A 288,358-nucleotide genomic window follows, 5' to 3' on the forward strand; every position below is an offset into this window, starting at 1 on the left:
CTTGAGCAGCTGGGTGCAGTCCCACTGTCCTTTTCTGCTGGCCAACCTTGCGGGGGAGGTCTCCAGTGGCTTGGTCCTCCAGCCATGTCATGGAGTCCAAATCAACCCCTTCTGGGCTATTAAAGAGTCAATAAATAAACAGTCTCTTTGCTCTCACAAGGATCATAAACCCTTGGTCTTGGCCCTTTACATTCAGCTTCCAAATAAGCCCTGTCCTCTTCTTGGGTTTACACCACTTTACCTGTAGCCAGTCAGGGAACCCAGGCCTGCCCACTATTCCAGTTTCCAATCCAGGGACATTCTACACAGCAGCCACATACTGGTCCCTTCAATCTGTTGCTGCTATTTCCCTGGGCCTCATCCTATCTGGCCCTTTTATCTCCACCCTATCTCGGGGCCAGTGCCCTCAGGCTCTTCTCTTTGCAATCCCAGTTATGTAAATTCAGGCAGCCATAAGCTCTGTGTGATGGTCGGGCTCCTTCGGCCAGGGAGGGGCAACCTTTTTCATGCCTCTGGTCCCAGCCAGGAACAGACCAGCTCCTTTTATCTGAGCCTGCTGCACTCAGATTGGCTGTCAATAGCCCCCCTAGGGGCTTGGGGGATAAGGTCTCTGCAGTTTCCAAGATGGCTGCTCTGGAGAAGCCTTTCTAGGCAGGCCTGGAGGACCCAGTTTTTACTCCTCCATTCCTCCCACATTGCTGTTTCATGGGGCAGGGTGTAGAAGGACCACGGGGCTTCCTATAGGGAGCCGCAAAGGCCAGGTATACCTTGTCACAACACAGACCACAAGCATTTCCATAAGGTTTGTATGTTTTACTGAAATCTCCTGAGACTGACACAGCTACAACTACTCTGAAATTCTCAGTGTCACTTGTTAAACAGATCACAACACTTTACTGGACATATATATGGATAACAAAAACATCCAGAAAAAACAAGAGTCATCTTTGTGACGACTAACTTTGAAACTTTGAGACTAACAAATTTATTTGGGCATAAGCTTTCATGGGCTAGAACCCACTTCATCAGATGCATGAGTGGAAAATATAGGAGCAGGTATAAATATATGAAAAGATGTGAGTTACACAAATAAGGATTAAAATTAATTTAAATTAAATTAATTAAATGTAAAATAAAACATAACTGTTATATTCTGATGCATCCCAGAACAGCAAGGAAATTGAAGCAAGACACAAAGGTTGATCAAAACATGTAATAACCATGAACCAGTTAAGTCAGCAACAATCGGAACAAAATATAACAACAGTTCAAACTGCAGGTACCAAGCAACAAACAGGAATCTATAAGCAGCCAGGCAACAGCACACATGCACGCACACACTCATCACACCAACACAAATGATGAGGTTTGGAAAGGATACAATCAGCTTTTATGATCCAATGCATAAGACATTCTCTGACTAATGGGGGTTATGAAAAAACTTCCCCAATGGCAAGTTGTTCTACAGCTGCCTGATACAGGGCTTCTTACAGCTTCCTCAACTACAAACAGCTTCTTCAAAGGCATTTTGTGCTTACCACTGTCAAAAACAGGTCATGGGACTAGACTGACCCCTGCTACAATACAATCTGCTGATTCTTATTTATTACAGCTTTTAGATCTTTGCATCTTCCTGTCCTCTGGGAATTTCATAAATTAATTACCAAAAGACCCATAATCAGCTGATCTCTGACTATTCAGAACTTCTAGTTAAGGGAAGTTTGGGCCACTGATCCCATAGTGATCCATTCCAAACATTGCACATCAATTATTCAAACCCTCCTCTCTAAAAAATTTCCAGCATCTCTGAAATAAGAATCAGTTACTAGAAATGTGCAAGGCCCAGGGACATGTCAGAATGGTCACTTTCTCTTTTCTTGGCCCACCCCATAATATTTTTTGCATTGAAGTAGTTGGATGAAGAGAGAAAAGTTGAGCTCAGTTAACACTCTTGCAAACAGAAACTAGAAATGTGAACTCCAGCCATAAAATGAAAGACAAGAGACTGCAAATGAAAACTGGCAGACTTAATGGTAATTGGTGTGCTACTATATCAAACAAAATTATACTGACAAGATTAGACTGGGTCTAACTATCTATCAGAAGAGATATGAGTCTCACTACAATCATGATAAAAATGCATGAGTAATTTATGCTCTTACTGTAAAAAATAATACTTCCATTAAATTCAATTCATGGCCAGACAGCAGAAGACATGACAACTGACTCTGTAAATCAGAAAAATGAACGCTGGCATATAGGTTGTCAAATCTCTCATGCACACAGATGCTGCTCTCTGGGTTTATAACTCTCTTGAGGGAAGTTTGGCAATCATCACTGAGAATTGCAATGTTAAAGCTAGGCCCATGATATTACAATTGAAAATTGAGCATTTAGACTCAGTGCTTTGATAAGTGGATATTTTTTTAAAATACCAGTTAGACAAATGGTAGAGATTTAAAAATGTAATATCCATTTTACCAGTGTTATGGCATCACTGGCAATCAGGAATAAATTCCTTACCAGCCAGGTCACTTCCTACAGATTCCAGATTTAAAGCGGGATACTGCCACAGTTTAAATAATCATTTTTCCCCTGCCTTTCCTTTGTTACTAACAATATTATTTGAACCATCACACCAAAAATGGTTTCCACTGGTTTCAAATGCTCAAACTGGTCTCTCACCCCGTGGTGATTTATTTTCCACGCAAGACTGTGAAAAGGAAGGGTGATTCTTGCTCACATCCACCACAGGCTAGCATCGCCCTGCTCGTGAGAGACATGAACCTATGCAGAAGCAATCTAGCCCAAGAGTTTGACTTAGTAAGTGCCAATAACATCAATATAAGTTAGACTGGGCCCTAAAACAAAGAAACAAAATTTTAGAAAGACATGAATAAAAAAAAGACCAATCAAGGTTCATGTCAATAATCAGGTAATAGAAATTTGTTTCTGCTTTTTGGTGGAATTTCTGAACCATTGGATATTAAAGTTGGTTGAAAAATGCAGAAAAATTTGAGTGAAAACCAGCAAAAAAATCTGAAACATTTCAAAATTTTGAAAATTCAAATTTTCAGCCAGCTCCTGTTAATATAACTAAAACTGACACAGTGTGCAATGATAGTGGGATTGACATGTATAACGGATACAAGGTGTGCAAGATCTGCTGGAAGTATAGGGATAGACCAATCAGCTGGCTATTTTAATCAAAGTGATAGGAATGCAGTTGATCAAAAAAACAGAAAGTACTGTTCTACTTGGTCTATAGGTTGCCACTTGAGAACCTAATTAGCATGTATGCCTTAAATGTCTAGCTTTACTCTGATGACATACAGCTGTTCTTTTCAACATCATTGTCTTGTGCCTTTTTCATGCTGATGGGGCACTTTAGTAAATGGATGAGGTTAAGATTGCTTTAAATTAACCCCCTCTACCATCATAGTAGCCCCTTGTCCTCGTTTTGCAAGCCTCAGGGGTAAAGCTGACTAAGGCTTGTTGGGCAGTAATAAATTGGTTCTTAGGATTGCTTCTTCACTATTAGTCCAGTTATCAGCAATGCAATAAGAGTTGGAGTAAACTTTAATCATGTATTAGCGGTCATTAATTCTTTCTGTTTAGAAATACTAGCCTTACAGATAGCACTGCCATCTCTTAGATATGTTTCTGTTTTTTATTCAAGCTGGCATAGCATCCTTGTTTTTCTTCAAAGAAAGCTTTGGGAGGACTGTAACTTGCCTAGTGATCTTGTCTACAAAACCGAATTACACCATTTCATTGTGAACTGCAGTCCACTTCCTAGTGTCATGAGTAGAAGAATCTTCTGCTTACTAAAGACCAGTTTTCCATGAGTCTTCCGTGACTAAGGACCCCACAGCACAGAATTAATAGACTCTTGGCTGCTTCTTCCAATTACTCATTCAGATGTCTGTGAACTATCAAGGTTACACTGTAGAAAGGAAATTATTTTGAGATGATGTAATCTAATCCCACCAGATATATTGTTTCTACACCTCCCATTTTGCATCTTTCTTAGATGCTTCAGAGAGACATTGTAGGTTAGATTCACAAAAGGCTTTAGGCATCTACATCCCATAATCAGCCCTCCCTCCCCAGCATTGACAAAACCTCTGCTCAGCTGCCATCAAACCCAGTCAGAGCCTAAATTTGCTCAGGACCTAAGTTTTTGCAGTAAAAGTTCTCTAGGTTCCTGTATTTTTTGCTTAGACCTTGCCTACACAAAATGGGTGGTAAAGAAGAAGCTTTGTAACTTTCAGCCTAGTGGTTAGGGTACTTATCTATGAGACCCCCCCCAGCTCAATTCCCCCCCAGGAAGGCCAGGAGGGATTTGAACTGGGCTCTGTTACTGCTCAGATGAGTGCTCTAACTACTGGTCTAGGGGATATTCTGTTGGAGTGGGGGAGGGCTCTAAATCTCCCCTGTTGAAGTTGTTCCACTTGGTCCTGGGTCTCCCACCTCCCAGGTGCGTGCTCAAATCACCAGGCTGCAGCATCATTTTCATATTTGTTCACTCACTTGCTCACTCTCTGACCCAATGATTCAATTAGTCTCAATGGAACAACTTCAACAGGAGAGATTGAGGGCATTCTACATCAGAATATCTCAGAGTCCAGTGGTTAGAGCACACACCTAACAGGTAGAAGAGCCCAGTTCAAACCCCTTCTCCCTGACATGTGGAGTGGGGACCTGACCTGTGAATCTCCTGCATACCAGGTGAGTCCCTCAACCTTGGGCTAAAAGTTCTGAAGGAGATCCTCATTCACTGTTGCCACCCACCATAACCATGTCCAAGTTTCTTTTTGAAGCTAGCCTTGAGTGAAGAGATGTGCCAAGTTAGATTGCTATAAAACCAGATTTGTGCAATTAAGACCAATACTGCCCATAATGTGGTTTGGTCAGTGTTGTGGACATGCGGCTGAAGCCCAGTATAACCACTTCTCCAGCCCAAACAACAGGTATGATGATTTTTTTCCCCTCAAAAGGGCAATTAATCAACACTCCCAGATTCCAATCCATTTCACAATGGGAGCTGCAGGAAGCGGCGCGGGCCGCAGTGACGTGAAGGCTGCCGCTTCCTGCACCTCCCATGGCTGGGATCGGCGAACTGCTGCCACTGGGAGCTGCAAGCAGCTGTGCAAATGTAAACAAACTGCCTGGCAGCCCACCAGCGGATTCCCTTGACGGGACACAGGTTGCCCACCACTAATCATGATCATTTAGTCTGACCTCCTGCACATTGCAGGCTACAGAACCCACTCCACCCACCCCTAATTTCTGGCTGAGTCACCGAAGGCCTCAAATCATAAACTAAAGACTTCCAAGTTACAGAGAATCCACCATTTGCATTAGTTTAAACCTGCAAGTGACCCGAGCGCCATGAAGCAGAGGAAGGCAAAAAAAACAAAAAACAAAAAAAACCCACCCCAACCAGGATGTAGCTCCTGGGAATGACAGTGTAGACAGGGCACTGGCATTCTTAACCACTGCTCAGGACGACCTGAGTCCCATGATCACTAGTTGTCACACTGAGGGAAACAGTGTTGGGAGATTCCCTCTCTCACCCCCACAAAAAAGGATATCATAGACAAAGCCTAATACACTGATTAAAATGCATTTCAGGTCAGTAGTGCCTAAAAGCAGTTATTCTGTGATGGCCGTTGGCCTGAAGGATGTAAGTGGGTCATTTTCCTCACAGGAGTTCTACCACACACAACGAAACCCCGTGAACATCGGTCCTATTGGCACCACCTTTGGGAGCCAAAAAAGGCCATAGGCCACAGAGAATGAACTAACCTCTCAATCTTCACATAAAGTCACTCTTAGGTTGGGATAGAACAGACTGCACTGCAGCTATCTGTGATTGTTCGGACAAAAAAAACAACGTTCTCCTGGACAATCAATCTAGTGCTTTTCACAATTCACTAGATTAGCGACTAATAGTAAAAATAATGAAGAAAAACTAGAATGAAAAATGTTGTGATGCAAACATAGAAGAGAACAGTGGAATCTTGTAGCAATCAAACAGTCCTGGCACTTCATCACAACGACTGCCAATTCCATCATCGTCTACAAGGGGATCTTGTTACCGGCTGGATAAAACCACCTCCTGTGCAAAACACCTTGCTGCATTCAGACCTTATCCCCAACTAGCAGTCATTGTTACTCTTCAAGAACAGTGTCTGTAGTGTCAACCTTGGGCTATATCCCTTCATCCACTGCATCTGCAGCCAGTCTCCAGAAGGGACTAAAATTCATAGCAAAACCAAAGTCTTGTACAGATCCCAAGCCCCACAGAGTTGGCTGTAAGCAATGGAAGTTCTTTTCTCCAAATAGACACTTTTGTTTCATTCATCCTTTCCTGCACTGGGAAGCTGAAAGTAACAGTCCAATGGAAGGGTAAGCCCTTTTTTTTACTTGGTCATTTTCCTTCGATGAATACAGTAACACTAAGTAGACATGGAAGCATTACATCCAGTTATGCCCTTTCCTCTTGGATGTGGACATCACCTTTGGAAACTGTGTTTTAACTCCTATACTTGTTTATTGCTCTACATCGGGGTAGGCAACCTATGGCACGCGTGCCAAAGGGGACACATGAGCTGATTTTCAGTGGCACTCACACTGCCCGGGTCCTGGCAACTGGTCCGGGGGGTTCTGCATTTTAATTTAATTTTAAATGAACCTTCTTAAACATTGTAAAAACCTTATTTACTTTACATACAACAATAGTTTAGTTATATATTATAGACTTATAGAAAGAAACCTTCTAAAAATGTTAAAATGTATTACTGGCAAACAAAACCTTAAATTAGAGTGAAAAAATGAAGACTTGGCACACCACTTCTGAAAGGTTGCCGACCCCTGCTCTACATTGTGCCTAACTGTAAAAGTCATACAGAAGCCCTAGCTAATGTATGATGCAGCTGCCTGTCTTGTGAGTGAGGTGGTCCAGAGAGAGTATTTAGATCATGATGTCCTCTGCCCTGGCTATTTGCCCACTCCTGGGTGAAATTCAGGTAACTCTTCCATAACTATGATCCCTTAAATGAAGTAGGCACAAATGCCTTAAAAGACAGCCTCTTTGGACTTTATTCTCCCCTGCATCATCTCAGTACAGAAAGAAAAGGAGTACTTGTGGCACCTTAGAGACTAACAAATTTATTAGAGCATAAGCTTTCGTGAGCTACAGCTCACTTCATCGGATGCATTTGGTGGAAAAAACAGAGGAGAGATTTATATACACACACACAGAGAACATGAAACAATGGGTTTATCATACACACTGTAAGGAGAGTGATCACTTAAGATAAGCCATCACCAACAGCAGGGGGGGGAAAGGAGGAAAACCTTTCATGGTGACAAGCAGGTAGGCTAATTCCAGCAGTTAACAAGAATATCAGAGGAACAGTGGGGGGTGGGGTGGGAGGGAGAAATACCATGGGGAAATAGTTTTACTTTGTGTAATGACTCATCCATTCCCAGTCTCTATTCAAGCCTAAGTTAATTGTATCCAGTTTGCAAATTAATTCCAATTCAGCAGTCTCTCGTTGGAGTCTGTTTTTGAAGCTTTTTTGTTGAAGTATAGCCACTCTTAGGTCTGTGATCGAGTGACCAGAGAGATTGAAGTGTTCTCCAACTGGTTTTTGAATGTTATAATTCTTGACGTCTGATTTGTGTCCATTCATTCTTTTACGTAGAGACTGTCCAGTTTGGCCAATGTACATGGCAGAGGGGCATTGCTGGCACATGATGGCATATATCACATTGGTAGATGCGCAGGTGAACGAGCCTCTGATAGTGTGGCTGATGTGATTAGGCCCTATGATGGTATCCCCTGAATAGATATGTGGACAGAGTTGGCAACGGGCTTTGTTGCAAGGATAGGTTCCTGGGTTAGTGGTTCTGTTGTGTGGTGTGTGGTTGCTGGTGAGTATTTGCTTCAGATTGGGGGGCTGTCTGTAAGCAAGGACTGGTCTGTCTCCCAAGATCTGAGAGAGCGATGGCTCGTCCTTCAGGATAGGTTGTAGATCCTTGATGATGCGTTGGAGAGGTTTTAGTTGGGGGCTGAAGGTGATGGCTAGTGGCGTTCTGTTGTTTTCTTTGTTGGGCCTGTCCTGTAGTAGGTGACTTCTGGGTACTCTTCTGGCTCTGTCAATCTGTTTCTTCATTTCAGCAGGTGGGTATTGTAGTTGTAGGAATGCATGATAGAGATCTTGTAGGTGTTTGTCTCTGTCTGAGGGGTTGGAGCAAATGCGGTTATATCGTAGCGCTTGGCTGACTTAGAACAACGCTTCCTCAGCTCTCGTCCCCTAATGCCCCTACTCTACTTGCGCTACATTGATGACATCTTCATCATCTGGACCCATGGAAAAGAAGCTCTTGAGGAATTCCACCATGATTTCAACAATTTCCATCCCACCATCAACCTCAGCCTGGACCAGTCCACACAAGAGATCCACTTCCTGGACACTACGGTGCTAATAAGCGATGGTCACATAAACACCACCCTATATCGGAAACCTACTGACCGCTATTCCGACCTACATGCCTCTAGCTTTCATCCAGATCATACCACTCGATCCATTGTCTACAGCCAAGCGCTACGATATAACCGCATTTGCTCCAACCCCTCAGACAGAGACAAACACCTACAAGATCTCTATCATGCATTCCTACAACTACAATACCCACCTGCTGAAGTGAAGAAACAGATTGACAGAGCCAGAAGAGTACCCAGAAGTCACCTACTACAGGACAGGCCCAACAAAGAAAACAACAGAACGCCACTAGCCATCACCTTCAGCCCCCAACTAAAACCTCTCCAACGCATCATCAAGGATCTACAACCTATCCTGAAGGACGAGCCATCGCTCTCTCAGATCTTGGGAGACAGACCAGTCCTTGCTTACAGACAGCCCCCCAATCTGAAGCAAATACTCACCAGCAACCACACACCACACAACAGAACCACTAACCCAGGAACCTATCCTTGCAACAAAGCCCGTTGCCAACTCTGTCCACATATCTATTCAGGGGATACCATCATAGGGCCTAATCACATCAGCCACACTATCAGAGGCTCGTTCACCTGCGCATCTACCAATGTGATATATGCCATCATGTGCCAGCAATGCCCCTCTGCCATGTACATTGGCCAAACTGGACAGTCTCTACGTAAAAGAATGAATGGACACAAATCAGATGTCAAGAATTATAACATTCAAAAACCAGTTGGAGAACACTTCAATCTCTCTGGTCATTCGATCACAGACCTAAGAGTGGCTATACTTCAACAAAAAAGCTTCAAAAACAGACTCCAACGAGAGACTGCTGAATTGGAATTAATTTGCAAACTGGATACAATTAACTTAGGCTTGAATAGAGACTGGGAATGGATGAGTCATTACACAAAGTAAAACTATTTCCCCATGAAGAAAAGGAGTACCGGTGGCACCTTAGAGACTAACAAATTTATTAGAGCATAAGCTTTCGTGAGCTACAGCTATTTCTCCCTCCCACCCCACCCCCCACTGTTCCTCTGATATTCTTGTTAACTGCTGGAATTAGCCTACCTGCTTATCACCATGAAAGGTTTTCCTCCTTTCCCCCCCCTGCTGTTGGTGATGGCTTATCTTAAGTGATCACTCTCCTTACAGTGTGTATGATAAACCCATTGTTTCATGTTCTCTGTGTGTGTGTATATAAATCTCTCCTCTGTTTTTTCCACCAAATGCATCCGATGAAGTGAGCTGTAGCTCACGAAAGCTTATGCTCTAATAAATTTGTTAGTCTCTAAGGTGCCACAAGTACTCCTTTTCTTTTTGCGAATACAGACTAACACGGCTGCTACTCTGAAATCAGTACAGAAAGGCAACCATCAGGAACCCAAACAGCTGTCCCTGATTCTGTGCCAGCTGGATCTGGCATGAGTTAGAGCAACCCCTAGGCTGCTCTCATTTAAGACAATTGTGGCTCAGCAGAGCAGCATCCTGCCACACACCTTCCCCATCCCTGACATATCACCTCCCCTCTCCTGCATACCCTTTCACTGGAAGTAAGTGAGGTGGGGGAGGGGAGAAAGGAAATCAATGCAGGAGCTGGCTCTGCTGATTGTATGCCAATAGGAAGCTTCTCTCCACAAGGGGACTTGTCTGTTGGTCACTAATGACTAGAAACTGGCTATTTACAGTGCCAAGTGGCTGAAGCACAACTGCAACCCACCATTCAGCCTATGTTCATCCAGAACCCTTCATTCCTAAGAATGACGTTCATCGGTGCTATTGCAAGGCTCTCTTAGTAGGGGCCACATCTCTGGATGTTACTTTCAAACAATAGGTGAGACGCCATATGAATTTTTCTGAAAGCCCTCTGCTTGTGTTGTTTCTTTTACAAAGACCTATTAAAAAGTGAGCTTTCTTCTGGAGCATCATTTCCAGAAGCTGAATGCTGCCAACATTCCCGATTCCATCAATACCCATAAGATGCATTGAGCACCTTATTTTTCCCAGCAGGTATGATTCTGCAAGGTAATACTCCCCCAATGTTTACCACAGCAATGTCCTCCAACCCCCTCCTCCTCCATTAGTCTTTGTGTGTCATAACTGATTTTTGTCTATACCTAGAAAATTTAATCCCTGATCCCTTCTTTGACAGTGACATTAACATCGGGTACAGCTTGTCATGCAGTCCTACAACATGGCAGACTTTGATACAATTACAGCTTGGCTACCTATCTTAATTTATGTTACAATATTGCTTCAGTGATATCAGAGACAAATGTTTAAGTCACAGAACCTCCGTTTCAAACTAGAGACCTTGCATGCAAATGGCAGACTTGAATGTTTTTCCATCAATTTCTTATTTCATAAAAATCAATTTTTGTCGAGTTTTTACACTGTACATAAAAGACTGTGGCATCAATTAGCCTTAATTCTCTCCCCCCCCCCCTTTTATTTTTTCTTTTTTGGAAACCTCTTTGTAGGAAAATCTCATATTTCAGCAATTTGCATTATCCACACAATCTGCTTTGAAGTTCTACGTTATGGTAAGAAAAGGATCCACTTATCTGCACATAAAAAATGTTCAAAGCTTATAAATTCCCTGAAACAGATGTACATTATCATTGGATTTGCCTCTCTCTCTTTGCTGTTGCATGGCTAATAGAGTTTCATGTGCCCTCTCACATCCTCTCCATTTAGCATCTTTTCTCTACAGAAGCATGCACCCTACTGTGCCAATCCACACTTCAAAGATTTCTGTCTATCTATTAGAAACAAAGCACAAAGTGAGAACATATGGCCCCTTTTAAATTTCCCACATTTAAGTCAATATCGTTTCTTTTCTCCTTTGGCAAAGAAACATAATAAGGTTTATCTTCTTCCTTCCTAAATCTGCTGGCTCTCTCAAACTGCTTGTGCCAATTCAGCAGTTACTTTGCAGTATCAAACTTGGCAGCACATATAAAAACAAAATCTCTAATTTTTTTAATTGCTTTTATTTCTCTAGATCAAGAAGATGCATTTAAATGATGAAAAAAGGACTAAACGTAACTGCACACTTTCAGATAAGTGGATTTTAAACCCATGAAAGGGCACAGCAGAGAGTCAATACCAAAACTGTCTTGTTCAAATGCCTTTCATAGTGACAATATCTTTCTAAATGTTTCCTTTCACCAACTAAAGGGATGGAAGCACAGTTTGGGCTCTAATCCTTTATTGAGTGAGAGGATTTTGTTTTGTTTCTATGTTGCAAACATTCACAAAAACACAGCACTATGGCATTCAAAGAAGTAGTTGAGCTGACTGCCTCATTTAAAGAAAAAAACCCGGTTACTTAGTTTACAGTATTTGTGGTTCCTCAAGCTAATTTGTCTGTGGGGAGCCCAACCGTAGTGTACACAGAGCAGATCTGCACTCTGAGCAGAATCTTTAGACCAGCAATGTCCATCAGCGTTGCTCTGCCCTATATGAGGGTAAGGGGGGCACAAGGATAGTCAAGGTGCAGGCATAGTCCCAATGATGGCAGCTGATCAAAAGATTCCGCTCTGGTATGCGTGAGGCGCACCCACACTATAAGTGAGATCTACATGGACAAAGACTAGAAGAAGGAAACAAAACAAAACAAAATACACATCCTGAAAACACACAGGCTTGTACGTAATTATGTGTGGCATAGTACGCATTGAGTGCTTCCATGTGACCTTTCTGAGTATTATGGAGTGCTCTGGCTTCAAGTTTTCACATCAGCAATATTGATGTATCTGAAAAGACAAATTATCATTTATGCTACTTTTAAAATTTTCTTCAGGTGCTAAGGTGACCAAAACTCTGAAAAGAAAGTCAAATGTCCCCAAGATAGTTCACTACATAGCCAGGATTATTGGTGGGAAATCAAGGGGTTCCATAAAGATGCTGGCAACAAAAATTGGCATTTTTTAAAATGAATGGCAGTTATGTTGCTTCATACAGAATTACAGATGAACAACTAGATACAATAAAATATTAATACAAACTTGGACTGTGCCGGCGAGGGTGAGCACTGATTCTGCACATCCCCTACCCACCACACTCCTAGCCTAGCCACAAACAAAAAGGAAAACAGAATGTTATTCAGTGCTCAGATAGCACAGACATGGTCTAAAAACCTACAGACAGACATGTAGTGAGGACAAATCAATCCATAGACTAGAACATTGGAGCCTGATCACTCCTACTCCATTTTTTTTAAAGACAGCTGAGTTGTCAAGCTTATAACTGGTTCTTAGCATCATTTTGTTGGATCCAGAAGAGTCCTTTGCTAGAGAAACCTTTCCTTGATTAGCAGTGCTCTGTAAGCACTCCAGGGCCCAGGTTCTCAGCTGGTATAAACTGGCACTAGCTCCATTTACACCTGCTGAGAATCTGGTCCAGATGCATAAGAATCCCATGAAGTCACATGTGCGGAGACCTAGCAGGATTGGGCCCTAATAGATGGCACACTAAGAGGGGAAAAAAGTTGTATCCCTTTGTTTAAGGTGATTAAATTTCAAAACCACTTCCTGACAAAGTAATAAAATAGCAGGAACATGGAGCGCTCACTACCACTTTTGCTTCCCTTCATTTCTGTGCTTAGTGCAAAGTTGGCCCAATTTTATGGAGCTTTTGCTCTGTTCCACGCCTAGTAGGGGGAGGGAATATTGCCTGGAGTCTGAAGTATTACAGTTTTCATAGCCTGGATTTCTAGTGGAACTTTCAGTATGTTGTAATGTTCTGTGTTGAAAACTAACTAGCTGAGCTAAAACAGCATTTTTGAGCCCCAATGGAGTAAATACCTCTAGGATACCATGGCAATGGGGGCATTATAAGTACCTAGAGGAGACAAATATAGAGCACAGTCCTATGACCGTAACAATCAATACTGGCCAACATCTTACTTTAGAGCAGAGGTTCTCAAACTGGGGGGTCGTGACCCCTCAGGAGGTCACAAGATTATTACTTGGGGGTCACGAGCTGTCAGCCTCTACCCCAAACCCTGCTTTGCCTCCAGCATTTATAAAAGGGTTAAATATAAAAAGAATAATTTTTTGTTTATAAGGTGGGGTTGCACGCAGGCTTTCTGTTTGAAAGGGATCACTGATACAAAAGTTTGAGAACCACTGCTTTAGAGCTAATCACTATAACATTTCACCATTTATCTTTCTTGAACTTGCATTACAAGTCCTGTCGGTTAACAAGCTCAAGTGGCACTTGATGTGTCTATCAACAGTCCAACCCTGTGGACAAGCAAACGAGGAACTATAAACACCCACTCCAAAGTCACTTTGCTGAGATCAGTGGAAGGACCATGGAGAATCCAGCCTTCCACAGAACACTGACATGGGCAGAGAAAATATAGGCTCCAACATGTGTTTGAATCTCTAAAGTTTTAATCGACTTTTTAAATTTGTTAACCAAAAAACAAGTTTGGCAAACATTTAGTAGAAATTAATACAAGAGAAAGTTACCAGTTGTATTGGCAAACTGCATTTTAAGAATAAAAATCTGCCTTCTGATTCATGGAAGGATTCCTCTTGGCTCTAAGGTGTTGCTGAGGATAAATTTGGGCTCAAATTGCCTGCTCTGATGCGTATTTGATTAGAAAATTGACCAAGGTTAGTATGTTGTATTTTTTATGAACCAAAAAAAAAAAAAAAAAAGGAGTGACATGCAACTGAAACCCCCTGTAGCCTCAGTTGTTAACCAGATTTGAACCGAGGACTGCCATCATCAAAGCACAAAGGAGCATATCGAATAGCTAGCACTAGTAGTAGCTGTTTGCCTCTATGTGAAGTAGGCACTAGAGCAGTGATACAAAACACCCTTTACAAGCATCTTACACAGTGCAGCAGACAAAAGGCACCAAATTAGCAGCATGTCTGACATTGTTGTACTGATGCTTGTCCAAGTTAGTCAAACCCCACTGCACTGTTCTTAAATGGCCCCCTCAAGGATTGAACTCACAACCCTGGGTTTAGCAAGCTAATGCTCAAACCACTGAGCTATCCCTCCTCCCCCAACTATCCCTCCCCCCTCCTAACCCTTATAACTGTTGTTGTTTGTTTGAAACACCTGTTACTTCCTACTAAAGGCATAGGGCACCAGAAAAGGCAGATTACGGGTCTGATCCAGACTGGTATTTCCTATGATAAGGAGGTTATAAATATGCTCTGAAATGGCCTGATTTCCAGAAGTGCTGAGCACACCGCAGCTGCTAGCTGCAATGGGAGGGGCTAGTGCTCATCACTTTAATATATCAGGATTTAGGTATCTATGTCCTTCTCCCCTTTGTGAAATGACCGTGCACATCTTTATAAGGAGTTTGCCAGGTACTGGGAATGCCATTCAGACAGAAGTTTGCAAAAGACTTGTTGAAACACATCCTCTGCTAAAAAATCCCATGTGGATTGCGCACTGGTTTGAGACTCAGAAGACATGAGTTTAATTTCCAGCTCTGCCACTTTGCACAAGTCACTGCCATGCTCTGTGTCTCAGTTTCCCCTTCTATAAACTAGGGATAATGATACTTAGCACCTTTGTAAAGTACTTTGAGATCAACTGATGAAAAATGCTATGTAAGACTTGAGGCACCTTAGAGACTAACAAATGTATTTGAGCATAAGCTTTCGTGAGCTACAGTATGCTCAAATAAATTTGTTAGTCTCTAAGGTGCCACAAGTACTCCTTTTCTTTTTGCGAATACAGACTAACACGGCTGCTACTCTGAAACCTGTCATTATGTAAGACTTAGGTATTATTATAACTATGAGCCATACACATTGTAACATACAACGTTCAGTAAGATACTGTGGATACAATAGTCTTCAGAAAATACTTTCCTTTCCTTCCATCTTTTTTCCCCCTCTGGTTAAATCTACTCTTGTTCCCTCTAAGATCTCCCTATGCATTGCTTCCCAATCTCTCTTCCTTCCCCCGCACAATAATCCATCCATGTATCTCATAAATCCTTTTATCTAAAACAAATAAATGAATATATCTAATACAAATAATCACCATTATTTAGTTCAGTAGAAATGAATTAGCTGGAAATATAAAAAGATTAGAGCATGATTGACATTATTTAATAACCATGATCCAAACCACACACGAGATACAATTTAATATCTACTGCACAAATATCAATTTAGTTATTTCACTTATCTGGTGTCCAGTCCAGTCTAGCTCCAATTCTCTGACCACCTAAACCAGGTATGGAAAGCAGAAAGACACAGATACCCTTCCCATGTCAAATTAATTCATCAGAGATAAAATTCTGCAGAGAAAAAATCATCACATGATAAATCAAGCCTGGGTGTTGTAGCTAGGAGCAATGGAGAAGCTGGGAAATCTAATCCCAGAAAGTAAATTCAATTTGTTTTCTCTCCAAATTGCTTTTATGCAAGGGATTTTCAAACTGGTTTGTGTTTGGGTGCACTCCAAAGACCCTCTCCTCCCCACAAGGAAAGCAGTCATTTTACTAGCAATATGTGTATAAACTCAAAGGGCCCTATTATACCCATCAGAAATCCCTGGCCATGTCTATACTGGAATATTGCATTATATTGGAATGTGCGTTAACTAATGTTAACTGATGTTAAATATGACTTCGCATCCAGTGTAGACATGAAAATGTAATTTTTGGTCTTGATTAACTCTAGAGACTCCCTTTGGGTTAACCATGACCAACTAGCACATTTCTGACTATGTGTGTCTACACTATGGACTAAATAATATTTAATATCATGTTAGCTAACATGTTTTCTAACAATGCATTTTCCCAGTGTAGACAAAGCCATGGTGATGTCACTTCCCCATTTCTTTGGAACAATGGATGAAATATGGCTCTCAGTAAACCAGGGAGGTGCACAGCTATCTGTGGATGATATTAGGCATTTACTGTGTGTGCATGGCAATAGACAAGTCCTTGAGTAAAAGGGTTACCCGTGTCTTAACTTCTAATGTGTCAAAATTATTATTTTTGTCTGAGTGTCCACTATGAGGCATACACTATTTAATTTACAGCAATGGATATTTCTTAAAGTGACCCGAAATGCTTTTGTTCTTGTTCAGGAGTTTTTTCTATTAACATCCTGCTGTGCCCTTCACTAGCGATCATTAAGGTAGCAAGTCTGTCACGGAGTCAAAGATTATATGGTTTCCTGTTTATTTTTTTCCTAAAGGGTCTGCTCTGCCAGCATGCCAGTGAGAGCTGTACATCAGCATCTGAGGGAAGAATTTGGCCTTACGTTTGTTTGTGCCTGGAAGATGTTCGGATGTTGTGAGGCTTGTTGGCAAAGCACTTTAAGAACCTCTGATGAAATGCTCTAATGAAGTACTAAGCACTATTATTGTTCTTAATAAAATTATGAGCCTGGTTTTCCTATAAATTTAATTTAAAATTATTAATCACTCCCAAAACCATCAAAAGAAGGAAGCAGAAAAGTAGATACTGAAAAGATTTGTCTGCATGGTGGAGATTCTAATCCCATACTTGGCATGAAATCTTGGTCACATCAAAATCAACAGGCGTTCAATGGACTAAGATGAGATTTGATATTTTCTTAGCTTCTTTTACTTTTTATTAAGCAAAGGAGTGACAAGAACATTGAGCTTCTTTTGTTTTCAGAATTTGCATGCCTGAAATTTGTAGGAGATAGGAAATTTGAATGTCGAGGCTAAATATTTTAAATATAAACCCAAGCATGCACACTCCATTCTCTATGGCCCAACGCTGTTCCCATTAACGGTAACGGGGGCCCTTCCATCAGTGCGATTCCCTGATCTGTAGGCACTGGCAGCAAGCCACTGAAATCCACAAAAAAGACCCCCAAAAAGTTATTTTCTGAACTAGTAAAACTTTAATTAACAGGAGTTTCTCTTGGCACAGTTTTTGCTATTAAATAAATAAAGCATTTAGTCAAAACCATCTATATTTACTATACAAAATACTGAAAAGCAAACATTTTTAAAAGATACGGAAACTTAGGGTTCTGTGAAAAGAACCTGAGCTGCATAAGCCGTTATTCACACTTGATGCGTGTAACACAAATGCAACATGGTATTGAGCTACTGTATGTTCGTATGTGGCTGGTGCAAATTTTTGGGTGGGGATGCCAGGTTATTAAAATTCATTTGTACTTCACAGAATATAAGCAAAGCAGAGTCTATCTTTTAGATATCAAACAATAAATCAGGTTAAAAGTTGTGGCTTATGATCAATTGTGATTCACTGTTCTAAGAGTCCACTTTCATTGGTATTAACTTGGGACATGTTTAGATTAGATGGGAGTTTGTTACTACTGATGTTATCTTTTCTGGCAGAATATCTTTGGGGTTTAGAGCAATTCTTGCCCATTCTACATTCCTCCCTCTCCCAAGCCCCTGCTTGAAGCTGAATATATTCTAGATTTCCAATATTTTGGCCAGCAATGATCTGTGTATTTTTAAAAAATCAACAATTTTCCTTTTGTTAACATTGCAGAATGCTGGCAAAGACTCTGCTGAAAAGAGAACAGCATCACTTACATCTCAGGAACAGATAGCGTGGCATCCCTTTTCAGATGGAATGTACACTTGTGTGTTTGCATGCGGTATAACATAAGTCACTTGAATACATCAGACTTTGTTAACACTATAATATAAATAAGCTTATTCCTTCTACTAGACATGTAAATGCCTTTTTTTGCAGTCCATAATTATATATACATTGAAAAAGAATGATACACAAGCAGCAAAATAGGCTTAGACTAGAACAACTCAGTGGTAACTAACCAAATTTGTGGCCTTTTCATATTTTCAATACAGAAAATTCTGCATATAAATATTTTTGGACTTAGGAATTTAAAAAATAAACAGAACAGTATAGTTGTCACACAGATCAAACACACTTTAAAACATTTTGCTAGGTTTAACAGAACACAATGTCGACGTCTAAAAAAGAAATTAAAATAAACCAGATTTTTAAAAGGGACAATAAGTCTAAACAACTGCTGGTTTGGGGAGAAATGAGATGGAACTAATTGCCCACAAGCAGTGATTTCTCTCCAATTCCACAAGCAGGCAAGGCTTTCAATATTGTTTTCTTTAAATGCTGATGTCTCTGTGTTCTTCCCTAGGACAGTATCCTTCTAACAGTTTTAATGCTCAGCAGCAGGAAAATCTCCCATCTTGAACTGATCAAGACTGTAGTTGCAACAAAACATGCCCTATTCATAAAGGGCCCTTAAAAATGGGAGATAGTAACATTTCACACTATACATTGTAGACAAAACACACAAATAATTAAAAGAAACTAAAACCAAAAGCAAATATGTTTGATAGAACAGTTACATTTTTATGTGATCAGAACTCTATTTTTTAGTTCCAAAAGAAATGGAGCAGTTGCTATTTAGTCACTTTTGCCTGCACTGTACAAATGTACTACAAATCTGAGCCTCAGAGAAAGCAAAACTCAGATTTACTGACTTTTTTGTCACACTGTTTTCCAATTGCATTTGACCTTTAAATTTCTCAGCAGCCAATAATGGTCTCATAGGTCTAGCCTCATTTTACTTTGTGGAATGGAAGCCCTTTGATATGAAAAGAGTGGTAGAGGCCTGAATGACTGAGCAGCGTTCTTTACATGTGGAATTGTCTTTAAAAAAGGAGCAGAGCAAAGCTGTAGCTGCTGGGGAAACACAAATTGCAGGCATCAAGAAAATGCCAGGGGTTATGTGTTTTATAACATACCTAAAAAGTCACTGCTGTAAGAAAAAAATAATGTTAATATTCAAACCACAGATTTCTAAAACACAAGAAAATGTACCTGAGAGTGTGTGTGTATATATATATATATATATTTATCTATTTATATTTTTATATATATTTGCCAACATTTAAAGTGAGAAAGTATATTTTCCTCCAATTCTTTCTCAAAACAAAGAATTGTGGATTAAAAACAAAACAAAACAATGAATGTTAGTTATGGCCCAAGCATTAAGATTTAGTGATGGTTTTGAAAAAACCCATTTCACATCCACCTCTTTTCTTTCCTCTAAGATGGTTTCCCAATGCAGAATGGAGAGTAAATAAAAGAAAAAATGAAGTATATTTAAATACTACTCAATATCTAACAGACTGGACTTGAGTCAGTAAAGAACCTTGAAGGGAAAAAAAAAGTATCAGTTGTAAAATGTAGCTCTGTTGACAAATATAGCTAATATTTCCTTGTAATTATTAAGATAGCTTGAAAAGATGTGAAAGTACAACACAAACAGGCTACATGAATGCAGTATATTAAAATCCCCTTGTAGCACATTACAATCAATAAAAAGAAAAGAAAATTTGAATAATACTAGAGGTAGCAGCTGTTTGTATTTTCTGTTATTCTGAGTATTTCCGGAGTCCAAACCTTCGAACATTGCTCCCCTGATAAAAGGCTTGTGTGCAATAAGCCGACATATGGCAGACTGGTAAGCTAGATGTCTGCAGTGTTGTTTGAAGTATCTTTTTCTAATACAATGAAGGAAGTACTTGTAAAGGAAGTGCGTTGATGACCTGCATTAAATCACAGCTCAGAAAGCTATGGCTGTTTGCTGTTTTACAAGCCACTTAAAAACCAATATCAATAAGTTGTTAAGTAAGCTATACAGTTTCACAACATATAAATAGTGTAAGTTTCAATGGTTTCATATAATTTCTAAAATATACGCTAGCTGAATATTAACGGAGTAACAATAATATTAATCATAATAATGCCTTAGTCTGAAGTCACAGGAAGGCATTTCCTTCATATGGGGGGATTCCTGGAGGATGTTGGTGGAATCGGTTTTATGTCTGGTAGAAGTGATGATAGTGGTGGTGGTGCTCATGGTGGTGATGGTGTTCATGTCTCTGGATCATTTGTCCAACTTGGCCTTCATACAAAATGACTGTGGGCAGGTCTCTCACCTGCTCTTTTTCCACAACTGTCCCCGGAGAATGTAAGGTTTTGCACATGTGATGATTCTCCTTTGCCCTCTGCTTATGTTTCTTGTGAGCCTGCTGGGACTGCATGGGGAGGTAAGGAAGATTCTGGCCCACCCGTGCAGTTGGGGAAGCCATTGGCATGGATGCCCCTTGAAGAGGTTTATTCCTTACTGCCCTTCCAGGGTGAACAGAGGCTACACTTTTGCTCTGGACCTTGGGAGACCTAACAAAGTGCTTGTTTGAGTCCTGATTGCGCAGCCTTTGTTGTATTTCTGCAATCTTGGCGTATGAGGCATCAGCCAAATTGATGTGGCTGGGGTCCACCACTTGAGATTTCCTATGGTGGGCATGGAAGATTTCAGGTTCATGAGAGCGGGATCTAGTCTGATTCACAACTCTATTTGGTGGGTCATATTTCTGAGCGGCTGGAGGAGATCCTAGAAAAGAACAAACTGAGTTAGTCATCTAATATTTCAAATTTTAATTAGCGGCATGCCTTTGGCAAGGTTAAGTTTATTGGCAGAGTGGAATTTTCCTCGGGAAGTGAACATAATTATACCCGTAGCTGTTTAGAAAAAGTTGTATAAGTCTTTGTGACAGAGTGCTAGGCAAGAAGAGTTGAGCCAGCACTCTGGTCATGGCAGCTCCACTCAAACAATACAGAATGGAGCTGGTGAAACAGAGCTGTGCCTAATTTGTGGGGGGAGCAGAACTGGCAGGCTAACTAAGCCATTAGGCAGAGGTTACAAATAGGCACAAATAGGAAAACAGAAATAGAAGTAAAAGGCAGAAAAGCAGGAAACAGGGAGAGGAGAGAGATTACCCTTTGCTGCTTGTTGCAGGAGCTGGGGACTCCCTAGGACAGTTAGAGCAGAGCTGTATATAGTATGAAGATGGTGGGACCCCATATTGTAAATAAACTACACAAGATGTTTGACCAGCACGAGGGTCTCTGAGCAGTTTGTGAACAGGAGCAGAGGCAGGAGCCAGAGGGCCCTGTCACAATCCTATTATTAAATACTATCAAATGAAAATATTTTTTTAAAGAAGGCCTTATTGTCAGGCCCTGTGGGTGATGGGACTCCAATCCTCCACCTGGCAAGCTCAGAGACAGCAGCTGGGACCACAGGTCCAGGAAACTGAAGTAGGACACAAGCCCCACCCCTATGCTCTGATTGGGTGAGTGCCACGGTTCCTGATTGGGCCACAGAAGAGAACAGGAAGATGGCTGTACAAATGGGCTTCACCTTGCCATGGACTGCTGCTCTCCTGTTTACCTGTTCTGGCCTTCTGATCCTGACCTCCTTGTGTCCTGACTCATGTAGGATGGTCACTCACATGTTCCCAGAATTCCAAACATTCCAGTACTTCTGGGAATGGCATGGGTCTGCCTCTGCTTGTGTGACCCCCACCTCTGCCGGGTGACCTTGCATAGGGTGTGGGTGTGTCTGTGGGGATCATCTCTAAGTGCATGCCACCCTGCTCCCACTGCTGTGACCTTGCACGCATGGTGAGTTCAAGGTCACATTGTAGGGGGAAGAGTGGCATGGTCTTAAAAATGGCATCCCCTGTCTAATACTGGACAAAACCAGACAGGGGACAAACCACCCCAAAAGAAGACTGTCCAGTTCAAAACTGGACAAGTGGCCTCCCTAGATTCTTGATAGCTCACGCTTGATCCCTATCCTCTGGTTTGTCTCTTGATTCTTATCTCCAAGTGTTCCAATTTGGCCTGATTCTTGGTAATTGGCTCCTTGGCCCTGGACACTTGGCTTGCAACCAATGCCATCCCTTAGGACAACCTACCCATGCCCCAGCCCTGACACTTTCTCTATTCTGACAAACTCTCCTTCTTGGACATCAGTCTAGCTTGTATCAAAATGATGACATCTAGTACAGTAAAACACAGAGGCAGGGCAAAACTGCAATCCAAATCCCTTTGAATCTGGGGGTGTTGGTTCTGGATTGGATCCCAAAATCTGAAAGCAACTATTTTCTGGTTCCAGCTCAGATGTGGCCTGCATCATCCGAAGCCTAGCCCTGATTTTGCCCCCCTCTAAACCTAATAAACTGGATCTGAACAGTGCTCTCCGAGCCCATCTCCAGTAAATAGCGATGGATCAATCACACAACATGCTCATTATTTCTAAATTCAGTGGGCCCAATTCAGCCCATGTAGCTGAAGACGGAACTGGGACAAAAGTCTGAAAAATCAATCCCTATATTACCTGGTCCAAATTTTGATGTATAGTTTTCTATTCCTGCAAGATCCAAATAGTGGTTTCTCCTTTCAATGTTCTCATCCACGCAATGGCGATAGCACCCACTCTGCTCAGGGTTGTTGTCACCGGGGTGATATCTGTGGGCATGAAGCAAAATGAAAATTCAGCAAAACTTCTTCAATTTGTTATTACCACCTCACATTCAAAAGTTAAGGGACACTTTGAAATGCTAGGAGTTACTTGCAAAGAGACACAACAAGTGTCTGATGTTCTGGAAGTCCCAGGGGCTACTTGTATAGGAGGAAAAGGAGTGTCTATGCAGTGCTGTACATTGATTCCATGATATTGCAAAACAAGGGATACTTTCAAATCTGCTTCATGCCAAAGCAGATAAAAACACTGTGAAGGTTTATTACATACGGTGTAGTCTCTGTGGTTGGGCCAAACCATTCAATATATTCGCTAATCTGGGCATGCCAAGGAAAGTCTGCTGTTTGACATGGCTTTTCCCAGCTCTGCAGGGAGGCACTGGAATGAACCTGGTGTTAGATAAATGGTCTAAATGTTCATGTGGTTCCACTTCAGGGAGTAGGCAGGTGTATTTACTAGCGAGAAACTGGGGGAGAAGGTGTCAGTGGAAAAAAATCTGAGATAATGTATTGCTTTTTGCCAAAATATGTTTAATAAAATCAGATCAACCTCTGGCTTCATAATCCTGACTCCTTTTCCTGCTCAGCTTTGCAACTTTATTTATAGCAGAACTATTTCCTGAGAATGAATATCTGAAATACCATTTGTTTATGAGGGGAAAAAAAAATCAAGCAGGGGTTTACAATACTGTAGCCAACAATGCTGAACAGTTTAATTCACCATGTCCAGATGTGAACAATTTCTCATTGCAACAAATGGGATGAAGAAAACACTTTTTTGATTAAATCACGGATTATCATTCAGGGAGGCACATCCATCTCTGAGACCCTGGAATGGCTTCTGCTCTCCTTTATACCCCCGTGAAACCCTACTTGTATCAGTGGAAGGCCAGGATTTCAGGCTGGTTCCAAAAAAAGGGCTCATTCCTACATGGTTTTGAGTGCTCAGGCCCCAATTCAGCACAGCTTTTAAGCTTTATCTTTTAGCACCTTGCAGTCTGCAGGATTGCGGCCTGTGTGAGGTTGGTGTCCCAGTAAGGATCTCCTAGAGAGCCGCCTTAATAAAAATCCCCCATCTATCACGGAGTGTTAGATTCATTTGGAGGATTAAGTTTACATTGCTTTAATATATGCAAATATTCTTGCATGTAACACTGCCTGTGTGGAAAGCCGTGAAACTTAAAAGGTTTTGAATATGGAACCTTTACACACTGGAAGTGACAGAAGCCACTGCACTAGCGTGTCAAAAAGAACTGGAACAGGAAACTACCAGGCTTTTTCTGTTTTTGATAACTAATCAGCCCATACACCATACGAACCTCATATGGATCTTTGTAGAAGTCTACAATTATGGCAGTTTAACTTGTAGGAACACAAATCAAAGAGCTTCAGCAGCTACAATTTGGCGTACAAGTGCCATATATTGTGGCTGACCTGCCACAGCTCGTGGAGATCAATGGAAGTTGCATCCATGCCGTGAAGGCACTGTATGATTCATACAGTGTAGGAACAACTGTTTCTGATCCAGCACAATTCAGCATCATTATATAAAACTGTCTAAAATGGAACTACCTGGGAACCAGTTTTTTTGGTACTGTAATGAATTCCATCCTCATTGAGACAATGGGGAAAAATTATGCTAGTACCATCGCAGCCCTGAATTCTAACGGCTTTCTTACATGTAAGATGACATTCAACAATGCAAATATACACAATGAAGCAATTACATGTTGATGAGAGATGTGCCCCACCGCCAAGGAGAACTTCAAAGTATTTCTGACCACTGGGGCTTCTGGCATCCATCCCCTGCCTGCTCCTTTGCACATACATGGAAGCATTCAGGCATCGAACACTTGATTCTAATCTTCTGCAGGATATAAGAATGTGTGGGTCTGAGAAAGAGACATTTGCTAACGCCTTTGAACAGTATGTGAAACCCTTTTCTGAAACTCTGAAGTGTCACTACGATGAAGAGTTCTGCCATTATATAACAGAACGGGGGATACAGCAGCAAGAATGTGTAGGTCAGGAAACTGCAAAGGACATTTCCTGAAAGCTGCAGTCTGAGAGAACATGACCTTTAAACAAGCCAGGGCTAAATTGCTTAAACAGGTCTGGGTGAAGAAGAGGGGGAAAAGCCAATATGTACCAAAGTAGACTGTGTATCTGTGGGAGATGGGAAAGATATTTCAGAGCCTTGTTTTATATAAGTATTTTCCCTGTTGCCCAAAAGCAAGTATAAACAGCAACAGAAATGGGATGGCATTAACACAGCCAATGGTATTCTTGCTGTCAGTGTTATTGTTATTATGAGAGAGATGCTGGGTAAACCAACCATAAATCTGGATACTAGATCTGAATACTTGCATTAGCACCACAGGTAGAAGCTCTAGCCCATAGCTTCCAACATATGAAATCCCAACCCCAAAATACTTTCCCCACTTTAAAGGCAGGGATATCCCTATCAGCTTCATCTTGAATATTAATAGAATCTTGCCTGTAATTCCCAGGAGACTGAAATCATGAAAATATATGTATCTAACACATGATTTCATTGCAACTCCAAAGGAGAGCCCCCACATTCACCCCCTTGCTACTGATGAACATGAGGAAGACTTTCACAAGCTTAGCCATTTGACCAAGTTGAACAGAAACTTGGGGCTCATTCCTGCAACTGACACAAGGGTCAGATTCTTTGCTGTGTCCACATTTGGCAGAGTGCAGCAAAGAAAGGGGATTATCGGGAATTTGGTGTTGGCTGCCTGATGCTCTGCTTAGCCCTGTTTACTGGTTAGAATTGCCTAGGAAGGCTCTAACATGAACCTGCTGGCAATGGTACCCAAGGGACCATCTGCATTCTGTGGCAGAGGAGCAAAAAGGGAGCAGAGCCAAGAATCTGCCCCATAAAAAACACATTTGGTGCAAGTATGACTGCTAGTTTGAAATGGGATTAGTTGACATTCAGAATACAGCCCTGTCTTATTCAAAAGCAGCAACTTGTTCAATTCAGATGAAGAAACAGCTTTTGAACAGGTTATGGGGCTTTACATCTTAAGTCAGCTAAGATGTCTCTTCATGCAAATACATTCAAACTACTAAGCAAATAACAGTGGTCTTGAATTTGCAAGGGGGGGAATTCCACCCTGAACTGCCTGCTCAAGTATTCAACCAAGAGCCCAGAGAGACCTTTGTGCTAAAAAAAATTTGTATGGAGCCACAGGTAAAAAGGCAAAATTTGTTTTCTTGCCTGTAATTTTGATCTCTGAATCTGGATCCACTGCTATGCAGTATTTCTGTTGAATCCAGAATCGGGAGGCCCAGTTGCTTTTTGTGCTCTTGTACCCCCTGCCCCCACACACACCCCCAATGAACCTGAACACTCCCCCTTGCTGGCATATTTGTTGAACTAAGTACATCCCCCTGAGAAAAATTCTCCTGAAGTCAAGGAAGCACAAAACTAGAACTTTTTTTTTAATTGCAGCCAAAGAAACGATCATTACTATTGTGTTGATGGCACTTCAGTCCAACTAACGTTCCCTTTTGCCCTAGCTTGAATGTTAAAACAACTTCATACTAACCCAAACATATACAGTGACCACAGAGAGGATTTGTCCAAAGCAGTGGATCTATATTAGGAGTTATGAAAATTACAGGATTATAGGTTTTTTGTTTAATTACCCATTTGAACAATGGAAATAACACTTCTACACTGAATTGTGAGGGGAGCATTTTTGTTCACTGTACAAATAAAATAACTAAGATACGCTTTGAAATCTGCCCTTGACTGATCTGTCTCAACTGACTATCACATATTCTGATGTTCAGTGCAGCATTTGTCTATAAGGCAGGTGGAAGATGTGAAAATGGGGCAAATACATGCTTTCTCTTTGCTAACCTTGCCAGTGACATGACTAGACATTTTCAGAGGAACAAGGCCTATTCTAGACTGGCAGCCAAATTAATATTGTGCATTCCTTCGGAGAGAGACTTCAAATAGGTCTGTTTTATCTCATCTCTAGAAGGCTACAACCGTACCTGCAGCTGTGCATAAAAGAAATTACTGTGTCTGTACTTCATTGGAAATGGATGCACCCTGAGTCACACAGGCAGGAATCCACAAAAAAACAATAGACAATCTTTTTTTTCAAGTGAAGGGCATCTTGAGACTTAAAAACAAATCCCCCCACCCCCATGCTAATTTTCCTTGAAAATTTACAGTGAAAGCATCAACCCTTGTGAATCTTGCTAATCTGTAGGTGGATGTTACCCAGTGACTGGCTAATTTCCTAAGGGGCTAGGTGTTCACAAGGGGACTCTGTGGCAAGGAGGAGGAATTATTTCTGGCTGCTGGGAGGCAGGATGGGTTGAGAGTGTCTTAGAGGAAATAACTCTGCCTGCCCCCTGCTAAGAGCCCCTCCCCTCCCTTCCTTCTGCTTGGAGGCTTTCCCCTTCTCTACTGCCAGTTCCCACCTGCTTACCTTAGGCTGGGAGGGTAGCAGAAGAGGGGCAGGCCAGGTTCGGAGCTCATGCCAAGATGTGGTACAAGGTGTTAGCAAGGACTAGAACTGGCAGTGTTTGTTAATGAAGAGGTAGGACTGGAAGCAGGGCAAAGATAGGTTGGAAGCTGTCTGCCCGCTGGGGGGGGGGGAAGCCATCTTCTGGTGCTATCAGGGGATGGAGTTGAGGGGAGGAAATTAAATTAAGACACAAGCCCACTCAGCAGAAGAAGCTGAAGGGAGGCATGGGTCCTTCTGGGTAGACTGGAAAGGGAAGGAAAAACTGTATTTATCTTCAGTAACTCTGTGTGAACTAATGATGTCTGCGACCCTCAGTGCTCAAACACCTGAACATGTGATATGCTGGTTAAGTGCACAGGATCATAGCTGGAGAGGGTGGGAGTTTTTCCTCACCTCAGACAGCTGGTTGATCTTTTGCTGTTATGGTGGTTCAGTTTTCTTGTTGTTCTTTGAAACCAAGTTACGTTCTTAGAAGCTGCTTATGAGGCCAGTGCCTGGAAAAGGCACTTTTATATATATAGAAATAGAAATGAATGCGTCGGTCCAGTGGCTGGCCCACATAATGGGTAAAAGCCTGCTACTTAGCTGCAGCTAATAAACTTAATTGTTAACTTAAGTAGTAGGGGCTTCAGCTTTTGAGCCCAGAGCCCCAAGGTATTTAGGCATCTATCTCCTACTTGAAGTAATGGGAGTTAGACACTTAAATACCTTTGAGGATCTGGGCCTGGGTGCTCAATCCCTGCTGACAACCCTAGTGACCATGGTCCATTAAAAGAGCACCTAGGATTGGTGGTGGGGTTTTAAAATATGATCACATCTTTCCTTCGTCTAATGGAATCATGTTTCTTAATGTGGCCTAAGTAAACCTGAAGGGAGATAAGGCTCCAAAGCAATCACTATTCAAAGTTAATTTCTCTATTTAAGATTCTCTCTCATTTTGTATAAAGCACCACTGGACTGCATGGTGATAACAGATGACATGTAAGAGAACAGGGTCCCTGCCCAAGCATTCTGTAGAATAGCCGGATAGCACAAAGGGAAAAGAAAAACAGATCGTGGTAGGGGAGGGGTGGAAACTGCAGCAAGGGGGGGATGGGAAGGTTAATGTATCGTTTTGCCCAAACATAAGCAAAGACATCTTTTATTGAGATGCTCAACTGGTGCTTTTTTAAGTGAAATGTTCACCCAAACCTTCCAATAGGTTCTCAGAGATAGGAGATGGTAAAGAAAAGCTTGTATGGCTAGAAACTAGAGACATAAATAACATCTTTCACTAAAGCTAGCTTCCTAGGCTTCCCTGGATATAGACTCTGGCACTAGCAGCCAGGGGTGCCACTGGAAAGCCTACTTCAGTAGTAATCCCATAGAATTTGCTGTTTGTTTCAAGATGAAAATTCCCATGATTCCTCTGACTAAAATATCAGCAGCTGAAGCCTTCTGAGGTTGGCCCATTGCCAGCTCAGAGATTCCTTCCTTTGAGCAGATGAAGAGTTCATTCAACTTACCTGAGAGAAGCCCGCTGCTTCTTTTCAGAGCTTCTCGGCTCTTCACTGGCTTTGCTTTCAGCTCTGTGCCTAGAGCTCTGCAAATCTGCACCCCCAAAAAGGAAAGTTATTTCATATTATTGATATTATTCTGTCTGGCAAATGTGCAGAAGTACAAAGATATTCATTATTGGCTTGCTGTTTGCACCAATCCATAATACCTCATTAGGGATAAAATCTTCAAATGTGACAAAATGAGTTAGGAGCCTACGTCCTATCCACTTTCAATGGGAGCTGGATGCCCAAATCGTTTAGGTTCCTAGGGGAACATTTTCAAAAGTACCTATGATCCCACTGAAAGTCAATGGGATTTAGGCTCCTCAGTCACTTAAGGTGCTTTTGAAAATGTTATCTTACTAGTTTAAATCAAGATCATACTCTGGGGCCTAGTGTACCCAAAGTTTTTGCACTGATACAACTGTTTTGGTGAAGAGTGTGGTTATATTGATACAACCACTAGCATGGAGACATTTATACTACTAGAAACGTGTCTTATACTGATATAGCTTATTCCCCTTCCTGTATGCGAATAGCTATACTGATAGAAGCATCTTTATCTTAGTATAACTGCCACTACACTAGGCTGGTGCTGGTATAGTTAAAGAAGTGCAACTTTTGTGTGGACAAGCCCTGGTAATTCTTTAATGTGAAAGAATGTGAGAATTACACATTATAGGCAGAATCTATTGCCCACAGTGCCCCCAGAGGGCTAAGAGAGTCACCCTTGTGCATCTGATGACAGTATTTGTCCAATATTTGTACTTAAGCTGATCAATATACATCAGTCATGACTGTATCATTAGCAAGTATTTATTGATTAACTAGAAGGGCTAAACAGACTCTACATATTGTATAGCATGCATTTAAGGTACAGTGATGTAGTTCTCTTTTCTCCTGTTGGCTTTCTAAGGCCTGGACTAAACTTGAAAGCTGTGCTGGTATAACTATTTTGGTTGGGGTGTAATTTTTTTTAAACCAACATATTTGTATCAGCCAAACCATAGTGTGGATGCAGTTATACTGATATAAAACTGCTTTATACTGGTATAGTTATTCCTTTTCCCATACAGGAATAGATATATTGGTATAAAGCACCTGTATACCAATATAACTGTGTCCACACTAGGAGGATTGTACCACTTTAACTATACTGACATAGTTAAAGTGGTACAACGTTCTAGCGTAGACAAAGCCTTCATGTAGCTTGTAGTCTGTAACTACTGTGAATCAGAAATAATCAAACCAAATGAAACGATGAATTTCAAACAGAGACTCCTAAGTTAGAGCATCCACAGCTGAGGCCTCCAATGGGCAGTTAGAAATTAGAACACGCCCAGAATCAGTTGCTCTGATTCAGGTGTCCGTATAACTGATTTTTCTACTAAGAAATGTGAACTGAAATCTTTGAGGGGAAATGTTTTGGCAATATTTCACAGGGCAATATAGCATGTGCTTACCAGCAGGGTTTAGTAAGATACTCTTTTTCTTTTGACTTCCATCAGGTGCCACAGTAAGCTTCACTCGCAGAGTTTTACTGGAACTAGGGGAGTGGTTTACTGATGCATCAACTACCTCATAGATGGTATGAAGCAAGCTTGTAATGTCCTACAATTGGGATTGAAACACAACCAGAAAATAATATTGTAAAAACGGGTAAAGAACCAATTCCTTTGGTACTAACAAATTTAACCATTCTGGACCAATTAGGTGCCAAGGCATCCTCAAATCTCACTGAATTCAAAAGGGAATTGAGGGTGCTCAGCACCTTGCAAAAGTACTGCAAAAGAGCTTCATTGAATCAAGTCTTCTGTTTCTCAAATGGGCATATCCTTAGCCACGTTTCCTTGCTGGATTTACAGATAAATACATCCGATCTTAGGACATCAGGTGAAAGCTATACAAGAAGTGTTTCAAGCATATGACCTTCTCTTTCATATTCCTTACGTTCAAATGGCATAAGTGTTATGAAATGGGACAGAATAGACCAAAACACCCTTAGAAAAAACGCATAGTTTATTCACATTTTCCAAACACACACCATAAGCTGTTTAACTAGCAGTTTTCCCTACCAGTTTCTCTCTATTATCTTAAATACAGCGAAGGTATAAAATATTATTTATATAGCAATGGAAAACAGAGTTTGCATGACCCAAACAAGTATTTTGTTTGTTTTTTTTAAAGCAGACCCATATCCACACTTTCCACAGCACATGATAGATAACCAATCCTGGCCTCAGGAAGATGTTTCCTTCCTGTGATTCCCTTTTGATATCTAAAGATTCCACAGAACACATTACTGGTGAGTTTTAGACATCTAGAATCAGATTGATCTAAATTTCTCAAAACAATAAGGGTGTTTTGGGTCAACCCACTACAGAGATAGGCCTGAGTCACAACATTTAGAATTGAATCTGAACTTACCCAAAGTTCAGGATAGTTGAAATCTGGTGTTCAGATACAGGCATATCTGAATATATCCCTCTCTTTAGGTTACCATCACCATTACACAGTCTCATAATAGGTGGGATAAAAAAACGATGTTTCATAATTCAATTACGGCAGCTTTAGAAATTGCAAGTGTAGGGGCAATTCAGAATTCCTCTCCATAGCTCCAGTTCAGCCGAGCATTTATTTACGTATGAGATTAAGTCCATCCATATTCAGCAAAACACGCAAGTTTGTGCTTTACAGTAAGTGCCATTGACATAAACAGGACTTAAGCACATGCTTAAGTGCTTTACTGAGCAGAGGCTGATCTGAAGCAGCATTACCAAATTCAAATAATCCATTTGTCTCATACAGGAGGACTACTGAATCTGCATTCTTCTTACTTGATGTATGGGTGGAACATAGCCTCTTTAGGGGTGGTGTTGCAAGTCAGCTCATATTTATCCAAACCAGTCAGCATTCATTAACATTACACAAATGTCCTTACTCCATACTACCTAGTTATTGCCAAGATGAGTAAGAGATCTAATACTTTGTTCATTACTTGAGATGGAGACAATTCTCTGAGTGAACTAACCCACATTTATTATTTATTTCTATCAGTACCAGACAGTCCTGTCATAGACACCATTCTAGGATCAAAGTGTATCAAGCCCAGCAGGCTTTAAAGGTCCCACTGAATACACTTCTAATAAATTATCTACCAGTCTCTCTGACCCTAGACCTATCCTAGAACAATGCCCTTTTCCAGGCGCCTTTGTTAAATATAACAAAACTGGTTCTGAGAAAGATGGAGACTTAGTTCTTGCATTCAATAAAATCAATCAAATTCTATAGGATTCACTCATGGTTCAAACCCTTAGAAATGCAGCCTCAAAGCTCAGCACACCCAGATGAGCGCTAGTAGACACACCAGTTTAACCTGATGTAGTATATTCCCCTCTTTATCTCGCTAGCGTTAAAAGAGACAGTCAAATAACTAATCTCCTGCACACGCTGAATATTTTACAGTTAACAGACATATTCCTTTCAGTGGACCATGCAGGAAAACTTTGAAACTATGGCTAAGGCAAATGATTTAGTAGGCGAGGCTCCACCTTTCCTAGCCTGAAAGGTCTAATGTAGAAGATCCAAATTCTGCCATGATTTACAACCTCTGCAATACTTTACAAAAGTCAGTGGAATTACTCCAGATTTAGGGTCTGATGCTGATCCCACTGACTTCAACGTTTAGGATCAAGCCCTTACATTGGTAGAAACAGAGCGGAATTTGGCAGCTTGTCCATTTCTTCCGCAGAAATCTCTCTTGTCTTTCCTCCATAAAGGTACAAGGTCTGTCATAAGCTGTGCTGGTGGCCTGTTTCCATCCTTTTGACAAGAACTGGTGCCTGAAAGCCTGCATCAGGGAATGACTGACTGACTGATAATATCTCACACACCCTCTCCTCTCACACTTTCATTATGTCTTGAAACTTACCCAAACCTTCTAGAAAGTCTCTTAACAGAAAGAGCAGCACCTAACAGAAGGCTTCACAGACTGAAGTTCTTATTGCAGCTGACAAAAAAACCAAACCAAACCAAGACAGAGCCACCACTGGAATACCCCCTTCCTGAACTAACTTCTGAAAGGCCTCAGACTATGCACCTAGATCCCGATTCACCAAGCCATGTCTATTTAACAAAGTTCTTAAGCACATCCTTAACTGTAATGGGACTCAGAGTAGCAGCCGTGTTAGTCTGTATTTGCAAAAAGAAAAGGAGTACTTGTGGCACCTTAGAGACTGCACGTATTTAACTGCTTTGCTGAACAGAGACCTTATTGTTTCATTCCCCAACAAGTATTCTGCCACTACATTCTCCCTGCCTTGGATACGGATAACCAACGCAGGTAACGTTTCGTGTACTGCCAATTTAATATGGTTATCGCTCACACATTTGTCCCCAACAAACTGATCTCCCTTTTTTGTTCCAATATCCTATATGCTTGTTCTATTTGCTTGTTAACCCCTCTCATTTTACTCTAGAACATGCAAAGACAGAAGTTCTGTACTTCCATTGGCTTTTTAAATGATTTTGTTTCTGTTGCTGGGGGCTGCCTAACCCCCACACATCCCAAATGCGGTCCCTATTTTTCCTCTTTCACAGTCTTGGTCTTTCCCAACAAACCCCTTACTCAACATTTTAGGAAGTACTCCCAGGCCTTGTCAAGGCAGGCCAGCTGTAATACAGGCACAACATCTCTGAGCCAGCAATATATCTATACCCATAGCAGGTCAGAAAAATTTGCAACTCTCAACCGAACGGGTTTGAATTATCCCAAATTACTTCAGTCTATTAAGCCACCAGGCATTTTAACATACTGCACAACAGTCCCATTAAAACTGCTTTTCTATTGTGTTGTTGCCTTTCGTATTTTGTCAGGCTCCCCAAGTTTTAATATCTAATTCCCTCCATGAGGATAAGAACTTCTTTGCAATCACGAACTCAATGAAATCACCCTTCAGATGGGCATGAACCAGCCAATCAAGATCAGAAGTACCCTTTTGTAACCTAATCCACTTCTTTGCACTCTTATCACCTGTCTCTTAGATATCCCCACCAAGATTTTTATTAAGGGATTTATTTACTCATGTTCCTTATTTGGGGTCTTGTACACTGACAGCTTTCCTATGGGCAAACCAGCTCACTCAACCACCAACTTTACTGCCCTGGCAACTTTCTGGTTGAGTTGCCTCCTGCAACCAGACCTCTTGACCTCCTGACTGCTTGATAGTACCTCCTTCACAGAAAGGAGATCCTGAGAATCATCCAAATTCCTGAAAAGAAAAGGAGTACTTGTGGCACCTTAAAGACTAACAAATTTATTAGAGCATAAGCTTTCGTGAGCTACAGCTCACTTCATCGGATGAAGTGAGCTGTAGCTCACGAAAGCTTATGCTCTAATAAATGTGTTAGTCGCTAAGGTGCCACAAGTACTCCTTTTCTTTTTGCGAATACAGACTAACACGGCTGCTACTCTGAAACCAAATTCCTGAGGTAAACTTGCGGGACTGAAGACTCAGAATGAATTGTCAGCAGGTCATCAGCCTTGAACTATGACTGAAGCTGTTTCCCCACAGCGCTGTCTGTAGGGTAACTATTGTGGGGCTCATGTCTCTCCCAAATTATTGGCACCAGGCCCATCACGATATATGCTACAAAGCCTATACAGGTCTTCCAAACATGCCTTACATTTTTCTCCAAGGAGAATTTTCATCTTCATGTAACATGCCATGGTAACTGGGCAATTTATGCTCATCCTTGCAGCCTGTTCTGCTGATTGTTATCTGACTTCAAATCCCTTGAACAGCTATCTACAGATTGTTATCTGACTTCAAATCCCTTGACACAGCTTTACATTCCATGCACCAGCTATCAAGCACATCAGTGAAATTGTCCCCTCCTGAAGAAACTTGTCAAAAACTAAGGATAATAGTCAGGTATAACCAGTTAACTTCTTCTGGTGCACAATCAAACATGCTCAAGAAACCTCACAGCCCCATAGAGCTCTACAGGTCCAATTACCAAAAAAACTAAATTCCTTGACATACAAACCACAATTTTAGAAACTGCCTGAGGCAGGGAAAATATTATCCTTTGAGCCGGTCAAAGTTTTTTGCATGAAAAGTTTTTCTATGCAAAAATGGCATTTCCCCATGTCCCCAGTAAAACAAACTTTTTGTGAAAAATTGTCATTATAAAAAATTTTCATTTTTGCAAAATTATACTTTTTTTTACCAAAATACTTACTGAAATGGTTTCCAAATATGAAAAAATAATAATTTTGATTAAAATATATGGCGTAATATTCAAACAAAAAACCCAGATAATTTTGACTGCTATGAAAAGGAAAAAACTTGAATGTTTTTCACAAAATTGTTTCCTCGTTTTTCATCCAGCTCTCATTACGCCAGCAAAGATAAAGAATTTGGAGGTGGGGCTGTGTCATCATAAATTACTTGCTGGTGGCTTTCAGTTGACGTGCTGAGATACCTACTGAAACTACGTACTGAGATTGCTACTATAATGTAAGAAAAATTAGGCTATAAAATTCCTTCTTAAAAGAGAAAAACTAATGCTTTTTGAAACTGTTTTAAGAGTTGGTATATGTCATACCCAGAATATGCTTGAGTCTCATTACAACTGGGTTTCCCAAGGTGAGAATGTATTAACTGCTAGTGTATTTTTCACCTCATTATATTTTATGAACAAGGCAGCTTGATTACAAAAATATGTTTACAAGAGTAATGGTTAACAGGATTTTCAGAAAATGTTTGCTTTGGAATTATTACATAGTGTATAGTTAATATAGTTCTATCATACATGGCGCTGTCAAACATTTCTCCCACACAATTAATGACTCGCTGATAAGATACTGGCTGGTAGTAGTTGAGAACATTAAGAAAGTCTAATGTGTTTAGTAAACAAAAGTAACAGAAACTGACTTCAAATATGATGCACTGATTCCATTCAGAGCAGATTTTGATTGAGGAAGTCCTCCTTCAGGGTACTAATCTTTTGCTTCTAAGGAATGCTAATTGGCACATACTGAGAGGGACAGTATTTCCTGGTATTTCCAGATCTCAGACCTGCTTGTCAGCGTTAGGTCTAGTTAGTAAACCAGAGATTTTGGATACCAGAGTAGGAGTTTTTTCCCCTCCAACAGAGGGGCACCCTGGGGAAGAAAAAGTAAAAGGTAAATAATCTGTTTGACCCTGAACCAGAATAGCCATCCAGTTTCATATGTGACTATTAAAACATAGCTGTGAAAGACATGGACGAGGGGACGTGTGTCTGGGTCTCCTAAAGGAGTTATCAAACCATTAGGACCCTGTCTACAGTGAGCTTTTTCTTAATGTTTCCCACTGATGCAAATACAGCAGTGGTAGAAGTGGTGGGAGCTCTAGTGTTGACAAAGTTGCAGCCACTGCTGAGGTTTTTATATAGAATTGCTCTAAAAGGGCTGGTAAAAGCAATAGTACCTTATCTACATTAGAACTCATCTCCTCCTCCTTCTGGTTGCTCCCACAGCTGGAGTTGCACCAATGGTAGCAAAATGGTGACAAATGTAGCAAAAAACAGCAAGTTACAAGATCAAGGTTAAGGACTAATTCAACAACATAACCCCCAGCCCCAGAGGCCAGCTGCCTTCTTCTGTCATTTTTCTGGGTCAGATTTGAGCGCTACTAATGAGCACAAGTGTGGGGCTGAGTCTTGAATGCAGAAATACTTAACAACCCTTCACCCTCCTGCCAAGAGGAATATGTGGAAAAATGGCATACCACCCTAAAAAAGAAGGGAATGTGAGAGAAAACTGGGTATTTAAAGTAATAGTCAAGGAACACTTAAAAATAGATGAAGAGAAACATTTGTATCAATTCTTTCCCCTTCCCGCTCACAGAGAAAAGTACAAATATCTTATTTAGAAGTTTGTTTGTAGTGTGGATTTGCCAGCATTACAGATAGTATGTTTCTTTATAACAACATCAATTTTTTATATTCATTTATCATTTCTGAAATGCTCGTATTTGGGATCTGAAAAAGCATCATTTGGTAACCACTCAGCATGCAGTCTAAAAAAACCCTGCTTTTAATCCTGATAACTGACTTTCTTGAATGTTTAGAATTGCGTAACCATCCTCTGACAAAACCAACCTTCATGAGACAGAGCAGATAGCAGAAAAAAGGGGCTGGCATTTCAGAAGTACAATTATATTCAGAGAGCTCAACATAAAACCTCATGGATCACAACACATTAGCTCAATTATCAAGTTTCAAGTCCAATTACAAATATCCATGTAAAGATAATTATAGTGCAGCTGTCAGTTCTCAAAAGGCCTATAGTTCATAATGAACTGGACTCTTAATGGCCTATGGAATGAAGGGAAACATTATTAGTTAAGTTTTATAATATCCACATTAGAGAGAAAGTTATATCCCCAGACACCAAAAGGACTATAAAATGCTCTTCTGCCAGAACATTAAGAACAATATTATAAGTACAGATATTGAATGCTAATTTTATAATTTGCCATCCAAATAATTATGCTCCAAAATACATGGTGATATCATATCAAAGAAGAACGACTAGATCTGAACTTCTAATTGTAAAGACCACGCAACAAACCATAACAGTCTCAAGAGGAAAATCAAAGCCACATTAAGTTCAGAAGATGTTAAGATCCAGAGGAAATCCTGCTAAAATGGAATTTGAACACTCTCATGAAGATCTGTCTTTGTGAGAAACCCTGGGGAAATTTTATCTATTTTTCAAATCCCCTTCCTGTTTAGAATTTTCAAAATTAATACAGTAATTTTAATGCAAAAGATGTTTAGTCCATTAACAAAAGTTGCACTCCATCTAAATGACTTTCGCTGAATTTGTGTTCACACTGTATGTATCATTTAGAAACTCTCTGGACATAACGGGCGATATTTCCAAAAGCAATTACTGATTCTGCATACCCAGTTTGAGACATCTGAAAGAGGTGTAAAGGTTGCTGAATCCCCACCCACTAAATATCAGGGGCCCTTTAAAAGTGTCTCAGTTGGGCACTGAAAAACTGTGGCTTCCAAAATCACTAAATCTCTTTTCACAACCTGTCTCTGGGCCTTGTTTTCAGATTAAGAATGCAACACTGTGATCGTACAATGTTCATTTTACAAAACAACCTGGATAGCTCACCAACTAAACTGAGATGTTTCAAAGATAGTCAGATACTCTAAGATGGTGGGCACAAACACCTGGACACAATAGATTACATTCTGAATCTCTTTTCCAGTATGAAATAAAATTTTATCCTACTATTAAATCCAACAACAAATCCAGAAGCCGCTCCAATGAAAACTTCACAGCAAATGGGGGTTGGGAGTGGTGATATTATTTTGATCACCGGTTCTGGACCATTGTTTGGAAAAGTTTACTGATCCAAAAAGCATTTGCACTAGTCCAGAAAGCATTAGAAGGCAACAATATTCCTCACTTTGAGCTCGATCCTGCAATGTTCTGACCATTCTGTCATCGATCTGGCAAAGCACTAAGCATATGCTTAAACTTTAAGCATGTGTCCTTTGTCTTTAATGGGTCTATTCACATGCTCAAAATTAAGCATGTGCTAAATGCATTGCTGGATCAGAGGCAGGATGTTCACCAGACTGTGGGATCAAGTCCATTATTGTGACAGCCATATCTGAAGACCCACTAGATTGAGAAGTTGCAGGCCATTTGAAAACTGGAATTCCTAACTTTCTGGGGTCTCTATCTCAAGTTATTAGTGTAAGAGTGACCATTAAAATCATACAACAAGTAAGATGGATAATCCAAATGACAATTTTAAGATTCAGAATCTTGCAACCTACTGGGACAAAAACAAGTGTTGTAAACAGTTGGAAAGCTTTCCACTGGTATATACTCTTGATTTCTAGCCATGGTCATATGTGAAGAACTGCAAATTATCAGTCTACTTGGTCTCTTGGGCTAAAAGACAAATATTTGGCACAGATTCAGGACTGAATATAGCAAACCCCAGACCTCAATCCCTGCACAGATTTGGTTTCAGTTAATATGCTGTCTGCTCTTGTAGGCAGAGTTAGCATGTAGCTGCAAAACATTCTCTAAGTACAGTCAAATTAAGCTCTCTGGTGTACCACAAAAGTCACAGATAATTATTGTATGCATAATGAAAAGCCTATGCTCTGTATGTTCAGCACATAGAACTCCTGATGACATTAATGGGGATTCCAGCCATGGGCTTAAAGGACACCCCTGAGTATTCTTCCATTTGTGGTTAAGGCACAGGCCTGGGACTCAGGTGATATGGGTTCAATTCCCAGCTCTACCTCAGATTTCTTGCATGATTTTGGGCAAGTCACTTAATTGCTTTGTACCTCTGCTCCCCATCTGTGAAATAGGGATAATATTTCCTCTCTCTCTCTCTCTCACCTATTTAGATATTAGGTTTTTTGGGGGCAGGGACTGTGTCTTTGCACAGTGTGTTTGTACAGTGTTTGTATGTGTTTGCACAGTGCCTAGCACACTGGGGTCCAGATTTCATTTGAGTACACTATGTGCTACCATAATATAAAATAATAAATCTTAATAATGGTTCTCCTTTTAGATACTCTTCTCAAAAACCTGCACAATAACCTCATTTGACAGACAGTTTTACTGTGAACACAAAAAGAAATTCCACTTCAGTCTTGTGGACAACTCCTAGCACCATTTCTTGTCTATTATCACTAAGTTTTCAGTATTTTTCCTAGTCCTGTTCACTCAAGACTTGCTAATTTTCAAAGGTATTGACTTAAAAGCAAAAGGAGAATGAAGCCTACAGTTGATTGTTTAAAGACACAGAAGCCAATGAACAAGACTTTGCAAATAATCAGTGATGGTACATTGCATTAAATCTAAGTAAAAATCTAAGTTAGCATCCTTCTGTAACTACTATTCTTCGAAATGTGTTGCTCATGTCCATTCCATGCTAGGTGTATAAGCGCCTCATGCATCGTTGCGGGACATTTTTCCCTTAGTGGTATCCGTTGGGATGGCTCAAGTGCGCTCTGGAGCCATGCACTTGTGTGTAAGCATAGCACCGCCAGCCCTGCACCCTCTCAGGTCCTTCTTATCTGTAACTCCGATAGAGCAGTAGTAGGGTGGGTCATGGAAAGGACATGAGCAACACATCTCAAAGAACAACAGTTACAGAAGGTTTGTAACTGTTTTTTCTTCTTCGAGTGCTTGCTCATGTCCATTCCATGCTAGATGACTCACAAGCAGTAACCCAGGAGGTGGGCTCGGAGTTTATGAACGTGCTGATGGAAACCGTGCTCTTCCAAAACTGGCGTTGCCATTCACTGGGGGCTGGAAGGCTGAGATGGCCCTGTTGTTTTAGGTGCAGCAAATAGTCCAAGATAGACTTAAGGGAAGATTGAGATGGAGAGAGATCATGTTCGGAAGCCCAACAAGCGAAACGTTTCTACTTGGCCAAGTACGTAGCCCTGGTGGAAGGCTTTCTACTACCTAGCAAGACCTGCTGAACCTGTTCTGAGCAGGCCTGACCATGCAGCATCCATTTAGTTAGGTGCAGGGAGGCGAGGTTCAGGTGAAGTAACCAGCCATGGTCTTGTGAATCAAGTCTGGACAGAGTGGGAGCGAGAGTGGAGCTGCCACCAAGAGATCCAAATGTGAGCAGAACCAATGCTGGCGTGGCCATGCTGGTGGTATCAGGATAACTCTTACCTTGCCCCGTTTGATTTTTTAGAAGAACCTTGTGAATCATGGGAGTTGGGGGAAAGGTGTACAGTAGGTAGAAAGGTCTGTCCATGAGATCAGGAAGGCATCAGAGAGGGAGCCTGGGCTGTACCCTCGCAGCTATCAAAACGGGTGACATTTTCTGCTCTGCCTGGGAGCGAACAAGACCACCTGGGGAGGCCTCCACTTTTGGAAGATGAATTTGGTGACCTCCAGGTGACGGGACTACTCGTGGTGAGAGGAGAAGGATCTGCTGAGGTGATATGCCAATACATTCTCTGAAGAGGATTCTTCTCTCAGCACCCAGGGTGGAGCGCTTCTTCCTCCATACGGTGGCAGGGTGCTGGGAACCAGCAGTGTGCCAGAGATCGGGACACTGGGATCAGGTAGGGCTTGTCCCAATGCATCCTGCTCCCTCCAGCTTTCGGACGCCAGAGCTGATAGGTGCCCCATTGGGATTGGTGGGATCGGAAGAGAGTGGGCGGTAAGAAGGAACTGAGACGATGTGTGGCAGGTAGTGCCCCTTATACTGGCACATAAGCATGTGGCTCCAGAAGACGCTAGAGCGGGCCCAACTGATACCACTAAGGGAAAAATCTCCAGCAATGGTGCACACCTGACATGAGCAAGCACTCAAAGAAGAAGACGCTTTCCATGAAGTGTGATTCATTCTGGTTAGTACACTTTGAAAAAAATGACGGCACTCTGTCCATATTCTTATACTGTGATGGGTTCCCTTATTTATTAGGGACACAAATGCATCCTGAAAATCTTAGTATGGATACATCTTCTACCGACAGCCACTGACTGCTATGCTGCAGTAAGTGTCACAAGGTTTATCAAGGATAGTCTATAATTTGAAAGAGATGGCAGCACAGATTCTGCCCAACGTTCATGAAAGGGACAGAATGGTACAGTCAGTATTATTGGGAACAAAATTCCAAAAGCAAACTTGCTATTTCGTTAGCTGAATTATGAAAAGTAGGGCAGGAGACTGAACAATGTACATTTGCAGGGATTTGTTTTGACAATGTGTTTGGAGATTCAGTTGGTTCAGATTTTCCCCCCTCAAATGCCAGTACTATTTCTTTTAAAGGCTAGTCCCAGACACTAAACAGCAACCAGCTTAAAAGGTGGTACAGTAATTCCAAAACCAGTAAACTATTGGTGGGGTTGTTTCTGAGAGGGAAGGGTCCATGGAAACTGCTGTTGAAGTTGGCAGGAAATGTTTATTTCATAGGAGAAAAAAAGTGTTCCTGTTATAAAACACTTCTCTTGTTAGCAAATGCTGTATACAAAGGGGCAGCTATACTTTGCTTACCTCACGTGTGACTCTTCCGTTGTTATCAAAGTCATAGAGTGTGAAGGTCCATTCTTGCCTGTTATCTTCCTCTACAGACACATCACACTGCAATTCCTAAGAAACATGCAAAGAGTAACTGATTACCTAAAGCATAAGGCATGTTTGCCAAAGAGGCTCAGTTTCTCTGTAAAAAAGAAGCAGTTCTCTTTATTCCTTCCTTTCTCGAGGGGAGAGGCATTCAGGATTTATTCCTTGTAAGCTTCTGTCCACTGCACTGGGAGTCTCATGACAAGAAGGTTCCTTTCCTAAAACCCTTGGGGTAAACTTCTTGGAAACAGACAGACACTTTCTACTTTTACTTGTACAAAATACAAAAGTATGAGAAAGCTGCCTGCTGAAGTTCTTAGAACAAATGTAAGATTTCCCACTAAAAAAAGTCAGAAAGAAAAACTCCACGTAACTCAGGGAGAAAATAAAGAGATGGCAGAAAGAGACCCATAGTATGAGGCATCATGCCACTGAATCAGAAGTGGTCATTAATACAAAATGGACGCATGGTATAAACCCCCATTGGTAAAACTTGCCCTTGACATAGATACTCAATGTACTTTATAAACTTTAGCAACCCTTGGTACCTCTTCATGCTATCGAAGTTACAGAAATTGAACTTGATTCGGAATTGAGAGGTAAGAATCCCTTACCACAGACTACGTACTGTTGCCTGATCCTTACTTTAATGGTGCTCCTGCTAGCGAGAGAGTGACTTGAAGAAAGCCTTCAACAATCAATGTATATAAAGAAAACCAGCAACCCCCCACCAAGAAAAAAAGACGCACTTTGACCTACTCCAGTCACCTGGTTGCAAGCCGCTTGCTTTCTCTTGAGACCTGTGCAATCCGAGTCAACCAGAGCCACAAAAGGCAAACAGAAAAGTTACAGCACAATTAAAATAAAAGCCACTGTATGTAAGTAAAATAAACAGCTCCAAATAGCTTCAGCATGATAGAGCTCAAAATACCTGGTTGATCTGCTGACTTGAAACCAATTCCCTACAGCAGTTAACAGTACCCCCATCCCCTGCTGAGTTCAAAGGCAGTCTTCTCTCTGTTGTAACAAGCCCGTCTGAAAGCTGCCAAGTGCCCCACACTCTACTGTGGAAACACAGTTTCATATTACACAAACATTCCCAGCCCCTTTAAAAGCCAAATCACATCCACCTCAGATTTAGACCTCTCGTCTCAACACTTGCATTTCTGATTCTTTTATACCTGGTCATAAAATGAAAGATTTACCATTCTCCTAGCCCCTAGTTTACAAGGTTAGAAAGCTTTGATTCTGAGAACAAACCAATACTTGGTTTCTTGTCACATATTAATAGTTCCCTGTCCCATACTGTCTACGATCTTTATGTAAGGATGTGCCCTGCTTAGTTAGTAACATGGCAATCTTCCCGGCATTAGTCATGGAGCCTGGTACCAAGTGCTAACCTTTGTGGCATGCCAAGAACTACTTGGGAACAAACAGAGTCTTTGCTGGTACAGTAGAATTCCAGCTAAACTGGCACCAGGTGTCCACCAAAATTCAAGCATCAGGGCACTGTTAACTGTAATTTGTCATGTCTTTCACATGTGTGAAATGTCCATTACTCAAGGTAGAGTATAAAATAGAAAGAAAGAAAGAAAGAAAGAAAGAAAGAAAGAAAGAAAGAAAGAAAGAAAGAAAGAAAGAAAGAAAGAAAGAAGCCTGTCAACATGACTAAGGTCATAGGAATACTTGCATTTCTCAAGGAAAAGCTGGCCTTAAAACAGTATAAAGTAATTTGCACGGGGCTACCAAACCTTTTCCAGAGAAGCAAATGAATGTTCCAGTAACATTACAAGATGGCTAGATGGTCTTTTACATAAAAATTGATGAATGCAAAGCTCATTAACATGACAGACTGACAGCACTGAAAGGCAGAAGTTTGCCACGTCTGCTGGAGTACAGAGGGATGAAATGCATGCTCTTCTGCCGGTACCAATGTGCCTCCCTGTTCGTCAAGAAAGACAAACAACTCTCTAGCCGAATGACAGCATGTTTCAGTGCTCATATTTATTAAATCTCTCCCTTTATAAGCAAAACCTGCCAACTATGCACAATGTCTGGCAGTTTTATGATGTTTATAAGTCTACAAGGAAATAGGCCATCAGACGAATTCCCCTCAGGATCTTTATTCCTCCTCCATCTAATCAGATGAATTGCCAATGTAGAAGGTCCAGGTTATTTCACTCTTGAGGCCCAGCCATGAAAGACTGATGGCTACGGCACCTTTCACAAATATCTTTTACACTAGGCAGATTTAACTGAATGATAGTCTACAAAAGCCAATATAAAGATTTGATAACATAGCGGGTGGCATATGAAGTTATACTTGAAAAGCTCACAAGTAGAGAACAATGTCAAATTCTCCTTACCATACACTCCAGCTCCTGCAGAGAACTCATCATCATTAGCCTTTATTTGACTTAAGAACAAAACTTGCTAACCACCCCTTAGGGAACAATAGCCAGGCAAATAGGAAAATAGAGACTCAAGGCCAAATCCTGCTTTCTGATGTACATCAACCTGATGTACAATACAATCAATGGGAACTGAATACAGACAACTGATGGCCATATTTGTCCCATAGGCTATTTATCTAACTTATTTGTATCAGTACATTTCAACATTCAAAAACGAGGGACTTACTTCAAATTTTAGTTGTTTCCTGGAACTTGTACGTGTGTCACTTTCTTTCCCAGCTTTCTTTTCATCTCCACTGCAAACTCCATCTGTCTTCTCTGGAGGCAAAGCCACTGCAAAAAAGTATATTTAAGGAAAAACGTTTATTATGGAATGTCAAAGTAGTCTTATATCACATCAAACAGGATTCCTTGGTTTCAAAAGTCTCATAATATTTAGGGTGAAGCTGGATTTCAGCAAACTTGAATGGAAGAGATGCTATTATACTTGATTTACTCTTGTATCCAATATACACCTATGAGCATTTCAATGGACACCCTACCAGCAGCTCTTGTTGCAGATTCTCTGTTGCTGACTTCCACAGATTCTGTATCAGGTTCAAGCAGAGCACTATGAGAATACAAATCTGCTAGAAATATTAATATGAACTAGTTGCATACTTTTGCCTTCCATTTTTCAAAACAGCAGAGGTTCAACTTGCAAAAACATAGAATTTACCACAGCAAACAATATAATTGAAGTTGAAATGAGCCTTCCATTCTATTCCAACCTCCCTCCTCAACTGCTCAAAAGTACTTTCTTAAATTCTTCTTGGGATAACATTTTCCAAGTTTGGTTGAAGCCACAAGATTATTTTTTTCCAAGAAGTTTCAGCAGTGTTTTGAGTTATGCATAAAAAAAAATTATACTTTTCCCGATTGTCCAGACTGAACTATTTGCACTTGTAAAAAGCTTTAATGCTGGCACATTTTTGAGTCCTCACTGAGGAAGAAAACATAATACAAAAGCTTCTCATTCAAGTCTGAGGCACCTACTGAGAGGCAACTGGCACTGCTCAGGGTGAAGCCCCAGCTCTGAAAACAATCAGTTCAATATTTTTAAAGTTATGAAATTTACAGTCCAATATTTAGCACTGGCCTCAGAATTTTCAGGTGCAATTTTGGTCATGCAAATAATCTTGCCGGAAATTTTGTGCCCACAAATCATTGCGACTGCAAATATTAGATCTCTACATTCTTGTTGGCACCTGTGCAACAAAAGGCAGTTTGAGGCCTAAGTGAGAACATGCCCCTTACAGTTAGCATTCTTGCACTTGGACACTGGAATCTGTTTTAACCAATACATTTACCCTTGGACTATTTAAGATCCCTTACTTAGGGATGCCTAAAGTTCTAACATCTCAGTTATGTATTCTCTCAACACAAGACAAGTTTGACAAAGTAGGAATGACCTCCCACAATTTAGAACCAGTCATTTAAAGGTGGACTGGCTGAAACAGCTCAGTAGCACTATGGTGGCTCTAAATGTATTTAGTACTACTGAGATTCATCGCATGAACTATTTCAGGAGAACCAAGCTATTGATTAAAGCATTATAACTGTGTTTTTCACTTTGTTCTTGGCATTTTCTTTTTAAAAATACAACAGGAAAATTAATTTAAAAAATAGAATGACCCTTAACATAAAGTTAAAAGTTCAGATACTCCAAAAGCAAAGATAACATTTCTACCACAACATTAACTCACCCGAATTCCACATATGTGGCAACGCCTCATCCTCATTTCGTTGTTAAATTTGAATGCTATGTTTGGTTTTTAATACTTCGTTTTGTTTTTTAAACCTATGGCATACCATAAGCTATACCTGATTTTCAGTGAAGACAAGATAACAATGAGGTAGAAACCTTAATCTTTAGAATTTCCTGACAAGTATTTCACTTTTTTTGCTTTAACGTTGTATTAATGCCAGCCTACACAGACATATACTCACTAAAATTATTATACACATACTCACACATGACACCTAGATTACGCTGATGATTGGCGCTCTATAAATATCTGAGAACAGAGACAGAGACAGAGACAGATATGGGGTCACGATAACTAAGCTCATTAGAGAAAATAAAGTCACTTCATGAAAAAGCACTTAAGAGGATATTGTATTATTTCTTGTTTTCTGGATAATGTGCTCACCACCACTGTATGCAGTGGATTCTTGTCCGGCTGGCTGGAAGAAAAGAGGTTGTTGCCTCTTTAAGAACTCCCCCTGCAAGTGGCAGCAGAGATGGATGAAGGGGGAATATTTACATGTACAGAGCAGGGAGGAGCAGAAAATAGCTGGACTGGAATGGGGAGGGTACTCCTTTCCTGCTGACTGGAAGAGGAGGCAACATTTATACCCTGTGCAGTCCCGGAGAAGCACTCTCTGTCATCTGGATCGGAAAAACAAAGCTAAGAGGAATTTCGGGAAGATCCAAGATTATTTGGTCTGACATGTTGCAGGGCAGAGTGTGGTGCAGTGCAGTGAAGCCTCCCTGGATGGATAAGATCAGGAGATATGTAAATATGGAGGTGACAAAATACAGACATATCCAAGGGTGATGGGTAATTCCATATCCGAACGTATCTTACTAGGCACCTGAGTTATTAAAGGAGAATGGGGTACATCAATCCGATTGAGGGTTAGGTATATTTTTGTCCAGTACTAAGGAAGAAATCAGTGAATATCAGGGAACTTGGTGGAGGTGGAATCGAGGGAAAGCATTGCAGTAAAGGAAAGCATCCCTTAAGGGAACTGGAGAATTGAGGTTCGGGGCTTCTACGTCTGGTACAATAGGGAGCCAACCCTCGCTCCCTCCCATAGGTCTCTTAATCTTCATGCAAGGGGCAGGTGATGAGGTCCCAGCAGTGGAATGGCTGGGAACAGGTTGGGGATTATGTGGGAATTATTACAGAAACAATGATGATCTGAATATATTGCCATGCACTCCCAGATATTTTTAAGTGAACAAAGTTGTGGGCTAATTAAACAACATCCATTGCCTCCCATCTTTCTTCTCGCATGGCTGGACAATGCAAAGGCAGTGTGGTCTAGTGGATAGATCACTTGATGATTATCTGTGCTATTCATTCCCTCTGAACCACCTGGCATTGGGCACTGTCAGAAGACAGAATATTGGCTAGATCTGACCCAGTATGGCCTTTCTTATGTTCTTATAGGGTACTGAAGTAGGAGCCCAGAGAAATGCATTCAATTCTCACTTCTGCTACTGACTTTGGGTGACCTTCCACAAGTTCTTTCACTTATGTTCCTTTTTAATCTCCCACCTCTTGCCTATCACATCTACTTATACTATAAGAGCAGCCAGGGACTGTGTGTTCATACAATACTTAGTATACAGGGATCCCAACTTTAGTTGGACTCTTTGGGCACTTCTGAAATGTAACAACTAATAATCATAAAGAATTGTTCAGTATTCTACTAAGTAATGTACAAGAACTGAAGACTCATTCTTCAGCGTAGCTTCCTCCAAAAACACAATACTAGAAAACATGGAAATGGAAACATGGAAAGCTAAGGTGCCACGTCAGAAAAAATGATAAACTATGGAAATACACAGTTCAGATCACCTGAACAACTCTACCTCTAGCCCTGTAGCACCACCCTAAGAACAACCAGAAATGGAGAGGTAACATGCACACTTATGTTATCAGTGACTCTTAATAATGACTAACCTTCTATGCTGACAGATTGCAAGCACCTCACTTACACTGATGAGTAGTTACTCACAAGAGTAATTCTCGTTAAGTCAATGGGACTAGCTGTGTGAGTAACTATCTACCAATATGAATAAGAGGCTCATAATCTGGCCCCTAATGACGGTACCCTGACATATTTAAACCAAACTGCTCCTATATTACATCCTGTGACTTGGCTTCTTTAGAACCACGGACAATCCACTGAAAAATACACTTTGCCATTTCAGATATTTTTAAATGGGATATATTTGGAAAAAGACCTTTCCACTGGCCTTTTCCTCCAAAGTGAAGACACAGCATCTCCCCAACATTCCTCTCAATGAACCAAGGTGAACTCTCAGAAACACTTCCTCTTATGGGTTTTTCTGCCAGAAGAACGAAGTGCCCTATTCTCTCATTCCAGCAATATGCTCTTCCAAAGATGTGAATGGAAGGTCTGCTGCACATGTGCCGAGTATCAGAACTCCAATTCACTGGGTGGAGCTGAGAGGAGAACAGAGCCAAATAGGACAGAATTACTTTCTGGTTTCAAGAACTATTCTTCCAGTGATATGTTTAATAACCTTTCCAGATGTACAGTATGTATGTTCAGATAGGAAGATTTCACTTTAATGTATGATTTATGTAACAGGGAAAAATGTACTCTGATAAATTAGACTCCTCAAAAACAAGAGTACTGTGGGAGGGGTGTGTGAAATTCACACATCAGGAAACCTTTCCTTTGAGTTTTGCTGACCATTGTCTCAGAATGATCACTGGTCTTGTTGCTCAAGGGAATTTTCCTTTGAAATCAGTTATTCATTTCTGAGCTCTGACACAATAGAGATATGAGATAACCTCATCCTGATGTCAGATTTCATTTGACAAAGAAAAATGGGGTGCAAAGAACACAGCACGTGTCAAAAGCACTTTAAGGGGAAATATATGCACGTATCCAAGTAGTGTGTGCGCGCATGCGCGTGCATATACATGTATACGCACGCACATATGAACTTTACGGTAACGTATTTGAATAATCATTCCTGTTGTGTTGCCTGAAATTAGAGCCCTATATTCTCTAATTGGCTTCTTATTTCTTTCTTACTCTGGACTATTGGCATGCTTTGGTGTCTGCTGCTCAGTTCTGTGAAGGAGATACACACATGCTGAACTTATTTATAAATAAAATGTGAATGTCTGCCTGAGACTGTTCAAACTGGCAGCACTGTAAAGCGAGAACCACTACTGAGCCGCATGCCAAGGGTCAGATATATTCACAATGTGAACTTCCACTCAGTCCTGCCAATGATATTAAAATTAGACCAGACCAGATTGCTATCTTGAAGGAGGGGGGAGAATTAACAACTTCATGTTTCCAATGTCTGTGCCATCAGAAATTTGTCCATTGACAGTATATCGTTTGTGCATAAATATTCACTTACCTCCCCACTCACATAACAAGCCATCACAGAGGACACACTATGTACACGCGTATATGGAAACATGGCCCTTTTTATTGTGGGAATCCACAACTGCAAAAAATATATTTTTATTACTTCTCACAGGGACCATATCCTCTAAAAAAAATTATGTTCTCTGTCAGAATACTGTGTGAGTTGAAATATTGCTATATTTCTTTAGAATGTTCTCTTTTCTTTTCATTAACAGGCATGTATTCACTTCTATGACATTAAGACACCATAAAATGTTTCTGGACAATATTTGAGATTGGAAACACAATAAAGGAAAAATATATTAACTTGGAAAAAATTGTGAAATTCCATTCTTTCATAAAAGACAAATTAGCTGACTTAAGTGTACTTGCAGATGTTTTCCTCCAAGGACTGTTAATTATTACCATCCAATTGCTCATAATTGCGAGACACAGAGAGAGAGATTATCGTTTTAAAGGTATGAGACTAATTTCTGCAGAACTAGGCTCTGTGTTCAAAGTGTTACTCATTTTTAACAACAGAAATAGGTAACAATACCAACTTTTCTTTAAAAACCACCTTATAAATTACAAAACTAGATAAAGATGACTGATTTGTTCTTCATGTCATAGGCACCAAATCTGTGGGTGCTCCAGGCCTGGAGCACCCACAGGGAAAAAATGGCAGGTGCTGAGCACCCACCGGCAGTCCCTCTATCAGAACCTCCCCCTCCCTCCCCGTGCCTCCTGCCCGCCACGATCTGCTGTTTCGCGTGGTGTGCAGGAGGCTGGGGGGGAGGGAGGAGGAGCGAGGATGTGGTGTGCTCAGGGGAGAGGGCGGAACGGGGCAGGAATAAACAGGCTGGGGGTGGAGTGAGAGCAGGAAGAGGCGGGTGGGATGGGGCTTTGGGGGAGGGGTGGAGTGGGGGCAGGGTCTGGGACAGAGTCAGGGGGCGAGCACCCCCAGGTACATTGTAAAGTTGGCGCCTGTGCTCCATGTAACAGAAAGCATAGGACATTTCACTTCAAACAGGCTGGTTTTATTGTAATGGCCAAGGCATCACTCACACACCTATGTCTTACAGCTTGGAACAGAAAGCTAATTAGAGATGCATTCAACGTGAGGAGTGGGCGCTTAAACTTTCACCTTAGCTCAGGTGGCCTGTCACTAAAGCACTGAACACTCTAGCAGACAATCTTTCCCAATACAAACATGGACACTGTTTCAATTTGGTCTGAGATTTACAACTGTACTAGGCATTTTAGCCATTTTGATTAACAGTGCTTCATCACAGGAAGCTGAGAAAGATACGCTCTACTGCTGATCAAGTCTAACGCACAGCTGCTGAGAGATTCTGATATACACTACACTAGTGTCTGTTTGGGAGGACAGCAATTTCAGAAAGTATTTGATGGATCAAGATAGCCAACCTCTGAAAGCAAAAAGACTGAGGGGCTGTGAACTCCACAATTGTCATTTATGAATGGACATTAACACCAACTAGTTTTTCTTGTGGTCCCTAGTAGTTAGGTTTTGGGAAAAGAATGTAGAAAAAGAAAGGATCTATAAATGCCACCTCCCATTGTCATCATGTGGCACCACATGAGCCAGACACCCTTCAAGTGAAATACTACTGGACTGCCTCTTACAATGTAAAGCTTGCTTTCAGTGCTGTTGTAGCCATGTTGGTCCCAGGATATTAGAGAGACAAGATGGGTGAGACAAGATTGACCAACTTCTGCTGGTGAGAGACCAGCTTGTAAGCTTACACAGAGCTATTCTTCAGTCCTAGGCAAGGTATTCAGAGTGTCACAGCTAAATACAAGGTGGAACAGATTGTTTAACATAAGTAGTTAATACACAATACAGACGACTTAAACTTCCCAATAAATTTTCATCACAACTTCAACAACCACCACTCATTAAACTCTCTGGAACACACCCACACCAGCATCAATTTCTGGGACACCACAATTAGCTTCAGTAATGGAACCCTACAGACAGCTATATACAAGAAACCCGCTGTTCACAACACCTACCTGCATAGATACAGTAACAACCTCAGACACACCAAGAAATCGGTTATCTACAGACAGGCACTCAAATATCACAGAGGAGATATGCTCCGAGGAGAAAGTCCCAGGATATACACCTTAACACACTCAAAACTGCTTTCACCAACAAGGACACTTCACCAGAGAAGTACCTCACATCATGGAATGGGCCACCCCAACTACTCTGAGAGAACCTGTTTCAATATAGAAATAAAACTCCCTCTGACTGCACACCCCTAGTATCACCTACCACCCCACACTGGAACTCAGATGGTGTATCATCAAACAACTACAACCCATACTCAACAGGGACCCCATCCTGAAAGAAATCTGTCCTGAACCCCCCTCTTCTGGCCTTCAAACAATCCCCCAACCTCATCATCAGAAGCAAGTCCCCCATAGATCAGAACACACCTACTCAAGAGTGGTACCAGACCCTGTCAGAACAACAGATGCAAAACCCGCAGACACAGCTCCACTGCTACAATGATCAACACCCTTGCAACACACCTTCAAGATCCATGGGTCCTACACATGCATATCACAACATGTGGTATACCTCATCCAGTGCACTAAATGACTCAACGACGACTATGTGGGTGAAACCAGACAATCACTTGAATGAACTCACACAGAAAAATGGTAAAAGAAAAAAACACCATATAACCTGTTGGTGAACACTTTTCACAAGGCAACCACTCTATAGCTGACCTATCTGTCCTCATCCTCAAAGGAAACCTTCACAACACTTTCAAAAGATTAGCCTGGGAGCTTAAATTCAGAACGTTGCTAGACTCTAAAAATCATGGACTGAACCAAGACACTAGATTTATGGCTTATTACAAAAATGTATAACTCACTAGCTCCCCCTTTTTGTTCTATGACTGAAAGGGTGTTAACTGGCCACTTCCCCTAAAATGGTCCCTTAGAATATGTGCTATTTATGCTAAACCGGTGGTTTTCATCCTCTGATCCGCATACTTCTGGAGGTTCACAGACTATGTTGAAGGGGTCAGGGAAAAGTTGTCATTACCATAGAACAGTGGTTTTCAGCGTGTGGTCGGTGGATCCCTGGGGGTTCATAGACTATATCTAAGATTTTCAAAGAGGTCCACACCTCCATTTGAAATTTTTTAGGGGTCCGCAAATTAAAAAAAGTTGAAACCATACTGTGCTAAACTGTCTGTTCAATCTTGTACAGTATTTAGCTGTCACATTCTACTTTGCACAGACCTGAAGAAGAGCTGTGTGTAGCTTGAAAGCTTGTCACTCTCATCAACAGAAGTCAGTCCAATAAAAGATATTACCTTACCCACCTTGTCTCTCTAATATCCTGGGACACACATGGCTACAACAACACTGCATACTTACTGTAAGAGGCCATTCAAGATGAAGTGGCCTGTTAACACCTCTTCAGATATAGGACACTTCACCTTGAATGGTCTTTTACAATGTGCGTTAACGACTTATGCTAAACAATGTGTTCCATCTTGTATTTAGTTTTGGCACTCTGGATATGTCAACTCTGCAATTAAAAACCCACCAGGAGCCAGAACACTGCAATTAAACAGCCCCTTAACCTGAGCCTGAGTCAGATGACATTCACAAAAAGAAAAGGAGTACTTGTGGCACCTTAGAGACTAACAAATTTATTTGAGCATAAGCTTTCGTGAGCCACAGCTCACTTCATCGGATGCATTGCTGTGGCTCACGAAAGCTTATGCTCAAATAAATTTGTTAGTCTCTAAGGTGCCACAAGTACTCCTTTTCTTTTTGCGAATACAGACTAACACGGCTGATACTCTGAAAGATGACATTCAGTAATCCTGATGTTTTGTCGTCAACCTCTGAACAAAGCTGGCAGACTCCATGCCATACTGTTCCTACTGCACAGGAAACAGCTGCTTGAAAATATCTGCTGCTACCACAGATTACCAACAGACATTGTATCAGACCGGGGACCCCAGTTCATCTCCCAATTCTGGTGGGAATTTCTTAGACTCCTTGGCATTGAGTCTTCCTTCCTGCAGACTAATGGGCAAACAGATAGAGTCAATCAAACCTTGGACCACTATCTTCACTGCTTTCTGAATGATCACTAGGACTACTGGCTCCCTCTGCTGTGCTATGTCTAATTTGCATGCAACAGTGCAATCCATACCTTGACCCAACATAGCCCAGTCTCTGCAAACTATGGCATTCGCCCCTGCTTCCACCCAGACTTACCCGTAAGTTCTCCAATATCAGCCACTGGTGAACCACTCACCAACACCGGGAGCTCAAGGAACACTTGCAATCTGCCAAAGAAGCCTATAAACACCATATGGACCAAGAAAATCAGGCTGCCCCCAATCCAGGCCACAGGAAAAAAATGTGGCTTTCTGACCAGAACCTTAAACCAAGCCATCCATCTGCCAAACTACCAACATCTGGGTCACTGCAAGATTACAGAATGGGCAAACCCAGGGACCTTCGGGATATAGTTGTTCAATTTTAAAGCCCTACACTGAGAAACCACACCCAAACTGCTGCAACCTGCCACTGCCACCCATAATAGTTCACAGACAGGAAGAGCACTTGGTCCACTGAATCCTCAACTGTCAGTGAGTTAGGGGAAGGCTCCAGTACCTGGTGGACTGGGAAGGCTATGGTCCAGATGAGTGGTCTTGGAAATTGGTAGAGAACATCCATGCCCTGGACCTATTGTGAGAATTCCCTTGGAAGTACCCTGAGAAACCTGGCCCTGAAGCCCTTAGGAGGCCTGGGTGAGTAGGGGGGTATGGTCAGGACTCAGGACCTGAGTCTCTGGACAATCTAACAAGCACAGCTGGCCTCTAGTTGGCTTGAAGAGCCAACAGACCAGCTCTTAAATCCAGCAGCAGCAGTTTAGCAGCTGCTCAAAGCCTTTGCCCATGGCTGCACTAGAAAAGATCCTACCCTGGAACCAGCCTTGTGCCTGCCTTGCTTCATTTCAAGGCTATTCTGACCCTTTGCTCAGTATCTGGCTTCTGACTTCAGCTCTGACCTTCGGCTCCGATTCCTGACTTTGGCTCTGAACCTGGGCTTCTATTCCTGACTCTTGCTCCAACCACTAGACACAACAGGCCACATCCTGGACTCTGACACCCCGCTTCCCTCTCACAGGGGTCAATACTCTTTCCAGCAGGTATGTAGGGTTCGGTGGGGGGGGGGGACCTCCTCCCATCTGGAGCTGCAGCGACTGACAGTGCCACAGGCCAATCACTGTTCTCCTTTGCGTGCTGGGCTCTGTGAAGTAACACTGGGGCCTGCTCAGAGCACAAGCAGCAGCCTATCCTCTGTGCTCAGGTGAGCTCCCCAGGATCATGTGGGAGCCTACCTAAATGGCACCCCCAGCTCCACCCACCTCTCCCCTTCTCAATCCTCCAGATCCTGCTCTTCTCTCTCCTCCCCAGTCTGACCCCGAGTCCCCTGCTCGATTCCCCCAGTCTCTTGCTCTCTCAGTTCTGCCCTCTCCTGTAGTTCTAGCTGGCCCCTCTCCCCACAGCCAGGGGAGTGCTTCCAGGGAATGGGGGGGGGGAATAGATGTGAGGGGGCAGTGATAGGCACTGCGGGGCAAGCTTGATGTGGTGATGAGCCACCAGACCCTTCCTTTAATCCACTGTTTGGGAAATACTGCAGTAGCAAGTTGTAAGGCAAAGAGGAGATGAAGGCATGAGGGCTTCAGCAAAAGATGGAGATGAAGCCGCAGTGCTAAGGAGTAATGTTAAAGTGGTAGTGCTAAGCACCAAAGTTGAAGTTCTGGACCATAATAAAGGACATACTGGGTCAGACTAAAGTCCATCTAGCCCAGTATCCTGTCTTCTGACAGTGTCTGGGGCCAAATGCTTCAGAAGGAATGAACAGAACAGGGCAATTTTTGAGTGATCCATTCCTGTCATCCAGTACCAGCTTCCAGAAGACTTAGGGATACCCAGAGACTTAGGAACACCCAGAGCATGGGGTTGTGTCCCTATTTTGGCTAATAGCTATTGAAGGACCTACCCTTTATGAACTTATCTAGTTCTTTTTTGATCCCAGTTATACTCTTGTCCTTCACAATTTCCCATGGCAACAAGTTCTATAGTTTGACTGTATGTTGTGAAAAGAAGTACTTCCTTTTGTTTGTTTTAAACCTGCTGCCTATTAATTTAATTGGGTGAAATCTGGTTCTTGTGTTATATGATGGGGTAAATAACACTTCCTCATTCATTTTCTCCACACTATGCATGATTTTATAGACTTCTATCATATTCCCCCTTAGTCATCTCTTTTCCAAAATGAACAGTTCCAGACCTTTTAATCTCTCTTCATACAGAAGCTATTTCACACCCCTAAGTATTTTTGTTGCCCTTCTCTTTACTTCTTCCATTTTCTTTTTGAGATGATGTAACCAGAACTGCATTGCAGCATTCAAGGTGTGGGTGTACTATGGATTCATATAATGGCATTATGATATGTTCTGTCTTCTTATCTATCCTTTTCCTAATGTTTCCTAGTATTCTGTTAGCTTTTTTTGACCACTGCTGCACATTGAACAGACGTTTTCAGAGAACTATTCACAATGACAAGATCTCTTTCTTGAGCAGCAACAATTAATTCAGATCCCATCATTTTGTATGGAAAACATAATCCCAACTATAAAATGTGCATTACTTTGCATTTTCCAACATAGAATTTCATCTGCCATTCTGTTACACAGTCACCCAGTTTTGTGAGATCTCTTTGTAGCTCTTCGCAGTCAGCTTTGGACTTAAAATATCTTGAGTAGTTTTGCATCATCTGTTACATTGCCACTGCACCGTTTACCCATTTTTCCAGACCATTATGAATATGTTGAACAGCACACGTCCCAGTATAGATACTTGGGGGACCCCACTATTTACCTCTCTCCATTGTTAAAACTGACCATTTATTCTTACCCCTTGTTTCCTGTCTTTTAACCAATTACTGATCCATGAGAGGACCTTCCCTCTTATCTGCTTACTTTGCTTAAGAGCCTCTGGTGAAGGACCTTGTCAAAGGCTTTCTGAAAGTCCAAGTATACTTTATTCACTGGACCACCATTGTCCATGTGTTTGTTGACCAGCTGAAATCAATAGCAAAACTCCCATTGACTTCAACAGACTTAGGATTTCACCCTAGATTTCCAGATACAGAAAAAGTGGGAGAAGAATTAGTCATACAGTCAGAGCTTAAACCAGAAGGGACCACCAGATCATGTAGTTTGACCTCCTGGGTATTACAGACTACCATCACCACCCAGCACCCACACACTAAACCCCTCAACCCACCAGTCCTTCAGAGTCAAGAACTGTCAGGACCAAAGGGATAAACAGACAAGAGAACCTAATATGCCTTTGCCTTTTCAAGTCTCTAATTTCTTTTGCATTTCATAGCAAGTTTGACAAATATGATTGACAATCCTAGATCACTGCATAAGGTCAATCAAAACAGCTGAAAGCTGCAACTACCTTCAAATTCAAATTTCGATTTTTACATTCTTCTTGAATACATAAATGAAGAAACATTACACCCCCTCCACTAAGCACAGATTTTATTTTTATACCACTGCACTGACTGAAATATATTTCTGAGATACTCAAACTTTACTTCCCTGAAGTTCTTCTCCCATACCAGAGGATAAACATCCACAGAACAGAGCCAACATCCAAGCAACATTCCTGTTCCCCAGCCACGAGATAAAGCACATGGGAAAACATGTTTGTGCTGGGGTGGTGCCAGAAGTGTGTGTTTAGCTCTCTTGGGTTGAAAGCTGAAGCTGATGAATTAGACACACCCTTCAAAACAACAAAGATTAAACTGCCACCTCTCATGCTTACTTTTGGGAAATTAATTGTCCCTCTCAAGTCTGGTAGGAAAAAGGCAGAACACAATTTAGCAAGAGCTGCAACAGTGGCACTTCACATTGGAGTGGGCTGAACAGTTCAGAAATTCAAGTTGTGAATATGGTGAGAAGCGATTTCATGCTATTTCATTGTCTCATGGCTCTTGGACAAACATCAATGACAATGTTCAATTACACACCGGCAGGTTTAAAAAAGCCGCATGATGTTGTGAGACTAAGAGTCCATTTCCTATTCAGAGGTGCTCATTAAGCGTGAAACATCTGTATATGACCAAAATGGGTGGCTGTGGATGATGTAGTTCTGATAGTTGAAAAAAAAGAAAAAGAAAAAAAAAAGCTGACATCCAAATTCCTTTTAATCCTTCAGCTACTCGGTACCTATTTCTACTGACACGTCATCACGAGGAATTTCTGAACTGGAGTTCCCTTGAATGTCATCGGGGTCAAAGTATTTCCATGGATAAATAATATCCAAATGTATGGTTTTGTGCAACAATTAGCTGACCATTTCTAGCCTGTTTTCAGACCCTCAACAATTGGATATAGACGCATGTGATCTGAGTATTTCCAATTCTGGATACAGAATATCAGCAAGTTTCTGATTTTTTATTTTAAATGCACAATATTTTCCAGTGTCTCTATTTAAATAAAAACTATTTGCATAAAATATGTCTAAGCATGTGGCAATTCAACTGCTTTTTACTGGCTGTCTCACTGCTCAAACACGCTGCGGCACCAAACTGAATTCCTCATACTCTCTCCACTAAACCGTTTGCAGCATTTTACCTGATTATGGTTTCTATTTCCAATTAGTTCCCCAACTCACTATATTTCATCAACAGCAACTGCCAGATTAACTGCTTTACCTGACCATCTTCACCCAACCAACTTTGATGTTCAGTTCTCAAGCTTCAGAATAAGCTTTGGATAAAGATCAGACAGCATTAAACAGAATTACTAATTAATTAAGCAAAGTTAAATTTTAAACACTGTTTGTTGTGTTAGTCAAAAGCCTGAACAGAACAGCCTTTTTTTTCCCTATTGGAGATCAAAAAGATCATTTTTTTCCTCCTCCCCATCTAATAAAGAAAAAAACTCTTCATAAGCTTTGTCTAAGATGATTCAGGATGATACCTGTAGCAGCAAGATTTGTGTTTGATCAGTGAGCATAACAAAAGTCACATTAGCAGGATGCAATTTGCTATCACAAGCTATATAATTTATTCTAGTAAAGAATTGCTTAAGTAAAAACTGACACTTTCATAGCAATCACTTACCACTTGCTAGTAGTATTATCAGCTGACAGATGGGGACATCAAGTAATAATTTGAAACTAAAAAAATACCCCTTCAAAGGCTGCTACATACTCGTTTTGGTTGGTAACAGTGAAAAAAATGGTAGGTTTCAGAGTAGCAGCTGTGTTAGTTTGTATTCACAAAAAGAAAAGGAGTACTTGTGGCACCTTAGAGACTAACAAATTTATTTGAGCATAAGCTTTCGTGAGCTACATTCATCGAATGCATCCGATGAAGTGAGCTGTAGCTCACGAAAGCTTATGCTCAAATAAATTTGTTAGTCTCTAAAGTGCCACAAGTACTCCTTTTCTTTTTACTGAAAAAAATAACTTCTTACCACCTCAAAATAAGTTGTAGGTATTTGTATGTGCACAATATTTGCAGTCTTTACATTTCTTTATTCCTTTAAATTTTTTTTTTGTCCAGGTGTCATAAAGAGAAAAATTCAGAGCCTAAAAAATCCTTTATTTAAATGAAGAATTAGAAGGGGGAATGTTATTAATAATGGAGTCTCTTATATCAGCCCACTCTCATCTAACTTAGATGTTCAAGGGGAAACTGGGTTTCTGTCACCTTGGCTATTATACCAAGGGCTCTGAAGACACCTGAAATGTGGACTATTATCAACCAATTCATCAAAAGCACTTCCCATGGGGAAAACATCTTGACCCTCACCTATCTATTCTTTTAAAATAAGCAAGGATATAGACAAATCTTGTAACATTATTTTGGTTGCTATGAATGAAGTGTATGTTTAGCAACCTTACCTTAGTTAAGTTTAATAGTCTCTAGCTGATTTAGAATGCTACCAGCATTTAGTTTTAGACAACACTGAGTAAACTAAGCAGAGAATCATACTGCTCTATAAAAAAGAAAAGGAGTACTTGTGGCACCTTAGAGACTAACAAATTTATTTGAGTGTCTAAGGTGCCACAAGTACTTCTTTTCTTTTTTGCGAATACAGACTAACACGGCTGCTACTCTGATACTGCTCTATAGTTCACACTTTAAAAATCAGTTTGTTCCTTTTATTATAGAGGCTTTTTAGATACCAAATCCTCAGGCTTTGAATGTCTATTCCTACCCTTTGCATATTTTATTATGCAGTAGCACCAAAGTAAAACAGAATCAAAGGGTGGCCTTATCGTTAAGTAGCTGGGACTGGGTTCAATTACAAGCTCGGCCACAGATTTCCTGTATGACCTTGGGCAAGTCACTTGACTTCTTTGTGTCTAAATTCCTCATTTGTAAAATAGAGATAAAGATATTTCCTTCAACTGTCTTGTCTAGTTAGTTTGTAAACTCTTCAGGGGAAGAGACATAATCTATGTTTGTACAGGGACTACCACAATGGGATCTTTATTTCACTGGTGACCAGAATGTGCTACTGGAATACAAGTAAATTTATAATAATAAACACAGACTAAATTTCACTCTCCAAAAATAAAAATCTCAGTAGTTCAGGAGCATCTATCTTCAGTGCAATAGCATGTAACCTACATGTTTGTGAGTATTTTTCATCTCCTAAGACTTCCAAATGCCAACACGTGGCATGCAGAGTTCCATGAACTTTAACTTACCGTGCTCACTGTATTTTGGGTCAAAGAAATACTTACCAATTATTCACTACAGTACAGTGGTGAAAGGTACAGTGGGTGAAAACATTTACACACATGCTCAGTTTTATGCACATGTATTCCCATGTAATTCAAAGGGAATACTCAAGAGTAAAAAGTTAAGCATACATGTGAGTGTCTGCAGAACTGGGGCCTCAAGTATCAGGAGTAAGGTGCTTGAGTATACGACAAAAACTTGCAAAACAGCACTGAGTTTAAACTGTTTCATTTGTTTCCAATCCAAATTAAAATACATACTTTACAATAAAATCAAAGATACATTTGGCATATGTATGACAGGGCACCATCCTGGAAATATCACTTGTGAGCAATCCCAACAGACATTCAATCTCACTGAAGTCATGAGTAATCACTGAAGGAGCAGACCCTTACATTTTAGCATATGTGAAATATTAAATTACCAGATTCCAAAGAATGTAATCCACAAAGAGGGAAAATGTTTTGCTATAGATTTTTTTCATCTTGTGTAACTGATTATGCACACGATACTGCCATTGATCTAGTGTAATACAGTATCAGTTGCCTTCCCGTATGGAAGGAGACACATTTGGAATCCACATGTAAGCAGCATGTCTTGCTAAAGCAAGAAATTTGCTTCAGTTCCAGCTAAGTGAACAAAGGTAAAGAGAGTTAGTAAATGCAATACAAGGACCACATTTTCCTCTAGGATGTGTGCACAGAGCACCCTTTGCCCTCAGTAGGCATTCTGTAAGCACAGCAAAAGGCAGAATTTGGCCCTAAGTATTTTGTTAATTTCAGAGGATGGCTCTAAAGTCAAATTCACAAAAAAACAGAGCTATTTTGATTGAAGCAAAGGCAGTAGAAGTGGTTTTTATTTTAGGAACTCTGTACACTTTTCACTCCATACCAGCTAAATATCTAAACTACAGATAGAGGAGGGTAGGGTTAGGGAAAAAATAAGAGAGCTAGGCACACAAACCTTGAAGGAAGGGTCTGCAATACTTCACTGCTATTTTATTTCTTCTTCCAAGTAGATCTTTATTAACTTTGCCTGTGTGTTCACTTTTGCTATCTATTTTTAATCTGAAAATGGCTGCTGTTTTCCTTTGAAATAGAAAAGGATGGCTCTTGTTTTTATCTCAGAAAATATTGGATTATGTATAACTGGTTTGCCATGAAGGATGGGAAAAATTCAAGTTTGTGTTATTTGACCTAATACACTAATTGTTGTATAATTCAGATACTAATGTAAATCATTGGAGAAGGTAAGATACCAAGAGCCAGGTTCTGATCTAAGTGTGGCTCCACTCCTTTGACATCTGGAATTATGCTGGATTTACACAAGAGTAATGGAGATCAGAATCTGACATTTATTTTTTGCAGTTTTACAAAATCTATTTGAATTAGAAGGTATATTTACAGCAACTAGCATCCTATTATTACCTGAAGAGTTTAAATAATTGCAGGAGATATAAAATGGCAGCTGCTGTGACTAGCTGAGGTCATTTTAGACTCTTTTGAAGTATTCATATGAATACCTGCATATTGCATGATTCATGCACATATCAAATATTCATCCCATCCCGTTTCTGTTTTCAATTCAAAGTGGCTGTAGAAAAGGCCTGTTGATGAAAATGAACAGGAGGGTGTTTGTGGCAAAGCTGTCTATCATGGGCCAGCTGGCCCTACAAGGCAAGACAGGGCACAGTTTGCCCATGACTTAGCAGCTATCCCTCAGCCTCACTGATGAACTGGCAACATAGGGCATTTAGTAATCCCTGATGGGTGTAATGGAGTTAGAGTGACTGACCCCAGCTGTGAGGACTCCTTAAACAGTGCTGAGCTTAGCTGTGGGAGATACTACAGAGAAGGCAGGATTCTTCTGCAGGAAGAAGAACCCACTGGGAGCAGGGTAGGCTCCTGAGTGTGGGGAGCCCTGAGATAGGGCTCATACATGTTGGAAGACAGGTAGAAGAATCAACATGGAGCAGAGTAGGTTCTTGTGGGAGAGGCCCAAGATGGGGACTAAAACATCCAGGAGATCCCTAATGGAAGTTTCCAGAGTCCCTGGAGAAGGGAGGCATTAGGGGAAGAAGCTAGATCAGAGAAGCTCTGGAGGTGCTAGAAGAAGGGGCCAAGCAGTACAGGACTTCAATGGTACCTAAGAGAGGTAGAAGAGCTATTAGTTTGGACATTTGATTTGGACTTTCAATTGGACCCCTAGAAGGGGCCTGAACTTTATGAGGAAGAGGAAGACCCAGCGAGAGGCAGATGGCCAGTAGCAGGTGCCAGGGACAAGTATCCTTTGTAGCATTGCACCCCAACCCAAGGGAGTACTACAGGTGGTGAGTACACAACTTCACACTCTCCTGACAAAAACACCAAATTACACCATATGTTTCTGTCAACTGGGCTTGTTGTAAAATGAAGATATGGATATATGAACCAATAAGCATTGACTTAAAATGACATTGGATCAGATCCTGATTGAGGAGATGTGGTTGTTGTGTGTCCCCAGTTATTAAAAATAAAAAAGATTTAGAAAACCCCAATAATTCACGATATATGTGAATAGGAATCCCTCCAGCTTCAGGAAAGTTCAGATCCAAACCTAAACTCTACAGAGTGTATGTCTATCTGTCTATAATGTGCCCGGATTGGTCCCTCCACCAATACAGTTGACTGGAAAATAAAGAAAAAAAATAATCAAAAATACTTTGCCTTTTTTTTAAATCAGAAAATGTCACAACCATCACTACTGCTAACACTGGCAAACTATCAAGAAGAGAGTTTGCTCAAACTTTCCCCCCAAATTCACCTTCAGGTACTGAAACCAAGCCTGGAAAGTTTCAAATTCCAAATAGTGAAGATTTTTGGATTGCTAAAATTCAGTTAAGAATAAGGTTTTAAAATGGAAACACTCAGGCAACCTTGAACCAGAGATCTTACTTTCAGTCCAGCTATAATACTTGTGATCTATAAGACAGCTACGGTCTAAAATTTGTGTCTCCCCACAGTCCATCATAAAGCTAACTATATTCAAACACATACACGCTATCTGACATTTCTATATTGTCTTTCATCCCAAAGCATGTTACTGCAGCCATAAAGCACTAATGAAATGCAGTCATCTCTTAATGCAGAATGGAATTTGGCTGATGTACAGCACACGGCATATCACAATTTAGAGCAGTGGTTCTCAACCTTTCCAGACTACTGAACCCCTTTCAGGAGTTTGATTTGTCTTGTGTACCCCCAAGTTTCACCTCACTTAAAAACCACTTGCTTACAAAATCAGACATAACAATACAAGAGTGTCACAGAATTCTATTCCTGAAAAAATTGCTGACTTTCTCATTTTTACTATACAATTATAAAATAAATCATTTGGAATATGAATATTGTACTTGAATTTCAGCATATAGTATACAGAGCAGTATAACTGTATGACATTTTAGTTTGTATTGACTTTGCTAGTGCTTTTTATGTAGATTGTTGTAAAATTAGGCAAATATCTAGATGAGTTGATGTACCCCCTGGAAGATCCTGGCATACCCCCAAGGGTACATGTAACTCTGGTTGAGAATCACTGATCTAGAGGAAGAGGAAATCTTATACAAAGATACTGTGGAAAAACCCTAGTCTTATAGATCATGGCATGGGATCTTTAAAGTCTATATAGCGCATACAAGATTTCATTTTTAATGTCACAATCTAAGGACTCCCACACAAACTGCATGGCATTCAATCTTGGTAATAATATTATTATTAATCATAGTAGCACTCACAGATCCCAATCTATATTATAGTCCCATTGTGCTGTGCAAACACAGATGAAGACAGTCCCTGACCTGAAGAGCGTCTAAAGGACAAGTCAACCCTTCCTATCGTCCCAGATAGTTAAGGTATTTCAAAACAGAGAGTCAGCCATTAAACTACTCCATTTGTGTGAAATCAGACATCTTCTTTTTAAGCTATACGATTGTAGATTTTAATAAAAAGTGTTTCTTGTAATCTAAGCCATATTCACTTCTTACCAGTGGAACCTGGGCCGCAGACCTCAGTAGTGGGGGGATTGCTATGGTGCAGAAGATCCTGATAGTCCAGGGACAGGGCACCAGGAGATGTGCTATGGGTAAGCCCTGTCAATGAGGCACTTACAAAGCCCTAGCTAGGACTTAAGATAGCCTTCCCCTGGCATAACCCCCCTCGCCTCCTCCACGAATATCCTTTTATCTCTCCCACACTTGTGCAGTTGCACTCTCTAGAAAGACACCTTAAAGAGCTGGGAGGGGGACTCCAAACCACCAGATTTTAGCTTCAGGCATACAAATCCTTAAGAGGGAAATGACTTTCCTCCCCTATAAATCTTTTATACAAATAGTTCATGGCTGCACTGAATCACCTCAGCCATTCTCACAACAGGCTGTAGTCCTGATTGCAGCACAGAATGCAGTGCACAGCAAAACTCTGAGGTTTCTCCAGAGCCCTGTGAAAATTCCTTCTGGATATATTGGTTTACAAGAGCTGTTCCCCCGAAAAAAGAAGTTTTAAATCCTTTACAGTACAATGTTGGGCACTTGATATTACATCCTTCATTGGTTAGAGGACTTGGATTGCTGGACTCTGATTTACAGAGCAAGAAAAATCTGATTACTGGAAGTTTTTCTTTTCCTCTCCCCCTTCCCCCCCACTCCGACCCATGTTGGGAATTTCCATCTAACCAGAGCAGCTGGACTCCAGGCTTTTTTGAGAGCAGAAATATTGCTTCAGGTTCATTTCCACAACCCCATCGTGCTGCATTTATTATTTGCTTTTACTCACAGACTAGTTGTGGTTTTACACACACACACACACACACACCCCTCCTCCTCCTCCTCCTCCTCCAAACAAATGACATTTTATCTTTTTCTCCACAGGAGACTAAGGTTGACTGCTACTTATGCTTTGAGGTTTGGATATGATTGAGATGAAACATCTGTTAAGAAAAAAGGTGGAGAGAGAGAGAAAAAATACTTTTTTCCCTCTAAAAATATCACGTCTTCCCCCACCCCCCCAAAAAAAACTTAAAGCGTGTGATGAAATTTAACTTTTAAAATATAACCCTGGAGCTACTTGAAACTATAAAAGTCTCCTCAGTATCTGAGGCAAGTCAGAATTTCCACTGTTCAAGCTGGGCTTTTATAAAGAGCAGACTTTAGAAAAAGCTGTAATCTGTCTAGGTAACAAAGGACACTTGTTCTGCCTGTTGAGGTAAAACTTTGGGTTTCTGTAGTGACTGCAGCAGAAGTGGAGTTGAAGCATACAAAAGCACCCTGACTGATACACACTTTGAATTTAGGACAGCAAGCTGGCAAAAGCAATATGCTTTTTACTGCAATTGCATGTGTGTGTCTGCAAATACATGCCTAGTGTATTTGTTAGGTTCAGCAAGCTGACAGGGTTGTTGTATCTAAAACATCCAGCCCAAGGTCTCCTGGAATGTGACTCCCTTTACAAACTTTAAGGAGAGAAGGTTTCGAAATTTGACACCAGCTAGATGGGTTTCTACTTTTGAACCCCCTAATGGAAAAGCAGCGACTGTTTAATCTTGCTACAAATCACTTCCTTGCATGCCACAGAGTCAGTCATAAGAGATGTGATCATGTGAAATCCCTGGACGTGACAAGAGGGGCTTCCAGCAGCATGCATATGGGGGGGCTAAACAAAAGCCCAGTGGAGGAGCACCCAGCACTCTAAAACCTGGCTGAAGTGACCACACTTCTAAAGACCAGCAAGAATGTGTGCCTTGGCAAGGCAGATATGTTTGTGAAAGTCAAACACAACTGAACTGATTTTGAAGTCACTGCTAGAAACAGGATGTGAGGCCTATTGGAGGTGATCCTGACTGCAGGTTTCTAAATGAAACCTGACAACTACTTTGAAGGTGGGAACTTTGGAACCAACATCTCTCTTCTGAGAAATCAACGGTCAAAGCATCTTTGCAGTTATGGTGGCATAAATCTGGTGTCACTTGAGAGGGCAGCGGAGAGAGTGGCATTTTGACTCACTTTTCAGAAATACGTTTAATAAAAAACTCTGGAAGCCGTGGTCAAGGCGACAAGAAAAATAACTGGCAATAATCGTTGCTAGGAAATTAAAAGTAGAAAAGGATCTTTGTTCTTCAAGCAGACTAAGTGAAGCCACTGATATTCATCAACTTTCCAAAAAGATTGGTTTCAAACTCTCAACTGATGTGTTCCCTTAATTTTATTTTTTGATCATAATGACAGTTATTCTGGGGCAAAGTTGAACAGCATTTTTATCCGGCTGCACACAAACAGTAATAGCTATCTTAGTACAGTACACATTGGATCAACTGCTTCTCCCAGCTGCAACCTCACTGACTCCATAAGGCTGTACAGGTGTAAAAGACGACATAATCTGCCTCAGTCTACTAATGGGATGAACTGATTCTGTGACCTTTAGGTAACTCAGAACCAGGGATGTTCAAAAGCTGTAGCCAGAGAAGATATTTTGCCAGCTGAGATCTTGCTCATTATGTAAGCAGGACTAAGGGGTCAGATAGTTTAATATTCCTGATGTTATTTGATCCTTTTTATGGCATCTTAGTATGTTGCTTGTCTGTAACTACAGGATAGTTGGAAACATTGCCAACATTGCGTGAAAGGAAAAGAGGTGGAAATATTCTAATGTATTTAAAATATTTTAAAAGTTTCCACATTTTTGAAGCATATTCAAGGAATTTGACCTGCACTCTGCAAGTCCCTCACTCATTTTTTCACTTCCTCAGCTTCATCATGAAATTAACAAACAGTTAAGTTACTAATATGTTTTTAATTTTGTGTAACTAGTTACCTTTATGTAAAAGTCACTGGCAAGAAAACAGGAGCTTTTACTGGTTTTGGAAAAAGTTTTGTATTATACCTTTAAAGCATCTCACCAGCATGGTCTGGTGGATAGAGAATTGGACTGGGAATCAGCAAGCCAGGTTTTTAGTCCTAGCTCTGCTACCGTGCCCTTTGGCAAGTTACTTAATGTCTTTGGTCTGTGTTTCTCAGTCTCTAAAATGGTGATACCGCTTTGTAAAATGACTTCAGACCTAGAGACAAAAGCACTAAATAATTTGTAGCATGTATAATCTCTCCAGACCAATGTAATAAGTTAATAATTTAAGAGAAAACATTCTGGCATTTAAACTAAGAGGGAAAAGTGCAATTCAAAAGAATTTTAGTGAATGCTGGTGCTTGTAGGTGGTGCTGGATTGTCAGCTCTGGAGACTGAAATCCTACAAACAAAGAGAACATGTATAGTACAGTCAGACTGTGGCTTGCTATGCTCCCTGCTGAGGTATGTGTCTCAATTCTCCTGTTGGGATGTGGGAAGTGGGCAGGCTAAAAGACCTCCCCCAGTCTAAGGGGAGGATCCACAAGGTCCAGGATCTCAATTAAGTACAGGGGACAACTAAAGATATAACAGGGATGGGAGTGAGGTCACAGGGCTAAATGAAGGGAACCTGATGGGGACTCTGAGCAGAGAACCCTGGACAGCACCCACTGCTCCTCAAAGGTGTCAAGGGAGCCAGCAGATGCCACCCAGAGGAACTCTGCCTAGATGTGTGAGCGGACGGAGGATTGGAAATAGGCCCCTCACAGGAAGGGTCACTTTTAGAGGTGACAGAGTAGCTAATTTTTCATGCCCATTCTATCAGTGGTTTCTCTGCTACAATTGCCAGAAAGTGGCAGTTAGTACCAACCGTCATGATCCTCTTGGAAATGAACGGAGAACACTGACTGATTTCACAAATTTCAGAGTAGCAGCCGTGTTAGTCTGTATTCGCAAAAAGAAAAGGAGTACTTGTGGCACCTTAGAGACTAACAAATTTATTAGACCATAAGCTTTCGCGAGCTACAGCTCACTTCATCGGATGCATTCATCATCGGATGATTTCACAAAGGCTACGGACAGCAACTGGAAGGCAACAGCTTTTTATCAGTACTTTTTTACATCACTACAGTTGAAACAGTGCCCTCGTACAGTGGTTTTCAAACTTTTTAGGCTGCAAACCCCTTTCCAAATAATGCAGTCTACCACATACCTCATCCTAGATAGGGTCATAATATTCCCATGATTAGATTGCCAAATCTCACTCAGTAAAGTATGTTGTCCACCATTACAGGATTTTTCTCGCATACCCCCTGACGAGAGCTCGTGTACACCAGTTTGAAAACCACAGCCTTAGAAGTAAAAGGTTTGTGATCCACATACCAAACTCCTTAAAAGGAATGGTTAATGTTAAGGAACACTTTTACTTTTTTTAAGTGCTTTATACCATAAGATTTTCCTCCCACTCATGGCAAACAGCCTACCTGTTTCTTATAATTTCCTGGATCTTTGTCTGACCACAGGAAAACTTTGGCTAATCTACCAGGCTCATGTTATTTGGTGACTTTTCTTCTATCTGCCAAACTAAGTAGTTTTTGCTTGGCCCCGTCCTCTGCTCCTTTTTTCTAGGTTCATTGGTGCCCTTTCCAATTTACAGTAACCAGCTTATCGGCTTCCAGTCTGGGTGGAGACCAGCTGTTTTGGCAGACAAATGTAGCTACTGCGAGTGGTCAGTGTGCAGCTGAAGATGCATTTCACAGGTGGCAGCTTTAATAGGGAGAGTTAATAAAGGAAAGATAGGCAATCTCAAAATTTTGAAGCCACTTAACAGATAATCACCAGAGGGGACCATAAACACAGGTTTTGCTGTATGTGAGTAACACGCTAAGCACAGAGGATTAATAATAAATCATAAAAATGCAGAGTTAACTCATTACACACCAGAGTGCTGACAATAAAAGAGCAGCCACTTTAATGTACAATTAAAGGGGTGTGGGTTGTGTTATTAGTGATGAAACTCCTGGGGAAAGGGAGCCTTTCCTTCCCTGTCTGTAAAGTACCATGTGCACTAATGGCACTAAGTAGGCAATAACAGCTTGAAGACTATTAGGCAACCGTGCATGACTGCATAACTCATCTGTTGTCAAGTGATCCTTTCCATAGCAAGGTGCAACCTATGTATTTTCCATATATGCTCAAATGGTTTATATAATGCATGTAAACAATGCCTAGAAAATTATTTATATTTTCAATGTGAAAGAAATTATAACGTTCATAAATGAAGACAATAAATTATGTAGAGTTAATTAGATTTTAAAATCGCCGGGACAGGGACTGTGCTTTTGTTATGTATCCATTGTCTAGCCCAGGGGTGACCAACCTGAGCCTGAGAAGGAGCCAGAATTTACCAATGTGCGTGGCCAAAGAGCCACAATAACATGTCAGCAGCCCCCTGTCTTTCCCCTCCCGCCCCCAGTGTCTCCCACTTGCCAGAAGCACTGCCCATCAGCACCTAACCCTCCATCCCTGCAGCTCCCGCCCGCCACGATCAGCTGTTTTGTGGTGTGCAGAAGGCGTGGGGGGTGGGGGGAGGAGGAGCAAGGGTGCAGCTCACTCAGGGGAAGGGGCAGGGGCCTTGGGGGAAGGAGTGGAGTGGGGCCGGGGCCTGGGGCAGAGCCAGGGGTTGAGCAGCGAGCACCCTGTAGCTCAAGCCCCAGAGAGTTGGCGCCTATGCAACGAGCTGCATATCTGAGGAGCTGCATGTGGCTCCAGAGCTACAGGTCGGTCACCCCTGGGCTAGCACAAAGCTCCTAGGCACTATAAATAATAACTGATTAAGTAACCAAGGTATGCTCAAAAATATTTTACCACAAATAATATTGCTTGTATCCATTCAAAAAATTTCCTCAAGACTACGATGTACTGTGAGTGCACTTTAAAAGTTTGTTCAAGGTTCAGAGATAATATTCCTTCCAGTGAAATTCTCTATACATAAAATAGGGAATTACTGCTAAAAACAGACTGAGTATTATAAAAGTGTGTCCACTGTATGGCACATATTCTGTATTCCTAACTTCTGAATTACCAGTGACAGAGGGAGAAAAAGGAAAAAGAATCACAAAGAGTAGGTTACATAAGTGGCAAAGTTCATCTCCACTGACCTTGAGTTCCTTTAAGGTGTCCATTGACCATATAAGAGAAAATCCAAAATTTTCATTTTACAGAGCGGTGAAATCAAAGGCAGGTGCTGAATGTAATAGACAATTCTGGTCAAGCTGTTTCTTTCTGCATGGCACTCGGTAAACAGAGTGGCCACTATTGAGTTCTAACCTCTTGTCATGCGGCAACGTTGAGTCAACAATCCGCACTCATGGCTTAATGCTTTTGATGTTTACTTTGTTCTTTCTATAGTTCAAAAGAAAGCACTAATGCACCAGTCCTTTTAGCAATCTTAATCCCAGAATCCCGAGCCTTTTGCTGTTGGCCAGTTAAGTCTGTTAAAACGAAAGGATTTGATCAAGCTTTACATAACAACACAGAAGTTAAATCCAGCTCTTTTTTGGACTGCTAAGACAGTTCTTTTTATCTTTGCTGCTCAGATGGCTTTAAAAAAAAAAGAAAGGTAATGAACTTGGCTATGTAAAACAAATGAAGGAATTCAATTATTTCTCCTATTACCACATTGTCTTTTTAGTGTGACTCTTCTGAAGAACTCTGACTTATTCTCTAATCAAGTTTCTGTGTGTGAATGCTACGAATCTCCCCCAATGGACTGTTGTGACCTGCTGGGCTTTTCTGCAAATCCATGAAATGCTGTTTTCTTCCTCAGTTTTCTTGATTAAAAAAAAAAAGCTAGATAACATATGAATTGTATGTCAAAGTACCATCAAGAGAGTTTGGCAGTCCAGAAATATAGGGCCAGTTAAAAAGGACCAGGTGAAGGAGAAACAGCTCCAGGTAGATAAGGGCATGTCTACATGGAGCAGCAATGTGCACTAAGGGGGTAGCGATTTCTAAAGTGAGCTAATGCACTACACATTAATTTGTTCACATAGACCCACAAGGTCCAGGATATGGTGTGCACTAAAAGATCCTCAGTGTGCTTTAATGTAGTGCTATTCAAAACAGAACTTTTAGTGCACACCAGCAGGGTCTTACACAGACCAATTAATGCATAATGCACAATGTGATTTATAAATCACACCCCCATCGTGCGCATTGGTGCTCTGTACAGACAAACCCTAACACTATAAAGCACCAGAATCCAACACAGGAAATCTTCACCTGTCCCAAACTGCAGAAGTGCCAGGTTCTGCCCCCACTGAAATAAACCATTGATTTACTCACTTCTTCTCAACCCCTACAAACGCAAAGAGGAAATACAGTCCCGTGGTTAAGCTGTTTGTCTGATAGTTGGGGGTTCAAATCCCTGCCCTACCATAGACTTCCTATTTGACCTTGGGCAAGTCATTGACTCTTTTTGTGCCTCAGTTTTCCATCTGTACAGTAGTACTTCTCTACCTCATGGGGGATAAATACACTAAAGATGGTGGGGGTGCTCATAGTACACTAATGGAGGGGGCCATAAAACTATTTTATGTAGTTAAATCTATTTATCTAAAATATCCACTTCTACTTTACACAAGCAGTTTCTGTATAGAAAATTGTTAGAACTAGTTGTCCTTTGCATCTATAACCATGTTACAGAGCCATGTTTGAACTTCACTAGAAAGGGATAGCTTCATTGCTGTTCTAATATTCCATTACCCCTGCAAGAGGAAATATCCAACAGGACTCCAAGAAGGGTAGTGTGGATGCGCTGAAAAGTCTGAAAGCATTTTGATTTGACACAATTAAGCCACATTAAAGAAACTGTTCTGGAAAAGTGGATAGACTTGTTACTAATGGGGAAAGCAGGGCACGTAGGTATCAGAAAGGGTTGGGGAAATTTGCTGTCTTTTTAGAACAAGACAACGCCTTCCCAGTGTGCATTTAAATCCTGAGAGAGAACAGTTACCTTCCTTCCAGCTGCAAGAGTGCCAGGGCAAAATTCTTCCCTGGCTCCAGGGAGTGAGAAAGGACCACCTACACTCATCTACCTCCTGCCCTCACTACTCAGCTTCTTCATATGAATGAGACATACTGGTAGTAATAATGTGAACTGCACTTCTTGGCACTGAGCTGCAATGACAAAATATAATAGCCTAAAAGTGCCAAGAGCAGTTTTACTCTCTAGTAAAGAATCCTGCTACTGGGTGTTATGTTTGCTATATAGTGCAATGCCACAACCAAAAGCAAACCACGATTTAGACGTAGAGTTGTGTATTATACACAGAGTTGTGTATTATACACCACAATATAATTAGATGAAAAAGACAAAATGAGACACATTGTGAATGGAATTATTAATTTTATTGGCTTTTCATATCCAGCATAAAATTGGCTTTTACTATAATTCTGTCTATTAAAAATTCAACAACATTGTGCCAAGCATTACCACAGACATCACTTTTCTAAACGAAGGTAAAAACTGTAGCAATCTCAGATGTGGTAACTGTTTCCAAATGTTGGTTTAATAATGACAACTATTAAATTATTATTTATATTACAGCAGCTCTCAGAGGCCCCTGCTGAGATTGAGCCATATTGAACAAACATATAGTAATAAATAATCTCTTCTCCAAGGACTTACAAGCTAAACAGATGATACAGACAAAAGAGTGAAATATTATTTAACCCATTTTACAGATGGGGAACTAAGATGCAGACACTGTTAAGAGTGGATTTCAGAGTAGCAGCCGTGTTAGTCTGTATTCGCAAAAAGAAAAGGAGTACTTGTGGCACCTTAGAGACTAACAAATTTATTTGAGCGTAAGCTTTCGTATGCTCAAATAATTTGTTAGTCTGTTAGAGTGGATGATCTTTTGAGTCCCAGTTCAGTATCCTAAATATAAGATGATCCACTTGACAGCTCCCATATATAGTTTTACCATAGAGTTTGTTTGTTCTTCTGGCATGAACTACATATTTTAAAAATAAAACCAGTAGCTGCCATGCTACGAACCCTAGCACAAATATATAATGTTATCACAACTCATTGAAGCTCAGTTTTTAATGCTATGCAAAGAGAGAAAACTAAAATTCTATGTGAAAAAGTAGCTTTTAAATCAGCTGATGGTTTTTAAACTAGTTTCTTTCAGCAATTCCACAACGCTTCCTGAGAGGAAGGGTCTTGCCAACACCAACCCAACAGAAATGGACAGGCGTTACCCTGGTAATGGTCATTTACAAACTCTCTGTTTGATTTCAGCACATTATATCTACCATTCTACTGTAAGGATAAGCCTTCGTCTGCAGCTAGGTTAAAAGAGCAGCAGCCATTAACTTAGAAGCAGGAAGTCACATCCTCACATTCCATCTAAATTCCATCTACATTACAAAGTAAATATCAGGCTGTTAAGAAGGAGACCCCCTCCTAATAGCACCCACTAACATCAAATAAAGAAACAGATCTTAAGATGGTTAAAGAAAACTTAGTTTGATAGCATTCTGTCTGGCAAGAAATCACTTAACAAGCATTGTAGTTGTGAATCTATACTTCTTTATTGTTTTGTCATTATGGTCCCCACGTCTCTATTGTTTGTCTGTATGATCTCTGTCTGGTTCTTTGATTGTTTCTGTTGATTACATAATTAATTTTGCTAGGTGTAAATTAATTAAGGTGGTGGGGTATGATTGGTTAGAGAATTTTGTTAGGAATGTTTAATAAAATTTTAGTATAATGATTGGTTAAGGTATAGGTTCACCCCAGGACTCCAGTTTCACTATATAAACTGGGGTCCAAAAGGAAGTTCTTTGGGAACCAGCTCCAGGACACAGCCCTAAGAACAAAGCTGCCAGACCTCAACACTCTGCCAATGACACCGTGCAGAAACTGGAGTCCCCCAGATGGATCTGATCCTGACTGGCATGAAGAAAGTTCATCTGCCTTACTGGGAGTGGTGAGCACTGTATGTGCAGCGTGTGCCATCTGGTTTTGGGGATCGTTAATAAATAGAAGTTAGGTAGGATATTGCTGGGTAAGGCTCTTTCACTGGTAAAAGACCCCACAAACCCACAGAAGGGTGAGGGTGGGTGCCTAAATTGACAGGGTTACATCTGAGCTCTAGGAACGGGGTAAGTGTGGGTGCCCCTAGAGTGTGTGAGTGACAGAGAATTTTGTGCAGGTAACAATTCCCTCTGGGGCACTTGGCATTGGCCACTGTCGGAAGACGGGATACTAGGCTAGATGGACCTTTGGTCTGACTCAGTATGGCTGTTCTTATGCTCTAATGCAGACCAATAGTTTACGTGCCCCTTCTTATATAAATTAGGCAGCAGCTTCTAAATGAAATTTAAAACTTTATGCTTCCATCCCAAAGGAAGAAAAATGGTCCAAGAATCATTGCTAGAGAAAAGCAGAGGAGGCTAAGAACCTAGGCTCACCACTCAGGAAGAAACAGCAGAGAAAGTTCTACTGGACTAGCAGAGCAGAATTGCAGAAGCCATATTAACAGATGGGGAAAGGTATTTGGTACCTTCAGTTCCACCAACACAAAGCTGAGATCTTGGATGGTAATCTTGACAAACAGTGAAAGGGTATGGGGTTATTGATGTGAAAAACTGCCATAGGTGCTACCTATTGCTGTGACCCCAGCAGAACTCACGAATTATTCAGAGTTGGATCTGTTAGAACTTACAAGGGAAAACCCAAAATATTGAAGGACTTGCGTTCTGTAAAATGAACTCTTCCACTGTGTAGGTACTCAACAATGTCCAAATCTACTGTTAGAAGACACCCAGCTTCCTAACTGCAAAAGTATGAACTCATTCATTCTAGATAGCGGTCTTAATGAATTCTTCCATTGGAGCTTCCTCTAAGCACCTCATGCAATATCCATCTCTGTCCTTTTCAAAACAGGAGATTTTTTCATCTACAGTCTCAGTGATATCAAACCTCATTTACCAAGAGCACATGACCTTAAAATCCAAGGACATTTTTATTCTCAGTCTTCTAACCACACACACAAGTAGCCATTGTATAGAATGGGGTATTGTCTAAATAATACTCAGTATGGTTCCTTACACTGACTAACTGGGGACATTGCTTCCATTAGCCCATAACCTAAGTATAGTGCACAGCCAAAGTAACTAGCCACTGTGTAAGGGACAATCTCATAAGCACTTCAGAAGCCCCATGGCTGTTGTGTCTTTGCTACACAGGGTAGGATAGCTAGTAGAACTAACGCAGTTGAAGATCCAATGTCCTCAACTCTGTGTTCCTCATCCCCATACCCAACCCATTAGGGTGCAAGAAGCCCATTAAGCTGTATTCTTTGGCCACACAGGATGGGTACAGTCCTGCTGTTCCCTTCACAGCAGAGCTACAACCATTTTCCACTACTGTTAGAGCCACAATTACAGAAGAGGCAAGTTAGACCAGACCATAGATCATAGACCAGAGATCTGCACAAATATGACATCTGCTCTTTTGTGCAAGATGTGCTGAGCAAGAATCTCTAATTCTTATTGGAGATTAACAAATCTGGTCTCTATGCCACAATCAGACTGTGGCTACACATCTGCACTTGAGCTGGGGGTGTGATTCCCAGTACAAATGGACATACTCACATTAGCTTCCATTGAGCTATCTTGCAAACAGAAGCCACAACAGCATGGGCAGCAGCGAGCGATGGCACTGGACTAGCCATCCCAAGTACTTTCCCAAGGGGTCCATGAGGGTTTGCACCTGGGGGAGCTAGCCCATGCCACTGCTCACTGCTGTCTGTGCTGCCATGGCTATGCTGCTATTTTTAGTGCGCTAGCTTGATGAGAGCTAGTGTGAATATGTCTACTTGAGCTGGGAATCACACTCCTAGCTCAAGTGTAGAACATCATCTAGATTTGTGGATTTAGGAGGGTTGCAGAAATATGGTGTATTCCTGTCTTATTAGCCACCAAAGATAATGACACTCCCCATACAGACTACATACTATTATTCACAGAATTCACACTTCATGACCTGGTTTGAATTTTCCAATATGCCTTAGTATTAACTAAGGAGAACTGTTCTTCATGTACCTTCTAGACGAAAGTGTTCATCACCAATTGTCTCTCTGTAACCTTCACCAGACGGATCCTGTAGAAATAAGAGGTACAAAGAAAAAAAAGATTTAATGGCTTTACAAAACATTGAAACATTAATCATATGCCTAATTTGATTCCAAAGTTAATGACAAATTTATAAATTATAACACAAATAGCCCTCACAATGCAGTCATCTTCCCCATGCACATACTCATCATTTTATGAGTGCTTATGATAACAAAGAGAAAGGAAAAGGTACAGTTCTAAAAGTTTAAAGTATCCCCATTCATGGCCACTATACCTTTACTGCAGAGACCGATAAGAAACACAAAGCCAATAAAGTTGGCATTCACCTGGGAATTAGGGGCAGTGGGCAGGGACGCTTCTGCAGGAAGACAAGGGTAAGTCAAAAAGAAAAGGTGTACTTGTGGCACCTTAGAGACTAACAAATTTATTAGAGCATAAGCTTTCGTGAGCTACAGCTCACTTCTCTCCAAAAGGAGGACTGGTTGTATTCATTTGCTTATTTATTGAGGTCATCTAATCAAGATGAGTATCACTTCATTTCATTTCTTAAAGAGACTGACAGAGGCTTAGCAATTTTTTAAACCTTCAGAGACTGTACATTGCCCTACCTTTCTAAGTGACTTGTTAGCAGTTACCAACTGTCTCCTTTCTGCAGACCAGGAGGTAACTAAAGCAAGAAATAAGACCCTGGGAACTCTGAGACCAATTTCTGTACCCGTGTTTTTTAATTAGATTCTACGGAATGCACTGTTGTCTGAACAACCCTGAAGAACCTGAAAACTTCCCTTTCTCCTTGTGCGTGTACATTTTAAATAAAGTTATGAACTGGTGGCCCAAATCTGCAGCCACCGCATGAGAATGAATCTCACTGAAAGGCATGATTGTGCTGGATAAAACTATAGGATTTTTGCAGCGCATCAGAGCAGCCATTTTGGATTTATTCTTCCCAAGCAGCAAATCCCCACAACCTCTTTCTGAAGCTTGTTTTTATTTTAAGATATCTATTAGAGCCCCTTCTTTCTTAGTAAGTGTTGATGAGCACCAGCCCTTATCTCCAAAATAAACAAAGGAAGGAATGGGCAAAAAAGGAAGGGAAATGCTATTAAATGCTGCAGTTGCTCATTACCACATTTCTGCAAGAGGATGAAATCTCCAAAACTAACTAACTAACTAGGGGCCTGACAATAAAATCCTCACATGTGTAGGCACAGACATTGGCATAAGGTGGAGAGACAAGCATCACAAAAGAATTAACTTGAAGAAGTAGATGTAGCTGCCTTTGCATGGCACTCAAGGGTAGATTCTGTGCGAAGTCCTCACACTAACATCTGATTATACGAGTAGGTATGAAATCACACTATTAACATATCTATCTCTCTCATTTAAGCCGTACACATAGGACTGTTTGGGGGATATGAAAAGAAAAAAAACCTTAGGAAATAACAGACCCTGGTTTTATGAAGGTAACACAAAAGATTTGTGAAGTTAGGAGTTTTTAAAATTAAGGGACACAAATGCACTTGTGTTTACTTTCACTACTGTGTAAAAAAAGTGTGAGAAGAGTTCTTCATATTAACAAGAACTTTTGACTTACTTGCACTATTAAAGCTGAGCTCAAGTTCAAGCCCTGAGAACACTAGGATAAGTTCAGTTGTAAATATATTACAACATTTAGTTTCTTCTTGCATTTTCAAATGCCCCTTTGAACAGATACGTGTCATCGTTTTCTTTGGGTCCCTGAAACAGTGCCTTCCATATGCAAGAGGACCTCCAATGACTTATGGTAATGAGCTAGGTAGTGTAGTGACTATGAGACAAACATGGTACCATAATTCGTTCATACACCCCTACATATTTAGCAGCTGCTTTTGAACTGAGGAGAAATGTTGCTTTATCACTTATTTTCTTAGAAAAGAGCCATGGGACAGCTGGACAGTTTCTAGGTATAAGCTGAAATCACCTTGCTTTTAACATTCCACCCACAGGGGAATAACTTCCACTCTGTAGCCCCCACCTCTAGAACTCCAACTTTTGTAGTATAGGCATTGGATAGGACTCCCAAGTGCTGATGCCTAATCTTGTTATCTTCTGGGCCAGAGGAATTTATGAAATCCATTGAGCCATATTGACAAACCTCGGAGTCTTGTAATTTATTTATAAGAAGTTTTCTTGGTCATAGCTTAATTACAAACAAACAAAACCTTTTCTTTTAAAGGCAAAAGGTATTTCACTGTAAAAAAACAACACCCAATAAATAAGCTAATAAAATGCATCTTTAGCAACTGATACCTCAACAGGCAGGAACTGAGAAAAAGAATGCATAAGAGGGGAAAGCAAATAGTTAATATTCTATGAGTTGGACTCCCTATTTTCTCATTTTAATCATTAAATGGGCCTTATGTAAATATTTTTACATGCTAATTCTAGCTTCACTCCCTGTAGCTCCTAGTTATTCATTTAAGTTATGGTAGTGAGTTCATATAAACTAAATTTTAAATAATTATTTTCCCCCTTAAGCCAAATTATTATGACTCACCAACTTCTGGGAATGTTTTTGTTGATGGTGTAAAGCAGTTATACTAGTGTTAAATGGCATATGAATTGACAACCCAGTCCTGAAGCTGACGACAGCAACACTTGCACAATTTACTGACATATCTAGACAGCTAGAACTCATCATCTGCCAATTAAATTTGCTCTTTCGTGCCAGTAAGATTATGACATGCATTATTTCTGATAGACAGACATTTATACAATAAAGGTGTGGGAAACTGGACCCTAAAAATATCTTCTGTTATACTAAGATCTTATGGGAGAAACTGAAAAACTAAGCCACAAAAAGTTGCACTGATCCAAATATTACTATTGTTTTGGTAAACAAATTGCACTGGAAACAAGTATCAAAGTATCTTTTAACACCCCAAAGACAGATGTCACAACCTATATAAGTGCCATAATGCCCTCTGCTTGTGAAAAGTGTTCTGGACATTTCACATATAATAATTCTCAGAAATGAAGAAAAAAGACAATGGCTGGGGGAAAGTTATCTACAACAATCCTGATTTCTTCTCTATTGTAAAAAATGTTCTTCCAGTTCTTCCAGTTACACACAAGTATTGTTTTAAAAAGATTAATTAAGACAATCTCTTTCTTCAGGCTGAGATGGGGGAAATGCATTGGCTACACCAATTCTGAAAATGTAATATGACAACAGAGCCAGGCGATGGTGTAGCATACATGTTGGCAATGGAAAAATAAATGATTTTAATAGGAAGATGCAGGGCATTAATCAGATGAGCATACCCAAAGAAGAACATGAAGGAACGTATGTAAAAAAACCAAAGGAAATATTTGCTTGATGAAATAGTAGTTGTGATGAAAGACCAAATTAAAATTCCGATCTTGCATCAGATTCTTCTCGCATAGACCCTTCTGCTCTGGAAGGATGCAAGGGTCCACATTAGCAGATTGTACTAGAGGACGGGTGCCTAAGAGAGCAAAAGCAACCATGTGTAAGTCTTAGATATCTGAGATATATCACAGTCCTGACACCGTGTTTTAAATCACAACACTGCATTTTCCAACTGGAACACCAAGTCATGAAACAACCAAAACCAGATGTACCCTGTGACATACTATATAAATGAGGTCAGCAAGTGTTTGAAAGAGTAAAGAAAAGAAAAGTTTATGTAGAAGGAGTATTCCAGTGTGCCATTTCTATAGGTTGCCAAACAGGATCCCATCTACAGCAAGTGTTTGCACCTCAGTGGGAGTTTCCCAGATAACTAAGTTAGCCCCTGTTAGCTATCAACACAAATCATACAAAATGACTAAAACTCAAGCTCAGACATCTGCTTCAAAGCTGTTAACAGCTGCCTGGCTGACTTCAGCAGTAAAGACTTTGTGTCCCACATATTCTTTTCTGATAGGTGCCACTGTAATCAACTGAGATTTAAGAGGGTAGGGGTAAAGAGAAGAGTTAATTAGTGCAATTCCCTCAGAAATGCAGCTCAGTATATACATACATAAAGAAGAAAAGCCATTTTTAAAAGCTCCCTAGTCCAGACTTCTACTTAGCTGGTTATAGTCAGACAATCCCACCTTCTGTTCCCCTTTGCAGTAGGCTCGAACTCCACACTGGGAAGTCTAAAACACTGGGAAGTCTATTTTTTTTAACCCCAATCTGAGCCCTAACCACTCTGTTCAATTCTAATACAGACATGATCTTCTGAATTGCTGAAGTCAAGACATTCATTCTGGCCATCTCCAGGCTATTGGATTCACATCCCCAGCTATCTAAAATGCTGCAGTCAGAATATTCTTCCTTTCCCATTGTTCTGTCCATGTCACTCTTTTCCCTCAACCCCCTTGCTAACTCTCCTTCTGCTAAGTTCCTTGTCTTTGCCTCCCAGGCTCTGCACGGTGGTACTCCTGTCTATATTTGAGCTCTCATCCCCTTCCATGGTTCCAAGTACCACCTACTGACTTCCCCTAGCATATGATGTGAAGGCATAACAGAGCTGAATGCCATCTGTATATCATTGGTAATTGAGCCCAAGAATTCTCCCACTTTGCCCAATAGCTGCATATAGGTATCAATAGGCCAAGAGAGGATTGAACATTTTGATATTGCACAGATGAGAGCGCCTTGGGGACAGAGGAGCTGATAGACAGAAGTATTTGGGTACCTCTGGGTAAAGCCTTGAACTATTTCAGGGTCTTTCTTGATTCCAAACATATTGAGTGCTGCCACAAAGTCCAAGAATATAAATAAACTATTGTCTTATCCATGAGCATCTTCATATCTGCTCCATATACTGGTCTAAAATCCAGACACCTCTAGGATTATAGCCTGTAGACAGATATATTTGGAGGGGGCTCTTTGCTAGCTTCTCATTAAATGTGTTAATTGTGTGAGTATCCAAATGACGAGTTATAGGTATAAATGGCCGATTGTGGAAACTATTACCATGATTAGATATGCAATCATAACTGCACCCCCAAGTTAAGCACACATTTTGGTCATGCATTGCCCACTTACACATTTGAAAATCATACCTCAAACACTAATCTGTTCTTCAGTGCTACCTGCTCTGCTTTTTACTCCTGATCTTTTTGATTGTACTGTATCTGCCTGCACTAGGATTGTAAGCCCTTGTGGCAAGGGCTTCCTATCTCCATGTTTATAAAGCATTTTGTATACCTGCAGCATTATACAAATACAAATTTCTATCAATCCATTCATATCCTCAGCTTCTCAATGACAAAGCTGAAACAGAAACATCACCAGAAAAACAACATAAAATTAATAGATACATGAACCATGCAGAAAACCACTCAGTGGAAAAGACAAAACTACAAAGGCTAACAGCCACACATTTATGCTTTAGTACAACTCTAATCATTTCTCACCATGGGCCAGAGTTGCACCCTCTCCTATTTATGTAAACTCTACGTATATTTTTAAAAATTGCTTTTTTAAATGACTTCATGATGAAAAAAATTCATTGGGATTCTACTTTCTGTAAGGAAAATGCAAAGCAGCTTACACTTGGGACAGAAGTCAAGGTGAGTTCAGCTAGACCAGTATTAAAATATACATAGTAGCTGTAGTAATTCACTTTATTAAGCAGAAGTGGCAAGCTCAAGACTTTGAGGTAAAAAGATAAATTTGACTTATCTACCCCTAATTTTATTCGTCTGTGATCCATTACAACTGCATCTGATGAAGTGAGCTGTAGCTCACGAAAGCTTATGCTCAAATAAATTTGTTAGTCTCTAAGGTGCCACAAATACTCCTTTTCTTTTTGCGAATACAGACTAACACTGCTGCTACTCTGAAACCTGTCATTACAACTGGGTTATTCCTCTTCATATTCTAAGCATGGAGGCTCCTTTTTAAAAATAAATAAAAAATTCTCTCTAGAGTCACAATATATTACCACAAGGTACAGCTGTTCAGAGAACTGATCGCTACACCAAATTCCCAGTGTCTTGCCTCCAACTGAAGAATGAAGAGGCAACTACACCTGCTGGCACTATGTTGTGAAGTTAGAGAAAGGTTTTTTTAAAACAAAATAATAACAATCATAAAGAAAACTTGTATCACTGTTGCACATCCTCTAATTGAGGAGCAACACTGATGTGTTCTGAAGAGTGTCCCATTGAGTTGTCTTTGGTAGTAATGTGAGGCCTCAAGAGGGAGTGAAAATATATACCATAGGGAGAATATCAGCCAACCCCCGTATAGAGGACCCTCAAAGAAGTGGCAGAGGAACAAAGGTGTTTTGCATAACCAGGCAAAGCTGCACGTTGACTGACAGAAAGTGCTTTTAAAGAGCATGTTGCATCTGTCTTGTCCCACTTCCAGATCCTCAACACACCTTCCAACATGGTAGAAAGACACCGGTTTCACATCTCTCTGTGATATTTCTCATACATTCCTCAGCTTCTGGAAAGCAGGTAGCCACAATACTGAAATGGAGGCCTTTCACCTTGGTTTTCAGTGGTTAGTAGAACCTTCCTTTTTATGTTCACTCACATAAATGTGCACACAAAAGCTGTCAGCCTGGTCAAGTTAGTTCAGTTAATTTGAAACATGAGATTTCTATTACAGTCTGGCAAGGACTCTACAAAACACATACAGCATGAATCTGGGAGAGAAAAAACCCAAGAGATTATTAAAATTTTGACCTTCTTTTGCATGCCTTCAACTTGCAAAAAGCACCAGGAGTAAGAACTCATGTGTCAGCAAATAAAATTAGTAGACAACTAATGCTGTCTCTTAGGGGACATCTTAGTCTAGATGTTCATTGCAGATTGAATGTCACTGGTATTGGCACCTATTGTTTGGGATAAAATTGAAGTCAGGAGTTTCTATGTTTTTAGAAGCTGTTCCAAAGTCTTTCAAAATCACCTCCACCATGAACATTTATCACATTATTATTTGTGTGGCCTTTGCCTAACTATGCTGATTGAGATATGTTTGGATACTCTATTCCAAGAACTTCTGATAGATAATACTGTCCTACCTTACACTGAATTTGAAGCTAATACATGAGTAGCTTTTCTGGAAATTCAAATATTACTTCTAAAGAACCTGTGCGAAAACTTCTAATCGGAAAAGAACTATCTCCAAATGAAAAAATATCTAGTCTTCAAGATGAAAGGGAACTAAGACAATAAATCCACCTGTGGCTATATTTAAATTCATTTTAAAGTCCCTTCAGAGGGCCATGTGTTCAGTTTTGAGATTTAGACATTTGCTGTACTTTGTTCTAACTATCCTCTAAGCTCTTTACCAATGACAGGGTCATCAGTTTTCTTTCCTTTCCCCCTGCCTCTTTTATCCTGCCTATGACACAAACTATTCTGAAGACCAGATTTAAAGGAGTAGGGGTGAGGAAGAATCTTCATCCAGTTTCCATGCTGGAGAAGCTCAACCAAATCCCCCAAATTTGTTGTTGTTGGTTTTTTTTTTAGGTTTCCACAACAAGGCAGATATTTTCTTTAAAACGGTTCTTTGAGATGGTTTCCAGGTGCCTTAGGATGGTGAAGCTATATTACACCCACTGTCTGCTACACTGAGAAAAAAGAACAAAAAATAAATGTGGAGTACTGTGCCTCATTACACAGTAGACAGCATTCATTTAGGATGTGATCCAAAAATCCCTGAGGTCAACAAGAGACTTTCCACTGACTCCAATGGCCTTTGGATTGGGACCTTATAGATTTAGTTTGTAATTTTCAAACTTTTTTGTGAGAACATGCAGATTGTCTCCCTGTTTGAACGCAGGTTCTCCCACAGCATAAGGCCTCAATCTAAAGGCTGCTCTAGATGGATAACTTCTGTTATTCTACGAGACTCCCCTTAGATTCCCCAAATCTCTTCTTGTTAATAAAGGAGGTATTATTTAGGCAACTCTGGTTGTCAGGAAACCTAAATTCAATTTCTGCTCTGCCACAGACTTACTCTGTGGTGCAGGATGAGATATTTAAACTGCTTTGGTCCTCAATTTCTAATCTGTAAAATGGAGTTAATGATACTTACTTTTGTGAAGAACTCTGGGATCCATGGAAGAAAATGCACTATTATTATACTCTGCTAAAAAGCACAGGTGTGCAACCCCAGAGATGTATGCTAACATTGATCCATAAATCTGTCAACAGGAGGTGCTGGCAAAACAGATGGCTCACATTCTTCCACTAACCATAACCCCTACCCCCCAGAAAACCCAGGTATGTCAACTAATCATTCTACAACAGGCAAGAATTTTACTGGGCCAGGAAGTCACAGCAAAGAACAACAATGCCACTAGCATGACTTCTAAAATTGAGTCAACAGAGCGCCCTGCGAGAGCACAGCCATCAATAGCATCAATAGCACGTCAAAAGGCACACGCTGCTTTCACCCCTCCTCTTTCCCCCTAAAAAATATGTAAGGCAGCGAGCAGGAGAGAAAGCTACGGGAAAAAAGGATGAAGAAGAAGAGAAAAGTGGTCCATATTCAACCCTACAAACAGCACAATATCAAAACCATGCTGAATGCTAAGCAGCACTAAGCACACAGAAACAGGCTAAAACATTGCCACGGCATTTGAAAAACCTGAATTAAATGAGCAGTGACATAGTGACCTGCAGGGTCAGAAGGATTACAAATGCCTATGCAGTTGCCTTCTAAAAAAATTATACTCTGAGATAAGGAATTTCAATTGCCCTCTCAATAGCTGAAAACTGAGGGTACTAAATTTCCCTTGTAATGTTACTGTAGCAACAGCTGTGGCAGGCTTTACACTAAAGAATCTGAGTGCTGTTCTGATTCAGTGTTTCAGCAGGCAGACCATATTGCAATACAAGGACCAGTCTGCCATGCACATTTCCTTAAAAGGAATCGCAGGGCCAATAGTACCACATCAAAGCTAGAGAGTTTAGCAGATTTCCCTCCCTCCCAGTCTTTGAGGCTGAGACTTCATACTCCAGAATTTAATATCTTTTTCCTCCCTCACCCCCCCCCAGCCCTTTTGTCTGCGTCTCTGTTCTCTAAGAGCTAACAGATGTTGATGCCATGAAGTTTCAAAGAAAACTTTTGATGCCCATATAACTTATTACAACTAATATATTCCAAGAATGCTTGTAGCTCAGGAAACACTGGGGTGAAAAAACCAGAGGAGAAGGGGCAAATGTCTGCACTGAATAACCCTTGAGAGAAAATAAATAGTTCACTTCAAAGTCATTGGGGAATTCTTTAACAAGCTCTTTCTTCTGCAAACCACAGAACAAATTCAACTGAGCCTAGAATTCCCAAGGGGAAAGAAAAATAACCCCAAATAAATGGTGAAGCAGAGGGAGGTTAAGATGCCCAGTTCACCCATCAGCAAAATACCACAATCTGAAGGTGGGCTATTTCCAAGCAGCCCTGATTATGCCTGGTCATTAACCACCCCTAGAAAACAGAGTTTGGCAGCAATAACTATAAAGAGACATACCCTAAAGTTCTAAAAGAGCGAAAACAGTATGAAGAGCTTCATCAGCTCTTGCAATCATTTAGTTCAAGGATCTATTTCTAGTACCGCCTCCAAAATACCCACCGGGGCAAGGTGTTAATTTATTAATAATTAATTACTTAATTAATTATTCTTTTATAGGAGAGGGAAACACTCGCTTTTCAGCCGTATGTTGAGACTCGGGCAATTTGATTTTGAGCCGGGGCTGGTAAATTGTCGTATCCATTTTGCATCCAAACCCTCTCTTAATTTCTCTAACAAATCTCCACTCCCAACAAGCAGCTCGAATACACAGCTGCATCCTCCTTTCCTTTCGGTCGGAATCCTTCTGGGAGTAAGGCGGGGTTGTTTTGGAGGGGTGGGGTGTTGGAGGACGGAGGGGGTGAGAATGAGATTACATCAATTTCCACAGCAGGAAGATCAGATTACGTGACAACGCAGGGCCCAATCTTGCATTCCTGACACAGGCAAATCTCCCATTGAAATCAGTGGGAGACCTGCCTGTATCAGGACTGCAGAACCAAGCACTCTGATCAGAGAGCTAGAAACAGTAGGGTTCCACACCTCACACCACCTCTATCAGCAGCATTCTTGAGACTTGGAATCTGTCCTACATTTGGAAGAATATACAATCCAAGTGCAAGAAAAAACAGTTACAGTATTAACGTTCCCCCCGCCAACCCACGAATTTTACCTAATTTAGGTAATTATGAAGCTCCCAACCTACCTGGTATCTAGACACAAAAGGAGCAACTAATAGATACAATTTAATATTTTAAAAAATTCTAGGCTTCTCTCATTTTATAACTCATATGTAGCGACTGTAGATGAACAGAAATATTTTGTTTGTAAGGTCTTTAGTGTATTCACGCTTGGACTGAAGACAGAAGCGAAGAATGAAAGTCAGGTGGCCAGTCCTTCTTTTACAGCCACTGGAGTGGAAGTTCACTTTTTGGAATGGCGCAAATACACCCATCTGAATGTGAGTGGGCTGTGAAGAAGCAGTATTTCTGTGCATTGTGGAATGGAATCATTCCACAATGCACAGAACTACTGCTTCTTCACAGCCCACTCACTTCCAAACACCAGCTAATGCATCTGCTTTCAACTGCAGAAAATCCTTCCTATGGCAGCTCACTCTTCACCATCTTCCCCCACTTCAGTTGCTATTGCCACCCACACATCTTTCCAGAAGAACAGTCCAAAAAATACATTGGCAAATAGCTTAGAAAAGACAGACACCAACTGTTAGATTAGATTTGTTCAGACTGAAAGATATAATGTTCCTTCTCTCTTTGGTGCCTAGTAAAGTGCTTCTTGCACATCTCTTCCACTGTACCATTTTGGAATTATTCAGAACTCCTATGGAACAAAGAAGGTCAAGTCCTCCAAATATGAGTGTAGCCTTGCCAAGTAAAATACCATCAGACTGTGACAGTGCCACACATTTTAGGTTTTACAGCTAAATGATGGACAAACATCAGAGATCTGATTAAGCATCGATAAATTCAGAGGCATAACAGAACCCCCCAAATATCATAGGTCAGTAAGATTGGGACTGCAGGTGAGGTAATGAGTCATCCCTGCTTGATTAAGCCACCTGCCGTGATGTGCTAGGCTCCACCCAATCCACAAGCCAGGAGCTGGTCTGGTGACTCTGAGGGCAGGTATATAAGCCTTATGTGAGACACAGCAGCCCAGTCTGCCTGACATCACTTCATAGGTTGCAATTCTCCTGTCTGATAGTGGTTACAGACTTTACAGTCTCCAGCCTGCTCCAGCCCTGTTCCTAGTCCTATACTTGTTTTGATCCTGCTCTTGACACCTGATTGTGGCTCAGACTCTGGCTCCAGTTCCCAGCCTGACTGCCACTGACCACTAGACCCAATTGCCATTGCTCCAACCACTAGGTTTGACCATCTATGTCTCAGTTTCTGACACTACAGGTCTCCCCAAAACAACTAGATACTTCCAAACATTAGGCAAAGAGGGGTTGCTCAGTGCATTAGCAGCTTTCAAATCTGACAATAACCATCTCTACTAGGTGCTCTGGCTGCTGTGTCATTTTGACACCCCAGCAGGCATTAAACTGCAAATTCATTGTTGCCATAACACCCGAGTGGGGCAAGCCCCAGGCATCAGAGAAAGGACTGTTTTCTTAATATATTGTGTATTTTACCCATTTCTTTTATCCTTTGAATAGTGCTATCCGTCAGCCAGTGCTAACTATAAACAAGACTCCCACCTCCACGGGGGGGGAGGGGGGGAGAGAGGGGGGAGGCAAAGAATCTTTAACAGGGTATAAAAGAATAACCTCAATGGGCTGATTCTGGGCTCCAGCTGGGTTCTACAATAGCTGGGCTATCACACTGAAATAGTTTTTGCTACAGTGTGAAAAATTAGTAAGTGGCATTTAACCAAAATTACAGTAACTTGTGTTTTCACCAAAAGCTAAAATTTTCTCCATGGTAAAAAACCCCCAAACAGAATCTTTACATTACTAATTAAAAAATAGATCTAAAATCCTTAAGCACTTACTCATTGAAGCCAACAGAAACTGTGCCTGAGTAAAAACTTTGGGATTTGGACCAATAACAACAATACTCTCAACTTGCAAAGTGCCATGTTACTGCTTTCCATGTTCAAAGTACCGCCCAAACATTAATTAAAAGGGAAGTGACATGTCCAGGTTTTTATTAAACTTGCTGGACTATCTCAGCTGTCAGCATAATTTTACAGCTTATGCTCAATTTGAGACTGTAAGTGACTGTTGCTGGAGTTTGCATGAGAAAAGCCTTGAGACAATCCAGGGCATAAGAACTTCCAGTCATGGATATTTCTCCTTCATGCATGCTCATCTCTATGGGCCTTCTCTCTGCAGCTCACAATTCTCTTCCATGTTATCATGTTAGCAGCAATTAACATTCCTTGGATTTCTCCCCATCATTTTTTATTTGCCAGAGAAACAATTAATACATTTCTAACTGTACGTCTCCAGCCTTCAAGTTTTGGAGGTTGTAGCTACTCAGTGTCACCAACTCTTGTGATTTTATAATGAGTGTTGCAATATTTGGTGTTTTTCTTAAAGCCTCAGCTCCTGGAATCCTGTGATTATACCCAAGTTTCTCATCTTCTATTAAAAAAATTAAGTTTCAAGCCCTCATGGTTGCAGATAAAAACTTGAAAAATGTGGTCCACAAACCAGAAGGTAAATAAAAATAACCCATTGTTTATTACTTTTTGGAGTCTGGCCAGATTCATGATTTTTGAACACTTGGGGTTGGCAATACTGCAATGTCCACGTATTTCTTAATAAACTGTGAATACATAAGAACTAGACATAAACCACTCTCAAAACATGCCTATCCACTGCACACGAAGTTCCTACTGTACGCACTAGAGCTGTGTTACAGGCAGACAATTCATTCCTCCAAATACAGCAAACTTCATGAGCTTGGACACATTTGAGAAATCCTCATTGGGGGCATAACTACCATTCTCTGGGTACAGAAAGCTCTGAACCCAGTGGGGCCAGTATGGTTTCACTGGGTGAGTGGGTAGAGCAAGGGCAGCCCAGACACCAATTTGCTTGGGATTTGTCTTCACTGCAGCATTAGCTAAAGTGTTCCCCTAACCTGACTCCTGCCCCCACACAAAAATCGCTAGCTTGAGGTAAGCAGTTCTTTAAACTCAAGCTAGCAAGCCCGTCAACAGGAAAGGGCTGAAGCTTGACTGCGGCTAACGCTTGAGCTAGTGATGTAGTGGGGACTCAGTTACACTGTGCAGCTAATACAATCACTCTGTGCAGTTGTGACTGCACAAGGCTAATTCAAGAGGAGTTAACTCTAGTGTAGATAACTTGAGCTAAGACTGCAATGGAGACAAGCCCTTAGCTATCATAGTGATCAGCATGGTAGAAGAATAGGGCCTGTTTAACAGAGATGGGTCATCTAGGTCAGGGAAGAACAGGCTCATGACTTCTGTTCCAGAGACCCAGGTTCAATCCCCTCTGCCTATGACTCACCAAGGAGTGTGGTGGTGTTTGTTACATATGCTCACAGATGTAGTACAGGAGCCCTAGGAATGTGAGGCTGAACGTTATAGGTCCTGCAGGGCCAAAGACTGAAACCCAGCACTAGTAAGAAGTCAATCAAATGAGTAAATTTGATGCTGTAAAACAAGTACAGGAATAGAACCTCCATTTCCACAGTCCAGTCAATGGTGTATACTGTACCCTTCATGGCTCACACTAGCTTTGTCTGTCTGCCATCCTTATCAAGGCCTCAAAGTGCTTCCACACTGGACGTTCACCCTTGTAGCACACAGTAATGTTTTCTTCAGTCTCCCAAGCTTGCCCACTGCTTGTTCCATCGTCAGCACAGAATGCTGCCTAGTCAAAAATGGTATTATCTCTTGGGATCACCAGTCATCTCCTCTCTCCATAAAGTGTGTGAGGAAGCAGGGGAGAGGGGTCAGAGTACAGAAAATTCATCACAGGGCCAAAAAATGCCAATAATCGGGATGTGAGTGAGTGACATGAGTTGGAGTTTTAAGACTCTCAGTACCAGAACTAAAAGTTTCTTTGGTTTTGTGGCAAGGGTTGTGATTTATAGCAGTGTTTACTCAGTAAGACCAGTTGTAATCCTTTACAGTGTTTACACAATCTTTTAATATTTTCCATGTGGATCAGTCTCTTTTGGGAACAGCTAAGTAGAGATTACATGTAGAGCAGTAGTCACAACTGACCCCTGCACTGCTATTAAAGGGACACCTTCACCTTAGAAATCACATCTGTTGGGAAAAGCTTTACCTACTATTGGAACAACAAACACCTGAAAGAGATTAAAAACGAAACTTTGTTCCTTTGACTCTACACAGAATCATTTTCACTGTTTCCTCTCTTTTAAGCTGATTCGTCTGTTTCATTTGTTGCCATAGGAAAGATTCACAACAATAAAAGAGGAGACAAAAACTATTTTTTTCAAAAGTAGAAAAATATGAGTTTTAAAGCCATAAACATGTTGAGGGGATTGAAGAACAGGTGTGATACCCCAAACTACTTTTATTTAAAATTTTAAACATAAACTAGGACAAACACTTCCCACAATCACCACTGCTTCCCCCCTCCCCAATCTATGCTCAATTATTTTATTTATAATTGACTAGGTTTCCAGTCACCCTTTAACTTCTCATATCGAAGTGGACAGGATAGATGCCATGTCCCACAGCAGATGTAGCTCCCACTTCACATTAAAAGGGTCTGCAGAAGGCAGCACAGAATACTAAAACAGGGCATGAACTCCTGAACCTCCAGCAAAGAAGCAAGAACAGAATTCACTCCGCTACTGTGGTAAGATACTGTGGGCCTGATTCTGATCGCAGCTATACAAGTTGCATGCTGCTGTTAAGCCAATAGACTTACATCTGTGTCACAGAGAGCAGCATCAGGGACCCTTTTTTTTTTTTGCTGGCATGTTCTAACCCAGTTCCGGTGGCAGTTAGCTAGATATCAACACTTCTGACATCAAAGTAGCTATGTTTAGCTTCAGTCCAAAACTCTTAATATTGTGCTTGTAGAGAAATGTAAAGAACCCCGCCCTAGAGAAAGATGAAAGGAGCCAATCTCCCCTTTAAATTGCCAAGCAAGCCAGGGCCTTGACTCCCTTTTCAATGGGAAGTCAAAATGTCTGACTTCAATCAGTTTGTATAAACCAACTTTTGTTTTTCCTTGTACCCAAATGACTCCACTCTTAAGGATTTATTGTAACTGGATTGCTTTTCTACCCAGCAGGGAGCTGTAGCACTCGCAAAGCTGTTCCACACAGTAGGTTTTCCGCTGATTGAATTTCTAGACTTTCAGCTCTTCGGAAATGTTTGCTCTTGTACAAGCTGTCAGAGGGAAATTGTGTGCAGTCGATTTTGTCTCAGCTAACACTGAGCAGGGTTCCATATACAGCCGGCAATGTGGCATTGAAAAAAGGAGGATCAATCAAAATTGTTAAGGAAAAGAAAGTCTCTGCCACAAAACAAAAACCAAACAGGTTGGGGGAGAGGGGAAGTGGATGGGAAGGAAATCATTTCCTTCTGTATGAATACTGGAAAGAAGCAACAAAATCTAACACTCACAAAAGCTTTTGTTTAACACTATCAAAAGTTAGGGCTGAACAACCACTCACTGGACTAAAGTGGCTGCTTCCATTTAAACAGATGGCACATAAATAGTCTTCATAGAACTGATTTTTTTCTTTTAATTTTGAAGGATAATATCAATGTTTATTGTTCAGACTCTACAAAAATGATCATTAAATTTTCACAGTTGTGCAAAATTATTAGTTTTAGTTTTATTTAAATTTTCACAGTTGCAGGAAATTATGGGAGTCAGACAACTATTTAATGACAGTCAACACTGAGATTCAAAAAGTCAACGCTTTATAAACTCTTAAAACACAAACCATCAACATCACATGTCAAAATATACAAAGCAAATATCCTTAAATTAACCAGTCATACTTGTTTTTACGATTCATTGGCTTCTCCATTTGTAACCAGCCTAATTCAAAAGACTAAATCAATGGATTTTGACTCTAAATCCTCAAGTAGCATTTTTCTGATTTTGGCTATCTGTAAATTCTGATTATTGTCAAATGGAAATATTTTTTCAGTTTGTGTATGTACAGTGAAATCAACATTTACTCACAAAAATCTAATCCTTCCAAGCCTGCACATAACAAAAGTGCCAATGCAGAATCATTACCAAGACCAAACCAATGCACAAACACCTCATCTTTTTGGACAGTCTACCCTACAGATAGAGCCATGATTTTGTAACTGTTTATGGCATAATCACCTTAATTGTTTTCAGTTTGTGTCTACAGCGAACTTGCATAGTGACTGTGTAGGTATGTCCCCGCCTTTTATGCTACCTAATTATGGTTGTACAAATGCATTCTGGGAAAACTTGGGCCACTATCCCAGAGTGCCTCAGCTGCTGTTCTCATCAGACAGCACTGTGGATGACTACGCAAGAGGCACTTCCTCTTACCATACAAGTTTTGCAGATTTCCTACATAAGTCCCACAATCCTCTGCATTCTCAGGCTACATCTACATTTGAGCTGGGAGGCATGATTCCCTGCTCGTGTAGACATGCTCCAGTTAGTGCACTAAAAATAGCAGTATAGGCAGAGTAGCATGGACAGGGACTCTGGGCGGATATGTACTCAGGCAGCTAGCCTGAGCCGCTATCCCAGTGACACTGTTATTTTTAGTGTGCTAGCTTGAGCACAGCTAGCATAGGTATGTTCACTTTTATGAACTTTTATGTTTTATGTTCACTTTTTATTAAATCGCCTTTTATGATGAGATTACTGGTTCTGTGGATGAAGGGAAAGCAGTGGATGTATTGTTTCTTGACTTTAGCAAAGCTTTTGACACGGTCTCCCACAGCATTCTTGTCAGCAAGTTAAGGAAGTATGGGCTGGATGAATGCACTATAAGGTGGGTAGAAAGCTGGCTAGATTGTCGGGCTCAACGGATAGTGATCAATGGCTCCATGTCTAGTTGGCAGCCGGTGTCAAGTGGAGTGCCCCAGGGGTCGGTCCTGGGGCCCGTTTTGTTCAATATCTTCATAAATGATCTGGAGGATGGTGTGGATTGCACTCTCAGCAAATTTGCGGATGATACTAAACTGGGAGGAGTGGTAGATACGCTGGAGGGGAGGGATAGGATACAGAAGGACCTAGACAAATTGGAAGATTGGGCCAAAAGAAATCTAATGAGGTTCAATAAGGATAAGTGCAGGGTCCTGCACTTAGGATGGAAGAATCCAATGCACCGCTACAGACTAGGGACCGAATGGCTCGGCAACAGTTCTGCGGAAAAGGACCTAGGGGTGACAGTGGACGAGAAGCTGGATATGAGTCAGCAGTGTGCCCTTGTTGCCAAGAAGGCCAATGGCATTTTGGGATGTATAAGTAGGGGCATAGCGAGCAGATCGAGGGACGTGATCGTTCCCCTCTATTCGACACTGGTGAGGCCTCATCTGGAGTACTGTGTCCAGTTTTGGGCCCCACACTACAAGAAGGATGTGGATAAATTGGAAAGAGTACAGCGAAGGGCAACAAAAATGATTAGGGGTCTAGAGCACATGACTTACGAGGAGAGGCTGAGGGAGCTGGGATTGTTTAGTCTGCAGAAGAGAAGAATGAGGGGGGATTTGATAGCTGCTTTCAACTACCTGAAAGGGGGTTTCAAAGAGGATGGCTCTAGACTGTTCTCAATGGTAGCAGATGACAGAACGAGGAGTAATGGTCTCAAGTTGCAATGGGGGAGGTTTAGATTGGATATTAGGAAAAACTTTTTCACTAAGAGGGTGGTGAAACACTGGAATGCGTTACCTAGGGAGGTGGTAGAATCTCCTTCCTTAGAGGTTTTTAAGGTCAGGCTTGACAAAGCCCTGGCTAGGATGATTTAACTGGGACTTGGTCCTGCTTTGAGCAGGGGGTTTGGACTAGATGACCTTCTGGGGTCCCTTCCAACCCTGATATTCTATGATTCTATGATTCTATGTCTAGGTGAGCTGGGAATCACACCTCGCAGCGTGATGCAGACATACCAACAGTGCATTGTCACCTTTTCCATTTGGCCATTCAAACCGCTACCCCTGCTCTCGGTGATAGCTGTTTAACAGCCTTGAGCCTGCACAGGCGAGAAATACATACAAAGCAATCTGAGGTACGACATGAGAAGGAGAAAGCAGCACATGAAGAGCTATGCATTAAGGATCTCTTAAAGGCCCTGTGTACACTAACTTTTTTGTGTATGTGAGCCTTAACTGTGTTCCTGTAACAAGGCTAAAGTTTGGGATCACCCAGGGTTTTAACTTATTTACAAGGACATGGATAGTTCTGAGTACACTACAATTTTTAACCATTTGGTAATCTGGTCAGCTGACAACTATGTTGTAACCAAGTCCCCTGGCTCTGGTACAGGGAAGATTCCTCAGTAGATTTGGATCTGATCACTCTCATATTAGAAAATTATGGTCAAATGATTTTTTTATTCAGAGAGTATTGCAACTGATGGGCTATTCTTTCACGATGCACATTAAAATTCTACCTGTTACACAAATCTACCCTGAACTGTAGTTTTCTTTTCCATTGGTAGGCCTGAGGCCTTGTCTATACTAGAAAATTCGATCTAAGTTACGCAATTTGAATTAGGCGAATAGCGTAACTCAAATCAACGTAACTTAAATCTACTTACAGCGGGGTCCACACTACACAATGTTGACGGGAAACGCTCTCCCGTCGACTCCTGCTACTCTTCTCGATCTGGTGAAGTACAGGAGTCGATGGGAGAGCAATCTGTGGTCGATTTAGTGGGTCTTCACTAGACCCGTTAAATCGACCGCCAATGCATTGAAGCCCTGAGTAGCATCCTTGAAAATAAAGGTCCTGAACCTGTTTTCCAGTGATGTGGCCAAAATCCCACTGATTTCAATGGTGCTAGATCAGGCCCTAACATCCCACTGCCTGGCATTTTTAGATGCAACCAGAAGGGAGAAATTTACCATAAAACAAGGAATAATACAAGTAGGGAGGGTCTGCTGCCATTTCCCTTAGCCTCTGTAATTTTCCCTCCCCATTTTCTCCTCTCTCTCTTCCCCTTCCAACTCCCACCCCATTTCACTTATTGTGTGGCTTAGCGATTATCCTGCTCTGTTCCAACCCACTTCCCCAAGTCAGCACATTGCCTTCTTTCTCTTTCTTGTCTGAGATGGTCATCTGTGTTTCTAATCAGCACAAGAGCCATGGCAAGCCCAGATGATGAAAGGGAAATGTCTTGGCTCCAAAGACTACTGGAAGGGCCACTTGAGTGATCAAAGGCACAAGGCACTGCTGTTTGCACTGTATTAGTTTAATGAACCCCATTAAGTGCTCAACAGATTGGATAAATAGTCATCTGCCCACTCCACAACATTTTCTGAAAGTCAAGGAGTTTCCCCCATCTTCTGTTTTATCTTTTGGGTGCTTTTATTTCTTCTTTTGGTCAAAAGGAAAAACATTTAAATAAAAAGAACAAAAAAATAAAACAAAGAGAGACAGAGAGTGAGAAAATAACTGTTAAAATAAGAAATGCCAGCTTTGATCAGTCTTTACAACTGCTTCTATTAAGATATACTCCAGCTGTCCCAGTCATTAATGTGTTGTCACTACTCCGGTTCAGGAAACTGACTCTAGAGCTGCAATAATGCATAGCGGCTAAATAAAGTGTTGCCTCCGAGCGAGATAAGTCATTCACAATTCACCACAGTTAAAAGATATTGCTTTCCAGTTAAAGAGACACTGTCAACTAGACCTAGTTTTGTTTAGACGGAGATGAATAAAATAACCATTAGAAATAGAAAATAAGATTAAATATTTCCAAGCGTGTGACCATCTGCAGGCTATGGCAAAAATAGAACAAAGGTTAGTCTATTTTTTCCCCCTACAGCCCAAAGAAGGCCTCAGAGCTGAAACAACCTCTTTAATCTCATTATCTATTTCAAGATGTATTTTATTATGTTTTTCAGTGTGCACAGGGCCCAATCCAGCTTTTCTTGCTTAAGCATGCTAGAGATGGCTCTTATATAGCACCCAATATTATTTCTAACCAAGCATCTTATTCTATTATAGAAAATTTAGCTTTCTAGATTTAAACCCAGAACCAGCTTTTAGGACCCAGGAAACATGAGGTCAAACCGGGTCATCCAAGTTGCATGACCATTCGAAATTGGCGGGGGATCTGCTGCTCGGTGTAGTGATCAGTCCCCTCCTCAGCAATAGCAAACACCACTGTGCTTTCAATTTGCCTACTCTGAACAAAATCCCACAAGGCCACCTTCCCCTGACCACATCAGGGCAGAGAAAGAGGAAGTCCCACTATATCCACCCCAGAGAGAGAGTGGGGGGGGAGAAGATGAGGAACAAGGAGCTATTGAGAAGATTTGGGGAAAGGAGGACAGAGGTTAGAGGGAACCCAAGAATAACCTCAGTGAGGATGCCCAAGACACTAAAGCCCCCCCCCCATTACAGTACAGTAACTCCTCACTTAAAATCGTCCCGGTTAATGTTATTTCATTGCTGATCAATTAGAGAACATGCTCGTTTAAAGTTGTGCAATGCTCCCTTATAACGTTGTTTGGCAGCTGCTTGCTTTGTCCACTGGTTGCAGAAAGAGCAGCCTGTTGGAGCTAGCTGGTGGGGGATTGGAACCAGGGTGGACCATCAGCTCCCTGTTCCCCTAAATTCCGTGCGGCAGCTGCTTAGCAGACTATCAATTGCCCACAGTTCAGCTGTCCCTCCCCCCACTGCCATGTGCTGTTCTTGCCCTCTGCCTTGGAGCTGCTCCTGGGAGCCTCCTGCTTGCTGTGCAGAGGGGGGCGGACCTAATGTCAGGGTGTCCCCCTCCCCCCTACTCCTGCTCCCCCCGCTTACCCCATGGAGCTTGCTGGCAGAAGCTGCTGTCTCAACTTGCTGATCTACTTAAAAAGGCAATATACTTAGAGTGGAGTCAGCGTACTTAAAGGGGCAATGCGCATCTTTCTCTCTCACACACACAGGGTGTGTGTCTCTGTCTGCCATGCTGTATCCCCTCCCGCCATTTGTGCTGTCTTGTAGAGTGTGAGGCTACATTAACAAAAATGTGTTAACCCCTGAGGGCTCAGCTGTTCTAGTTCATCATTTAGCAGTAAGGCATTCCCTGGAAAATATCCCACCTTCTTCCACCCTCTCACTTCACCACCTCAACCAAGCTTCACAATCATCATTGCTGTGTATAGTATTAAATTGTTTGTTTAAAACTTATATATTGTGTGAGTGTGTATATATAATATAATCTTTTGTTTGGTGAAAAAAATTCCCTGGAACCTAACCGGCCCCCCCCTCCCCTATATACATTAATTCTTATGGGGAAATTGGATTCTCTTAACATCATTTTGCTTAAAGTCACATTTTTCAGGAACATAACTACAAGGTTAAGTGAGGAATTACTGTATATTGTTTAAAGAATAAGAACATTTTTCTACCAGTGGTTATTAGCTAGTCAATGAATGTTGCACCAAGAAATAACTCCATATGTCAAGGATTTTGAATGTGACTCATGCCATTTTATTTGAGCTGTGGAATTATGTAGAATATAGACAGTGCATTGGATCCTACTCTACTGAAGTAAATGGAAGTTTGGCAACCAATTTCAAAGAGGAATAGGGTCCATATTTCTTTGCTATAGCATAGGCTGTGTGCAGAGCATCTGCCACGCCTCTCCTTGCCTTCACTTTAGACTATAATGTATTTCCAGCCACAAAAATCTGCTGTTGAGCCCCCTTTTATTTATTGTAACCATTACGCTCCATTTATACCTGGAAATTATTTATCTTGCCCTTTTATGAAGTGGAAAGGTGGCTTCACGCAGACTCAATGAGCTGACAACTACAGAAAGAGGTTGAGAGAAAGCTGGGAGAAAGCTAAGGGTCTCTGTACAAAAGGAGGAGAGGATGGGATAGTAGAGAGAAGGCGGAAAACAGATAAAGGACAAATAAAGGACTCAATCTTGCAAACAGTTACACAAGTGCTAAAACATACTCCGAAGCAGTTCCACTGAAACCAGTGGGACTACTCATGTGAGCACAGGTAAGCATGTGCTACATGTTTGCAGGATCAGGAGCCAACTGAATCCTTAAGAGCAATGAAAACAAATGAGATAATATGTATAAGTGAAATGCATCACAGTAAGTACAGTATCATACAATAATATCTATAACTGAACAGAAAAATAAAATATAGCAAAAATTGACTGAAGAGAAAAACAGCTTTAATAACTAAGCCAAGTAACAAGATTTAATAGCTAAAACCGAAAATCTGCTGGGATATCGGAGTCTAAATAATAAACAGAGGGCAACAGAAAAAGGTTGATGAAGTTTGTGCCGGATTCCCTCTGACACTTCTTCATCTCCATGTTGTCTATTTAGGGCCAGATCCTGCAAACACTTAGCGTCTGATGCAAAGCCCACTGAAGTCATATGAGTCTTTCCATGAATTTCATTGGGATCTGTCCCTTAAGCACATGCAGAAATTTGGAGCTCAGTGGGACTATCAGCTGAGTAAACTTACCCACATGCCGAAATGTTTGCAATATCTGGCTCTTTGGGCCCTCATCTTACTATACAGTTTTAAAACACTGACCATAATTTCAGGTGCTATCAAATGAATTATCAATCATTCCAAGTGTAATGGAGAAGATATGGGATGTTGAGAAATCATTTGATGCAGGCTGGTGTTATCGAGAAATAGGGAATTATGGCAAAGACAGAACCACTTAAGTGACTGAAAAGAGATGGCCCTCTGGCTGACACTTCAGGGAATGACCACAAAAAAAAACCAAAAAAAAAAACCAGTCGCCTAGTGAGAGAAACTCCTTTAACTAAACTTGTCAGTCCACACGATACGCAAAGCAAGGCTATGCATTCTACTTAATATCTATGCCGGGTCAGAGGAGGTTTTGAAATGTTAGCGAACATTTTATCTAGGAAACTGGATAAAATAAACTACAATTCTAAAGCTGGGGTGGGAGGTTCAATGAACATGGTCCATAACTGGCTGGTACTGGGCGGTTGGGGAGATGCAGAGATTAATTCGCTTTCCAAGATAGCAACCCTGTGCAAACATTGTCTAGATGCAAAGACAAGGATGCCTACATAATTAGCTGGCAATGCAGGTACCTCAACTGCCACATCAAAGTAACATGAGGGTATAAGGGTATAATTGACAGAAGTGCACAGGAAGATGGAACTGGGGTAGGGAAAGGTTAGGCTGACTTGCTGATGTGTGGTAACCTTGAGAGGTGGGTGACAAACGCAGGGTCTCTAAAAGAGGGGAGGCTTTTATTCTCTGACCTCCTCTGTAACTTAAAATTATTTTGGCCTCCTTAAACAAGCCTGGGTGCAGGCTTAGAGGTTGGCACATTTGATGTCATTTGATCAATGCTCTAATTAGCTTTGTTTCATTTTAAGAAACTTCTGGATATTAGGCAGTACCTGGAATAGTTCTTGGCACTTCTGTGTTTCATCACTCTTCAAGACCTCTGGCAAGAGGCAGAAGGGGGGAAACGCTACCTGACCCAGGGCACTTTCTCAGGGGCTATAACCCAAGCATGGGTGTTACATACAAGCTGAACGAAGTCAGTAAAGGTGCACAGGGACAGCCAAGCATCAGTAACGAGAGGAATAGGAACCCTTAAGGTTACTCAATGGTTATGGAAAACGTTGTGAATGCTGAAGAAGCCTCTCCCACTGATTTCTGATCGCACAAATTTAACTGTGAGTGGAATCTGAACCATGGAATTCCAAAGCAGCACATCTGCCCTCCATATTTCAAGGCTCGGTTCAAAAACAGGCTCATCTCCATTCACAAACCAAAGCAAATCTCCTTGGAGGAGCTCATTCTACTAATGTATTGGCAATGAATGTCCAGGAAAGAAATCTCACCAGCCCCCAAGCCCAAATAATGAGATGATGTCCCATCCTCATGTTTTCAGACAGTCAGCTTTGTGTGCTCTGAGATTTGTGGTAACATACTGCCTGAGCCAGATCAACTCTGTGTGTGTGTGTGTGTGTGTGTGTGTGTGTGTGTGTGTGTGTGTGTGCGCATGTACACATACACACACTGTGTGTAGTTTCCAAAAAGGATGCTCTCACATCTCAAACAAGTGTGATCGTCTTGGTGTTATCACTACAGATTGAACTCAGGACTTCCAGAGCTAAGGCATGAGACCTCTACATCTTGAGCTCAGGGATTAAGTCCCCTAGAAGGCACCTATAACAGACTCATATTCTCTATGGATCAAGCACAGAACGGGAAGCATAACACACTAAGAAAAGTGGATTGCACCTTTTTGCCCATTTGAACCATTATGTGTTGGAGCCACTTAAATATTGGAAGTAGGTCCAGTGGGGGAATGAGTAAATGTCACGGTGAGTTAATCCATGACATGTCTCTGGCATCAGGACACATGGACACAACCTGTCTTAGATCATAAGACAATGACTTTGATAGTTCCATCACACAAATTCCACAACTGGTAGCCTGTGCTCACGATGGTCAGTGATGTTCCATGTAGGCCCACCATACATGGATGGGCAGTGCTGTGTGGTGGGAAGCTTGAGCACAGCTCACTTTCACTGGACCTGTCTCCAACTAGTTTTATTTCCAGTTCAAGGAGTTTTCATGACAGCCAGAGAACTGTATATCCAATCATTATCAAAACAAAAAGAATTAATGGAATCTTTATTAACAGCTTTCTTTTGTCAGTCTTTTACATAATGCCTACAAAGCAAACTTCAAGGCTGATTCCCTTGCTATGGGTTGGGTACTACTTTGCATCTTGTCCGAATCCTAACTGTGCCCAATAAAGCTATATTTATTTTACTTTGGGATCTTTCCATCAGCCTGTTTTGATGGGCAGAGCTCCTTCTCCTCTGCTTTGGTGTCTTTTCCATTTTAGGGTAACAAACTTAAAAGATTTTAAAATAAATAAATAAATGTAACAGGAAACTCTCATGGCTTCGAGATCTCACTTTCTGGGGAGAATTTAGGACAAGAGACAATACTAACAAATACAATTTGTACCAGACTTTAAAGACTACATACGCAAGCCAATGATCACACACATACATAAATTCATGCCGTGAATTCTTTTTATGAGCTTGCTGGAGGTAACACAAGAAAACTTGAATTAAAGGCCTCTACTCTTTTTTCTACCATATTAATATTATCATTTTATTTACTTTTGTTCCTGCATTTACTGCCTTGGCTTTTCACCTCAACAATGTGAATACTGCTGTGTTCAAATAAAAGAATTGCAAATGATAAATTTTAAGGTTGGTATCACAAATACATCCAGAAAGAGTCAACATGGAGCAATTTTCACAAACAGTTATGCAGTCATCAGGGTGCACTGGATACATTTGACCTGGTCCCCAAATAATACAGTGGCTTTCAGGTCAGAAATCCCACTCTGGATATATTCACTTGCACTGATAGAAAGTGGTGGTTCCTTCAGAATAGACACTATTCAACAGGCAATTGGAAATGCTAATTGTGCATTTAGCTACATGGGTTGTGTGTGTATAGATACCACTTGCTTGCTCAAGTTTTGCATGAGTACAGAACAGGCCAACAAAAAAACACAGCACCAAGGTCTCAATCTAAAAGCTAATTAAATAATAAAAAAGTAAATAAAAAAGGAAAAACAAAAACCCCAAACTGGCTTGCCTGTTTTAAAATTTATAAAACTGTGAAGAAACTCAGAGGTTTACTGGTTTAAAATGCTTTTTGTGGTCATGTAAATCAAATAAAAGGTTTGATTTAAGAAATGGAATTTGGCAGGGAAGGAGTTCCCAAAGCAGGTATTCACGTTGCCTACTTGGAAGAACTGTTTGGGGTTTGTTTATTATATGTATATGTAAAATGTTGAAATTACTCAAAATGTTTAACTCTGGGCAATGAGTTTTGTGCTCATGCAGCAACTAATCTGTACTCATGTCGGCACTGAGTCAGCAAAGGGCTTGCCTAACTTTCAGTATTCGAGCAGTCCCATTGACTTCTCACAGGCTTCAACACATAAGTGCTTCAGCTAAACTGGGGCCACAATCAGTTTTAAACAGAATGCCCTTAATGAGGATTTACACATGAGACTGAAAAGTCTCCAGAAAACCCATTCCAGCCTGTAGAAACAATTCATTCACCTGCCTAACCAGTATATTTTTATTTTGCCTTTAAATAAAAACCTACCACACACCAAGAAGGAATTCACAAACGAAGAGTTATTTTTAACATAATACTATGAATCTATCTAAATCTGGAAATAGCAGAGTGAAGCCTGGTGTCTCAACCCACTCCTAACTTGTCGAGTCTATATACCACAGACAACAGCATATAATCCCTTGGTGTAGAAAAAGCCCTTCTGTGCTCAGCCTGAACTCTGAATGTGCTGACTTGCTTTTAAAAACTACCAAAGCATCATCATTACTTAGGCCAAATTCTTCTCTGTTACACTGGATGTCAATGATGTTATTCTGAATTTGCACTGGTATAACAGTTAAATTTGAGACTAAAGATTAAAACTAAGATTTGCCTTTAAAATTAAATAGTATAAGACATCTTTTGGTTGCTAATCATCAGTACTAGCATCAGCTAAGATGGAAGAAGTCACCAGTATTTCCTTTCCATCTTGGAAGTAAGTTGTGTGCTAAGATCATGGATAAAAGGAAAAGATTTACCACAGAAATACCATACAGTTTTCTCATCCCCAGCTAGAGTGAATATAAACATTTTGCACTATCAGCATCTTAATTGTGCTTTAAAATGGAATTTGTTTATTAAAAATAGGAGAACGACTTGGTTCTGGGGCTAGTCTTCCAGCATAGAAATGGTGGAATAATTATTCCGTAACTGCTATGCTGGTATAACTCCACCATGTGGACAGTCTAGTTTGGAATAAAAGTTAGTCTAAAGTTATTGGTGGAATATTCCATTAGAGCTGTGCTGGTCAATTTCCCTGTGTAGACTAGCCTCTAGGCATTTTGCCCCCACACCAAGTAGTCCTTCTAATTTGACAACAGTGAGAGTTTTGTCTGAGTAGGGACTGCAGAAATAGGCCTATGGTAATTACTCTGAAGTTACTTCTGCCACAGCAGTAGATGCTGCTAAGGGCTCATCTACAAGAGAAAGTTGCACTCATTTTATACTATCGGTGTGATTTTAAATCGATTAAGTTAAACCAGTGCTGATTTAGTTAAAAAGCTGTCTGGACATTTACTTGAGTTTAAACCAGATTTATTTTAGTTTATCTTAGTCTATTATGAATCATTTTAAGCTAAAACAAAATAAACTAGTCTTAAATCAAAACAAGAATGTCCCAAAAGGGTTTGTATTGGTTTTAAACTGGTTTAAGTTAAACCAGTGCAAGTTTCTCATGGTAGCAGCCTAAGATAATCAGGTGTTGTCACACCAGGATTCAAGTAAACACAGCAACAGCCAGAGACAAGTGGAAGGCTGTTTCCTACCACCCTGTACACATAGATTATCAAAAAGTAAAGGAGGCACAGCCAGAATTTCTGCAGCAGGGATTCAGGGAGAATAGACTTGATCACAAGTCAGTTTACCGTGAGGGAAAGACTGCACAAGAAAGGGGAGAGCTATTGAGTCTATTTCAGCACCAAAGAAACAATCCCCCTCAATGTTCCTCCAGTGTGTTGTCAAAACTGACCTGTGTGAAATTTAAGAAGAGAAAGGATATAAATCAAGGGGAAAAAAGTAATAAAAAGCTCCCGACAGACTTGATGACATGTTGATAATGTTCTCGTCCCGGAGTCAGGGTGACACCAGCCCAAAAATGATCTATAGAACTAAGCCCACATACCAACGATTTACTGGCCTAACGACAGTTTTCATTGATCAGAGGCCAACAATTACTGGATCCCATCCCGTTGCCTATTTCAGTATCAGGCTCTGGCTTACAATCAAAATGCTACCCCTGCTTCTCCACAGTTCATGTGCCAACTTTGCACTGGATGCTCAAGCCAAGCAAGAATGATATGTAAATCTGGCAGGTGTTTGGGGCATACCAGTGCTGCTCACAAGCCTAGACATAAAAAAAAAAACCAGCAGAAAGGCTAGGGGAGTCCCAATCTGCTGCAGAGAAGCTGCAGGCTCTGCATAGTACATAGTAAACAAGTCCCAGAAACAGGAGACATGTCTCTCAGGCAGCAACAGAAAAGCCCAATTATTTTCTCTCACTATAAACAAGCACATTCTTTATATCCCCTCCAGATTGTCTGAAGACATCTCTTGCCATTGGAGCTTACATCAAAAGGCACAAGAACTTACAAATAAATAAACTAACTGGTATTACCAATCACATAAGGGTTTAGGGATATTTTTAAGTGTAGGCAGCCAATAGAGAAATGACTCCTTTCCATTCGTATGAAAAACAGATGTGTTAAACTTCGCTGATATCTGGAAGGGCAAATTCAAATAGCCATAATTAAACTGTTGGGACAAGATGAACAACAGTCATAATGTGTACAGGTGCTGGCAAATATATATTTTTTCCAATATATTTTAAACACAGCCAAGTGTGTGTAATATGCTGTGGCCTACTGGCATCTATCCATACCATGCTCAGCACTCTGAGGGCTGAGAATCTCCGAGAGTGTCCATTTACCACTGTTGTGACCGAAGCAAGTGTTGGACAGAGCTAGAAAAATAAATCCCAGTGCCTAACTTTAAGCACATGACTGCCACATGCTTAAATGGTAGGCATATGTCTAAGTACATTGCTGAATCAAGGCATTTATGAAGAGTGATACTGTGTTATCCTGTAAAACCCAACTTTCCTAAACCCGTTGACATAAATAAAAGACTTGCTCTCTTCCACCCCCCACCCACCCACCCACAACCTTTCTCTAAATACTGATAAATACTAAATAGCCAAAGTTCACAACAGAAACAAAAGCCGCTTAAAAATTCCAAAAAGGGGAAATGCCACAAGAGCACTCATAATGGAAAAAGATCCATTTTCCACAAATAGTCGTCATTTTAGTAGTGACTTTCTGTTACATAATGTAGCTTCAGCGTTTAGTCACTACTTATTGGCAAAGTACAGGAACAGTTTTGATTCATCACATGGCTTTTAAAAATATCATCTGTGTAAAAAGGGCACTGTAATCTTGAAATCTAGTCAATTCCAAAGAGTTATTAATATTTTCAGGTATAACATTAAGTCCCCAATCCCACAGCAACTAGTACAGAGGTATATTTTCCCCAACCACATTGTCTTTTTGTTTTTTAAACAGTGTTTCACCCCATCCCACCAGGAAAATAGTGAGACTGATGATACACAAAGGGCTGCCAAGAACACAGACTGAAGAGACAAGACGTTTTCCTTCTCTCTGTTTCTGTGACAGTAAATTGTGTGGGTTACTTGTAACAACAGGAAGAAAACCTTTCAGACAGAAATGTGATTGTTAAATTGATAGCATCAACCTCTATGCAAATCTTGCACTCCTGAAAGGGGAACAGATTAAAAGCCGGAAGACTGATGCCCTCTTTCAATCCATAGCTATAGCATTGACAATGGCAGTTCAAACTTTTCCTGGCTGTTCCTGCCTCAGAGATAGAGGGATCACCCCACATAGTACTGCAACCTCCGTGTCTACTCACTCTACTGTGACTGCCAACCTGTGCTTAATATTATTAAATTATTTGTCTGATGGTAGTGCCTAGATGCCTCAATCATGTGTCAAGGCTCCCTTGTACTAAGAATTGTTCAAACACAAAGAGAAGGTCTCTGCCCCAAAGAGCTTACTTGGTATTGGTCGCTTTTGAGGCACAGACTCTTGGCTGCTAGATACTCAAGTGGAACCCCAACTCATTCTGCAAAAAGAACATTCAGATAGACACAGCCCTGCAGGTGATGGCAAACTGTGAACAGATTACTTTAGCGGGGAGAAGTTCTGTATGCTCTTTTATCAGTCTCCATGCAGCTCCCCAGTGCATCACTACTTTAAAAAATTGAAAGTATTTTGCTTAATACAGGCAGGTTGTTGACAGCAACTCTGTAGTATTTTCCATACCACAGGAATTAAATAGAGTGGATAGAATATCTGCAGGGCCTAGAGAACACTATTATTTTCCTCTTAGCAACAGCCAAGTGTTATACGATGTGTCCTCAAGGAATGCATATCTCTTTCAACCCCCGCTCCCAGTTGCAATCCCTATCTGTATTTTGAACCCCTCCTTCAGTTCATAAAAACACCGATTTTTAACAGCTGCAACATTTGTAAAACAGCTTCAAATTTCAATTTTTTTTTTCAGTTCATCATGGAAGTGTCAATGTGTACCTCTCCAAATAAATAACACCACGATAGTGTGGAGACTGACAGTGGGAAATACTTTCATTCATTAACAGAAATGAAGGACTAGTGAGCTGAGCACAGGACTGGGAAGTAGGAAGTCTTGCTCACACTCATCTTTTCTGTAAATGGTGAAAATACCTACCTACATCACAGGACAAAGGAATAATTGTAGAGTACATTACAGATGAGCACTATATCATCATCCTGATGTGTATCTAGTCAATTCCAATTACATTTTGATCACCAGATTAAGCATATGTGGGTTTCTTCAACGCATATCCTCCTACCCCATCATAGCATAGTTCGCTTTCCCTTTTCTGCTAGTACTTAGGGAGTCTGGTGTTCATCAACATGCCCTTCTGGTCAGGCATCTGTTTCAACTTCAGCTGATCTGTGAAGAAAGGTTCTCATGTTCAAAGAGGCCAAATTATTACCTGAAGAGGGTCCCCAGATCAGAACATCTGCTGCCAGTAAATAAGTGGGTTTCTGAATATCAGATTTTTGGAGGACCAGAGAAGTAATCTGTTTACACAAGGCTTGAAAGGTTTACCCCATACCTACTAGCCCAAACACTAACCAGGACATAAAATTCCAGTGAGGCCATTCCCCCATCCCAAGGCCTTTGCCTTGTGATTTAAAGGAATGAGCAGCAGTGTACTGCTCACTATACTTTAATTCACTTAATTTAGTTGTATGATAGTCAATCAATTTTCTATCAACTATATTTTTTTAAAATGTTACCTATTACTAGGGTATTACAAATAGCAGAAAAAATTATAACATATTATTGAATAAAATGTCACTGGAATTTGTCGAATAATGTATTTGGCCAAGTAAACTCTGGCCAGCTATAAAACTAGCCCAATAACACACAAACATATTTGTCAGATCAATTTATTCAAGGAATAATGGTGATTTTTTTGGAATACAACATCAGTTGAATACTATTCAAAAAGCCCTACTCATTACATCCTCTTGCTTTTGTTCTACTTTCTCTCTCTCCTTGGCTTCACTCCACTGTCTCTTTTCTATAACCAATCTTGGTGTATCTTTTTCTGAATTATCTTCCGTCTCCATGTCCCCTCTCCCCCCATCGATTGTTCTTTTTCCTAACCTTATTCCATTGACTTCCATCCATTTCTCTCTCCTTCTCACCCATACCCCAACAACTCACCCACACACAGTACTTGGAGATTGTGTCAAACACATGGTGGAAAAAAGATTTAACCTACTAGACACAGAAAGAACAAAAGGACGGCCATACTGGATCAGACCGAAGATCCATCTAGCCCAGTATCTTGTCTTCCAACAGTGGCCAATGCCCGGTGCTTCAGAGGAAATGAACAGAACAGGTAATCATCAAGTGATCCATCCCGTTACCCATTCCCAGCTTCTGGCAAAGCACCACTGTCTAGGGACCACACCCAAGTGAGAAGCCAACCCTCCTCTTCTTAGCTGCAAGGAAATGAGAGGTTATGGAGATTTTTATCGGGGTGCTGTCTCTGGGCCCTGATTAGGGCTCCTTCTTTCATATCAGCTTTAGCTAGTAGATGCCTAATGAATATGAAGCCCACACTCCTATTCTTTGACATGTACACCAAGTTATTGGACAGATCCTGGCCCATGTTAAGAGTCCACTTTGCACCATACTAGTGACACAAAGAAAACTTAGAGTAATCCTAAAAGAGCAGATGAAAATTATCCAGATGCCATTCCAAACTTTTCTTGGGACAAGATTGTTCATTTTTCACTCTTCTGAAACTCGGCAAAGCCGAGAGCAGCAGCAGAGGCACTGGAACTGTCTGCAGACTCAAGAAGAGATCACTCCTTTGTGCATGACTGATATTACTATACTCTGTTCATATTTGCAAGGTTAACTTTGCAATCACATGGGCTAGAAGTTTATATTTTATAAAATGAAAGCTTAGATTCCGCAGAAGCTGCTGGCACCGCTTGATAAAAGTTCCTCAGATCCTGCAAGGACAATTTTCAAACCTTTAGGTGTTTGGTTTGGGATACATCAGAGCATCAGAGAAAGAACTGCAAAGAGCAGTAACATTCAGAAAGCTAAGTTGGTAGACTGACACATAATATACCCATGCAACCTTCCATAATTTGTTCCTGTATCTTTTATGATCCTGAAACCAACGAAAATGACACACACAAAAAACGTAGTTTCCCCCAACCAGTCCTACATTTCCATATCTCAGTTTGGTTCTCTGCTTTCTATTTATTAGCAAGTTTCACTCTTTTGGCAACTGACAAAGGCCCAAAGTGAGGGACACAAGAAAAATAAGATGAAGGAAACTTTAAAAGCAAACAAACAACAAAACCTGTGGGATTCATTCCTTCAGCTTAAATCGCATACTAGACCATGTCCTATAACTTCATCATCATGATCCCACGTGGCTGATGTCAATAATTTGCAGCTACAGCAGAGAGAGGCAACACAGAGAGGTCTGTGCAGGATTGAAGTAAATTTAGATCTAAAATGAGGGACAGTTGAGGCACAGAGTCATGGTGGAATATGCAATTAAGATCATTCTGGTTTCTTGATCATTCTGGTTTCTTGACAGCAAGTGAGGGTTGCATGTAGGGCTGATCTCTGCAAGTGACTGCAAAGTAACTGGTAATTTTTTCAAGAATCTCCACTATGTCCAAGTAACAACTGAACAAAAGGTAGTTAAAATCCTTCTCATCCTCACCTTGACAGTGTCTGACAAAACAAGTTTCTCCGTATTGATTTAAAAAATCAAGGCAATTTTTCTCTTATCTGATCAAGAGCCCATGTCACCAGGTCAATATCAATGGAAGATCTCCAGCATCCATTGCAGCCAGCCTGCCCAAAAGGCAGTTTTTCCTATATTAAACTCTACAGTGAATGGTCGGGGCTGCAGCTATATTTAGCCAGTTCATGCAGAAACTGTTTCCGCTGTCTTCAAAAGGCATATCAGGTGCTGGTGCCTATTTTTAACAGGTCTGAACTTCCCAAGTGTGGTGATCCATGAGTTTGGCATTCTGCATTTAATGGATTGAGCTAATTAACCACAGGGTCCACCCAAAAAAAAAAAAAAAACAAGAACAGAAAAGAATCACACACACACCAAAGAAGAGGACCAGGATATCATAAAGGCAGCTGAAGATCACAGGAATAGGAGCTCCTCCTACTTCAAACACAGGTATTCAGAAAGGGATTTTTCTTCTTATCTATGCTCTTAATATACAGGTGAGCTCTCTTCCTTCCTGCAGTGAGATGACATCATCTTCTGTTTGAGAAGCTATCAGGTACTTGTAAGGTTGATGCTGAAGTGAAAAACTATTCTGCTTACAAAAACTTGCCCCAATAGTTTAAAGGATATTATCTTACTAATATTTTATACTTACTTTCATCCTCGGATCTTGAAGTGTTTACAAACATCAGCTAAACCTTGCAAAATCCCTGTGACAGATGTATGCAGGAGAGCAGGAAGTGGTTATGTCCATTTTTTAGACAGATAAACTGAGCCATAGAGAAGTTAAGCAACTTGCCTGAGGTCACACAGTGAAAAAATGGTACAATGGGAACTAGAAGCCAGGAGTCCCAATCAGCCCCACATGCTAACCACTAGCCAACACTTCCTTCCAGATAGAATAATGAAGGTTATTTGTCCGTCCCATGCCCCCGGCACCCCTAACACTCTCCCATCGTCTGCATATGTTGTGAGACATTATATGCACTGTATAAAGCTATACTCACTGTCTTGCCACTACTTTGCCATTCTTGGAGGGAAAATGATGGTTAAACTTTTTCCAGTGATGTGGTGATCTTCCTCCCCCACTGCTTACCCTGCTAGGATATAGTGCTCCCTATATGGGGCTGTTCCTTTAATCAGCGCTGCAGCAGGAAAAGGAAGGATTTTTCTCCCTCTGTTCAATTTAGAAAGCAGATACAAAAAGCCATGAGATAAGCCATAGTCTCAGTACTAGACTGAGAAGTACTATGGGTGCTTATCTAGTCCTCTGATATATAAGCAAAGAATGCAGACATACAGAACAAGACCGTCAATGGACAGAAATCCTATCTATGGAGAATATTTACCTACAGCTGACAGTGGGTGTCACGTACAGTTCTAAACCTCCTACCCACAGATAATTCCTTGAATCTCTGCCCAGTCCTATCCGAACCAACTCTTCACCTCTCCCCCCTCCACAAATTTAGGAGTGCAAAGGAGGCCACGTTTTGCAGTCAGAAGTTCCCAAATCCACTAGTTTTTAGTAATATTCGATTAATGCTCACATAATCCCTCATATGTCCTACTGGATTCCAATTTATTCTCTTCAGCACAATGGCCTTTCATAAAGCATCAATTAATAAAGACCAGCTGGCAGCTTTTTCCCCCTACCTGCTCTTCTTTTTCATCCCTCTATCTTAGGTTCTGACTTCCAATATTTCTTTTGATAGTGCCTTTCCCCCTCAAGTTATTGAATACCTCCTTTGTTTTTACCACGCAGGGGTGCAGAGTTCAGAACCTGCTCATTGTTAGATACACCAATGATAAGCCACATACATACCATACACGTGTCTCTTCCACAGAAGTCTGATATTTTCTCCACCGGCTAAAATACTACAACTAATCATTTTCATAAAACTAGGAGTGCTAAGGCCCTGGAGGGCCTACTCTTGCAGGCCTTCCTTACTATTATACATTCAGCAGCAACCAGGTTCTCAGCACTGTAAGAACATTATTATGTATTATTAGTAGAACAGTAGTGCCAGGGGGCCAGTCAGAATTGAGGCCTCATTGTACTCTGTGCTATACAAACAAAAAGGGTAAGAGACAGTCCCTGCCCCGAAGAACTTACACTCTAAAAAAACACATGATGCCAGATGGGAGAGTAGAACAGAGAGAGAGAGAGAGAGAGACAATGTGTGTGTGAGTGTGCATGTGTGTGTGAGAGAGAGAGAGAAAGAGAGAAGGACCACAAAATTCCACGTGCTATTAGCAAAGTTTTGTGGTTGTTTGTTTAAATAAGGTAAGTGAACAAGGGATCTTACTGAATCAGTTATGACTTCTACGCTGAAGAATGGAAGTGTTTAGGAAAGGAATTCAATGGATGTTTGTCTGAATAAGGACTGTGGGATTTGGCCCCATTTTCATTGTGTTGTAACTAGAATGTTGTTGAAGATTGTTCAGCTTCATTTATAACTTACAGCATAACTGAGATATGCAAGTTATTCATCATTCTATAATTGCCATCTGTATCATATCATACACAGCACAGTCATCTATGCTTTCATTCATCATCTCAGTCAGCATTCTTATCGGCAATATCCCCTTCTTTTGTCCTCCTCTGCTCTGCCAGCTTGCCTTCACTTTTGACATCTAACGGAGCCTTCCAGGCTCACCAATCTTGAGACCATTTCCTTCACTGCCACACCCAAAACAGTTACACAGTAAAAACTAAGCACGGTTTTGTTTCTTCTACTGATGTTTAACTTACGCAGCCAACTTTTTAACAAAGTATGTTCATCCTTGATTAATAACTTAGTAATGAAGTAGAATCTGATTAAAATGAACAGCCATGGCACTCTCATATTTATTTCTGAGCAGTTAAAAACCTCAACAAAGTATCTCTAACTTACTCTAAATTGTTTCATAAGCAGAAAGCAGCGCATAGGCAGCTCCTGCCCCTGTGTTTGGTTGAACATACAGATTCTCTCCCCCTCCTTTTTAATCAACCCCAACAGAAAAGACTACTCTTTTTTACAAGAGAAATATTAACTAACAATATGCATGAAAGCTGTTATACAACACTGGAAGGACAATTCTTCAAATTAACAGTAAAATATCAGTCCCAGTTCCTATCCCTGTTATGACAGATTTATGCCCATGCGCATCCATTATCTTGGATTTACACGGATGTAATATAAATCAGAATCTGCCCAGTTACCCATCACCTACTGTACAAATTCAAAATCTATTGTCCAACTCTCTTCTCTCACCATGCACACCAATTTCAATGGAGTCACATCAATATAAGTGAAAAGAGAATCTGGGCCTAGAGCCTTTTAAACAGGGCTCAACTCAAGAATATCTGGTAACTTGTGGAACTCTTCATTTTACAATCCAATATTTTTCTGGACAACGGCTACTCGTTCATCCGATGCCATTCATTCATGGAACTGATTTAAAAGACGAACAGTTGCCTCTGGCAACCCTACTCAGAGGAACAGTCCCTGTGGCTCATTCAGTAGGATATCTTTCAATATGAAGATTCCATAAGAATGTAACTGTTGATTCATTCTGTTTTACAGTATACTTTTTCCGTACTCTGTGTGTTTTTCTAATTATATTTTGGTTGGATTTTTCCTTTCCTTCAGTCTGAACAGCCATTCATTAAGGTATGTGATTTTTTAAAATGAACTGTTTTCCATTATCACGCTTGTTCAAACTTAACCTAGTACAATCATTAGAAAAAGAAGAAAGGCCATGAAATGAAACACAGAAGGTTGAAGTCAAATACTATAGCGACTCAGAGAGTACTTTCTATTAAGCAAACCCTTGGGGCTATTCCAAAATTTGCTTACAACTGGAAAATAAATAAAAATGACTAGATTTCAAGTTGACAGTGCCTCTACAATGGCTGGCATTAGAATTCTGAAAAAGTCAATTTTTCCTATACAGATTTTGGTACTGGCATTTTTATCCCTTCAAGTTATGGGAGTAAGTAATATCCTCTTCCCCCCCAAAACTTTGCTTCAGTCACTTTCTGCTAGATAGGCTATTTAGTTACTAAAAATTTGCAAAATCACATATCTTTGTGAAGTTTTGATAATGTGTTCCATATTTTTTTTTTCAATGGATCATTTTATCTGGAAAAGTGGCCTATTTTCCACTGGAAAATGGGCTCAATTTTGCTAGGAATATTTATGTCCTTAGCAAGATTTGCCACAGGAATGAGGCCTCTTTCCAATTTGATATGAAGTGTAAAAAAAATTTAATTTCAAATCATTTTGCATTTTAACTGCCAATACTATTCACACTTCTAGTTAGCATTTAGATGTTGTTCATCAAGCTGAGCAAAGCATACAGTGAAGCAGAATTGTAGGAAGCTTACAGTAAAACCCTTAAAAAAAAAGATATGAAGTAATGCACGTTGCTAAATAAACCTCAAATTTAAAGGAAGCAGAAGCTGCAGCTCATGCAAAGGCAATCGTCCCAAGTGGGTGTAATTCTGAGATCTCAGCTCAAATGTCATTTAGGCAATTGAGAATTCTTGGTAGTCTTTGCACTTTCCATAAATCTATAACCCTTTCGCTGGCTCTTGTGACTCTCCCACGTGGTATCAAGTGGTATTTGAGCAGATTTGGACAGACACCCCTAATTAAACTTTAGGAAAGTGAGAACGGGTTTTTTAAGTGCCGGGCCAGACTATATTTGGTTAGCAGGCTTTAAAAAGCATGTTTGTAAAGGGATACTGCAGTATAGGAAGCAGCCAGCCTTCACCCCCCATTAACCCTTGACAGGTAGGACTTAAAGCTGAAATCTTACACCTTCCCTGGTTTAGCTTTAAGTGCTGAGATATGCACATAGATAATTCTTGAATTCCATGGGTTTATAATTCCTAGCTCCTGTCCAATGACAAACCACCTAGTGGTGTGTATTTTTTGAACACACTAGTAATCACTCCCCTGTCTTAGCCTCTGAATGCCCATTTCAGCAGACTACTCCTGTTTGTGTCACAGTGTAACAAGCATGAAATCTAACTATAAACCAAGCCCGGCCAGATTCATATTAAAAGGGACAGGGCCAAGCGGTGGAGGGGGAATGAGGGAAATCCCAGTTCATAGCTGTGAAGATCCTAAATCCTAAAGAGCTACATACAAGAACAAGATTACATGTCCTATCAAAATCCATAGGGATTAAATCACTAAAGCTATTATGATACAGGACAATGCACTCTGTTAAATATGGTGTCTGCAAAAGGAGCCCTCTCCTCTCAAAAGAACAGAATTTGTGCACAGTAGAAGAGCCAGCACTGTCTTTTCTTCATGGCCAAGAAAACTTTAAAAGCTGGGATCACAGAAATCCAGTTGGCTTCTGCATTTAATACGTTGTGCACAAACAAATTATGAATTTATTATTTGTATTACAATAGTGCCCAGAGGCTCTAATTGAGACTGGAGGCTCATTGTGCTGGGTGCTGCACAACACACAGAAAGAGTCCCTGCCCAAAGAGAAGTCTTAGCACACACGATAGACAAACAAGGATGGGAGGGGAAACAGAGGCACAGAGCTAGAGTTACTTGCCCAGAACAGACAGTAAATCACTGGCAGAGCCAGGAATAGCATCCAGCTCTCCTGAATTCCAGCTGAGCGTGCCATCCACTGGACACCAACTCCATCCCAGGTTACAGATCATCATACTTCCAGAATTATAACAAAGGTAATTTTCCTGTTGTCCCCCTTGGCTAGACATGAATTGGTATGGTCTGGATGCAAGTACATGTCCACACATACTCCAGGTACACACACAGAGTGCTGGGCAAGACTGGCATTCCTTTCAAAGGGAAAGTCACATTTTCATTCATTCCCACACATGAACTGGAACTCTTTCCAGCATAGGGAATAGGTACAGGAGGCCAGGGGAGGCTAAGCCTCCCCAAAAAGCCAGCCCACCGCCTCTGGAGCATGCCGCTGCCAAAAAGGGTGGGCACCCAAGACGTGGCCCCACCCACACTCCGCCCAAGGCCCTACTCCCGCTCATCCTGTTCCCCGAGGCTCCACTTCTTCCCGTCCCTCTCTGCCTGCTGGAGCGCCTCGCGAGAGGTGCGCGTGAAGGGCGAGCAGCTGGCCAGGCAGGCGGGGGGGGAGAGGGGAGGGGTGAAGAGGTGTGAGCAGCGGTCGGGAGGGGCCTCAGAGAGCAGGCCAAGTGGGTCCAGCGGTGGAGCATGGGCGGGGCTTCAGGTGGAGGAGGTTGAGTGGGGGCAGGCCATGGGGCGAGGCCACGGTCTGGGAGTGCGCAGTCTCCCCAAATGGAGGAGTCACGCACTGCCCGTACTTTCCAGGCTTGGCTGAATTGCACAGGACCTGTTTGAATCAGTGTGGCGGGAGAGAATAACCAGACAGAGCTCTGCCCTCTCGAAAGTACCATGCTTGTGCTGCTTGGAAACGAGAACTCTCCTTGTGTATTTGTTGCTCTAGGATGTGGCAGAAACTTTACTGTTATGTAAAAAGGGAAGCTACCGGGGAAACAGGGACATTGCTAGGGCTCCTAAGCTCTTCGGTAGTACAACTAATAACAACAATACTACACAGAGCAGAGCTGGCTTTGGGGGGCAGGGGAGCTAAAACAGATGAGCCAGGAGGGAAAGGAGCAGATATGTCAGAGGAACAGCAGATCTATGGGAAGAGGCAGAAGAGAGCTTCCCAGAGGGGCTGAAATGAGCAACTGAGTGAGAAAAAGGGAAGATGTTGGGGAAGTGGGGAGACAGAGGAAAGCATCAGACAGCTCAAAGTCCTGACAAATACAACCTAAGGTATTAGTCATTGGCTTCAAGTAACTCACACTTGAAAAAATGCTGGCTCTGCCAGACTTTGCACATCAACTCAGGCAGTCACTTTAATCTCTGTGCCTCCGTTTCCTCATCCAGTGACAATAGCACCTCCCTATCTCATCAGACTGTTGTGAGCCTTTAATGAATTAACATTTCATTTAAAATAAAGAGACAGAGCTGTGGTCTAGTGGCCGGAGCACTCATGTAGAAGCCAGAAAACCCTGAATTTTAATCCTGGTTCTGATAAGGCTACTGCCATGGCCATGGGAAAGTCACTTAACCACTCTGACTTAGCTTGCCCATCTGTAAAATGAAGACACTTCCACCTACCTTGCTAGATTGTGGTGTGGATTAATGTTTGTAAAGTACTAGACAAGAACTATGATTTTGTTATTGTTTATTTGAATTACCTAGAAATCAATGGGTAGCAGACAAGCTGAACCTGTGTACTAAACAAAACATAGTTAGTATCCTACCTATAAACATACACACAAATTTATGTTTCCTGCATACGGCTCTTAAGCTTATGAACTAGTTTAATACACTGGGCACACACTGAACAGGGATACACTAATGGTAGGGTTACCATACGTCCATATTTTCCAGGACATGTCCGGCTTTTTGGTTCTTAAATCACCATCTGGGAGGAATTTTTAAATATCTAAAAATGTCTGTGATTTTGCCATTATTATTTTTCCCCAAAGAAGAGTTGATCATTCAAGAAAGAGAGTGAATGTTGATCACTCTAGAGAGTGCCCGCTTTTTCCTCCTAGCTCCCAGCGCTTGCGCTGCGAAACAGCTGTTACGCACGGCTGGGAGAGACAAGGGGGAACGCGGCGTGCTCAGGGGAGGAGGCGGGGTCAGGGCGGGAATTTGGGGAAGGGGTCCAATGGGGGAGGGAGGGGGCGGAGTTGGGATGGGGACTTTGGGGAAGGGATTGGAATGGGAGCAGGGAAGGGTGGAGTTGGGGCGGGGAAGGGATTGGAATGGGAACGGGGAAGGGGTGGAGTTGGGATAGGGCCGGGGGTGGGGTGCGTGAGCAAATACACCCCGCTCCCCCTCCCAGTGGAGTGTCCTCTTTTTTGAATGTTCAAATGTGGTAACCCTAACTAATGGCTACCATGTAAAGAGCATACCATTAACTCCAACTTTCTTAGTCTCGCCTCTGTGTGTGTACACACACACACACACACACACAGAGTGCTGGGCAGGATCCATCACCAACAGTAACCACTACAAGTCTAGAAGCTCTCTGGAAGAATGAGGCATTCAGGAAGTACGCTGTATTTACGAAAAGAAAAGGAGGACTTGTGGCACCTTAGAGACTAACGAATTTATTTGAGCATAAGCTTTTGTGAGCTACAGCTCACTTCATACAGAAATTCATGTGATTATTAAATCCATTCCAAATGCAATTTTTCCACATAGGCACACATGCAACATCCCTTTAGTCACCCACACTAACTCGCCTGCAATTTCAGACCACCTAGCCTTCCAAATCCAATTAATACCATCACTAGTAATCTTATCCTTAAATGAATACAAGTTGCTTCAGCACAATAGACACCACATTGCTTTTAGGATCAGTGGTTAGAATAAGGTTTGAAGACAATGACCAGATTTTACATAAAACAGAGACAGAGTCTGGCTTATGGCTTCTCCAGCCTCAACTTTTTCCATCAACCATGTGCTGCAAAAGCCTTGACAGGAAATGAAAGTTTAATTGCCTACAACTGCTGTAGCCTCAGCACAAGGCAAGAGCTAATAAAATACGCTAATTAATTCATTGTGCAGAACCCTCCCAACACTCTTTCCCATTTTGACATGGCCAGCATTGTCTCTCTGTTTAGTCTTTTATTTACTAAGTTGTCTTGTGTATTAAAACTGTCCAGAAAATGATCTAATAAAGACAACAGCATAAGGAAGGCTAAAAATTATAGCAGGGTGTACTAAAGGAATGACCCACTGTCTTCTATCTGATGCTTAATTAGGACTTTCTGTGAAAAGAACACATTCAAAGCAGCATAATCTATGTACAGAGCCTATAAAATTGTTCTTCAGCACTGTCATTTGAAAGGAAATGAACGTCATACTCCTTAAGTATGAGAAAGTCAAACCCTTCGTACTGGAGGTGAAAAACAAAATGAAGGTTGAGCAGATATTGCAACCCTGTTAGTCAAAGTAAAGCACACTATGTCTTCCCTCTTCCCAGACAGGGAATACCGGGATAAAAATCTCAGCAAAAGCAGCAGTGTCACTGAGCTCCAACCTCCTTGCAGGCTGGGTTCTCCATGTCAGCGTGCCAAGCCAGCTGGGGGAATGGTGTGGTTTATCCTTGGTAAAAAGAAAACCAGAATTTGAGTAAAACATGCCACAAGTGTTTGCAGCCAGAGAAGCAGCACTCAGGGGACCATGATCTAAAACTATACAAGCTTTCAGGACGGGTCGTGATTCCAGGAAGAACCATAAGGAGAGAGATAGAGAGAACAACAAAGAAAAGGAACGTGAGGATAAACACTGTAGGTAGGAGTGAGGGTAAATCCTGACTTTAAATGGGAGCTGTGAATTGTAGGGTTCCATTAGGGGGAGAGGACAACCTGAGCTCCGGCTGGTTCATCCGGTTCAGACACTGGTGAAGAAGCTGGCCCCACAGCAGTGGTGAGGAGGAGCAGAGCTGACCACCCCATTGCCCATTCAGGTTTGGCCCTGCCTGCCATCATGACGGGAAGCAACAGGACCAACACTGAGCGAATGGAGTTGTGATCCCCATGCACCAGGTCGCAATGCCACTCATTCATTTTTTCCCCGCCCTGCCTCCACCTCCCCATCATGATGGAGGGCCAGCAAGGCCAAACCTGTGGGGTGGCCAGCACTGCGTCTCCTCACGGCTGTTGTGGGGCCAGCACACATCAGTGTCTGAACCAGCGCAGCAGGAGTTTTGCTGATGTCATCCCGGAGCTGGACGGTAAGCTGCAGTGAGTGCCTGCATGGGAGAGCTGGCCAGGAGAGGTTTGGTGAGGTTTGCCTGGGGCCCAGTGATGGGTTAATACGGCTCTGGCTGCATATTTCTAGTTCCCAACACTTCTACAAACCAAGACTACAAGTCTGATTTGCTCCAGGAGTTTCCTCTAAAGTTCACTTGAAGTTTCAGATTTGGCCCAACCCAAGAACTCCAAGCCAAATTCAACAAAAACCCTGCAAAACTTGCCCATTTCAACACAAAAAAATTGTTGGAATACGCTTTTTGCTCTATTGCTGTGTCCAGTAAAGGTAATACTCTGTCAGCATCTCAACAGGACAGGACCTCCATGCAGAGTAACTGCACTGTTTGCTCCCAAATGTTATGTGTGGCAACCCAAATATGCATTCTTGGCTTCTCCCTTCACTTCCCAGTTGGTAGTTGTTCCCAGTTCCCTCTGAGTGGTGAGCCACTGCACGGCATCCAGCAACAGCAGCTACAGAACAGCAATACAAGATTCTGCACTTGAATCATGTGTTATGCTATAGGCTGCTTTCCCTGTAAGAAGGAAAAAGCAGAGCAGAAGAGAGGGAGGGAACAGAAGGAAAAAGGGCCGGGGAGAAAAGGAATGGGTGGGGGAAGGGCAAGTAAAAAGAAACTCAAGGACAAAGAAGAAAATATACCATCCCCACAGGGAAAGGAGGATAGAGACATTTAATCTGATTCAGAAAAGAAGAAACAAAGAAAGGAATTGGCGCAGAGCCGAGTTGCACAGAAAAGGTAGTGATAACAATTCAGGATCCAGAATCAGAATGCCACCTCACTTTTTCACAGAGAATTTTTCAAGACACCAGAGTTTAGAAACAAGCTACCAAAAGAGGCATTTGGGTCATAAGATAAACATGCAATCGGTTCTCCCTGCTAAAGAGCATTTTGGGGAAACAAGGGAAGTAAACTAATGAGGAAATCCCAAGGGGGAATTTCTGCTTCAGAATTCCCGGGATACTTCCTAGCACCACTTGAGTTCAAATGGAGTCTGACTCTTCTCTAAAATTTTGGGCATAGCTGCCTTTTCAGTTTCCCTTTGATGTTATGCTCAAATGTCTCAAACTTCTTTGTTCCCTTCTTTCCTGCCAAGGTATTCTGAGCTCTTAATCCTGTCCTATCACCTATGCTAACTGGCAAATCACAGTTGTATGAGGTTTGAAATATAAGAAATGCAGCCCTCACTATCATGTTATCTGTACAGGAAACATATTTTGACGCCATAGAACAGTTCACAGTTCATCAGCAAATGGATTTCACAATGTGCCTTTATCATAACAGCAACAAAATTTATGGAGCACTAAACAATAAACTTGAATATTCTCTGGTCTGAGGTCGTATGAAAACTTTTTTAGAATTTTAACACACATCAGATTAGAGAGCTAAAGACAGCTAATTATTTGCAGAATTAGCATTTTGAGGGTCTTTTTAAATGTTTGTTCTCTCTTAATTAAACCAATGTAAAAATTAGGCTGATGACTTCTGCATAGTAATTAGTGGACTATACATCCCAGATACCAAAACCAGCTAGCGTTTTGACAAAGTCTATTTCTATATACAGCTGAACACCTTAGAACTCAGTAATCACAACACAGTGACAGTCGAGACACACAGTACATTGGAAGGAGGGATGAGATAAAACTGAGGGAAGGAGGAGGGCTGGATGGATTATGAGTAAATCCCACTTCATTTTATTTTTATCTTCAGACGTCAACAACAACTAGGAAAATGATAATGATTATTTGAAAGGTGTAGTGTCCCCTTTGCACATTCTGTCTCCATCCAGCTTTCTTCACCGATGAGATCCTCGGAAGATGATCCTATTTTAACAAAAAGAAAAGGAGTACTTGTGGCACCTTAGTCTCTAAGGTGCCACAAGTACTCCTTTTCTTTTTGCGAATACAGACTAACACGGCTGCTACTCTGAAACCTATTTTAACAGGTATGCTTTTTTAACTTCCGACACAGAATGTTAACAGGCTAGTGCCACAGTCATCACAACCATCAATTGACATATTTGTGACTGAAAAAAGAAAATTAAGACTGAACAACTTGCACAATTACTGAACTACGGATTGTTTATTTCATGATGAAGATTAGCCCAGAACAACAAGAACAACAACAATCCTAGATCCAAGCAACCCCAAACTTTGAGATCTTGCCATGTAGTTTATGCTAAATTGGACAGGGAATCTGTTTACATGCAACTATGACAGAACAAAGTTTTAGAATACAAGTAATAAATTGTGTCTTCTTTGTTTAATCATCTATATGTGTTTTACAGAGGCATTTACAGATGTGTGTGTATGTGTATATCTATCTATCAAAAAGTATATATGCGGATTTTAGGTGTGTTATTATTATTATACACAACAGATACTTGGGGCAACTTTGTTAAACACAGAATACACAAGTATTTGGTTCAATATTGATACATACTGATTACACAATTGATCTGTGGCCTTAGCTTTGAACATTCAGATTGTTTCAATGCAAAGGGAAATGGTTAAAGGGTAATTCCAGCTATAATTACTCTGTTTTGAGGGAACCTGTTTTTTTAAAAAAATTATTTTACTAGAAGGGCTCCATGTTACAAGTCCATTCATCCTGGTGACTTCCTTCCCCAACAAGAAAGCCAAAGCAAAATGCAGTCTCTTCATTTCCACTTACTAGAATTTTCAGTGGAAACTGTCTTCTGGTACCATAAGAAGATGCATCATCATGGTTCCATTCAACAGCTGACTCCTCTGTCTTACATGGGCATTCAGTGAGATTTGTGAATGCCACCCATTTCAGACTTATGTGGGTTAAAACAGAACAAAAAGGCCTTGTTTAATGCATAATTGCAGATTCTTCATCAGTTCCTCTTTCATTCAATTGAAAATATCCCTACAGCTCCACAGCTCATGGACAAACTGTAGCAAGTAGAGCTGGTAAGAAGTTTTCTGAAGGAACATTTTTACATTTTCCATCAGAAAATTCGGATTTGTGTCGATTTTGATGACATTCCATTTCCAAAAGAAAGATTTAAAAAAATGTTTCAATAAGGGCAAAAATATCAACAACTCTTTGTTTTATTTAAAATGTTATATTATTTTGTATAAAACAAACAAGTCATAATTGTAATGAAACGTTTCAATCAACCCAAAATGAAGGGGGTTTTGGAATTTTATTTCACTGGAAATTTCAAAATATTGAGTTTTCATTCCATTTTGGAATGGATTTTTTTTTTAAAATCACATCAGGGAAAATCCAGTTTCCATCTGGCTCTAGTGGCAAGCCATTTGAACCTGCTGTTTGAATGCATGCTCTGCACGCAGAAATCCCACTGATGCCTGTGGAGCTGTGAAAGGATGTAGGCCTAAAACTTTACCTAACAAAATGAATAACTGGCTGGTTTAAAGAGGAAAGGTCGTACTCAGCAAAGCTGGTGCAGGGAGATGTCAAGAAAAACCCTCCTCAACCACATCAAACAAGTCTACTGTGGGCTGGAAGGGATGCATCCCTTAGCCCTGGTCTACACTAGGCGTTGAGGTCAAATTTAGCAGCGTTAAATCGATTTAACCCTGCACCCGTCCACATGACGAAGCCCTTTTTTCGACTTAAAGGGCTCTTAAAATCGATTTCCTTACTCCACCCCAGACCAGGGGATTAGCGCTGAAATCGGTTTTGCTGGGTCGAATTTGGGGTACTGTGGACGCAATTAGATGGTATTGGCCTCCGGGAGCTATCCCAGAGTGCTCCATTGTGACCGCTCTGGACAGCACTCTCAACTCAGATGCACTGACCAGGTAGACAGGAAAAGGCCCGCAAACTTTTGAATTTCAATTTCCTGTTTGGCCAGTGTGGCAAGCTGCAGGTGCAGAGCTCATCAGCAGAGGTGACCATGATGGAGTCCCAGAATCGCAAAAAAGCTCCAGCATGGACCGAACGGGAGGTATGGGATCTGATCGCTGTATGGGGAGAGGAATCCGTGCTATCAGAACTACGTTCCAGTTTTCGAAATGCCAAAACATTTGTGAAAATCTCCCAGGGCATGAAGGACAGAGGCCATAACAGGGACCCGAAGCAGTGCCGCGTGAAACTTAAGGAGCTGAGGCAAGCCTACCAGAAAACCAGAGAAGCGAACGGCTGCTCCGGGTCAGAGCCCCAAACATGCCGCTTCTATGATGAGCTGCATGCCATTTTAGGGGGTTCAGCCACCACTACCCCAGCCGTGTTGTTTGACTCCTTCAATGGAGATGGACGCAACACGGAAGCAGGTTTTGGGGATGAGGAAGACGATGATGATGAGGTTGTAGATAGCTCACAGCAAACAAGCAGAGAAACTGGTTTTCCCGACAGCCAGGAACTGTTTCTCACCCTGGACCTGGAGCCAGTACCCCCCGAACCCACCCAAGGCTGCCTCCTGGACCCACCAGGCGGAGAAGGGACCTCTGGTGAGTGTACCTTTTAAAATACTATACAAGGTTTAAAAGCCAGCATGTTTAATGATTAATTTGCCCTGGCATTCGTGGCTCTCCAGGATATACTCCCAAAGCCTTTGCAAAAGGTTTCTGGGGAGGGCAGCCTTATTCCATCCACCATGGTAGGACACTTTACCACTCCAGGCCAGTAGCACGTACTCGGGAATCATTGTAGAACAAAGCATTGCAGTGTATGTTTGTTGGCGTTCAAACAACATCCGTTCTTTATCTCTCTGTATTATCCTCAGGAGAGTGATATCATTCATGGTCACCTGGTTGAAATAGGGTGCTTTTCTTAAGGGGACATTCAGAGGTGCCTGTTCCTGCTAGGCTGTTTGCCTATGGCTGAACAGAAATGTTCCCCGCTGTTAGCCACGCGGTGCGGGGAGGCAAAATACAACGTTGTAATGAAAGCACATGTGTTATGTATGTAATATTAACAGCAAGGTTTACTGTGAAAGAGTGTACCCATTGTTCTATAAAATATGTCTTTTCAAATACCACTGTCTCTTTTTTTTCCTCCATCAGCTGTATGTGTTTCAAGAATCACAGGATCTTCTCCTTCCCAGAGGCTAGCGAAGATTAGAAGGCGAAAAAACCGAACTCGTGATGAAATGTTCTCTGAGCTCATGCTGTCCTCCCACACTGACAGAGCACAGACGAATGCATGGAGGCAGACAATGTCAGAGTGCAGGAAAGCACAAAATGACCGGGAGGAGAGGTGGCGGGCTGAAGAGAGGGCTGAAGCTGAAAGGTGGCGGCAGCGTGATGAGAGGAGGCAGGATTCAATGCTGAGGCTGCTGAAGGATCAAACTAATATGCTCCAGCGTATGGTTGAGCTGCAGGAAATGCAGCAGGAGCACAGACCCGCCGCTACAGCCCCTGTGTAACCAACCGCCCTCCTCCCCAAGTTCCATAGCCTCCTCACCCAGATGCCCCAGAACACGGTGGGGGGGCCTCTGGCCACCCAGCCACTCCATCCCAGAGGATTGCCCAAGTAACAGAAGGCTGGCATTCAATAAGTTTTAAACTTTTAAAGTGCTATGTGGCCTTTTCCTTCCCTCCTCCACCACCTTTCCTGGGTTACCTTGGTAATTATCCCCCTATTTGTGTGATGAATTAATAAAGAATGCATGAATGTGAAGCAACAATGACTTTATTGCCTCTGCAAGCGGTGATCGAAAGGAGGTGGGGAGGGTGGTTAGCTTACAGGGAAGTAGAGTGAACCAAGGGGCAGGAGGTTTCATCAAGGAGAAACAAACAGAACTTTCACACTGTAGCCTGGCCAGTCATGAAACTGGTTTTCAAAGCTTCTCTGATGCGCACCGCACCCTCCTGTGCTCTTCTAACACTCTGGTGTCTGGCTGTGCGTAACCAGCAGCCAGGCGATTTGCCTCAACCTCCCACCCCGCCATAGACGTCTCCCCCTTACTCTCACAGATATTGTGGAGTGCACAGCAAGCAGTAATAACAGTGGGAATACTGGTTTCGCTGAGGTCTAACCGAGTCAGTAAACTGTGCCAGCACACTTTTAAACGTCCAAATGCACATTCTACCACCATTCTGCACTTGCTCAGTCTGTAGTTGAACAGCTCCTGACTACTCTCCAGGCTGCCTATGTATGGCTTCATGAGCCATGGCATTAAGGGGTAGGCTGGGTCCCCAAGGATAACTATAGGCATTTCAACATCCCCAATGGTTATTTTCTGGTCTGGGAAGAAAGTCCCTTCCTGCAGCTTTTGAAACAGACCAGAGTTCCTGAAGATGCGAGCGTCATGTACCTTTCCCAGCCATCCCACATTGATGTTGCTGTCCCTTGTGATCCACCAGTGCTTGCAGCACTATTGAAAAGTACCCCTTGCGGTTTAAGTACTCACTGGCTTGGTGCTCCGGTGTCAAGATAGGGATATGGGTTCAGTCTATGGCCCCACCACAGTTAGGGAATCCCATTGCAGCAAAGCCATCTACTATGACCTGCACATTTCCCAGGGTCACTACCCTTGATATCAGCAGATCTTTGATTGCGTTGGCTACTTGCATCACAGCAGCCCCCACAGTAGATTTGCCCACTCCAAATTGATTCCCGACTGACCGGTAGCTGTCTGGCGTTGCAAGCTTCCACAGGGCTATTGCCACTCGCTTCTCAACTGTGAGAGCTGTTCTCATCTTGGTATTCTTGTGCCTCAGGGCTGGAGAAAGCAAGTCACAAAGTTCCATGAAAGTGCCCTTACGCATGCAAAAGTTTTGCAGCCACTGGGAATCGTCCCAGACCTGCAACACTATGCGGTCCCACCAGTCTGTACTTGTTTCCCGGGCCCAGAATCGGCATTCCACCTCATGAGCCTGCCCCATTAGCACTATTGCCAGGGCACGTGCTTTGAGAGAAGTCTGTGTCCATGTCCTCATCACTCTCGTAACCGCGCTGACATCGCCTACTCGCCTGGTTTCGCTTAGCCAGGTTCTAGTGCTGCATATACTGCTGGATAATGCGTGTGGTGTTTAATGTGCTCCTAATTGCCAAAGTGATCTGAGCGGGCTCCATGCTTGCCGTGGTATGGCATCTGCACAGAAAAAAGGCGCGGAACGATTGTCTGCTGTTGCCCTGACGGAGGGAGGGGTGACTGACGACATGGCTTACAGGGTTGGCTTACAGGGAATTAAAATCAACAAAGGGGGTGGCTTTGTGAGAAACTGAATGACTGCCTCAAGGATAGAACTCAAAATCTCAAGGATACAACTCAAAACTGGGTTTAGCAGGCCGTTGATTCACAGAGGGAGGGAGGGAGGAGAAAATGAATACAAAACAAATCTGGTCTATTTCTTGTTTTGAGCCACTTCATCTATCTTTATACATCTTGCTGGCAGCAGACTGTGCAATACGACCGCTAGCCATCATCACCTCCTGAGTGCTCGGCAGAAGACGGTGCAGCATGACTACTGGCCATCATCTTCTGCTAGCTGCAGACTAAAAGACAGTGCACTGCCGGTAGGACTCAATCGCCATGAGACGAAACAAGGGAAATGACCTGGCTGAGTCACTCCCATGTTTGCCCAGGCGCCCGGTTAAAAGAGCACCCAGGACTACGTCGACGACGGCTACCAGTCATACTGCACTGTCTGCTGCCAAAAGGCAATAAACTGCTGCTGCGTAGCAATGCAGTACCACATCCGCCAGCACCCAAGAGACATATGGTGACGGTTAGCTGAGCGGGCTCCATGCTTGCCGTGGTATGGCGTCTGCACAGGTAACTCAAGAAAAAAGGCGCAAAACAATTGTCTGCCCTTGCTTTTACGGAGGGAGGGAGGGAACGGGGGCCTGACGATATGTACCCAGAACCACCCGCGACAATGTTTTAGCCCCATCAGACACTGGGATTTCTACCCAGAATTCAAATGGGTGGTGGAGACTGCGGGAACTGTGGGATAGCTACCCACAGTGCAAAGCTCCGGAAGTCGATGGTTGCCTCGGTACTGTGGACACAGTCCGCCGACTACATGCACTTAGAGCATTTGTGTGGGGACACACACACTCGACTGTATAAAAAACGCTTTCTACAAAACCGACTTCTATAAATTCGACCTAATTTCGTAGTGTAGACATACCCTTAGAGACCAGAGTTTTCTGCCCTCCTTTGGGCTCCACCAGGGGAAGAGCTTTAATTCACATTCCGTTCCACACAGCCACAGAGTTTAAGGCCAGAAGGCACCACCAGATCATCTCCTCCAACCTCCTGTACATCACTAGCCACCACAACCACCCAGCCACCTGCACACTAAAGCCAATAACTGAAATTAGACCAAAGTATTACAACCATCAGAGAGGAAACTAGTGTGTACCACAGGCAGAGAATAAGTGGAAACAAAGTGTCTGAGGCCCCTAACAATAGCACAACATTGCTTAGTGAGATATACCCAGATGATTCCAGCACCCACGCCCCATGCTACAAAGGAAGGTGAAAAAAACCCAAGGTCATTGCCACTGTGACTTGGGGGAAACCTCCTTCCTGACCTCACTTATGACAATCACTTTATAGGCTCTGACTTCCACTGTTCCGACCCCAGCCCAGCCCCTGTACTGCCCTCGCCCCTCCCCCATTCCACCCCTTCCCCAAAGTCCCTGCTCCCTTCCTGCCCCCATTCCACCCCCTTCCCCCAAGTTCCTGCCCCTGCCCTGCCTCTTCTCCACCTCCTCCCCTGAGCGTGCCGCATTCCCACTCCTCCCTCCTGGAAAGTCCTAAGTGCTGGAAGTAGGTGGAAGAGCGGGGACGCAGTGCGCTCAGGAGAGGAGGCAGAGGCAAAGTGGAGGTGAGGCGCAGGGCGGGGAGGGGTGCTTGGCTGCCGGTGGGTGCACAGCATCCACTAATTTTTCCCAGTGGGTGCTCCAGCCCTGGAGCACCCACAGATTCAGCGCCTATGGATCACTTAGACCCTAAGCATGTGAGCAAGCACCAGTGAGCCAAGTACCTGAGCGGGAGAGAGATAGAGAATCACTTCAAAGCCCTGGCCCACTCAAGGGAGGCAGCTAGACACTTTCTGGCCACTCCCTCTATTTCAGCCAGCACTGCTCACATTTGGGGACCCTTCTCCCCAATGCTCCCAGAAGTGGAGAGTAGAATGACCAGTCCCCAAAACCTTACTGAACAACAACATGCAAGCATCCCCCACCAAGTGGGGCTCTATGAGTGCACATTCCCTGCACAGACACCCCACATCCTGAACCTCACAACTGACTTGGCCCTGCTACAAGAGGGCCCTCCAAAGCCATCAAGGAGCGGACAACATTTACCCCTCAGGGCACAGCGAGCTGCTTCCATTCTCCTCCAAGGAGCATCTACTCCGAAGTCTCTCTATATCTCAGTTTCCTCTGTCAGTTCTCTTAGTGTATGTCTACACTGCAGTGAAAAACGCAGCTGACTCGGGCTCATGAGGCTCAGGCTAAGGGACTGTTTAACTGTAGACGTTCAGGCCTAGGCTCTAGGACCTGGCAAGGTGGGAGGTCACAGAGATCAGGCTGCAGCCTGAGCCAGAATGTCTACACCCCAATTCAACAGCTGTTTAGCCCAAGCCCCGCGAGTCCGAGTTTGCTGGCATGGGCCTGCCACAGGTATCTAACTGCAGTGTAGACATACTCTTACATGCCTGAGACTAATATCAGGATTCACCTGTCTTGCTCCCACTCTGAGCCTCCATTCCCGCATGCTCTTGGAATGTCAGTGTTGGCAGTAAGTAGGATGCATCTTCTGACTAGCACATCTGGCCCTTTCTGAAAGCAAGTTTTTCTCCTGCTAGCACTACAGGAACTGTCACAGTCCATTACATAGATCTCGGACACCACAAAATAGCACATTCATTTCCATTACAAAGAAGTTTCCCTGTTCATTTGGATATGCCTATTAAATATTAGGGAAAGATAAATTTGAGCAACTGCCAATTTTAAAGCTTTGTGTTTGTTAATTATTATTTTTTTAAAATAACAAATAGGGCCTAATCCACATTATGGGCAAATGTCCTGCAAAATTTAATTACAAACCCCAAAGCTGTTGACAATTAGATTGCAACTTAGAAGGTTTTGACACAGCCTGAATCTTAGGGTGATTATCATTGTCTCATTATTCCCTTCTGCTCTTTACATCCATTAGTTGAACCCACCTGTTGCCTTTTGTCTTACAAAGCATAAGACCTTCAGGCTAGGGACCATCTTTTTTGTTATGTGCTTCTATGGTGCCTAACATAATAGAACCCTAATACCTAGTTGGGATCCTTAGGCACTACCCACAATATAAATAATAGGGTGGGTTTGAGGGTAGAAGGAGAAATAATCATCTTGGTGGCTTCAACGTCTCTCTAGTCTTCTCTAAGCAAGAAAAATATTACCATTTCCTACCCTTGGGGTTTCAAGTGCCCTCAAGTTTGATGATCAACTTTACTAGGCCCACTCATAAAAACCAGGTAAAGATCAAGGTTTCCTCATGTGGAGTTTTATGATGCGATTTCACAATTTTACAAGACAATTTTATTGCAGTGTTCCTTAAGCAGCAGTTTCTTGGACCCACATGTATCCCATTGCCATTACCAGATGTGCCTCCATCCATTTGTAAAGAAAGAAATTCTGCACAAAGAAAATCCAGAAGAGCTAGAATTCTGTCTAATGAGAACAGCCCAGGGACAAAGATTTAATAGTTTAACTAAAATTACATTCAAAACATAATTAGCAGAACCTCTGAACTCATGAGCTGTGGCCCATGAGCTCTAATTAGCTAAGACACCCTTTATAGTCAAGTGCAGCTTAGGCCTTCTCGAAGGGACGTAGTGTGAATCCTCTTATCTGAGGGAGCATTTGAGTTGCATATGAAAGTGCAGCATTCACTGTAATGAGCTTGGATATACTATTATAGTATGTCCCAGTTATTTTTAGCAATAAACAAATGAGAGTTTATACATAACATATAGTTTTATTTACAAAGCAAGGTCAAGGCAGACTTTAAACATGTGCTTCCATACAGCATGTGGGACAAGTCCCAAACAGCAGAGTGGGAAACCGTTTTCCTACCCCATGAGAATATTTGAGATTTCGAAGTTTTCCCATCCAAATTAGGACAAAAATCAAAATCCCAAAAATGTATGTGAATCAAAAAATCTGGAAAAAAAATTCAGATCAATCAAAACATTTCATTTTGATAATTTCAAAATGTTTATTTTTTTCAACTATGAACTTACATTTAGAAATCTTGAACTTTGTTCTGAAAATGTCTAAACGAGAGGTTTCAACAATTTTGATACTTATTTTTCAAAATTTTCTCAGAATGGGAAATTTGTTGAAACTGACCCTTCCCTGTGAACAGTGGTTTCAACAAATCAACATTTTCCAACACAAAACATTTTCCTCAAAAAATTTCCAACCAGCTCCAAATCCCATCACTATTCAATCAAAACTTCCAATGGTTCAAATGAAATTTCGCTTGAGTACGGGCTGCAGGGTTTGAACCAATAACATTGTAGCAGTGACATACAACAATATGCTCAATGTGTGTAGTGTAAATCTTTTCCCACATTTAAACATTGATGGATGTGGAATGCTTTAAAATACATTTCTATTATATACACATGCACACACACACACACACACATATATAGGACATTCATTGAAATAATATTTTTTCATTATAGAAATGAATAATATTTGAATGTCCATAGCACCTCATTCTAGAACATTTCAAAGCATTCCACAAGCTATATATACCTCTGACATACCATACCTATTGGACAGATGGAATCAACCAAATGGTGCACAGTAGGTTGGATAATAAAGGACGGGGAAAGGGAACATTTTGGACAAGGTCATCAGGACAAATGCCGCCTATTAGGAATAGTATTATGGGATCTTTAAAAGCAATGCAGAAGAGAGAATTTTAAAGGTCTCATGTGATAGATCTCCAGAGAGTGAAATGCATGGTATTTAATTTATCTACCTTTGAAGGACAAACACAGACACTGCCTGGATTTGAAACTGTAGCTGCAAGGAACCTACAAGATTGAAACCTGATGTTTCATCCACTTACACTACTCCTGTTCATACTCTGCATCCCACCTGCATAAATACATATTTACTTCATCAAACAAACAGTAGCATAAACATGTATTATACTAACTATCCACTCACTTTTGGACATAGCTGCACAACAATGGAAATGACTTGAAAACATCCCATAGAGAATATTAGCATAGTAACTAAGGCCCTGAACCTGATCTCATACCTGCTCAGGGTCCCACTAGATTTAATAGGACTCTGCTTAAAATTAAGGGTCTGCCCTGTCACATCAATTTGCAAGATCATCAGGGCTTTTGTGGTCAACTGGTTACAAAGAAATTATGTTCACATATTAGGTGTATGCATTATATTTTGCAGAACACAGTAAATAATGAAAATGTGTAAGAATCCCAAAGCACTTTGCAGACATTTAAAATGATATATAACTGTAATAAGATACTACAACATTAAAACATCTGCTTTACACATGGATTCAAATCAGCCTCTGTACCAGATGACTGGTGGATAGCTAACGTAACACCGATTTTCTAAAAAAGCTCCAGAGGCAATCCTTGCTATTACAGGCCAGTAAGCCAAACTTCAGCAAACTGGTTGAAACCATAGTAAATGACAACATAGTCAGACACATACATGCACACAATATGTTGGGGAAAGTCAATACAGCTTTTAGAAAGGGAAATCATGCCTCACCAATCTATAAGAATTCTTTGAGGAAAACAACAAGCACAAGAGTGATCCAGTGGATATAGAGTACTTAGACTTTCAGAAAGCCTTTGACAAGGTCCCTCACTAAAGAATCTTAAGCAAACTAAGCAGTAAAAAGATAAAAGGGCAGGTCCTGTCATGGATCAGTAACTGTTAAAAGACAATGAAGGGTAGGAATAAATGGCCAGTTTTCAGAGTGGAGAGAGGTAAAGAGCAGGGTCCCTCAAGGATTTGTGCTGGGCCCAGTGCTGTTCACATATTCATTTATGATCTGGAAAAAAGGGGTAAACTGTGAGCTGCAAAGTTTGCAGACGATAAAAAATTTCTCTAGATGGTTAAGTACAAACCAGACTGAGTTACAAAGGAATCTCACAGAACTAGGTGACTAGATAACAAAATGGCAGATGAAAATAAATGTTGATAAATGCAAAGTCATGCATATTGGAAAACAATCTCATCTATATATATGAAATGATGGGGTCTGTATTAGCTGTTACCACTAAGGAAAGAGATCTTAGAGTCACTGTGGATAATTCTCTGAAAATACCTGCCAAAGTGCAGTGGCAGTCAAAAAAGCTAACCAAATGTTAGGAAATAGTAGGAAAGGGATAGATAATAAGACAGAAAATATCACAATGCCACCATATAAATCGACAGTATTGCAACACCTTGAATATTGCATGAAATTCTGGTCACACACATCTCATCTCAAAAAAGACATGTTAGAATTGGAAAAAGTACAGAAAAGGGCAACAAAAATTATTAGGGGTATGGAATAGTTTCCATATGAGGAGAGATTAAAAAGACTGGGACTGCTCAGCTTAGAAAAAAGAGAGATGAGAGGGGATATGAGAGAGGACTATAAAAGCATGACTGGTGTGGAGAAAGTGAATAGGGAAGAGTTATTTACCCCTTTACAAAACACAAGAACCAGGGGTCCCCCCAATGAAATTAATAGACACTAGGTTTAAAACAAACATAAGGAAGTACTTCTTCATACAACATATAATCAATCTGTGGAACCCATCGTCGGGGGATGTTGTAAAGGCCAAAAGTATAACTAGGTTCAAAAAAGAATTAGAAAAGTTCATGGAGGATAGGTCTGTTAATATCTATTAGCCAAGATGGTCAGAGATGCAACCCCAGTCTGGGTGTCCCTAAATCTCAGACAGCCAGACACTGGGACTGGATGACAGTGGATAGGTCACTCAATATATTGCCCTGTTCTGTTCATTCCCTCTGAAGCATCTCACATCAACCCCTGTCAGAAGACAGGATTCTGGGCTAGATGGACCATTGATTGGCCTGACCAAATATGGCATTCTTATGTAGGCATACAAGGCCCACATTGGTATGAACCCATACTTTATAGCAAGCTACTAAGGTGGCTAACCACCTATAAGAACTGGCCTTCTTTCCAGTTTTATAATATACATGAGACCCACACAACATCAAGGGAAACCTTAACTGGGGTTATAGAAAACCAACTCCCAACAGGTTGAAAGCAGTAATAATAATAAAAAAAAGTCTGAAGTACATCAAAGTACAGTATTTAGTTCTGCTTGTATGTGTAAAGAAGCCAGTTTCCCTTGAGGATATAGAGTTGTGATGTTTGCCCCAGCACAGCGCTGCTTCCATTAAACCCGTAGAAAGAGTTCAAGCCTCATGATAACTTTGCAACTGCTGATCCAATAAGCAGCTTAAAAGACTCTTGATCTCTCAAAGCACATTTTTTGCTTCAAGTTTCAAGTTACATTTCCTATTTCAAATGACTGAGAAAAGAAGGAATCAAGAAAAAAAAACTGTCAAAAAGTGAAGGAAAAAAAAGAAAAAAAGAGGGGCCTGGATTCTGCAAAGAAATTACCCAGCAGAAGTTCTACCAAGTACACTCCTTCCTCCCATCCTATTCAGCCCTACACATGAACTGTCTGGATAATTAAGCCCCTCCTCTCCAATATCCATACATGGAAGTGACCTCTCTGCATAAGAAAAGAAGTACTTGTGGCACCTTGGAGACTAACAAATTTATTTGAGCATAAGCTTTCGTGAGCTACAGCATCGGAATGTATCCGATGAAGTGAGCTGTAGCTCACGAAAGCTTATGCTCAAATAAATTTGTTAGTCTCTAAGGTGCCACAAGTACTTCTTTTCTTTTTGCGAATACAGACTAACACGGCTGCTACTCTGAAACTTCTCTGCATAAGGTCCTCCACCCCTCCCCTCACACAGAAGTGGGTCTCAACAGAGTTCACAGCATTATCTCCTCACTCCCGCCCCCACACACACCATTTCTGACCCTTACTGGCTGCTCCAAGGGCCCAAGGGGAGTGGTTTCAGACTAGGCAGGCAGGGTGAAGGAGTAGACAGGCCAGAGGCAGGGCCAAGATGGACAACAAGCATCATCCTTCCCCGAGCCCCATCTAATCCTCCAAGAGAAGGGGCTGTTTTATCTTTTCCATGGAGGACTGATGCAACCAAGAAGACTCTGCTGCCAGGGAACTGGGAGGCTTGCTGCCAGGAGCTGGTGCAGAGACAGAGAGTCTCTGGGCAGGTTGTCCTGGTTTCCTGGGGATCCTCCATGTTTCCTAGCAGACCTCAGCCTATTCTACAGTGGAGACAAAGCCTTGCCCCTGACAGAATGGTGGTGGCGGATTCTCCAAGAGGGTAGCAAAGGAGATTTTCTCCCTACCCCAGACTCCCTTTCCATTGGTTTTGCCATAGGCAATGATACAACTCCATATTTTGAATCTACAGCTTGTTCACAGAAGACAGCTATTGGTATAGGCCATTTCATGAATAGCGCTGCTTCCAGGCTAAAGATAGAAAGATCTTGAAATGACCAAATAGAGGTTTTCAAATATCATTTAAGGGACTGACAGAGAAGCACTATTCAAGTGTGTATGGAGCTCAAAAAACTAAGAGCAAATGGAACTCAGAACCATTTCATGCAAAGAGTGATGGGAAACGGTGCAGAATAAAAGAGTTAAAAGGAGATCTGATTCTGCTCCCAGTTAGGTGTTAGCCCAGAATATATGCAGTGACCTGCAGCCATACACACCTTATGCGCAGTCCATACTGTTGGCAAGGGAGCCAATTGGGGGCCAAGGCCACCCAGAAGAGGAACATCACATCCCTTTTAAAGGGCCTGCAAACCAAGTGGCACTACGACCCAGTGTGTGGGGTTACAGCACCACTCAGGTTTGGCCCAGCTGTCCCTCAAGGAGGCCCCTGCGCACACCAAGTTACAACCTCACTCACTGAAATTTGGCCCAGTGGTCCTTCCATGATGATGAAGGGATGGCCAGGCCAAACCTGGTTGGTGCTAAGTCACAACACCCAGAGCAGGGAGATGGGCCCAGCCACAAGGCAGGAGCCAAGCCGTTGCTGTGGGGTGAGGTGCCGCTGTGCATACAAGATGAAAAATTTCTGGGGGCTTCCCTAACTCCAGGTGCAAACTGCAGTCACACCTGCATAATTGAGATCAGACTCCGACACCTTGAGAGACATGGTGAACAAGTGAGAGGAAAATTAAAATAAATCCAACCCCACGACTGCAGTATTGCCAACACCCCAAATTCAAAAATCATGAATCAGACCCATCATCAGAATGGCGAGATTCGCTTAACATTTAAGAGATATTTTTTAAAAAGATTAAATTGTGTTTTTCTGGTCTGTCTTTTGAACTCCCCTGCCCACCCTTTATGTGTGTCCGTCAATTACAACATGACAAACTGTTGCAAATCTATGACGATTTTGGCCTCATCTGCAGGAGCTCTCACTAGAGACCCAACTGAGATCAGGCCCCTGTTGTGCTCGGCACCGTACACAATAAGAGATTGTACGAAGCAGAGTGAATTTGTGGTGCAGAGGCTGGAACTGAGACTCACCAAACTCATTTCACAGAAGAGCTACAAAACATTTATTAATGAGGAGCCCATTTTTCAAACCCTGCTGAGATGGGCAGGATTTGAATGTTGACCTACACTGAAAGGCTCTATAACTAATTAGCAATGCCCTGAGACATCCAGTCCCCTATCAGCACTAATGCGTTACCTGTGAGCATGAGGCTGCTTTTTGTACAGATCAATGTGTTCAATCAACTTCTGATTTTTGGGAAGTACACAGAGGGTACGTCTACACTGCAATGAGATGGCTACGGCTGGCTCGTGTTAGCTGACGCAGTGTAGAGTAGGGTTGCCAACTCCTGGAGTCTGCTGTCATCGAAGCTTAATCTTTAATTAAAGATGATGCCATGTGATGAAGCCTCCAGGAATACGTCCAACCACACTTGGCAACCCTAGTATAGAGGTTCAGGTTTGGGCTGCAGCCTGACCTCTGCGACCCTCTCTCCTTTCATGGTCGTAGAGCCCAGGCTCGTGCCCAAACCCAAACATCTGCACCGCAATTAAACAGCCCTTTAGCCTGAGTCCAAATCAGCTGGCACAGGCCAACCGCAGGTGTCTAATTGCTGTGTAGACATACCCGGAGGGGGTCTCCCAGTCTCTGGACACATAGGCAAAGTCTCCCGCACAATGCTCTGAGTCTCAAACACTTTAGATCTGCCACGCCCTATTCTTAAAGGGACAAGCCCATTAACTGGATACAAATAATAATAATGCAGAAGTAAATAAGGATTGTGAAGGGCACAGAATTATTAACAGCAGTCAGTGAAGAAGCTAGGACTAGAAATCATGGCCTCTGGGTTTGTAGGTCAGTCAACCTTCCACTAGGCTACAGGGCACTATGGGGGTAGTCTGTCTGTCTGTCTGATCCCCCGACCCTCCCCAAAATTGCACAAAGGCTGCAGAGGCCAAAATCACATGCCTTACAATAAAGTTGTGAGAGTTGGCAATGCTGGGCATGCTCCTGTGGAACGGATGGCCTGCATTATATAGTACATGTCCTCACAAAGGTAAGCAGGTCCTTCCACCCCGGGTGAACTAATAATGAGCCACTCTAACACAGAACCATAATGCACTCTGCGTCTATCTATACATCTTACATTTCTCTTTTATTAGCTTCAAACAACGAGCATATAGAGAGAACAGTGACAATACCAGACATTACTGACACTCTCCACATTCCTACAGTGACTAAACAGTGTTGCCTCTTGATTGATGTTCAAGTCTGCATTTTCATTAATATTGCTACGACCTCTGCAACAAAATGAACACACCTGTTAAAAGGGGGTGGATTATAAAAGCTTCAATCATGTAGAACCAAATCTTCTCATATTTTTGTCTGTCCAGCCCCAATGAAAGAGGCTGCATCAGTTTAAATAGAATGTGACCCAAATCCACTTTATTTGTGGCATAAGGGATTAGGAGGTGCGGGTGGTACTTGGATGCTACACTGATTACTGAGATGCTACAGTGATAAGTGTCACTGTAAAGCAGACTATAAATAAAATATCCAAATGGTTTAAGTCAATGGGAGCGCATACGTGCATCCAAGCATAGTATCTGGCCCATAAAATGGAAAACCAGCATCAGCTCTAACCACAACACAAATTGATGCAATTTTGTCAGGTCCAAATACAAAAAAGCAAATGAAAATGACAGAGCCAGAACGCTAAAACTTCAAAGGGTATCTGCAATAGACATCAAAATATTTACAGAAATAATAGAAAAACATCCTTGAAGATAACTAATTGAGAAGTATAAACCTGTTAAGATAATTAAATTGTCCAGCGTAGCAAAGGTAAAATATAGTACAAAAGTTGAGCTGTTAAAAAGTGATCTGTTACCTGGATTAACTTCCTGTGTAAAACACCTTCTAATTAACTACAGCATCCCTCTTAAATGCCCACTGAAGGAATAGATTTTCTGCTCTGCAGAGTGATGAGTTAATCATATTTGTGCCATGCACAAATCCAGGCAGGTTATCTTGCCGGCTAGATTAGTGAATGAGGGCTAAGACTGCGAGTTTGTCATGGAGGTCACGGACTCCATGACTTTTCAGGACCACCGTGACTTCTGCAGTGGTGGGTGCAGCTGGCCCAGGGGCTGCCTGAACCGCATCCTCCTGCCCCAGCAACAAGAGTTTGGGTGTGGGAGGGGGCTCAGGGCTGGGGTGCAGGAAGTGGTGAGGGCTCTGGGCAGCACTTATCCCGGAGGGCTCCCCAGAAGCGGGGACATCCCTCGGTTCCTACGCAGAGGTGAGGCCAGGGGGTTCTGCTCACTGCCTCTGCCCACAGGCACCACTCCCACAGCTCCCATTGGCCATGGTTCCCAGCCAATGGGAGCTGTGGAGCCAGCACTTGGGATGGCAGCAGTGTACAGAACCCCCATGGCTGCCCCTTCGCCTAGGAGCTGAGGGGAGGGGGATATCACCGCTTACAGGGAGGCGCAGAGAAGGTAGCGATACTGCCAGCTCTGCCAAAAAAAAAAAATACTCAGCACCCACAGTGCTCCTGGGCCACCCCACCCAGTACCCCCAGGCCACCCCCACCCCAAGATTTAGTCAGGGGTATATAGTACAAGCCATGAACAGGTCACAAGCCATGAATTTTTGTTTACTGCCCATGACCTGTCCATGACTTTTACTAAAAATACCTGTGCCTAAAACTTAGCCTTAATGATCGCACCTTGATGCACAAGTCTGAATGCCTCGCACCTTCATGCAAAATAAGTTCTATAGAACATGCGGTATGTGAAATGACTCAATAATTGAGCAAACTTGCTCCCTCATGAACAGACCTCAGATTGTTGTGAGAAGTAAAATGAAAGCAGGGCCCTCTAGTCCTCAGGAGGATACTCAGCTGAACTTTATGCAGCCAGGTCAGTGAAGTATTTGCACATAGTGCTGAGTCATACCTTTCAATTTCAATTTGAGGTTTTAAAGCAAGGCTTATTAATTTATTATCAACCAGGGAATGAAACAGACTTCTGAAAATGGTGGTGAAATCAAACACACTAGCTTTTTCCAGTCCTTGCTTGATGACCTCCGATCAGAGATGGTCTAGGAGCTTTGCTAAAAAGGAAATACCTGCAAAGCAGGCAGATCTAGGCAACCTACCACAAGTCTCTTTTGTGAAAGAGGCAGACTTTGAACAACCTAGAATATGTGAACAAAAGTGAACTTTGACCTGACTCTCATCCCATGGTAGATCCCCTCTATGGCAGGGTTCCTATGGTCTAGATCAGTGATTGCCAAACTTGTTCTGCCGTTTGCGCAGGGAAAGCCCCTGGCGGGCCGGGCCGGTTTGTTTACCTGCTGCATCCACAGGTTTGGCCGATTGCGGCTCCCAGTGGCTGCGGTTCGCTGCTCCAGGCCAATGGGAGCTGCTGGAAGCAGCGGCCAGTACGTCCCTTGGCCTGCGGCACTTCCAGCAGCTCCCATTGGCCTGGAGCATTGAACCGCGGCCAGTGGGGGCTGCGATCGGCTGAACCGGCGGATGCGGCAGGTAAACAAACCAGCCCAGCCTGCCAGGGGTTTTCCCTGCACAAGTGGCAGAACAAGTTTGGGAACCACTGATCTAAGATGGTACTCCTCCTAACCCTAATAGTTCTGTGATTGAGTCTAAAACTATTTTAAATTCTCTAATAAGGCCCTTGGCCTGGTAGCTGAAACAAGATGAACAATTATGTTCAAGCAAAGCTATTCCTCAAGAAGAAGAAAAAAAATAAAAAGAATATTTTTACCGCTACACATACACTCTCACACGCCCCTCTAAATCCATTAACAGATTTTAAGGTCTGAATTGACTGTTATGACCATCTAGTCTAGTCTGTCCCCCTGCATAACAAAGGCCATAGAAACTCACGTAGTAATTGCCACGGTGGAGGACTTATTTGTCTCTAGTGTATAAGTGAATACTATCAACCCAACAACTTCAGGGGGAACTAAAGCATATCTTTTCGAAAGACATTCAAAGTCTTGTCTTAAAAACTCCAATTGGCACATACACGTGCACTAGAACAGAACAGTGATACAGAACAAGTGGGCCTGATTCTACACTCACTCAGAAGTAACTACGCTGAAGTCAGTGGAATTACACCAGTGTAACATGGGTCTAAGTCAGAGATAGGCCTCATGTGTCCAGCAGTTTAGACATCATGGAAAAAAAAAAAAAACAGAAATTATTTGCTTTATAGGAAATTTTTATTTCATCTGAAACTTAAATTGGGGACATGGAAGATTCAGTATTTCAAAATGCCTATACTATTATGTAAATTACACTGATTGTCTGTTCATTGTTGTTTTATCTGAGTGCCTTTCCAGCACCTTCCAAAAGAAAAAAGGCTTAATCTGTATCAGGGTATAGTGGGGCTGAGTCCCGCACCTCTAGGTTTGGCAATTCGTAGCCCCAGCATCTCTGAGCTCCTGGCCAGCAGTCACCACTCTCTGGCTACCCAGCTCTTAAGGCAGCATTGCCGCTAGCACCAGCGCAGAAGTAAGGATGGCAATGCCATACCGTACCACCCTTACTTCTGCACTGCTGCTGGCGGCAGTGCTGCCTTCAGAGCTGGGCGCCCGGCCAGCAGCCACGGTCTCTGGCAGCACAGCCAGTGCTTAATTTTTGCCAGGACTTGCCAGGGCTCAGCCCAGCACCTTTTTCATTACAAATTAAGGACTACAGAAAGCCCTTCAAAATAAAGAATATTTTACCTTACATATTAATATCTAGCAGTTGTCGTCTCTCTCTCTCTCTCTCTCTCTCTCTCATTTCAAGACATCTCTGGATACAGATTGATTGACTTTGTCCACCAAGTATTCTGCATGTCATTCTCTTAGACATCTATGACTTTCAATTATGTGCCACTGTCAGCTTTGCTGTATATAAGATTGCAGCTTCAACCCTTTCTTTTAAGAATACATTTCTCATGAGTAGCTGGGCTCTCCTCTTTCTTGTGCAGAGAGGACTCAGATCTGGGAAGAAAGGAATTTACTGAGATTTATAGTTTCTCCCTGTTCTTCTGCAGTACTTTGACTTTATCCTTCAAATCTGGTCATTTGACTATCACTGTTCTACCAGATGCACTATTTGCCTGTTGCTAGGGTTTCTATTGCTCTTTCTACAAAGCACCGGTCATCTTTCTTATTTAAATGCAGTGTTTTAGCCAACCAATTATCAAGAAAGGCAATTAAGTTCTTTTTCCTACATTTTCTAGTCATCCCAGTAGCCTGACATACTCACGGGCTTGTTTTTCCAAAATTCCTACCTTACAGTGTAGAGCCTTATCTTCAGAGATTTGTTGATTCCAAGGGCAGAAGGAACCATTGTGATTATCTAGTCCAGCGGTTCTCAAACTTCATTGTGACCCTCTTCTGACAACAAAATTACTACATGACCTGGGGTGGGGTGGAGCCCCGCTGTCGCAGGTTGGATGGAGAAGTGGCCAGAGCCTGAGAACCACCACCCTGGATGCGACTGGAGCTCGAGCTTCAGCCCCAGGTCCCAGCAAGGCTAATGCTCGCCCTGGCAATCCCATTAAAATGGGGTCATGACTCACTTTGGGGTCCCGACCCACAGTTGAGAACCGTTAGTCTGACCTCTTGTACAGCACAGACCATAAAACTTCCCCAAAATAATTCCGACAGACTATCTTTTATAAAAACTTCCAATCTTGATTTAAAAATTGTCAGTCATGGAGAATCCACCACCATCCTTGGGAAATTGTTCCAATGGTTAAGTACTCTCACCATTAAACATTTACGCAAATTTATCCAGCTTCAACTTCTAGCCATTTGGTCATGTTATACGTTTCTCTGATCAAATGAAGAGTCTATTATTAAATATTTGTTCTCCATGTAGATACTTATTGTCTATGATCAAGTCACCTCTTAACCTTCTCTTTGTTAAGCTAAATAGATTGAGCTCTGTGAGTCTATCGCTATAAGGCCTTATAGTTTTCTAATCCTGTAATCATTCTCATGGCTCTTCTATGAACCCTGTCCAGTTTATCAACATCTATCTTTATGCTTGATCTCTCTTACTATTATGACCCTGAAAGTCCTTCTCAGTCTATGTTACTTGTTTTCCCATTCTTCTTTATATTCTTATTTATCATTTGTATTGTGGTAGCACCTACAGGCCCCAAACGAGATCAGGCTTCATTGTGCTGGGCATACTGAGTTTCTGCCTGGAACTAAGGCACGGAGATGTAACTGATTTCCCAACATTAAAAAGGAAGTCTGTGGCAGACCTGTGAAAATAAGCCATGTCTTCTGAGTCCCTGTCCAGTGCCTTAACCACAGGGTCATGCCTGTTCTCAGTCTTGGAACCAGGCACCTATTTGGTCTAGCTTTATATCTATACCAGTAATAACCTATTTAATTGCTCTAGGACCACATATAACTATAGCTGCTCATCCTCTGTCATTGTAGCCTCCAAGACCTGGTCTTGGATGCCAAAGATGGAGTTCCACTAGTCCATAAGTATTCCAGTGTAAGAACAGGTAAACAGAGCTCACTGGAATCCACGCTTCCCATATCAGAACCCCAGCGCCTCCAAAGATGGGGAGGGGAAAGACAAATTTAATTTGATATTAAATATGGAAACAAGAAAACGTATGCTATAAATATAGAAAATGTCCCTTGTCAGCATGGATATTATTTTCCACATAACACATTTACTACTGTATGCCTTATATGAAAAAACCTCCACGAATCTCAGCCTGGAGCATATAATGGTTTATGCAACAAATACTTGTGAAATGCCTGCTTAAAAAGTTAAACCCCTTGGAGGGCTTGTGAATCTTTTAGTTGTAATGCACCCATGGAGGATTTTATTTTGTATCCGCCTAGCCCGAAGTTAAGAATACTTTCTGAACATGTTTGCTTTACGTGAAGCTAAAATCTGGGTTACTTGAGGGAGGGCAGAGGAAAGTCTAATAAATCTTACAATATACTTCTTGGCAAGAAAACTACTTACTGGTGTCATGAAGAAACAACTTTACTGCTCTCTAAAGAAATATTGGTTTCAGAAGTTACTATTGTATTCAAGACACATGGAAGCTGCATTAAATCAAGCTGTGAAAAGTACTGGGGTTACACTTAAAAAAAAAAATCCTGAAACAGATCCTGACATATGAAGAAAAAGGAAAAAGTTTCTGAGGCTTCCATAAATTCTGAGAAGAGGAAGTTTAAAACCTGGGTGTTCTGTTTCTTAAGTCACATTCCACAAGGAAACAGATTGGTTTTATGTATATACTTTTACTACTCAAACTTTAGTGCTTTTTTTATTTTTACTTCTATTTTCACAGAGTTTTTTATATATATATAGCAATTTAAGGAGTGCCAACACTCTACAGCATTGCTAAAATAGAGAGAATGCATTGGCTCTGAGGAGATCTACAGAATACTGTTTTATTCACATCTGGGCAAATGCCCTCAGTTGTTAGCCCACACCACTACTACTAGGTATCCTAGTTACTATAGCAGTGTCTACAAATACATCATTTAATTAACTCAGACAAGATCAATCAAGGCCACAGGCAGCAGGAAAGTGTGCTGTCAGCTTCCTATGTGCCTCAGTCTCCTCCCTCCAGCAATCCAGAGGAGAAAAACTGGAAGGCCCAAACTCTCAGGGGAAAAAAAAGAAACACCACACAGAATGAAGTGAACTTAGAGATTGTGAACAGAGGCAGATCAAGGGGAATGGAAATGAAGTAGTCTATCTACAGAACAGACAGCATAGGCAGAAGCAGAGCTACCTTCTCCCATAATGCCACACAGGTACCTCAACCTGTTCTCAAGGGACCATATGTACTGGGGGAAAAGATGAATTCATTCTCCTGGCCCATTCATTCCCTTGCTTCTCTGTGAAGGTGTCCATCAGCCAACACCAACTGCCACAGCCCCTATTCTATAGGATACTGCTTCCCAGAAAACAGTTTCCCCAGAATTAGCAATTTGAACATACCCGTGTAATGAGCTAGGAATCATGGATCTGCTCCTGTAATCTTTACTCACCTTGCTCATAGATCCCATTGAAGTCAAGCAAATAATTTGTGAGAGTAAAGTTAGTCATACAAGTAAGGGCTATTTGTTTGGGTTAGAGTTGCATGACTGGGCCCTTGTTCACTCTATTTGCTTAACTTTCAAGTCTCCCTTTTTTCCTAACAGAAGTATAAGGGATATTTGGGCTTTGGGCCAAATTCTACTCTGTTATACGTGTGTAAATCTGGAGTTACTTCATGATTTATGTGGAACTACTCCAGATTTGTATCTTTGTAAGAGAGCATAATCTGTCCCAAAATATGTAGGGACTGCTGGTTCAGTGCTGAAATGCAGCCATCTCTAGGTTGGAGCACAATAGCTGTTTAACAGTGTACAGCATCATTACAAACCCAGATTTTTTTCTTCAGAGGGACAGGACACAAAATTACTTAGAGAATATTTAAAATTTATGTGTTGAATTAAAACAAACCCTGTATATTGTTTTAAATTGGGAAGAAGTCTAATTTGGTCTTTAAAGTGTTGCATTTTTGCCCTCAGCCAATCCTACTGAAAAGAAAAAATAAATAATGCCTGACTTGTATTCTCTCACATTGTTTGGACTAAACTGTGGGGATTTTGAAGATTTTCAGCTAATGTTCTAAAATATCTTGCTGCTGATGTATCCAGCTGTAAACTCCTTTACTGATTGCTATAAATTGAAATTAACAAAATGACAGATTTTTAAAGCTTTCAAATCCAAAGAAAAGTTTAATGAAATCTTTAATATAATTGTCTCTGCTCTGCATGTTACAATTAATATTAAATGTCAAGATGTTACCATCAAAAGAAGTAGGCTTTCTGTGGTATTAACACTGATTATCTCAAACTACCTGGGATACAGGATACTTGTGTTTTTATTTTATTTGGTGGTATTTCTTTTTAATCCCTCTTTTATGCAGAAAGCTAATATAATGCACTTAAGAACTAAGGGTTGGTAACTTTTTTGTCACTTGGAAGAATAGATCTAAAGCCATTTCCCTTGTGATCTAGTCTTCCAAAGTGACAAAATGTACCAACCCTTACTTCTTCAGTGCATTATAACATTAGCTTTTTAAGTTAAAGAGGGATTAAAAAGAAACACCACCAAATAAAACAAAAACACAAGTATCTTGTATCCCAGGATACTCTAAGATAAATTACCAAATAAAACAAGAAAATACCAGACATACTGGATTTAAGTCCAGTTTTATCTCCTAATTATTGAAAATGTATGCTGCCAAATGCACCAACCATTACAAGAACAAAAAAATCAGATCCAACTTTGCAAAAATGTTTACTGGAGAGGCCTATGCTGAAGACTCATTTTATAAGCTTGGAAGCAGTTCCAGAGCTAATGTTATACATCTCAAAGGAACAAGATAAACTCTCACACACTTACATTTAATATAACAACAACAGCAACAAATCTAAAAACACCAACAGTCTTTGTCCAAAAAACTTAAAAGATTTTACAGCCGAAGCAACAAGACTGCAGTAATGACTTGTTCTTATCAGAGAAATTTCTGCTAATAAGCACAAACAAAATTTTTGGCAGAAATATGCTAACCCTTGTGTGTCAAGAGAGAGAAGGAAAAACAGCCTGGATCTCAAGAGGTCAAAACAATCACTTGTTCCATACAACAAAGCAAATGTTTTGGGAATTTCAAGAAGAGTCTTGTAGAACAAAGGTTCAACCCCTTCCATATCGTCTCTAGTTTCCATGGTTTTCATTTGGAAATTGAAGCCAAATGACATCTAACAATGCAAGATTTACATTTCCTGTCTTGAAGTGTGTGTGTGAGAGTGAGAATATGAATGTGACACAGACAACAGACACAAACTACATTTCAAGAGTCAAGCATATGTAGTGTTTTCACTTTCTACTTATAGAAATAAAAAGGTTCTGTCAGACTAGATAGCTCAGGAGATTAATATGGGAGACAGATTCTTTCACTTCAAGCCTGCTTTTTAATACCTGGCCTGGTTAATGGTGTTTGAAAGTTATTATCCTGTAGGTGGCCTGTGTTAAATGATCTGAGGTGCTTGCTAAACTGGCCACCAGCAAACAATAAGAGTTCTGTGAGCGCTCCAGAGGTGGAGCACCCATGGAAAAAAATTAGCAGCCAAGCTCCCACTCTTCCCCCAGCGCCTCTTCCCCCTGCCCAGTGGCCATGCTGATCAACTCCTCCCCCTCTCTCCTAACACTTCCTGCCTGCTGTGATCTATTCCGCAGTGTGCAAGGGGTGCTGGGAGGGAGGGGGATGAGCAGGGGACAGGGTGCGCTCAGAGAAGGGGGCAAAAAGGGGTGGGGAAGTGATGGAGGGGGGTGGGGCCTGGGGGGAATGGGTGGAGGGAGGAACCTGGGGTGGAGCGGGAAGAGGCGGGGTGGGGGCTTGGAGGAAGGGGTGAAGTGGGGGCAGGGCCTGGGGGGAGGTGTTGAGCACCCCCGGGGTAGAGAGGAAGTCGATGTCTACACTAAGTGTAAATGTGTACACCTCGGAACAAAGATTGTAGACCAAACTTATAGGATGGGGCACTCTATCCTGGGAAGCAGTAACTCTGAAAAAGATTTGGGGGTCATGATGGATAATCAGCTGAACAGGAGCTCCCAAGATGACGGTAGCCAAAAGAACTAATGCGATTCTAGGATGCATAAACAGCACAATCTCAAATTGGAGTTGAGAGATTATTTTACCTCTTTTTTTGGTTAAACACTGCTGGAATACTGTGTCCAGTTCTAGTGCCCGCAATTCAAGAAGGATGTTGATAAATTGTAGAGTGTTCAGAGAAGAGACATAAGAATAATTAAAAGTTTAGAAAAACATGATTTATAGCAATAGACTCAAGAAACTCAATCTATTTAGCTTAACAAAGAGAAGGTTAATTACAGTCTGTAAGTGTCTATATAGAAAACAAATATTTAATAATGGGCTCTTCAATCTAGCAGACAAGGGTGTAATACAATCCAATGGCTGGAAGTTGAAGCTAGACAAATTCAGACTGGAAATAGGTATACATTTTTGACAGCCATGGTAGTTAAACATTGGAACCAAGGGTCATCATAGATTCTCCATGACGGACAATTTTTAAATCAAGAGTGGATGTTTTTCTAAAAGACATGCTCTAGGCATTATTTTGGGAAAGTTCTGTGGTCTATGGGAGGTTGGACTAGATCAGAGCTTCTCAACCTGCAGCCCATGGACCACTTGCAACCCAATCAGCACACAGCTACAGCCCATGTGACATCCATAGGGCCATACAGGTAGTATTGGATGCGGTGCTCATAACACATTGCGGGCTGCAATGGTAAATAGGTTGAGACCACTGGACTAGAGGATCACAACAGTCCCTTTTGGTGTAGAATCTATGAATAAAAAATGAAAGGCAACCATCGAACCAACCAACAGAATAGCAACCAGTATTAGACAATTAAACTCTTCTTTTTTGGGGCACTGTGGGGGTGTAAATGATACACATCTGACCTGGAAGAAAGAACATGGCAATACACAGAAAGCTTTACTCTCCTACCAGTTCACATGCGAAACTGCCATTTTAGTGCAAGAGGCTTTGCCATCACATATAAAAGGGAATATACCTGTGTAAAAGAACAACTATGTGTGGGATTTTCTGCAATGTTCTCTCTAACTGTTCCCATCCAAGTCAACCCCTGGGAATACAGTTTGGTCACAACGTTGAGCTTTTTTGAAAATCCCACCCTTAGTTTTTCCTCTCAAGTATCTTCAGTAAGGACCAAATCCTCCAACCCTTCCATGCATGCACAAGGTCTGAAACTCAGCAAAAATAAGTTTCTGCTGAGCCAGGATACTGGGAATTTGAATCTTACTTTAGCTATTTTTGTGTTCCCAAGTGTGATGTTATTCATTGCTTGTGGTGAATAGAGAACAGATCATACACAGTCACAATTCCATGTTTAGAAGGATGCTGAAAATTCCCGTCTCTCTTATACATTCACACTCAGAGTTCTCAAGAATACATGTAATATCAAGTGAAAGCTGTCACTCAGACCATTTCTCTGACTGATGATAGAGAGATATGGCTTGTAGTATTTACCCAATGCTCCCCTAGCATGCGAATAGATATATATAGATACACACACACACACATACATACACCAAGCCATTTTTAAAACAATTATTTCAATAATAAGTGGGTTCTCTACAATTATATTTTCTTCTCCTAAATGCATAGATAAATAGCCCTTTGCTCATCTCTCAATCTGGCTTTCATGGGTACATCCTCAAGCAAAGTTCTACCCAATAAAAACAGTTCTGCAAAACTTAACTGCATCTACCACACTTTGTCTGACATTCAAAAACCTTGGAAACTAAAATATGGCAAGAGCAGAACTTATTTCAACTTAATGGTGTCATGTCTATCCATGCAGTCCACCTTAACGTCATGATTAATTTACTGCAAGTTCTACACCATAATAAACTTAAAAATAAGTTATCTGTTCGCACAGTAAAACAATGCCCACGCGCTAGCGGCTAGCGTTTGGCTACGAAGGCTACTGAACTTCACTCTGTTTAATGAATGATAGTAACCAGAATAAAAGCCATCAATGCTCAGCTCTGTTAACAGCTTCAAGTTCTTTGCAACTTCCAGTAAGCCATACGTCAAGGTGACACTGCAAGTTGGCCTGTCATCACCCTTTTCCTGCCCTTCCCCACATGTAGTTTCTCAATTTAAGTGACCTCTTAGCTGGTGCCTCAGCAACAGCACTATGGTTCCCTTTTAGTTATTCAGTCACTTTCAGGCCAACATTTTCTTTGTAATTTGTTAAGAGAATTAGAATCCACAAAGCAGGGGGAACTACCCATCATTGCACAACTTTTCTATGTACCATTTGACGTGCACTCCTACATTGGATGCATTTCAGAAATGTAGCTCTGAACTTGGATCATAGCTAACTCTGCTTTGTATCATTTCCCAGGGCCATGCCTTAAAGGAGAAAAAATTTCCACTTTCAGTCTCTCAATGGAACACAGACTCCTTACTGAAGGGTGAAACCTCATTTAAGTCTTACGTCCTTGATTCAGACATACACATATGAACTGTCAAATCACTTTACCTTTTCAATGGAAAGCCTACTTTGAAAATCTCTTTCATTAGACTCTCCTAAATTAGACGGAAACACATTTCTCTGTAAATAGAGTATCTTTCTCCTGTCCCACATGATACATTTTGTAAGATTTATTTCAGTTTTAAAAGCAAAACAGGGTCTATCACTTTTTTTGAAAGACTACTCCGCAACCTAAGACATCTTCACCATTAGGCAGTTTTTCCTAATATTCAACCTAAATTTTCTTAATTTCATTTTATATTCCAAGTTACACTTCTTTGTTGCAAACTCATACCTAATTTGCTGCCTTCTATCACCTCCATGTCTCTTTAATCTCTGCTGCTTTGCAGGCTTCTCTCTCTTCTTTATTATCAATTTCCATATGGATTAGCTTGCCTTTTTCTAAAATGACGCTCCATTTCATTATTTTTTTTTTAAAATCTCCATTTTTCCAATCACTCTAGGCCCCCTTTTATCACTTCTCCATCCTAGTTGCACTTCACAACAACATCTAATTTCGTATATCTGCAAACATCATTAATGTGCTATTTATTCCTCTTCCAAATCATTCATGAATAGGTTAAGTAAGACCTAGCCTAAAGACCTTGCAGAACTCCATTAGGCACCTCACCCTGAATCTGGTATATGGCCTTTACCATGGGCTTTGGTTTATGGTCTTTCAGTGAGTTTTCAGTCTCCATAACAAAGTTCCTACCAAACCAATCTGAATTAAATTTTCAGTAAAGATATTGTGATGCACAATATCAAATGCCATCTTTACATCTAAATACAATTATATCTAGAATGTGCCCCTTCTCCGTAATTTTGTTCCACAAAATCTGGCAAGTTGTATGCTTTATAGTTTAGTTCCCTTCTAGATTTGTATATTCACAATATTTGTTCCATTATATGACTAGAAATAAAAGTTTGGCTTATGGAATAGTTAGTTGTCAGGATTCTTCCTCTTTCCTTGACAGAAAATAGACAATATGTCTGATTTCCCACCTCCATTCTTATGTAACTTTTCATTTGTTCAGAACTTTTCAAAGTTAATTGCCAGTGGTATAGTATATTCATTAGTAACTTTCTGAACACCCTAGGATGTGTTATCAATTGGATGAATGTTCAGATTTCCCAGGTAGTCTCTCTGCATTACCAATGGAACCAGCTTGCTGATGAAGGCCCATTTAAAAAGGCGAACAAGTGAAAGTGGGTGGCTTCTTACCCAATGCTCATGTACTCTCAATGTGCACAAGCCCATTCTATAAAAATCCACAGATCTGTTACAAGTGGAAGGAGAGAAGCACTCGCTGTTCCAGTGAAGAACAGGAAAGGGAGAAAGCATAAGGCAGTTTCTGAAGAACAGATGTTTCCTGCAATGCTCCAAACAGAACAGCAAGTGACATCTCAGCTAGAGGCCTATTCTAAATTCACGGATGTCACCCACCAACTTTCAACTAAGGCCAGGAGCAGCAGATACTCCCTAAAAGTTGGGGGGGCCACCGGCGCCCAAACTATGGCCCCACCCCCTGCATGTCTCCTTCCACAGAGGCCTCGTCCCCACGCCACACCTTCTGCTGAGACCCCACCCCGCACTGCCGCTTCCCCACAAGACTCTGCCCCCCTTGCTCTTCTCTACCCCTCCCTTCGCTCGCCCTTACAACTGGTAAAATTGAGAGAGCATAGCCCCCCCACTTTTAAAAGTGATGGGGCCATGGCCCACCCACCCCCGTTCCAGCACCCCTGACTGGGGCCCTAGGGTTTCAAAAATCAGAAAACAGAACATAGTCACATTAAAATGCCTCTAAACAAGTAATTATTTTGAACAGGGCCTAATCCTGAAGCATTTGCTGTCAACTGGAACTAGCCAGAGAAAGGGTACTAGGACTGGGCCCTATAGTGTGACTGCAAGGTACCAGAATTATATGAGTAGATTAAATTTATGATTAAATGCCAAATATTAGAGAATCTATTTACACTGGCATCTATAATTGAACCATACTATATTGCTCTCCATTACACAATTATTAATTACCCATACCAAGGTCTACTGAAGCCAGTTGTAAAATCCCCTGTGAAAACCGACATCATCAAATGCCTGATGGGCATGACTTCATCACATAACCACTGAACATTTTCACACATTATCATCCTCTGCTCAAAGTAAGCCTACTCCAGGATTATGTCAAGTGCTGCAGACCTGGACGGATACAATGGGTGATGTCCCACAATGGATCATGTCCAGGGACTGGCCAACTGTTCTTGTTTCCAGCTCATGCATTCATGTCTCACTCTCATTCATAAAGCACTAAGATTTAATCCAAAATTCCACACATATTTAAAACACCAACAGACAACCATATAATGTATTTCTCAAAAGAAAACTTAAACCAGGATTTTCCAACTGGATTTGCATGGATGGATTCTTGAATCCACAGGGAGTCCCGCTGACTTCAATGGGGTTCAGTGTGGGTGAAAGGGTCAGCTCACATGGACACGTTGCAGGATCAAGTTTAATTAGCAAAAAAAGAACATTCAATTTTCATCTTAAGATTTTTGGTTCTGTTTTTTAATTAAACAACTAGAAGCATTTGTGCAATGGAGCATAATGAGCTACAGAAGCTGAAGTAAAACCAAAAAATAAAATCCTTCTTAACAAAATGACATTTAATGGTAGAAGGACATGTCTTTTTTTTTCTTTTACATGATGTACAAGGAATGCAGTCTCATATTTTCACTTTGAGAGACTAAGCAGAGAGAGAATGATTTTACACAATCATTTAGATTTTTCTTTTACAAATACCTTGTTGCCCTTTCACACCAGGGTGCTCAATGGGTTTGCTTATCAAAGCAGGATCTGCCGGGTTTGGACCCTTGGAGACAAGAAATACTTTCTAAAATGAAAAATGCTCTGAAAAAGCAAGAATTCTGCTGCTAAAACATTGCATCCATAAGTTCTAAAGCCACATTTGAAATGTATCTCCCTGATAACTAGAGACAGACTCAAACCAAAACCACAAATATGGAGAAAGTTTGGATCCTGGACGGATCTGAATCCTGGACGGATCCAGATCTGAATTTCACAGCTCACGTCCCATCTCCATTTGAAACAATAGTTGGAAAATGCTTTTCAAACTTCTGCAGTATTTGCTCCATACACAAGAATTGTGTTTAATAGCACACCTCATGGGATTTGTTTTGATTAGTTGTCCAAGCCTTTGATTCAAAATCTATAAATAGTTAGCTGTTGAACAGAAATGAAGAAATGTGCCCTGATTGAGGCCTCCCTGTTCATTAGGTCATTTACCTTAATCCTGCTTAACTTTATTGGACTCTACACAACATATATCATTGGTTGAAAAAGAAGTCATTTATACATAGGTCTTAGCCTTTCCTTATTCACAAACTGGAAATAGTGAAGCCAAATATAGTGAACAATAATTTGAGGAGTTGGATAATAAGTATCAAGTCCATCCATGGGAATTCTTAATTGCTAGATAGGCAGGGGCATAAGTGTTGGAACTAGGGGTGCTACCGCACCCGCTGGTTTGAAGTGGTTTTCATCATATACAAGGTTTCCAGTTTGAGTCAGTGGCTCTCAGCACCCCTATAAAAACTGTTCCAGCACACATAGCCAGGGGCAATTCCCTCCAGATACAATTAATTGGAGAGTGTTTTCCCTGGTTACTATGGGCAGGCTACATTGTGACTGTAGGCTCAGCACAGAACAAGGAGTCAGCTGATTGCTGTGCTGTCCGGGCAGCAGCCTGGGATGGAGATTGTGACTCTCTGGGTCACAATCTTCCTTCTGGTTTTCTCACTGCCCCAGGGAGGAAGTAAACTGCAGTGGGTCTGCAGACACCTGGCACGTTATGCACTGCCCGACATGGTATGCCACCAGGTGGGGGGAATTGGCTCCCCCTAGGATTACCATATTTCAGGCTCCCAAAAAGAGGGTGAGCTGGAGGGGGTACCTGCAGCAGGGGTACTCACTGGAGATGGGGGGCAGTGTTGCTACCTGTCACTGTGACAAAGTGGCTGGCACAAGCCCAGGACCCAGTGCTAGTTATCAGTCAGCACCTCCCTCTGGGACCCCTTCCCAGGGCTGAAAAACCTGGACATATGGTAACCCTAGCTCCACCTGCAACTAACTCATCTACAGGGACAGGGGTGAGGGAAGTAGCGGCTCTGCTGAGTCTGCGTCCCCTCCTGCAATGCTACTCATAGTGTGGTTAGCCAGCATCAGGGGATGCCTTACGCCTCCTTACTCCCTTGAAAGCCTATGCTAGCCAGGCCACGATGTGGCTTTTTATTTCCCCACTAATGTTCAGCTATTGCACCATGTGGCATTTAAAGCAAGTTTACAACCACAGAGACTACTGTTAAAATGGAAATATCTAATTGATCTGTTTGGAGACACAAAACAACTGGGGAAAACAATCTTAGAGAGAGGAATTTGCTGGCTCTGTGTCAAAGAGGTCTCTTTCTTAGTCCTCACAGGGAAATTTAAAAAATTCAGCACAGGTCTGATGCACAGACTAACTACAATTATTACAGCCAGATTGGCTGCACTTTCCAAAACCACACAGTTCTTGGAATAAAATCATCCCTATAATCCAATATTCATCAGAGACGTTTTCTTTACTAATGCGCTGAAAGTGCCTAAAGATGCTATTAACTCTTTTACAGATGGATACAATTTGTTTTAACTCTCCTAAGCTTTACCTAAAACAGGACAAAACACTTTTTTTTTTAAATCAAGCTTTCAAGTCAAGATGGGAATGCGGCTGACTATCACACCCTTGCATATGCAGTATAGTCTTGCTGACAATTGCTGGTATCGAACAGGATGATAACTATATCTTCAGTACCACACATTTAATTTTGGTCCATGTTATTTAAAAGAGCAAATGTCTTCTCAAGCAGAAAATTAAATAACAATGACTAAAAAGCCTTGGAGTATCCATCTCTAGCTGTCACTCGCCATTTCCAGACATACACAGTGATGACACTTCACTATGGAATGCTAGGAGGAGGGAGTAGTTGCTAATTAACCTGTAAACTTGCTCCACTTTCAATACTGAATAATACAAAAGCCCATCACCACGGGAGGCATGCCTCTCCCTTATTATAGAGCTCTCCATTACAAAGCCACTCCCCAGACAAAAGACTACTGCTCTGACTCACAATTCCACTTCAGTTCATTGTAAACATTTTGACATGCATTTCGCTAATACACAATCTCCACTGCTCCCAAGAATAATCTTACGGAGAGGGTCCTTTCATTATTTAAGTGAACACCACTGAAGACTCATCTGCCCACAGCTTAAGGTCTGACTGGCATATCAGAGCTGCTTTTGCAATCACTGATGAAATAGTAAACGGGACTCTCTTTCCACTCTCCTTGGTTATGCCCACATAGCCCCACTGAGAAAATCTCACTTATTGTTAACAGTGTCAAAGGAGCAGCTTTGCTCTCTTCCTATATTATTTTATCTATTTCGATGTATACACATACTGATAAAGAGAGCACCTATCCTTAGACTGTAGGCACCTTGCACATATCATAAATACACAACCTCATTAATACTCCAACATAGCTTAAATGAAGCAGTACAATTCAATATAACCTCTACCAGTACATCACCCTCTCCCTCCAATACTCCTTGTAATTTCCTCCCCCACTGACTCCCTCCCATTTTCAATTGCCTGGGGGAAAAGATGAAACTTTGCAGCATGCACCAAATTCTAAAGAGGCCCCCACCACATGGATCAGCTGCAAACACCCACCCCCCTCTCATTTACATGAGTGGTCTTCAGTTTGGGCACCTCTGCTAATCTCAACAGGAGTAGTAATCCATGGTAGTCTTTCAGGTAAGTATATACTCAACAATTTAGGGCACATCTTCACTGCAGCATTAACTCAGGTGGTCAACACCCAGGTTAGCCTAACTTGGGTAAGAGTGGCCATACTGCAAACTCAGTCTTGAGTGTGTCCACTCTACTATGTCCACACTGGTGCTGCATTTGTTTGTGCGAGGCACAAAGACTTCAGCGGGCATATCCCATGGTTCATAGTGTTGCTGCCACTCTATTATTCTTTTTCCAGTGAATTGTGTGAGAACTTCTGGGCACAAGGGGGAATTCTGGGAGAACCTATCTGTCCTTGTGGGAACATGAAGAAGAGGGGGAAGAATTGTGGGAAGGCACTGGAAAATTATCAGCATTTGAGTAGTTTAGTCTTCATCCTTACTGTGGGTGGGTTACCAGTTCAAGCATGAGCAGCACTTAGGTTTTACCCTATACCCCAGGATGGGCCAGCTGGCTCAGATGTTAAGCACCCCTACACTTGTGAGAGGATTTTGTGTGTTGATTGGAGACAGGTTAGGGGTGACACCTGAGCCTTTAGTGAAGACTAAACCGCAGGCCTTGGGAAGTCAAAACCAAGAATTCATAATTGGATAGGCAACTAGTGTAAAGCACAGTACCGGTATGGTGTTTTCTCACTGCTTTGTGCTGCTTTTCAGGCAGGCCACAGTATGCTATATGAACAAGACAGTCCTCCTTCCCAGAGCAGGCATAGCTTTCAATGTAGTCTAAACTAGAGGTGATAAAAGCATGGATCATCACACTTAGCGCCCAGTCCAACTGGAAAAGGCACAGTCTCCTGCTCAGCCCCAAATGAAAGGTTCTTGCACACTACTGCTCCATGGGTGGTCAGAAGCAGAGCCTTGCAGACCACAGCTGTTGCACACCCTTTTTGTCAATTAACAGGGTAAGTGAGAACAGATTCTTGTTAGTTTCCTCTGTTTTGCCTGAATTAAATCTGAGTCAGCTGCAGTCCATTCACATCCCCATTTTTTTCAGAAATTGGGACATCCAGGAGACTACACAGTCCACCCTCAACCAGAAACACACAGTGCTTGGTGACAACAGCGTCTTAGTGGTAGCATAGCCCAGAGCATCCTATGCTCTCCCATAACAGCCACACACAGATGTAGAATAAAATGATTGCAGAAATGTGCCTTGCTGAGTCCTCTGGGAGTTGCCAGGCACCATTCTTTGGGATCTTTTGAGAGAAAAGAGTGGTGCCAGCTTAACACAGCTCCATCTATTGCCATCAGATCCTGTAAGGGAACCAGCAGAAATTCATCATCCTGTCCAAAAAGGCATAAGAAACTATCCATCAGTTCCACCAGCTCTACTACACTGCCATTTACTGATCTAAAAATTGATTGGAGTGGATCTAGCACTCTGGAGGAAGTCATGTGGTCCCACTGATCACCCTCTACTATCTTCTTAAATAATCTTTCCCAGGAAGGATGATGGAAAGAGAAAGAGCAGTAGCTGGCTAAATCACTGCATCAAGTGATGGTTTCTTGAGCAAGAGCTGCAGTGGTCAGTGTCTCAGAAAAGGAGTACTTGTGGCACCTTAGAGACTAACAAATTTATTAGAGCATAAGCTTTCGTGAGCTACAGCTCACTTCATCGGATGCATTCTAAGTGTCTAAGAGTTGATCATAGCTTCTCCTGCTGCTGTTGGCAGCTGGGAGGTGCAGAGGTTCATCTCACATGTGGCTGACAGGCATTAGGCCCTCCAGTTCCAGAGCGGCCCAAGCTTTGTGGAAAATGGGTGGGTGGCAGTATAACCCTTTCTTGCTGGGGTTGGTTATTTCTGCAAGTAGGATGTGAGATTTTCAGAACAAGATGTCTGGGCTCTTGGACTGGATGAAGAGAGCATGGGCAGGTCGGAAAAGTCCCTTTTCTGAGAAGAAAATTTCACAGCCTCTCTCCACCTGGGAAGAGGATTCAAAGACCTTTTTCTTTCAGTGGCACTCCAGTCTCTTACCCCCTTCTGCCTCACCTTCAACAGCTTAGCCTCAAATCAAGGTGATATGCACAGATTTGTATTCACAACAATTTACAAACACTAGCTAATTAATACTCACAACACCCCAGAAAGGTAGGTAGGTAAAAAGACAAGTGCTTCAGGCTGGCAGTTTCAAAAAGGCCAACTGACTTTCAATGCAGATTGGGTACCTAACTTCCCGGGGCCTTGTGAAGATCCCAGCCTAGGACCACAGCAAACAAATGGTGGCGTACCATCAGAGTGCAGATCTCCTGTGTTCCAAGCCCAATCTCATGCCTAAACCACTGGATGATGTGGCATTTTACACATACAACCATAAATAACATTGCTGCAGCAAGGAACATTATTACTACTGAAAAAAAAAGACTTCACTAAAGTTAAGAATTTAAATGCAAGAGTAAGGAAATTCTCAGTTTAAGTGCCCATACCAACTGTATGTCTGTCCATCCTTCACATAGGGGCCAGAGGTCTTGCCCTAGTCTCAGACACTTTCCATGTAAGGACTAAGGACCATAGCCATTGCCACATGAGGAGCATCTGGACCAGAGAATACCTTGTCTAATCATGTGTCCATAGTCACACTACCCTTAACTCTGCCCCATGCTTCCTTACCAGTCCTTTGTACACAGACTGAAGAACTGCTCCACTCCATCCACCTTCTTGTTACAGACATGAAAGTCTAACCCTTTCCGTGATCAACATTCCTCTGCTCTGTTCCCCGGACCTAGATCTCTAGTTCTTCACCCAGGGCAAGGAGGTTGCTTCTTCTGCATTATAGCCTGATGCACTTATTATAAAATGGGAAGGTATGAGGTTGAAGCCAGAGTGAACGTCATGATGTGTGCATCTTCTAAAATGTATTTTTCCCTCATGCTTGTAAAAGATGATGATTTCGTACCATATATACTGGCAATTTTTAAAGTAGGAAAAAAAATTATAATATAATAAGGTGACAAGGAACAGAGAGAAAAATCAACAAAAAGAAAATCCTCTCCATTTTTCTAATGTTTAACTCTAAAAATCCTTCATAAATTCTCTTTAAACCTTCAACAACAGAAAATTCACCATTCTGCTGATGCTATCAAAAAATTCACCCAAAAAGGCTCTCTTTAAAAGAAAATGTTATAAGGGGAGGAAGTGGGGAAAATGAATTGGAACATTTCCTACTAATTAAACATAGCTTTATTAGTGTGATGGTATAATGTCCGCTTGGCCTTATTAATTGATTTAGCTTTGAAATGCTTAGGTCTTCATCACTGATTGCCACAATGACATCCAATTAAAAGCAAACTTAAAATACATTTTCAAAAACAACAACAACTCACAAATGATTTTAATGCAGACAAATGCAAGAGCTTTCTGTAATACCTCTGTGATTTCTAATGTTGCTATTAATTTTTAATACAGTCTTTAAATTCCAATGACTTGAGTCACTAAGGAATTCTAAAGTACCTACAATCCTCAACCAAACAAGGAATGCTTTCATCTCCTTGCCTCAGAATCGTGAAGTATAAACTCCAACCTTCTGTGCAGAAGGAATTTTTTAAAGAAGAGTGTATTTTTCAGGATGATGATGCTCTACCAAAGAGAAGCTCAGTTCTTTTGTGTTAACAGACCAACAGCCCTTCTTACAATATTTCAAAGCAGCAGCTGTGACTTTGAAACTAGGGATTTATTCTGGCCACCTGCTTTAAAATTAACCAAAATAAACAAGTTGGGATGGTCCAGAGTCATAACCAGAGGATGGGAAGACAGCATAGGTCATTTCATGTTAGAGTATCAGATACTGCAGATCACTGATTTCAATGGGTGTGTTGTCTATGTGAGGACTTCTGGATCATGCCTGAAACACAAATCTAACTAACTGGCTTTTAAGGATGAGCTTGAGATGTCCTTACTCATAATGAGTAATACCTCACTCCACAAGTAGTCCCCCACTGGCTTCAATTGGAGCACTCCTGGCATAAAGTACCGTGTGTTATCACATTCTGACCCTAAATATTTTGTTTGCTTTAGTAGTAAACATTTTGAACATTATGTAGCTTCTGTAGCAACAATGATGATAAAATAGTAATCAAAATTTTAAATCCTTATGCTTTTCAACATCATTAGCCCATTTGTTCTGGTTTGAAAAGTTGTATCAATGCGGTAAAAATGGCATCGAACAGTGTTAATTGTTGCTTCAGTGGAACATCAGAATGTCCCTCACTACACAGCTGACCCAGGACAATACATATCAGTTCACCTACATAGATATCCCCAGGCCTATCCTACTCCCATTAAAGTCACTTGATTTCAATGGGAGTTGGATCCAGCCCACAGTTCATAGTGACTCAGTTGCCTATTGGTTAGTGTCAGCCTTTTTTAAAAACACATTAATATTAAGTTATTTCAGAAATGGATTGCAAGGAAAATGTAACGGATTTCATACCCCCAAACTCTCTTTCCAAACTACAAAAGAAAAAGCAACATTTAAAAATAAATACTCAGATTCCTAAAAGTCAATTTAAAGAAAATGTTGCTAGAAAAAGCAGGCTAGTGGTAGAGGATTTTCCATTTTCTACTCGCTTGCAGCCTGCTCACTCATTGCACACTGCCCATTTGCAGATAAAACTTTGACTAAAGTAACCAACTGTAACATTAACAGAGCCGAAGCGGGAATGTGCACAGTTCTCTCAGTGATGACTGGCAAAGAACCCACTCCTTCAGCTTTAACTTCAGGAAGAGGCTCTGGAATTGAAAAGGCTGCTGTGTGTTTGTTTTTGTTTTCCCCTTTTTTTTTTTTTAATAAATTACTCTTCCGTTTGATGTCTATTCTAGCTCTCTTTTTAAAAAAAGACACACATCAGGTTAAGATGAAAACTGCCCACACGACAAGTTTGTGTTTACAAGCTTAACAGCAAGTTTCATTTGAACACAGGTCAATGCGGCTCTAAGAAAACATCACATACCAAAAATCACACATGGTTAGAACACATCACGAGCAGAGAGGAATTGTGGACTCAGTCCGTGAGGCACCGAGCCAGTCTGAGAAGCCCTTTGAAGTTAGAAAAACATCCTCTGGTCAGAGCACATTTGTGAAGCCGTGGGACAGGCGCTTTAAACAACATTCACTCTGAGATCACCTGCGGTGTACTGGTGGATAGACGCCTGTGTAACTTTAACAACATAACCCTTTATACTCCAACAAAATCACTCTCTCCAAACTATATCATATCAATAGTATACAGTCAAAAGTATTGCATGGCAATCCCTGGATCATGCAGCTCTCTCTAGAACATCATTTCAGGAGTTTCACTAAGGTATGTAAAGTTTGTACAAAACTTACTGGTGAACAGAACTTCATAAATGGATGAAAAACACTGTTTTATCATCAATCAAGATGGCAACAACTGAGGAACTTGTAGAAGCATGGGGGTTCACCAGTATGGCCAATGGAAATCCATGCTGCATCAAACTCAGGATATAGGTCAACTTGCTAGCCTCTGGAAAGTTGCACCCAAATACCATGGGGATCACATTTTGTTTTGGCATTATTTTAATGACTTGGCTATTTGCAGCCAAAATCTTTTCTTCTTTTCCTACTCTCCACAGCCAGAAGCTGAGCCCAAGCATCAGAAGAACCTCTTTTGAGCGCTGATCTTGCAAACTGAGCCGTGTCTGCAGACCTCTGTGCCCCCACCACATGTGGAAGCCCCACAAACTTCAGTGGCATGCTGCTCAGTTGTAAGAATTTCCCCACATGAATTGGCTTGCAGGGTTGGAGCCTTGAAGTGGCAATTCCATTGAATTGGGTCAACTTCCCTATGCTTAATTCTGCCATCAGTCAGACACACACAACATCACTAGAATCAACAGGGTAGTGCTTGTTTAATTAAAAGCCAAATTTCCCCCTTGCCCCTTCATTTTTTAAAACTAAGACAGCTTTATCCTTCTGGCCCAAATTCTGCCCTTAAACATGCCTGATCAGGTCCCCCTCAAATCAGTGCATTTGCACAGTTATACAACTGAAGGCAGAATATGGCCTACAACAAGTCATTCTAGAAAAACACCACAATTTGAAAAGACAACTAATTTTTGCCTTTCTATTTATCGTGGGTATATCCGAACCACAATCTTTTTGCAGAGCTCCTCTTGATGCTGATGGAAGCTCTGACTCTGCAGTAATGATAAGATAGGGATCTCCTTTCTTGCTTTTAATATGCCCTTAAGAGTATGAAATTAAGGTTTTTCTTATCTACCAATTTGGCCCTTCTCCATTTGGGAAGCGCTCTGTCCTGTCCCGTCCATCCCCACCTTCTGCCTCCCTCTTCCCCCCCCCCCCCCCCGCAAAGAAATGAAATTAACAACTTTTTGTGTTTCAGTTCCTTGGTTGTGCACCAGTATTATAGAGGTTGTCATCAGAAACGTTCTAGAGAAGCAGCCGTATTAGTCTGTATCCGCAAAAAGAAAAGGAGTACTTGTGGCACCTTAGAGACTAACAAATTTATTTGAGCATAAGCTTTCGTGAACTACAGCCCACTTCATCGGATGCATTCAGTGGAAAATAAAGTGGGGAGATTTATATACACAGAGAACATGAAACAATGGGTGTTACCATACACACTGTAATGAGAGTGATCAGGTAAGGTGAGCTATTACCAGCAGGAGAGCAGGAGGGGGGACCTTTTGTAGTGATAATCAAGGTGGGCCATTTCCTGCAGTTGACAAGAACATCTGAGGAACAGTGGAGGGTGGGGTGGAAGGAGAATAAACATGGGGAAATAGTTTTACTTTGTGTAATGAACCATCCACTACCAGTCTTTATTCAAGCCTAAGTTAATTGTATCCAGTTTGCAAATTAATTCCAATTCAGCAGTCTCTCGTGGGAGTCTCTTTTTGAAATTTTTTTTGTTGAAGAATTGCCACTTTTAGGTCTGTAATCGAGTGACCAAAGAGATTGAAGTGTTCTCCAACTGGTTTTTGAATGTTATAATTCTTGACGTCTGATTTGTGTCCATTTATTCTTTTATGTAGAGACTGTCCAATTTGGCCAATGTACATGGCAGAGGGGCATTGGCACATGATGGCATATATCACATTAGTTGATGTGCAGGTGAACGAGCCTCTGATAGTGTGGCTGATGTGATTAGGCCCTATGATAGTGTCCCCTGAATAGATATGTGGACACAGCTGGCAACGGGCTTTGTTGCAAGGATAGGTACCTGGGTTAGTGGTTCTGTTGTGTGGTGTGTGGTTGCTGGTGAGTATTTGCTTCAGGTTCGGGGGCTGTCTATAAGCAAGGACTGGCCTATCTCCCAAGATCTGTGAGAGTGATGGGTTGTGCCTTCAGGTTAGGTAGATCCTTGATGATGCTCTGGAGAGGTTTTAGTTGGGGGCTGAAGGTGATGGCTAGTGGTGTTCTGTTATTTTCTTTGTTGGGCCTGTCCTGTAGTAGGTGACTTCTGGGTACTCTTCTGGCTCTGTCAATCTGTTTCTTCACTTCAGCAGGTGGGTATTGTAGTTGTAAAAGTGCTTGATAGAGATCTTGTAGGTGTTTGTCTCTGTCTGAGGGGCTGGAGCAAATGCGGTTGTATCGCAGGCTTGGCTGTAGACAATGGATCGTGTGGTGTGGTCTGGATGAAAGCTGGAGGCATGTAGGTAGGAATAGCGGTCAGTAGGTTTCCGGTATAGGGTGGTGTTTATGTGACCATCGCTTATTAGCACCGTAGTGTCCAGGAAGTAGATCTCTTGTGTGGATTGGTCCAGGCTGAGGTTGATGGTAGGATGGAAATTGTTGAAATCATGGTGGAATTCCTCAAGGGCTTCTTTTCCATGGGTACAGATGATGAAGATGTCATCAGTGTAGCACAAGTAAAGTAGGGGCATTAGGGGATGAGAGCTAAGGAAGAGCTGTTCTAAGTCACATACACATAAGAGTGCCGCTGATTTGAAGGTATACATTGTCCACAGATGTGAAATAGTTATGGGTGAGGACAAAGTCACAAAGTTCAGCCACCAGGTTTGCCGTGACATTATCGGGGATACTGTTCCTGATGGCTTGTAGTCCATCTTTGTGTGGAATGTTGGTGTAGAGGGCTTCTACATCAGAAATGTGTAACACATGGAATAGAGTCAAAGAATAGCTACTGCTATGGAGCTAGAAAGGGACCTCACAATATATTTGTGGCTACCAAAAGACATTTCTTATTGTTTGTTGTTAAGTTATTGCCCCACCCAAGGTGCTCCTCACTGCAGTATCTTTAATTCCATAGTGCCTGTTGTTCCAGTTCTGGGCCTCTTGGCAAGAATCAGAGGGTGCCACAGGTGAGGAATAAGTTGTATTGGCAGAGATGTACTTTGGGCAGGAACTGTGTGTTGTATGCGCATAGGCTAAGCACTGGCAGAGCTTGCATATACCCTGTCATTATTACTAAATACTACCTCTGGATAAGAGCATGGAGCAGCCATGGCATTCAAAGGACATTTAACAACCTAAGTCTGCCCTATGCTTGGTGTTAGTTAAGCACTTTCACAAGCATCTGTTTCATCCAAATGAAAATAAAATACAAAACCCACCCTCTCCCCCGCCCCTAAAAAAACCCCAAAAACAGTTAAACCAACCATCTTGAAATGACTAGGGGTATAAAGTCTGATGATCACATTCTGGATAATCATATTCTGCCTCCTTATAGACTCCCATGTAGTCTCAAATGGATACAATATTCTTCCTCAACGGTTGTGTTTATTGTCAGCGGCTGTATGGCTGCCATGCTTCAATCCATCAATGGCTGCATTTCCATGGTAGGTGAAAGGCCACCGATAATAGCTGCAGTAGTAATAATAGGAAAAATTTGCTACCCAATTTTCTATGGCTTGGTCTACACTACAGCTGCCAGTTGATCTAAACTATGCAATTTGTGTTACGTTTGTAGTGTAACTCAAGTCAACGTAGCTTAGATCTACTTACCACAGGGTCCACACTACACTATGTCAACGGGAGACATTCTGCCACCGACATCGCTTCCGCCTCTTGTTGAAGTAGAGTACAGAAATCGATGAGAGAGCGTTCTCTCATCGACTGAGCATATCTTCACTAGACCCGCTAAATCCATGCCGCTGCATTGCTGATTTAGCTCCATAGTGAAGACAAGCCCTATGTCACATATTAGTCCAAAGCAAAAAGGTTGGTGTGTGTCTTCAATCAGCCATGAATAACCCCATTTAAAAAAAAATGTTTATTATGGAAAGGTGGGTGTGACCCATAATGGAATCATATAATAGAGCTCACTGGACTTAATAAATTTTAAAAAGCCAACCTCCAAACCATTAAAAACAGGGATGTGATGTACCAATGGGCTGCTCCCACTGCACTAAATAATACCGTAGCTAAAAGCCCTATTCCTGATTATCTATGAGAATATGAACTGCAATGTAATTGACAAAATCCTTATTGAACTGTCAGAGAAGAGTAAATTGCCATGATTGAGAGGAAAAATGCTGCCAATACAGAATCAATGCAATCACTGGTGGCTGAACAAGCTGTTAGTCTGGCCATTTTACTCCTCCATCCTCACCAGCTGATACTGCAACGAACCTGATCCAAAGCCCACATAACTCAATGAAATTCCTATTAACTTCCGTGGGTTTTGGATCAATCCTTAAGGGTGTAGGAAAATAATGTGGAGGTTTACAGATTATGTAAATAAGACTTGCTCAACCCCAAAAGTTACTTAAAAATAAAACTATCCAAATATTTTATTTAAACCATCTTAAAGACTCCTTTAATATATGCATCCATATTAGGAACAAACCCTTATACATAAGCTTTACATAAATAAAAAATAGTTAAACTGAGATAACCTGTAACATTTACCCTCAAAACAAAATTAAATATTCGGCATGACTAAATGGGGGACAGTATTTCCATGGGAAAATATCAAATTATTATTTATTTTTCTATAAGTCCTTGTTTTGAAAAGTATTTCCTCCCCACCTGGTCTTAGGCTAAAAGCCACAGTCTGCTTTTAAACAGTGTGTCCACTTTAGAAAACTATGAAACTTCTTTTTTTAAAAGCAGAAGCATATGAAATTATTTCATCCACTTTTCATATAGAAAGTCTACAGCTGACCATAAAGAAATAGGCAGGCTCCCAGTATAAACTTGCTAGGATTACATCAAAGACCTTCCTCTAGGATTAGATGATTGATTTCTTCAATGCTTTTTAGAATTTCTTCCAGGATATTCTGGGTTATTGCCTTAGACCTTGCTCAGCTGGAATGACAGATATTCTCCTTGCTAGATTGTGATGTTCTCTCTTTTAGAGGAGAGAGTGTCTGTAGCACATACACACGTACACTATGTGAACAGGGAGAGACAGAGAAAGACTTGGAAAGTTCACAAACAAAATTATTATTTATTGTTTTAAAAAGAGAGAGGTTTATAATGGAAAGAGTGACACAGGCTTAACCACAGCATCTTATGCAATCCACAGATTGCCTTTTATTCTAAGATCTCAGGATCCTGTGTTCCTTGCTTAGGAAAAGCTCTCACTGAAGTCAATACGAGATTTTCCTGGACAAAGAGTTCAGGATCGAGGTGCTATATAGGCACTTGGGTGCCATATGGCACTTTTGCATATGACTTAGTTTTACACTCACTATCCTTTTTACTTATCTCTTGGTTCCTTTTCCCTGCATAATTAACCCTGGTGGAAATATAGACATTTTCAGCCAGGACAACAAGAAATAGCGGAGACCTTAGCTACCACCATCATCTCTTTGGAGAATCAGACAGCAAACTATCTCTGAGGGCACCTAACACGCCCTCCTGCATCCCTCTTCCTCAAATCTGTCACCTCGGTACCACACATAAGTCACATCAGACTGTGGATCAAAAGATCCAAGTCTGCTCCCAAATCCCATTCCTCCTGCAAGACAATACTTTGTACTCTTACTTCCCTACTGAGATTATCCCCTTATTTTATACCTCACAGCATGTGTGGCTGCACCCAAGATCAAACACTCATGCATGATTTTCTTCCACTGATCTTGAGTTACAGAGTTATACTTTAATGGGAACCTCAATATACTTAATCCTTTAAAGCTGCCACAGTAACAGCCCCAAATGCATTAAATTCCATCATAAGCACAAAACACAAAGTATTTCTCAGGGATGGACAGCATATAAACTGTGCTGACCACACGCCAATCCATCTAAGATCTAACGTTACACATGCTGTGTACATTTGCTAGACTGAAGCCCAAGGTTAGTTGGCAGAAAATCTAGGCACTTTAGAAGTTTTATAAATTAAATTTTGTTCAGAATAAAAGCAGTCCCCTCTCCATACTTCAGAGGAGATCTACGGATTCACAAGGGACTCTTACGGCAAGCGACACAGTGGGTGGATGCTTCTAGTGACCGGCTTTAAATCCAAAGTTGGTAACATCCAAAAACAAGTTTGATGGTCTTGCCATCATAATACAATTCAATCTCTTTAAAAGTAAGACACAGCCCAGCCCATTTCAGTATGATTTGCATATTGGCACTCTTCCCGGAGAAGGCATTGACCCAAACAACAAGGGTGTCAGGGCCAGTCTAGAGGCTAGATGGTTGTGGAAAAGCATAGATGACACTGTACCAAATATTTCAAAAGGGGGCTGCTTTCTGTGTCCATAATTTTTTTTAAATGTAGCTATAAACTGCAGCTATAAACTGCCACTTATCTGAGCACATAAGTCAGTAAATTCATACGTACTTTTTAGTTTGTGCATATAGTTACCCACTTGCATTAGCAGATAGGACTGAATTTACACATGGAGTCAAAAAGGCATCATTTTCCCATAGTCACTTTTCAGAGTTGAAGTGTACCTTAATATATATCACAAAGACTGAGACTCTTAGTCTGAGTTTTCAAAGTAACAGGTACTTTCACTCAGCGCAAATGGCGGGGAGAGTGGGGAAGAGAGGTGACATATTACAAAGAATTGCTCCAAATATTTCTTACATTTCAACATCTGCCATTTACTTTTCTACCAACTTCGGACGCTAACATTCATGAAGCTTAGCCCATCCACAAGAATTTCTATAAAGGCCAACTGGTGGGAGGTGCACTGACTGCACATTCTGATTTGTTTTAAAAATCACTGAACAACAATTCCCCTCCTTCAGAATAAAATCAACCCTTACACTGTTTCAATACTCAAGGACTCCTCTTTCCTCTGTTCCTAACCCAGTTCAAAAGCAACCATTCAAGTCAACCGAGATCATCTTCTGAGGGGTGCCTACAAATATCCAGGTTTCATAGTAGCAGCCGTGTTAGTCTGTATTCGCAAAAAGAAAAGGAGTACTTGTGGCACCTTAGAGACTAACAAATTTATTAGAGCATAAGCTTTCATGAGCTACAGCTCACTTCATTGGATGCATTTACTTATTTATTTAAATATCCACTTACTTAGCTCCTCCTGGGTCTTATTATAGATCTTAAAAAAAAACTTACAGCTGAACCTTCTGTTAATGAACTCTAGTGTAAAGAACATTTCCATATGTCCAGAATGTAACAATTTTCTCATCTTTGTTGTAAGCAAGAGATTTTAGTATAAAAGCCTGGAAGAAATTATTTACTTTTAAGACAATATGGAATATAACACATCATTGTTCTATTTCATCCTAACTTACAGAGGAAGAGAATGTATTCCATAAAAGAGCCCGCCTTTCATGAGAATTAAGCTTGCATAAAGCCAGGAGGTGCTATCTGTTACTGGAAAGCCTAAGTGACATACCTTCCCATGTCACTCAGATTTAGACCTCCCTCAGATACTAAACAGGGTATATTTCATCATTATAAACATCAATCTCAGTAATTCCAACTTCATATTTTTCATTGTCTGAAGAGATCAAGTAAATTGATTTAACAAGGTTTGTTTGCATAGACTTCATGGGCCATTTAGCTTTCCAATCAACATCCCAAATTGACAATGCACCACATTTAATCTAAAGTATCTTTGAAACAAGCCCAGATGAAATGCAGATCATCTCCCATCCACCTCCTCCATATGGCTCAAGCAAGTCAACTTTCTAATTTCGTAACACAAAATATTTAATTTATGATTTTCTTCATATGTCAATTTAACCTCCGGCACATAGCTTTGAAACCATGTAAGGATATCTAACACTTTCCATATGGCTGCTGCATTGTGGCTTTTAATTGTACCAACTGGTATCATTCAAGGATAATTCCCTTGGAATCCAGCTTTCTGCTACAGTATTGGCCAATTCACTAATCTCAACACCATGACACTACTACTTTCAGAGATTCTTTGATTGTTAGTGTTCATATTGTAATTTTCCCAAACCAGCACTGTCAAGGTATACTACGTGCACCAGTAATTAAATTGTCTTGGTTTGTTGGCACCAAAATCTCAACAATACTTAGGGCTTTTCTCTCCTACCTCTTTCACTTCAAAATTTGGGTGAATTTGTTTTAGTCTACTATACCTGATGCATGCAAAATTAACAATTATTCAAACTCTAGTTTTAGGTATTGCTTGTAAACCCATTGTTAATTTTAACCAGGTTTCCGTAAGTCAATATAGTACATTAGTTACAAAATATCAAAAATGAGCTAGACTTTGTGCATACTTGACAGGAGGCAAAACAGAAGTTTTTAACAGAAGTTAAAAGAAAAAAGAACATTTTAAGTAGTCACACAGCAATATGGTAGATAAATTATCCAATAGATATATACTTATATTGCTACCATGACAATAAAAGGTCAGCCTCTCAAAACAGAGTTCTGCCCATGAGATGGTCTCCAAAAATATTGCTAACTAGTGTTTAAAATTTAACTCTACCATTTTAATGGCCTTCAAGGGAATGTGAATGTGGACAATAAATCATAAAATGATTTTTAGGGAATTATGTTTTCATTCAGCACACATGACCTATCTACATGTGTGCTTTACAGACTATATCTATGTACATATACACATGCATGCTTAAACACACTATTAAACAGATCAATCTTTTTTAAAAGAAAGATCCTGTTAGAAGAGTATGGAAGTTGACACTTTGCCGTCTATTCTCTTCTCAAACAATGCATGGAATGCCCATTAATGTCAATGGAAGTTACAGGCATAAAACATATGGAAAGCATGCCCCAATCTTAAAGCCAGTGATGTCTCTTAGTATTACATTCTGTACTGTTCCCAGCCAGGGGGGTGCAATCCCACTGATGTCAAGAAGAGTGGAGCATGCAAATCAAGAGCTGTATAAAGTCCTAACAATATATCGGTACCTAAAGTCTTTCCTAGTTTTCCCATCATGGTAACTTCCAACTTGGCTCAGTGGATACCAGTTTGTTTGGGACTCATACAGGCAATTAAAAATGACAGATTTTTCAACCCAGAACTCTGATTTTGATGAGACACTCCAGTAAGAAACTAGTAAAATTTGTTATGGCTTTGAAGATAAAAGTAAATTGAATTAAGCAAATGTTATATTTAAAAATTTCCCCTCTAGCACAGAGCTGGCTTTTTAGTTTTAAAAAAAATTCAAATAATGGTGGTTTGCAGAAATAGTTTGTAAAAATAAACAAGATGAATAAATGAAATCTGTTAAAGGATAATCCGCTCAATGACAGGATGCTTTTCCTTTTTTCTCCAGCCTCAAGTTAACTCCTTCATAAGGTAGCAACAAACATGTATTCTACTTCCCTAAAAGGCTTTGTAATGTACAACCCCAGTGGTTTCAATTAACATTAAAAACAGAAGATAACTCAAGCCATCATACTTTTCATGGATGCCACAAAATTGCTTTTTCCTTTAATTCAGTGTCACGGAACGGGATGGCTAAAATTTAACCCCAGCCTACACAGTAATCAAAAAATTTAGAGCATAGCAGCCCCTGCTGGGCAGGTGTCAATGAGATCAGAGCTCTTATCCCAGAAGAGAAGGCTGTTTACACACCACTTTACCCTTGTTCATGCCTTCACCCAACAACAATTTACTACGACGACATCCTTCTCAGATGACTGATGCATTTGGCAATAGCTGGACACTAATTAGTTTTCTCCTCATGAATGTTGGGGGGGAGGAGGTGGAGAGGGGGAATCAGCTGAGCAAAGCTTGTTCCAATCAGGAAACACTCTAAATTACAGTTCAGTAATAGAACAGCTTTTTCATTTTTGAACCATGCTCCTGTCTAACAGTTCAAGATTCAGTGTACACAAATATTTCCCTCAACTGGTTTATGAAATTCATCCATGTACATTCAATCTTATATTTTAAGTGAACATACTAAACTTTATTTAGCTAATTTATTCATTCCTTGTTGCTTTAAAACAGCTACATTAGTGTCAACTTCCTTGGATGACAGAAGTGAAGCCCATTTTTGTGGCCCTGTTCTTGAGAAAACAGCCTGCAACTGGTTTATATCCTGATTTATATGTAATGTATTGTCAGATTACTCTATTATGAACAATTTTTCACCAAGACGATCCAAAACCTCCAAAACTTTGGACCAAGATGATCCAAAACTTCACAGCACAATACTGTTGAGTGCTCTCAACTCTCATCAAAAGTCAAGAGAAGATGCACAAAATTTCACAAAATCAGGCCCAAAACGCTAAACAGATCATGATTCTTTTTAGAGATTCCTGAGAAGGGGCTCAATAACGAACAAAAATATTCCTAGAGCCACTGTTTTTTCTCTAATGTAAACTCAGTTGGATATTTCCCTGACTCCACACATTCTCATCTCTTTTTGATCTATCTATTCCTACCACAAACCACAATAGCATATGATTTTTCATTAAAATCATCATTAAAATATGATTTTTTCACTAAAATAGGTTTTAATGGAAAACCAAACTTTCAACCATGGCACAAGCACAAAGAAAAAACTTTGACTGATTCTAGCGTTTGGGTATGTACAATTGTTATGTAGCATTCCATGAAATTGATTATAAATATTAGTCACTTCTACATCTTGAAATAAACTAATAACTAAGATGCTAAGCTGCAGTCCACTTGATAGTTTAGGGGAATGAACTAGATGATCTTTTGAGGTTCCTTCTAGCCCTGCATTTCTATGATTCTATGATATCTTGGGATATCAGAGAATCAAAGATAGGTCTCAGAATTAGCCTTGCAACCTTGACTCCATAACCTTTACACACAGCATATCTGTTTCGGCTATAGTAGTAGAAATATCTCCTTCCATATTACATAAAATTCATAGTTTAAGGAACCTTAATGTAACTGTCACAGCCATCTTTCAGTAGGATGCCAATAGCATTAAAGCAATTAACAGGCAATGAGGCCATATATTCAGGGCAGTATCAGGCCACCATTATTTTGAAACATTCTGCACCAAACTATATATTAGGAGGTACAGTCAACACTCTCTATGGAATAGTGCATTCAAGCACATTTCAAATTAACTAATTTTAGAGGACAGTAAAAAGTATGGATAATTTAGCTAATTGCTTAACTAAGAAAAACAATTACTTTTTACTAATATATATAGAGGTAAATAAAACTCATGGAGTTAGAGTTTTGCAAATCTCTCAAAGTATCGCTGAGATTCATAAAACTTGTGTTAGAATTTGTGAGGTTTTTCCTGTATTTTAAACTCATGTTTTCTTTTTGTATTCAGTTTAAATTTGAAACTCTTTTTCCTAGACAAACCTGCCAGTTAAGGGTAGAACACACACATCTCAAAAGTTTGACTTGCAAAAGTGGGTTTATCTGAAGAATAATTATAGGCAGAATTATTATATTCTATTTATTGATACAGATTATACACACACTATTTTAAATGAGAAATTCTTTCTCTCACTGTCATCACATTTTCTCCAACACAAAACTCCAAGCCAAACCCTCAAACCAATGGTGGCTAAGAGAGTTTAACATGGAGCAAAATTAATTTGTCCACTGATAATAAATAACACTTATATAGCATATTACTCCTTTCACCCAGCCTTCAGTGATCTCCAAATTATTTATCAATTCTCACAAGAGAAAGATTTTAAGATTATAGACCCCCAAGCACAAGAGAAAGGTTTTAAGACCCCAACATAGTCTGTTATCCATTCTCACATCTCACACAAGAGGAAAGGTAAAGTCCAGACGTTAAGTAAAAACTGCATCATTTATGACAAAATGTCTCCTCACAAACACAAAAGTTTGCAGGATGTTTGGTGATGCTGCCCTGTGTTTTTTGACACACATTCCTGCACTGGGAAGCACAGATTCTAGTCTCCTCATCTCTCAGGTTACTCTTCCACTGACCTAGTTTAAAGGTTTGATCCAAAGCACATTGAAATCAGTGGGAGTCTTTCCATACACTTCAGTGAGCTTTGAATGAGATCCTAAATGAGTAGATGGACAATATTTGAGAATCACTGTCTTCTACTCCCCCATCATTCCCTTGAGTTTCAAGGGACAGCATTAAGAAAGAAACCTACAACCCCACTCTTGCCCAAACTTTACCCAGAGGATTTAGGCTGAATTGGTTACATAGACTTCCCCCAAGCAGCATGTGTTCATAGATGAGCTGGGAAGTGACAAGTGGCAAGCTCAAAAACTCCTTAAAAAGAAAATCACCCATGCACTAATAGCGTGACCAAATCAGCAAATAACACTTTTGCAAAGTAGTAAAAAGGCTCTCCTGAACTCCTATGTCAAAGCCAGCAATAGCTCACTGCCACAGACAGTAGCTTCTCTTGGTACCTTTTGGGAGTTGGGTGCATTCCAATGTTTTTTTCTGTTTGTTTCTGTTTGCAGTGGGTTTTGTACTAATCGTCGGCTAATAAACTAGTGGGCAGGTGCTTGTACTTCTGGCAGGCTCTTATGCCAGAGCAGAGTTTGTTCTGGGATTCTAACCTCGTCAAAGGGGCACAAGGAAAGAAGCCACCCACCGGGGCAGCCCCTAAAAGCAGCATCTGGGCAAAGGAGAGCCTCCTCACAGCTGATCCTGGGAAGGGAAGGGAGAAAGGGGCTTGGGCTTTTAGTGTTTGAAGAGGGGAGGGAGAGTGGGGGAGTTGGTGCAGCTGAGACACTGACATACCCTGGTGCTGGAGAGCCTGCAAACAGCCCGGTGCTGGCAGCCTTGCAGGAGTCCCGTACTGCTGCCCCCGCTGCTACCGAAGTATTTCTGCTTCACCATCCAGTCCTCAATCCCTTTCCGAGCTAGAGAGGCGTTCACTGCAAAACTATCACCTAAGGAAAGCACAAGAGACAATGCCACATACTGGAGCAGCACACCCATGCCCTTTGCCTGCCCCAGGATGGGCGGGTTGGGGGGGTGGACCAGCACCTGGGGTATAAACCTGAGCCGGCCACCACAGTCCCACCGAACCCGCCGCAGAAAGTTTGAGGGGAGAGAGAGGGGTAGGGGGATGTGAAAGTTACTAGCAATACAGAGCCATCCCTACCTTCTGGACTTTCTCTGGGTTTACAAACGGCAGCTAGGCAGGTCCATGGGAAAGTGTAGGGGGAAAAAATAATACAGGAAGATCATTAGACACCAGTATAAAAAAATCACAACAAACAACACGCCATCCAAACAAGGGGGAAAGGGCTGTGGGAGTAGCAAGTGAAAGGAACTAACCATGTTTCGAGTGAAGTTTCCCCATTTCTCTGCATTGATCTGCAATTGCGATTCATTGGACTGTTTTCAGTGGTGGGTTTTATATATATATATATTTATATATATATATAAAATCCCAACGTTTTTAGAAATCCATGTGCTCCACTTTCCCCCCTGCTAAAGCAAAAGCAAAAATCAAATCTCAGTTCCCCTTCTGCAGCACGGTCCTGCGTTCCTCCTCTCTCTGCTGAAGTCTTTCTCCTCTCTCTTCTCTTTTCCCAAAGACAGAGGCGGTTACAAAAGACCTTACTTCACCCACCAGGGAACATGATTGACACCTCATTGAGATTAGACCACTTGCAGGCAGCCTCTGGATTCCTATTGGACTGAGGCGGCACATGAAAGGGAATAAAGATCCTTTTGGAGTCTCAAAAAAAAAAAAAAAAAAAAAGGAGCAGCAGCAGCTCTAGTGCATTTCACTTCCAGCCAGACACAGGCAGCAGAGCACAGAGCCATAGAGAAAGCCCAGGAAAGGCAAAAGGAGGAGGCCTCTTTCTAATAACTGAAATGTGTTTGCTAAATCTGATGCGCTAGTTCATGCAGTTGCAGGGAGGAAACTTTGGGAACGTGCTGCATGCTGGAAACATACTCAGATCCCCATCATTCCCCACGTTTAGCTGCAGCTTTCCAAATGTTTCTTCCCCTCAGAGCTGAATGAGGAAAATATACCACTTCTGCCAGTCCCTGGGGTTGCACATTTTAATAAAAGGTGTCTGTTGAATGTGTTTATTTTTATGTTTTCCTTCAATTGGTCCTGATTCTCCCTGCCAGCCAAAGTGATTTCACTGCAGACATAAGGCAGGATGGGTAATAAAAGTGGCTTTATGCCAGTTTTGCAGTACGTAGATATAGGACTGGCTGGGAACTGGAGCAGTCCTTGGAGCAAACTACAACAGCCTCTGGGGCTGCTCTAATTTAGGTTCTGCTGAATCTGCCCTATAAGGCTGACCAGCAGCCAGAGCAGGCAGAAGTGCAATGTGCTCCAGCAACACACCCTATGCCTCCCTTATATGCCAGTGGCTTCAAAGGGGATTGTGGCATAGGACAGTTTCACTAGCACTTCAACACTGGGGAAGCACCCATACTCCAGGAGTATTCCATGAGGGGAATAACAGTATTCTTCCAGCTTTGCAGCTAGCTCAAAGGAGCTGTAAGGAACCCCAGAACCAGAACCATCAGCTTCCACAGGACTTGACAGCACTCAGACCTCACAGGATTAATCCATAGGGCTGCAGGACTTGACTCAAAATCAGTTTATCAAACATTTTCATTACCCATTACTGTGCTCCCTCCAAAGCTAATGTCTCATTGATCTCAGAGTTTTCCCTGCATCAGGACCACAGGTCTGGATACTTCTGCTATATTTTTGCTGTTTAAAAAAAATCTTCATATGAATGAGCTCATACCCCAGAGAAACATACTGCCTTTTTGTCACTGATGCAGAATGCACCCATACCTGGAAATTTAATATAAATGTATAACTTCTTGTAACTTCTGCAAATTATCCTTCAGTGTAAAGTTAATTCAGGCACTCAGATACTGAGGTGATGGGCACCATACAACCACATAGCCCTTGATTCTCAATTTCCTAATTTCCAGGAAAGCTGGAGTGTTTTGAAAAGTGCAGATATTCTACAGGTTTAAGGTTCAATCCTTTACTCACGTGCGTCTTTCCTCACACAAGCCATCTCACTGAAACCATTACTAACATGGGAAAGGTTTTGCAGATTCAGGTCCAGAGATGTTTCTTAATGGCTTAAAGTGATGCACAAAAGCCTCAATCAGCCTTAAAATAAATAAATAAATAACATAAATCAAACTTTAAAAAAAACCTTCTCTTCCTTTTCCAGCATTTGGGACAGTACTATTGTTTTACAGATACGATACATCAAAAAACTTGCAGTTTTGTGAAGAGAATTTTCAGAATCATTAAAAACTTATTTCCTTCCTTCTGCTGGTCATTATTTTTTATTTTATGAAAATCACATCTCCCTCGGGATTCTTGTAGTTCAGCTAAGAAAGATAAAAGAGAACAAAGAGAGCAGAGTGATTACTAGTTCAAGTTTTAAGAAAGAAAAAAATTGAGATTTCCAAGAATTTTACTCTACAAACCACTATTCAAACTATACAGGGGTTGGTCCAGATGGGTCCAGGCCAAAAAATTCCAGTCTACATCTGTGTTTTCAAACACATTTCAGGGGAGACGGGCTTGGAATGCATCTTTATTAGAGAGTCCAAAATGTATGCGGTGAAACTCTGATGTGAAGTGACTCTCCAAATCACAATCACTATAGAGACATTAACTAAAACATTTAATAGCTGGTTGTTCCCTGGATAATGGAGAGAGAGAGAGAGAGATTTGCTTTCCAGATTATTTCAACTATTTATCTGTCTAGCTCATGAATTGCAATGTTCAGTGATTGCAACAGCATCAATTGCTTGTCAAATAGCCAATAATTTGCATCTCTTTTTGAATCTCTTTCTTTTTATATACTTTAATAATTTATTTGGCCCATATCTTATGTTATGTATTTGTTCCTTTGAAGACTGCTTCTTGTTTTGGGGAGAAGAAAGGGGGGGAGATTTAGATCAATCAGACTCCTTGGGGCTTGAGACTCACCTGTGAAAATTCTGACAGATATTAAGCAATTTGAAATTATAATATGAGTTCTATTTTCCTCCCAGCTTAGCCTTTTTTCTTAAACTAAATCAAACTCTGACTTACTCAGGGTTACAGTGACTATCTACAAAATACATTTCAAAGAAATAAAAGGACAATTTAAAAAATGCCCTGCAATATTTTTAAAAGGGACTCTATCCTGCAATGTTCAACTCTTGAAACAAAATGAGGACCCAGTTCTGCCATGAGCTCAACACAGCTGCACCACAAGTCCTTGCAGAGCCCCCATGACTTCACAGTGTCGGGGTCCATCGGTGCAGACATCATGACAGGGTCAGCGCATTATATATTTGTAACATATGATGTATGAGCTTTGCATAATTATTGCTGAAATATGGGACAAAATTCATCCTGTATTGATTTGATAAGGGATATTAGACACTAAGATCTTGATCTTTCAAGTTGCTGAGCTACATTGTCACAGAACTCAGCACTGCATAGGAGGTACTCAGCAACTTGTAGGATCAGGCACCAAATTATTTTGCCCCTTAAAATAAAGGATAGGTGGCCACCATTGTCAGGGTGGAGTACTAAAGAATGCCTGCTGTTTTCTGGTTGAACTTCATGTATGTCTTTAGATACCTTTGTACGATTCTTCTTAGCCATGGTAACAGCTTAAGAGAATGATCACCTTCCTTTCATGTGCTTTCTGTTGGTTTCTCTCTTACATACACACACTTCCATGTATGTGCAGAAAATTTCCAGATGGGGATCTCGGTTGTTTCTAGCTCTATTGTACTTTTGAGGACTCTTTGTTCCATTTAGGAATATAGAAATAAGTAAATAAACACAGTAACGTCCTTTCATTGTTTTCCCCAAGCATTTGTAAATTGATTTTCATTGCAAACTATCACATTCAAGAGGGCTAGGGTTTCTGTGTCACTTATCAATCCCATCAGCCGTAAAATTTGCACTAGAATTCACCTCTTACAGAAAAAATTGTGTCACAGAATCAGATATTTCTAGCCTGTATGGTTGTGAAGAAACGTTTGAAAAACATGAATAGAGTATAAATGGAAGCAGTGATAGAAGTGTGACCTACCCCATTCAAAGACTGTTAACTCTGAAACCTAAAGATGTCAAGCTGGGGCATCCTGAAAGCTGAGAATTTGGAGACAGAATAAACTGAATTTTATGTGAAATAAATAATATGGGGACTGATTACTGATTTCATATCTAATTCAATAACAAAATCTCACAATATTAATTTATTAATTTATCTGAACCAGCTGCAGGATTTCTACCATTGCCACAGAGCACATGGGACTCTGATTATAACTTAACTCTGATTAAAACTCCAAATGCAATCTTATACTCTGATATGGATCTTTGGTTTCAGATCCATTCAGAAGCCATTTTTACTTACACTTTGAAATTTTTTCCAGCAGAATTAGACACTATGCTTCATGGGCTTTATTTCAAGCAGAGATGTGAACCTCTTACTGTACCGTCGTCATTCTTGAACAGACTCTACCACTTTTATTTACATAGAGAAGTACCTTCCTTCACAAATAGGTAACTGTATCAGAATCTGGCCATTAGCTTATATTTATTTTCTGCCAGCTTGTGTTTTATGCTTCATCTGAATATTCTCATGTATCAAGTGTGTTACTGTATGTTCTGCAGTCATACCAGTTCAGGGCTGTGATCTTATTAGAATTCATAAACTAAATAAGACTTAGTCTTGACTACCTGAATGGAAGATTTGGAAGAATGCTTCAGGAAGATGTGATGACGATTTACTAGGTGGCGTTATTCCTTCAGTGTCTTTACTGAACTAATGCTCCAGCGTGGGTCTAGAAGGCACAGAGTTATAAGCGGTTCCATCTTTTGGATGAGATATAATAAGAAGTCCTGAACAATTATTATCAGTAATGATTTTGCAACAACAGGCTTGTCATATAGGAACATATCACACTGAAAGTAAGAAGTTTCTCTTGAAAAATATAGGTACATAATATGGTCCATATATTAGGTTGTAAACAAAAACCATATCTGAATGGGGCCTCTAGGCACTGCCACAATACAAATAAGTAATAACAATTAGTCTTTAACAACAGAAGGAAAGTATTAATTATTCTTTATGGGCTAATTCTTGAGGTCCTCTTTCAGTTTTGGCTCAGGCAAATTCCAATTGACTTCAGTGTCATTTGGCCTGAATATATATATGGTATGCAAACTGAATAGGCCCTCAAGATTTGTCTCAGTAGAATTACAATGATCCTCATAACCGCAGGGTCTTTGAGTTACACAAAGCCTTTTGTTTTTTTTAATTCGAAGGAGTCAGATGCATGTTAAGTAGTGACGTCTAATAAACTATCAGAGTAAAGTACATCATTCATAAAGCTGTACCAATGATTAAAAGGTCTCTAATTTAACCCTGTGACCCCAGTGGAATTTTTGAAGTATGAAAGCCAAGACATATAGTATTATTCATTGCCTTTTTCATTAGTGCTGACTGTGCTATAATCTTGCAGAATGTATAGAAAACTCTTTTGAATCTAGATACAATGTAAATATGTTGAGGATGGGAAATTAATTTCTCTCACCAAAAAAGTAGTACAGACAATCACACTGGGAATTTATTTTCAACAGATAATAGCACAGTAAAATTAATGCTAATATTTGCAGTAGAAAAATAGATATGTAGGATTGGAAGAAATAATGTCTGTAATGTTTGCGGTTGTTTCAATGCCCCAAGAAAGAGTGCAGAGAAGTGCATCGAAGTGCTAACATAAGGCAGTATCACCAATACAACCTGTGTCTAGTTTGAATATGTATTTGAACAAAAGTTATTTTTGGTCCATAGTTATAGGATATAGGCAAAAATCAGGGCTTGCATAACGGGGCACATATCAGTAGGTTGCATGTGGCAATGTAAAATAAGACCACATGAATGGGGTTCAGGCTTAACATGAACCTGAATGCCATTCAAAATAGTATAAGCAGCAGATGTACCTGGAAGGAATGTGGCCTGAATAAAAGGAGGTTCATCAGAGGCAGAATTCAATGGTAGTGCAAACTGGTGGAGCAAGGGTGACTGCTCTCCACATGCAGCACTCCACATTTCCAGCCTGTCTAAGGCTTTTTGAAAACCCAAATAAATTATGGGAATCATTTCTCCTTTATGCATGTTGATGTGCTCAAAGAGTTCTAGTGAATTCGTGAGCACAATTTTCATTTAGAAAAATCATGCTGATTTGCCCCATCACATCAGGTTCATCTTTTTCTATTCACGTTATATTTTTAATTATCATTTCAAAGGTTTTCCCCAGTACTGAAGCAAAGTTCATTTGTCTAATTTCTAGGATTACCTCTAGTTACTTTTTAAAGCCAGGCACAACATTTACTACCCTCCAGTTCTCTGGTATTATCACTGATTTTAATGGGAGATTGGATATTTTTGTTAGCAGCTCCTCCAATTCATAGTTCCTATAGAAGAGCACTTGACTATATTTAGTCCCATCTCAGGTCCCGGAAACCTGTTGCCCTTTGATTTATCAGTTTGTTGAAATTTTTTAAAGGGACAGCTCAAGAAAGAGTGCACAAGAAACACACGCTAGTTACAGGACTGCAGGCTGGGAACAAGCTGCTTTATTCAACTATATAACAAACAGAGAGGGAAAATACACACCAACAGAACAAGAAGTAAGGGAGGGCTAGAGCACGGTTCCAATCCATAATACTCTGAAATAACACAGTCAGCCCCTTGTTGACCACTCTACTACATGCAGCATTCTTCTCTTTAGAGTCCTCGGACTGAAAAGAGTACCAATAGCTCTACAGATGGTTTCCCTCAGACATCATTTGTGGCAAAGGCTGCTACACGAAAAGCACACAGTGTCTCTGCAATGTCCTTATCCTCCTTAATTGTCCCTTTACCCCCTGCTTGTGCAGGCAACTCCTCAATTCTCTCACAGGCTTCCTCCTGCTGATATATTTTACCCATTTCTTGTTATTTTACTTTATGTCTTTGTGTATTTGTACTTTGAATTCCTAGCCCTCCTCATTTCCATACATCATTTTATTTGCCATGGTTCGTGTGCCTTTCTATCACTAGGACTGGATTTTCACTGAAGGATACATATAGTTGACTTGAATAATCTCTTGAATGGTGCCATTTAACCATATTGGTTTTTTCCCCTGTATCTTCACACTTCCTTTTTTGGTTTGGGTTATGCATGTCTTTTGTGACTATTTCAATTAGCCTCCATAATGAGGCTATGGAGTTTAGATTTCCTCACTTTTGTCTCGCTTCCTCATTTCTTTTTTAAACCTCCTCCTTATTAAAGGTTAATCCAGTCCTGGTCTCAGGCTCGGCCCTAGTGGATACGTGTCAACATCATGAACACTCTCACTCCAGTGGTTTCTTTACTGACTGCTTCGGCAGAGATGCAGAGCCCAAGTCTCTCTTTTGGAGCAGTGGGGGAAAAGACGTAAGGGAAGGAGATGCTCCAAGTATTCCTCCCAGACAGAAAAGAGTAAATTGTGCCCTCTTCTGCCATCAAATCCATGTGCGTAAGGTGAGCAGCAACCAGTTTCAGTGAAGGTGGCTGTGCCATATAAGGAAGAAATCGAGTACATCTCTAAAGATGCCACCTGCGCAGGACACTCATTCCCAACTCTCAGCTCCACAGCATGAGACAAAGTAGAATTCCCCAAGTGCTAAATTGTTTGTCGTTCCCAAGAGCTGTAGTGGTAGTCAGAAGGATTTGGAGCTGCCCCAGCCAAACACACTCTCACAACAGAGGTGATCACACAGCACTTAACACCTCCACCTTGGGAGCCTTCCAGTCGGCTTCCTCATGACCACAGCACCACAGGAGCCATGTCTCTTAAAACTATTTAATTTATTCTGGTGACCCCCATGAGCTCCGTGGCTGCCTTGGCCAAGGAAGGAAGACTGCTCAGTGACTTCAAACAGTGTTTGTGCAGCAAAAAGATGTCTATCACAGATGAGCACATTCACATTCAGATTCAGGGAAATGCATCCAGAAAGTGCTCATGGCAGTGTGAGTTCTGTGACCTTGCCGGATTGATCCTGGTTCTCTCTAGGACTGTCCCAAATGTGAAGAGCTATCTGCAGTCATGCCTGTCCTGGAGGCAGGTCTGAGGTAATCAAAGGTCTTGGTGCATTTGGAGTGCTTTCTTTGAGAGAAAGCTTTTTAGATCTATGGGCATTGGCTGGATCAACTTTCAGCTGATGAGCTCTGCAGCTCAGTAACATCTGTGTCTCCACACCAGAGCAGATGTGACTTCCATCTAGGCTCTGCTGGGGTGGGGGGTGGGTTCTTCTGTACCATCCCCTTCAAAAAAGGGATTCCACCTCGCAATGAGTCCCTGATAGTATTTAAGAGTTTCAGTGCTTGAAATCTGTGGTGCTGAGTTCTGGCTCATCAGCTGAGGCACTGTGTTTCCTGAAGCAGCATCTGCCAAAATGCACCAAAAGACAAGTGGGTGCCCACTGACATGCCATTGTCAAAGCTCCAACTTCAGGCAGCACCTCATCAAAGCATTTGGTATCCCCTCTCCATTCAGATTCAGGGTGATGCATCCAGGAAGCCCGCATGGTGGTGTGGTTTCTGTGATCTTGGCAGATTGATCCTGGATCTCTCAAAGGCAGCTCCAAAAGTGGAAGAGCTATCTTCAATCATGTCTGTCCTGGAGGCAGGTCTGAGGTAATCAAAGCTCTTGGTGCATTTGGAGTGCTTTCTTTGAGATAATAGTATTGACCTCAACACTGGTATCCTCCTGTACCTCTTTGCTTGGAGGACGTGGTGCAGCCCCTGTGCAGATGTCAACACTCAGCTCACCACATGCAGTAAGCTGAGAGGTAGCAAGATGATGATAAGGGAGACAAAAAATGCTGTTTGGACACAGATGGGCCACAGGACTCTTCTAGTGCCAAACATCTCTCTATTCCAGAGCAGCAGCCGCCTAGAGACTGTGTCCAGATTTAACATTCCTACCATTTTTTAAGTAACTGGCTAAATCAGCAGATTTTAGGAGGCCCTGGTTCAGGAATCTCATGGGTCCTGGAATTCCTGTCCAATCCCTATCCAGCCCTTGGTGCCTATCTTGGACCACCTGGTAAAGGTGGCATGACATCTCATAACACTCTTCCTGTCAGGAACATGGCCAAGGAAAAGTCTTCTCTCGGAAGACACCATCAGCTAACTAGCTATCCCATCCCCAACACAAAGGCCAGATGGAGGAGGTAGCCACAGCCAGAGGGAAGACTGGCCAATTACAGGACACTGAGCACCAAAACTCTGAACGTTGGCAAGGGGATTTCCTTGCCTGAAGGATTTACCAGTCCATGGTTACAACCCTACATATTGTAGACTACCACGTTCTCGTGGGCAAAGGCCAGGCTGAGCTCAGCAAGACAACTTAGCTTTGGCAGAGTCCTTTCCGCAAAAGAGACTGGGCACAGGGCCTGGCTAGGTGCATGGTGCGGGTGCAGCCTCTGGTGCAGATAATATGAGGTGCTCTCTTAAGGGAGGGTCATCTGCAGGTCTGCTTCATGGAAGGGCTCTGTGTTCCACCAGCAGGAGCTCTAGGACTGTGACAGAACTAGTGGGGATTCTTTTGTAAAAGTTTCCCCAGTGTAAACATGGGCCAAGAGGTTCCAGCCTAAATAACCTGAACTTGCAGTACATCCCACCTGTATGATATATTGTGTAAAAAGACCAACTCTTGAGCTCTTTTAAAGGATTTCTCCTTATGTTTTTCTTCTGGAGACTATTTTGCTGAGATGAAATTTACTAACTACTATTATAATGTGCTGAGAAAGTAGAAAAATAACTTAAGTCAACATCATGTTCAGTGTGCTACACATTAAATAAAAAGGGAGGCGAAATAAAAAATAGTGCCATGACTTCAATAATCAGAGTCTTTTTCCTTTAGCGTCTAAGAAATGACAAGTGAGAAAGTTTTAATATAGAAGAGGATTTTTATTTGCATTTCTTAACAATAAGGGTGGTTTATACTCCACCTGGCGTCTTTTCTCACATCATCTTTTATGGGCTTCTCTCAGTGACAAGTACCTTTGTGCAAAGGGTTTTTTTTCCCTCTCTCCCCCCCCCCCTCCAGTTCTAACTCTCTAGCAGGCTTCAGCATACAAACACAATGGAAGCATTGAAAGGAAGACAGTGGGACACCTCCTTTGATCTTGTGTTCTAATAACTTGTGTACGTATGTGTCCAAAAATAATGCTCCAAGGCTTTTCTCCTGAGCGTCTGCTGCTGCCGCCCCAAATGAAAAGAATACTCATCACAGGGGCAGTGTAATAGTTAAACTGTATTCAGAAAAATATAGTACAGGAGAGTAGTGTAAACAACAGACTGTAAACTCTGCTAAACGCTTTGATGGCTGAAAACAGCCCGGCTCCTGACAACAGACATAGGTCTGTTCAAAGCAGACACTGGGAGGGTCATCATTAAATCATACAGTTTCCTATTACTTTTCATATCCATTCTGGAGAATACCCATTGCATTCGGACAAAAGAAATGTGGCTTACATTAGGGGAGATGTCTGTTGTTGGAAAATGCAACTGAGCTCCTCCTTATCGGTGCTGCTCACTGGCTTTTTTGTAAGAGTTAGTTCAAACAACAAACCTGGATTGTTCATTTGTTTATTTATTTATTTATGAGGCTCTTTCTAATTAAATGGATTTGGAGAAAAAATAGCATGAAAAAGGACTGGGTGTGCACAACTCTAGATACAGATAGAGCACAGTGCTTGTGCAAAGCTTCCCTTATGCAAGCAATAATCAGGGGAAGGAGGCAAAAGAGAAAGTTGGCTGCTCAATCAAGGCCCTGTTGTTTACATGTGCACACTGTATATGTACACAAAAAGCAGAGACAGACCCAATCCGAAACTGAGCCCATGAACACCCTTTAACTTTGGGAAGAGGATGTTGGAGTCAGAATGTGGATCCAAATTTAGCATCTGGGCCCTAGCTCTATAACAAACAGAACAAAACTTCAGAGAAAGGCACCCACATGTTGAGGGCAGGGGTTGTGTTTCTTGATCCAAACATCATCTGAATTGGACAGCTTGGGTAAAGTAACCCTAGGGCTTGATTTTGCTGCCACAGTCCTGGTTTTCCATGTTGTATCCTGGTGGCCCAGGATCTTCTTTCATGCCTTGGCTTTTCATTTCAATGAAAGGGGGAATTTTTCAATAACTAAAACATTTTTCAGAGTTGGATGATAAACTCATTCAGAATACCATGTGACTGGAAAAATCCCTCCACTCTGAGATACGTGTCGGTGTCATCATTGAGCCAAAACTGGCAGCAGCCACCATGAGTAGCAAGTGTTTGTCACCCTAAAATAAACATTGCCCCCAAAGTGTCCCAGTTTATAACCTTAGAAGTATGGCCAATTTAAGCTTGGGCCAATTTTTAATTTGCTTATCTGTTAAATCTTTGGTCACTATTGGTTTTTATCACTACAGCCTTGTTTACACTTAGGAATGGCCCTGAGACAACAATTGGTTTGTGGAGAACAGAAGACTGGCCATAATGGGTCACACCAATGGTCCACCTAGTCCAGTATCTTGTCTTCTGAGAGTGGCCAATGCCAGATTCTGCAGGGGGAATGAATGGAACAGGGTAATTATTGAGTGGTGATCCATACCCTGTCATCCAGTCCCAGCTTCTGGCAGTCAGAGGCTTAGAGACACCCAGAGCATGGGGTTGCATCTTTGATCATCTTGGCCAATAGCAAAGAATTCCTTTAGCTTCTCTTGTCTTCATTGAGTGCTCCTGTAGCACCTTGATTGTCCAGTGCTCCCACTGATTGTGTGGTAGGCTTCCTGCTGCTGATGTACATTAAAACATTTTTGTTACTAGTTTTTGTGTCTTTTGCTAGTAGCTCTTCAAAGTCTTTGTTGGCAGTCTAATTATACTTTTTTACTTGACTTGCTAGAGTTCTATTCACTCCCTTCTATTTAGCTCAGGAAGATTTGACTTCCAATTTGTAAAGGATGCCTTTTTGCCTATAACCACTTCTTTTACCCTGTTGTTTAGCCATAGTGGCTTTTTTTTTTCGGTCCTCTTACTTTTTGTGTGTGTGTAGGGAGGGAAACATTTAGTTGGGGTCTCTATTATGGTGTTTTATAAAAGTTTCCATGCAGCTTGTAGACATTTTGCTCGTGTCTATTCCTTTTAATTTCCATTTAACTAGCTCTCTCATTTTTGTGTAGTTCCTCTTTTTAAAGTTAAATGCTACTGTAGTGGATTTTTTTGGTATTTCCCTCCCTACAAGAATGTTAAATTTAATTGCATTATCGTCACTATTACCAAGCGATTCAGCTATATTCACCTCTTGGAACACATCCGGTGAGCCACTTAGCACAAAATCAAAAATTGCCTCTCCCCTTCTGGGTTCCAGAACAAGCTACTCCAAGAAGCAGTCATTCACAGTGTCTAGAAATTATATCTATGCATCTTATCCTGAGGTGACTGGTACCCATTCAATATAGGGATAGTTGAAATCTCCCATTATAACTGAGGTTTCTGTTTTTGCAACCTCTCTAATCTCCCTGAGCATTTCGCAATCAAATTGGAGTGGGTGCTATGGTTACGCAAGGATGTGGGGAGCAGCTGAAGAGACCAAAGGTCATTCTCCATTTTGGAATGCGGAGCTCTGCACTGCTGGATGCAGAATAGGCCTGTGGTAGGCTGCAGCTCACAGCCGGTTCTCAGTGATGCATTATGCAGTGTTTAAATAGAAATAATTTAGTTGTTAAATAAAAGCACTCAATGTCTAATAAAAAGAACACAGAAAGCCTTGTCTAGACTTAGGGATCAGAACTGGTGAGCTATACCAAATTACCAGCCAGTGATTGCCCAATCAGCACTACTCCTGTGATTGGGCAAGACCTAAAGCTGTTTAAATGAGTTGCATTTGCTGAAGCAAAGAGAACTGGTGTCTCCCTTACAGTGCATTGTCCCTGATGCAACCCCTGTAGCACAGACAACTTCATTTAAACAGCTTTTGTGGTCTATCTATGTTCTCTAGTCTAAACCATTCAAATGGCAACAATAACCGGTTTCATTTCAAAAATGTCCCCTTTGCTTTTTCCATTTTACAAAATACACCTATTTCAACCTCTAGGCATGTGCATTAAAATATAACATAGTCCTAAGGAAACTTGTGAACAAAATTCTCCCCACCCCAAAAGGAAACTTAACAGCTCCCCTACTTCCTCCTTCACATACACACACACACACACACACACACACACACACACAAAAAGAAAAGGAGTACTTGTGGCACCTTAGAGACTAACAAATTTATTAGAGCATAAGCTTTTGTGAGCTACAGCTCACTTCATCGGATGCATTTGGTGGAAAAAACAGAGGGGAGATTTTCCACCAAATGCATCCGATGAAGTGAGCTGTAGCTCACAAAAGCTTATGCTCTAATAAATTTGTTAGTCTCTAAGGTGCCACAAGTACTCCTTTTCTTTTTGCGAATACAGACTAACACGGCTGCTACTCTGAAAAACACACACACACACACACACACACCACCAGGCACCAGTTTCTGAGTGAATAAATATGAGATGATCAAGTAAGCAAAATAGACACCTACGTATTTTATTTTACAGTCCATTTATTTTTTTCTCTTCTTAGCTTTTGGTGACGTAAATGGATTCTGCTCTAAATGCAGTCCCACAAAATCCCATGGACATACCTGCCATATAAACCTTAATTGCTGTGTTAGTGCTCGGATATGATGGGTGACTTAGAAATACTTAGGACTACTGAAAGAGATGTATTTTTCCTACTTTGAGACACATTTGTAAGAAAGAGGGAGCCCAAATCATGGTGTCAACGGGTTGTAGCAGTGCTTGTCAAATAGCACTATACAAGCCCTGCCCCCAGTGAAAAAAAATCTGTTTTTGGCTTTTCCGTGTCTCTGTCTTTTTCCTTTGGAAGATAAAGGGAGTGAGGAGCATGTGTGTGGGGGGAGGAACCCTGTTAGTTTGTTTGTTTTTTTCAATATAAAAAAATTGGAAATATTCAACAACACTGAACATTTTCCCTAAACATTTTTGTTTTGGGTCAAACAAACAGTCCTTTATTCTTCAACAAAAGATTTCAGCCAAAATTTTTCCAGCTGGCCCTAGTCATAAACCAGCCAGATTGTCCCTCTCCAGTATAGGAGGAGTCCGAACAGTCATACAGTTGGAGTAGGTGGCTCCACACCACTGCCACTGTAGCCCTCAGGAGAAGCCATGCTGGGGGAAAGAGAGCATGTCCTGGGTATTCCTATTCCACAGGTATTCCCGCTTACCACAAAAACCCATAGAGGGCCATGGACAGCTGAGCACAAATTAGGGCAGCCCTCAGGCCGCACCAGTATAGAAGACAAAAACAGGTTGCGTAAAGCTCTCTCCCCGCTTGGTCCCTGCACCAAGCTCAGCTCAGACCTTGCCTACATGAGAAAGGGTTTGTCAATAGAACTATACTGGCAAACCTTCCTGGTAGAGCTGCTGCTTATATCAGAAAAAGAGTTCTTTTGCCACTGCAGCTTATACCATTTTCCTGAACGTCGACTCTAAAGTTTTTGCTGGCATAGTTCTGTCAGTTAAGGGTGTGATTTTTTTTTCACAACCCTAACTGACATTGCTATGCCAGCAAAACTTTTAAGTGGAGTCCAGGCCTCAGCCACAGAGGTGAACTTGGCCCATAGACCTCATATGGATGTCAAGCAGCACACTGTGCAATTTATTCCTTGGATGGCTAAGCAGCTGTACAATAACCTACAAATTATTAAAAGAAAATCTTGCTTCAGAAAGGGTTTCCTCACATATTTCTAGAGTGTTTCCTAATGTGAGTGGGAAATCGTTAGTCGAACTGACTTTCAAACTTTAGAAGCCAGCCTAAATCTTTGTGGGCAGAGTATACCTCGGTCTGCTTCCCTTTGTTGAATAAATGCTGTATAACTCAAGGCACTCAACGCAGTTCTACTGACACCAAGGAGACTTTTTACTTGATTTTTGACGGTATGTTCTGCATTTATTTATTATAAACTATTATATTTTCCATCCCTCATCTCTAATATAGCACAAAATGTATCCCTGGAATTATGGCCTCCTGACAAACCACTAAGGTGTTGTAACATATTGGGCCAGCTAACTATTGCAAATCAGGAGTAATTCTACTAAAAAACACACCTAGTGTAAAATTGGTGCGAGAGGAATAACAGGCCCATAACAAAAAGAAAAGGAGTACTTGTGGCACCTTAGAGACTAACAAATTTATTAGAGCATAAGCTTTCGTGAGCTACAGCTCACTTCATCGGATGCATCCGATGAAGTGAGCTGTAGCTCACGAAAGCTTATGCTCTAATAAATTTGTTAGTCTCTAAGGTGCCACAAGTACTCCTTTTCTTTTTGCGAATACAGACTAACACGGCTGCTACTCTGAGGCCCATAACATTTACATTTTAATTGCACAGATGCCTCTACCCCTGGAGCTGCAAGTTGGGGGTACAAATACGCTGATCTTTCCCGGATGAAAGTTAGAGGTGGGATATGGGCCATAATTATGACTATGCATATCATTATATATTTAGCAAATGATCATACAAATGACCACCGAAAAATCTATCAGGAAAGGAAATAATAGTGTATATTTAGAGCCAAGAAAGATGGATTAAAGGGAGAATTTCCATGGTTTCCTGACACTCATTAACAAGTGTTAAAGAAAAGAATGGGCAAGTAAGGGTAAGAGAGGCAGCTAGTACTAGTTTTTAATACTGTAACAAAAGGGGTGAAGATATGAAAATAACAGATGTTCCTTGAATAACTATCTGTGGTTATTTATACTTAAAATTAGATAGACAAATCACATTCCAGACTGATGTATCTATGCCTGCCTAACTCCCAGTGTAGATGCAGCTATGGCGACTTCTATCAACATAGTTACCATCACTCAGGGAGGTGGTGTTCCTACACCAACAGACAAACCCCTTCCGTCAGTGAAGACTGTGTCTACACTCCAGGGTTATACCAGCATAGCTATGACGACACAGCTATGACAATATAGTCTCCATAGTGTAGGGATATCTTGAGATAGGATATCACAGATAAGACTAATTACGCCACTGAAAAATGAATATTGCAGTGTCAAAGGAACTTAAATGAGAACAGAGTTGACAAAGACAGACGGACAGTTAGCATTACACACAAATCCCTGTCTCTAAGCAGTACAGTAGAATAATACAAAATGACCTGGATTGTTGACAAACAGACCACAAGCAAACAATATGTTGTTTAATATGGCTAAGTGCAAATGATACACCCTGGAACAAAGAATGTTGGCCATACTTCCAGGATGGGAAGCAGTGATTCTGAAAAAAATTTTGGGGTCATGGTGGATAATCAGCTGAACATGAGCTCCCAGTTGGATGCTGTGGCTAAAAGGGCTAATGTGACCCTTGGACGTACAAGTAGGAATCTCAAATAAGAGTAGAGAGGTTATTTTACCTCTATATTTGGCATCGGTGCGACTGCTGCTGGAAAACTGTGTCCAGTTCTGGTGCTCAAAATTCAAGAAGGATTTTGAAAAATTGGACAGGGTTTAGAGAAGAGCTACACAAATGATTAAAAGATTAGTAAACCTGCCTTATTCATTTTCTTGAGTCTTATCTATTTAGCTTAACAAAGACAGTTAAGGAGTGAATGTGCCCTTCAGGCTAGCAGAGAAAGGTATAACATGATCCAATGGCTGAAAATTTAAGCTAGATAAATTCAGAGTGGAAATAAGGTGCAAATTTTTAACAACACGAGTCATTAATCATTGCAACAACATAACAAGGGTGGTGATAGATTCTCCATCACTGACAATTTTTAAATCAAGATTGGATGTTTTTCAAAAAGATATGTTCTAGGAATTATGTTGGGAAAGTTCAATAGCCTGTGTTATGCTGGAGGTCAGACTAGATGATCACAATGGTCTTTTCTGGCCTTGGAATCTATAATTGAGTTGTAGTGGCTTCCTGTGTGTTGCAGAGTGGCTGGAAATAAAGGGGGCCACCCAAAATATCAATCCAGGTGTGCAGATCCCAGCCCAAACAACTTTGTGAGCATCTACACATTTGCGTTCGGCAGCATGTACCGCAATTGTGTGTGCAGCTCTGTAGAGCTCCACCATTCATGGGCGGTGGGTATCATGAGCTGGAGGAGTCTGAGCCTCCCCAAACAGCCAGGTGTGGCCCCAGCCCCAGTCTGCCCCAAGTCCCCCTCCTACTTCTTGCTCTGCAGATGGCTCTCTTCCTGTGCCATCATGGCTCCAGCTGGGGCTGGCACTGGGGCCATGCTGACCAGCCACCCAGCACTCAGGGGGGGGGGCTGGGGCCACACTGCCCAGCCTCCTGGCACTACGGGGGAGGGAAGGGGGCTGGGACCATTCTGCCTGGCCTCCCGGCGCTCTGGAGTTGAGGGTGGGCTGAGAGTGCGAACCTGAGGCAGGGGCCAGCAGCCACAGTGTGGAAGGGGCCCGGCTTCAGAAGGGACAGGGCCTCGGGTGGAAGGGACGGGGCTGGAGGGCTAGCTTCCCCAAGCCAGCGGTTCACCCACCGCCTATGCCACCATTGTAGAATAATCTATTAGATGTGCCTAGGAAGAGAGATCCTCCTTAGCCCCAGGCCATGGAGTGGCAATAGAACTAGTCTCTGGCTGCAGCTACTTTTCAACTGATGTGGCTGGGGGTGGGGGTTAGAACCCAGGTTCTACTTTAACTTGGGCTGCAACCCGACCACTTTGTAATGAGGATGCAGGTTAAATTACTCATTTGCTGATAGTCCTTCAATGCCCTTCCCACAATTCCCCACCCCCTACCTCCAAAGGACAGACAAGTTCTCTCATAATTGACTGGGAAAGGATCTTAGAGCATCTCAGTACAAAAAAACATAGTATATGCCCTCAGACAGAAATGGGCAAGTTCAGAAACACAGATAATGTTCCATAATATAGGTAATGCTTTACTGTGAGGATGCTTGCACCCAAGTGAGGCTAACCTGGGTGCTCAGCCCAGGTGCTGATAACACAGGTTAACTGTTGCTGGAGCCACTCTCTTGTCAAAAGTTTCATGAATCTACCACCAGGCAGATTTATGGTTTTGCAAGTCATGTTAAAATATACCTTTTTTCAACATTTTGACATGATAGCAGGTGAAACTGAGCAGTTTAATTTGAGTTTTTGAGATTTTATGTGCATTCAAACCAGAAACATCACCCAAAATTCAGGGGGCATGAATCAACACAAATTAAAACTAAGAACCACTGAAAACTAAAACTTCAGTGACTGACATGGCTCCAAACAAATGCCCTTTATGCTCATATGACACATCATTAAAGATGTTGAAACAACAGGAGTACTGTTAGGGTGACAGATAATTGAGCCATTAGAACAGAGGCTCACACGCTTTGAACATCTTAATAGAGAGGTTGCCCCATGGACTACCTCCCCTACCAGTCATGGTATCACAGGCCGCCTCATCTTTGCAAGCGTGTAACATCCATACAGCTACAGAAATTGCTGCTTGGAAAATAACAGCAGGAAATTATTTATGCATTTTTAGGTTCATTTATGTGATTTATCTGCTGGAAATAAGGAGCAGAAAGCAGCACCATATGACCAGCCAGCTCTCCGTAGACCACCAGCACAATGTCCTTAGGCCACAGACTGAGAATCTCTACGTTAGAACATCTCTGGTTCTGTAATGAAAGTGTGAATCACAGGAGAGCTGGCAGGAGGCTAATCTTTCATTTCCTTGCCCAGTCACATGACATTGATTCGGGTTACAAAAGGGTATACAGCAGTTGGTGTCCAATCCCATCACAAGTGTTGCAACTGGCCTTTTATGTCCATGCTGGTCCAAGATTTCACTTTCACATGAGATATTAGCTTTGCAAGAGCTTCAATTGCATTTTACCTCAGTTGCTCTGATCTTAACTTTCAGCCATTAGGAAAATTCAGTTGCGATTTCCTGCTTGGATTTTAAATAAATACTGCAAATTACATTCCTGAGTTTAAAAATGCTACAGTGCTCCAAGACATAACCAAGTTGGAGGTCCAAAGTGGAGCTGGGTGGGGAATTCTGCAATTTACATTTTTTTTCAGTGTAAAATTAAAACATTTCTTAACATTTCCCACAAAATAAAATGTAAATTCAAATGATTTCAGGACAATTGCAACATTTTGTTTTGATAAAATAGACACATTTCATTTCAATGTTGAGCTTTTTAAAATTTTCTATTCTACTACATACAATTTTTAAAAATGAAATGAAAGGTCACATTGCAATGAAAAAATCAGAACATCCTGTTCCAAAAAGGTTGAAATATTCCATATTGACCTCACTGAAATTTGTTCCAATTTTTTATCTAAATAAAATTTTCTCAAAAGCAAAATGTTTGGCTTTTGACAAATTAGTGTTTCCCCCATGGAAAAATTTTCCATTGGAAATTTTCTAACCAGCTCCAGTCATATGGGGAAACAGGGAATATATTTATAGGGCTGGATCTTGCTATCCTCATTCACCATACTCATTGAATTGACCTCATATGAGTAATGGCCCCTTGGGCAAACAAGGGTTAAAATGTCAGACCCTACATATCACACATTTTCAAAATTCACATATATTACACCTTAAACTACACTTTCCAGTCCTGCTTCCTCTGGCTTTTTATTTGCCTCACATGGCTCATCTTTCCAGTGAGTTCAGTGAAGAAATATTCTTTAGCTTCTGAAATGTTTCACTCCCTCATTCCTTTAATTCTATTTTTCTCTTTTTTTCTTTAAGGTTTTAATTCCTTTGTGGTAGCATACTCCAGGGTGCCTCTGATTATGCTGAACATTTTGGCTAGTCAAAGTCATTTGGCTTCATCTCATGCATCCCAATGCTTACAATGTTTATGATTATTTCATTAGAATGCTAGGATTTTTTTCCTGTATGCTATATGAATAAGACTCAGTGTGCTAATACAGTGTGAACAATCGCAATGTCCAGCATCAAAACTAACACTGAATTAGAATTAGTAGCCACATCAGATACCATAAATCATGGTCCTCCACAGTCATATAGTAAAAAGCAACAGTGAATCTGTTTATTTCTCATCTGACTTTATGAGTGTAAAATCTCTTTGAAACCATTATATTTTCATTAAAGCAAAGCTTACTGATACCAGTCTCTCCTGCATTTCCTTGAGTTCCTTCTCTGCAGTCAGGATGAGCATCTGACCTTCAAAAAAAAACAACCCTTAAATTTAGAATATATGAACCAGGCTGCCTAGCCATTCTTCTTATTTCTAAAGGAGATTAAATGCAGTTGAAGAAACTCTACTGGACTCAGAAGCTGGATCCTTTGCAAGAGGGACTGACACTTTCTCAAAAAGAAAAAAGTCCACACACTAGGACTTTTCAAGTGTTTCAGTACAAAGGAGCCAAATCTAAAGAGCAGGAAACCATTCTGTACTTTCAGAATAATGTGGAAAAGACAAGCAAGAGGCTTTAATACTTGAAATGGTCTTAAATCCAAAAGAAAGATTTGTAATACAATATCAATAGGGGAAAAGGGAAATACCCCAACATAATGTTTTCCTTATTTCAAACACAATATAGGACAGACAGCATAGGAAGGGAGCATTATCCTTAAAATAACGGAGAAACCCACCGCCATTTAGGTTGTTAGCTCTGGGAAGACTCAGGCTGTGTCTCCAATCAGAGGACCCACACTTTATGCCAAGTCTTGTTTCAGATCCATTCTGCACCAACTCCACTGAAGGCAAACACAATTAGGGCATTCAGCATAAGACAGTAGGAGATCCCCTTTGATGTTGGGATAAAATGAGGATATGCATGGTTTTGTCCAAAATGACAACCATCCCAGGTTTACTAATGGGTATCTAATAGAAAAAGAGAATTTTATGATGCTCATTAATTACCAGACTGTCATGTGCTTCTGGCAGAAAGAAAGTAATCCTCTTCTCCAGATTAGACAGCCACCACAAAGGACTTCAAAGAACTTTCAGTCCCCTCCCCTGAGAGCTGCCTTGCGTAAACCTCACAGTGCTAACCGTGCAAATTAAAAGAAGGGAGCAGCTGACAAACCCTTCCTGTTACATGCGTAGCGTATTTCTGCTAGCAGTTCAGACAAGAGTCTTTATTCAACTAAGAGACACACAAATTTTCTAAACATAAAAATGCACTCTAAAATACACATTAAACTTTACAAATTGTCTAGTTAACAATGTTTTCCACTCTTACTTTCAAGCCCAGAGTTATTTGCAGTGAGGTTTTTTTGGTGACAATGGAAAGATCTTGTTAAGAACAAGAAAATGCAAGTGAAATACCAACTGAGAAGCTGAGACATACAGTCCCATTTTCACCAGATATGCTTCTAAGAGAGGAGCAGTTATGGGATTCCTCCTTCTGTTGGCCGACCACTGTGGGGTATGAGTGGCTACAATGTGATCTCAGATGAGAATGAGATTAAAGGATTAAATAATTCACTGCATTTATAATACAGTGATTTGCCCAATCTTACACAGCGAATCACATGAGAATGGCCGGACTCATTCCCCTGTTCTGACCATAGGCTACATTCCCTTCCTTACTGCTAAATTTCTATAAAATCTCTTGATAGGTAACTTTTCTCCCCTTGAGCAAATTCTATGGACTTCAAAGCATGTAATACATGGGATGTCTTTATAATGGTCACCTATTGCTTTAATGAAGGTTTGAAAGAGCTATACAGCCTGAATTGGCTCTCAGGGTGACATTACAAGTGGCAGAGGGACTAGCCCTGATGACTTCAGTTGTTTTCCTGGATGTCCTGAAAATCTATCAAATTCAGAGTTGCCGATGAGAATGTCGTGTTCTTGAACACTCTGCAGGCACCCCTTTAAAGACTCAAGTAACATTCTGATCAGGCAAACACCAACTCCCATCAGCCCTATTATTGAGAATGTAAGTGTAGAATTTCAGTATTCTTGTTCAAAACATTTTTAAAGTGGTGCATATGTTCTGGTCTCACTGGGATAGCCTCAGTTTTCCACATGATACTCCTGGAACTTCTGTAAATTCTGTTTTTTCATTACATCAATCAAAAGATTTGGATATTTTTGTAAATGCAAAATGTTTGTTCAAGACATAGAGTTATCCCAAGTAGAAGTGGCCCTGTATCAGGGCCAAATAGTCCAGTGGAAGGAGTGTTCAATGTGATGACAGTGTTTGGAATGAAGAGGAAAGATAAATGAGTGCAGACACTATCAAAACTGTTTTGTTGCTCAAAGCAAGTGTCAGTGACACTTCTTCAATGTTTCATGATAAACTCATTCAGTTACTGGAAAAAATTCTTCACCCCAAGAAATACACACATGTTGCTTTTGAGTCAGAATCAGGGATTACCACATCAGCACACTGTGGGGGGTGTGTGTGTGTGTGTGTTTTGTTGTTGTATGAATAATTTCACCCAAAAAGTGAAAAACAGTTGGGTTTTGGCTGAGAAATGTTCATTTTCTCCATGAATACCAAAAAACTATCAAAGAAATGTTTTGCCAAAAATCCCTTTTTCATTTTCATTGATATTTCTGGAGGGAACAAAAAAACATTTCCTAATAAGCACTAGACTTAAACCCATAACTGCCACTTTGCTTTATAAGCAAAAAATATGTGAATTTATGGAGAGCCCCTTTGCTCGGTAGATTTTGGTTGGTTGGTTTTTTTCAGCCACCAGGGATCCAGAGCCTGAGCTCTTCTGATTTGCAGAGGGATTTAATGCGGTTTCTCTACTCTTTGTCCAGCAAAGCATTTCCTGCACTTTGCGTCCAGTGGCAATTGTTGAATTTAAAAGCTTCCCTTTTAAAAATGAGATATTTTCCATTTGTGCAGTAAATAGAACCTGAACAACAGATTAGACAAAGCTCTGTCTTCTGTGCATTGGGAATGAATGTGCAGTCTGAGTTCTATAGGAGTGAGAAAGCTTGTCATGATGACAATCAAACGAAATGGAAATATGGCAATGTGAATTCTAGAGGGGCTCTAGTGAGCTGGAGAAACTTTCCCATTTGGATCTCTACAGCTTGCCTCCTGACCAACCCACTCCCACTCTAGAACTTCTAAAAAAACCCATCTATTACTTTCTTTCCTGTTGCATCCCCTTGATGATGTCCTGCTTTTCCTATACCCTCCCGTCGGTATCCATTGTGTTGCCTGAGGATCAGCTAGAATACCTCTTTAGTTAATTTTAAAGTCCAAATAAACAAAATAAATACATTGTTCTGTGTGGTCCACTGCAGCTGACCAGAAAACATGAACAAAATACTCACAATTTTTTCCTTCTATTTCCTCCCAATAGATATTTTCAGACCAGATCTATTGGCTACCAAAAATGGAAAGGTCAGCCATACCTCTCAACCTTCCAAGGTCCAAGGGTAGGACAAAATTTGTGACAAAGACCCAAAATGAGGAACACGCACACAAAAGCGATTCGTTCAGGAAGCATAAAATTCTGTGAGATTCATTCCTTTAGTGTAAAGCACTATCACCTCAGATTCATAATTCTGCATTTCTGATGTAAATACTTTTCATCCATAAATAGACAGGAGAGCATTGAATTTGTGTAGGCAGCTCTAGCACTAAAATACACGAGATCCCTCAAAATCAGGCATTTGAGAAGCCCATGGATCACTGTTCAGTATTGATTCCCCATGAAAATAACCACTGATTTCTTTAGAGTGCTCACCCTCTTTCCTTATTGTGAGACCCTGAAATCACCATCGCTTTCCTGGATGGATCAGCCTCTGCAGATAGTCACTGACTTTTCTGGGATATGTGCCTAAAGAATGTGCCTCCATTTGTTAACCACTTGCTTTAGCAAACATCATGAAAGGGTGGTTCTTTGTCCTCAGCAAGGGAAGAGAATAGACAAGATTCTTTGTTCAAAATGAAATGGGTGTAATCCTTAAACCATCAAATACTGTATGAGTAAACACAGTAGATAATCTCTACTCAATGGAGGATCTATTTGGCCAGCTAGGGAGGGTACATGGGGCACCCGATTTGCCTGGAAAGCATGAAGAGACCAGTGTTGAATCTGTCTGCACTTTATCAGAGTGGTAGTTCACAAGGTGGCCAGAGACCTAGGAACTTATAGCATGACCCTGAGAAAAAGCTAAGAGAGAACTAGCTTTTGGGTGAAGCACTGGGTGGAAAGAATTCTCTCTTGCTAGTCAAGTCCTACCTGCATTCAGGGAAACAGGACTGTGTGTGTACATTCTGTTTTTTTATGAAAATTGGCTAACTGCTTAGGTCAAAAGTGGTGTGTAAGAGGGAGCCCTAGTGGGATGGCTTGCCATTGCAGTCTCCTGCCTCAGTTTCCTGGAAATAATTCACTCATAGCGAAAAGTCTTAAAAATAATATTCTCTTTTGGACTCTAATTTATTCAACATAGTCCAGCTCCCAAAATAGTTCCCTTTTCTTACATCCCTAAATTCAGGGTTTTCACAGCTCTTCCTCCAGGGACTGTGTCCTGACAGAATTCTCTGCTCCCTCATGGAGCACGGAGCTTCCCTTTTGATTCACCCATCCCTTCCTCTGACCACTCCCTTAATCCTTCGGAGGTGGCTCTAATAACCCCAAAACATCTCTCTGGTCTGGCTGGGAGAGAGGAGAGCCTTGCCCTTCCCACTCAACAAGCCTCATGGTCCTGAGGCCTTAGAAGACCAATAGCCTAGGTTTTTCCTATATCGTCCTATTCCGAGACACTAACTATTCCTTTGGAACATCTTCCTCTCCACCAGTGGCCATTTTGGTTATTCTGGACACTTGGAATGGAGTAACCAATATCTCAACCGACCTTTCTAGCCTTACAGGGCCAGTACCCCATTATAGGGTAACAACATGAACTTACTTGAAGGAATGTCTCCTCACAGAAACAAATGCTTAAGAAGTTAATATCAGGCTCCATTTATCACTGGAGGGTGCTAAACAGAATCACATCTAAACACAAAACAAATATGAAATATAAAGGCTTTTTTGTCCTCTATCAGAAATGTAACTTTTCACCCAGCTAAAAAAAAATGTACTAAGATTACCACAGTCTTAATTTTTTTTCTGACCTCCAAATTTAGGGGGACCCCCCATATGGGACTCACAAGCACTTTCCACCTGGTATTGGAGAGCGCCACGCAGCTCAAACCTCCAATGTTTCTTGAGAGCTACTGATTAGGGACTTTCACACTCAACATTAAAAAAAATATCTTCCAAGCTGAACTTAAGCATCATTCCCTCAGTCATGGTCTTATACTCTCTAGATCCAGCTCATTCGGTGTCTAGCTACCCCTGTCAGCTAGTGGATCATGCTTCAAGTGCAACCAACTGTATTTGATCAGGAAAAAACTACAAGTGAGGTCACTGACGGAAAAAGAAATGGGGTTAGCTCTGAATATAGGAATATCCAATGCTGCAACCAAGTAAACGGCCAATAGAGCTCAAGGTTATGCTCTGAGAGCAAGGCCCAACTTATTTCATTGCTGCAGAATTTGCTGTGCATTTTTTTGTAAAATTGTGCCCTGGAATCCAAACTCTTTAAAAAAAAAGTTAAGGGGATTCTATGGTTGTGAAGAAAACCTTAGGAAATAGAGCCAAATGTAAAGCTGGGTAGCGATGTCTCCCAAAAACAATGGGCCAGATCCACAGCTGGTATGAATTGTGTAGCTCCAGTAAAGTCAATGGAGCCATGCCAATTTACACCAGCTGGGGATCTGACCCAGTGACTCCGGGAAGTTTGTTCAATGCCCATTTCAGCTCAATGGAATGTTAAAACTGAAATTTAAAGATGAGTCTTTGAATGTCACCAGTGAGAAACATTTCACTGATAGAGATTTTAGCAGAAACATCCAGACATTGTGCTTCTCCTACTATCCCAAACTGCCTCCCTCACCTCCACAGGTGCCCAGCTGACCCCTACCCAGCTACCAGAACATCCAGCTTTCCCCTTCCCAATGTCTAAATGCAGTTACCCAATCAATCAATCAATCAATCAATCAATCAATCCAAAAATCTAAACTGTATTGAAAGTTAAAGAGTGGGGGCAGTATAAAATAAATGGAATATAAGATCAAAATGGACACAGGCCTATTGTACTGAGTGTACCATTCATGAATCATATTTAAACTCATTTAAAACTTGATTTTTTAAAAACGTAAATGAAGCTGCTATAAAATTTCCAGCCTGCTATTCTGAATCTCCACTGAATCTAGGAATCTTGATGCAGAATTTAATGCCTCATTGCCAGGGAATACACATAGTCTTCAATAGCAGCAGTTTTTAAAAGACTTGAATATCAAGGGATGCATTCATCCACAGGTGCACCTTCACCTTTTGAGGTCCTGAGTTATTTAATATCTTCATTGGGTAGGATATTTGCAACCTCAACAAGAATGATGCAATTTGGGGTCCACAATTTTCAATTAGGCACCTGCATAAAAGTGGTCTGCCAGAGGTTTTGACTTCAGTGGAACCACTGAGTGCCTAGAACCTTTGAAAATCAGGCCTCTTGATATGGATTTAGGAGCCCAATTTTAAGCAATTTTGAAATTTTGACCTAAGTTTTTTTAGCCCTATGTTGCCTTTGCAATAAAATAGAAACACTGTATATAAATACATGATGGCAGAGGTGGTGCCAGCCCACTAGGTGCCATAAGCAGGAATATTTTGGGCCCTCCCTCACACACACAACATATACTAAAAAAAACAAATGGGGGCCCCCTTGAGCTGCTCAGGGCTCTAAACCATTACTTAGTCTGCTTATGCCTAGCGCCGGCTCTGCATGATGGACACTTTCCTGTAATACTCCCTTCATAATCCCATTAAGGGACAAAGATGCCTGCCGCTTCCAACATCACCCTTCTGTCTAACCCACCATCAGTCTCTTTTTCACTTTCAAGACTTTTCCAGGTATTGTATCCATATCAAATGATAGTCAATCTAAAGATGCCAATGACAATCTTGCTATTGCACTTCCCTGTATCAGCTTCATTCTTCATTTTCCTACAAGCTTGCTTTCAGCTCGCTTAGAAGGTAATCCCTTCGTTAAAATAGCTGTCTGCATGGCCAAAGCAATCTTGTTTGTTTATTACTGAGAATGTTCGCCCTGTGAATATGATGGCATCTTTATCTCCAACTAGAAAATCATTCCTGGCATGGGCTTTGGGGAATTAGATTTGGGGATTATTGTTTGCATCTTGTTTCTGGTGGTGTTAGTGATAACCTGAAGCATCTGAGATATGAATGGCAAGAGTATAGTTCCCAGATAGGTCCCTCTGAGCCAGGGAAATCTGCCAGCCCACTGCAGCACCTGGCCTTTCTGAAGAGTCTTCCCCACAGGTCTCCTCCTGCCATGGTCCTTGGACTCCAACTCCTTCCTTTTGGTTAAAGGATTCTACAGCCCTCCTTCATGGGGCTGTGCCGCGATTTAAGCAGGCTTCCCCAGCCCACTAGTATTAAGGCTCCAGCCCCATTCCACAGAGCCTCCCTTGGTTCTGACTCAATTCTCCCCTGGAATTCTCCTCTCCAGTCTGTCAGTCCTCTCTCTCCTTCTGGGAATTACCAAACAACTGGGGTTTATCCTATTCATTTAAACCCAAACCTTTTCAAACTCTAGGGCTTTTGAATGCTTGTGAAACCCGTTTGGACAGGTTACACAACTCCAGCAGTGCAAGTAGGGAGATCTGGTCCGGTACACCATACCAGAAAGATATTTATAGCTGGTACGGCATTCCGGAAAGAAGAGGAGCAGAAGGGGGCCGCTGGGCAGCCCCATGCCCACAACTCCTCCAACACAGCTGCACTGCCCCCAGCCCTTCCACGTAGGGTCTCTTCAGGTCTGTACAGCAGCCAGCCCCGCTGGAGGGCAGGGCTGGGGGTAGTACAGCCGTGCTGGAGGAGCTGCAGGCATGGGGCCGCCTGATAGCCCCATGTTCTGCTCCTTTCCCTGCTGTGGCTCCCAAGAGAGCCTTGTGGTTCAGCTGGGGGCCGTACAGCCCAGCCACCAGAGGAGCTGCCAGAGCTCTGCTCCTTTCCCCACTGCGGTTCCCGGGAAAGCCCTGAACCTCAGATGCGGGCTGCCCTCTGGCAGGGCTGGCAGCTGTACAGACAGAGAAGACACGGCGTGGTAGGGCTGGGGTGGTACAGCAGCCACGCCAGGAGGAGGAGGACAGAGCCCCATCCTGTCCCCAGGTAAGGGGGGTGGACCATGGGGAGGGGATGGGGAGAGCCTGAGGGGCCTGGGCTGGGGGCGGAGCAAGGAGGAGTCAAGTGGAGAGGTCATGTGCCCGCCATGGTGTGGGAGGTGTACCACTCAGAAATGGATTCTTCTTGCACCATTGCACAACTCTATTATATAATCACACATATAATCAGAGATTATGGATGTATTATGTGCTTGGTGCCATGAAGACGAAGGCGCCTGTGAATGGCCTGACACATACTAATATCCGTGATATCTGATGGAACATTTCTGTATCAAACCTTGTGGGAGTATAGTGACTAAGGAGTCACTGCCTCATTATTTTAATAGCTCTCTTGGACGTTTTTGACCAAGTGTGCACATAAACCTTGTTTTGTGCATGCAAATAGTTTTATGCACAAAACCATGCTCAGATTTAACATGCAAACTTTTGAAATACTGTAATTAAATCATATTCCATGATAAAAGACAATTTAAACCTTGAAGCAAAGTGCAATCAACAGCTTTGTGAGTTTGGCATTATCAAACATTATCAAGGTTATCAAAACATCCAGGAAGATAATGCATGCTAACAAACATTACAGAGTGCAGTTGAATTAATACCATGATTGTATTAATCTAATGGAAAGTATCCTAGTACCTGTAACGACAGTACCAATTCATTACAATTTATTTTAGTTCTTGTCTTAGCAAGGATGAACTGATGCAAGTCTAATTTCTTAGATATTAGCAAGTATTTCACCAATTAGAAAGCAGAAGTCTGATCCTATATACTGTTGTTATAATTTAACCAAAAATCCACTCTGACCAGGGATTCATGTAGATCTTATGCTGTGTAGGCCATGTCTTCATTATTTATATTATTATTATTATTTATAGAACCATGTTAAGCATAACTAGCATAACCTGACACACTAACACAGCTCAGAAAATCTGTACTAGAGTATTTTTCCTGGCAAAAGCATTACGTCAACCATGTTGGTCTACCTACACTTACCATGCTGCACACCTGTGTTTGCATCTGTGAATTCTAAGAAAATCTGAGAAGCTATTCCATACTGCTTGAGCTACCAGTATAAGGTTCAGAAGACAAAAAAGAAAAGGAGTACTTGTGGCACCTTAGAGACTAACAAATTTATTTGAGCATAAGCTTTCGTGAGCTACAGCTCACTTCATCGGATGTAGCTCACGAAAGCTTATGCTCAAATAAATTTGTTAGTCTCTAAGGTGCCACAAGTACTCCTTTTCTTTTTTGCGAATACAGACTAACACGGCTGCTACTCTGAAACCTGTTCAGAAGACAGTGTCTTTTACACAGTACAGTACTCTTTCAGATGTCCTTCCATAAACACCGGAGAGGCGGGTAAACTGGCAAAGCCAGTTACACAGAAACAGTTAGGAGGTCTGTCTGCATTGCAAAAGAACTATGTTAGAAACTAACCTCAGCCTGATAATTGTGCTACTGCCCCACTCCAGATGAGGATCAAAACAAGGGTTGAAACCATATTGGCTGTGATTTTCAAAGCTACCTAAGGAACTTAGAAGCCTAGTTCCCACTGGAATTCCAAGAGAGTTGGGCACCATGTTTCACATGGACATAAAACGTGTTTTATGGAATCACTGTTACCAACTTAACCTGATAAAAGCCTTTTGTGTAAATGGCTTCATACCAAGAGATTTGCATACAAAAAGGGAGGAAAGAATTACAATTGAACAAACATAGTCATGGCAGAAATGGACCTATGGCTTCCTTCGCTGTTTATCATAAAAGGGTCAGTACTACAGCTGTTTACTACGAAGTGGTGCTTGGGCAATGTGTAAGAGAATTTCAGCCGTAGGTGCAGAACGCATGGATGTTTTCATAAAATCCCAAAGCACCCAGCTGCCATTTCCAAACACTTGCCAAGCTCTCAAGCGTTTCAGCAACTATGTAAAACCTTGGCATCCACACAACAACGTTATACAAAAAAAGTCTGTATTCATGGCAGGGCCACACTGGAGAGTTAATGACACAGACTCTGGGCATTGGATAATGGCCATTTTGATAGAATGGCCATTGAGATAAAAAAAAAGGAAAGGAGTACTTGTGGCACCTTAGAGACTAACAAATTTATTTGAGCATAAGCTTTCATGAGCTACAGCTCACTTCATTGGATGCATTCGGTGGAAAATACAGCTCCCCACTGTATTTTCCACCGATTGCATCCGATGAAGTGAGCTATAGCTCACGAAAGCTTATGCTCAAATAAATTTGTTAGTCTCTAAGGTGCCACAAGTACTCCTTTTCTTTTTTGCGAATACAGACTAACAGGGCTGCTACTCTGAAACCTGTTACATTGCAGATAAGGAGCACTCAGCATATCCATACATATACAGATGGTTCAAGATAATAAGAAAAAGGGAAAGGAGGAGTTTCTACAATTGCCAGGTTCATATTCAAGTTCTCTCCCTGCCTAGTAAAAAAACCACATACTTTCAATAAATGTTTTTCCCCATTTAATACATAATGATTGCCCTCTCTGGCTTCTGGTGCCCCTTAAGACTCATCCAGGTATGGAGAGTGTTTGTACACTGAAAATAATCCTAATGTTAATGTAAAAGTGAAAGTGCATTTTCTACTTTAAAAAATCAGCAAAATAGTTGTTAAGAAGATCTATCTTTCTAATGATCCTCTCGAGGGTCAGATCAGCTAATCTATTCTTAGGACTGTAAAGATAATATTAAACATACTGAAAGCCTCTCAGTAAATCAAAAGGTTCTCCTGCTAAGCAATACTGCACACAAATCCCATTGATTCCTGGTCCAAAAGATTGGCTACTTAAAAGGAATTTTGGCACAGGGAAAGTGACCCAAGAAGGATTCCTGGAAAGGTAGTAGTTCAGTTTGGTATCCCTCACTTTCTCTGTCAGGCTAGTCTTAGTTTTCTTGTTTTACATTTCAGAAGGAACAAAAAAGGTAGAAATGCAAGAACACTTTGGCAGCAAGATCAGAAAAGTAACAATTACAGCCTGCACGGTCTGCAACATTACAGTGCGACAGCTTAGAATAGCATCACAGGAAAGGTCCATCAAATGGTCGTGTGGAGCAACTATAAAAACAGCTATAAAACAGATCTGCAATTTAACCTTCCTCTTGACACCGCATGAGGAATATCATAAAGAAATAATTAGCTATGGAGAACACACACTTAAAATCAAAAGCCCTCCTTGTGCCTCTAATACTCTCTATGAAAATGAAATCAAGAAATGAAGCTTCAGTTCTCTGAATTTGAACTGATCAACTCAGATAAAGAACCATATAAGTAGCAGTTGAGCAGTTCTATGTCATTAGCTGTCTGCTGTCTCTTCTCCTACTCAGCAGTAAACATATTTCAAAAGGCCAAATATGTGGGACAATGGTAAAACAAACAAAATAAAACACTGGCTCCATGGCCATACATGAACCTACAGTCTGTCCCTTTGCTGGCTATAACTTGTTTATTAAATGATTTCCTGGGAAGGCCATTTGATAATAAGCAACAGGAAAGTGATGCAAGCATCAGACATTAGGTTCCTTTAAGTCTGGACGGGGAATGGGGGTGGAAGTTATTAGAGCTGATTCTTTTCACTTGGGAAATGAGAGACTAGACAAAAGGATCAATCACTCAACTGGAAGGGCATTAAATCAACCAGAAACCTGCAAGAAGAGGACCAAGCAGATGTAAAAAGTTAAGATTGATAGTACTCTGTTTATGGCACAAAGAAATACAGACTTCAAGATCAATTGCATTTAAAAATAAAAACTTTATGAACCAGAACACTCTGAGCTAGCTCAGATGTTTAGCTGAACTGCAATAAGGTGATGAGCCATGGTGCAATAAAACAAGCTCTAAATTTTAGATTATATTTTAAATTACATGTGCCTTTAAAGCCAAATGTCCATATAATGACCCTGTATTATAGAGGCAGGAATAAGAAGGAATTTTTTTAAAAGTCCTGTACTTTAGGGTGGACTATAGTTAGGAAACTTTAATGTTCCAGGGTTTATAGTTTAAATTATGCTTTAAAAGTCTGTGGCAAACAAATACATATGACATTTTTGGGCCTGTAAACCACTAATCCAGTGCAGTTTTTATTCTAAGAATGAAACAAATTACTGTTTTCTTGACTTTTTTTCTCTTTGAGCAATAGATGTTTTGATCCTTAAGAAACTTTTTAGAGAGCTGTCAGTAATTTAGGGTTTCTCTTCCCGCAATGAAGCTGAGCCGATTCTGATCCAGCCATCTGTCTAATGAGGTAACAAAGAGTGCCACAACTGGGAATTTGAGAAAGGGAACTGCAAGCAGGACTGGCTCCTGGGTTTGGTAGTTTAGGAACAGAAGGACAGTGCAACCTGCTGCTCAGAAAGAAAAGGAACTTAGGAACTGACATCAGGAATCATAACATTCAAAAACCGGTAGAACACTTCACCCTCTCTGGCCACTCAGTAAAAGATTTAAGTGGTAATTTTGCAACAGAAAAGCTTCAAAAACAGACTCCAAGGAGAAACTGCTGAGCTTGAATTAATATGCAAACTAGATACCATTAACTTGGGTTTGAATAGAGACTAGGAGAGGCTGGGTCATTACACATATTGAATCTATTTCCTTAAGTTAAGTATCCTCATACCTTCTTGTCAACTGTCTAAATGGGCCATCGTGATTATCACTACAAAAGTTTTTTTCTCCTGCTGATAATAGCTCATCTTAACTAATTAGCCTCTCACAGTTTGTATAGCAACTTCCAACTTATCTGTATGTATACATATTTCTTCTTACTATACATTCCATTCTATGCACCCGATGAAGTGGGCTGTAGCCCATGAAAGCTTATGCTCTAATAAATTTGTTAGTCTCTAAGGTGCCACACGTACTCCTGTTCTTTTTTTAGGTACAAAATGGTTTCAAGAGAGAAAGCAAGGAAAGAAAAGGAAAGAAAAAGCACTAACTCTCAGTAAGTTTACGAAAGTCTAAGTTTGGCAAAGTGGCTTTGAGTTACAAATTTCCCATATGGGAATTAAACATGTCTCAAATTATCATTACTAGTATTATTTGTACCTAGGAAAGACTTCTGCATAAAAATAGTTGTACAACTTCAGAGCTAGTGTAAATAACCACGATTGAGTCAATTGCAATGTAACAATGAAAAACGTTCACCTAGGATCTCACTTACTTTTTCATGACTATGTTTCAGAGTAGCAGCCATGTTAGTCTGTATCCGCAAAAAGAAAAGGAGGATTTGTTAGTCTCTAAGGTGCCACAAGTCCTCCTTTTCTTTTTTCCATGACTATGTTACACATTGCAGAACATTTTTAGCCTATCAGGATCTGTCACATTCTGACAGGAAAAACATCAGACAATATTTACTGTAACCTTGCGCCGGTGAGATCTGAATGTTTGATTAATTACCGTATAGCAGGATGATGAGACACTAAACGTTAAAGAGACCATCCACAGCTCTTGGCCATCTTTCCGCTTTCTCTGATCATGCCCCCTTCACAGTCCCAGAGCTGCTCTGAATTGAACTGGCTAGATCATTTCTCTAGGGACCATTCTATCCAAGGAAAGGCACCAGACTGCAGCACAGCCAGAGCCCTGGCCAATCCGACCCTATGCAGAGGGAGAAAGGAGCAGGTTGTGTACAGAAGGCCACCCCTGCTTTATTTTATGAGGGAGCTCTCCTACGTCAGGGATATCCCCAGCTGTGTGGGTTAAAGGAGAATAAATCTAAGCTGATGATCTGGACCCTAGTCCAATATGAAGAGCAAGATAACATGATGGCACCACTATACAGATTTTAGAGACTAGGAATTAATTTCGGGCTATACCTAAGCTATGTAAAGAAGTTAAACGGTATGGGCATGCTTCTGGGCACATTGAATTCTTTTCTGTAAGATTTACTTGGTCTGAAATGAGCTGAATTCTCCCAGTCTTGGCTATGTTGTTTGGAGAGGTGGGAAACAGATGATGCCAGAGTACCTGACTTCTTTGCTACCTAATATATGCAACTGCATTGGCGATAGATCTTGAAGCTGTTTTCCCAACTCTCCTGGTGCCGAGATAAACTGTTAGGATGGTATATGTCAGCAACAAGTGAGGACTTGTCTACACAAGGACATTTACAGGCAGAATAATACCAGTATAATTCTGCCACTATAAGAAAAGGAGTACTTGTGGTACCTTAGAGACTAACAAATTTATTTGAGCATAAGCTTTCGTGAGCTACAGCTCACTTCATTGGATGCATTTGAGCTTATGCTCAAATAAATTTGTTAGTCTCTAAGGTACCACAAGTACTCCTTTTCTTTTTGCGAATACAGATTAACACGGCTGCTACTCTGCCACTATAACTCACTCTTATTCTGGAATGAGAATATCCACGAGGCATTATACTGGTATAACTAGAGCAGTATATTATGGTTCTTCTTGTACACTTCCCCACATAAACAAGCCATGAAGGCCAAAGAAAGGACAAAAAGAAAAGGCGTACTTGTGGCACCTTAGAGACTAACAAATTTATTTGAGTGTAAGCTTTCGTGAGCTACAGCTCACTTCATCCAATGAAGGTTTTTTTTCCACCAAATGCATCCGATGAAGTGAGCTGTAGCTCACGAAAGCTTGTGCTCTAATAAATTTGTTAGTCTCTAAGGTGCCACGGGTACTCCTTTTCTTTTTGCGAATACAGACTAACACGGCTGCTACTCTGAAATGTGATAGTGTTACCCATAGCCTCTTTAAACTGCCATGTACTTTTCCTATATTTCCTCCCAAAGCACTGCTGGGCAAGACACTGCAACTTAAAATAGAAACTCTCTCTCTTTTTTTTTTTTTTTATTAAATCTTCATGCTGGATTCAACCATCGATTCCGCAATTCAGACTCTCTGACATCACTGAATGCATTCGATGAAGTGAGCTGTAGCTCACGAAAGCTTATGCTCAAATAAATTTGTTAGTCTCTAAAGTGCCACAAGTACTCCTTTTCTTTTTGCGGATACAGACTAACACGGCTGCTACTCTGAAATCTGACATCACAGTCATTCTATCCTTACTGATGATTTTAACTGGACCCACAACAGCAACCTGTAAAATCAGAGTTCCATTAAAATATTTTTTATCTTGTCATCTGTTAATCAAGGCAGGACACAAATCCTACCCGCAATCTCCAGCAGAATGAGCCTATTCCAATTGTTCATGTTTTACTGCTGAAAGGCTCAGTGATTCTCTTGCTCTCCTCTCTTTGGCATTTTCATGGGCTTTCAGATGGTTGCTTTTAAACTCAGTATTGTCTGTTTTCTACCACCACCCTTTCCTTTTTTCAAAATGTCCAATTATTATGTTCGTTTGACTGTCAAAATGGATGATTGGCACCTGGTTATAGCGTCTCTTTAGCTCCAATTCAGAATGGAACTGGCATACACAGGATTGTTTAAGCTTCAACAGAGTGTTTGTCCCCATACAACACAGAGAGCTTGACTGTAATCTCACTTTGCTTCTGATTAACATAGGTGTGAATGAAATCAGAATCAGGCCAACACTGCCTGCCCATATGAGCATACAGGTTACATGACAACAGAGCTCAGACAGATTCATTCTAGGAGATGCAGAGAACAGAGATAGCATAAAATTAAAAGAGAAAAAAACAGGTGGTGCTGTCAGGAAATTAGCATTTGCGGGCCTTTAATGAGGTTTTATGATATATAGGTTGGCTTGGTGCAAAATTTACAATAAAAACTTTAAAGTACAACCCAAATTGCGTCTTTATTCATTTTATACAGTCAACTTTTGGAACTCAAGGACCATTGTCCTCCCTCTCTTTCCCCCTCAAAAAAAAAAAAAGCCATAGTGCAGAGAATGCATGGGTGGATGGAGATAGAACTCTCTAGAGTCACCCATCACTGCTCCTGGGCCAGGAAGAAGGAGGCTTTTGAGAGAAACGTTAGGCACTTCCCTCCCAAGAGGCTGAGTAGACTTCTTTGACAGCTGTCTCCCAGGTAATGGCGTAGACCAAGACGAAGATCTAATCTTGGACCACATAGTTAGAGCTTTTATGGTAGACTCTGCTAAACAACCACAGGTAGCTTTTGTTCGTGTGATATTGTTTCTTGTTCTCTCTGGGACCTACATTTTATTTTCCAGGCTTCTAAAGTAAATTAAAGTTACTTGATCTCAAAATAGTGGAGACTGATTTACTGCTACTGCAGAGCCAACAAAGAATACACAGATATTACTTTTGTCTAGGCCCCATAAAAATAATAGCCTATTTTTGCAGATGCGAGGGACATGTTGTTTTCAAGCACCATGTATTGTGTGGTGTCCAGCATTACAGAAGTATTTCAAAAGTGTCAGCCAAGTTTCAAGAAAGCCTGTCCACCTTTATGAATTAAAACTTGGAAGTTACTCTGACATTAAAAGCTGATCATTTAGGCACATTTCAGATTTTTTCCAGTTTTTATATTCATGTTATTTGCTGGAACTGATTGTAATGAGTTGATTGCTGAATTACAGCAAAGCAGCTGCTCTCAGTATGAGTCTGTGCCATATTTAGCATTCAGATTTTCATAAACAGGAAAAAAAAATGTAAAAGATTTTTATATAAAATTTCTCAGAACGTTTTGTTTATTTTTAAATCGCTCTGAATAATCCAGACGTCACCAGCAATCACACTACAACAGAACCAGACTCTTATGCTTTTCATGAATGTATTCTGTCAGTTGAATTTAAAAGCTGCTCCCTTAACTCAACAAGAAGCTTTTTAAATGATGTATTGTTCTACTTTTTCCACATGGAGAATTTTCATTGCCGGCAGTGGACCCATCTGTATTCCACCTACGAAATGTTCTCCCATCACTTGAGATTTTCATTATTCTACTTTTCAGGTCTAAAAAGTTGGTTTGTTCCTAATGCGCCTGATATAAATAATTTGGGAGAATATCCTGAAGTATTTACTCAGGCAAAATTCCATTGATTTCAATGAGAGAGTCTTGTCTGAACAAGGACTTCAAGACTTGGCACATTATCAATCCCAGCAAATGGCAGGCGAGAGTTGATGCCTAACGCATGTTCTGGGAAGGAAACGACTTGGCTCAAGGTCCATATTTAAAACAACACATATTGTATAGCTTAAATTCTGTAAGACGCAAGAAGAACAAAGCTTAAGTAGCCTCTAAACACCCAGATCAGAGTTCATATTTAGTGCAAATATACTTTACATATCTCAGCGTATCTAGTCATCTAGTAATGTGTATAAAAAGATAGGCAGTCCTTAATGTGAAATGCAATCTTGTTTATATATAGATGTCTAGACTGAGCAATATAGTACATATTTTCATGAGTTAGCGAGCACAGCCTAGCCCGCAAGTGTCATGTGACAATTGTAAAGATTTGCAGAAAGAGCCACTTACTTCCAGCATTGAACTAGGAACTATATTAGACTAGGGAAAACAGCATTAGCCCTAAAGTTCCTTTGCCCCATCTTGCCTGGCTTTTTGCAACAGATTTAAAGAAAAGAAGTACACACATCCTCAAGAGGTGGAGCACAGTGAAGAGATGAGAGAGTTTTGTATACAGCTGCTGCTCATGAACATAAATGGAACATATGCATTGGCTAATGGCACAGATTTTATTTACATCGTACCAGATTTTTAAAAATAAATTTAAACAAAAACCCCCAAGTCTAACAAGCCTAATAAATTGTGTGTGAATTGAACTTCCAACTAAATCACGTCATCTGCTTCAGTTAGGGCCACAACACTCTAGTGGAAGAAGGTCTATTTTAAGCCAGCACAGCAGAAAGGCTGCTGCTTAATTGGCTGCCTGTATGGGGTGCTATGCAGTGTAGTTGTCAGTCCCAGGATATTAGCGAGACAAGGTGGGTGAGGTAATATCTTTTATTGGACCAACTTCTGTTGATGAGAAAGAAGTTTTTGAGCCACGCAGAGCTCTTCTGTGACGCTGGGAGTACCATTGCCAGACCTGAAGAAGAGCTCAGTATCGCTCTAAGCTCATCTCTCTCACCAACAGAAGTTGGTCCAATAAAAGGTATTACCTCACCCACCTTGTCTGTCTCTCTCTCTCTCTCTCTCTCTCTCTGTATGTAGTGCTGTAAATTAAAAAATGACAGACCACAGACTATCATCTTCTTCTTAAACTGCTACATGAAGGACATTGCTCCTTAATGGAGAAGAAAACTGTAGGTCATCCAAGTGATGATATTTCCATAGGCTTAAAATTCCATCTGCCCTATAAGGAATTTCAAGAGTGGCTGTAAAGACACGCCTTTCCTGTAGTACAGGTAGAATTTTAAAGCTTGAGGACTGTAGCATGTTAATTTTTGTGTTCTCTTTTACCAGTGTCTGTTCAGACTACCATATAACATTTTCAGGATGATGCAGAGATAAGAAGAAATAGCTTTTTAAAGCCTTGTTGGCCCATTTTTGCCAAATGAAAAGTAGGTGTCCAAAGCAGATCTCTTTTGATATAAACTCCAAAGGCCAGGTTGAACTCCCAGATGGGAAGATTTTCTGCTGTATTTTCTGATTTTTTCCCCCAAACATATTAATTTTTTGTTAGGCACATTGTCCCTTTAAGGCAAGACCTTGCTATGTGCAACTGGGTGTAGTGTTTTCGGCCAAGTTATTCTCTAGTTACAAGAGAATCTACTGGATAACAATAGCCATGGGGAAAAATATATAGACCCTAATAAGGCCTCACTCCCTTTGGACTGTGCTAATTTATTTAAACAATTAAAATTTAAACAATTTTATTCCCATTCTAATGATCGAGAATGATTTTATTAAAGCTGTTCGTAGCTACAGATGTTCATGTGATCATCTCGTGATGTTCTTTTCTGCCTTATAAAAGATGGCTAACATCTCCCATTTTTGTCGAACTGAAATCTTTGGGAGAAAAGGAAGGGGAGAAGAAAATTAGCTAAAGAATGACAGTCAGGCGAGAGGGGGAAATAGGCAGAGGCAGAAGAGAAAAAGGCCAATTTTTGTTAGATATTTCTACTTAATTTTTGGGGTGGTACACTGATGTCAGGGCGATAGGCTTCTTACGGGAGCAGATATAGAGACAACTTGACAATGAGGACATTCCTGGTGTGTTGAGACCACTGCCTATCACGCTGACAAGGACTGTCTCATTGTTCACTTGTGCTCCCTGTCTGGCTGTATAAACCTGCTCTTTCTTGTCTTACATTTAGACTGTAGGCTGTTGGGGGCAGGGATCATATTTTTGTTCTGGTTTCAGAGTAGCAGCCGTGTTAGTCTGTATTCGCAAAAAGAAAAGGAGTACTTGTGGCACCTTAGAGACTAACAAATTTATTAGAGCATAAGCTTTCATGAGCTACAGCTCACTTCATCGGATGCATTTGGTGGAAAATACAAAGGGGAGATTGATATACACACACAGAGAACATGAAACAATGGATTTTATCATACACACTGTAAGGAGAGTGATCACTTAAGATGAGCCATCACCAGCAGCGGGGGGGGGGGAGGAAGGAAAACCTTTCATGGTGACAAGCAAGGTAGGCTATTTCCAGCAGTTAACAAGAACAATTGAGGAACAGTGAGGGGTGGGGTGGGGGGGAGAAATAACATGGGGAAAGTTTTACTTTGTGTAATGACTCATCCATTCCCAGTCTCTATTCAAGCCTAAATTAATTGTATCCAGTTTGCAAATTAATTCCAATTCAGCAGTTTCTCGTTGGAGTCTGTTTTTGAAATTTTTTTGTTGAAGGATAGCCACCCTCAGGTCTGAAATCGAGTGACCAGAGAGACTGAAGTGTTCTCCAACTGGTTTTTGAATGTTATAATTCTTGACGTCTGATTTGTGTCCATTTATTCTTTTACGTAGAGACTGTCCAGTTTGACCAATGTACATGGCAGAGGGTCATTGCTGGCACATGATGGCATATATCACATTGGTGGATGCGCAGGTGAACAAGCCTCTGATCGTGTGGCTGATGTGATTAGGCCCTATGATGGTGTCCCCTGAATAGATATGTGGACAGAGTTGGCAACGGACTTTGTTGCAAGGATAGGTTCCTGGGTTAGTGGTTCTGTTGTGTGGTGTGTGGTTGTTGGTGAGTATTTGCTTCAGGTTGGGGGGCTGTCTGTAAGCAAGGACTGGCCTGTCTCCCAAGATCTGTGAGAGTGATGGGTCGTCCTTCAGGATAGGTTGTAGATCCTTGATGATGCATTGGAGAGGTTTTAGTTGGGGGCTGAAGGTGATGGCTAGTGGCATTCTGTTATTTTCTTGCTTACAGACAGCCATTGTTTCATGTTCATGAAACAAAAAATCCATTGTTTCATGTTCTCTGTGTGTGTATATAAATCTCCCCTCTGTATTTTCCACCAAATGCATCCGATGAAGTGAGCTGTAGCTCACGAAAGCTTATGCTCAAATAAATTTGTTAGTCTCTAAGGTGCCACAAGTACTCCTTTTCTATTTTTGTTCTGTGTTTGTACAGCACCTGGCACAGTGGGGTCCTGGTCCACGACCACAGTTCGTAGGTACTACTGCAAGACAAACAAACAAATGAATAGGTACAGGAAAATGTGAGAGGAGAGGGAGCAAAGTGGAATCTGGAAAGGAGAGAGGGACAGGGAGAGGGACGGGGTGGGGGAGGAAGAGCCTGAGGGCAAGAAAGTGAAAGGGAGGCTAGAGGAATACAGTCATAGAACTGAAGGGCTAGAAAGGACCTCAAGAAGTCATATAGTCCAGCCCCCTTAGCTGAGGCAGGACCAAGTATACACCAACCCTGACAGGTGTTTGTCTAACCTGTTCTTAAAATCCTTCAATGATGGGAATTCCACAATCTCCCTTGAAACCTATTCCAGTGCTACAATTTTTTGGAAAAAAACATGGGATTGATTTCTGTTTATTTTTAACTAAGACCCAGTCCACACTAGAAAAGGGTTCTCATTAGTATAGATGCAGTTTATACCATCAAAAATGAATTTTCCAGGATAGCTTATCCCGGTTCTCCAGGTGAAATAAACTATCATGGAAAATCACTTTTATGTTGGTATAAACTGCATCTACTCTTGGTTTTTCTCAATATAGAAATGTTGACCAAAAACCACCACCACCACCACGCATTCCTAAGTGATATTGCTACACTGGCAAAGATTTCCAGTGTAGAACTGGCCTAAATTTATAAATTAAATGTATTATAGGACAGGGGCACAGTGCAGAGAGAAAGTAGGAAGGGATTGGCTTAAAGGAAAAACAAAGGAAGAGAGAGGGTTATCGAAGGAAGGGAGGGGAAGAATGAGAGGAGCATGGAGGGCAGCTGGAGTGAGGAGGAAGTAAGGAGACAGAGGGAAGAGGTGGTTGGATAAAGCAGCCAATCCACAGAGAGGAAAGAACATGCAGCACAAAAGCTGCTGATTTGTTTTCCTTTAATGTTTCTTTAGAGTGAGAACTTTGGGGTTATTTCTTGCCCAGGTATGTATGTATATCAGTTTCCCCTAAATAATTAATTTCCATCATGACAAGCTGGCTTCATTCTTACTGCTTGTTTTGTTCAAGATGAAACCTGATATAAAAACTTAAAAGTGAAAATGCTTTGTGTGCAGTGTAGTCATTTTTTGCAGTGACACACAATAGTTTCTCTGCTACAAAACCAATGTTAGATGGTGAGTAAGCTAGCTCAGATGTGAAATGGCACTTACGTTCTGCAAAGGTATATCCCTCTGAACACCAGTCTTTTGAATTGATCTGAACTCATTAATAGAGCTGGCTAAAATTTTTCACAAAAAGGTTTTGTGGGGTTGAGTGGGCTGTGTCAAGAAATGGGCTTTTTTGAAAATTAAACTTGTCACAAAAAATTGTTGACTATCAAATTGTTCTGTTTTTCACAAGACTTATAGCAACATCATTTTGATATTGTTTTCAAAATTAGAAAAAAAATTCATTTACTAACATCTCAGTTTTCAGTAAGAAAAGGTGGTTTTCAGTGGGACTGTCAGGGACAGGTAAAAGAAATTCATTTAGGGTGACTCAAAACAAAAGTGTTTGAAAATTTTCAAAGTCTTGAAAAAAATTTAGTTTCATGTTGACTGAAATGTTTGTTTTGATCTTGAAATTTTAAAAATATTTTTAAATTTTTTTAAAAACAAATTTAGGGAAATTCTAAAACAAAATGTCTTTCCAAAATGGAAAGACAAATTGTTTAATTTTAGAAATGGGGGGTTTTTTTCTGTTCTTTTCAAAGTCATAAATTGTTTCAGTTAAATTCAAATCTGAATTTTTTGGGCAAAAAATTAATTCAACTCCAGCTTTCAATAACTAGTCATTTTGTACTGATTTTTAAAATAAGATTGATAAAGGCTTTGATAAGCTTTCTATTAAAATATTACAGAAAATATAGTGAAATAAACAGAAAATAAATGCATCTGGAACCTACTTCAATGGAAACAACTTTCAAATACATCTTTTTTTTCCCTGCTAAATTATTTTTCCACTTTTTGATTGACTCTGCTCATTGCCTAGACTGATGGTCTGTCAGTGTACGTATTAATAAAAACATCACTGAAATACTTGTAAGTGCTTACAATGAAAGTACATATGCACAGTTCACTGCAATTTGAAATTCACAATGGAGACAGCCAGCACAAGGGTTATGTTCCACATAAGTCTTCAAAATAGGGCTCATGTGAGATATAAGTAGTACATACTTCTTCTCTTTACACTCTGGTGAATTGTCCCCTGTAGTGAACAGGCTTCAGAGGGTACAAGAGAATACTTATAGGAAGCTACAGAGTAAAATTGATAAAAATGTCTGAAGATTAAGTCTTACACCTAAGTCTATTTTAAAATATCAGGCATGAAGCCAGAGTACGTAGGAAAATTTTTTTAAAAAGTCTACATTACATATTGCATGAGAAGTTTCAGAGTAGCAGCCGTGTTAGTCTGTATTCGCAAAAAGAAAAGGAGTACTTGTGGCACCTTAGAGACTAGCAAATTTATTAGAGCATAAGCTTTCGTGAGCTACAGCTCCGATGAAGTGAGCTGTAGCTCATGAAAGCTTATGCTCTAATAAATTTGTTAGTCTCTAAGGTGCCACAAGTACTCCTTTTCTTTTTGCATGAGAAGTGTTTACTTACAGATAATGGAGAAATTTACACACTTACTAAGTAAAATTATATTCTCTACATAAAAAAAACATTTTATGGTTAAGGTTTCTTTATAAATTTCTCATTTGTCATTATTTGTATCTTTTAATTATGTAGCCATTCATTCTTTACCCATATCAAGTTCAAACTGGAACATTCAACCGGAACCTCACCACTAGAGCTGGTTGAACTTTATCTTTCTTTTCTGTGAACAATTTTGCAAATGTAAAAAATGTTTTCATTTTGAAGTTTTCAAGACAGAAAAATTTTGAATTTTCAAATTATTTCCTGGCTTCTGAAAACCAAAACGTTCCAGTTACCCAAAATTTTCCAATCTACATTGATACAGAGCTGCAATAAATGTATTGAGGATTCATATGCACACTTATCCAATCATGGAGTCAGGAAAACACCACATGACAACATGGGATCACCTGTATTCAAAATGTTACAGAGTGGCTAACTAAAAACTAAAATAATTTTAAAAACACTAAAATAATTATAACAATTTTTAAAATGTGAAAAATAATGCACAAAAACATTTTTTTAGACATTCAGTGAAGTCACCAAGGTATAGAAAGGATATAGAGAAACTAGAAAAGATCCAGAGGTGCGTGACAAAGATGATCAAAAGGATGGAATGCAAACCATATAAGCAAAAGCTGAAGGAATTGGGTATGTTTATTTTGCAAAAGACGACATTAAAGGGGGACATGACAATGGTCTTCAAATACTTGAAAGGCTGCCATAAAAAAGATAGAGAAAAAATTGTTCTGTCTTGCCACAGAAGGCAGGACAAGAGGCAATGGGTTCAAACTGCAGCATAGCAAACAAATTAAATCTCAGGAAAAACTTTCTAACTGTATTCAGAGTAGCAGCCGTGTTAGTCTGTATTCGCAAAAAGAAAACGAGTACTTGTGGCACCTTAGAGACTAACAAATTTATTTGAGCATAAGCTTTCATGAGCTACAGCTCACTTCATCGGATGCAAGGTCACGAAAGTTTATGCTCAAATAAATTTGTTAGTCTCTAAGGTGCCACAAGTACTCCTTTTCTTTTTTCTAATTGTAAGAACAGTAGGATAATGGAACCAACTGCCTAGGGAGGTCATGGAAGCTCCTTCACTGGAGATTTTCAAAAGGAGGCTGGATAGCCATCTGTTTGGATGGTTTGACACAACAAATTCTTCATCTTGGCAGGGGATTAGACTAGAAGACCCTTGCAGTTGCTTCTAAAACTATGGTTCTAAGGTAGCATTGCATGATTCCAGTTTTATCAAACTCGAGTCCCATTCCCTTGTCTGTGTGGTACTATGTTTGACTTTTGTAGAAAATTATAGATAAAAATATTTGATATGCTATTATTAAATGCTAAGGGTTGGACCACAAGCCACAAAAGCAAGTTGACTCATGGATTGTCTACAGAGGGATACTCAGCAAAGTTATGACAAATTAATTAAAGTGCATTTAACCCCTATGTGGATGTTCTCATTCAGAAGTAAAGTGGCTTCGAAGGATAAGCTATAGAAAACCAAAGTTACTTAGTTAATTTGTCTTAACTTTTCTGAGTGTCCTTATGTCGACATGCCCTCAGTTCAACTAGAAGTTCCCCAGTAACACTGAACTGATCCGATGGACTGGAGCCCATTTAGGGCTGTATACTATCCTTCCTCTGCATATGGAATTTGCTTTGATGTCAATGGTAATTGTGTGAGTTGATCTACAGTACTTTGGTGTCTAAACTAATCAAGGTTAGGAGGCTCCTGCAATATCTAGATACACAGCAGGAAGAAGAGGCTCAGAGATAATACTGAATTCCGTTGCTTTTGTACCTTTGATGGTATTTTAATCTAGTTTTGGTTGGGGATTTCTTTCATTAGCCAGTTTGGTTTTTACATTAATAAAATGAATGTTATAAAAGGCAAGCCACTAGTTCTTTCTTAAAAGTGGTGCTATTTACTTAGTTATGTTAGTACAAAAAGTCCTCACACTAATCACAGGTTCTTAACTGCTTAGGAAATTGAATAATTATCATTATTATTTATATCCAGTAGTGCCCAGAATATGCTATGTACTATACAATCATATAGAAAGGCATAGGACACATCCTGAAAATGTCCATTAAAATCAGAGGATCCATACCAATTTTACACCAGCAGAGAATTTGATCCTAATATAGCATAAGCATTCCAATAGGAAAATGTAGATTTAGTTTTAGAAATCTTTAAAGCCATATATTCTGGACTTTTTCATATATACAACAGAGACATAACAGATCACAACTGCTCCTAGAAAGCTAAGATTTAGAGATGTGTTAGTACATTTATAGAGAATGAAGTTTAGACCTAACACTTGCTGGAAAGGTGTTGACAGTGTTTCAAAACCAATTACAGATGCAAAGGGATAAAGAGTTGTCCAAATCTAAAAATGTACCCACAAATGAAAATAGAAAAAACAAAAGGTGTGGTATATATCATGTTTACTAGCCCTTTATTATGAAATTCAGTCCCTCTTTAACACTTAAATGATTGGATTCAGTCCCCAAATATGCACAATAACATTAATAGGACACCTTTTTATGTCATCTTTTAATAAAATATCCAATTTGTGCAAAGAAAACATTTACTAATGCCCCCTGCTACTGTTTTTTCCCCTGTCCATTTTCTTTGGATTCTTCTAGCTAAACAACATAGTCCCTACAAACTTTACAGAGAGAACTTCTCAGTCTCTTTTGAAATGTTAAAAATAAACAAACACACAGTCTTTCAGGATAGCCCAACTTAGCTAGGCCAGTGGTAGCTGCTGGGACCATTAAGTTCTGTTAGCTGCTTCCATTCCCCAGTGCTGCCAGCCTGCCACAGGAAATTGGGCATAGGAAGAAGCCGCTAGCCTTGCTCCTGAGTCACCTTCAGCTGCACGTCTCTCCATCTCCTTACACCCTCGCACTGTAACATACAATAATTTAAAAGGTGACTGGATAGAGTAATGGGGAATGGTGGGAAAGCGATGTGAGTGGACATTGAGGGGTGAGATTCTGAGGGGTTTAGGGTGCAGAGGTGTATGGGATTGAAGCAAGGGAGACTTTCTAGGCCATGTATAGGGAGGCAGGAGGAAAGATTGTTGTGGTGGTAGCATGGGGGACATCAGGGCTCAGCAAGGGGACATAACTATCTCTGTTTATAAGGATTGTATCTGTGTGATTACCAACATTGGTAAAGACTTGTTAAAAAACAAAAGAAAAACCTGGGAAATTCCCCCAAACAGAAAACTTTGTTAAAAGCATGTTAAGGTTGCTCACATGCTTGTATCAACACCACAACGATAGACTAGCCAGGAAATCACTAAGTCACCACCCTGAAATAATAAATTTTCCCTTTGCCACATCACCCATAAAGGCTCAATTTAAATGTGTACCACAAATTAAAAAAACATAGTAAGAGAACCAAAAAAGTGCCACTGTGACTAAACAACAAAGTAAAAGAAGCAGTGAGAGACAAAAAGTCATCCTTTAAAAAAAGTGGAAGTTAAATCCTAGTGAGGAAAATAGAAAGGACCATAAACTCTGGCAAATGAGGTGTAAAAATGTAAGTAGGAAGGCCAAAAAAGAATTTGAAGAACAACTAGCCAAACACTCAAAAACTAATAGTAAATTTTTTTTAAGTACATCGAAAGCATGACGCCTGCTAAACAACTGGTGTGGCTACTGAATGATCAAGATGCTAAAGGAGCACTCAAGGATGATAAGGCCATTGTGTACAAACTAAATTAATTCTTCATGGCTGAGGATGTGAGGGAGATTTCCAAACCTGAGCCATTCTTTTTAGGTGACAAATTTGAGGAACTGTTCCAGATTGAGGTCCTAGGACCAAATGGTATTCACCCAAGAGTTCTGAAGGAACTCAAATGTGAAATTGCAGAACAACTAACTGTAGTTTGTAATCTATTTAAAAAGGGCTCCAGAGGGGTTCCCAGCAATTACAGGCCAGTAAGCCTACCTTCAGCACTGGGCAAACTTGTTGAAACTACAGTAAAGAACAAAATTGTTAGACACATAGATGAAATTAATTTGTTGGGGAAGAGTCAACATGGTTTTTGTAAAGGGAAATCATGCCTCACCGATCTATTAGAATTCTTTGAGGGGGGTCAACAAGCATGTGGACAAGGGGGATCCAGTGGATATAGAGTACTTAGATTTTCAGAAACCCTTTGGCAAGGTCCCTCACCAAAGGCTCTTAAGCAAAGTAAGCTGTCATGGGATAAGAGGGAAGGTCCTCTCATGGATTGGTAACTGGTTAAAAGACAGGAAAAAAAAAGTAGGAATAAATGGTCAGTTTTCAGAATGGAGAGAGGTAAATAGTGGTGTCCCACAGGGGTCTGTACTGGGCCCAGTCCTATTCAACATATTCATAAATGATCTGGTAAACACCGATGTGGCAAAATTTGCAAATGATACAAAACTACTCGAGATAGGTAAGTGCCAAGCAGACTGCAAAGAGCTACAAAAGGATGTCACACAACTGGGTGACTGGGCAAAAAAATGGCAGATGAAATTGAATGTTAATAAATGCAAAGCAATGCACATTGGAAAACATAATCCCAACTATACATATAAAATGATGGGGTCTAAGTTAGCTGTTATCACTCAAGAAAGAAATCTTGGAGTCATTGTGGATAATGGTCTGAAAAAATCCACTCAATGTGCAGAGCAGTCAAAAAAGCAAACAGAATGTTGGGAATCATTAAGAAAGTGATCGATATTAAGAGAGAGAATATCATATTGCCTCTATATAAATCCATTGTACACCCACATCTTGAATACTGCATGCAGATATGGTCGCCCCATCTCAAAAAAGATATATTGGAATTGGAAAAGGTTCAGAAAAGTGCAACAAAAATGATTAGGGGTATGGAACAGCTTCTATATGAGAGGAGATTAATAAGACTGGAACTTTTCAGCTTGGAAAAGAGATGGCTAAGGGGAAATATGATAGAGGTCTATAAAATTATGACTGGTGTGGAGAAAGTAAATAAGGAAGTGTTATTTACTCCTCATAACACAGGAACTACCTGTTCTGATCATTCCCACTGGGGCACCTGGCATTGGCCACTGTTGGAAGACAGGATACGGGGTAGATGTACCTTTGGTCTGACCCACTATGGCCATTCTTATATATTAAACCAAAATGTATAGGCCTTCTGTCTTTCCCCTCCCCACAAACGTGCAACCTTACTTTCAGCCACAATCATCAGCTATTGAAGGGGAAGGGGCAGGAATCCACCATACTTATTCAACATCACTTTAGTTAATACTACTACAAAAGAATGGTGAGCACTAATACAAACCATTCCCATTTAAAAACAAAAAACAGAACACCGGCAATTCCTTCCCATCATACCTCACAACACACTTGAACATAATCATCATCAACAGAAAAGCTGCACCATACTCTAGTCATTTACTAACAAATGCCAATCAACATTCCTAACAATCCAAACCCATCCATGTTTGAACACCCTCCATGTGTTGGAGTTCAGGTTTGGATGGAGAGAGGAATCTTCTGAATAGTAGATATGGGTGAGGTTACGTGGCAAAGGTACAATCTATAACCATGATTCAAGGGTTGGGCAAAGGCTTAACTAATGATTTCCTGGCTTTTCTCATGCTAGTGTTGCTTGTAAATGCACATTTCAGCAACCTGTCTGTGGCCCCTAGTTTCGCAGGGCAGGGGAGAAAATGTGGAACAGCAGCTGTACTTCAAAAGCCACATGGCTTCAGATGATTTTGTTCCCCTTCATACATTTTAATACAAGAAGGGAACATATGGCCCATTGTCTGGACATTTTCAAGCCTAAATTTTTGTTTGATTATTTTCATCCAACTACTCCTAGTTACAAGTCCTTGTAATATTGTGAACACTTATTCTCCTTCCTTTATATTTATACCCTCCAACTAGTTGTAGGCAGTTATGTTCCTTCTTAGTCATTGTATAGCGAAGCTATGCACATCTAGTTCTTTTTCTAATTGTCTTTAATCATGTTTTTGGGTTTTCCCTGTATTTTCTTTAATTTGACAAAATGTTGCTGATTTTAAGGTGTCCAGAGAAGCAAACCGTATTGTAGATACACTCTCACTGCTATATGGAGAAGTCCTTTCTATTCAGGTTCTTATATCACCATGCGATTTAAATATGTCAAGCATTGCATCACCAACACCTTCCTGACACCATGACATTGTGCATCTGCATAGGCAATCCAAATATCACCTCACTTTTTAAAAATCATATCACACTACAAGCACACCAATTTGCTATCCATTTTTATGCTTTGACTGAAATTCACACCAGCGCAGAGAGCCTGCATAAGGCTGTATGTGCTTAACATAAAGCTTATGTTAGACACAGTGCCTTGGTGATGTCGGTTCTTTGTTCTGGGATGAATTTCTCTTTGTGTGGACTGGACAAATACCCCTATTTTATATACATTCCTTGGGCACATCTTGGCCACCAAGTCATACCTTCTATTTATGTGGAGAAACCAGTTCAGTTGAGTCAAACACAGCTCAAGACAGCTTGTGATCCTTTCAAAACTCCAACAAACAAATGGAATACAGAATCTCCTCATATGCTGGTTGAGTGGAATCTAAAAGTCTCATAATTTATACATTTTAAACAGTCAGGGTTTTCTTTCTCCTCCCCCCCCAGTAAATGGATAACAGGAAACAGACAATGCTCCTTAACTTTTCTTTAATCTTCCTCACTAGTGAAGTGAAAAAAATCAAACGATAATTGTCTGGATGATCTCATTATTGTCAACAAAACTGAAACCTTGAAGTCCACATACACTGAAATGCTGATACATTAAACAAAAAAGAGAACTGTGCTTACATGTTGTTCAATAAATAAATAAGAGCTATAGAGAGCTCTGTGATGAATGAGCACCCTGGGAGGGCTTCAGCTTGTCAGAATTATACAGTGACATTAATCACAATATAACAGGATTGCTGCAGGCTTCCAGCACAAAGTCCTCATTATATCTTAAAAAGAAAAAGAAACTTCTAACCCCTTGAAAGTGGAATTCTAACTAACAGCCTTTTTCAGCAGAAAACAAAACTCAAAAATAAACTGGCCTTCAACACATGGAGGATCACATAAACAGTGAAAAGTTATCAATCTAGTTATATCGTCCAACCAAGTTATTCATCAGCAGGCCTGACTAGGCCTTGGAACCATTTTCTTCAGCTGCTCAGCAAGATGTGCAGAATAAGTCATTTGTATTAGTAACTGGAGAGTCTCAGATAGGTTCAGGTCAGTCTGGATATTTACTTATGCCCTCCGACTATGTGAAGTGCCAAGGATTAGATCAATATGAGTTAAGGATGCTTAAGTACCTCATGGGATAAGACCCTAGAAGTTCAGCTCCTTGTTCAAACTGTCTCCATGCTCACCAAACCTGCAAAACTGGGGTAGAAATCTTCTACAGGAGATCTTCCCTATTTGATTCACAGGGAATTCCTGCTTCTGGTCAGTTCAGAAATCTCACAGCATTCCTTAAAGCCTGAACAACAGCTGCTTGGAAATTTTTAGACTAAACGCTTTTCTGATGAAAAATGGAAAAATTCACTGTTTTTCTTTCCTACTTACAGTCCAAATTTGGCCAAATCCCAGCAACGCAAAAAGGGCACAGGAATTTAATAATGTAAACAACTACTAAAAGTTCTCTGATTTTTTTTAAACTTCCAAAAGATGTTAAGGCTTGGATGGAGTTTGGGGCAATAATTGAGTCTGACTTAGTTCTATCCTAACTAGTTCATCTGTAGATTATGTTTATATCAGCATTTTCCCCCCCACAATTCCTACAGATGTAGTTCCACAGAAGGAGGCTATATTGTAGACCATGTCCAGGTGTTACTACCGCCTCCTCTAACCCAACTTCCCCCTGAGCATTCTCTTCACTACAAATTCCATTAATACCACCATCTGTGGAATTATACCTTTTGAGAATTGTGTCTGAAAAAAATCTTAAAGCTAGATTTTTCGTAAGAACTCAGGTCCTATTGAGGCACCAAAATAGGTAGCTAGATTTTTCAAAAGTTCCGTATGTTGGGTTGCTGAGCTCTATTGAAAGTCTTGTTCCAGTTGTGGGTGCTGAGCACATGAATATCCTGATCCTAGTGGAGACAAAGCTTAAATGCCATTGAACTTTCTCTTTCCCAGAGAGCTTTAATTCCATTTAAGGAGATCAAAGAACTAGTAGTGCACTACTATGGAGTGAAATTTTTCTTCCACACCTGCAGATCTTCCTCCTTAGGCTTATTGCCTTCATAACCAAAACAGCCATTTTTAAAAAAAAATTGGTTCAGTTGGGGTCTTCCCTTCTTTGATGAAAGGATTCCAAAGGTTCCAAAGCTAGGTCACAGTCCCACCAGCTGACCCATGTGGGTGCTGGGTTCCACCCACAGGGATCCGCTTGCATAACTGTCTCAAGTGAGTTACTGTGTGTGCATGTCTAATAAAAATATAGAATACCTTCAATTTTCTTACTTTCAAGTAAATTATTATATGTTGCAGTTTGAGATCCTTAGAAGAAAAGCACCAAATGAGTGCAAAATATTGATATTTCTCAATGATAGGCAGATTTGCATTTGAGAGCAAAAGGAAAGAGACAGATTCCAGAGTGCATTACCTACTGATAATTTTAATAGAAGTCACTATATTAGATTTGAGCAGACTGAAGATAGCTCACTGTTAGCCCTTTATGGCAATTGATTCAGCTGAGTACATGATATCCAGCAAGTAAAAGTGGCTTCTTTGCAAAGAACAAATTTATTAAACTTGTAGAGAAGGCTGAAAATATTAAGAATGGCAGCTGTTGCTCATATCTCAGAGTATTCTCACAGGTGTGTTTTGGCCACAGTTTTCACACAGAAAATTAAAATAAATAAATAAATAAACAAATCCCAAACTATGTCAACCTTTGGAAATTAGAGATGAGTGAATCCCAGTCCAACTACTCATACAAAAGGAAAACCCATGAGCTATTAGCATAATTCCTTGCTTTGATTAATAAAGCATAGAAAGAGACAGGAAATGCAGAGAATTCCACCAAGAAAGGACTCACCCATAGAAGTTTAATGATGGAAGAGTAGCTGGTGCACCCTCATCTGTAACACAGAGAATGTTTTCAGCAAAATCAGCAGTGATTCAATTCTACAATGAAAGCCAATTTTCCCCCTCTAGTTCACTAATACAATGGCTAAACTTTTTCACACATTGGGTGAGTGTTAGTTCTTTGGATTTGCACTTCAGATTGTGTGTTGCAGTCACAGCAACATGTGTTGTTTCATATTTTGTTCCTAATTTTTCTAATTTCTTAGCACTTAACTCTTATCACATATGCTGTAATGATGTTTCCCAGATCCCCATTGAAGTAATGGCTTTGACCGTACGTTGAAACATTATTCGCAAGACATTTTTTCAACAGCTGTTTTATGTTATATTGCTGGAATAAGCAAGCTTATGAATGGCATTTAATATTAGCGTTTTTATCTCAGAATTACAGTTACTCTTCTCCTTTGTGACTAAGCATGGGGATATTAAGCCTAGTTTGCGACAATTCTTGAAGAGGGCAAAAGGAAGCATCCAAACACATTTTACATTCAGATCCATCATGTGCGTGTGTGAGCAGATAGGGTGAGCAACCTTCGTGTTTAGTCATGTTGAATTATGTTATATTAGAAAACAACATCAAAGTCAGTCTTTAGTGGAGAGTATCACGTCAACAGCCAATCCAAATGAGATCATTACATGACACTTCTCCTGGTGGTATTATCTTCCTGGATTTGTCTATGTAAAATGGGTAATGCATACTGTATGTTGGCAGTAGGGCGGGGGGGGGAAGGTTATCTAAAGTTTCAAACAGCACTATGTTAATATGCACTAGGGAATATTTAACACACACCAGCAGGGTCCGCAAGAACCAACTAATGCGCAGCACGTTAGTGTACTTCAGATATCACACTCCCATAGTGCACATCACCATACTAGCAAACCCCTAGATGCAGTACTTTATAAAGGTCTCCAAGGCCCAGATCCTCAAAGCTATTTCCATGGAAGTTAGGTACCTAAAGACTTATGAGGATCTGGTCTAAGACCCTTTTATTATTCTGGAATTTGATACGTACCTGTGAATTAAGGACCTGATTTCCAGAAGTGAACACCCGCTGAGATCAATGGAGCGGTGAGGACTCAGCACTTCTGAAAATCAGACCTTTTATGCAAAAAATAAAAAATAAACAAACAATGGCATAAAATCTTGGGCCAAATGCTGCCCTCAGCTGTAGCACAACTCCTTTGATTTCCATAAGTCACTCAGTGACTATTGAAGTCTCTGTACTGTTCTCAGCACACACCACAGACTTCTCTCTATTGCAATTTGGTGTAAGCGGGTGGAATGGTTCAGCAACAAAAGACAGTATTAGCCAGCACAGTCTGTTGCTCAACATTTATTCCTGAGAGTATGGTGTTTACAAGAAGAAAATAAGACGGTTCAGTATACCAAGGAAAGCTCCACAGCTAATGGGTCAACCTTGCCCTACAATTCTGGCAGCCTGCCTGTCTCAGGGCATGTCTACACTGGAGCTGGTCATGTCATTTCCAGCTCTAGCAGACATACCTGTGCTAGCTGTGATTGAACTAGCATGTTAAAATAGAAGTGCAGCTGCAGCAGTGGGAGACACTCACCGCCCTGACTACATGACTAAGATTTTGGATGGGATCATACTCAAGGAAGCTAGCCATCCTACCACTTGTACTGTGGCAGCTATATTTTCATTTTTAGTGTCCTAGCTCAAATCAGAGCTAGCACAGGTACATCTAACTGAGCTAGGAATTACACCTCCAGTCTACGTGTAGGCATACCTTCAAAGGCAGTCTCCCCCTTGGAGCTCCCAAGCAACCACTCTCATAGACCTTCCGCAGAACAATGGGAAAGAGGGGGCAGAGCTGGAGTTAATTCCCCATCAGGGATGTGGTAGTGCCCCTAAGCTCCATCACACGTTTTTTTAAACATGGGTTTCAGAAAAGAATCCCCTGCCTATGATAGTAGTAGCAGCTACTTTTAAGACAGGATTTTGCCTGCTTGGTTTCTCCCATAACGGGAAGAAGGCCTTATAAGAAATCTACTTTTCCTAGGAACGCCCATTTAATTCTAGCTGTGAGTAAAATAATCCCTCTTGCTCCCCCTCAGCCATATCAAGAGAGCAGCTGTTAACTCTGTTTACTCCGAGGATGCCCTCTTTCAACACTCAGCTCCCCACTCTGTATTGGGAATTCCTCTCTTGTGTGTGTGGGTGTTATGGATGGGGTTAAGAAAGGCAGCCCTCTTTCCTCCCCCCCCTCTTATTTCTTTTAATTTGCTGTAACATGTTAACTTTACAACCCTCCCCAGACCAGAAACGAAGCCACTCTTTCCTCTTTCATTCCCTGATGAAGAGGTGAACTGATTAACTGCATAGTGCAGCATGGCTTCAGTTCAGCTAAAGGTGGGAAGTATTAACATCTCCCAGTGCAAGATTAACTTTAATTCATTCAAATTTCTCTTTCCTTCCACAGCTCATGAAAGCAGATGTTCTTACCTAATTTGAGCCAGAAGGAAGCAGTTGTTCCTCCTCCCATTTGCTCCAAGCAAGGAACTGAATCACTTAGCTTCTTCCTGTTAATTGTTACTATCAGGACCATGCCAGCCCAATTGGGGCTAATTTGAGGAGATGCAAGTAAACAATTATTTGTTCTCAGGCAGTGAGGCAATGTGGATATTCTGCCATATGAAATCTCTGCAGCAGAAGCGAATAGCTCTTCTTCTGGCAGGATCTTAAAGAGGATAGAGGGGAGGAAATATGACTCCAGTAAAACCTCCAGAAGCTGCAGTCAATATGTTTTGAAATTTAGGATATTCATTTATAATAAATATTTTGTTTAAGCTATTTTATCTGTTTTCTCTGAGTCATTGGTTTGCGTGCATGGACCAAGTTACACATCCCAGCAATAAATGGTATAATAATAAATAATAACAATAATTAATAATAATAAAGCTAAAGTTCATGAAAGAATCACTCAATCAATCAGGAAAACTTAACCCATATCTGGTAAAGCCAGTAATGTGAAAATTGACTCTGAAATAGAGGGCCCTTTCTTGCAATCCTCACTCAAACAAAATCTCAGTTGAGGTGGACAGGATCATTCCTTAAAAGCAAAGTCAGACTGTATCCCCAAAATCAGATGATTTGACTATGCGAAAGTATGGTATTTACTATCTCTCTCTGCAGAATGGCCACCATGTTTTTTCACTTATCTTTGCTAAATTTCCTGGAAAGAGTTATTTCCAACTTTATCATTTAGCTCAGACTTTTTCCCTTACTGGAACATCCACAAACTAACCAGTGCCATAACCAGTTGGTAATATGTGAACAAAGGACTCTCCTGAATGCGCATCAGTTCCAGCAATTCATGCCAAAAAGGCATTTGATCATGTAGAATGGAATTTTCTTTAGGCAGTGCTGAGATGGATGGGCTTTGACACAAGCTTCACAAAATGGATTAAGACTTTTTGCAATAATCTGCAAGCATGTGTGATCATCAAAAAAACAAAATCCTCCCTCTAAGAAAACAAGAGCCTCTAGGGCAGGACTGTCCCCATTCTCTGTCTCTAAGCTTCTTATATGAGCAGCTATTAATGTGCAATAATAATCATTTACATACAGCTAATACAGAGCATAAAATGCTAATGGAAGGGTTCTAATAATTCTAATAAGCAAGAATGTGCAAGTTTAGTTTAATCCTCTTCCCTCCTTGTCCATATATTTAAGATTCCTGCTCCAGTTCCCTTGCAGTGATCATGCTAAAGTTAAAAGTAAGCAGGGTCTTGTATATAGATGAAAATGTTGCCCTACTGATGCTATTCTGTTTCATACATAAAATCCTGACACTCCAATCAGTCATACTATAAAAAGAGAAGCAGTTTTGGAGAATTTTCTGGATATGGGATGAATATTTGTAAATTTGAACTCCTGGTCTCTCGTGTTACTCTAATTATAATGTAACTGTTGCTTCCAATATATACAAATATATTTAGAGATGTAGGTAGACAAAATTACTTCTTCCACTTGTAAATTACATCATGCATCCTTATTGCCAGGAATCAAAATGGCCCCAACTAGAGGACTTACTGCATTGAATGAGTAGTTTAAAAAAAAAAAAAGAGTGTTCTGTTATAATTTTAAAATCTATGAAATTCTCCAGCTATATTTCTTACACCTCCTCTGTAAAGCACCTCAACAAAAATAATGAGCAGCCTTTATGGTTTTTGCGTATTCATTGTCAGGTTCAGTACTGCCAACCCAATGTTCAAACAGGCACCTTTCAAGCACATCCCACTCATGCACTAGGATGCTTAAATCAGCATCCAGACAGGTTTCTTTTTTATACAGGTTCTTATAGCACACTCATCACTGTAGTATCTGAGTGCCTTCCAATAGTGCGATAAGCCACATGAAAACACATCTGTCACATGTTGTTTGTTCTCTCATCCTCTCCCCAAATCAGAACATGTGTGGTGGTGTTTCCATGTCCGCCCAATTGCCAATCAGTGTATCCAAACATGGAATTTGGTTGGCCTTTACAAGGCCCATTTTTGAAAATTAGACTAATAGTCTATGGGAAAAGAAGCAACTCAGTTTCTCATATGCAAGTGAACTTTAGGCTGAATAATAGAAGGAGCCCATTCTCATCAGGTTAAAAAGTGAAGCTTCACACCCCTGCTAAATTGATGTAATCAGACCACATATTTTCTTGGATCAAAATGTTCTTAATGGCTGAGACGGAATTACAGAGGCAAAATAAAATACAAATAAAAAACCTGCACTAGCCTGCAGTATAACTCCTAATCCTATGGTTCCCTTTAATAGTTTTAGTTCTTCTTTGCAATGAATTGGCAGATCAGTTACATACACAGTTCCCTCCTGTTCCAGCAGAGGAGCTGACGCATGTGGCTTTCCCTCTGTCCATTCGGTTTCTCTCCATTCTCAGGCTGTTTTGTCCTTTTGTCCTTGTTTCCCCTCCCTTTTTGCATTCTGTTTCACATTTGTTTCTGCTTTATTTTCTTTTTTCTTACTCCCTCATTCTCGCAGCCTCTGGTAAGACGGAGGGGTGAATGCCCCCTCTGTGACTCCAGAAGGTGGGGTTGCATGTGCACTCGTGGCGAAGCTGAGTACTTCAGAAGAGCCTCCTGAGCCATTGGGCTACTGGCTGAGCCCACACTCCTGCTCCTGTGTCTGGCTGCAGTAGAGGCTACTGCCGGAGAAGACAGGTGCCATCTTTCTAGAAGCTGCATGACACTTTACCTGCAGCTGTCAGTGAATGTTTGAAGGGAAAGACAGGGTGGATCTACTGGCAGATGGCTCCCTGTTCCCATCATTCCTCTCTGCTTCCTGTTTCTGGGGTGGGGTCCAGCAGAGGGGCAGCAAAAGAACAGGTACCTGGCTGCCTGCTCGCTCAACACTGTCCCCCAGTAGCCAAAAGGCAGAACTGCAGGCAAATGCCTACAACTCAGCCAAGTGTGTAAGATTCAGACTGAGGTATGGCAATGCACGACAAAGCCACCAAATGCATGCGTGTCAAATGAGGGCCGTGCCATCTGGCAGCCCTGTAGGACACCGATCTACTCTGGGGCCTCTGAGTACTATAATACAAACAGAAATAAAAACAGAACTTAACAGAGTTAGGAGAAATGGTCTCTTTGCTAAAGATTCAGCATACTCTACCCCTTCAGATTAAAGATGACAACACTTCTTTCACTCATCCAAAAAGTCTTGCAACAAAAACAGGGCGGATGACACTTTGTATTCCTGGTATTTCTAAGGCAAGCAGAAAACAGTCTGAGGTGATAAAGGCAGGACTTTTCAGGCCTTAAACGTAAAGAAACAAACAAACAAAAAAGGACAGCACCCTCCCCTGCCATTTGTTCCTCTGCAGGTCCCCCTTAAACAGATTGATTCTCCCTTCCCCCTACAAAAAGAAAATATGCTGTTTAAACAAACACCAGATGTTGCCTAAGCTTACTGTATGTTAAGTGCATACTAAAAACATATGTTGTTTTCTTCTACCTTAGCTATATGCCCCCCCCCATCCCTCACAATCACACACTTTGGTTCCAGCTTTTGTGTAATTTTAGGTGTTCTGGTAACTCTGTGTGTGTGTGTGTGTGTGTGTGTGTGTGCTCTTCTTATTTTGTATATTTTTGGAAAATCCAAGAATGTTGATTGAATAATCCTAGAAAGTATACAATGCAAACGTAAGGGTCTGGGAAACATACCGAAAAACAGAAATCATCCATTTAAAATAAAAAACCACCCTGTAATTGTAACAAGTGTAGACCACATCTCTAAATACGGATTATTACATAATTGTTGGTTGTAGACATGTTGGTATCTAGTTTAAAATGAAATTTTAGTTGTCTGCTTGTTGCAATTTATGTTACACAAATGTCTATTTTTGATTTATGGTAACTTGGTCCAATTGTTCTAAATTACAATTCTGGTCTCAATTTTATTTTAAAATGTACTGAACTATACACTTCTGGATTCTAAAGTGGATGTTCATTCCTGGTTGACACAAGCCATGTGTTGTCATATGTTACTTACCTGTGTCAGAAGTATTAGAGCCAGAATATGGAACTCAGCAAATACCAGTTTTTAAGGACTGGCATGGAGGACTCCTGCTGCTATGTGTACACTTGGAAGAATAACCAATGATCAAGGGGCAGAAGTTCACAGATCTGGGCAACCTTTTGTGTCTAACTCTGAAACTTACCCTACACTGATATTCCCGCCTTCTACATTGACTTTGGTAGGGTTACCTGGGATATAAAGCAGAATAGAAAAATGTGGCCTTCTATAGTTAAATAATGTCACGTGTTGTGCAGTTAATGGGACTGTGCTAACTTGAAAGTCATTTGTAAAAATCATTCTCCCCACCCCCCTTAGTTATGTTACTAATAATTAACATCTTTGCTAGCAATTAACATCTTTGAAACCGCTACATGAATATTTTTCCCAGGTCAGTTTTGTAATTCCAGAGACTAAGTCCAGGGCAGACTGAGAGGGCAGACTCCTGGCCCCGGCATGATGACATCAACAGGCTCATGTATTGCTCTGGGTGCCCTCCCTCTAGTTATCCTATGGAAAAGTGTAAGGAGAACAATGGCTCCAATCTACGTGCTAGAGATGTGAGGTGAGTAAAGGAATTACACTGTCCTATCATCATCACACTGTTAATAGCAACAAGACCCTTCACTGTGCACGCGCGCGGACACACACACACTATGGAAATAATTTATATTTTTTGGATTGTTGTCCATATTTAACACCAAGCTTTACTGAGTCATATCCATATTCTGAATGAGTCACCATGATGTAGCTATGCAGCACATATAGATGTATACCATGTAGTTTTTACACACTGAGCGTTAACAAAAGCTAGACAAAATAAACATGGGTTTACACTCTCTGTATGTGAAATGTAACGCTAACAGAAATTATTAACCATCCATTTTGGAAAGGAAAGCAGACCAAACCCCAACACCTCAGCAAGAACTAGCCACACACAAGTGTATAGCAAGCAGTGCAGTCTTAACAAAAAAGAAGGCCCTGTGTACTATGGGGAACTTTCAACCCAGACAATGGGAATCAAGCATGTGATTAAGTGCTTTGCTGAATCAGAGCCTAACTGGCGTACATAAGGCCTTGACAATCACATCACCATATTTGCTATATGTCTTTTATGAATAGTCTACAGCAGTGGCTGTCAACCTTTCCAGACTACTGTACTCTTTTTTCAGGAGTCTGATTTGTCTCACGTACCCCCAAGTTTCACCTAACTTTAAAATGACTTGCTTACAAAATCAGACATAAAAATACAAATGTGTCACAGCAGACTGTTACTGAAAAATTGATGACTCTCATTTTTACCACAGAATTATAAAATAAATCAATTGGAATACAAATATTGTACTTCCATTTCAGTATATGCCACAGCATAAACAAATCATTGTATGAAATTTTAGTTTGCACTGACTTCACTAGTGCTTTTTATGTAGCCTGTTGTAAAACTAGGCAAATATCTAGATGAGTTGATGTACCCCCCGGAAAACCTCTGCATACCCCCAGGGATACGCGTACCCCTGGCTGAAAACCACTGGTCTATAGGACTTTCACCAGCTTCCTCATTAACAATGTATGGAATAATACCTAATTCTTATATAGTGCTTTTCATCCATTGACCTCAAAGTGTTTTGAAAGGAGGCCAGTTTCATTATCCTTACTGGTATTCTTCAAAAAAATATCACATTGCCGCCATCATTTATCTCATACCGCCATATGCTCAGCGATATGAAAAAAACTAAGCTTTTTAGCACCACCTGAAAAATTAAACACAAACCTCCCATTGATGGTGAGAAAAGGTTGGTCAAGAAATTTGATGGGAACTACTCTCCCATATCGTTTCTACACAGATCAATATTTGGCATGCGGAGTATGGATCACAGCCGCTTTAATATTTTACTGTTTAATGCATGTTCATATCTGATAGCAAAAATTAGGACCCAACCTGAACTGATTTGCACAATGCGACTCAGTTCATTTAGGCCTTGATCCTGCAAAAACTTAGCATGTGCCTAACTTTATACCATTGTTAGTGCCACTAAAGTCAACAAACCTACCCACATTGGGCAATGTTAAGCACATGTGTAATTAATTTCTTACAGAGGTCCTCTTTTTCATTTCCTGCCCCATGGGAACCAGACCTCTTTCCAGGGGCGTTTCCTCTCCATTTAATCACTTTTTGCACTTTGAAGCATAGTCCCCAGCTGTACAGTACTAGATGGCCTCCTGGAGGAAATTCCAGGTGCCGTTAGGGTCACATAGCTATGCTGCACTGAAGAGGTTTCCTCAGATATTTGATTGGTGGGCCACCATTACATGCATGGAAACTGAAAATCCAGAACAGATTTTCCTTTACTTCTGATACAGCTGTAACACGTCTTACTCTATTGCAAACTTGATGGCCTGTGGATTATCCTCCTCTTCCATGATTTACGGTCATCTTTTCTCCCTTTTACCATCTTTCTTCAGGTTCCTTTGAAGACCTAAAGGTGAATGGGTTCAAAGCCAGCCTTTGAATCCCAAGTAAGCTTCATTCAAATAAAGCCAGAACCAAAATACCTAGCGGTTTCTCAGATCTGCCTCTCAATTCTCATCCACATTTAATTCTATGCTAAATTTGCTACATTCCACAGGAAACAAATAGAAATCCTGTGAAACCACTTGTTAAATCACCAGCCACAAAACTCTTTCATTCTTCCATACTCCCAAAATGGGAAATTTCCCAACAAAATCAATTTTGCTTATGGCCCAGGATGGGCTAGATTCATAGAGTTTAAGGCCAGAAGGGCCTCTTGTATATCAAGGCCATTAAATTTCACCCAACTACCCCTAAAAACCCCAAAACTTGTTGGCCTACAGCATATCATCTTTATTTGAAGACTTCAGGAGATAGAGAATCCACCGCTTCTCTGGTTAATTTTCACCAATGATTAGTCACTAGCATTTGTAAACACTTTTGCCTAATTTCTAGTTTGAATTTGTCTGGCTTCAACTTCCAGTCGTTGGTTCTTGTTATGCCTTCCTCCATGAGATTAAAGAGCCTAGTATTTCCTCCCTGTGAAGGTATTTATACCCTAATTAAATCACCTCAATCTTCTTCTTGATAAACCCTACAGGATTGAATCTCAGCATTGCAGTCCTCCTTTTCTTCTTTCAGCACTGTAAGGTATTTTCTCCAGACCACTGATAATTTTTGCAGCTCTTTTCTGCACCTTCCCCAGTTTTCAACATTCTTTTAAAAATCTTTATACCACAACTGTACATGGTATTCTGGTATCTACCTCATGTTCTCACCAATACCACAAACAGCCATAGACTAGTGGCAGGTTTGAGGTCTGATGGTTTGTGACCCATCAGAGCTATAAATTGGTGTGATACACACTGGAAAAAGGAAAGTCGTAGGCTTTCCAATAGGTACAGTACTTGCTTCTAGGCCTGATAGAGTCTCAAATACCCGATCTTACAAATCACAGCATTATCATGGCATTGAACATTAAAGATTGTGAGGAACAGAAATACTATGATAATGTGGTCCATAGAGGTACTCTAAAATAGCTTATTTATCTTTAAGAGGGATCTCAAATATTAGTGGTCATTTCTTTCTACCATCAATACCTGGAGAATTAGATTCACGGTCCTTAGAAATCTACAAAGGGAGAAGTATATTTAAAATATACTTAGCAGTTGTTTAAAACTCTCTAAACCATTTTAAAATAGTTCTTCTGCAAAATATATTGCCTGTAAATCATGCATGATGGTCTAGTTTGGGGTGACATATTCATCTGAAACTCATGCTCATAAAACATATCTACCCACACCACAGCTATATGTAGAATTTCTATTACAATGAGAATTTCTTCGTTGGTTTCTTAGTCTCTTACTACTTCAGGACAATCAAGCCAGTGACTGGGTGGACCATGAAAAACTCAGCCCATCACCTCCAGATTTTCTCTTTCTTAATCTTATATCAACCCTGATTTAGGATGAATTGTGGCAGAAGAGTAAAGAAATCCTTGTACAGCTAGGATATTATGTTCAGAGTTTCATTCATATATATTATCCTGCATGAATCACTCCTTCTTTTGAGGTATAATAAAACTTTAAAGTATTGACTTTGAATGTGTCAAAATATATCCACTTCTTGTACAATTTTTCTTGTGAAAAAAAAGTAATGTTACGGGCCACTAACTGCTACACAAAGCTGCAAAGTGGGCAAGGAAGGAAGCTGTAGAATTCTCAAGATTTCTCCTAGGCAGTTTTTCAGGATCTGTCCTGTTTTGGAAAGATGCTTGACACAACATACATCTTTCTCTCACTCTCACAATCCATGAACGGACAAAATCCTAAATCCACCAAATAAGTCTTTCAGATCCAGAGCCTACTGACTTGAGTAGTCTTTACTCACCTGAGTAGTCCCATTGATTTAAACTGCCTATGTAAAGTCTACCTATGACAGTCAAGATTTGCAGTTTTAGGCTTTTAATGTTGGCATCTCTGGTGAAGAAATGGACATGTTGCCTATCTTAGAGATAACATAAAAATCTGGTGAGAATTCTCTCTGCCCGAGTTTTAGCATCTGAAAATGTAGATATTGTCCTCAGTTAAGACAATAATGAAAGCACACAAGAGTTGGTATAGCATAGGAGGGACATTTCAGTTTGTATTTATATTGACTTAATCGTCTCACTCATTCTTTGTGCTTCCCCCATCAGTTGGTATTATCCACCTGTTATCTATATATAGTCACACTTAGAGTGTACAATCTTTGGGATAAGGAGTATTCATTCCTTTGTTACATGTTCGTACAGCACCTAACATTATGAGGCCCTGGCCTAGAGGCACTAATGTAATACAAATAATTATAATATCTATGACTATTCCAAATACTGGATCAATTTATAAAATCTTTGGAAGTGAGCATCAGCCTGGATGTAATAGAACCAGCGCTAAAAGTCCTCTTGACCCTCCCCTTTTTTCACATACTTACTCCATTGTAGTACAGCAGATGTCAAGGCTTTTTGGTATAAATTCTGCAGTTTAATTAGAGAAACAGTTACATAATCAGCTATAATAGGCAGAGAACTGTATTTGTACTCTGAAAGGAGGCAAACAGGTTTACCACAATATAAGAGATAGTGCTTTTGCTCTCATCCTGGCTGGGTAGCCTAACTAATTTCCATTCCTTCCCATATCTGTAGGTACAGTACCTGATCTCTTTGGAAATCATTGTATCTTTATTATGTAACGTTAATGTTTGTTTTATGTAATGTTAGTGTTTTAAGCTTCTTTTTCACATTTCATTATAGAAATGGCAAACATACAAATCACACATGATATAAGATATTACTTTGCCTACCTGCTTTGTTAATTGCAATGCATCAACATCCAGTTTGACATGCAAATAGGAAAGTCTTATTTAGCATGCACATCGCCTCTTGCAGCATTGCTGAAGTGTTTGGGAACAAAAACTCCCTGCTGGCACGCAGTGATAGGAGTTGACCAGCACATTCACCCTGCAAAACACTCGACACTCAGCTATTTCCCATTCAATGCAAGGCACACTTTAAACAGCTCAAAGACAATTTTTAAAGGAGCCCACAAAAGAATCTGTACTGAGAAATGCCACCCTTCAACATTAAGATCAACGACGCATGGGGACAAGTTAGCCAGGTATCACCCTTTCATGCTGCTATATTTTATGGCACCTCAGGTGTCAGTGACACTGCAGTTTGAAAGTGGTTGAGTGCAGGGTTTTCATTCATGGGAGAATGTTTACCTCCAGATAACAAGTTAGCCTAAGGAAACAGAATTGTCTGTAAACAAACCACAATAGCTAAGCGGAAAGTGATGGACAGATGAAAGATGGGCTATGAGCTAGGTGAAGTTTTCATACATCTGATGTATCATTCGAGGTATGTAGTGACATGCCCCTGGTCTTCCCTTCTGGTACAACTTGGCTTCCAACCATCCAGTCAATATCACACTGGCTCTTGCTGATCAGAAGTCAACAATATCTTTGGAAATAACAACAAGATGAAACATGACAGCAAGGAAACCTAGAGATTTTGTAGCCTTCCGCCTTAAACTTCTCCATCTGCTGCATGAAGAAGCAAGAAAGTTTTACCATGCAACTGAAATGCTATGTAATGTTTAGTTACCATTGCACTTTGAAAACCAGTGTTTCTATTTTAAAAGAGTTACATAAATGGAGGCTTGACCTACACACTTCAGAAGGTAGCACTTTATGTAAACTTAACTCTGTTGGTTCAGATTAATCACCAGTGAAAAGTTCTAATTAGTGCTGTGTGTTCAGATTTCAACCTACTCAGCAGGGACTGAGCAATGCCTCTCATTCAATGATTTGTGAGTAAACAGAGTTGTGATCGCAAAAAGAAAAGGAGTACTTGTGGCACCTTAGAGACTAACAAATTTATTTGAGCATAAGCTTTCGTGAAGCTACAGCTCACTTCATCGGATGCATTTCCACCAAATGCATCCGATGAAGTGAGCTGTAGCTCACGAAAGCTTATGCTCAAATAAATTTGTTAGTCTCTAAGGTGCCACAAGTACTCCTTTTCTTTTTGCGAATACAGACTAACACGGCTGCTACTCTGAAACCTGAGAGTTGTGATCATCTCTCTTAAAAGCCCATACATAAATATGTCTATGGAAAGTGTTCTGGAAAACTCAAGCAGAAAGAGAAAGAAAGAAAAAATATAAAACAAAATTGTTTGGACATCCTTAAAATCTTCTCTTTGTCATTATCATAATAAACATGAATGTGCAACTTGATTTTAAAAAAAAAGTTAACTAGGAAATAAAAGATAAATTTGAAGGACTAGATGGCTCAGAGAATTGACAAAGGACAATTTAAAGAAGTCAGCTATTTAAACATAAAACTTTAAATAAAAATATACATTATATACAATTTATTTTGAAATTTATGGAAAATTATTTTGTGGAGGCTGGAAAGAAGCTGACGTTAGGGGAAAAAAGACAAAAGCATCTCTAACCCATTAATTTTTCATTTAAACCTTTAGCAAAAAGCTACAACAGTTGCAGGATAACAGGATTAGCAGCTGGGAGGAACATGAAAGACATACCTTGTTACGGTCAGGTTTCTTTTTTTTTTTTAATCTTAAGGTGACCAGCTCTACAAAGTCCATTCCCAGCAGCAGAAAATTTTCTTGGTTTCCTAAACCTAAAAAGGATAAAAGTTTTTTTCCCCTTACAAAACTTTTTGATTTTTCAAAAGTTCCTTAAAAGTTTAAGAAATATGACTTTTTTTGCAAAATGCTCAATAAATAAACCTGACAATTTTGCACTGTCTTCATCTGAAGCATCGACTTAAGGTTGTCTACACACAAAAGTTGTACTGCTTTAACCACTCCAGTAATTAAAGTGGTACAACCCCGACCCTCTTTAGTGTGGATGCAGTTATACTGATATAAAGGTGCTTATACTGTTACAGTTTATTCCTATAAGGAAAGGGGAATAAGATATATCAGTATACGGTTCCTGTATACTGGTATAACTGCAACTTCATGAGGGGCTGTACCAGTATAATTATATCAGTAAAAAAATCACAGTCCTAACTTCAATAGTTATACCGTGCCTAGAGACCCATATCAGAGATGAGGGCCTCACTGTGCTAGGTCCTGTAAACACTTAACACAAAAAGAGGGAGAAATGAAGAGAAGTTTTCATCCAGAGTCAGATTCTACACTACACTGGGGCCATATTATAATGATATCAGAAAGGGGTGTAGAAATACTCCAGCCCTAGAATCGTCCTGTTCCTGTTCCGGGGCTGCTCTCAGTGGGCTCTAAGAGGACCTGTTCAGGGTAAAACACAGGTGGTAACAAGGTGCTTAAAGCCACTCTTGTTCCCAGGTATTTTTCTAAACCCAGAGAATATGGCTCGAATATATGGTAGTCCAAAGGCCTCTTGAGATGAAAGCGCAAGTGACAACACAGCTGGGGAGAATTTTCACATGACCATCCATTTACACCTATGTAAAGGAATAGAAAGAGGAAGATGAACTACTAACCAAACCTAAGATTTTATAGATCAACTCATCTTAAATACTGACACAGTTATGAATTCACACATCAATTCTGAAAATGCTGATACAGAATGCATCCGATGAAGTGAGCTGTAGCTCACGAAAGCTTATGCTCTAATAAATTTGTTAGTCTCTAAGGTGCCACAAGTACTCCTTTTCTTTTTACAGACATGCTATTTCTTTCAATATTTCTTTGTTCTCTTATAGCATTCTTATATATACACATGCTTGCCCCAATAAGTGCCAGGTTACAGATAAGTTACCTGTCATTTATCACTTGCTCTCATTCTGTGAAGTAAATGTGCCAGCCCTCGCAGGAGCAGGGATCATGAAGGGAACAGACACTGGCTGCAGCCCCCTGAAAGAGTCCCGGTTGCCTAGGATCTCAAAGACAGCACACACCAGCTGCTTGCCTGTTACACCACCTTCCAAGAAGGTACATCATAACACTACCCTGCCATCACGGCTGGCCATCCCTAGGCCTCCAAACACCCCTGGGAACAATAGGAGGGAGAAGGAACTACGCCCTACGTTGGGATTGTGGCCAGATCCTATGCAGGGATGCAAGCGGCAGGGGAGAGGGGAAATCTCTTTGATACCTTCACATAGTCTGACTAGACCCTGGTCCGTGTAACCTAATGTCTGGTAATAATCAAGTAAATTGCACATCTACATCAGCTTTTATCTGAAGATCTCCATTTAAAAGTGCTTTAAAAATACTGTGCTTTACAAACTGTGCAAAAATTCGGTGGAAGTTTTACATTCATTGTAAACCCAGGGAAATTGTGGCATGGCAGTTAAGGGTCAGATCTGCAGAAGTACTGAGCACCTACAATTCTAACCAGGCCATAAATGATTTGCTCAAAGTCACACAATAGGCCAGAGGCAGAGCTAGGAATGAAACCACGTCATACTGCTATCCAATTTCTTGCTCTAACCACTAGACCTCACTTCTTTTGCAGTGTTTCAGTATTTAAAAAGCAACTATTTACCAGTGATAGGAAAACAGATGTTGGATGTTTTTGCATTTATTACATTAAAAAAGTTCTTTAAAGTTTCTCCTTTAGTAATAACAACAAATTAAACTCATAAACAAAGCAAAGCTGTTTCTTCCTGATATAAAGACAACACAAAAAGCCCAAATTTCTTTTGAAGAAAGTAGCCCATGAGTCAGAGTTCTAGGGAACAAAGAGCTTAAGTTTCCATCCAAGGAAAATGAAGGAAATTTCTGTTTCCTACAGTAGCACATCAAACGTTTCACAGGATCTCTCTGGCCAGGCATGAATCCCTTTGACTTCAACAATGGTTTTGAAATACTCACACAGATGTGAATAACAATGAAAGAGCATGGTTGCTTCCTGGTGGGGAGAAAGAAAGGACTTTATCAGCAAGGGCCCTGCAACTGCTCTGAAGAGGACTGCAACAATATACTTGAGTATTTCTTTTGTTACACACAGCACAGTATAATGGACAAAGACATCTCAATGAAGCACACTGGCAATGATTACGCCTCCTTTGAAAAGAGAGGCACATGTGTATGGCAGAGATATAGCAAACCATTTAGAAAAATAACCTCTTCCCTCTGCTTAGGGCAGGTATTTTGCTATCTTTATACCACCTACCTTTTCCAGTGGCATGAGTACTTTGGACTACAGTGTCTGTCTTTCTGAACAAGCCTAGGAGGTATACGGCTTACAGAGCATTGCTTAAATTGTTTAATAAAATATACTGGGAGGGGGGAGGAGAAACTTCTGTTTAAGGCATTACCTATTCCTGCACTTTACTCTTCACACTGCAAGAGATCGATACTGGTACTCCAGAAAAAGAAAAGGAATTCACAGCTAAATGAACCAGTAAAACAGCCATTCTTAAACAGTCCAGGGAGCTTTTCCTCAGAGCAGTCAGGCCATTGTGAGTGTTGGTGGGAAAGATGGCTGCATAAGAAAGAGCAGCTTTCTATTACACAGTGCTGAGAAGAACGAATATTTGGAGAACCTCTGCAGTGATTAATGATTTTTCAACAAGTCTGTTTAAATAAAATAAAAAACAAACCATTTTTCATGCTTTCCTTGACTATTTTGCACAAAGAAAGAAGTAGCTTTCACACGTGGAGGGAAAAATCCCAAACAAAAAAGCCTGATTTTTGCCTCAGATAGCTGTTTTCTTAGGGCAAATCAAAATGGAAAGACCTCTACCTTTTCAGACTGCAAAAATGCATCCGATTAAGTGAGCTGTAGCTCACGAAAGCTTACGCTCAAATAAATTTGTTAGTCTCTAAGGTGCCACAAGTACTCCTTTTCTTTTTACCTTTTCAGGTCACCCTTACCACAGCGGAACATATCGTTGTGGAGTTCTCTCAGGTTAAATTTCAATATATTACTGTAAATCGACAAGTATAGTTGCAAACAATTTATAACAACTCAATGGAACACTCATCTGATAGAAATATAAGACTATAAACTATGCAGGCTCAGGCTGTATTCCAGATATATTGCCCTGGTCCACAAAAGCAATGATTGAGATCATTCAAATTACTCACATGCTTTAAATTAAGCATGTGCTTAAGTGCTTTGCTGGCTTGGGGCCATAAATATGAAGTCCCTGCCTTGAGGAGCTTATAGTGCTGTACTGTGATATTCAGAAAATACAAACAATGGGAAATACAAGAGAAATTATACTAATATGTGTCAGAGTTGCAGCCATGTTAGTCTGTATTCACAAAAAGAAAAAGGAGTACTAGTGGCACTTTAGAGACTAACCAATTTATTTGAGCATAAGCTTTCTGAAGTGAGCTGTAGCTCATGAAAGCTTATGCTCAAATAAATTTGTTAGTCTCTAAGGTGCTACAAGTACTCCTTTCTTTTTACTAATATGTGTGTACAAAAATGAAACTGTGAAAGCAAGAAAGAAAGTGTGAGCTATGTGTCACCGGAAGGCTTATGCTGAATTCATTCTACTGCAGAAATCTACAGACTGTGAACAGCTAGAACAATGAGTTAGCATTCAACCAGGGATTAAATGAATTAATTCGACAGGATATTATTGTAGTACCAGGACAGAATGAGAACTGAAAATAGCCTTTATTCAAGTTGTCCATTGCAAAGTTCAAGAATGAGAACTGAAAATAGCCTTTGTTCAAGTTGTCCACAGTATATTACCTCTATCAGACATACCTGGTTGGAATTTTCTCTGTCTCTCTATTTGGTAGAGGATGTATTATTGTATTATAATTATGTTTCCTCTCTTCCCTACTCTACTGGCTTTTATTTGTGCTTTATCGTTAGCTCAGGACCCAATTTTTTATTTTTACTCTCAACTTCTCTGTATAATTTATTATATTCTCTGACATACTGTGCAACATAGCATGTTAATTGTATCTGCAATAGAATACATTGAAATGGTAAGTGAAAATTCTCTGTAGAAAGCCAGAGTTAAATTCAAAGGCTCATAGACATCAAAGCTAGAAAACACCTACCAGATCACAGATAATCCCCTAGCAAGGGCACAACCTGGTCCTCAGTAGACAATGCATCAGATGAACATCGACTGATAACAATGTGGCCAGGATCCAGTATTCACAAACACATCTTTTTTTCATATGGGAATATCTGTGAAACAAGCTAGTAGCTTTACATTGCTCATAATTATAGTTAATTCTGTGGTTCTTTCATTGATCGTTCTTTTTTTAATTTAGAAATGGGAAATAGGCATGATCTTGATTTGGTCATGGCAAAAGTTGGGTTGACCTCATGTAATCTAATACTTGCAAGGCCTGAGGGTATGATTTCCTGATCCGTGCTTCAAATTTAGTGGAAGCAACAGTTTTTGAGCTTGTTTTCCTAAACTATGAATTTTTGAGAGTTGAATAATACCTCCTATATTTAAACACTTCTCAGGGTTGCTTGCTTTGTCTACATTTGGAAATTGATCTCCTTTGCACACAGCACATCATGATTAACGAATACAAAATACAGGAAATTACTTACAGAGCTAAAATAAACAGTTGTTGTGCTTTCAAGATAGGTGCCAACATGCAAAAATAGCAAATATAACAATGACACAATCTCCCCCCCCCCCCCCCAACAAAGTATCTACACTGTGCAAAGGCCTGCTGCTAATTTTCACTCAGCAAGGGGGGATGCCATTGATCTTTTGTTGCACTGAGAAACTGGTGATGTCATTTGACTTTGTACTGGCTACTTGGTTGCCCACCAGTTTATGAGAATATTTTTCCGAGCTAAAAGTAGCAGTTTGTTGAGCAGAATTAAATAATCCTACATGAAGCATTCCTCTGGGCTATTATTTTGTTCATATGAGTTGGAATCTATGCTTAAGTGAAGTATTCTATGGAATAAAATATTGTTGGCATCAAAATGTTTTTGCACTCTTCAGACTAATTCTCTGGTTCCTTCTCAAGTAAATGCCCTTATTTGGATTTGTAAAGATGTGTTACATTTAATTTTTTAAAAGCAGTTTCAGAAATCTTGGTAGTCCCAATTTGATTTACCCAAAAAGTTTAGATTGAAATGTGCTTTGTAATTGAAATGTAAAAGTTTCATATCAGTTCAACAGAACAAAAAAATTAAGCACAGACAAGAATGTTTTCTTAGATTTTATTTCTATTTTCATTCTAAACCCATTTATTTTAAACTTCTTGCCAGGCTAGACCACAATGTTTGATCAGGGTGGAGGAGGGAGAAGGATTTCTCAACGTTCAAGTTTTTTAAGTATAAGAGGGTTAGCTGCGTTAGTCTGTATCCACAAAAACAATGAGGAGTCCTGTGGCACCTTAAAGACTAACAGATTTATTTGGGCATAAGCTTTTGTGGGTAAAAAAAACACTTCTTCAGATGCAGAAGCGGTTTTTTACTCACAAAAGCTTATGCCCAAATAAATCTGTTAGTCTTTAAGGTGTCACTGGACTCCTTGTTGTTCAAGTTTTTAAAGATCAGCACAAGACTCACTCAATCTCTCCCTGAGACTACATTGCCAGATTTCACAGAGGTTTATAGGGGGTTCTTTATCTCACGGAAACAATAAAATCGTCCATACTGGGTCAGACCAATGGTCCATCTAGCTCAGTATCCTGTCTTCTGATGGTGGCCAGTGCTAGATGCTTCAGAGGGAATGAACAGAACTGAGAAATTTTGAGCAATCCATCCCATTGTCCAGTACCAGCTTCTGGCAGTTGCAGGTTTAGGGACACTCGGAACATGATGTTGCATCCCCAACCACCTTGGCTAATAGCTATTAATGGACCTATCCTCCATGAACTTATTTAATTCTTTTTTGAACCCACTTTTAGCCTTTACAACATCCCCTAGCCACAAGTTCCACAGGCTGACTATGCACTGTGTGAAGAAGTACTTCCTTATGTTTGTTTTAAACCTGCTGCCAAATTCATTTCATTGGGTGAGCCCTATTTCTTGTGTTATGAGGAATAAATAACATTTCCCTAGTCTCTTTCTCCACACCATTCACGATTTTATAGACCTCTGTCTTACTCCCCCCTTAGTCATCTCTTTTCTAAGATGAACAGTCCCCAGTCTTTTTACTCTCTCCTCACACAGAAGCTGTTTCATCCCCCTCATCATTCTCATTGCCCTGCTCTGTATCTTTTCCAATTCCAATATAGCTTTTTCAAGATGAAACCACCAGAACTGCACACAGTATCCAAGGTGTAGGTGTACCATGGATTTATATAGTGGCATTGGGGTATTTTCTATTATCTATGACTCTGGAATATACTAATGGAATGTGGCTATGGTGGGACATAGCAGGCATAGGTAATCGAAGAGAAAGGAGGAAGTACATAGAAAGTGGTTATATGTTTGCTCGGGGAGTGCACCATGTATCAGGTACATTCTGATTTTGCTGTTACTTTTTAAAAAAAGTAAATAGAAGCTCATTGTTTGAGGAACTTCAGAAAGAGACAGACTTTCAGGAGAGATTTGAAGGAGAAGTGGTTGCACCATCTACATGGTAAGGAATGATATTATAGGCATACAGGGCAGCTTGCAAGAGACTGGTGTGTCCTTGTGAACAGGTCCAGTTTGCACAGCTCTGTGGCACAAAGGAGAAATAAAGTTGCCCTAATAGGTCAGCTGGGATTCCTTCTGTTTACAACAATTTTTAACTAGATTAAAATCCCTGTCTGGCTCAGAAAGGTTTACATCGTCTCCTACTGGACTCCCAGCCAAGAGCACGTGTCAGTGGTGCATTTGAGATATGGCCACAGGAGCACCACAATATCATATCTCTTATCTGACCAATCACAACTAAGAAGTAGCTTGAATTTCAAATATTGAGTATTGAACACAGAGAGAGAACCAGCTGTGATCAGTTCATAAAGTCAAAACATTCGGGAATAAATCATCCAGTTAACACTGACAACGAGTAAACATGACGACATCACTATCTGCTTGTGGATATTCTGGGACCACAAGAAAAGACAAGATTTATTGACTCAGTTATAGGTTGCCAATTATTTCTTCCACAGCTTTGATTAAAACTGAGGCCCCAGACTGCTCCTGGACAGTAAAGTTACCATGACCCTTTTTGCAGGAATAGGGGTGTTAAATCCTTAACAGTAATCCAATTCCTTTTTGGGTATTTACAGTCTAACTACAGAAATTTTCCTGTTGCTTTAGTTGGATAAGATATTGATCTTCACTTTGGGGCCTGAAGTGTATTGTTACTCATCCTAGTGTAATGATTGCTGTATTCTGCTCTAGAATCAGCTGCGTTTCAGTGGCTGATAAAGCAATGATCCCAGTGTGTCCATAGTTTTTACTTGTGTAAAGCATCTTAGGCATGTGAAATGGGTTATATAAATCAACAAATAAATATTTGGATACAGCCACCTTCATTATTCTTCTCTTCCTTTTTTTTTTTGCTTTATCACAGAAAAACTGTGTTTATAAACTCTATTTTATGTTCCCTTCTTTATCCATATTGTATCTGCTTTCCTTGAAAATTATTTCCCCAGATATATTTATGATATTCAAACATTTACAGCTTTTTGTCCAACAGCGGCTGCCACTTATGTCAAAACAACCCACCCATGGGAAACCAAAAGTCCATGGTCATCCAACTAATTCTCTTCAGTTGTTTTTCCCTCATGTGAGGCTTAGAGAAAGAAACCCCTTCTATTTGATAATCTGGAAATCTGCTATTCATTGAGGCTGCGAGGTTCTTAAAATCTGAAGAAAAATCTGCAAGCCATTTTCCAAACTTGGTGAGTCTGGTCAATAAGAAAAGAAAAGAAAAAAAAAAGAAAAAAGAAACAAACATAAATAGTATCTGACATCCAGTGCCATAAAAGTAAAATACTTTAAAACTTGGCATCATGTAGAAGTTAGCTAATTATAGTGGCGCCATTCATGACAATATAATTAACTGTGTGTCTGCATTTCCATTAAAAACTCCCATTTTCAGGGGTTTATGATACCGCCTTGAAAATTTGGTCTGGCGAGAGACTTGGCATACCAAAGTCTTAGCCTGGAAGCAGCTTTTTTCCCTCCAAAACTGAAGGAAGAAAAACCTTGGTGCCTTTTAAAAGGATTATAATGAAATAACAAAACACAAACAAATAAAACTTTTTTGTGCTTTTTAGTAATAAAGATTTTCAGGTTTTAGAAACCAAATGTTGTATTTCACTACACTGCACAACGGTGAATATATCTCCCTTCATTCATTACTGGAAATGCTACCATAAAATACACCTTAACCTAGGGACTTGTCCAAAAATTACACCCTCCTGACAAGAAGCTGCTGTTTGAACAACTTTTGTACTTGAAACAACCGGATACCACCATGACTGAGCGCACCCCTATATTCACATCCTACACATTACTGTAATAATCTTCAGACAAAATATGCCTTGTGAGGTATCATTTGAAAACTAGTAACCCACTGATCAATAATATCATGGTGAAATGTGTTTAGCAACAAAGTTATGAACATAAGCTGAAATTATGACTGAAATGTGTTTACCAGACCAGTTTGGGGAGGGAGTAAATCTGTTCCTCAAAGACAAAGGACAAGCAGATGCCTCTAGCCAAGTATCATCAAAGATGATTGGCAATCACCAGTCAAATGGCCATTCTTTGGTAAGGGAGGATGGCAGAAACAGATTGATCTGTATTTTCGTAAACAATGTGTAACCTCTTTTACCAGGAGATTCTAAGTCTGTCTTCACAGCTGAAAGGAATTTTATATGGAGTAACCCTCAGGAAAATGCATTTCATAGGATGACTAAACTGTAAAAACAAGGGGCAAAAACATGCCAGGGGGATTCTCTCTCTCTCTTCCCCTCCCTCCCTAATCTTTCACCTAAGAAGACAAAGGAACCTGCCTTTTGACTTTGGGAAGCATCCTGACATGAAAATTTGATTAGCAGTGTTGCTGGAAACATTGCAGTAAGGATTTCACCTTGAACCAAGCCTAGCTTGTTAAGCCTTGGTTACTAGAAAGCATTTTATCTTAAGTTCTCTTGTAACCATTTCTGACTTTAGTGCCTTATACTTGTACTCATTTAAAATCTTCCTCTTTGTAGTTAAATAAACTTGTTTTATAGTTTAATCAAAACTAATCCAATGTTGTTTCTAAACTGAACTGAGCTCCAGTTAAAGGTGCAAACTGTTGAATATTGCCCCTTTACAGGGCCAATGGGCCTCTAATATCTGAATTGTCCAGGACAGGGCTGGACTCAGCAGAACACAGATTTTTGGAGAAAATCTGGGACTGGGATTGTGTTGGGGTCACTCTGCAAATTGTAACCAAGGCTAGTGCAATGCTGACAGGTTGCTGGGGTCAGAGTTGCTAGACCAGGACTGCAGCTATACATAGACATTCAGGATGCTCCCTGCATGTTGTTTGGCTGTTTATGAGAGGCGCAGGTTGGAAGCAACATCGGCAAGGCATTGAGAGGTCATAGGTCAGGTGGTGACAACCCCTCACAGGTCTGGATTGCACCCTGGAATGTGATAACCACCTCTCCCCTAATGGGCTCTTCCTTTCACTGTCCTGTCTTTTGTCTGAAAGTCATACAGCTGCCAAAGAGCAGATCTTATCGGAATGAGAACTGAGCTCCTTCCCATGTCTAGCAAACTTGGAAAGAATTCCTTATAGAAAACAGAGCAATTTGCAGAGCAGCTTGTGCAACTAAGAGTGGGTAGGCAAAACTAACATTTGAACATGCACTTGGAGCCAGTTCATCGCACAGACTGAAGCCAAGGGTGGTCCAGGGACTTAGGCACTAGTCTGGGACTTGAGAGATCAAGATTCAATACCCTACTCTATTATAAATGCCCTGTGTGACTTTGGACAAGTCCCTTGGTCTATCTGTCACCTGTAGTTCTCCACCTGTAAAATGGGGATAACAGAACTTCCCTTCCTCACAGAGGTGTTGTGAGGCTAGATAAATTGTGAGTCCCTCAGATACTATTCTCACGGGGAGCACGGGGGACGGAGGGCATGTAAGAACCTAGATCAATTCTGATTCAAAGTTGATAGGCAGAGCTTTCTTCCTACTCCAAGGAGGCTCTACAAATCATGCATCTCCAGCAGAGGTTTGATTTTAAAATACAGATTGGTGAGCAAGGTGAAAAACATTTCAAGCATCTGCTCTTTTGCGTCAGTGTGATTATGGTATGGTCCCACCTTCATTTTTCTTGCACTTGTTTTAATCCTGTTCTCTGGGGGTGGGGTTTTGTATTTTTAACCCCCCCCATACTGACAGAACCTTTTAAGCCAAATATCAGTCTTCTGTGCACAGCCAAGTTAAAAGGCTTGCATGGGAAACCTCCAGATGGCTTCAGGAAAAACAGATTCCTTTTCCCATCCTCACTTTGAGCTGTACCAGCACAACCACTCTACAGCTGTTCCTCGGGCCTGTAGCACTGGCCGCTGCCCCCTACCACACCGTCTGCAGCAGGTCTGGGTTAGCTGATCTTTGGCCAGCTCCCACACTGCCTCCCCCCTTCAAACCGCCAGTCTACACTGCCATGGAGAGCGCTCTGTCATACACTATTTTGTAGCATGCAGGGATGCTGGAGCTGATCCAGCAGGGAGAGAAAAATCTCCATCTCCATCCTCTCAGCCCATACACAGGCAACATAACCAGGATACATCATGTCTGGTAGATACCATTTTTCCAGCTACTTATTGTCCTCCCAGTCTCAAAGGTGGCTGCATTTTACTGGTACTGGGTGCATCCGTGGCTGATCCAAAGGCCATGAAAGCCAGTGGGAGTATTTTCATTGACTTTAATGGCTTTTGAATCAGACCCATGGAATCCTTCACATGCTACACAAAAGTAATATATGACTATTATTGGTAGGGTCCATGATTTTTCCCTTGTTGAGGTAGGGTATTTTCTATAGACAAAGTGCATCAAATATAGGATAGGATTCTGTCCCTTAGGACACTGCAGTTACTTCTAAAACATTAGCAGATACAGTGTCAAAGGAACAAGGTATGTTTCCATCACTTTTTCCCCTTCTCCCCACTCCGATTACTTGAATAGTGGCAATCTCCACACACTTTGCTTACATAATCACACCACCCAGCTACAGGTTTCCTTCCCCACCAAATACCCTTTGAATATTTCCAGATGAAAAGCTATCCTGGTCCTGTCCAGACAGCTAAACATTTTCAAAATGCCAGACTGACATTCTGTACTAACCACAATGGTAGTATTTGCTGCTACATGTCTTTGCTCCCAAAGGATATAAGACGACAAGGACGGGGTCCTTTAAAAAGGAGGGTAAGACCAAACCCTACATAGGAGTGGACCATACATGCCATGAGAGTCTGGAAGTAACCTCACACATAACCTTGACAAAATAGATTAGGGAGTAAGTAACCGAAGAATCTCCACGTGATAACTTACTGCTTATAGCAACCATGTAGCACAGCATGTGGAGGGCGTGTTCTTAGCAGCTACTCATGCTTAAACATTTGGAAAATATAGTTATTGTGGCTACAGCTCAGGTATTTGGCAACAACGTTCAAGATGAAGTTCTCAGAATTCATAAACACACCAGCCCAGTCAACAGTTCCAAGTATATTAGGGACTCCTGCCAAGGGATAGAAGTTTTTCTTCACTTGCTGGTAAAGTTATGGAAGGAATATAAACTGTGTTTGTCTGTACATGAATCATCATGATTTCTAAGAATGCCAAAAGGCAACATCATAGGGTTTTCTCACTGTGCCAGCAAGATCACATACCTAACTTAGCCAGCATCTAAGGAAGTTTGTATACTGGGTACATTCTGAAACACTATCCCTGCGCTTTGATACAGCGCAACTTCCTTGATAGTATATCACAGAGATCTAAGAAGCCCTGCCTACCTAAAAAATTAAGGGATATACTGTGCTGTACTGGTCATCTGTCAAGTTCATGTTGTTGATCTAGAGCCTACAAAGTATGGGCCCGGTCCTATAAATGGTCCATGTCTGAAACCCCTATTTGTCATCAAAGGAATTTCCTTCAAGCACTTAGAACATGAACTGGACCCATTGCTACCTTGCTGCCATAAAAACAAACAACATAAGCTGAACTAGAAAAGATATATGGCAAATACACATGGCTCAAAGTGTTCAAGGAAGGTATATCTCAGAGCCAATTTGAATACAAACTCTCAGCACAGTAAATACTCTCCTTTGAATTAATGGTACAATATTTATTAATGATGAAGATTAATGGTCAAATTTTAATCTCAGTCAATGTGCATCTGGAGTAACTCCTTTAAAGTGAGTGGAGTTATTCTGGATTTATACTAGTGTAAATGAGATCGGAATACAATTTAAGGAGTTCACCCTGCCAACCTGCAATATAATGAAGCTTTGAATATATGGGCCCTCTTACCCCTGTTTAATCTTATCTTCTTGATTTTCAGTTCAGAATCAAGCTTACTGGAATGGTAATTATACAATTCAGTGACTGTCTGAACCTGTGAATTAATTGGCTTTCCAATTATATTTTGGATATTTTGTGTAATAGAATTATTATACATAGTAAGGCTAACAAGGAGCTGGGGGGGAGGAGATAAAAGCCCCCATTTACATCAATTTTTTCTCATTAGGTTTTTACAATTAACCCCTATTATTTTTTAAAAGCTTCATAAGGTGCCCATTGTAAAATGGGACAGACGAATAGGAACATATATCAGCTATGTCCTGAGTTCTACATTGACTTGCTATCTAATGCCAGGTACATTCAAAGTATTGATAAATATATAATAAGCCTTTTTGTCAGAAAAATGCTGATTCATCAAAACCAAAATTGTTTGCAGGAAAGAATTTTGGTTTTGACAAATTTCCTGTTATGAAAAATGTTTCGGGAAAAAAATCAAAAATTGTCAAAATGTCCCATTTGACATTTTTGAAACAAAAAGGGTCAATTTTTTGTTTGTTTAAAATTACTTTCATGTCGTATATATAAAAACCATAATAAACAGGTCCAACTCAAAATAAAAATTATTTCAGTTGACCTCAATCTGAATTTTTTTCTGTAGTTTGGTTTGTGAAAATTTTCCAGATGGTCTTTTCAGGATGGGAAATTTTCTTCAAAAAAATTGCTCCTGGGATGGGAAACTGTTTCCTGACCCACTCTACTTATGACCTCATTGTCTCCAGCACCACCTCACCATACAACCCATCATGGTCAACTGGCATGCTCTTGCAGTCCTTCATCAGACTTGAACTCCAGAGGATGGTGGCAAAGCATTTTTGGTGGACGGTCCTGGAATTTATTTCCATTCACAGTGCATCAAGGCTGAGCTTGGCAGCTTTCAGGAATCAGTGCATGTAGGACCTCCTCAATGTAGAGTTTTACAATAGCTGGTTGAAAATTGTCAACAGAAAGTTTCTTCAGCAAAATGGCAATTTTGACAAAAAAATTCCAAAGAAACATTTCTAAACAAAACATTTCAAACTGACATTGACCTCACAATGACATTGGAAGTTGAAGTATTAATTCAAAATGAAATGTTTAATTTCAAATCCACATTTTCTTTTTGAAATGAGCAAAACATTTTGTTTTCATTGAAAATGTCAAAAAAATTGTTTTGACCCTTTTGAATCAGAATTTTTCAGAACTTTTGGTTCTGTGAAAATTTCAATTTGAGATTAAACAAAATGTCAGTATGCCTGAATTCCCCATAGGATGAAAATTCTGTTTTCTAACCCACTCTCATTTTTACTGTAAAAGCAATTGACTGTTGGTGGGGGTTGAGTCAATGGCTCTGGGGCCACATGACTGGCCCTTGATACTTTTTTTAAAAATACAATTTTGCATCCATATCTAGATGCCAGCATTTGCTAAGGAGGGGAGTGAAGAATTCAGCTCTCTCCCAGCCATATTTAAAGTCATTTCCATCCCTGCTCAGAAGAGGGAGAGACATAACAGATATTTCTGCTCCCCAACATCAAAAGCCTCAGCTGGATTGTGGTTCTTATTAAGGCATGGAGAGCTTTTATTTAACTGCTACATTGTTTTATTTAAACGTGACTTAACTAACACTACAGAGCCAGACTTAGTATTGTCTACAGCCTGCACCTCCCCACACTCCAAAGCCCTGCTTTCCAAAACGGAGCATGACCTTGGATCCTTATAGCCACACTCAGCTCCTTAGATAGCAGCAGCAGCTGCTCCACACATTAGCTGTCTCCCCTGTGCCAAACTCCCACACAATGGAGGAGGTGCCCCACATAAGAAGTGCTGGTGTCTGCAGACCTGTGTAAGGCAGGGACAGGGTACTGGGGAGCATGCTCGCTAAGGTGTAGAAAGTGGGGGGAGGTGTCTGGAAGGGGCAGAGGTACTAGATGCCCTTACCTCCAGCAGCTTTCCAATATAGGACAGCCCTCTGCCTCATCCAGACACACTCCTCGAGTACTCAGCAGCACGATGTGCGTCACCCACTCCCTCCAGCCAGGGAGCACAGTAACTGCCTCCCATGTGTTCCTCGACCTCAACACATCTGCTCTGGGCACCATAATTTGACATTAAGTGTTTAAAGTAGAATTCTAGATAATCTCAAAGACAAAACAGAGAAATGCAAAGCTGAAGCTACATTAATGAGGATTTGCCTGGGAGTCGGTGCTGAATGGGTGTAAAAGTCTTGTGTAGAAATATACAGCCAGTTTCCCTTATTCCCATAATGGATGTCAAGCACTTCAAAAGCTTTAAAGAACATTCTTGTCATACATGGTTTAATTTCTTTCCATTATTTTAATACAATTGCCTGTACTCACATTACCTCAATACTAGGCAGTACACTCCGTATAACACACACACACTACTCCTGAAAAACAATTGACAAGCTGTCAAAGCAACATTAAGGCACTTTGGAAAATAACTTAATTAAGAAGCATGCAGCGCTTAACATGCGTCACTGAGACACCAGTCTGTGTGTCTGAACTGATACTATTTCAGTAATTTGGCTCAGCTAATGTATCTATCTAGCTTGATATAAACCAAATAAATAAAAGTGGAAGAAGAAAAATATTTAAACACCAAATAGCCAAGTTGTTGGAATTTTTTAAATGTGTACTAAGAGCATTTCCCATTTTAGGGGAAAAAATAAGATAAATTATAGACATGTATTCTCTCTAAAGCCACATTTTTCTATGTCAAAATGCCATCTTCTGATCATGATATGTTCCGTCTGTGCAATTGGATATAGCTACTTCTAAAACTTAAAATGTAAGATTTAATCTTGTTAACCCTGAAGAGCCAATACAACTGTGGGAGAGCGAGCCGGATTCTAATCTGGCTCATGCGTCACTGACAGAACTGTGACCCAAGTTCCAGCTGCAGAATCCTTTACCTTGAGACCTACTTTACTTTGTTGGTAGTGCAAACCCGCTATACAGTCAGCAGATGTCAGTTCCAAAGATTTACCCTGCCTCTGCCCTCTGGTGGGGTAGGACTGCCAGAGCTGCTCATATGCCTTTTGGTGCATTCCTTCCCTTCCCCATCCTGTACAGGGGATGTGGCCAACGGAAAGAAGGCACAGGCAGGGCATCACTATGCCCTGGCAATCCTTGCTTACAGAAACAGCCCTCTAGAGTCAGACAGCTAGGCATAATTTAAATCAGCCCTGATGCTGAAATAATATGATCCCACAAATAACAGTGAATCAAACTTGCCACTTTTTAAAAAATCACTTTTTGTTCTTATTTAGTAGCTCAGCTAGATTTTTTTATGGAAAAGTGCGGTAAAATGTATTACTCTCAAAATCCTTTAGGATTAATAGAAAATGTTCACTTTGAGAACTATTCAATAGATTTCTATAGCAAGGATTTTCTATTAAATGCTACTGAACTTTTCTATAGAGCTTGAAGCACTGTAGCTGAGTCAGGAGTGCTGCCAGCCTTGTCAAGCTGAAGCTCAATGCCCCATGCCATTATCCTATTTCTAATTTAGCATTGAATAACCCTTACGAATATGCATGTCAGTATCTCACATTTGGGCCTGTGCACTCCAGCTCACCAAGCTCTCTGAAGTAAGTCTAATTTGAAGTCTACAATAAGATACATTGTCTAGCTAGTATATGACAAGTCAGGAATATGGGGGAAAAAAGTGCTAATTGTAGTTTGAAATTTTTTCTGTGTCCCACATTAAAAAAAAGCTTTGTCCAAGAAATCCCAGTTTTGGACCAGAAGAATTGTATGTCAGCCACAAACCACTCATGATTTTCAACTTTTATTCGGGCTTTTACAAGTGCAGGGAGCACTGTTCCATAATAAGCCAAGCCCTGAGCCTTATTAGCAGAAAAGAAATCACAGTATGATCCATACCGTAGACTGAAAAGCCTTTTAAAGGGGTGCTGTTTGTTTTAATCATATCCTTACCTTTTGTTACATGGTCAAAAATTCAAACAGCTTAAAAGCAAAAAATAATTATTTTGATGACAGAACACAGAACATATAACGTGTGATTTTAAAATAAAGTTTAACATATTATTCTGTCACGAACAAAATCAGTTTAAATAATTTCCTAATCGTTTTAAACCTGGTGTCATTCACAACAGAACTGGCCCAACTAATTTCACTGAAGCATACACCCGGGTTTAGGAGAAGGCAAGTAATTTGACATATCGTCTAATCCGGCAAGAAAAATTGCTCCATGTGCCCTAAATAAGGCATTTGCAGATAGAACTGTACGGAGTGGAATTCTGCTATTAATTATACCAATGCAAATGCAGAGTAATTCCACTGAAATCAATGGAGTACTCCAGATTAGCGGACATGACTGAAAGCAACATTTGTCCCAGATGTCTATGCAGCCAAGCAGCTGCTATTATCCTTATTGAGTCACATCAGCAGAGCAAGCGGTACTCCAGAAAGGACCTGGTATCTCCTTAGTGGCACATCTGCTAGGTATAGGTGTCATTCATTTGAATAGCTTTGCCAATGGATGACATGCCAAATCCTTTTTACAAAGAGACTTGTGTTTGATGTTAGTCATTCACTATCTGCCAGTTAACATGTTTATCTTTCTAGGAAATACTTTGATCCATACTGGCACTTGAAATACAGCAACCAATGTTACTAGACTGGAAATGAACAAACAAGTCCTTGTATGAATCACCAAATGGAAGAGCAAAAAATGCAGGATGCATGTTACAAAGTGTTGCTTAGCAACCGGAATGGGCCACACACTTCACTTTACTAGCTCAGTTTGAAAATAAATAAATAAATGGCCCTACAGTTATTCAAAATACATGGAGAACTAGAACACACTGGAGAAATCTATTTGTAAAGAGTGTTTGTCACAGAAAAAACACATATCTCTGAACTCAGTATTCAATAGGTAAATGAAGGAGGAACTGCCTTTCAGACACTTTGCCTTAAAACATATAGGTAGTAATATTTTAAGTTCAGTGCATATATTCTGCAACAGAACTAGGATTTGAAACAATTTTTTATTTTGATCTTTATCTAAGGCTCTTGGTGTTAATTACAAGATTGCAGTGCGTTTATCCCCATTTTCCATGTGGGTCAATGGAAGTAGAGAGTGCTTAAGTGACTTGCTCACATCTGTTGAGAACTGGGAAGAGGACACAGGTTTCCTCTATGATAACTACTGGACAACTTGGCTTCCTCCCTCCCTCTCTCTCATACCACTTCCCACATGCTTGGCAGTTTCTATGGTGTTTGTGTGTGTTAAAACAAGCCAGCTTTATGGAAAGCGTTTTTAACAATATTTGGTATTTCTATCCAAGTACAGCTAAACACTGTGAAAATATTAATTAATTAAGCCTTTCAATACCCCTGGGAGACAAGTATTCTGGTTATTTTCCATTCTGGCAAACTGAGGCACAGAGATTAAAATGATTTAGGAAAACTTCCTAACGATCAGGGTGATTAAGCACTGGAATAAATTGCCTAGGGGCATTGTAGAATCTCCATCATTGGAGATTTTTAACAGCAGGTTAGATAAACACTTAGATAATATTTAGTCCTTCCATGAATGCAGGGAACTGAACTAGATGACCTCTCGAGGTCCCTTCCAGTCCTACGATTCTACAACTTGCTCAAGATCCCACAGAGAGTCAGTGGCAGATTTTGGACTAGAACCAGGACTTCTGACTCACACTCAGGGGGGGACCTTTTTCCCTTTTTTTCAGTTCTGTATTTTTATTTTTAGAAGCACAGAAGTTGTGTATAAATATTTTCCATAATACTAAGACCAAGGCACTCCTTTTCTTTTTTGTGAATACAGACTAACACGGCTGCTAGTCTGAATACTAAGACCGTCACTCAAGCAGTTAAATACATGATGCCGCTCCAGTTTTAGCTCTCTCCCCTATATAACTCTTGTACTTCAGTGTATATACAGGCCCTCTGATACCTGTGAAACTTCCAGTTAAGTCAATGGGAGTTATGCAAGGATATCCAAGGGTAAAATATAGCCCATATTGTTCTAAGCCTTCTGCAACAGCTTGGTACAACAGGGTGAGCTAAGGACAAAGAGCCAGCCTTTATTTCCCAGCTTTAGTCAGTAGATGTCAGAGCCTTAAGCTAGGGTAAGCTTCCTCCAAAAACCTTCTATACAATACATTGTGCTGCTGATGAAAATGGTATTTCCTGTAATTGCATTGTTTGCTTGCAATGAAACCTGAGATCCGGACCAAGTTCAACAAGATCTATGTCATTTTAGTTAGTGCTGTTTTTCAAGTACACCCCATCAGTGAACAGAAAGTCCTCTGAATCCATGACCAGACTTTCAGGGTTAGATAACTGACTGCTTCAGTTTCTTTCAAGTTCTATCACAGCAGAGATGCACAGTATCCAGGATGCTGGACAGATTTAAAAGTGGGAAGAAAAGGTTCCAGCACACTGGCTTTAAAAAGGGAGAACAAAGTAAGTGAGGATCAGAGAGAGCAAGGTGATCGCTATGACACTAAGACAATTAATCACTGCCAGATGTTAAGGGTCACACAGCACTGCATGCTGGAAAGAGCAGCAGGGGTTCTTGGACAGGGAATAGAGGAAAAAAATAACCTGTCATGTCAGTGAACTAGTAAGGGGGTTAGGGTTCCTCTCATTTAACTATTAGTATGCTCTTACTAAAATTACAATGCATTTTTTTCTTTCTTTCAGAAAGGAGTGACAACTTAATAATCCACATCTGTCAAAAGCACTAAAAATACCATCCAAATTCAATGTTCTTCCTTTTGTAATGAACACCCCATGGTTCCTGTTTGATTAATAGATCCCTTGTTGACTGACAAGGACAAATGTGTGCCTGGTATGAGCATAGCGCTACGCATAAATAATTTAAATTGTAGCATGGCCGGAGCTCAGGTTGCACGGGTGTTTCTATTATAAACCCCAATTTCCAGGGGTTCGTAAATTGGTCTTAAAAGAAAAACCCACCATTTTTGAGGGAGGAACTTGTCAGATACGATTTTCTTTGAAAAATGACATTAAAATGAAGGACATTTTGGAGTTGTAGACTTTTGCTGCCCTTGTTCTATTGGGGTGTGTAATTTCGTCACATTACAGAAAAAAACAGATGGCTCTGCATTTAAAAACAATGTGAACAATTTTGTAAGCATCTTCCTGTCCCCATCAGCTTTAATGCTAATGAGAGCAATATCCTGGACTAGCGGCTTTGAACTTTAGAAAACTTTTTCAAATGAATGAGTTAACATTTTTAAAGTGGTCATTTAGTTGGAGTTTTTGTACATTGATTGTGGGGAGGGTTTTGTTTTTCAACCTACTTTCACACTTAAATATGAACCTGTTTTCACAACAAATGGGATAATTTTCACTCAAAAAATTGGACTAGAGCAATGTTTTCCACTGAGATTGACCCACTTTTATGTGTTCTTAAGGAAATGTGTATGTGACTGAAAATTCTGTGGTTTCTTCCACATTTTTACAAATACTTTGCACATCTCTGGTGTCCACAATGACCTACATGAGGGAAAATCTATTAGAACACACTGAGAGAGGCTTCAAATATGGGTTTCTCAATTTATGTTTTCGTGCCTCCAGCTTTGAAGCGTGTGTCCACCCTCATTATGTGTGGAATGCATCAACTGGGTCACTCTGGCAGACATATTGTTTCTGCATGTTGAGCTACCTTTTTTGCACATGCAAATACTTGTTTGTTGTGCAATGTGCACCAGTAGTCAAAAAAGTTAACACAATGTTAGGAGCCATTAGGAAAAGGATAGATAATAAGACAGAAAATATCATAATGCCACTATATAAATCCATGGTACACTCAGACCTTGAATACCGCATGTAGATGTGATTGCCCCATCTCAAAAAAGATATATTGGAATTGAAAAAGAGATAAAGGCAACAAAGGCTACAGAGAAAGGCAACAAAAATGATTAAGGGTATGGAACAGTTTCCATATAATGAGAGATTAAAAAGACTGGGACTTTTCAGCTTGGAAAAGAGATTACTAAGGGGGGATATGACAGAAGTCTACAAAATGGTGGAGAAAGTGAATAAGGAAGGGTTTTTTACTCCTCCACATAACACAAGAACCAGGGGTCACCCAATGAAATTAATAGGCCACAGGTTTAAAACAAACAAAAAGAAGTACTTTTTCACACAACACACAGTTTACCTGTGGAACTCATTGCCTGGGGATGTTGTGAAGGCCAGAACTATAATAGGGTTCAAAAAAGAACCGGATAAGTTCATGGAGGATAGGTCCATCAATGGCTATTAGCCATTAGATGTAACCCCATGCTCTGGGTGTCCCTAAGCTGGCAGTGGTTAACAAGGGATGGATCACTCAATGATTGCCTATTATTTCCTCTCAAGATCTGACACTGGCCACTGTTGGAAGACAAGATACCAGGCTAGATGGACCATTGATCTGACCCAATATGACCATTCCTGTGTGTGTAAAATGTCGGACATTTTGCAGGGTCAATTTATTCTGTTTGAATACTTGGTTCTTTAAGTCACTATATGTGGGATATAAATGGCTACAATATTTTTAACATTTTATCTAAGATATCATAGTAGGACTCTAAACAGGCCTTCAGTTCAAAGTAGTATATTGTCTACAGAAGCATCCATGGGGTCCTTCCTTCCTTCCTTTTTCCCTCCAATCTTTCTATTTACTGGTTTTCTTGCGGTTTTATAATCTTTAAATGCTGATGGTTTAAGTTCCAAGCCTGAAAGGTGCTACTGAGCACATTCTACTTCTGTTAAAAGTCAGAGGAGCTGAGGGCATCAGCACCTTCTAAAGAAGATGCTCATAATCTTGTGGGATCCGGCCCCCATGTTGTAAACACATCAACGTTATATACTTCTTTGCTGCTTCCACCATTGGTTTATTTTTTCCTGCTGGTTCTAGTAAATTGCAAAAAATCATACATGGATGAGTATTTTATATATAAACTCTCCTGTCCTTTCTGTGCACTTTATGCCAGAAGCTATAAGAAAGGGCAGTCCCAAAATATGTGCAAATGTTTGCCAATTACATCACAACACCCTTAACATCCATTGGAAAGCTTCTTTTTATTCATTTATTTGCTACATGAGAAGAGTCTTAAGTTGTTTTCACAACTGTGTATGAGTTAGGAAAATCTTTAAATACAAACTCCACATTGCAGGCGAAATCCTGGGTGTGCAAGGAAAAAGGATGGATAGTCACGGCCTTTTGTGGTCTATTTAATTGAGCACAGGACTTGGAGTCAAGGGGCCCGGAGTCCTAGTTATAGCTCTGACACTGAGACTATGGGACATTAGGCAAGTCACTTAACCTCTGTGCCTCAGTTATCTGATCTGTAAAATGGGAATAATGTTTTTCAAACTTTGTGAAGCATAGTTCTGCATCTATGGATGAAAAATCACTGTATAAGGTAGCATGATTATAGCCGTAGAGCAACAGATTTGCTTGAGGAAAAGGGGTGGACATTAGCAGAAACCCAAGACACATATATGCAACTAGCCCTTAACATCAGCAAGCAAGTTTCTTCTGAAGAAAGCTGCAATAACCAGCACTCTCCAGTATGCAGGATTATCCCTATGTGTCCATCTGTACAGCAGTAACAGGATTCTTATCATAGCAGGCACAGCTGTGTGTGCTACCCATGCTGTTAGGTTTTGGACCTATATTGATGTTATTATAAATGCTACAGATTATGTATCATATATAATATTATATATATATTATATTATATATATAATGTCTTCTGTATTGCCACTGATTAGGGAGGAATTTGTCTAATTTTCTCTTTGCTCTACACACAAATTCAAAAATGGTTCTGGAACTTGAATTCTAAGCTCTTGTCCCACAACTCGGTTTGCTCCTACCTCTTATTGTTGCAGTTCACAGATACCAGGAGTATAAATAAAATAGATGCTGCTGCTTGGTAATGATTATATTTCCAGGTAGGGCAGGACATTCCATGCCACAGTGCTCTGAAAGTGCTTTAAGGTGCATTGAGGTTTGATGTACTTTTATGCACCCAGATGTTAAGTGAAGCACCATGGCAACGCTATCCCTGACTAGCCATATTGGTATGTGCACCTGCATATGATTTACCCCACTCAGTCATGAATTTTTACTGATGTTATTCCATATGCACAGTTATGAAAACTCAGGACCTGCATGTAACTGCATTCTTTACAGGTGAATGGCAAGGAAAGGAGCTGTCTTATTCCCCTCTAATGCCACCATCCTAAATATACACAATACAGGTTTAATGTTCTCTAACAGCAAATGGAAATTGTTGGCAACAACATGGCAACAAGAACTGATCGCATGACATAACAACTTAGGCTGTTGAGACTTGTATGATTACCAGCAGCTGAAAGGTATCAACATTTACTGCCAAACTAAAGCAAATCTTTAAAGGTGCATACTAAAAAGGTAATTGACAAGGCAAGTTGTAATTTTAACACATTAGCTGGTCAAGGTAAATCCTAGGCGAATCTCAGGCTTTACTTTGACTATGTGATAAATGAAGGGGGGAGAAGCTCCCTTTTATGGGCACCCACCCAGCCAGCTGGCTATAAGTCCCTCTTGGTGGCTGTTCTTCGCTTGCTTTACCCGTAAAGGGTTAAAAAAGTCCCATCCCCCGGTAAAGGAAAGGGAGTGGGCACCAAACCAAAAGAGCCAATGGGAAGTCTAGAACATTTTAAAATGGGGGGGAACTTCCCCTTTGTGTCTGTTGTGGCTCTCTGGGAAAGAGGGGAACAGTTATGCTATGAGAAGCTTTAAGCCAGGTATGATCAGAGATCATATCTAGAATGACTTATTTGCAACCCCCAGATGTGTAAGTAGATCAGGAATGTTTAGAAAGACGCAATTATGTTTATTTCTTATGGCTAGTGGACTCCTCTGTACTAACCCCAATTGCTTTTGTTTGCTTGTAACCTTTAAGTTGAACCTCCAAGAGAGCTATTTTGGGTGCTTAATTTTTGGAATTGCTCTTTCAAAATCTAGCAAAAGCCTACATTCCAGATGTATTTTCTTTCTTTTTGTTTTTAATAAAATTTACTTGTTAAGAACAGGATTGATTTTCTGGTGTCCTAAGAGATTTGTGTATATGTTGTTTAATTAGCTGGTGGCAACAGCTAATTTCCTTTGTTTTCTTTCTCAGCTCTTCCTTGGGGGGGTTGTGAAAGGGCTTGAGGGTACCCCACAGGAAGGAATTCCCAAGTGTGCCTTCCTGGGTTCCAAAAAGGGTTTTTCATTTGAGTGGTGGCAGCATCTACCCATCCACGATCAGAGAAACGCTATAACCTTGGGAGTTTAATACAAGACTGGAGTGGCTAGTATTAATTTTTAAGAATCCTTGTGGGCCCCACCTTCTGCATTCTCAGTGCCAGAGTGGGGAATCAGCCTTGACAGACTATCTAATGGGTATAACCAGTAATGTAAGATATTATTTCCCCACCGTAGGCATGACCTAAATAGTTTATCAAAGTAACGTCACTTATTGTTAATAGCAAAAGACACTTGGGCATTGCCTTCTGAAATGGGTCCTAAAATCTGCAAGAAGTAGGCTGATGTTATTTCACTGACAGAAGCATTTATTGTCTTGCTTGTTTGCAGGCCATTTCCTCAGGATAATACAATTATCATTACTTAGTTAGCAAATACATTAGCTAGCTTTTTTTTTTCCACCAAATGCATCCGATGAAGTGAGCTGTAGCTCACGAAAGCTTATGCTCTAATAAATTTGTTAGTCTCTAAGGTGCCACAAGTACTCCTTTTCTTTTTGCGAATACAGACTAACAGGGCTGCTACTCTGAAACCTGTCATTAGCTAGTTGTTTATTTTAACACTTCATTAACCTAATGGGGTCTTGGAATGAGCAAGGTGGATTACTTGTTTAAATCTTGTTTGCTTTGTATGTTGTTGAATAGGGGAATAAGCATCTAAATCAATAAAATTTAGCCTCTGGTTTGAACTACAAGTATGTTGTTTACAGGATCTGAGCTAACTTTTAAAACAATCCAGCTAGCCTTGTTTCCTAACAACAGAATTTTCACTGAACTAGACACATGTAGACAATTAGCCTAGTTTGGAACATATGAATCAAGTTGGCCAAGCCCAGAGAAGATCTGGAAACCTATTTCTCAGTACTTCTCATTAAACGGGTGTGCTAAACGATTTGGTGGCAGAGTGAATTAGTGAGCTTCTGACCTTTCAGCTCTGGAAACTTGTGTACAATCTGCCTCGGACTGCACGTATATGGATTAGGTGATTTCAGCATAGTCTGAAATGAAAGTTTATTTTCATTTCACATAAAGTGCCTGCTACTGGTAAGCTTCCTGCTCAGGGAAGACAAAGTATGGAATAGGAGACCTCCGGCCAGTTAGAATAGAGGTACTTTAGCAGTGTTGTGGGCAGCATTTTACACATCACTGCCTCCTTATTCCTGCAGGGCTATCTTAAGCTCTTTTATAGATTTTATATTCAATACCCTCCCCACAAAAGACTAAGAAAAATACAGTACTTCGTGGTCCATAACTTGGATCTTTTTTACTGTCCTTTTGTTCCATTTAAAAATCTTGTTATGGTAGTTTACTAATAGCCAAAATGGAAATGCAGAAAACAACCCAGTAAAATAATTAACATTCATTACAATAAAGAAACTATTCCTTATATTATACAGCTTTCTTGTGACCAGTTGTGCTTAATCTGCTCCATGCAGATATTTATGCCATATGTTAATGAGTACTGTTGTCCTTTTGGGTAGCTGTAAAGATTTACATTTGTAGCATAATTTGTTTTCTATGATTTATGTGGAATTAACATCCCTCATACTTTTCAGAAGAGCTTTCATTATGGAAGAGTTTGTTGCTAGCGGTAAACTGTTGTAGCTCCATTGACGTCAATATTCCTTGCAACACTAACAAGAAGAACACTGAGAAGGTATTAAATGCACAAATATAGCATGCCCGATGTGATCTGATGTGCTTATTTCTCCGTGCTTTTCACACTTGGTCATGCATTTAAGAAGTCTGGTATTAAGCTGTTGTTTCTTGATCTCATAAATGTAAATCAAAATCCAATACCAGAGCTTGCCCTATTACTTCAGCACCCCCAAAAGGAATAGAAAGCATCTCACTGTTTCAGTTAGTTAGAATCCCTCCAATCACAGCACACCCTGTTGTAGCTAGTACCACCCCTCCTCTCTCTCTCTCAACTGAACCTCTAAGAGACTTCTATAGTCCTTCTATCATACGATCCTCAGTCATGTGACCCTTCAGGGTCAGGTCTGAAAGAGCCCACAGCCCCATTAGTGTCTAGAAGCACCTTTCCTTTAAAGGGCCAGCTCGCTGTGTTATAGGCATATTAATGTGTGGACATGTACTAATGAGGGACCACTTCCAGTGTACAAATCCCCATCCCTCGGCCTTTCTATTGAGTGACAACAACAGAACTGGTTGTGATAATGGGTTTTGTGCTATGGAGACTTGCCTGCAGTGAGACCACCACTTCATTTCACGTAAGCCATTAAATGAACATCACATGTTAATAAAGAATTATTATTAATAACAGTCAGAAGTTAGATAGTGCTCCATGCTCAAAGCACTTTACAGACATTAACTAATCAACGATGGTTATTTTTAGTCACTGCCAAGCTGCACTAGATTAGAACCAGTGACCATGAAGTGAGAGGCTTCATAAACAGCCACCTGAGACTTTCTGCCTCTGGATACGTCTACATGTGAGCTGAAAGTTGTGATTCCCAGTTCATAGAAACCTCTCCATATTAGCTCAGCTCTAGGTAGCATCTAAGAAATAGCAGTGTGTCTGCAGTGGCTGAGGCTGGCCACCCCAAGACCAATCCTGCCTGAATGCCTGGACATGTATTAGGGTAGCTAGCCTCAACCTCCACCTGTGCTGCTTCAGGCACACTGCTGGTTTTAGGGGCTAACTGAGCAGCGCTAGCACAGGTATGTCCACATGAGCTGGGACTCACACTCCCAGTTCAAATAGGTGCACCTTCTATTCCAGGTAAGAGAACTATGCAAATTCAGACATGTAATGCTCTATGTCATAACTCAATTTGAAATACAAGTACAGTAACTCCTCACTTAACATCCTAGTTATGTTCTTGAAAAATGCAACTTCAAGTGAAATGATGTTAAGTGAATCCAATTTCCCCATAAGAATTAATGTAGGGGGGAGGCTTAGGATCCAGAGAAATTTTTTTTTCCAAAGACAAAAAAGACATTATATACTGTGACAAAGTTCCTCCTCTGCCTTGATGGGTCCTGCACTTTCTGGCAGATTTGCTCGCCTCAGAGATTCACGCCACAGAGATTCAGTTTGGCTACTTTTGCTAGTGGCTCAAACCTGCCGTTCACTCAGCTAACCTTATCACTGGCCAGCATGGGGAAAAGGAAGGAGAACAATCTCTGGAGTCTCCGCTAGTCCACCTATTGGGTCGGGGGACAGGCCAGGGATCTTCCCCTCTGGTGGGATCCACAGTCCAAGTCAACTCCTCCTGTATCCAAGAGGGGGATGGGGGGAACCCAGGCCCACCCTCTACTCCAGGTTCCAGCCCAGGGCCCTGTGGATCACAGCTGTCTATAGCATTTTATGTGACAGCTACAACTCCCTGGGCTACTTCCCTATGGCCTCTTCCCACCACCTTCTGTATCCTCACCACAGGACCTTCCTCCTGATGCCAGATAGTTTTTGTACTCCTCAGTCCTCCAGCAGCACATCCTCTCACCCTCAGCTCCTTGCACTGACTGAAGTGAGGTCCTTTTTAAACCTGGTTCCCTGATTAGCCTGCCTGTCTTAATTGATTCTAGCAGCTTCTTAATTGGCTCCAGATGTCCTAATTAGCCTGTCTGCCTTAATTGGTTCCAGCAAGTTCTTGATTGTTCTGGAACTGCCCCTCTCACCTTACCCAGAGGAAAGGGACCTGCTTAACCTGGGGCTAATATATCTGCCTTCTATCACTCTCCTGTAGCCATCTGGCCTGACCCTGTCACAATACTTATACAGTAGAAGTTTTAAACAAACAATTTAATACTGTACTTAGCTATCACAATTGTGAAGCTCAGTTCAGGTGGTGGAATCGGAGGCTGAAAAAGGGTGGATCATCCAGCGACTCCTCTTGCTGTTCTTTCCAAAGTGCCTGTGGGTGCTCAATCCCTGCCTCTTCCCCAGGCCAACCCCCACGGACTCACCCCGCCTCTTCCCACCTCTGCCCCTTCTCTACTCTGTGCCATGTCCTTGCTCCTCTCCCCAGCCTCCTGAATGCTGCAAAACAGCTGATTGCTGCAGGTGGGAGGCGTGGGGAGGGAGCAGGGAGTTGCTGATCCACAGGGCTGCCAGCGGGCAGGAGGCACTGGGAAGGAGGGAGCTGATAGGGGCTGCTAGCCCACCTTGGTTCCAAGCCCCCATGGCCAAACAATGTTATAAGCAAACATTGCACAACTTTAAATGAATATGTTCTCTAATAGATCAGCAACAAAACAATGTTAACCGGGACGATGTAAAGTGAGGAGTTACTGTACAAGCCTCTTTTATGAGTGTTAAGTTTTGTATTTATAATTCAAGCTTCAGCTGAAAGTTAAAGCTCAAAGTTATATAATTCACCAGTTGAAATGTTCACAACAGAATTCAAAACTACTTCAGTCTGAAATCCCAAATGATCAAAACTGATCATTTTTTATCTGAATTTGACTCCGAATTTGCCAGTAGTGGGAAAGTTATTTCTGGAAATGGGGATAGTCAATGTAATTTTTATGGACAATACATAGCAACAGTTGGAGTTGATTGTTTTCGTTGGTCCCTAACTCAATAATTTTGGGTGGAAGATTTCCTTCCTGTTGGTGAGATAATGCCCTCTGATTAGCTGATTGAAACGAAAACAAGATCAACTTCTTCCCCTGGACTTCCCCAAAAGATTTATATATCAATTAACACAGGCCACCCAATGTGTCTCAGATAGCATACAAGTGACACTCCTGGTCCCCATGGTTTTGTGATTTTCTCAGAGATACTGTTTATTACAATGCTTGTAACATATCCATTCTGCATAAGCTGATACTAAATTGTAATGCCTTTTAACTCTTTTCTCCAAAGCCTAAACCCATTAGCAGTGCTGCAGAAAGACTCCAACAGACAACATGATTTGATGCTTTAAATATAGGAGGATAGTACACCACTGAAAGACAAACTCACAAGAAGCCTTGGAAACCCTTAACACATGGCTTTTCATTATTTCATTTCATTTTTTAAAGGTTTACTCCCTTGACTAATGTAACTGCAACCACCTCTTCCACTGTTTCTTTCACTGTGACAGGATGTAAGTTTCTGAGCCTGGCTTGGTCATGTAGGGTTAGGAAAAACTGCTTCTTGTTGTCCTTCCCCCTTGTTCCCGTCTCTCTCTCTCTCTCTCCTTTTTCATCTTTCTTGTTAATTTACACAGCTTCCCACTTCCGAACTCTCCGGCTTCCAAAGGTATGACCCATGAGTTTAACATACCTTGTTAGTTGAATATGTCACTGAAAAGGTTTTTCCTCTCTGAAATATTCTGGGTCAGTTTTCCACCCCTGTTCTATTAGAAGTAAGTTTCAGGTCCTGATCCTACTAAATGCTGAGCACCTTCAACTGAGTGGGATCAGGATCAAGCCCATATGTTCTCCCATCTGAGTCCTACTAAAATCAGAGGCAGAGAGCCTGGCCCCATTGAAGTCAATAAGAGTTTTGCTATTAACTTCCAGGGGGCTCAGATTTCAGCCAGACTGTCTTCAATAATATGGTCTCTCTTCCCCCATTTCGCTCTGGTGGCAGAATTCTATGGAGCTTCCCACAGGAAGAGGAATTATTCTGAAGAAAGAGGGAAGATGATGGAAAAGGAGGAGAGAAGGTATTAAGGAGCGGTCCATGCCAGCAATGCAAAACCTACCCATTTATCCATCATTTTTCCGCTTTCAGACTGCAGAGAATATGGCTGCAGACCAGACCAGACCAGATCAATAATCTCATATCAGTGGTGCTGGAACATTTTAAGTAGAGCGGGTGATGAAAGCCAGCCCCCTTACTCCTGTCTGCTCCCCCCCATCCTGAGGCTGGGAGTAGGGCTGTGTCTCCGGGAGGGGGGGACCTGGACAGTGGTAAGGGGGCCAAGGCCACACTGGGAGCTGCCATGGGGCCAGGAGCAGAGCCCCAGCCATGGGGCCAGGTGCAGAGCACCGGGTGCAGGGCCAAGAGTGGAGCCAGGCATAGGGCCCCAGGCACAGGATCAGTGGCCAGGACCTGAGCCACAGGTCAGGTGAGGGGTTGGGGAGCAGAGTGTGGGCAAAGGGCTGGGCCAGGGCATAGGCACAGGAAGCACACCCAGGTTTTTGCTCACAGTGTCTGGGGAACAAGGCCAGCGGCCCCGCATAAAACCAGAGGTGCTGCAGCACCCCCACACCCCTACTTCCTGCACCTATTCCTCATATGCCTGAATTTGTGGACAACTGTTCTATCCTGTTAGTCTTAAAAAGAATTCCTCCAACCAGCACAGCGCCTGTCATGCGCAGGTATACCCAAACACCCCTTGTGGAAAGAGAGGTGTTATAGCCTGATGACCAAATCCAAATACCTTCCCTTTTCCTCAGGGCAGTATGACCTAATCGTATGACCTAGTATGACCTAGTCAATAGGATCGCCCTTCCATATAGGACCATAGGCGCAGTGGCCAACGTCCATGGTCCTGCCCCTATATTCAGGGCAGTACAGCCCAGTGGCCGAGTCAGTAGGACTATCCTTCAGGGCAGGCCAATATGGTCCAGTGGCCAGAGTCAGGAAGACTGCCCTTAGCTCCAGGGCAGTATGACCTAACCGTCAGAATCAACAGACCTCCCCTTCGATGTGGGGCATTATGGCTCAGTGGCCAGAGCCAATAGGGTTGCCCTTGTATGCTAGGCAGTGTGGTCTCATGGCCCAAGGAGGCTGGACTGACAGCCAGGATAAGGGGACCCAACCCTCCCTAGTCCACTGGGTCCCAGCCCAGAGCCCTAGCAGCGGCAAATGCACCTGCCACTCAGTAAGCAGGGATCCATGTGAAACACACTGTCTCGGTTCTACAACTGGAACAATGTCCGACTACCCTGGGCTACTTCATATTCTGTCTTCCTGCTCTGTAGTCCACAGGTCCTCTGGGGAAGTCAGCAGATAAAACTCCTGACGACGCCTTCTCCTCACAGGCTTCCGTGGCCCGCCAGGTATTTACCTGGGTCTCAGTGTGACTTGCCTCCATGGTCAGGGGCTCCAACAGCTCTCAGCCAGGACACTGCAACACATGTCTTCTCTCCTCCGTGGTCAGAAAAGACCGAGCTGGGCTCCTCCATTTTATACTGAGGTTCCAGTTGGAGAATGCCCAGCAGGAGTGAGGGGGTGTGGCTTCCTCAGCCCAGAGTATGGGGTTGATCCCTTCCTATGCATTCTGGGATGTATAAGCAGGAGTGTTGTAAGCAAGACACGAGAAGCAATCTTTCCACTCTAATCTGCACTGATTAGGCCTCAGCTGGAGTATTGTGCCTAGTTCTGGGCACTACATTTCAGGAAAGATGTGGATAAATTGATAAAGACTGTGGAAAAAGACCAAGAAGGGACATGATAACAGTTTTCAAATACATAAAAGGTTGTCCACCGCCAGGTAATTCCTGTGCAGTGCAGGGCAGGTATGCCCATCACAGGGCCAGATTCTTCCACCCTCATAATGAGCAGCACCTTACTGTGCAAGGCCTAATAGCATGAAGGTGCCACCCTTATCCAAATTGTAACAAGAATTCCCATGGTACTTTAAATATTATGCACAAAAACCTATGTTAAAAGAAAACTAAGGTTGCAAAGAAAAGCTCTCAAAAATTAGGAAGTGCCAGAATTAAGGTTGCCTTTGCAAACTTAATTTGTCCCCTGTGCATATGCATTATGATGCAGTCTTTAATTACACGATCACAATCTCCCCCTACCCCACCCCCCAACACCCCTGCATCCTTCAGTGCACAGGTTGGGCCTCCTCTGGGGATAAATCAGGGTTGGGTAGTGAACAGAACTGTTGTCTATAGGACTCCTGCCTCATTTGTTGTAGAAGTTGGAAGGTATGTGGTGAATGAAGCTGGGGACTGCAGGAAGAGAAAGGATTGGCTCATGGTTAACGCTGCCTTGGCAAATTGAATTCTATCCCTGCCTCTGCCACAGAGTTTCTATGTGATGCTGAGGAAGTCCTACTCTTCCCATCCAAGTCCCAGTCTTCTTTTCACCGTGGTTCCTAATGACAGTTTCCCTCCCTAGTCTCTTGGTCCAGCCAGTTCTAGTCTTCAACACCACACTCCTCATCTGATTTTAGCCTTTCCCCTAATCCTTGCCCCCAGTCCCAGTATCTGCCCAGGCTTCCTCTCCCAGTCAACCTGGCCAGCCAGTCCCATTAGCAATTATGGAAATCATGGAAGATGGGAAACATTCCAGAAGACTGGAAAAGGGCAAATATAGTGCCTATCTATAAAAAGGGAAATAAGGACAACCCAGGGAATTACAGACCAGTCAACTTAACTTCTGTACTTGAAAAGACAATGGAGCAAATAATTAAGCAATCAATTTGCAAACATCTAGAAGATAATAAGGTGATAAGTAACAGTCAGCATGAATTTGTCAACAACAAATCATGTCAAACCAACCTGATAGCTTTCTTTGACAGGGTAACAAGCTTTGTGGATGGGAGGAAGCAGTAGACATGGTATATCTTGACTTTAGTAAAGCTTTTGATATGGTCTCTCATGACCTTCTCATAAACAAACTAGGGAAATGCAACCTAGATGGAGCTACTGTAAGGTGGGTGCAAAACTGGTTGGAAAATTGTTCCCAGAGACTAGTTATCAGTGGTTCACGTTCATGCTAAAAGGGCATAATGAGTGGGGTCCCACAGGGATCAGTTCTGGGTCTGGTTCCATACAATATCTTCATCAATGATTTAGATAATGGCATAAAAAGTACACATATAAAGTTTGCGGATGATACAATGCTGGGAGGGGTTGCAAGTGCTTTGGAGGATAGGATTAAAATTCAAAATGATCTGGACAAACTGGAGAAATGGTCTGAAGTAAATAGGATGAAATTCAATAAGGACAAATGTAAAGTACTCCACTTAGGAAGGAACAATCAGTTGCACACATACAAAATGGGAAACGACTACCTTGGAAGGAATACAGCAAAAAGGGATCTGGGGTCATAGTGGACCACAAGCTAAATATGAGTCAACAGTGTAACACTGTTGCAAAAAAAGCAAACATTATTCTGGGATGTATAAGCAGGAGTATTGTGAGGAAGACACGAGAAGTAATCCTTCCACTCTACTCTGCACTGATTAGGCCTCAACTAGAGTATTGTGTCCAGTTCTGGGCACCACATTTCAGGAAAGATGTGGATAAATTGGAGAAAATCCAGACAAGAGCAACAAAAATGATTAAAGGTCTAGAAAACATGACCAGTGAGGGAAGATTGAAAAAATTGGGTTTGTTTAGTCTGGAGAAAAGAAGACTGAGAGGGGACATGATAACACTTTTCAAGTATGTAAAAGGTTGTTACAAGGAGGAGGGAGAAGACTTGTTCTTCTTCACCTCTGAGGATAGGACAAGAAGCAATGGGCTTAAATAGCAGCAAGGGCAGTTTAGGTTGGACATTAGGAAAAAATTCCTAACTGTCAGGGTAGTTAAGCACTGGAATAAATTGCCTAGGGAGGTTGTGGAATCTCCAACATTGGAGATTTTTAAGAGCAGATTAGACAAACACCTGTCAGGAATGGTCTAGATAATACTTAGTCCTGCCATGAGTGCAGGAGACTGGACTAGATGACCTCTCGAGGTCCCTTCCAGTCCTATGATTCTATGATTTCCATCCACCCAGCTTCTTGTCCAATCTGTCTTCCACTCCTCCAACCTCAGCTCCCAGTCCCAAAGACTCAACCCCCATTCCTCCCACTGACTCACAGCCCCAGTCTCCTTGTCTGGCCAGTCCCAGTTTGTCCTCTTCCCTTCCCACTTCCTCCCAGGGTTATCTCTCTGCAAACCAGACTCACAATCCACTCCCTCAAACTCCCATCCCCAAGCCTAGTTCTTATCCCTTCTGCATTCAAGTCAGGCAGCTTCCTCCTCCACAGTGTCTGGGTGCCAGTAAGGAGGTCATTGAGAGCATAAGGGAGGCAGTCTCTAGCCTCTCAATTCCAGTATCTGGCTCCACCCTGGCCCACAGCAGCAGGGACCTGCAATTGTAGGGAAAGACCTGCCCAGCCCCAGTAGCACTGGGTTGGAGCATGCTCAGTTTCTCAGCGGGATGATGCATGCACAGTCCCATCAGACATAGCAGTTGTGGGGCTGGAGCATGCTCAGTGCAGACAGAATCTTCAGAGAATTTAGCTGTGAAACTTTAACAAGTGTCTACTGCGCCTGTCCAAACAGAGTTTTTTCCAAAGGCTTATAACTTTGCCAGATGTAGGCCGTTTTTCATGGGAATTGCAAAAAGCACATCTGACATGAAAGCCATCCCTCTGCCAAATTTCCTGTCCCTGTTCCAAAGCCTGGAGTGCTAGGGCTTGTCAGCAAACAGCTGTAATTTTTTTTTTTTAAACATTGGCAAAACATCTTTCCCCCCCAATCTTATTCTCTGAAATGGTTGAACCATTTTTAATTGTTCTTTTAAAAAAAAATCAATCTGAAGCAGACACCCACTTGGGAAATGTCAATCCAAATGCTTACTGTTTGGCAAAGTTATATGCAACTGAAAGCAGGATCTTATAATGAGAAGTGTTGGGCAACCCTAATTTGCAGTGCTACCAGCTATACTTAAAAAAACGGTCTGAAATGGCATTTGGCAGCATTTTACACCCACTTTGCAATGGTATAAATGATAATACAAGGTATAAGGTAACAGTGGGTAGGACCCAGAGAGAGTTTAAGTGATTTGCCAACAGTATAGAGAAAGGTTGTGCCAGAACTGAAACAGAACACTGGTGTTACAGAACCACTGCTGATGCACCAGACTCCTTCATGTGTCTCAAAATCTGCTTCAAATTTCTGTTCTTAGACCAGCTGTAAAATCAGACTAATATATACCTATCTTTATATAAAGCAATTTGCAATCTGTAGATAAAAAGCATTAGGAAGGTGCATTATTATCTCTCTTTTTCAGGAGTAAGAAAGGCACAAAGATATTTATTGTCTTGACTGAGATCATTCATTGTGGCCAAGTGGATTTAGCTCTGGCTGTGAAACCAGAGATCTAGCATCCAGTCTAACACTGATGTGTTTTTGTTTGTTGGTTTTTTAGCATTTTTTCCATTGTTCAGGGGAAGGCAAGCTGTACTACATATGTGTGCATAGATCAGTTAGCTATGCATCAAGTATGGATATTTTGTGAGGTATGGATTGAATGAGACAGGATTCCACAGGAGACCTGGTTTCAGTCATTAAGCACTTTACAAAGGAGTGTGGAAAAAGCTGTTCTGATGGTGTCTGTATAAAATTTCCTCTCTCTCTCTCTCTCTCTTTTTTAAATAGACAAAACACTCTTGGAAGTGCTATATAAAACAACTAGAGCTGCTCAAAATATTTTTAATTTTGAAAATGTAATGACATTTAAAATTGTTCTAAAATGAGAATTTTTTTCCAATTTTTTTAAATATTTCCAGCTCTAAAAGTTAAGGGAATGATAAGACTGCACGATAAAACACTCATAACTTACAAAATGTGGATGTATGCAAGTGCATTTGCAGAAAGATACAGACTCTTCTTACCCAATCACTGTATTGTATTATTTCAGAAAGAGTATGTACTATACAGGTGATTTTTCTTTGTTTTTTTGGGGGGGGGGGTTAAACAGTTGTAGGAGATGCATATATAACAACCCATTAAAAACTATAGCTTTCACCAATATAGGTGTTAGTAAAATGTCAAAATTAGATTTTTGATGAGAAAGAGTAACAAATTTGTCATAAAAAATGTGCCCTTTTTTTGACCAGCTCTATTCAGCTCCAAAAGCACAAACCCCTACCAGTGAAGTTAAACAGGCTCTTAGCTTATATGTGAACCAGGGAGTACAGGCAAAAATGATCATCATCATTTAGCCAGTGTATTATACAGGCACAATAAGAGGAAACTCCCTGCAGCAGTCTGAAGTTGTCAGAAGTTAAAGTTCCTGTACAGGTCACCAATTTGGGTCACCACAGAACCTGGGATCTTCCCAGGAACATATTAGATCAGATCCAGGGTTAGGGTTGCCAACCCTCCCGGATTAGCCAGGAGTCTCCTGGAATTGGGCTTGATCTTCTGGAGGCTACTGAAGCCAATCCTGGAGCTTTTTTGGACACAAAGTCCGGCGCAGGGTCAGCAACATATCTGTACATGGACACAAGTGTTCTTGGTAAAAATTTTGAGGTCCGTGGTAATTTTTCAAAAAATTGAATGACTGAATGACATGCCCCTCCCAATGTCTGACATTAAGTACAGTAATTTTGTCAAGTGTCTGTCATGCAACATGGTGGTGCCAACCCCTGGTTCGGTGGCTCAGCAGGACTAAGTCAGGCTCCCTTCCTGCCCTGGCTCTGCGTGGCTCCTGGAAGCAGCCGGCATGTCCAGCTCCTAGGCCCAGGGACAGCCAGGGGGTCTCTGCATCCTGCTCCTACCCTGAGCACGGACTCCACAGCTCCCGCAGCCGATGGGAGCTGTGGGGGTGGTTCCTGAAGGCAGGGGCAGTGGTAAGCTGGAGCCAGTTCACACCAGTTCACTAGAACCGGTTATTAAATTGAGAAGCCCTTTTAGAACCGGTTGTTCTATGAGGGACAACCGATTCTAAAAGGGCTTCTAAATTTAACCAGCCAAAAGTGGCGCCTTAGGCACCGACTCCATGGGTGCTCCAGCTCTGGAGCACCCAAGGGGAAAATTTGGTGGGTGTAGAGCACCCACTGGCAGCTCCCTGCCCCAGCTCACCTCAGCCTGAGCGGGAAGCCGCCTCCTGCTTCTCAGCCTGCCCCAGCTTCCTGCGTGAACAGCTGATTCGCGGGAGCCGGGGGGGGCGGAGAAGCAGAGCTGGCAGGGAGGGGTGCCGGGGAGGAGGTGGAGGCGGAGCGGAGGTGAGCTGGGGCCGGGCACAGGGTGGGGAGCTGCCGGTGGGTGCTCTGCACCCACCAAATTTTCCCTGTGGGTGCTCCAGTCCCGAAGCACACAGGGAGTCAGCGCCTAAGGTGCCACTTTTGATGTGATCAGTGGAGGAGCGACTGCTCCCCCTGCTCCCCCCCAGCTATGCTCCCCCACCCTAGGAACCAGAGAGATCTGCTGGCTGCTTCCTGGGAGCTGCCCCACGTAAGCGCCACCGGGACTCCCCACCTTGCCCCCCGGCAGGTGCCTCTGGCTCTTATGGGTGGGGTGGGCACCCACTTCGGTGGCCCACAAGACCCTCCTTCCTGGTTCTGGGGGCAGTCAGGGGACAGGAGTGGATGGGTTAGGAGTCCTGGGGGGCATCAAGGAACACAGAGGGGGTTGGATGGGGCAGGAGTCTCGGGGGGCAGGAGTGGGCAATGACCCCCTCGTGGGGTGAGGAGGGAACCCATTAAGATTTTGGCAGCTCATCACTGGGCAGGGGCAGCTCTCAGAGCCACCTAGCCACCCCTGAGCCTAGGAGCCAACCGAGGAGCTGCCCGAGGTAAGCGCTGCCCAACTGGAGCCCACAACCTGAACCGCCTCCTGCACCCCAGACCTACCCCAGTCCTGAGCCCCCTCCCGCACTCAAACTCCTTCCCAGAGCCCACACCCCTCACCCTTTCCCACATTCCAACCCCCGCCCCAGACTCAGCCCAGAGCCTCCTCCCACACTCCAAACCCCCATCCCCCAGCCAACCCCATCCTGTACCCCAACCCTCTGCCCCAGCTCAGTGAAAGTGAGTGAGGGTGTGGGAGAGCGAGCGATAGGGGAGAGAGATGGAGCAAGGGGGCATGGCTTCAGGGAAGGTGCGGGGCAGGGGACAGGACAAGGGTGTTTGGATTTGTGCGATTAGACAGTTGGCAACCCTATCCAGGGTCCATCTACTCCAGTACCCTTTCTCCATCAATAGCCTGCCCCAGACGCTTCAGAGGAATGTCCAAGAAACCCCACAGTAGGCGGATGTGGAATAATCTGCCCGTCCTCCCATAAAGGTCTAATCCAAAAGGAAAAACCCATGCTACTTCAGTTCAGGGAGGACTCCTGCAGTTGTAAGTAGCAAGCCCTTCACCTTAAACCAGTGGTTCCCAAACTGGGATTCGTGAACCCCAGGGTTTCGCAAAATGTTACAGGGGGTTCTCAGGGAAAAAATTCCCTAATGGCAGACAGAGCTGTCCCTAGGAACCCCAGGCAGCATGGGGCCAGTAGCCCAGAGTCCCTGGACTTCCAAGAGCTAAGCAGATCAAAGCAAACATATCCATCACACTGAGGAGATTTAAACTTCAAGACTCCTTATAAGAAATGGATAGGGAGGTAGATATTTTTTGCTGTCTTTAAAATTAAATAGGCAGCTAGTATTATTTTTAAAATTATTTTGAAGAACAAGTTTAAGCTTTATTGTAACGTGCGTTGTTTGCCTGGACTGCATGAATGCCTGTGTAGGAGGAACTCTTTGAGCTGGCTTCTTAAATACCGTCATGCTGTTTCACATCTGATACTCCTTGATGAAACATAGGAGCCTTGTCTTATAACAGGCTTATTCAAAGTGATACAAGCTATGAAAGTGAGATCTTGGAAGAGTGTTGTCGTTTTCAAATATAATAAAAATACTGTAATGATAAATAATAATTATTGTGTAATAAGCATGTCATAAAAACAAATTTTATATTTCCAAGATCACTGCTTTTATAATTTACACTCAGGTAAAGGAGAAAAATCCCTGGAAATATTCATTTTTAGGAGGGGGTTCACGAGACTTGACATTTTAGTGAAAGAGGTTCACAGGTTGTTAAAGTTTGGGAACCACTGGCTTAAACAAACAAGACTTTAACCTTCAAAGTGCTTAAAAATGGAAAACATGTCTTAAAAGAATTAGAAAATTCAAAACCAAAGACTATTTTAAAAAACAGCTGAAGTTGCTAACTGACAACATTGTATGGGTTAGATACTATGTTTATGGCAAAAAAATGCATATTCCATGCACACAATCTATACTCTGACCCAAAATTCTTATTCTTTCAACTCAAATATCAAAATATAATCACAAACACAAAAATGTTTCTGAAAAAGTAACAATTATATAAATTCACATGAGTGACATATAATCAGTCCCAGCTGCAAATAAACATCATTGTGCCATAAATCAGCAGTTATACACTTTTGCAATTAATCTACATATATATTCTCCCCAACAGCAACAAATAGTTTATCAAAATAAATCTGTATTTATAATTAACTGTTTATTCAAGCTTGAAATCAAGATAATAAAACATTTATGAGTCAGAAATAAGGTTAGTGTGCTGCTGAAATATATCACTTGGTAATAATGGGCAAGATCCTGGCCCCTAACTAATGCTGCTTTGTGCTCCCTTACAACACTAAGCAGGCATAGGGTTACCATAAAGATACAATCAAGGATTCCCACTGACAAGGGGGCATGTCAGGTTGGCGACAGAAGGGAAAGAATGTACGGTATGCTACTGATCCTGGGCTGGTGCAGCAATCCCTGTGGCATCATTACAACCAGCATAGTTTAAAAAACATCCCTTAGGCTGCTCTAAATTACACAGGCAGCCAATTCTGCCCCTGGCTGGCCCAGGATCAGAGGAACAGAGAGGTGGCTCAGAGCCACCTTTCCCTCCTGCTCTGCTCAGCTGCACTGATTCCAAATACAGCACAGCTGAAAATCCAGCCCCATGTGTTTATGTTTATCATGGGGGTAGTGTAGGATTTATGATGCCCTTAATTTTTCATTTCCTTGCTTTTACGTACTTGGGTTTCACAAATGGTGAGATAGGTACATTGTCACTGAGCAAACTTAACTAGATTTTAAATTGAAGTTTTCTGGGTTTAAAATGGATTGTGGCTTGGAATCTCGTAAGGCATTTGACGTTTGCAAAGGGTGCAATAAATTCTCACAAGGTGAGCAGGCCAACATCATATTGTTTTAGATCAGTGGTTCCCAGACTGGGGTACCTGAACCCCTGGGGGTTCACAAAATGTTACAGGGGGTTCTCAGGGAAAAAATTCCCTAATGGTGGACAGAGCTGTCCCTAGGAACCCCGGGCAGCATGGGGCCAGTAGCCCAGAGTCCCTGGACTTCCAAGAGCTAAGCAGAACAAAGCAAACATATCCATCACATTGAGGAGATTTAAACTTCAAGACTCCTTATAAGAAATGGAAAGAGAGGTAGATATTTTTTGCTGTCTTTAAAATTAAATAGGCAGCTAGTATTATTTTTAAAATTATTATGAAGAACAAGTTTAAGCTTTGTTGTAATGTGTGTTGTTTGCCTGGACTGCTCAAGACCTGAATGCCTGTGTAGGAGGAACTCTTTGAGCTGGCTTCTTAAATACCGTCATGCTGTTTCACATCTGATACTCCTTGATGAAACATAGGAGCCTTGTCTTATAACAGGCTTATTCAAAGTGATACAAGCTATGAAAGTGAGATCTTGGAAGAGTATTGTTGTTTTCATAATATAATAAAAATACTGTAATGATAAATAATAATTATTGTGTAATAAGCATGTCATAAAAACAAATTTTATATTTCCAAGATCACTGCTTTTATAATTTACACTCAGGTAAAGGAGAATAATCCCTGGAAATATTCATTTTTAGGAAGGGGTTCACGAGACTAGACATTTTAGTGAAAGGGGTTCACAGGTTGTTAAAGTTTGGGAACCACTTTTTAGATGGTACTTTATGGCAAGGTGTGACCAGATCAGTGAGCTTCTAAATAGTCTTTGTATTTCAAGAAAAATACCTTGAAACTACCAGCTGGCCACAAGTGCAAATAACTGAATTAGGTACTCTCTCTATCTGATGCCAGAGAGAATCCTAGCAACAGAGTTTGCTACCAGTGCAGTCTTTAATTTTGTATGCAGCAAGAGAAGCAAAGGGAGCTTATAACAGTTTCAATGGGATGAAACAAAGGCACAAAGAGACCTCAACATTCACAAAAAACAGGTGCAGACATGACATTGGCAATATCTCTGAGGCAGAAACCGGAGGATTTCACCACAGCAGAGACATAATTCAAACATCAGGCTAGAGTCCAGCTGCACTGCTGAGCTCAAGGCTATTAGGTATTCTTTGTTTTGTATTTTTTTTGTTTTGTTTTTTTTAATGTAGCCCAGGAGAGAGGGCGGGGAGATACTACAGTTACTTTTTCATTCCTTCCAGACCCATAGATTCAAGTTTACTTTGGAAAATCCAACCCTCAGAATTTATTTTGAAAGCACTGTACATCAAAAGTGCTCAGAACTGATACTGACCATAACATGGAACTTATGGCTTCTGGTTACTGCAGTCCAACATATTACAGTATGCAAAACAACATGATTGGTCACACAGGGAGACAAAAGAAAGCCACCACTACAGAGGTAAAATATTTCATGCTAGAAAAAGTTGCTGGATTTTGGAAATACATTCTTTCAAAAAAAAATGTCTGAACATCTTTGCCACCGTTTTAAGGAAGGTGACAGCACTCATAAGAGATTTTTTTTCCCCTCCTTTGTTGTGATTTGATGCAGACCTCCTCTCCAGTGACAGCCAGATTGTGGAAAGCCCAGAGATCTCTACAACAGGCAGTCCACTAATGACTCAAAATTTGTCTAAAATACACAGAGAAAAAGGAAACACAATAGAATTAACATTTCATTAGCCCATCAACCAATGCTCAGGAATCCAAATGATCTAACTCCTTTTGACACTTATGATTAATAGTATTATTTCATTCAGGTTCCAGGGATCCACCGGTCAATCTTGGTGTGTGTAGCTCTATTGATAAGCCACTACAAACCACATGTATTCAAAGAGTACACCATGAGGAAACCGGAGGAGTATTTTTAGTGATTTGTTTGAATGACTCATATTTTTTGGTCTGCAAAGTTTGAAAAACTGTTTTTCTTTTTACAGGCAGATTCAATTTCTCTCTCTTCCTTTCCATACCCATTGCAAAAATTCCTAAAGTCACAGGCTGGCTTCAAAATCCTGGCACATTTAACAATTGCCATTTTTGCCGCACCAACCTGATCATTTTCCTTTTAACATCTTCACTGCACCAGCAACCATGCTTCTAAATCTTATTGATGTCCCATTGCTTTCAACAGGGTGTGTGTTATGACTACACACCCATTGTAATGCATCTTGGCATATGGGAGGGGTCATTGTACTAGGTGTACTTTGCTCAGTCAGCAGAAGCAAAAGGGTTAATTAATTAGTGTCATTTGTGTAATTTTAGGACATTGCTTCTCCATGCATTTGTGTAAGAATCACAATCCTCCCTAGCAACATCATGAGTTCCTTCACAAATTAACAGGATTCATTATAATTTCCAGCCACAAATAAAAGGTTTAATAAGTTCTAGAAGGTCCCTAGTCATGGAAAAATTCTCACACACAAGTAAAATCAGATATGTCAAGTATATTCAGGCTTGTGAACAATTTATTACTTATGCAAAATCAGGTCTAGTAGAGTGTTGCATAGCTCTGGCCCCCTTTTCCTGTACAGATAGCAAAAACACCACATTAAATAGAAGTGGAATGCATGAAGACTCTTAACTGAAGGAATGGATATGTGTGCTCTGAGTGACAGCATGGTCTAGCACATTGATCATGGAACTGGCAGACAAGAATTTCAGACGCAGTATCTGTTTTCGCAAAAAGAAAAGGAGTACTTGTGGCACCTTAGAAACTAACAAATTTATTTGAGCATACGCTTTTGTGAGCTAGTCTCTAAGGTGCCACAGGTACTCCTTTTCTTTTTGCGAATACAGACTAACACAGCTGTTACTCTGAAAACTATCTGTTTTGTCACTGATTTGTGTGACCTTGGGCAAGTAATTTGACTTTCACTGGCCAGATTTCCAAGAGTTCAGCACCTAACATACTGAGCCCTTTGGAAAATCTGGCCACTTCTTTTAGTGTTTAAGTGGGCAACTGAGTTCTTTTGAAAGTCTGGCTCTATGTATCTCAGTTGCTCCATATGATAAATAAGGATAACAACATTCACCTACACTTCAGTACTGTTAGAACTAATTATTATTTTTACAAAATTTTGCAGATGTAAAGAACTATATAAGTGCTAAGTACAGTAGATGCTCGTTAGTAGCCCTTTTGCTATGTTACTCCTACGCGGCTGCTGCTGTTATGGGGAGTGTCATCTGAACAAAGACAGCCTGCTTTTTCTGATATGTAAAACAGTACAGTACACCAAAGGCAGTGCACCCTATTGATGCCCTTCCCTTACAGAGCCAGGGGCAAAAGCCCTGACCTCGCCCCCCCGCAAATTGAGCCAAAGCTCTATGTTCTCCCCATACCATAAGCAAGGGCCCCCCTGGCCTCCACCCCTCAGGGGCCCTGGTGAGGGAGTGGGCTGAGGTCCCCTGATGTTGCCTGTCATCGATGGCAGGTGTGTCACATTCCGCTCAGCCCTGGGACTGCCACGGCACCAGCTCAGCCTGCAGGGCCCAGTTCTCCTGCAGCAGGCGGGAGAGCACCCCTTCTCACTGGGAAAAGATGGGGGCAGAGAAAGGAGACAAAACCTATTGTCAGAGCAAGGGTTCAGCCCCAGAGAACCCCTGCCTGGCCCTGGGGCAGAGGGTGAGGGGAGCGACACTGAAACCAGTTTGGTTCAAGATGGAGGACACTGATGACAGATAGCTCATGCGGAAGTGGAGAAGGTAGGGGTGGGCTGTGGCATAGGAAGAGTTAAGGGTGTTTCAGAAGGGGTGGGGCAGCCCAACCATTGTGGAAGGGAATGGGGGGTGGAAACCCCAAGTTTGGGGGAGAATGGGGTGGGGAACCCCCAGTTGGCAAATGGCTGAGCAAGCCTGGCTGCCGGGGACAGGCTGAGGATGATCCCACTGACAGCTTTATGCTCCACCCTGGTGAGGGATGGCTGGCTGGGGAGGGCACCATGCGCAATCTGCAACAGAGGGTGGGGTGGCTCCTAGCACCAACAGGAGAGATGGGGGAGGGGGAAAGGGGACAGGTCAATAACCTGTGGAGGGGGATCCCGGACCCCTCATTGCAAAACAACACACCCGCCACCAGCAACCAAGATGGAGGGGACCACGCAGGGAGGGTCCCCGATACTACCCACTTCAAAATGGCAAAAACCCCACCCCCTGCTGCCTACAAGCCAGACGCTGAGGAAGGGCAGAGGACACCTTGCAGCTGGGCCTCTGCTGCTCTCCTGACCCCAGCTTCCCCCACCGAAAAATCCCTCTCTTCCCTATACTCACCTCCTCCCCCCCCATCTCCACTCCTGGATGTAACGTCACAACATCACAAATGTTGCTCTGATGCGGTGGCTATGTTGCTGTCACCGAGTTGACAATTCCTGGTAAGGAAAGCATTCCCAGAGGAAAATGTTGCTCATAATCAGTGGTTGCTCTTACAAGGTGATGCTGCAAACAGGCACCTCGTGCAGTGGTGAGCAACCTGTGGCCAGTCAGGGTAATCCGCTGGCAGGCCCCAAGACAGTGTTTACATTGACCGTCTGCAGACACGGCTGCCCGCAGCTCCCAGTGGCCTCGGTTTGCCGTTCCCAGCACTGGGAGGTGCGGGAAGCGGCGCGGGCTGCAGGGATGTGCTGGTTGCCGCTTCCCGCAGCTCCCATTGGCCGGGAACAGCGAATTGCGGCCACTGGCAGCTGCGGGCAGCCGTGTCTGCAGACGGTCAATGTAAACACTGTCTCGGGGCCTGCCAGCGGATTACCCTGATGGGCCACATGCAGCCCACTGGTCTACTGTATTACATAACACACATGTAAATATACATACTATGTATACAAGTGCCCAGCAAAGCAATTCTTGTAGGTGTGTTGTCAACACTCATAATTTTATTGCACGTCTGTAAGGTGTTTTTCTTAAAAGCTCCAGCCCTGGATTTATTTGAATATATGAGAATTTCAGTTTTCATTTTAAAACCTTAGCCTTCACTATGGCAGAAAAACAATTTGAACATGCAAACCCAACATGTATTTTTTTAATCAAATCTCATTATTTTTAAGTCCCTCATGATTCTGGGAAGTCTGAAACCTCAAATTTGGAACGCTTGGTAGGCATTAGCAATACCGCTGCAGCTCTGTTCCATACTAGAAATAGTCTGTATCTTGTACTGATCATTTCAACTACCGATCCTTATGCAATTTATAGACCTGGTCCAGCGGTATGCAGGAAGATTAACTAATACTCCCCATGTGTAGAGGAAAGACCACAGCTAGGGTTACCATATTTGAACATTCAAAAAAGAGGACACTCCACGGGGGGGGGGGGAGGTGTATTTGCTTACGCCCCCTGCCCCCAGCTCCACCCCAACTCCACCCCTTCTCCGCCCCCATTCCAACCCCTTCCCCAAATCCCCACCCCAGCCCCACCTCCTCCCCTGAGCACACTGCATTCCCTCTCCTCCCCCCTCCCTCCCAACCTTGCAAAACAGCTGTTTCGTGGCACAAGCGGTGGGAGCTAGGGGGAAAAAGTGGGCACTCTCTCGAGTGATCAACATTCACTTTCTTTCTCGGATGATTAACATTCACTCTCTTTCTTGAATGATCTACTCTTCTTTGGGGAAAAATAATAATAGCAAAATCCTGGACATTTTTAGATATTTAAAAATTCCTCCCGGACGGCAATTTAAGAACCAAAAAGCCGGACGTGTCCGGGAAAATACGGATGTATGGTAACCCTAACCACAGCTGAATGCCCTGAGTACAGAGATTGCTAGGGAACTTGTCCAAGGGGTAAAAGAATGGCTGAGCCCAGCAATGGTGAATCAGGCAATTTTTCCACACACACCAAGAGTAACCATTCTCTGAGGCATCTGGACTAGCAGGCACTGGAGACCTGGCCCTGCTCATCAGAAGGGAGAAATACTGCTTTCAGCAGATATTCCATTAAATCATCCCCTACTTTATATAACAACATGCAAGCCACTCTCCCACTATTATGACTATAGACCCTCTGCTATTTCTTCTGTTTAGGAGTCAGCAACATCAAATATTTTACTTCTTCCCCTTTATATACTGATATTAGGCCTCTCCCTTCATCCCTCAATCTAATTTACCACTAATTAGGAGACCACACCATTTTCATATTTCACACATGGCCAAACGCTGGTAAAATGGGAATGCTCCCATTGACTTCAGTGGGACCAGGATGTAGCCCATAGTCCACATATACCACCCTCCCTTATCCACATTCCCCTAAACCAAAAATTGTCTGCACATGATCATTCACTTCTGCTTTCTATGTGGAGTAAGCTAGAATAAATAGCCACCGAAGAACACCAGTGTCTGCCTAGCTTGTTATGCAGGATAAGATACTACTCTAGGCTTCTGTGGCCAGTATTAGAGTGAATGGGAAGGTGTTTCAGACCAATGTTTTGTGTGGGTGATAGTGTCTCAGACACACATCAGGAGGACATAGTGTTTTATCCAGTCGGTGTAGAGCTGATGGACAGAGTCTTTTGGGCTTCGTTGGTTCAGGGCAGTGTTTCCCAAACTTGGGACATCACTTGTTCAGGGAAAGCCCCTGGCGGGCTGGGCCGGTTTGTTTACCTGCCGCGTCCGCAGGTTCGGTCAGTCGCGGCTCCCACTGGCCGCAGTTTGCTGCTCCAGGCCAATGGGGGCTGCGGGAAGGGCAGCCAGCATATCCCTCGGGCCGCACCACTTCCTGCAGCCCCTATTGGCCAAGAACAGTGAACCGCGGCCAGTGGGAGCCACAATCGGCCGAACTTATGGACGCAGCAGGTAAACAAACTGGGCCCGGCCCACCAGGGGCTTTCCCTGAACAAGTGGCGTCCCAAGTTTGGGAAACACTGCCCTGAACCAACGAAGCTCAAAAGACTCTGTCCATCAGCTCTACACCGACTGGATAAAACACTATGTCCTCCTGATGTGTGTCTGAGACACTATCACCCACACAAAACATTGGTCTGAAACACCTTCCCATTCACTCTAATACTGGCCACAGAAGCCTAGAGTAGTATCTTATCCTGCATAACAAGCTAGGCAGACACTGGTGTTCTTCGGTGGCTATTTATTCTAGCTTACTCCACATAGAAAGCAGAAGTGAATGATCATGTGCAGACAATTTTTGCAAATCATTTAAATTTTTGAGAAGTAGTTGTAACAGAGACTCATTCCCATAGATTCATAAGTTTTAAGCCAAAACAGACAATTATGATCAGCTAGTGCAACCTCCATATTTATCTGTTGGTTTCCAATAGGTTGTGGAGGAAGCAGAGTTGCTTGCTAAACCTTAACTCTACACAGCCTAATTTTCAAACAATTCATTTGATTGACCTGCCATACATATGGAAGAGAATGTGAGTTTACTTTGATCATAAACTCTTCGGGTAAGGGACTGCCTCTTATGTTCTGTGTTTGCACAGTGCATAGCACAACGGGCTTTTGGTCCACCAACAGGTAATACCCATACAAATAATTTTGCCATCAACTTCAACTGGGCTGCTAATGAGGTTCTATTAGTTTACGTTACAAATATTTATAACCTAGTCTTGATCTTACTCAAGTGTTCCCATTGGGAATTTTACACCCTTCTTTGAAAGAATGACAGTCCAGTTATGCAATATTGACCACTACAAACACTCATTGCAAACTCTTATGAATAGGTCGGAGTATGAACAAGAGGCTACTAGGCAGCTCTCCAACACCACTTTCTACAAGCCATTACCCTCTGATCCCACTGAGAGTTACCAAAAGAAACTACAGCATTTGCTCAAGAAACTCCCTGAAAAAGCACAAGAACAAATCCGCACAGACACACCCCTGGAGCCCCGACCTGGGGTATTCTATCTGCTACCCAAGATCCATAAACCTGGAAATCCTGGACGCCCCATCATTTCAGGCATTGGCACCCTGACAGCAGGATTGTCTGGCTATGTAGACTCCCTCCTCAGGCCCTTCGTTACCAGCACTCCCAGCTATCTTCGAGACACCACCGATTTCCTGAGGAAACTACAGTCCATTGGTGATCTTCCTAAAAACACCATCCTAGCCACTATGGATGTAGAAGCCCTCTACACCAACATTCCACACAAAGATGGACTACAAGCCGTCAGGAATAGTATCCCCGATACTGTCACGGCTAACCTGGTGGCAGAACTTTGTGACTTTGTCCTGACCCATAACTATTTCACATTTGGTGACAATGTATACCTTCAAATCAGCGGCACTGCGATGGGTACCCGCATGGCCCCACAGTATGCCAACATTTTTATGGCTGACTTAGAACAACGCTTCCTCAGCTCTCGTCCCCTAATGCCCCTACTCTACTTGCGCTACATTGATGACATCTTCATCATCTGGACCCATGGAAAAGAAGCTCTTGAGGAATTCCACCATGATTTCAACAATTTCCATCCCACCATCAACCTCAGCCTGGACCAGTCCACACAAGAGATCCACTTCCTGGACACTACGGTGCTAATAAGTGATGGTCACATAAACACCACCCTATATCGGAAACCTACTGACCGCTATTCCTACCTACATGCCTCTAGCTTTCATCCAGATCATACCACTCGATCCATTATCTACAGCCAAGCGCTACGATATAACCGCATTTGCTCCAACCCCTCAGACAG

The 288,358-nt window shown here is 41.2% G+C and overlaps 1 protein-coding gene and 1 non-coding gene across 3 annotated transcripts; one reads left to right on the forward strand and one right to left on the reverse strand.

The window, feature by feature from the left end:
* Positions 1 to 17,381: 17,381 nt before the first annotated feature.
* On the reverse strand, positions 17,382 to 175,829 carry NKD1 (NKD inhibitor of WNT signaling pathway 1). 2 transcript variants are annotated; one of them, XM_038368968.2, is made up of 10 exons: positions 173,679 to 174,471; positions 173,503 to 173,535; positions 173,136 to 173,287; positions 76,460 to 76,517; positions 44,677 to 44,783; positions 41,968 to 42,063; positions 30,367 to 30,514; positions 28,871 to 28,955; positions 22,706 to 22,836; positions 17,382 to 20,914 (listed from the first exon to the last, which is right to left on the reverse strand). In XM_038368968.2, exons 1-10 carry the CDS (start codon positions 173,701 to 173,703, stop codon positions 20,340 to 20,342), a joined length of 1,410 nt encoding a protein of 469 aa, XP_038224896.1. In that variant the 5' UTR covers positions 173,704 to 174,471; the 3' UTR covers positions 17,382 to 20,339. The 2 variants fall into 2 exon arrangements, with proteins under 2 accessions (XP_038224896.1, XP_038224897.1); XM_038368969.2 differs by lacking the exon at positions 41,968 to 42,063 and having other exon boundaries at positions 173,679 to 175,829.
* Positions 175,830 to 283,152: 107,323 nt separating this feature from the next.
* Positions 283,153 to 283,282, forward strand: LOC119841494. Its single transcript, XR_005288567.1, has one exon. It is a non-coding gene; the product is annotated as a small nucleolar RNA SNORA5 (small nucleolar RNA).
* Positions 283,283 to 288,358: the final 5,076 nt, after the last annotated feature.

Source organism: Dermochelys coriacea, chromosome 12, assembly GCF_009764565.3.
Source record: "Dermochelys coriacea isolate rDerCor1 chromosome 12, rDerCor1.pri.v4, whole genome shotgun sequence".
In the NCBI taxonomy this organism is placed as follows: Eukaryota; Metazoa; Chordata; order Testudines; family Dermochelyidae; genus Dermochelys; species Dermochelys coriacea.

Coding starts and splice junctions, on each gene's coding strand:
- NKD1 (XM_038368968.2), bottom strand. CDS start 173,703: ATGGGGAAACTTCACTCGAAACATG. Junction 76,518..173,135: donor GCAGGCTCTCCAGCACCAGG/GTATGTCAGTGT, acceptor TTATTTCTACAG/GATCCGTCTGGTGAAGGTTA. Junction 20,915..22,705: donor TACATCAAAATTTGGACCAG/GTAATATAGGGA, acceptor GTTCTTTTCTAG/GATCTCCTCCAGCCGCTCAG.